General features: G+C 37.2%; 1 protein-coding gene across 2 annotated transcripts; it reads left to right on the forward strand.

Annotated features, from left to right (window-relative positions):
- The first annotated feature begins 68,634 nt into the window (after window positions 1–68,634).
- Window positions 68,635–192,296, forward strand: IL1RAP (interleukin 1 receptor accessory protein). Of its 2 annotated transcripts, none has more exons than XM_032631290.1 (11): window positions 68,635–68,789; window positions 112,810–112,874; window positions 145,628–145,913; window positions 149,682–149,868; window positions 160,831–160,996; window positions 163,365–163,436; window positions 165,408–165,534; window positions 167,919–168,067; window positions 180,158–180,301; window positions 181,623–181,766; window positions 191,578–192,296. In XM_032631290.1, exons 2-11 carry the CDS (start codon window positions 112,811–112,813, stop codon window positions 192,294–192,296), a joined length of 2,058 nt encoding a protein of 685 aa, XP_032487181.1. In that variant the 5' UTR covers window positions 68,635–68,789; window position 112,810. The 2 variants fall into 2 exon arrangements, with proteins under 2 accessions (XP_032487181.1, XP_032487180.1); XM_032631289.1 differs by lacking the exon at window positions 191,578–192,296 and adding an exon at window positions 184,264–187,533.
- Window positions 192,297–288,358: the final 96,062 nt, after the last annotated feature.

The raw sequence follows: 288,358 nt of genomic DNA on the forward strand, positions 1-288,358 counted from the left end.
TGGGATAAACCTCACTTGATCACGGTGTATGATCCTTTCAATGTGCTGTTGTATTCTGTTTGCTAGTATTTTGTTGAGGATTTTTGCATCTATGTTCATCAGTGATATTGACCTGTAGTTTTCTTTTTTTGTGACATCTTTGTCCGGTTTTGATATCAGGGTGATGGTGGCCTTGTAGAGTGAGTTTGGGAGGGTTCCTTCCTCTGTAATTTTTGGAAGAGTTTGAGAAGGATAGGTGTTAGCTCTTCTCTAAATGCTTGCTAGAATTCACCTGTGAAGCTATCTGGTCCTGGGTTTTGTTTGTTGGAAGATTTTTAATCACAGTTTCAATTTCATTGCTTGTGATTGGTCTGTTTATATTTTCTATTTCCTCCTGGTTCAGTCTCAGAAGGTTGTGCTTTTCTAAGGATTTGTCCATTTCTTCCAGGTTGTCCATTTTATTGGCATATAGTTGCTTATAGTAATCTCTCATGACCCTTTATATTTCTGCAGTGTCAGTTGTTACTTCCCCTTTTTCATTTCTAATTCTATTGCTTTGAGTGTTCTCCCTTTTTTCCTTGATGAGTCTGGCTAATGGTTTATCGATTTTGTTATCTTCTTAAAGAACCAGCTTTTAGTTTTACTGATGTTTACTATTGTTTCCTTAAGTTATTTTTCATTTATTTCTGATATGATCTTTAAGATTTGTTTCTTTCTGCTAACTTTGGGTTTTTTCTGTTCTTCTTTCTCTAATTGCTTTCAGTGTAAAGTTAGGTTGTTTATTTGAGATTTTTCTTGTTTCTTGAGGTAGGATTGTATTGCTATAAACTTCTCTCTTGGAACTGCTTTTGCTGCATCCCCTATGTTTTGGGTCTTCGTGTTTTCATGGTCATTTGTTTCTAGGTATTTTTTGATTTCCTTTTTGATTTCTTCAGTGATCTCTTGGTTATGTAGTAGCATATTGTTTAACCTCCATGTGTTTGTATTTTTTACATATTTTTTCCTGTAATTGATATCTAGTCTCATAGTGGTGTGGTTGGAAAAAATACTTGCTACTATTTCAATTTTCTTAAATTTACCAGGGCTTGATTTGTGACACATGATATGATCTATCCTGGACAATATTCCATGAGCACTTGAGAAGAAGTGCATTCTGTTGTTTTTGGATGGAATGTCCTATAAATATCAATTAAGTCCATCTTGTTTAATGTGTCATTTAAAGCTTGTGTTTCCTTATTTATTTTCATTTTGGATGATCTGTCCATTGGTGAAAGTGGGATGTTAAAGTCCCCTACTATGATTGTGTTACTGTCAATTTCCCCTTTTATGGCTGTTAGTATTTGCCTTACGTATTGAGGTGCTCCTATGTTGTGTGCATAAATGGTAACAATTTTTATATCTTCTTCTTGGATTGATCCCTTGATCATTATGTAGTGTCCTTCTTTGTCTCTTGTAATACTCTGTTTAAAAGTCTATTTTGTCTGATATGAGAATTGCTACTTCAGCTTCCTTTTGATTTCCATTTGCATGGAATATCTGTTTTCCATCCCCTCACTTTCAGTCTGTATGTGTCCCTAGGTCTTGTTTTTTGTTTTTTTTTTTTTGTTTTTTCAGGTCAAACAAAACAGGTCTTGTTTTTTTTTTGTTTTTTCATTAGCCAGTCTATGTCTTTTGGTTGGAGCATTTAATCCATTTACATTTAAGGTAGTTATCAATATGTATGTTCTTATTTCCATTTTCTTAATTGTTTTGAGTTTGTTATTGTGAATCTTTTCCTTCTCTTGTGTTTCTGCCTAGAGAAGTTCCTTTAACATTTGTTTTAAAGCTGGTTTCATGGTGCTGAATTCTCTTAGCTTTTACTTGTCTGCAAAGATTTTAATTTCTCCATCGAATCTGCATGAGATCCTTGGTGGGTAGAGTAATCTTGGTTGTAGGTTTTTCCCTTTCATCACTTTAAATATGTCCTGCCACACCCTTCTGGCCTGCAGAGTTTCTGCTGAAAGATCAGCTGTTAACCTTATGGGGATTCCCTTGTATGTTATTTGTTGCTTTTCCCTTGATGCTTTTAATATTTTTTCTTTGTATTTAATTTCTGTTAGTTTGATTAATACATGTCCTGGTGTGTTTCTCCTTGGATTTATCCTGTATGGGACTCTCTGTGCTTCCTGGACTTGATTGACTATTTCCTTTCCCATATTAGGGAAGTTTACAACTATAATCTCTCCAAATATTTTCTCAGTCCCTTTCTTTTTCTCTTCTTCTTCTGGGACCCCTATAATTTGAATGCTGGTGTGTTTAATGTTGTCCCAGAGGTTCTTAGACTGTGCTCAGTTCTTTTCATTCTTTTTTCTTTATTCGGTTCTGCAGTAGTTGTTTCCACTATTTTATCTTCCAGGTCACTTATCCGTTCTTCTCCCTCAGTTATTCTGCTATTAATTCCTTCTAGAGAATTTTTCTTTTCTCTTATTGTGTTGTTCATCATTGTTTGTTTGCTCTTTAGTTCTTCTCGGTCCTTGTTAAATATTTCTTGTATTTTCTCCATTATATCTCCAAGATTTTGGATCATCTTTACTATCATTACTCTGAATTCTTTTTCAAGTAGACTGCCTATTTCCTCTTCATTTGTCTGGTCTGGTGGGTTTTTACCTTGCTCCTTCATCTGCTGTGTGTTTCTCTGTCTTCTCATTTTGTTTAACTTACTCTATTTGGGGTGTCCTTTTTGCAGGCTGCATGTTCATTGTTCCCGTTGTTTTTGTTGTCTGCCCCCAGTGGTTAAGGTTGGTTCTGTGGGTTGTGTAGGCTTCCTGTTGGAGGGGACTAGTGCCTGTGTTATGGTGGATGAGGCTGGATCTTGTCTTTCTTGTGAGCAGGACCATGTCTTGTGGTGTGTTTTGGGGTGTCTGTGAACTTATTATGATTTTAGGTATCCTCTTTTATAATGGGTGGGGTTGTGTTCCTGTCTTGCTAGTTGTTTGGCTTGGGGTGTGCAGCACTGGAGCTTGCTGTTGATTGAGTGGAGCTGGGTCTTAGCATTGAGACAGAGGTTCCTGGGAGAGCTCTTGCTGATTGATATTATGTGGAGCCAGGAGGTCTCTGGTAGTCCAGTGTCCTGAACTTGGCTCTCCCATCTCCAAGGCTCAGGCCTGACACCTGGCTGGAACACTAAGACCCTGTCAGCGACACGGCTCAGAAGAAAAGGGAGAAAAAGTAAAAAGAAAGAGTGAAAAAAAAATATAATAAAATGCAGTTATTAAAATAAAAAATATTAATTATTAAGGTTAAAGAAAAAAGAGAGCAACCAACCAATAAACAAATCCAGCAATGGTAACAAGCACTAAAAACTCTACTAAAAAAAAAAAAATGGACAGACAGAATCCTAGGACAAATGTTAAAAGCAAAGCTATACAGACAAAATTACACAAAGAAGCATACATATACGCACTCACAAAAAGAGAAAAAGGAAAAAATATATATACAAAAAATAAAGCAAGAAAGCAAACCCCAAGTGTACAGTTGCTCCCAAAGTCCACCACCTTAATTTTGGGATGATTTATTTTCTATTCAGGTATTCCACAGATGCAAGGTACATGAGATTGATTGTGGAGATTTAATCAATTGCTCCTGAGGCTGCTGGGAGAAATTTCCATTTCTCTTCTTTGTTTGCACAACTCCTGGGGTTCAGCTTTGGATTTGGCCCCATCTCTGCATGTAGGTCATCCTCTGGCGTCTGTTCTTCACCCAGACAGGAGTGGGTTAAAGGACTGGCTGATTAGGGGCTGTGGCTCACTCAGGCACAGGGGAGGGAGGGGTACGTTAGTCATAATTGGAACGTGGGATGAGTCAATGGCAGCAGAGGCCAGTGTGATGTTGCACCAGCCTGAGGCACGCCATGTGTTCTCCTGGGGAAGTTGTCCCTGGTTCACAGGACCCTGGCAGTGGCAGGCTGCACAGGCTCCCAGGAGGGGAGGTGTGGATAGTGACCTGTGCTTGCACACAGGTTTCTTGGTGGCTGCAGCAGCAGCCTTAGTGTTTCATGCCCATATCTGGTGTCCGTCCTGATAGCTGTGGCTTGCGCCCGCCTCTGGAGCTCGTTTAGGCAGTGCTCTGAATCCCCTCTCCTCGCACACTGTGAAACGATGTTCTCTTGACTCTTAGGCAGGTCCAGACCTTTTCCCGAACTACCTCCAGGCTAGCTGTGGCGCAGTAGCCCCCTTCAGGCTGTGTTCACGCTGCCAACCCCAGTCCTCTCCCTGCGCTCCACCAAAGCCCGAGCCTCAGCTCCCAGCCCCCGCCCACTCCGGTGGGTGAGCAGACAAGCCTCTCGGGCTGGTGAGTGCTTGGCGGCACCGATCCTCCGTGCGGGAATCTCTGCACTTTGCCCTCCGCACCTCTGTTGCTGGGCTCTCCTCCATGGCTCCAAAGCTCCCCCCTGCTGCACACCTCCTGTCTCCACCAGTGAAGGGTTTTCCTAATGTGTGGAAACTTTTCCTTCTTCACAGATTTCTCACTGAGGTGCTGGTCCCGTCCCTATTCTTTTGCCTCTGTTTTTTCTTTTGCCCTACCCAGGTACATGGGTAGTTTCTTGCCTTTTGGGAAGTCTGAGGTCTTCTGCCAGCGTTCCGTAGGTGTTCTGTAGGAGTTGTTCCACATGTAGATGTATTTTTGATATATTTGTGGGGAGGAAGGTGATCTCCACGTCTTACTCCTCAGCCATCTTGAAGGTCCCCCCTCAGCTGCCATTTTAAACCAGTAAGGAATAGATACTCTTCAGGGAATAATGAAGAGCTGAGTGCTTAGGTGGAAAAAATGCAACAAATGACTTTTAAGATGCTTAAACATGTTCATAATTAGATAAATACAACTTACTATTATAATCAGATCTGCAAGTTCAAAAAATCAATAGTACATTAAGGAGAGATAGATATGGGAAGTCAAATCCTCTCTTATATGGTTGGGAAAACTGCTGAGCCTCTTTGGAAAATACTTAGGCAATATCTATTAACCTAAATACTGAGTATACCCTTTGGCCAAGAATTTGCCTTTCAGGAAAGTATCTTGCAGATACTACTTACACATGGCACAAATCATTACATGCAGTGATGTTCACCGAAGCGTTGCTGGTAATAACAAAATATTGCAAACAGCAAATGTCCATCAAAATGTGACTGATTAAATACAAAATGATTACATCTACTCAACAGAATACTGTGCAGTTTAAAAACTTGTTTAAAAAGGTGGAGGCAGATCACAGATGTTGAGGTATTGTAGAAAAGCTTCTAAGATTTATCATTAAGTAAAAGGAACCAGTTTAGAGCACCGTGTATATCTCCTATCTTCTATGAAACAAATAGGGAAGTATAGCTTACAGTGTTTTCTCTCTATATAAAATCTGCATATATATGCTTGTACATGGATAGAATGTCTTTGCCTAAAACTGTTAACAGTAATATATCTGTATGAAGGAAATGAGAATCTGAGGAAACAAGAGTATGAGGGATTTACTTTTCACTGTTAGTGTCTAGTATGTTTGATTTTAGTTTTATTTCTTTCATCTAAACATTTTGTACACACAATGCATTTCTAAGGGCCAATTTTGAAGCCAATCATCTAGAATTCAGAACAAGATATTGTAGTTCAAGCCCCAGCCAGCATAATTCATGAAATCCAATTCAAAGGATAATACATGGATTCATTTATGATCACATACATACACTGGAAACAAACGAGCCATGTTAGTTATCTAACCTACTGTTCTGAATTGGCCATTAAGGTATATGGATTAGTTGAGCTGCATCTGGACGGGCTGAGGAGGCTGTGTGCGGACCTCAGTCTGTTTAGTATGCTGCCACAGACACAGCCATGAATTTCAAAGCGGAGGAAGGGCTTGGTGCCACTGCCAATGAGGGATAAGTAAACCAAGACTACAGTATTATTTGTCTCTAAGACACCCTCCATTTTGAGTGTCTCTGAAGCCTGTAATTAAACAGAATGAAAAATAGGCTTTTCACTGGTGAACTTATTTATTAGGCGGTCAGAAGCCTGACTTCCGTCAGTGGAGTCAGTGATCTTAAGAATTCCTGGGAAAGGAAGGGAAAGCCAGATAACTAGAAAAGAGGTGAAATAGAAACACGGGCAGGATATTTGGTTTAGCCTTAGAAACTGGAACTATGACTAACCAGATACATAGATTAAATAATTCTCATGAAACACACACACACACACACACACACACACACACACACACACACACAAGATCCCACAGCAGGTGGCTGACTGGGAGTATGACAGCTAATTGGAGGTGGAGTCTATCTTCACAATAATGCCACAAGTGCTATTACTATATCTGATGCTAAAATAAGGTTCATACTCATCACTACCTTTCTCTTCACAGATTGCTAATTATCTGTTTAATTCTGGACTTTCTCATAGCACTCTCAAAGGCCAGCATGGTAGATTTTCCTAAGACAGTAGTTTTCCTAGAGCATTCCCTTCCCAGCTTCATGCCAGTTTGACGGTCTTGGAAAAGGAAGTCTGCCCGTGAATGTCTTTTTACATGCATATTTAAGCTTTTTATTTTGAATTAATTGTAGACTCACATGCAGTTTTAAGAAATAATACAAGACCTACTAGAGAACGGACTTGAGGATGTGGGGAGGGGGATGGATGAGCTGTGACAAAGCGAGAGCGAGGCATGGACATATATACACTACCAAACGTAAGGTAGATAGCTAGTGGGAAGCAGCCGCATAGCACAGGGAGATCAGCTTGGTGCTTTGTGACCTCCTGGAGGGGTGGGCTAGGGAGGGTGGGAGGGAGGGAGACGCAAGAGGGAAGAGATATGGGAACATATGTATATGTATAACTGATTCATTTTGTTGTAGAGCAGAAACTGACACACCATTGTAAAGCAATTGTACCCCAATAAAGATGTTAAAAAAAAAAAAGAAAGAATACAGAGGTCTCATGTACCATTTACCCAGTTTTCCCAATGGTAACATCTTGCTTAACTACTGTACAATATCACAAGCAGGAAATTGATACAATCTACCATCTGCATGATCTTTGTACTTTATGTTTTAACATTTAAAAGTTGTGATTAATCTAATGATTTTGTTCAACTATGTGCTTATGTGCATGGACTTGTGGTAGTGAGTGAACATCCCTAGGAATTCAAGCTGAAGATGGATGACTGCTATCCATAACAATACGATCTCTTATGTTGCTAAGATTCTATGGACTCCTTATGTTTGGATGTAAGGGTGGAAAGAAGCAAAACTATTGGAAAGAATCAAGAAGAAAAAGAAGAAGAAGAAAGAGAATATATGAGATTACACTCACAAGATTTATTGAATATTTAGATATTAGACCTATAATTCTTATCTTTGTAACAAGAGAATGGGCAGATATATGTTCAATAATACAGTACTGGTCATTTACCCAGCCTTTTGCCCATGCTAAAAGGAAGTAAATCCTACAGGGAAGGAGGGACATGAGAGCAAGAGCATATGAAACTATTCTCTGGATTCGGAGCCTGGCAGAAGTTCAAATTCCCTGAAGCTCTAAAGTCATATTGCTGTTTGTCCTTAAAGGTCATGGAATGCACCTGTTCAAAAAAAAAAAATCTAAGGACCAAAATTCAAGGGATTAATAAGAATAAATAGAAGGTATGAATAGAAGTGGGCAATGCATAAAGGAAGGTCCAAAGAATAAGCAAGACAGCATCAGTCACTCTCTTTATGGAAGTTAAAGGAGCAGGATCAGAAGGCCTGGGCTGAGTCATCACTTTGCCACTAACCAGAAGAGTGACAATGAAATGTTTATCTTCTCTAAAAACTGTGTTTTCTGCAAAACTGTGAGAGTAATATTGACTTATCTCCTTCACATAATTTTTTTTTTAAAGAATATGTTGGGGGTAGGAGTTAATTAATTAATTAATTAATTTTTGCTGTGTTGGGTCTTCGTTTCTGTGTGAGGGCTTTCTCTAGTTGCGGCAAGGGGGGGCCACTCTTCATCGCAGTGCACGGGCCTCTCACTATCGTGGCCTCTCTTGTTGCGGAGCACAGGCTCCAGACGCGGAGGCTCAGTAGTTGTGGCTCACGGGCCTAGTTGCTCCGCGACATGTGAGATCCTCCCAGACCAGGGCTCGAACCCGTGTCCCCTGCACTGGCAGGCAGATTCTCAACCACTGCCCCATCAGGGAAGCCCCAGTTCATGTAATTTTTTTAAAAAGATCAACTTGAAAATATCAACATGGAATCAGATAAGGCACAGAGATAAGGAACTAATTACTGGAGCATAATAAAATAAAATAAAGAATTCCAAAATTAGTTCAGTTCATGGAAGCTATGGGAGTCAGGGTTATACAAGGAGGACATTAAATGAGGAAGCATATCTGGTTGACCAGTTTCATCATTTGCTTCTTCTTCCCAGTGAAGAGAAATAGATCACATTGCTAAATCAATGGTTGATTTTCAGTCTTCATCCTACTTGACCTAATTGGTAGCATTTCACTTAGGTAATCACTTCTTCCTCCTTTAAACACTTCTTCACCTTGCTTCCAAAACAATACATTTCCTGATTTGCCTCGCACTCCAGTGACTGCTTCTCTCTGTCTTATTTGCTGATTTCCCCTCATTTCCCCAGACTTGACATGTTAGGGGTGTCCTAAGGCTGAACCTCAGACCTTTTACTTTTCTATACACATTCACACTTTTGAAAATCTCATTCAATCTCATACACTATCATTCATAAACTGACAACTCCAAAACTCACATGTCCAATCCAGATCTCTTCCCTGAACCCATAACCAACTGCCTACTCGATGTCACCATTTGGTGTTTACTAGACTTCTGCAAATAAACTTGCTACAAATCTATCTTCTCATTTCCCCCATCTCCCCTTACCCTTATTCCCACAGATCTTCCCTGGATCAGTGAATTGTAACTCTTTCCTTTTGGTTGTTCAGTCCAAAGAGGCTGGTAAATATTTTTGAGTTCTCTCTTTCATATACAATCTCCAATCAATCAGCAAATATTGTAGTCTCTACTCTCAAGGTACATACAGAACGCAACACTTTTCATTACCCCCACCAGCAACTTTTTATTTTCGGTACGCGGGCCTCTTACTGTTGTGGCCTCTTCCGTTGCGGAGCACAGGCTCCGGACGCGCAGGCTCAGCGGCCATGGCCCACAGGCCCACCGCTCCGCTGCACGTGGAATCTTTCCAGACCAGGGCACGAACCTGCGTCCCCTGCATCGGCAGGCAGACTCAACCCCTGAGCCACCAGGGGAGCCCCCACCAGCAACTTTTCATCTGAATTAATTGCCAATCCTCATCATTTGTTGCCTAAATTATTTCAATAGCTTCCCGTCAGTCCTTCTGTTTTTACACTTGCCTGCCCACAGTCAACTCTCAATACAGGAACCACAGGTTGTTCTTAACTATAAGTTAGATCCTATCACTCCTATTCACAAAACTCTCAAGTGGCTTCTAATTTCCCTCAGAGTGAAGAAAGGAAGTCCTTACAAAGGGTTACAAAGCCTCGCAAGGTCTGTTCTCTCTTCCCTTTCTGGCCTCACGTTCTACTGGTCTCCTTTGACTCACTCTGTTCCCAGCACTCTGAAGCCCGTGCTTTTCCTTGAAATTCCCAAGCATTCTCCTACCTCTGGGCCTTTGCATTTACTCTTCCATCAGCCTGTGAGGCACCTCCCTCATTTATCCATGTGACTTACTCCTTCACCTCCTTAAGCTCTTTGCTCAAATGCCACACTCTCAGTGAGGTTTTTTTCTGACCTCTATATTTGGTATTACAACCTCCTTCCTGGCCAACACTCCCTATTCTCTTTGTGTGATTTATGTTTTCAAAAAATTTTGTGAAATGCTTATTTGTCATACTACATTTATGACATTTATTTATTATTTTCTCCCTTTTCTGGAATAAAAACATTATGAGGAAAGGAAGTTTTGTCTATTTGGTTCACTGTGTATCTCCAGTACCTAAAACAGTGCCTTTCACATACTAAGTACTCAATAAAGATTTGTTGAATAGAAGAACTAATTGATTAGTTGAGGTATGAGTGAATGAGCTAGCTTAGAGTCTGGCTAAAGAACATCTCAGACAGCTGGCTGACTCTATAGAGAACAAGTTCCTTGTGGGAGCAGGGGTCCAGGATTCTTCTACAGTGAAGGTATCTTCCAGATTGTATGAGAGGGAAAAAATAAGCACAAATTTAAGGTCACTTTTGCTCGGATTTTACTGACCATGCTACTCTTACATGAGTATAAGAAGGTGTCGACCAGGAAAAAAATTGCAGCGGGAGGAAGAGAATCAGAATTGATAAAAAGGCACAGTAGTCAGATGAATCTAGGATCACCTTGGAGAGATAGAGTCTCTACAGCTTTTTGAATGGAAAAACTTGACATTGGTTTGTTCTACACTCATTACTAGATTGTACCAACAACTAAGAGGCCATGTCTGAAATGGACCATTAAGTGTAGTCCTTTGCAGATTTAACACAAGTTATATCACTCTGAAGAGTGCTTTGACATAACTTAGAGTTAAACATTTGCTGTAAATGCCACTGTTTATGGTAATAATTGACAAACCTTGCTTAGGTTAGATGTGAGTAAGAGTAAGAGTTGTTTTGTTAACTGGTAACATTACTGAATTCCTGAAAATTGCAAATTCTGTTTGTGTTTTAAAAAACCATTGGATTAACATTGCAGTTGCTAAATAGCTGAGTTTATTTCTCTGTTAAATATAATGTGACATATTAAACTCTACCTCTTGGTGCCTTTCACAAATTTCAGTGGAATTTTTTTTGTCAAATATTAAAAATTTAGGATTCTAACTTCCAAGTTTGATTTTATAAAACATTCCTCAAACCTTTGTGAATGTGAGGGATAAATATTCTTAACTTTTTTTTCTATCTCACATTCCTTCCCGCCCTACTTTCATTTTGGAGTGCCTGATTTTCTTCCTTTCACATAAAAATAGAGTCAATGTTTCTTTCAAAAGAATAATCAAAAAAGACTTTTGAACTTTTTATTGTCTTAAACCCAGAATAGGTAGTGGGAGAATTCAGAGTTTACCAATTTTGCTAACTGTGTTGTCATGACAGTAAAAGGCAAATGTGTCTTGCTTGGACAAACTATCTATATGGAAATTGGTTCAATTTGGTTTGTAGAAGGAATACATGCTGCAGGAGGTTTAGTTTATTTCCATACTTTGTACTGACAAAATAGCCATGACTTTCTGTTCCAAAGGGATTGTACTAACTGTAGCTACTAATTATCAAGTGTCTGTCGCTGTGCTAAGCAATTTTAAACATTGATTCACTTAAGACTAGCCATGCTTTATTTTCACGTAAAGTCATTCCATTTACAGTTGGAAAAACTAAAGCTATGGAACTTCCTTTACTTGCCAAAGTTCACACAGCTAGGAAGTAACAAAGGTGGAATTTAAATAGATGACTGTGACTGCCCTATGTATATACAAATGCTCTTCTTCTCCCTTTAACTTCCACTTATTGCCTTGTAGACATGAGTACAGAGTCACCATTCTGTTATTGTAAGATAGCAGTGATGGTCACTCAATGAGCTTTTCTTCCACAGGACTTTCTTGGTACCCAATGTGAGCCAGATACTGGGATAAATAGGTGGAATCTCAAGGATGTTCCTCATGTCTATTAAAGACTGACTGGAATAGGTTTTCTCTGATAACTGTGTAAAGAAAATTCAATTGGAATTTACAGAGATAGCAATTATTTTTGCATTGGAAAGAGCTGAAAACAATGATGACTATCCAAAATCTACTCTACCTTCCTTATAATACTGATTTTACTGAACCATTTTTTCTTCTCTCAACCCCATGCATGGCTCAAACATTTGTGTTGTCCATTCATTCACCTTGTTAATAATTAGTGTAGGCATGGTATGTGACCCAGTTATAGACAATGAGATATGAGAGGAAATATGCTGTAAGAGACATGGATTATAGGAAACGTTCCTCCACACTAATGAAATATTAACCAGAGAATGATTAAAAAAAACTTTCTGACTTTGGATATTTTGTGTTTAAAATATTATGTCTATTTCATAGCAGGTTTCATGGGAGATGATACTGAAGATAGATCCAAGGTGCATTGTAAAAGATGCATAGAGGTAAACTGAAGTGCGAGGGCATCTCAGGTAGAAATAACAGAGTTAGCTAAGGTACAGAGAGTCAAAATTGTGTAAGATACAGTTGGGAATGGCAACCAGGGACTCCAATGGAGCTAGGACCAGGAATGTAGGCCCAGATCATAGAGGATTTTCAATATCAGAATAAAGAGACCAGAAAAGTCTTTCCCTTCAGGAAATAAAAATGGTTAGAAGATTTTGGGGTAAGATGACACAATAATCAGTATCTAATCTAAAGATGACTCTGGCTGGAGAAAATGGCAGGTGAAGTATTTGCAGTGATTAACATCTAAATTTGTAAAAATGACTACATGTACTTCAGCGTATTATTAATAATTAATCATGTGTTTACTTACTTTTTATTCAGATGTTAGACATACTAATAATTAACCAGATTTCTAACAGAATGATGAAAATAATTGACTATAAATGTACCAAAATGTCAAAGAAGCAAAATATTTATTTTCCTTTCACATAAATTCTCTTCAATGAGGAATGTGAAAGAAAATAAAAGATTGACTACTGCATGCCCTGGGGAAAAATTTATGCTCCATGGAGTCTGCATTCCACTGTGGCTGAGGAAAGGAGCACTTTGTATTTGTAATTTAGACTATAATTTGGGTTGTGATAGGGTGACACTAAGTGGCTGAAAAGGGAAAGTCTTAGTCAATAGAAATCAAAATAAGAACAAAAAATTGCACTTGTGGTAACATTTATGACTCCCAGGTGACAGCATTAGGAAATTATACTCATAGTAGTTCGGAATCATTAAAAAAATCAACATTAGCAATTTCTCTCCTTCTGAGTAGCTCAGCTCTCATCCATTCTTATAAATGGATGATAAAAGCCAATGGAAATTGAATCATATAAGATAAATCAGTAAATAAGAGTTTTCCCTTTTAAATTAAAAAGTATATACATTTTTCTATTGTATTTCCTGACTCAAATGTATATTTATTAGATAACATTTTTTTCCTTTTGTGGTGTTATTAATACCAATAGTAAAATAATAATAATTTTACTTTTCAGCTTATAAAACTTACAGTGTTTTTTCAACTCAATATCTCTGAGTAAATTTATTCAAATAAATAAATATATACATAATATTTAGCTGAGATATTGCTTTTGGACCCCTTCAAAAATTTCTACCTGAAGGTGGAAGAAAACATGACATTCTGGCAAAATTTATAATCAATTTGTGTTGTTATTTCCCTTAATGCTTTGAGAACTCTCTTTTTAAAAGCAACTATATTTTTATTCACTGAAAATCAAAAGAACTTCCTAGTCCAATATTCAATTGTTCATTATTTATTTATTCATTTCTTTTTTCATTCAATAAATATTAGATTGAACCATATAAAATTATTATTTTTTATTGGTTAAAAATAGCTAGGACTTCCCTGGTGGTCCAGTGGTTAAGATTCCACACTTCCCCTGAAGGGGACACGGGTTGGATCCCTGGTTGAGGAAGTTCTGCATGCTGCACGATGCGGCCAAAAAAAAAAGGCTAAATATTGGCAATTACATATTATTCAACCTGCTATTTATTAAGTTCTTTTGATGATGGTGGTAGATATATGGTATCTCTAATCATGGACCTCTGACCTCTGACATGTGACCCATCAGTCTAGTAGGAACAACCTCCACTGGGACAGCCCATTTTATCTTTTAGATAATTCTCATAAAATGTAGAAATTTTCTTCCTTCAGTTGAGCTAAAATCTTGCTTTCTGCACCTTCTAATATTGCTTCTAGTTCTGGCTTTTGAAGCCACAAAAAAGAAATCTACTCATTTAATACATGATTAGTCTCTGAATATCAGAAAATCAACTGCACTTATTTCTGCTTCTATTTTGTGGTTTTACCTCTCTCAATTAAACATTTTAGTTGCCTCATCTGAAACGCAGTAATCCCAAATGGGTATTTGAAAATGTTGGCCACTGCATCTTCCAGATATTTTACCTCTCTGAGCTTCTGTTACATCTCTTTTCTGGCTTTCTTCCTGCCTCTCAGATTCTCCTTCATTTTCTCTGGATTATTTTTCTTTTACTCACTCCTTCAATATTATTGTTCCCATGCTTAGCCCTTTACTTGTTCACTAAAGGGACCCTAGATGACTTCATCCTGTCCCTTGGCTTCAACTGTCATCCACTTGCTAAATGTTTCCAGCTCTAGCTGAAAACTCTCTTAACCACAGACCTGTATATTCAACTGCCCCATAGATATCTCTACTTGGAAGTTTCATCTGTACTAAACATATCCACTACTCATGTATCCACAATACATCATCTTATATTCATCAGTTAATCTGTATTCTCTCTGTGTTATTTTCCACTCACCCTGTCACTCAAGGCAGAAGCATAGATGTTGTCTGATACCATCAATCTTATCCCCTGCTCACCCCTCACTCCACACATATAAAAAGTAATTAATCAGTAATAAGCACAAATTCTATTTCCTTAATTGCTCTCACAACAATCTCTTCCTATTTTCACTGGTTCAGGAATGAATCTCTGTAATATGTTTGGTTTTGTATTGTTGTGCTGTCTTTAATATTTTTATCTCTGTCTTACCTCTCTCACCCTCTCCCAATATAATTTCTCAGGTAGACTGATTTTTCAAAGCTGTAAAGTTGATCAAGTAATTCTGTTTCTTAAAAAATATACATTGGTTTCTAACAGCTTTTAGGATAAAATTCAAACTCCCTAATTTAGTACAAAAAAGGAGAGAAATAAGAGAAGGAGATGAAGCATTTCAATGTCTTAATGGATCAGTTTAATTATTCTTCAATGAAGATGAGAAGAGAATGTGTTAGAAAAAGAGGAAGACAGGGAGAGAGGAAAAGAGGGAAAAAGAGAAGGAAAGAAGAAGAAGGAGGAAGAGGGAGGGAGAGGGATGGGGGAGGGAGAAGGGGAGAGAAGAAAAGATGGACCAAAGTTAGGAAGATAACCAAGTGAACTTATTTCCTGAGCTGCCTGAAAGTGGGAGGTAAAAGAGAGAGTTCAACACAACTACGTCTATACAGAAGTGGCAGCCTGAGTCAACTCACCTGTCTAAATACTTAGAAAAAAATTATAGTAACAGGGGTAAATGGATATTTTTACCCTTAACCTGTCCAGTGATCTCCTTCCCATAGAACCATTATTGCCTTGAAATCTGACCAATCTGAATAAATTTCCATTTTGCCTGGGTAAGGGTAAAGGGACAAAGTATTTGCTAGATGGAGGGAGTATGCTTTTTCCTCCTATTAATTCTTTCACTTTCCCATTCATCATAATCTTATAAAATTAAGCAAGTGATATATTACACACCCTCTATTTAATGAATCCACTAACTATATGTTTTACATTTTCCTATCTTATCTAAAAGATTATGAGAAATTTGTGTCAAAATTCACTAATACTGTAGTATTGCCAGATCTAACAGTCATACAAAGTTGTCTGAAAAATTAAATGAGATAATTTGGAAGGAACTTGTTCTTTAATGAACAATTTACCTCATTTCACTTTTTAGTTTTTGTTTTATTTTACAGAATTATTGCAGTATAATAAATGTGACATAAACTACAAATTATTTAAAGTCTATACTTCAGTGAATTTGACATATGTATACACCCATGAACCTGTTACCGTAATCAAGATGTTGAACAATTCCACCAACCCTAAAATTTCCTCAAGCCTCTTTGTGTTCCATCCCTTCCTCCAACCAGTCCCCAAGCAATCACTATCTGATTTCTGATTCTACAGATTACTAGCAGGCTTTAGAATTTTATATAAATAGAATCATACAGTATGAGCTCTTCTATGTCTGGCTTCTTCCACTCAAATTCAACCGTGTTGCTGCCTGTTCACTTATTGGTATTGCTGCATAATATCCCATTTGTCACAATTTATTTAATTAACCTATTGATGAATATTTGATTGTTTGCAGGTTTTATCAATTACAAATAAAACTTCTATGAACATTCATGTACAAGTTTTTATTGGGGCACAGGTTTTCCTTCCTCTCGGAAGTGTCTAGGAACGGAATGGCTACGTCACCTGGAAGATGTATGTTTAACTATTTAGGAAAATTTCAAACTGTTTTCCAACGCAGTTGTAACACGTCACTTTCCCATCAGCAGTGTATGATAGTTACAGTTGCTCCACATTTTTTGTCAACATCCGATACAGTCATTTTAAGGTATGTAGTGATATATCATGGCGTTTTTTAGTTGAATCCTCTGATGACCAAAGATGTTTAAGCATATTTTCATTTGTTATTGACATTTGTACACCTTTTATGAAATGTGTGTTCAAATCTTGCCAATGTTTTTAACTGAGTTGTATTGTGATTGACTTGTAAGAGTTTTTTTTATTTTTAATGGTTCAAGTGTTTTTCTTTTTTAAAAAAGTTTTTTAAAAATTTTATTTAGTTTTTTTATACAGCAGGCTCTTATTAGTTATCTATTTTATACATATTAGTGTATATACATCAATCCCAATCTCTCAGTTCATCCCACCACCATCCCCCGCCCCCATTTTCCCCCCTTGGTGTTCATACGTTTAAGAATTTTTAATATATTCTGGATACAAGTCCCTTTGTCTCATATATGTGTTGCAAATATTTCCTCTCAATCAGTCATTTGTATATTTATGTTATTACAAGTAAAAGTCTTTATTTTGATGAAGTCCAATGTATAATTTTTAAAAATTTTATATCTCACATTATGCAAGATAAATAATGTGGGGATCTACCATAAAGTGTCTACAGCTAACAATGCTGTATGATATACTTAAAATTTGCTAAGAGGGTAGATCTTATGTTAAGTGTTCTTACCACACTTAAGTAATAATAATAATAATAATAATGGAGGTGGAGGGAAACCTTATGAGGTAATGGATGTGTCTTTGGCTTTGATGGTGGTAGTGGTTTCACAGGTGTATATGTATCCTCAAACTCATTGAGTTGTATCCATTAAATATGTACAGCTTTTTACATGTCAATCTCGCCTCAATAAAGTGGTTTAAAAAACAAACATAATTTACTCTATAGCAGAATAAAGGAGAAAAACCGTATGAGCATTTCAGTAGTTAGATGTAGAAAAAGCTTTTGACAAAATTTAACATTGATCTTCAACAAAAGTACTAACGTTACAACTAAAAGTACTAAAAGTACAACTCAATGGGGAAAGGAAAATCCTTTCAACAGATTGTACTGAAAAACCAAATATCTCTATAGAAAAAAACAAACATCAATTTCTACCTTGCCACATACCCAGAAATTATTCAAAGTGGATTATGGACCTAAATAAAAGAACCCAAAGTATAAATTACCTAGAATAAAAAATAAGAATACGGGCTTCCCTGGCGGCGCAGTGGTTGAGAGTCTGCCTGCTGATGCAGGGGACACAGGTTCGTGCCCCGGTCCGGGAAGATCCCACATGCCGCGGAGCAGCTGGGCCCGTGAGCCATGGCCGCTGAGCCTGCGCGTCCGGAGCCTGTGCTCCGCAACGGGAGAGGCCACAGCAGTGAGAGGAATACGTATTGCAAAAAAATAAATAAATAAAAATTAAAAAATAAGAATATGTCTTTGTGAAATTGAGGCAAAGATTGATTACAAACACATAAAACATCTGTGTGTGCCATCTGTCGGGGCTCATGTATTTTGTCTGTGGGGTGTGTGCAGCACCAGCCAGAAGGGAGAAGCCAAAAGCAGACTGTTGGGAGCACGTGTCAGCTAGCTGTGTGGGTCTGCAGATGGGCTATTCCTCAGGGTTGGTGGTCTGGGCTCTTGGTGGAGTCCACGAGCAGTCGATAGGATCTGTGGCCAGTTGTTGAGATCAGCATGCTATTTGCTGTGAGTCCCTGCCCCTTTTTTTTCTGCTCTTACCTATCCCCAGACTACAGCCATGGCAGTCCTCTCAGCGTTCAGGTGGGGTGAGCCAGACGTGGGCCTCCTGGGCAGTGTCCTGCAAAGCTGGGGAAGCATAGTGTAATAGCTTCTTTAAAGTACTATCTGATCATTTAAACAACATATATCATCTTGGTTTGGCATCTTCTGACTGTCTTTACTCTTAGAATGGATTACCTTTCCTGATTCCTTGTATGTCAATTAATTTTGGATTATGTCAGTGAAATTGTGAATTCTTTTTTTGTTTATACTATGTATATATTATTCTGCTATAATTCTATGGAAAACATTCTTATTTTTCTTTCAGCAGTCAATCAATTTGGTTCTATTTAGAGTGTAATTTCCAGCTCACTTTCTGAGGATGGTGTCTCAAGTCTCAGTTTCGTTTCTTAAAACTTCACGCCATTGTTTGAGTCAGTCCTGTCCATGCAGTTAGGCTAAGACTTGTGTGAGATTCATTCCCAGAATTAAGGCTTCTTTCCCTAGCTCTTTTCCATCTTCCTACACCTCCCAGTCCACTTATGATCCTTTCCTTGTTTCCTATGGCCAGAAGAAATGTTGAGATGTTGGTATTTCTGTTGCCCACACTGCATCACTCTGCAGCTGAGGTTCACTTTCAAATATGGCCAAAGGTGGGAAAAGTTCTGAAAATCCACTCCCATACTTTTCCATATTTTGACTCCTCTTCATAGCTACTTACATTTGTTAACTCTCCTTAGCAAACAAAATGTAGTTGTCTTTTTTGTATTTTGTAGAGTTTGTAGCTCTTGTCAGCAGGAGGGTTGGGTTATTGGGGCTTCACACAACCAAACAAGAACTGGAACTCACACTGTTTCCTTTGTAAAGTGTTCTCTTCCATTATTTTATCATATATTCCAGAGGGAATTATACTTTAGATTATAGGGGAGGAGAAGGGGTTTGACAAAAGGAGTCGTATTCAATTACTTATCCTACACCTTCAGTGTATGATGTAGCTCATGCTAGAGAGGAAAGAAAACCTGTGTTTTTTCCTATTTGAAATTAATTGGCTGTTCCTGCTTGAGAAAGTAGCTTTGCTTCTTAGAGCCTCAGTTTACTTAGGAACATATTACCAGACCTTGGTGTAGAAATTCTTTAAAAACTCCATATTTCTACAGAAAATAGGAGTTGTTATAATCAAAATTCTGACACAGCTATTTTAGTAGATAACTTTGTTTATTATTTTTGGTTATTAAGAAGCATTTTAGCATTAATGCACCTATTTTGTCAAAGTAAAAGAGAAATCTAAGAAGCCTGCAGAGATTGGGTTTTGATCTGTGACTTAATCTACATTATTGCTGCCCTTGTTAGTTGAGGCTGAAATAATCATAATCTGCTGATCCTAAGCATATTTTTCTTTGCCTAGTTTTCAGGCAGTCTTGGAATTAAGGACCTAAATTAGAAATTATCCTATCTGCTTACTAACACATATTGGTTTCATTTTTTAGAGAAAGCAATTAAGAATATGATGAGGGCTTCCCTGGTGGCGCAGTGGTTGAGTCCGCCTGCCGATGCAGGGGACGCGGGTTCGTGCCCTGGTCCGGGAAGATCCCACATGCCACGGAGCGGCTGGGCCCGTGAGCCAGGGCCACTGAGCCTGCGCGTCCGGAGCCTGAGCTCCGCAACGGGAGAGGCCACAACAGTGAGAGGCCCGCGTACTGCAAAAAAAATAAAAAATAAAAGAATATGATGAGCCCACAGTAAGAGAGGCTATCTGAAAGCTCTTTACAGTCCTCATCACTTAGAAGAATAGCTATGCAATAAAATACATCTGAAATTTATGGATTTAAGACTTAAACCACTGTGACTATAATTTTTTATTTTAATAAGCTTTTTACTCTTCAGGAAATGAATGAGGAGTAATTTTTAAATTACATTTGGTCCTTCATGCAGTTACTTTTATTTCTGCCTCCTCACAACATACCCATTTGTTCATTAGAATTTGTATCCAGATATTACTTATAACTGGCATATAGGTAAAAAGCTATGACAAAAATAATTTCTTTGTGATTTCAAGTCTTAAATTTTACTTAATCCTGGGAAGGAAAGGACAGAATGGAAATAATGATTTTTTAAAATATAAAAGTTATATTTTTTATTCCACTTTTGAAATACTGACACTATTTGAGGCTGGACTTTGAAATTACATGATAATAGCTGACACTTTTCATGAAGCATTATCAAGTCAATTTCCTTGGCAAAATCATTTAGCCATGAATACTGAAATATATTCTGCTTTAAGGTATTTTATCAGCTAATTCATGCATACCATATTTGAAATTTCATATTTGGGTGGCATATATGAATGCAGCATGAGAAATACCAAAAATAATTGCTGAGAACCTTTGAATTCCAATGGCTGTGAATAATTTATTTTATTATTTATTTCAGATTTTAAAAGAACTTGTTCAAAATTCTCACTTTAATATAATTCCACCACTTTATTTTTCACTCATAATTCTTGTCCTAGTAACATCTCTAGATCTACAATGCATGATTTTTGTATTATTATGACCTCGATAATCATTTCTGCTCTTTGAAATTGTGTGACATATAAGAAGATCCTATAAGTGAAATCAGAAGAAGTTTCTGGGTGGTTCTGAATTTTGCTAAATGATTTTTGATAAACCAAGTAAGCTTCTGGCTTCCTACCACTTGTAAATGGAGAAATCCTGTTACCATCACCACAGAGGTTTGAATTAAAAGCTCTTTGTAAAGTGTTGTTTTATTCTCCTAAGATGTCCTGTGCCTGGGAAACTTTCAATACATAAAGTATTGAAATTGACAGTGCTAACCCATCTGATTCTGGTAAAATGGTATATTAAAATGGTATAAAATTCCTCCCATTATGAACAACTTGAGATGCTAGATATAATCAAACAATATATAAAATGTGTAGTTGAATTAACAAAATGAAATGAGAATACCCAGGTGATAGAAATTAAAACTGAAAAGTTCATGTGATAAAAACCATAGGTTACAGTAGATAGAAATATTGAGTATAAGACTTAGTATGTCTAGTGCTTGGATTTTTTTTTCTTCCATTTTTAAAGTCTTTATTGAATTTGTTACAATATTGCTTCTGTTTCATGTTTTGCTTTTTTGGCCACGAGGCATGTGGTATCTTAGCTCCCCAACCAGGGATTGAACCGGCACCCCCTGCATTTGTCTTAACCACTGGACCACCAGGCAAGTCTCCTAGTGCTTGGATTTTAATAATCTTACTTTGGTAAGAAGTTGGAAAGAGACTGATGCATGTTGCTGGGGCCCTAAAAGAATTGAAACCTCAGTCAAAGGATAAACTAGAATAAAATCTATTTGCTGGCATAGGAAGCAGAGAGACAACAATGAATCTTCTCATCTTCTCTCTGCCTGGCGTTTGAATGGAAAAAAAAAAAAAAGGCAGGGGGGAACTTGTAAACTTGGACCCAAGTCTTTGAAAATTGGAATCTAAATTCCAATGACTGCAAGATGTAGGAGCCTCCATTTCAATAATTAAGATAAATGTTAGTCTCAAACCAGTGTGTTCCTAACAAAGGCAAATATAAAACCAACCTAAAGAGATATTCCACAGTCCCAGTCACAAGAAAATCTCACAGAGGAAGGCCTCTTGAAATGATATCACAATAAAAGTAGTTTACAGGAAGTTATAAGAACTGAAAAGTGAATTAGAGAGTTGAAAGATAAATTGGAGAATATTGTTTGTAATGCAGCACAAAGACAATGAGATAGAAACATGGAAGACACGTTTAGAGACAAGGAAAATAGAATAAGAATGTCCAATTATGTTTGATAGGTGTTCCAGAAAAAGAAAATACAGAAAAGAAGGACATCTATATTTGAAGAAAGCACGGTTGAAGAGTTTTTGAATTAAAATTCTTCATTTTCAAGAAGCATAAGTTCTATAAAAAACAAATAATTCCACAGTTAGACATATTTTAGTGAAACTTCAGAACATGAAATCAAAGAGAATATGTAAAATCCAACTAAATAGAAAAGACAAATTACACACAAAAGAACTATAATTAGAATGACTATAGATAGCTCAACAAAAACAATAGCAATCACGATTATGGTGTAACATCTTCATAACATGGAACAAAAATAACTGTCAACCTATAATACGCTGCCCAGATAATCTATCAAGAATGAGTGTTATATGAATCAAATTTCAAATAAACAAAGACTGAGAGCCCCTGACAGACTCCTCCTTCAGGAAGAAGAATTTTAAATCCTGGAAGAATTGGGATACAAGAGCAATGGTGAGCAAAATATTGGGAAATATGTTAAAGTATTCTTATAGACTTTGCATTGTTTGTGTGGAAGGTAAAGATTTTAATTAAACTTTAAGTCAAATCTGAAGTTAAAAGTAACCACAAAAAGAATACAAATGAAAATGTAAAACCTTGAAGCTAGTAGTGACCAAAAAAAAGGAAATAAATTATATAACACTAAGATTAATCCAGTAGAAGAATAGAAAAGAGAAAAAGAGCAAAGAAGAAAGCGTGATATGGAAAGCCTAAATTGTATACACAAATAAAATTTTGAGTGCATATGGTAAAATTAGGTAGCATTATAAGTGTGTCAGATGTGTTTTCTCATTTAATCCTTACACTGATGTCAGGCAATAAGTGTATGAAGCATGTCATTTTAAAGATTATGAAGTTGGCATGCACATGATTTAAATAGTTTTTTCAAACTTGCATAGCTAATAAATAGTAGAACTTAGAGAGTCGGGCTCTGGAGTCCATTCTCTCACCACTATAATTATTTTATATACAAAAATTAAGATGGTGAAATAATTCTAAATTTATCAATAATGATAGTAAATGTAAAAGATCTATACTTTCCAGTTAAATATAAATGGTATAATATTGCCTATTAAAAGACTCTCAGAATGGATTAAAAGAACAGTGACAACAAAGAGCTTGACATAATAAATAATAAAATGATTAATAATGAAAGTATCAGAGTGAGAAAAATACCAAAAAATGTCTAATGAAAGGAATATTTAGATTATCTATATTAATGACAGAAAAAATAGACACGAATGCAAAAATGTCTCATTAGGAATTAAGAGGCTCATTATATGAGTAAACAGGAATAATTCATCAAGAAAATAGATAATACTATTAAATTGCATTTTCAAGATGAAAGCAAAAAAATGTGCAATTCTAAAGATTTTTTGGAAAATATACAAAAAATCAGCTAAAGAATAGTAATCTCTCCTTGATATTTACATATTAGAAAATATTCACAGTATAATTTTTCTCTAGTTTCACAAATGCCCTTTACTGACACTCAACAAATCAAACTTGTTGAGAGCTCAAGAGATGAATATTTTAGCCAAAATTTCAAACATGTTTTGGACATAGTGTTAATAATTGCTCATCTTAACTTTTCCATGAAAACTTTCCTGATTTTCCCCACTAGGTATTTCTCTCCCTATTTTGAATCTCCAAAGGACTGTGTTTATATTGCTTTATGGTACCTGTCTTAATTTAACTCGGTGGTCCTCACCAGGGGCAACTTTGCCCACCGGGGACATTTGACAGTGTCTGGAGACATTTTTGGTTGTCACAACTCAGAGAGTATTATTGTGGGTAAAGGCCAGAAATGAGGCTAAACATCCTACAGTGCACAGAACAGTTCCCCACGATAGGAATTATTTGGCCCAAACTATCAACAGTGCTGAGGTTGACAATAAGAAACCTGGTTTTAATTTGTAGTATATTCATTTGATTTTCCACCTTCTCTGCTTTCAGTTACATTATAAGCATGATGGGTGGTGTATTACTCACTTGGATTCCATATAACATGTAGTTTTTGTGTCTGTTACATGGTAAGTGGACATTTGTTAAATGGAATTTTCATTCAACAACAATCCCTAGTGTCCCTTATGTCTCAGGCTCTCCTCAGAGTTTGTTTAAAAGAGTCTTAAGTAGGTAGTCTTTATCATCTAGGAATTCTGAACTTAATACTGAAAGAGAAATAGAAATCGATAATTTATAATACAATACAGTATGTACTTCAACAAAAAATATGAGGGAAAATATGCAGTGGGAAACGATAATAAGCTGAGGCTAACTCTGCTTAGAGGAGAAAACTTTAGCTATAAAACCGCAGCGAGTTGGAGTTTGATTAAGGGAAAGAATTTGAAAAAAAATAGAGAAGTGAATGAGACAACTTGTGATGGGTAGATGAGCAAATGATTCTATTCTAGCACTTCTATAACCAATCTACTGAGAAAAACAATGGATGATTGGGAGATTGGGATCTACATATACACACTACTATACATAAAATAGATAACTAATAAGGACCTACTCTAAAGCACTGGGAACTCTACTCAGTACTCTGTAATGACCTATATGGGGAAAGAAGCTAAAAAAAGAGTTGACATATGTATATCTATAATTGACTCATTTTTCTGTACAGCAGAAACTAATACAACATTCTAAATCAAGTATACACCAATAAAAATTAAAATAAAAAAAACAATGGATGGAGTAATTGTTTAAAAAAGTCATAGAATTGCAAAGCTGGAAATGATCGTAGAGTTCATCTACTCAAACCCCCAATTTTATAGATATTGGAAACTGAATTCTAGATAGGTGAAGTGATTAATAGTGTCTCAGAGAGTTTCTAGCAGAGACTGACCCAGGCCTCAGGTCTCCTGATTTCTATCTGTTCATTCTTTCTATTATAACCCATTGCTATCCTTCACCTAATGTCCAAGGAACAGCATATTTTCACCAAATTATGGAGATGTGAGATGGCTATTTTGCCATGGTAATTTAGCCAGTGTATTAGTCAGGGTTCTACACAGAAACAGAAACAGAGCAAATAAGGTTCTGTTACACACACACACACACACACACACACACACACACAGTAAAGTATTTGACTCACACAATTATGGAGGTTAGACAAGGTCTGAGCTCTGCAGTTGGCAAGCTGGAGATCCAGAAAGAGCAGATGTGTTATTTCTGGGTCTGAAGGAAGGAAAAGAACCAAAAAACTGATGCCCCAGCTAAGCAGTCAGGTAGAGGAAGTCCTTCTTATTCAGAATTTTGTTCTATTCAGGTTCAATTGACTGGAGGGCCATTTTCATTAAGGAGGGCAATTTGCTTTACTCAGTCTCTGAATTCAAATGTTAATTTCATCCAGAAACATCCGCACAGAGACACCCAGAATAATGTTTAATCCAATGTCTGGATACCATGTGGCCCAGTCAGCTTATCATATAAAATTAAATATCACAGTGAGTAACAAAACCAAATAACTGATACTCTCTGTTTACATACTGCACAGTGCTTTAGAGGACTATTTTTATTTGGCTTGGAAGAACTAAGGAGATTTCATACAGTAAATCAAAACAAACTAGAGCCTATTTGGTCTATAACAATACTGGACAGTTGTGTGGACTATTTTGGTTAGGTAAACTAGAATTAGAAAACAAAAGGCAAGATTTAAAAACGTAACATTGGGGCTTCCCTGGTGGCGCAGTGGTTGGGAGTCCGCCTGCCGAGGCAGCGGACGCGGGTTCGTGCCCCGGTCCGGGAGGATCCCACATGCCGTGGATAGGCTGGGCCCGTGGGCCCGTGGGCCATGGCCGCTGAACCTGCGTGTCCGGAGCCTGTGCTCCGCGGCGGCAGAGGCCATAGCAGTGAGAGGCCCGCGTACCGAAAAAAAAAAAAAAAAGTAACATTAACAAGATTATTTTCTACCAAAATAGAGAATTTTATTAGGTTTGCATAAAAGTGAGAGATTTCCTTGAACTCATCTTTCAGCATTTCTCTTGAATTGTTTACCTGAGTAATTATTCTAAATTCCAAGAACTGTTCCTTGTATTCACTTTTACCTTTTCCATGGCAATCTATTTTTGCTTTATTTATGAAATATTTTCTATAATCTCTCTGAAGCCTGATTGGAGTGTTGTTTTTGTTGGAAGATGGAGGGAATGAAAGTTGCCCACCAAACAGAGAAGACATCTTTTTTTTAAAAAAAATAAACATTTATTTTGGCTGCGTTGGGTCTTTGTTGCTGTGCGCGGGCTTTTCTCTAGTTGTGGAGAGTGGGGGCTACTCTTTGTTGCGGCGCGAGGGCTTCTCATTCAGGTGGCTTCCCTTGTTGCGGAGCACGGGCTCTAGGAGCGCGGGCTTCAGTGGTTGCAGCACGTGGGCTCAGTAGTTGTGGCTCACGGGCTCTAGAGCACAGGTTCGGTAGTTGTGGCACACAGGCTTAGTTGCTCCACGGCATGTGGGATCTTCCTGGACCAGGACCCGAACCCGTGTCCCCTGTGTTGGCAGGCGGATTCTTAACCACTGTGCCACCAGGAAGCCCCAGAAAAGACATCTTGAGACTGAAAAACGAGGTGAACAGCTCCATATAATCAATGGATCAGTTTATAATTAATGGATCAGTTTATTACTGGGTAATTTACTCAAAGGGTGAGATCATGATTGGGCAGACAACAATCTGGAAGCATTTGCAGCCACACTTCTCACCACCAAGGGGTCACTGGGACAATTTTACAGTTAACCTAGGGTCTGAGGGTAGAGGCTTGGAAATGGAACATGCATTCCTAAGTCAAAATTCATGAATGGGTAACTGGCCTCCTGGGCACCTGGAATAAGTCAGGGAAGGTTTTCATCATTGTTTGGGGACTAACGGAGCATAAACTCCACCTGATCCTAACAATTATTAAACAATATCCATTAACTACAAAGCCCTTGATGACAAAGAAGTGATTCGCTGCACAGTACAGTCGTGGGTAGGGTCAGCAAAAGGACAGGAGAACCTGTAAATGTCCAAAATGGAGTCAGTTATGCTAACAGTTATACATTTTTATATGGAGCTTAGTTTTTTTGATTTCTCTGTATTAGCCTCAGTGGTATATTTTCTCTGCTTATTTATTTTGTTCTATTCTTTCATTTTGAAAGATTTATTTTATGTCTGATCACTATTTGTGTATTTATATTAAGGTTGTGACACTAGAATTCAGTAAGTTTCCTTTGTACAAAATTATATATAAAAATAAATATTTCCTATATTCAAACAAGTTCCATGTGAATACAAGTTTAAAACTATCCAACAACTCAAATAAGACTTGAAAGAGTGACAAAAAGTGTCAGTTTTTCAAGGGAACTATTATAAAAAATTATATCTATATAAATTACAATAATATAGAAATTAATAATATGAATGGAATTTTGGTTTTATAATTATATTAACTGTTTCTAATATTCACATGGAAAACTAGACAAGCAAAATACCCAGGATATTTTTGAAAGAGTAGAGAAATGAGAGGTAACACTACCATACATGAAGTGTATTATGACAATATAATCATTCAAAATGTATATTAAAATGTAAAAATAAAGGTGACATCTTACCTCACCTTCTATACTAAAATAAATGACATAAATGTAATTCATGGAGTAAAATGTGAAAATTAAGCCATAAAAGAACCAAGAAGAGATTCTGAGAGTTAAACACACATGTAAAAAAACACACCCATAAATGGCATGAAGCTGTCCTTTCTTAGTATGAAAGAAAATTCAAAAGCCATGAAAAAAATAAAAGATTATTGAATTAATTTTAAAATAGGTTTTAATCTGCATTGCAAAGTAGTATAAACATAGTGAAAAGAAGAGGAAAGCTATTTGGAACATATATGATGGATAATTGATCCAATTTCCTTAATACAGGGCTCCCATAAATCAGTAAGCAAAAATCGAACAGTGCAACTGAAAAGGGGCAACAATTATAAACAGAAGTGCAAGTACATATGCATTAGTCAAAGTTCTCCAGAGAAACAGAATCAGTTGGAGATAGATAGATGGTAGGTAGATGATAGATAGATGATAGATAGATAGATAGATAGGTAGATAGATAGGTGATAGAGATTAGAGGAGACTTATAGGAAATGGCTCACATAGTTTTGGGGGCCAAAAAGGCCCACGGTTGGCTGTCTGCAAACCGGGGACCAAGAAAGCTGTTGGTGTAATTCAGTCTGAGTGTGAAGCCCTGAGAATCATTGGGCCAGTGGTGTAAGTTCTGGCCTGAATTTCAAAGCCTGAGAATCAGGAACACTGCTATCTGAGGGCAGAAGATGAATGTGTCAGCTTAAGCAGAGAGCGAATTCACCCTTCCTCCTCCTTTTGTCCTATTCAGGCCCTCTGTGGATTGGATGGTGATCTCTGCTGACTCAAATGGTAATCACTTCAAGAGATACTCTCACAGACACACCCAAGAATAATGTTTTACCAACTATCTGGGCATCCCTCAGCCCAGTCAATTCGACACATAAAGTTAACTATCACTACATACGACTCAAACACCTGAAAATATTCTTAACTACCATCAGAAGAGGAGCAATAGAAATACGTTGAAATACAATTTTTCACCTGTCAGAATGGCAATTATTTCCTTGAAAAAGATTGATAGTACTCAGCATGGGTAAGAATATAGGGGAATAGATAATCTGATGCATTTTCGGTTAGAGAATATTGGTTCAACTGTATAGATAGGTATTTGGCAATATCTATCAACATAACAATTCACATACATTTTACTTGCAATTATAATTCTAGGAATTTATCCTTTAGTAATCTTCCACATCTCTCAAAGAGAGATGTTATATGCAATGATTAAGAGCACAGATGCTGGAGCCACACTGTTTGGGTTTGAATCCTGATTTTGCATTTACTAATTGTGTGGCCTTGGGCAAATTATTTAATACCTCTTATGTCAGAGTTTTCTGATTTGTAGAATGGGGATAATAATAGCAAGTACCTCATAGGGTTTCCATGATTGTTAAACATGGTAATATATGTAAAATGCTCAGCACATAACAGGTGCAATATAAGTGGAGTGATCATGCATCTCAGTTTGCCTGGCATATAGTCCTGGTTTACACCTGTCCTGTCCTAGTATAAACAGAAATACCCCTGCCCTTTTAGTCTCAAAGATGCCCTGATTTGGATGTTATATAGGCACCTTATAGTTACGTGTGAAAGTAATTATACATAAGGATATTAACTGTGGGTCTGTTTATAATAACAAAGATTGGAAATAATGTCCATCAATTGATTACTTGTTAAATATGTATGTATACATAATATTATATATTAAATATCTAGTCCATCTTTTCAGAGGAATACTCTGCATCTACAAAAAAGAAAATTAAACCCAGCAATTATTAAGAACAGTGGTTTTCAGACTTTTTGGTCTCAGGGTTCTGTAAACAATTAAGATTCATTGAAGATCTCAACCTTTATTTTTTATTTTTCTGGGTTATATCTAGTGATATTTACCATATTGGAATTTAGAATGGGAAAAAATTTAAATATGCATTTAAGGCTCATTTAAAAATGATAAACATATTCCATGTTATTCCATTTTTCATAAAAAAAAACTACACTAAAATTAACATGAAAGTACATTGCTTTACGTTTTAGCTAATGTAAAACACTCCTATTTGCTTCAGCATCCAATGTGCTGTACTATCACATTACGGCTTCGGGAAACATCATTGCACACTCGAAAGAATACGAGAGAAAAAGAACAAGTAAACTTTTAGTTTTATTATGAAAATAGTTTTGACCTCATGGCCTCCCTGAAAGGATCTCTAGTATTCCCAGAGGTTTATACTTTGAGAACCACTGGTTTAGAACTTGGACCAAAAAAGAATTTTTTCAAGGAGGATTATTTTATTATTGACATTTCTTAGAAGTGCCTGCATATGCTGATAATAAAAATAAGACTGACTTTTTGTCAGTTTTATTATGGTTTATAAATTCTCTATCAACAATGCACCCTCTTATTGCCTATGCCTGGGGTAGACCCCTCTCATCACCCCATCATTTGTATACCACCGTGTGACTGAGACCAAATTAGACCCAAATCCATCTGATGGACAAAAGCTGACATGTCACAGCATGTTAAAGAATTATGTTGGTACTAAGGTCTAAAACTTGGTATACTCACTCATGGTTATTTAAATTGGAGAAAAACCAAAAAACAAAAAACTGGTTACACAAAGGAAATCCCCATCATAGACTATGAGACCAAGTGGGGAATGAGGTCAAAAATCCTAGGAAAAAAAGTAAACAACGGTTTTCCATCATTCTATGGAATCTAAACAGAAGATCCAAACACACTCATACTAAAACAGACACAGTTACAGCAAAGTAGAAGGCATTTACATCTCCAAAAACTTGAAGATAGTTAATTATCATTCTGAGACAACTACTGCTGTAAATTCAGTCATTCAGCCTCTGTTTTTACAACTTGGCATTTTCCACCAAGAATAATCTGCCCTCCTCAAGAATTTTATTTTCTGGATCTTTCAAGGGTTCTGCCTGCTCAGCCCTGACTCACCAGCTGAGGCTCCCTAAGGAGGGGCAGGAGGGGAGAGAATTCCCAGTGCATGTGCTCCAACAAACTTCCTGGAAGTCCCTGCACATTTTGTTGTGACAGTTAGTCTGTGTACCCGCACAAAATAGTCTCATTATCTTAATTAAGTTAGTCTGAAGGAAACTAAACTAAAAAGGATCTGAGGTATGGAGCATTTCTTCCAATGTAGCTTGAAATGAGAGAGAAGAGGGTCCATGTGAAAGACTCGTTATAAACCTAAGGAAGGTGGAGAGCAAGTAGCATTTGACTAATGAAAATGCAATGAATTTGGAAGCATAAATTATATCTTTAGTGATGAGGAAGAAGAAATGGTGCAAAAAAAAAAATAAACCCACAATTCAATGGCTGAAGAAATAAAAGGAATGATGGGGAATGTGAGTGGTATTGGTAATGACACATGAAGTGCCTTAGATTATCGGATGTTAGAACTAGATTACTGGATGTCAGAACTGGAAGGTATTTTACAGACTATCCAGACCACTCAAACCAATGACTTTATTTTTTATATGGAGGAAATAATGCCCAGAGTAGATAAAATAAAAGGACTTGATGTTTATAATGTTATTAATTTATTTATCATCAAACTACAAGATACATAATACCTCTCAGAATCTCCACTTTTTTTAAAGGAGGACATATTATAGTTATTGTTTTGTTATACTTTCTTTTTCACATAACAGTGTTTAAATATTTTAACATTTTATAAACTGATAGAACAATAGTAAGTGAATGTAACACCACCCTAAGTCAAAACCAAAGCCTAACATAATGATTCGAACTTATAATTTTGCATTAGCCACATAATTAAATAAAATTCAAAAACACTGTTTTGACGTTTAATGCTTACAGGTACTATTCTTCACTCTGCAGAGAAACCATAAATTAATTCAACAAGGTTCCTGACCTCCAGTGGTTTACAGTTATCCAAATGAGATTAATTATAGGCAAAAAATACAAAATTTATAGGCCAAAAAATTTTTTTAAAGGAGTTTTGAGAGAATAGGTCATGGAGAGTTTAATTCTATTTAGAATTTGGGAAGCCTTTGTGAAATTAAATTGAGAACAAACCTTGAAGGAATAATAAGACTTCAGTGAACATAGATTGAGAAAGAAGGTCATTTCAGATCAAAAGGAATATACCCACAAAGGCAGAGAGGTAAGAATGTCTAGTGTGCTTTTTAGCAAAGACAAGTATACTGGCTGTGTGTATTTAGGGTAGGGGAAAGAGAGTACTGTTGGCTTACTGACTGCAATGCTTGCCCATACACAGCCTGTTCTTTGAGGCCACCCGTGTATCCAAACATCACTCAGGACTTTCTCTTAGGTGGCCATGAACTTTACCATGTGACCTTGTCTCCAAATGCCCCTCATTGGATTAGAGGTAAGACACTCCATCCACAGGCTCATCAAAAATATATATGTTGACCTGACCAAAAAGATGAATGAGGCCAATCACGTGCCATATTTGATTATTTGAATTTAAAAACACAAAGTTTCAATGGAAGATAAAGATAGAGAAGATATTCTGGATATCTTCTGGAAGAAAAGATACAGAAAGAAAAACTGTAAGATAGAATCAGGGCTATGACGAATTGTAATTGTGAGGGTTTAGAAGCTCCGTGAAGAGAACCCATGGGGTTCTTGAGAGTCAGAAAGCAGTTTGTCCCCAGAGTTCCCTCTTTTTGATAAGTCCTTCTTATAAACCGAAACTGGAAGGAGTCTGTTTCTCAAACCAAAAGAACCTGGCTAATCCAGAGACAAAGAACACCAGTGAGGAATTGGGCCACATTTTAGAGTACTTCTTGTGGCAAGCTGAGTATTTTAGACTGTACTTTGTATATTAATAGCTGCTGGTTTAAGAATTACCAAAAAGTTTCATTAGAAAAGTGCACAAATTCTGACTCACTAGATTGAGGATGATACTAGGAATCTACCTTTTTCCCTAAATTCCCCTGGGGATTCTGAATCAGTGTTTATGGACCATACCTTGAAAAACTCTGATGTAGATTTTTTTTTAAAGTAGGGAACTCCCATAATAATTTATATTTTATTTTGTGGGACACAGGCCAAGGAGTGAGACCAGGAAGTAAGCTACTGAATATTCTAGATGGGAGATAAGCAGTTGTGGGGAAAAGTGGCTGTTGATACAATAAATAATCTTTCATAAGTTTTCTCTATACTATCTCAGTCTCTCATATGCTCCTTTTATCTCACTCCATTATTTTCTATCTGTGACTTATCTATTCCAGGGGTATTGAGCATAATTCTATAGACGGATGTGAGGATTAGTACATCTGATTCCCAGGATCTAGTGATCTAACCAAAACTAGCTCAGCCTCATAGTATAAAAGGCTAAATCTTAATGCTGAGAAAACATTTATACAATTAAGGGATTCAAGTCTTTTAAGGTAGGGAATGGAAAAAAAGAGGTGAAAATTTATGTGGTTAAAAAAATATTTTTTAAAGTAGGAAACATAAAATCTAGGCACAGGTAATTGCATAGTACAGATTTACTTAGAGTAGAGAGAGATCCTTTCAGTTTTATGTAACAGTAAACTAAAGCATGATTTTGGTGATTGACCGATAAGAGGGAGTTGAAAATGGTCATCCACGAAATGCAAAGCTCAGACTCCAGTATTTATGCTATATCCCTACTTATTAAATGGACTTTCAAATTGGGGTCTTTAATACAAGAAATTGATTTTACTGATGAGTCACTGACAGAAAGTGATCTTTGAATTATCATTATGATTTACTTTGGGGATTCAATTTTTAAGAACTAGAGTAGTTCTTCTGTATCTCTGAATGTGCCCAAAGTCACATAAACTACCAGGTTGTGAATCATTTCTAATCCAAAAGGGCAGAAAGGGAACTAGAGAAGTAGGAAGACCTGATAAATTTGAAAAGACTTTTAGTTCTGCAATTAGGACTTTAATGATAAAATAGAAGACAATGATAAAATAGAAGACACATAGGAATCCCCCAAAGCATTTTTGGCTCAAATTAGCAACATAATTTCCTGAGTTCCTCACTCTTCTTTACATCCTTCTACATTATCTGTGTTGCATATAAGAAGCTGAGTAACTAGGCTCAGATGTGCTCTTGAAGGTTCCATGTAATAGCCAATCTACACAGACTTCTAATTGCCTTAACTTAAAAAGGAAGTATACTTTTTTTTAAACATCTTTATTGGAGTGTAATTGCTTTACAATGGTGTGTGAGTTTCTGCTGTATAACAAAGTGAATCAGCTCTACGTATACATATATCTCCATATCTCCTCCCTCTTGTGTCTCCCTCCCACCCTCCCTATCTCACCCCTCTAGGTGGACACAAAACACTGAGCCGATCTCCCTGTGCTATGCGGCTGCTTCCCACTAGCTAGCTATTTTATATTTGGTAGTGTATATATGTCCATGCCACTCTTTCATTTTGTCCCAGTTTACCCTTTCCCCTCCCATGTCCTCAAGTCCATTCTCTACGTCTGCATCTTTATTCCTGTCTTGCCCCTAGGTTCATCAGAACTATTTTTTTTTTTTTTTAGATTTCATATATATGTGTTAGCATATGGTATTTATTTTTCTCTTTTAAAAAGACAGTATACTTTTTTAAAGAACATAACTCCCTGCAAAACCAAATTGACAGCAATGCAGAATAATTACAGCTTCTTCTGGTTGCTATAACACCTCTTATACCTATGTCATCCTTTATCACAAGTGTTTTTGAGTGTTAGTAGAAGAGAGGATAGTGACATAAGATGAAAGGAATAAGAGAAAAAAGATCTACTCACTAAAGAAGTAATTTAATGTCAGTATTCTATCTAATGGAAACCTAATTATCTTCATAGCAAATAATAGCACATATGTCTTATGATGCGATGACTTTAAGAGCTGGTACTTGAGGAACTGATCATGAAAGAGTTTAAAAGTTTCTCACAAATGTAAAAAGTAAAATACAATAAATCTATCTATAATAAAACTGGGGAATGTTTGAGCTTTTCTTTATCCCCTAAGTGGTCTGGAACAACTTAATGATCATATAAAACAGCCGTGCTTTAGGAGAAAGACTCAATAGCAGAGTTCTTAGCAATGAAGATTTTTTATCCTCTGGCAACCACCTTTGTGTGGTTGTGTGGCTTCACCCATTTGGTGGGAAAAGGCAGGATGACTCTTGCATAGGGAAAGAGAAAGGAAGAGATCCGGAAGAGGAAGGCAGTAGACTGAATGAATGGTAATGAGTTCAGAGGAGCCCCTTAATCTTTTTTCTACCATGGGCTTCTATCTGGATAGGATCAAAAGGGCTTCATTTAATGAGAAGATTTATCTTTGGTGTCTATGAAGCAAGAGTTGATCTGACATTGTTTAAACAGACAACATCAAAATGGAAGGGTTTAAAGCTAGTGTATTACTAAAATGTTCAAATAATCTCATAACAAATACATTCAAAATACACAATCTAAATCCTTTTCAAAGGGCAACTCACATTAATCCCTCAGCTGGGGTTCCTCATTTTTATAGCATCATTTATCACTTTAATGTAACATTAGTTTAGTGACTAAAAGCCATGGCAGAAAACCTGCACTGAATGTTGGAACATTAATGACTTAAGCAAAAAGGAAACACTTGAAAGACCAGCCAGTGCTCTAGTTCTTTCCCCTAAGGTTATAATCACAGATGCAGGAAGCAATTGCTGCTATATAAATAATACTGCAGTGTGGTTCATGTTGGCAAGACCAGACTTATTTGTGACGCTAAAGGGTAAATAACAAAAGGCTTGACAAACTGACTCAAGGGAGAAATGTGTGTTTATGTGTGTAGGGGAGGCGTGGTAAGGGGGAGAGGAATGAGCTCAAACAGTTCTTTGCTTCTGGTACAGATTTTCCTAAAGAAGAAATACAGGGTGGAGATGAGACATAGGGGTGGAGCGTGGAAATACCAGGGCATCCTAGCAGCGCAGATGGCATGGGGAGTCACTGCCTCCTGCTACTCCTGAGGCTACAGATGCTGCAGAAAAGCGGGTATGGGTGTGGCTGGGGAGAGGGTTGGGAAGGCATTGCAAACTCCATTTAGGAGGGAAAATCCCACTCTTTGTGAAATTAAATTCCCCTCATTGCTTCAGCAACTTCCTTTCTTGCTTTCCCAAAACATGTATCTGACATATATCAGATTCTTTCCCTAACTTTTCCTAACATGATCTTAAGAAGACAGTTACCTTTTCTGAATTATTTGTGCACATTTATGAAATGGATCTGAGATGGGGGATGGTAAAGATGGGGGCTGGTCTAGATGAACTCTTTAAGCCCTTCTTGAACTTATCTTTATAGAGTTCCTTTGTTATTCAACACTATTAATATAGCTGGTAATTTTTTAAATGATTGCCTTAGTGCTGTGATTGCATCATATCAAAAGCCTGAATCCATGGGCACAGTTTTCAGCACCTCCAGAATTTCCTAAAGGTGAAGCAACCGGGAAATTCCAAGCACCTTCAATGTCACACTTCATCACTGAGTGACAAAGACTTTCTTCTCTGTGCTTCTTCTGGACTAGACCTTACCCTTGGCCTATAAAGACCTGAACAGAACACTAACTTTATTTCTAACAGCTTAAGGCTGCATCCCTAGGATGACTCTGAAAACACATGCCTGAGAAAACTCAGGGCCGCCAAAAGAATTTTTTGTTTGTTCCAGTCCACACCTAAGGATAGGGCCCCTGTCTCCCAGCCTCTGTGGAGACCAGGAGCCTGACTTTGATAAGTGCTAGTTAACAAACACAGATGGGACCCCCCTTTCCTGCTTTTGTAATTTTTCACTTCCCTGACTCTACTGAGCCCATCGTTCTCATCCCTTCCTTATTTCCCCATTCTCCTTTAAATGCCCAGTCACCTCTGTACAAATCTAAGCTGAATTCAGTTCATGATGGACTCTTTTCCTATTGCGATAATATACTACTGATTAAAATCTGTCCTGACCCACTTAACTAGTGTCCCAGTTTTATCTTTGACATTAGACAGCTGCCCTCCATACTTCCCTAACATCCTTTAGGTTCAAAAGAGTAAAATACAAGCAAGTTTCTCATCCTGTGTTTTATATAGCCCATGGTGGGCATTTTCCAACTGCCCCACCTCTTCCGCTGTCTTTGGGGCCCATCTGGCTTTTGTTTTAATCTCAAACACAGCAGATGACATTCTCTGCCAATGAGTCCTATTTTCAGCTCCCTTGAGCAAGCTACGGAAGCTGAGCCATGCTCCCAATTTACTGCCAGTTTTAAAACAATAAAAATCTAGTACTGGGCTTCCCTGGTGGCTCAGTGGTTGAGAGTCCGCCTGCCGATGCAGGGGACGCGGGTTCGTGCCCCGGTCCGGGAAGATCCCACATGCCGCAGAGCGGCTGGACCCGTGAGCCATGGCCGCTGAGCCTGCGCGTCCGGAGCCTGTGTTCCGCAACGGGAGAGGCCACAACAGTGAGAGGCCCGTGTACCACAAACAAACAAACAAAACAAACAAACAAACAAAATCTAGTACTTATTATTTCCCACTGACTGAAGGCAGGGTCTAAAAGCACTGACTCTGATTCTTCTGCAAAGATTTGAAAGCCCATTTTTTAAAAGTATTTATATATCATTTGATTGCTTCACATGGCCCTCTATGGCTTGTGGGTCTTGGAGGATTTCTTACTTGCTGAATTGAGAGTCTTCTCCATCCCACCTGTCATCAACCAGTGCCTGGAGAAGTAGGTCAAGCTTAGCTTGTATTGAGCTCTTTCACCCTCTCATTCTACACTGTAAATGTTGAGTGATCCCCACCTGCTAGTTCAGACTTGTTGTCTTCAGGATGGCTCCTTACCTAAGGTAGCTCTGTGGCCCCTGGCAGCTAATTTGTCCTGACTCATTGCTTTGCTGTAGAGCTTTGCTCCTCAGGAGAGGACCACCAGCATCCACACACCTGAGAGCTTGTTAGAGATGTAGAATCTAAGGTCCTACCCAGACCTACTCAATCAGAATCTGCATTTTTGAGAAGACCCCCAGGTGATTCAAATGCACCTGAAAGCTTGAGAAGCATTGCCATTTATAATGCTCTGACTCTGGCTTTCTCCTGGAAGCCTCATTATAATTCCAGAATCCTGTCTTCCTAACAGACCTAGGAGGCTGTGGATGTAGACTTTTCCTTATCCTTTGCACACTCTTCCTACATAGACTGTAGTTCCACTCCTTAACCTGGAACCCACCACAGAGTTACCTCTCTGCCTGCCTGCCGGCACTCAAGCATCTCATGCATGTTCCATTTTCCCCTCCTAAAATACAGGGTTTACACCTGCAGGCTGGTCACTCTTTAGCTTCGCTACCCTGCTCACCACCTGCTTCATCTTGGTTAACATACCTGGCTCTAGGTCAGCCTGTCCTCATCAGCCCCATACTGTAAAGTATACCCTTTTGTGCCCATAGGGTCCAGAGCACCAAGACCAAGTGAACTGTAGTGATAGTTGGGGGATATTGTACATAGCAGGGACCTGAGGGCACAAAACATGGGATTTAGCTTCATGTAGTAGAAAATATAATTTCATCTGTCTCAGAGATTGTTGTAAGATTTGAATAATGATATGTACAGAAGCACTTGGTAAAGTCAAGCACTAAAATGCTATTTGACTGAGCAGTAATTATGGAACCAAATTACTTATCTACGCTGAATCCCTCTTACAGATATATTTTAGAAAATATTCAGGGACTACGATAAATGATGGATAAGAATTTCAGGAGAAAATGGGGGAAAAAGAAGCCATTCTCATTGAATGGCATTATGATTGAATATTTTCTCTCCAAAAAGAGAATAAGGAGGGGAAAAGAGCTTAATGGATACCCCTTAGTATGACATTCATTCAAGAACTTCTATGATGGGACACAACATACCCACCTTTCCACATCTCTCACTTTATTCCTCCCTTCACCATCACCTTAACCCACCCCACATAATTATTCCTTCTCCTATTTATTTCCCCTGAACACACTTGAGTTGCCTTTTCTGTCAACTTAGATGCTCCCTTCTAATTACACCTATCCTTGTGAAAAGATAAATTTTTGTTCATATGCCAAAAACCTCCCATATATTTATTTTCCTAATCAAATATATCTGGATTTGCCTCTACGCAGAAGGACTGGCAGGAAATTTATCACAGTCATTATTTTTTGAAGGGTGGAAGGGTTTCTTCCCTCCCTCAGAATCATGTACGAATCCGGAAGACTTATAGAGTCCAGAAAACGTGGAAAATAGTTTTTGGACCTTAGGCATTCATGGCTGTTTCTACCAGGGATAAATATACAGAAAATCCCATTTTTATGTGAATTTTCTTGATTTTTAAAAGTTGACAGATAATTTTACATGTCTAAAAATCCCTCACGGACCAGTCAAAAGTTATCTCCGGCCAAATTCAGCCCGCAGGCTACAAGTTGGTGACCTTTGTCTTAGACTGTAGAATACAAATTCTTAGCCATCTACTTAGAACAGTGAAAACAGAGGAATTTTAAATTGGGTTTTCATCTTTATACATTTCTTACAACTCTGAGCATAACACAGAATTTGAAGTTGAATAGATTACTTTGTTACACATACTGAAACCCCATGAAGTCTTCTAAACTTAGGTCAGATACCTTCCATGACTTTCCTGAAGACAGCACAGACTACTTTATGCAATGAAATTGATTGGTATCTCCTCTATACCCTAGAGTTTTGCATCCTCCATCCCTCCCATCTCCTCCCTTCCCTGCCTTCTCCTTTCTTCCTTCCTGCTTTCCTCTGACTAGTTTGATATCTATGATTCAAACTCAGAGGGCAGTATAATCCAATGACTGAGCTTTTAAACACTATGCCATGGAACTTACAATACAGTGAAGACACTAGTAAATTATGCAAGCCAATACTCTTCAAAAAAAAAAAAACTGCTATGAACTTAAACAGGGCTGCTTTTTATTAGATTAGTTTATAGACACATACTTTACTATAATTCTTTTGAATGGAAGATTTATATCTGATTGATTTATTGCTCTCCTATAGCACCTGGCACACTGACTGTCCCATAGTAAGCATCAAAAAATATGTATTGAACTGACTATCCATATCTGAACATTACCACTCCATACAGTCTGATTTAAATGCATTCAACTATTGCCTCACCTTCTCCCCACCCCGCCTTCACCATACTCTACCCTCTTTACAAAGACACTCAGAAACACACTCTACATCACCAGAGAGAATCTAATATCCTTTACAAACTTTGTGTGACGGAAAACATAACAGACAAGGAAGCAGGAGGCAAAGGTTTGAGGTCTGATTCTGTGAGTCCATACTATGTACATTTCTCAGGCCTCTTTCTCTTACAAAACAGTGTGCGCTAAATGATCTCCAGGCTCCTTTCATCTCTGGCAGTGCAAAAAACTGGCTTTGGAGTCATCACAGAAGGATTCAAATCTGACATCTCTAATTTTCCAGCATGAATTTATCAAGTTACTTACTATCTAAGACAAATAAAGTGCTTACCACGGTACCCGGAAAATAGGATGCTCTCAATAATTATTAGATATTTTTATTATTATAGTATTGTTGATTATTATAAATCCTTTAGGATGACTTTATCTAAGGCATAATATATGGCAGCTCATTTTTGGTTATGGGCTAATTTTGTCTGCTTATAGCTACCATAAATCCACTTCACATTATCAGTGGTTACGTATACTGCATAAGATCCTCATAGGGACGTGGAAACTGAAAAACTGAGTCATGTAAGGAGCTGTTTTGCAGCTGACATCTCCTTGATTTATTTCTCACTCATTTGCCTCTCTTTTCTTTTCAACCTGAAATGACCAGATTTATGGTTTTGTGTAGGCATAGCCCGTGTCTGATCCTTAGCCACTGTTAAGAAAAAACAAGATCAAATAAGTGACTTCTTTATATTTATGAATCTTTCTGAAAATTCATCAGGGCTTCCACTTTTACCAAGAGAAATCAGCAGAGACAGGCAATGCACATAATTTCTGATTGAGGAAATAGTAAACTTTCTCTCCTTTGGGGAGAGCTGTAAAATTTTAGGAACTGCCTTAAAATATAAATCTACTGAAGACTCAGCTTTGTTAAATTATAGAGTGTTTAGCCTCAACTCTCTATGGATCTTTGTGGTTCTTTATCCTATACCTATATACTTGTTATTCCTCCTAGCATCTGTTATTTGAAAGTTTAATGAATCTCCCTACTTTGTTTTTATCCAGTAGCAGAAGCATTGAACCAAATTAGACACAAGATGGATTCCTGTGTCACTCCATTAGAATGTTTCCTCCAAGTTGAGACGGATACCCTACAAGCTCCTAAAGGATAGAACTGTCCAGACAAAAACCTCCTAGGTATTGTGAGAGGTCAATTTCACTCCCAATTATATTGCTGTTTCCTGCTGTTCAAAATGGTTTCACAATATTAAGAATAGAGGAGGAAAGGATAGATATTTGGAACCAAAATTGAATATGCAGTTTTTTCAATGACCCAAATTTCTTCTCAGTCCTCCCTTAGGTTTGGTTGCTAGACCTCTCTTTGACAATCCTTCCTCCCTCCTTGCTCCATTAAGTCAATCAGGATGAACCTGAGATCAATGTCTATTGAAAGTTATTTCTCCAAAATACAATATCCTCTAAAATGTTATTCTTTTTAATGATTGAGAGCTTCACCTTCCCTCTAATAAATATAATACTCTGTTGAAATATGTCACAAATTTAATTCTATTGATGTATCAGTCTGGGCCCAGTTAAAAGATAAATAGAAAACACTTAGATAAACTGGGGAAGTTAAATATAAAGAACTATTAGCCATGATGAAAGAATAACTGTAAGATATAAGGAAACTCTATATGGTACCCTAGAGCTGATGGAGTGCCCAAGAAAGCACAAACTTGGAAGTGGTTCAGACTTCACTGGAGAAGGTGTGGTTCAGCCACACTATAGCAGAGATGGCTGGAGTTGGTCTGGAGTTGCAGGACAAACAGTAGGTAGCCCTCTGATTGCAGATGAGCTGCAGGGGGTCAGCAAACTGTGGTGTAGGAGTGCAGTGAGAGACCTGGCATTGACAGGGCAGAAGGGTTTCTGCCCTTCTGGGGGTTGGGGGTGGAAGATGGGTGTTGGAGAGGCTTGCATATGAAGCCAACTGCAGATGTATGACCCTTTGAGCCACAGGGGGTTTGGGCTCACCCAAAATGTCTAGGTGACTGCAGGAAGATATCACCTGACAAGAGGCTGAAAGATCCTAGAGAGACTGCGTTCTGAGCCCATGGCTGAGGCAGGCTCCACCAGATGTTCTCACACCTACATTGTTGACACCTAGTCTGCAGAGGAAACCTCTTCCTTCTGCAATGTCCCTCTAGTGCCCTCTCATGAGAAAGCTTGGTGCTTACTTTTAAGGAAAAATGATTGTAGGAATTCCATTGTTGATCACCGAGTATGTATTGAAGGATGCATTTGGAGCAGAAAGACAATATGTTGTTAATTTACTTGTGTAATTTTACCATAGCTTGGCTCTGATATATTGGGAAATTCTCTATACTTAAGAATCAGACAATCAGGATTAAAATATTAATGTTACTTACTAATATTACTTAGTTGCCTGTATGTGATTTGGGGCTATATATTTTGCTTTCCTGAGCTTTAGTTTTCTTGTCCGTAAAATATTCATATGACCTTCCTCAGAAGATTTTGGGGAGAATTAAATGAGATATATAAATGAGAATTCTTGGTACTGAAAATCTAAGTGTATTTTATTTAGTCTCTGTCTCTTGAAATCATTACATTGTTTATAAATTGCATGCTAACAGTTGCATCTGGAAGCTAGATTGTTGACAAAAATAAGACAATCCCATCACTTACTTTTAGGTCTAAAAGAGGCTTTGGAGTTCACTGAATCACCTTCTTTGACAGTTGAGAAAATTGAGACTTGTATATACTAGCTGACAACTTGGAGTTAAAAATCAAAACCAAAACTCCAAACTAACAAACAAAACCCAGTTTCTAATTTGGTTTTCACTTTATTTCCATGGTCAGTGAGTGTGGTAATAGAGCAATGAATCCAGCTAAACAGGAGGGGTAGGGAAGATTTGTGTAGTCTATTGTGTGAGTCTATTCTGGTGTATGTGAAAACCTTCTGTAATCTGACCAGAGTGTTCTCCCTAATTTAGGAGATGTGAAGGTTTCCTATGAAAACGGGTCCTTTCATCATTAGCATGTCACATTCATGTTCTTTCTGGAGCAATTGTTTGGAGCCTTTTCTCAAAAGCATTTCTCACTGATTATTTAATATACTTACCAGTTCCTAATCCCCTCACTGTTTTAGCCCTAGCATCACTCTGCCTTCCTTGGAGGAGAGAGCTCAATACAAATCGCTGGTTGCTAAGCAGTGCCTATTTTTACTCCACTTGAACAGAATAGAGGCCCACTCAATGAGATTCTATCACTGAGGCTAGCTACCAAGCTGCTTTTGTAGGTTAAGCATTTTTGCTGTTTTTCTATGAAACTATGAACTCCATAATTTGGCATCCAGGATGAGAGTGTAAAACTGAGGCCAAGGACCTGCTCCAGGATTGTATTAATAAAATAATTGGAAAACCCTCAAAATATCTCAATACTTCAAGAATTTATTGAGCTCCTAATACAGTTTATGGTTCTGTATTAGGCACTGGGGAAAAATTATGGAATTAAATAGATTTGGCCCCTGATTAGAGTTTATAGATTAAATGGAAAGAGAGGTAGACAAACAAAAGCACCAAATGACAAATTGTGATAAGAAATAAACATGCTGCTGAGACAGAATAACAAGGAGAAGGGGAGTTTGTTTAAACAGAGAACAAAGAAGAGGGCTTTCTGAGGCTGTGATGCAAAGACTAAGAAGGCACCATTCATGTGAAATGTATTCCAGGCAGAAGGAACAGCGTGTGCAAATGTCCTGGGAGAGGCAGTGTCAGGGTGGGAGGTGGGATGAGAAGTGGAGAGTGGGGTAGGCAAGGAAAGAGCTAGCCATGAGGAACTGAGAAAAGACCAGGGCAACTAGACGTTAGTAAGGAGATGAGGTTGATATTACAGACAGGGATTTGGATTTTAGCTTCACCAAGTGAATGGAAATCATTGGGAGGACTTTATGCAGTGAATGCTTTGATCCATTTACATTTTTACAGGATTATATTTATTTTCTGGAGAGGAACTGGTAGTAGGAGGAAGGGAATGAAACAGTCCATTTAGGAGACTATGGCAGAGGTCCAGGAGAAAGAATGATAGATGATTGGTGAGAGGCAGTGGAGATAGCAAAAAGCCAAATCTGAAATACATTTGGGAAGTAGAAGAAAAGAAACTTAGTGATAAGCTTCTGGACTTCTACCATAAACCTGCTCCATTTACAATCTTCCCAAATTTAGTTGATGGCCACTCCATCCTTTTTGCTGCTCTTTGAAATTTATTCCTCACATCCTTCATGCAAATACTAAGCAATCTTTTGGCTCTACATTAAAAATGTATCCAGAATCAACCACCCGCACCAATTCTACCTCTAAATGTCTATCCAAAGCGACCATGATCTCTCACTTAGATTATTGCAATAAACTTGCCTGCTTTTTTGCCTTTCCTCCTGCAGTCTATGGTCCTACAACATTCAGAAATTCCATTAAAAATTAGATCAGATCATGTTAATCCTCTGCTCAAAATCTACCACAGCTTCACATCTCACTTTGAATAAGAGATAAATACCTTGCAATGGTTAAAAGGCCCTACATGATCTGGCCAAACATTATATCTCTTACTTTACCTTTCACTCCATTACAGCCACACTGGTATCTTTGCTATTCCTCAAACATGTCAAGTTTGCTCCCACCTCAGGGCCTTTGCACTTGCTATTCCATCTTCTTGGAATCTCTTTCTCCAGTTAGCCATGTGATTCACTATCTTACCTTTTAAGTCTTTGTTCAAATGCCACCTTCTCAAGTAAACCTTCTCTAACCACTCCAGGTAAAATTATATTATAAACAACATTCTCTTTTTTTGTTTTATTGTTTTTCATAGGATTTATTTCATCTGACATACTATGCATTTTATAATTTATTTTACATAAATGATTGAGCTCCATTAAGTGGTGAAATTTTTTAAATAGACTTTAATTTTTAGAACAGCTTTATATTTTCAGAAAAAATTAAGAAGATAGTACAGAGAGTTCCTGTATACCTGGTACCCAGTTTCTCTTGTTATCAACATCTTACTTTAGTATGGTACATTTGTCACAATTAATGAACTGATATTGAAACATTATTAAATAAAGTCCATAGTTTATTCAGATTTTCTTAGTTTTTCTTTAATGTCCTTTTTCTAATCCAGAATCCCATCCTCTTTACTGTATTACAGTATTAAGTTGTCAAGTCTCCTTAGCCTCTTCTTGGCTAGGACAGTTATTCAGACTTTCCTTGTTTTTGATGTTTTTGACAGTTTTGAAGAGTAATGGTCTGATATACTGTAGGATGCCCCTATATTGGAAAATTTCTGATGTTTTTCTCATGATTAGACTGAGGTTATGGTTTTGGAAAGGAAGATCATAGAGGTAAACTGCCATTTTCATCACACCATATCAAGAGTGCATAATATCAACATGACTTATGACTGATGGCGTTGACCTTGATCACCTGGCTGACGTAGAGTTTGTCAGGTTTCTCTATCATACTGTGACTCTCCTTCACCCAATTTCCATATTGTAATCTTTGGAAGGAAGTCACTGTGCACAGTCCACACTTAGCGAGTCCACACAGTCCAACTCCTTGAGGGCAGAGCATCTATGTAAATTATTGGAATTTTTCTGCGTGGGAGATTTGTCTCTTCTCACCCACTTATTTATTTATTTATATTTATTTTTCTTGCAGTAAGCAGGCTTCTCACTGTTGTGGCCTCTCCCGTTGCGGAGCACAGGCTCCGGACGCGCAGGCTCAGCGGCCATGGCTCACGGGTCCAGCCGCTCCGCAGCATGTGGAATCTTCCCGGACCGGGGCACGAACCCATGTCCCCTGCATCGGCAGGCGGACTCTCAACCACTGCACCACCAGGGAAGCCCCCACCCATTTATTAATTTATTCCATCATTTAGCTTTATTGGTATAAACGTACACTGATTTTATTTTATGTTTTGCGTTACAGTCCAATACTACTTTATTTTGTCGCTCAAGTTGTTATATCTCTGTCCATTCGGAGTGCTTTCTGTTGCTCCTGTACCCATTTGACATATTGCCATCAATCGTTTTTAGCACTTTCTTCATTTCTGGTATTACAAGATGGTCCAGGATTACCCCGTGTATTTTCTGTTCCTGTCTTAGAATTAGCCATTCTTCCAAGGAACCAAGGTGAATCTTTGTCAGTTCAGTTATTTCTATATCCCCAGCACCCAGAACAGTACCTAGCACAGAGGAGTTGCTCCATATTTGTTGAGTGAATGAATGAATGAATTGAAAGCAGCATTAAGGGATAGGGCAGTTATGGTCAGAATCCCCTCCTCACATCAGACTCTTATCTCATCAAGGCCAGTGGGATCCAGCACTTTGGCATGAAACCTTCTATTGGCAGAATTGCAGAATCTAGATTTGCTCTCTTCTCAAACGTTATTATTTTTTAAGGAAATGGTCATCCTACGAAAAGTGTCTAGAAATGTACAATTCATTTACTTTAAATTACTAAGCATTTCTTCCTTCAGTCAGAATTAAGTACTCTCCCCTCAGTACTCCCCACCTTCTCATGCCCTGATTAGAGAACTGATTTTATTCTCCCTCAGTTGTCTTGTCTCTCTTGCAGTCCCTCACTAGGTTGTGAACAGCTCGATGAAGGGGACTGTGTCTTATTCTGTGCAGTGTACATAGAACCAAGGCAGCTGACACGCAGGAAACTCTCACAAGCATAATCAAAGATCTAAGATTTTAGCTGTGGGACAATTGTCTGAAAAAGGGTGCACTTCAGTTTTGAACACTTACGGGACAGAGGAAGTTCAAAAAAATGTAGCCATTCTTCTGTAGGCTAAATAACTGTCTTTTTCCCCTTCTATCTGTCATTTCCCATAAATTCCAATAAGCAAGAGTCTTTTTGCGCATGCAGAATCACAAAATTCTTAGTATAATCCTCAGATATGGTATAACTTCCTCATTTTCAAGCTGGAGAAACTAAGGCCCAGAGAACGGAGAAATGATTTTTCCATGGTCACATAGGCTTGACGTATGGATCTCGGTCTCCAAAATGCCATGCCAGCCTTATGACTGCTCTACCAGGAGGTCTCCACCAAAACTGACATCATTGCAATATAAGCGTATATTTTAGATACTTATTACACTGGAAAACACACATCTGCTGAATAAAACAACAGATAGTGTAACTGAACTAATTTAAAGGTCTAATATTTTTAAGCATTTAATAATCTTGAAAGAGGGAGAGAGAGTACACATTTAAAATCCACAAAAGACAAAGTTATTATTTCCAAATATTAAACAGCTAAAATTTGGTCAGAATAGAAAAGGGGAAAGAAAGCAACATATACTGAGTACTTACCATGTACTAGTTGCATGTACAGATTATGTGGCTTGATGTTTCAAACAACAAGGTAAGTACTATTATGAGATGTTAAACAAATCACCCCCAGTCACACAGCTATTAATGACAGAGCTGAAATTCACACCTGGGTTCTGTGACTTCTACATCTGGATATGCCCTTTGTCTATATCATAGTACTTAAAACGCCAGGACTTGAACTATTCTGATTATAGATTTAAACCAAGTCTCATTATGCCTATGTTATACATCATATCAAAGTTGTATTGATTTAGTTGATTATTTGTAGTATTCACCATTCAATCCAACTTAGTTCAAACAATATTTACTAAGTGCCTCCTGTGTTTTGGGCACTCTATACCACGTTCAGGGCAAATAAAAAGGACGGATTCACCTGATCCTAAATAGGAAACACATGCTCACACTTAACTGGAATTGAAGGGAATATATGGAAACTTCTTAAACAGATGGACAAAGTGCTAAATAAAGTGTTGCACATGTGTGTTTTTGTGTACACGTACATATATAGCAAGGGTACTTCCTGCTGTGTGTGGGATGTGTGTGTGTGTGCACTCGTGTATATATGCATATGAAAAATCAATTCCGTAAATTTATACTTGCCCTATATACATATTGTATATGTGTAAGTAGATGCATATGAACGCTGCTGTTTTGTTTCAGTAGGTTCTTTATTTTACGCCCCGGGGCTTAAAGCTTAAAGTGCAGCTTAAGGTGCTTATTTGCTAGTTTATACATAACACAGAAAAAAATTTACACCTGCATTTTATGTGTTTTTTGCATGGTGATGATCTGATCGTGGCTCAAGATTTTGGAAACACGATAAAAACAGGAATAATAACATAAAAGAAAAAAAATAGAAAAAAGCCTGACTGGCACAAAGTGTTAAGAAAAGGAACTTCTTCACAAGGACTTGGGATTTTCTAATAAGTTCATTTTTTTTTATTTCAGACTTGGCACATTGTATAAGCATGCCTTATTTGTCAAATTCCAAATTTATAACTCACTGTCCTTTTCTATTCTCCAGTCTCAAATTAATTTTCTGTCATAACGCAAAGAAATTCAGAAAAAAAAGGTTCTTGTGATGCTCCATTTGTACTGACATACATAAATGGTGAGTTTATAATAGTCATTTTATCCAGCTAATCTCTTCAGAACATTTTTTCTTTAGTCATTGTGAAATTCACATATAAGAGCAGGTCACTTGCAGTCTGACCTTTAAAACTCTCAGTAATGGGCTGCACGTTTTGCTTGTCAGATGTTGTCTCTTCTCCATTGTCATTTGCAAGAGATGGTCCTAAGTAAGAAGTCATGAGCTGGAATCCAGACAATTGGGCAAATCCCTTTTTCCGGCTCCTTTGAAATTTTAACTCTATCAATGCCAAGACTTCTGTCAGCAGAAAGTAAAACATAATATTTAAAACCAATTAATGAGAAGAACCAACCTTAAAGCCAGGAGTGGGAATAGGATAGGCAAAAAGAGATCTTTAAATTTTTAATGGTGGTTAATTCATGAAGAACCAACATAGGATATAAAGTAAGAGTGTGAGATGTTAGGTCGTAACAGAATTGTTTAAAACAAAGGAATATACACAAAGGAGACAATTTGCCAGATGGAAACAATTGGAGGGATTTATCTTTAATTTCTCTGAACTCCTTTGTACTTTATAACTGTCTATAGCTCTCATCTCATCTTCCTAGTGTGATATCTATTTGTGTATTCTTACCTCCTCTGAGATGCCAAGGTTTTGTTGAGTGGAGAGAATGGATGTGATTCAGAACATCCTTCTCCAAAATGCCTTGCACAGTACTTTGTACATAGTAGGTGCACGGTAAACAATGATTGATCTGCTGCAGGCGTGAGAAGGAATGCAAGGATGATATTAAGGGCATGTGGATTACAGTGTGTGGTTTCTGTATCCCTGCATTGTGTCATCAATCAGTTCTACAGAATCATTTTTTCTCCCTATACCTTAGAGTAAAAGATGTCAATGGGATGAGAAAGACAGCCACGTGATTTAACATTGGCTAATACATCAGGGCTTCTTAGATGGCAAGGCATTGTCTTGTTATATCAGCCAGGCTGACTTGATGAAGCCAGACCACATGGCATTTGTGTTCATGTCAGGCAGCTGCCGTCAAACGCCTGGGAAAGAGGCTGGCGATCTCCCTCTTGAGATGCCGATTTCATTTAAATAGTTTGCAGACTATGTAATTTCACCCTGTCGTTTTACACTGAGGTTCTTTTCAAAACCTCAGCTCTGAGTTATGGGTTTTTAAAGGTAAAGAACTCCAAAGAGTGATGATTATTGTATGTGAATGGAGTATGAAAAGCATTGAGTAGTCCATATGAAATAATAATGATGGTTACAGTAATTTTAATAAAATTGTCTTCTTGTGTCTTTCTCATGGGGAAGTCAACTGTCTCATGAAACCACAATGCAATACTAGGTGGAGCCTCAGAGTTAACACTGAATCCTAGTGATGAAGAGACTGACTCACCCTGTGTTCCTTGGGCATAGGCAAATAATAAAGCCAGGACTGCAGGCTGAGTGGGGGCTTGTGACTGAACAAGACCACACCAAACAGCACCATAAAGAGGACACGGTGGCAGACCTGGATTCAGGACCCTTTGCTGATATTTACTACGTATTTACAATCACATCAACCAATTTGAGCCTCCTGTTAAAATGGGAGTAACAATTCCTGCTTCTTAGCTTTCTTACATAATTGTTTTGTGGATCAAGTTATAGATGATAATGACTTGTAAGGTACATAAAGTACATAAACATAAAGAATGATAATTATTACAACAATTCCAGGGAAGGACCTCTCCCTCTTCTTAAATTACGTAGGAGCTGACTCTCCAGCTACTCCCCATTTGGTACCTCTGCTTCTCACAATAAATCAGGAAAGCATTTAAAAACATAAAACATCCTTGCTGCAGTGTCAATCGAGAAAAAGTGTTTATTGAATGCTTCTATTAATCAATAAATGTATATCAAATATCTATCACCCGTAAGGAATTGTGTTAGACTTTGGGGAGAATAAGAATTAGTATCATCTATGGTTCCCTTAGGGTACCTGTGGTTTCTAGGTAACAGGAGACAAATTATTAATTCATTTTAAGCCAAGCCCTGGGGCAGGAACTTCCATTTTCTGTACACACATAATGCACTAGCCACTGTGGTAGGCACTTTAAAAGCATTACCCCATTTAATCCTTGTAGTAATTTACCTTTGGAGATAGAGGGGTTTTTAATCCTCATTTTTCATGTATAAACACTGAGGCTTTCTGACTTTATGTCAGACAACTTATTCAAGAATATGCCACCAATCAGTCAGAAAGTTGGAAATTCAACCCAAACTGGGGCCTTGACAAATAATAGGAAATCCTGGCCAAGTATGGTGGGGCCTGATGGGAGTGTCCTTACCTCTCTTGTTTTCTATCTCTCTCTTTCTCTCCAGGATTCGGCTTCACAATGAACTCTTCATTTAAGTGTTAATTGTTTCATATATGATGGTATCATATGATTTCATTTATCTCCACAAAATGCTTGATTATCACAAAGGAGATGAGGGCTTTACCTCATTTTTACAGGTAGAAATTGTGACATGTTAAATAACATCTGACATGTTTTGTGAATATATGATTTAAATATCAGTTATCACAAATTATTTAGTGAAGAAAAACAAATGTACATTTATTGAATGAATAAACACATAAAGCTAGCATTGTTACCTCTAAAAATTATTTATTACAAAGAATATCAAATCATATCAAATATGATATCAAATATCAAATCAAATCATACTTTTCTATTGATGTCCATTATAAAATTGGAGACATATTCCAATAGAGAACTGTTTTTTGCAGCATTAGGTATGAACAAATACAAAGGAATATTACTAAACTCTTAAAACCATATATCTAAAACAAAAAAACTTTTCAGTAAAACAACAATAAGAACTTTAAAAATGAATCACAAATTAGATATGCTAAAACATAAAATGTTAAATAATATTCTCAGTTTATTTGTATCTTTGGAATTTTCTGTAGTTCATGATTTAAATTTCAGGTTTCTTTCCTTGTTTCTGTTTTTTGGGTTTTTTTGTTTCTTTTTAAATTTTTTTTTTTAATTTTGGCTGCATTGGTCTTCTTTGCTGGGTGTGGGCTGTTTCTAGTTGTAGCAAGCGGGGGCTACTCTTGTTGCGGTGCGCAGGCTTCTTACTGCGGTGGCTTCTCTTGTAGTGGAGCATGGGCTCTAGGGACGTGGGCTGTCAGTAGTTGCAGCACGTGGGCTCAGTAGTTGTGGCAGCGGGGCTCTAGGGACACACAGACTTCAGTAGTTGTGTGCAGGGGCTCAGTTAGTTGTGGCGCACGGCTTAGTTGCTCAGGCAACATGTGGTTTCTTCAGGGATCGAACCAATATCCCCTACATTGGCAGGCAGATTCTTAACCACCTGCACCACCAAAGAAAAGTTCCCCACATTTTTTTGTTGTTTGCTTTTATCCCAAACTAAATATTTTGCTTTGATTTTTCTTTCAAAAGGGGTCTCTCTGTGTCCAAATTACTTATTTGTTCACTTCTCCATGGGGAGAAAGAACATTTATTTTTAGTTATTTGCCATAGAGGAAAATATATTGACACCCCCTTTTAGAGGAGTAGTACGAATTTTATTTCTTTCACAAATAACACTGTTGTAGAATAATTTAAATAAACCATCATGAAGTTTAAATACAGTTCTATCATCTTAACACTTCAATTGTTTTAATTTTCATATTAGGCTGCAAGCCTATAAATATGTTTTGAATTCTGTGTTTTAAAATTTAAATATCATAAAAAATTTATACTGTGTATAATTATAATGACAATGGCTATATAATACTCTAACACATGACATTTCAAAATTGACAAAATCATTTTCCAATTTTTTTAACAGAACTAGGTTATCATTTTTTAAATTGTGGTAAAAATACATATAGCATAAAATTTATCATCTTAAGCATTTTTAACTTTACAGTTTGGAAATGTTAATTATATTTGTTTTTTTGTTTGTTTTGGTTTTTTTTTTTGCGATACGCGGGCCTCTCACTGTTGTGGTCTCTCCCGTTGCGGAGCACAGGCTCCGGACGCGCAGGCTCAGCGGCCATGGCTCACAGGCCTAGCTGCTCCGCGGCATGTGGGATCCTCCCGGATCGGGGCACGAACCCGTGTCCCCTGCATCGGCAGGCGGACTCTCAACCACTGTGCCACCAGGGAAGCCCTATATTTGTATTCTTATGCAACCAATATCCAGAACTGTTTTATCTCTTGCAAAACTGAAATCCTGTACCCACTAAACAAAAACTACTCTTTCCCACATGCCACCCAGCCCCCTGGTAACCACCTTTCTACTTTCTGCCTCTATGAATTTGACTACCCTAAGTATGACGACGATAATAATGGAATTACAGTATTTAGCTTTTGTGACTAGCTTATTTCACTTAGCATTCTATCTGGAAGGTTCATCCACATTGTAGCTTGTTCCATAATGTTCTTAATGTTTAAGGCTGGAAACATTCCACTGTATGTCTATACCACATTTTGTTTATCCATTCGTCAGTCAATGAACACTTGGGTTGCTTCTACCTTTTGACTGCTGTGAATAATGCTGCTATGAATATGGTGTACAAATATCTGTTCAAGATCTGCTTTCAATTCTTTTGGGTATATACCCCAAAGTGGAATTGATGCATCATATGGAATTCTATGTTCAATTTTTTTGAGGAATCATCATACCACTTTTCCACGGAGGCTGCACCATTTTACATTCTACCAGCACGTGCACAAGCATTCCAAATTCTCCATATCCTCGCCAACACCTGTTAATTTCTGGGGCTTGAGGGAGCTTTTTGTTTTGTTTGTTTTTAGAGTAGCCGTCCTAATGGATATGGGTGGTATATCATAGCGGGTTTTGTTTTGTGTTTTAAGATAGGAAACTTATATTTTATGGAATAGAAGTTGGTACAGCTACATTTTTTTTAATCTGTTGATCCCTCAAACATTTAAATTATACTTTTAGCCCTCCTTTGAAGGATTCTCGATGAACTGTTAGTACTCAGCCCTTTTACCCACAGCATCCCAGGACTTGAATATATTTTGAGTCTTATCCAATAAAACCATTCAATTATGCTATTTAAAAGGGAGGGTTAACATCAACTGTTTTTGCAAAACACTAGACCTAATAATTGTCAGATTAGCCAGAGGATTTCACATTGTTTTATTTAAAATCTCCTGGTAAAAGCAAAATGTCTGTATTGTATCTGCTCCATCATCTTTTATTTATTTATTTTTTTAAACATCTTTATTGGAGTATAATTGCTTTACAATGGTGTGTTAGTTTCTGCTTTATAACAAAGTGAATCAGTTATACATATACATATGTTCCCATATCTCTTCCCTCTTGCGTCTCCCTCCCTCCCACCCTCCCTATCTCACCCCTCTAGGTGGTCACAAAGCACCAGCTGATCTTCCTGTGCCATCCGGCTGCTTCCCTATCCTAGTGGTTTTGATTGGCATTTCTCTGATGATTAGTGATGCTTACCATCTTTTCACGTGCTTATTGGCCATTTGTATACCCTCTTTGGACAAATGACTATTCAAGGTTTTTGCCTGTTTCCTAGTTAGGATATTTGCTTTTGTTCCTGAGTCGTAGGAGTTCTTTATATATTTCTGGATATTAACCTCAGGTTACCATTCAATCTTGCAACGAATACTTATGTGGATATATTTTTCTCTTTGCTTGAATTATTTCTTTAGGTAAATTTTCAGGATTGAAATTTTGTCTTGAAGAATATAACATTTTTAGGTGTTGACTTTAATTGCCAAATTGCTTCTTGTAAGAGTTGTGCTTATTAAGCTTAGAATCATGGAAATTCAGCACCGTACCAGTAATGCCAAAATTTCACTAGCAAAATTAGGTTTAAGTTTTTTTTCAACAGTAAGCATAAAAATGTTCCTCATTTTCTACATCTGCATTTCTTTGATTACTAGTAAAGTTGAATACTGTTCCATATTTTACCATTCCCTTTTTTATTAATAGTTAGATCACGTATTTGCTTATTTGACTATTGTAATTTAGGTGTTTGTCTCATGACTTTTCAAATATTTTGCAATTTTGTCCCTATACATATTTTTTATTTTAGTCATGCTTTAGTTTTCATTGTAAAAAAGTTACGTGTGTGTATGCATAATAGTTAACTAAATCTTTCTGACATTTGAAATGTGATACTAGATTCTACTTCCTGCTATGTTTTTTATTGTATGTTTTCTATGATTCTTTCTTAAAGCAAGGTCAACCTGTACAATTTTTTTCAAGGTACCTCACAGCTGATTTGCCGGAGCTGTGGAATTTACACAATCTGCTGGCTTTCCTGAGTTGTGACCAAAATGTCAGCCTATGCTATTATGTGGACAGCTGAACATATTTGTTGAAGGAAACGCATCTTTTGGAAACATAGCACCAATAAATAAAAGGGCCTTCAGGGCCAAAGAAAGTGTCTTGGTGTCAGTAGCAGCAATCAAAGCCATATTGGAAGCACTGTGGCCAAGAAAAGAAAGTGAAGAGTCCTGGTTTTGGGGGGGAAAGGCTGAGACATGCTGTCCCATGAATTTTACAGGAACAATAAAATTAAGGTCTCTGACCACAGAGGGTCTTTACAAGGATGTAGGATAAGTAGTGGTATTAAATCTTGAGACCTTGGCCGAATTCCAACTTGGATAATTGCATTCGGTCAATTTTAAATTCCCTCCACAGTTTCTAATGTAATGCCCCTTCTTTGCTTCCTGATGCCAACACACTGCATGTTGCTGCTCTGCATCAATAAGTAACTGGTAACCTCTACCCTGGAGAAGGCCTTGAAGCCACCAGAGGAACAGTCATTATACATGTCATTGTGGTTTTTCATTTCTGAAGAATCTCACTTCCAAACGTTTAGGCTGTTATAGAAAATTCTGGAGGTCCTGAAGTGTAGTGCATTTGGCATGGTTATTCTCCCATGACCCTACCGACCCCATTTCAGTAGATTGGGGTCCGTCAAAAAGATCTTTAGACTTCATATCTGGTAGTCTGAATTCCAGTCTAACGCCTCTGACTCTTATTACATGTGTGACCTTAGGCAACTCACTCCCTTACTCTTCAACTTTCCCAAGGTTGCAGAAAACAATGCCTTAATGTGGCCAGGCCTGTCATGACTAGTCTCTCTAACTAACCTTTCCCACCTTATTCCTACATCCTCCTAAGGATAGAGATTATAGACAGGAAAACTGGACCATTTCTTTTCTTCTTGCTGTGCACGTTCAGACCACTATGCCTCTGTCCCTGCTGTTACCTAAATTTCTCTTGCCTGAATGCCTCCTGCCTCCCGCTCTTTTTGACAAATCCTATCCATCTTTCAAGATGAATCTCAAATACCATCTCCATAAAACCTTGCCTGATTTCTCAGCCAGAAGCCGTCTTGTTATTCCATAGTATGAATGTGAGTGTACATACCTGTCATAGCTTTCATACTAGAAATTTATCTTCTTAAGTTTATTGTGCACTTCCTGTGGAACATAATACTGGATTTTACATTTACTAATTGTTTAAAATCTCTGTTTTAATCTTCATTTTCATGTGATAACTTTCTAAATAACAAAGCAGATCTCAAATAAGCAAATTATATTATAGCTCATTCGAGGTTAATAAGTATACACAACCAAATAATCTCTTCCTTCTTGTGGACTTTATGTGATTTCAATCACTAGCAATGTGTAAATTTTACCAGATGTATTTTAAATGTAATTACCTCATGATCAAAACTGTGCGGTCATACTCTCAGATGAATACAGTTTAAATATATAGTTTTTTAATGCAGTTTCTTTTGGAGTCTGGTTAAGTGACCATTTAGGAACTTTTCCAAATTTATATTGGAACTAATACGTAATCTTAGAAATTTAGCCCTGGAAGGTAACTGAGAAATCAGCAAATCCAGTTGTCTATATCAAATTTCAGTTTTTAGAATCACTTCTGGAGTGAGGTGATTCATCTCACACAAAGCCCATAACCCACAGGTTAGTAAAAGAACTGGGCGTCTCTAATTATTTGCAAAATCATTCAGAAAATAATAAAACAAAATTAAAAAGCCATGGGTGATTTACCTGCTTAGTTATAAGGGCTAATGATGACTATTCCAATATAATATTGCCAAGTCCATAACCATCTTAAAGGAAAGGAACCAGAAGCTCAGTAAACAGAAGTTACTGTGTCCAGATCACACAGAAAATGAGAAGCCAAACCTAGACTGGAGCTCAGGTCACCTGGTATCTGTCAAGTGCATTATTTTGCCTCTTTACTCTCCAACATCTTCACTCTTCCTTATCTTTTGCAAGATTTTTCTGTATCCAGGATAACTCTCTGACAATGTTAAATTTTACAGGTTACAACTGTAGAAATACAACATAGCAGCATGTTAATCATTGATCATTTTCAAAATTAGATGCAGAAGTCTCACCGTCTCCTCTCTTTCTGCTGCTTGGGATTCAGAGCCATCCAGGTCTATCCAGGTGCGATAATGGCTCTGGTGCTATTGTTTAATGGAGATAACCTCTGATGTAATGGAACAAACATGCTCCCTAAAGGGAGCTATCATGTGCCAACTAATTCATTCTTCAGGTAGGTTATAACTCTGTAGTGCTTCAGTTCTCATGAAGAGTGTGTGTGTGAATAAAACTACAAAGGGAGTATTTTACCCCAACAGAAATGAAGATATTGACACCATAGTAAGTCAAACTCTGTCACCTGTGATAATGTGTTTTCCTTGGTTGTGTTTACTTTGTGAAAATTGATCATGCTCTACACATATGATTAGTGCAATTTTATGCATTGATGTTATGCTTCCATAAAATGTTTATTGTAAATAATAAAAACAATACTAACAAAACAACACTGCCCTAGCCTTGCATTTAGAGCAAGGCAAAGAATGAGAAAAAACTACAAGTTCTAGAGTAAAACTTTAAAACGTAGCTTTATATCTTCCTAGCTCTGTGATGTTGGGCAACTCTTTACCTCCCTGAGCCTCAGAATTTTTCATATCTCTTAAATAAGAAAAATAAATATGTACTGACAATCCTGCAGCCTGTGGAATGAAAACCACATTCACAGAAAGATAGACAAAATGAAAAGACAGAGGACTATGTACCAGATGAAGCAACAAGATAAAACCCCAGAAAAACAACTAAATGAGTGGAGAAAGGCAACCTTCCAGAAAAAAAATTCAGAATAATGATAGTGAAGATGATCCAGAGCCTCAGAAAAAGAATGGAGGCAAAAATCAAGAAGATCTAAGAAATGTTTAACAAAGACCTAGGAGAATTAAAGAACAAACAAACAGAGATGAACAATACAATAACTGAAATGAAAACTACACTAGAAGGAATCAATAGCAGAATAACTGAGGCAGAAGAACGGATAAGTGACCTGGAAGACAGAATGGTGGAATTCACTGCTGCATAACAGAATGAAGAAAAAAGAATGAAAAGAAACGAAGACAGCATAAGAGACCTCTGGGACAACATGAAACACAACAACATTTGCATTATAGGGGTCCCAGAAGGAGAAGAGAGAACCCAAGAAAATATTTGAAGAGATTATAGTTGAAAACTTCCCTAACATGGGAAAGGAAATGGCCACCCAAGGCCAGGAAGCACAGAGAGTCCCATACAGGATAAACCCAAGGAGAAACACGTCAAGACACATAGTAATCAAGTTGGCAAAACTTAAAGACAAAGAAAAATTATTGAAAGCAGCAAGGGAAAAACGACAAATAACATACAAGGAAACTCCCATAAGGTTAACAGCTGATTTCTCAGCAGAAACTCTACAAGCCAGAAGGGAGTGGCATGACATATTTAAAGTGATGAAAGGGAAGAACCTACAACCAAGATTTCTCTACCTGGCAAGGATCACATTCACATTCAATGGAGAAATCAAAAGCTTTACAGACAAGCAAAAGCTAAGAGAATTCAGCACCACCAGACCAGCTCCACAAATGCTAAAGGAGCGTCTCTAAGTGAGAGACACAAAAGAAGAAAAGAACCTACAAAAACAAACCAAAAACAGTTAAGAAAGTGGCAAAAGGACATGCATATCGATAATTACCTAAAACGTGAATGGATTAAATGCTCCAACAAAAAGATACAGGCCCGCTGAATGGATACAAAAACAAGACCCATATATATGCTGTCTACAAGAGACCCACTTCAGACCTAGGGATGCATACAGACTGAAAGTGAGGGCATGGAAAAAGATATTCCATGCTAATGGAAATCAAAAGAAAGCTGGAGTAACAATACTCATATCAGATAAAATGACTTTAAAATAAAGAATGTTACAAGAGACAATGAAGGACACTACATAATGATCAAGGGATCAATCCAAGAAGAAGATATAACAATTATAAACATATATGCACCCAACATAGGAGTACTTCAATACATAAGGCAAATGCTAATAGCTATAAAAGAGGAAATCAACAGTAACATAATAATAGTGGGGGACTTTAACACCTCACTTACACCAATGGATAGATCATCCAGACAGAAAATTAATAAGGAAACACAAGCTTTAAATGACACAATAGACCAGATCAATTTAGTTGATATTTATAGGACATTCCATCCAAAAACAGCAGATTACACTTTCTTCTCAAGTGCACATGGAACATTCTCTAGGATAGATCACATCTTGGGTCACAAATCACAAATCAAGCCTTGGTAAATTTAAGAAAACTGTAATCATATCAAGCATCTTTTCCGACCACAATGCTATTAGATTAGAAATCAATTACAGGGGAAAAATGTAAAAACACAAACACATGGAGGCTAAACAATACACTACTAAAGAACCAAGAGATCACTGAAGAAATCAAAAAGGAAATAAAAAAATACCTAGAGACAAATTACAATGAAAACATGATGATCCAAAACCTATGGAATGCAGTAAAAGCAGGGTTTTCTGTGGGTTTTTTTGTAATTTATTTTTCTGTTTACCCATTTTTATTTTTTTCACACACACACACTGTATTTTATTTTTACAAGAGATAAATAAACTGTCACCAAGCATTGTAAATGGATGACCACAAGAAAAGTAACAATGATTGCAATTTCCAAACATGAAACACACTCATACAATGTCATAATATTGACATTCAGTCCAGTTATCCTCCACTGTAACAACTCCTTTACTTTGCAGTGAAAATTATTTTGTATATTTTTGCATCTGAGTCTTTGTGGACAGTCTTACTTCTTCTTTTCCAATTTGTATTCCTTTTATTTCTTTTTCTTCTCTGATTGCCGTGGCTAGGACTTCCAAAACTATGTTGAAAATAGTGGTGAGAGTGGACATCCTTGTCTCGTTCCTGATCTTAGAGGAAATGATTTCAGTTTTTCACCATTGAGAATGATGTTTGCCATGGGTTTGTCGTATATGGTCTTTATTATGTTGAGGTAGTTTCCCTCTATACCCACTTTCTGGAGAGTTTTTATCATAAATGGGTGTTGAATTTTGTCAAAAGCTTTTCCCCCATATATTGAGATGATCATATGGTTTTTATTCTTCAATTTGTTAATATGATGTATCATATTGATTGATTTACTCATATTGAAGAATCCTTGTATCCCTGAGATAAATCCCACTTGATCATGGTATATGATCATTTTAATGTGTTGTTGGATTCTGTTTGCTAGTATTTTGTTGAGGGTTTTTGCATCTATATTCATCAGTGATATTTGTCTGTAATTTTCTTTTTTTGTAGTATCTTTGTCTGGTTTTGGTATCAGGGTGATGGTGGCCTCATAGAATGAGCTTTGGAGTCTTCCTTCCTCTGCAATTTTTTGGAAGAGTTTGAGAAGGATGGGTGTTATCTCTTCTCTAAATGTTTGATAGAATTCACCTGTGAAGCCATCTGGTCCTGGACTTTTGTTTGTTGGAAGATTTTTAATCACAGTTTCAATTTCATTACTTGTGATTGGTCTGTTCATATTTTCTGTTTCTTCCTGGTTCAGTCTTGGAAGGTTATACCTTTCTAAGAATTGGTTCATTTCTTCCAGATTGTCCATTTTTTTGGCATAGATTTGCTTGTAGTAGTCTCTTAGGATGCTTTGTATTTCTGCGGTGTCTGTTGTAACTTCTCCTTTTTCATTTCTAATTTTATTGATTTGAGTCCTCTCCCTCTTTTTCTTGATGAGTCTGGCTAATGGTTTATCAATTTTGTTTATCTTCTCAAAGAACCAGCTTTTAGTTTTATTGATCTTTGCTATTTTTTTCTTTGTTTCTATTTCATTTATTTCTGCTCTGATTTTATGACTTCTTTCCTTCTGCTAACTTTGGGTTTTGTTTGTTCTTCTTTCTCTAGTTCCTTTATGTGTAAGGTTAGATTGTTTACTTGAGATTTTTCTTGTTTCTTGAGGTAGGCTTGTATAGCTATAAACTTCCCTCTTAGAACTGCTTTTGCTGCATCCCACAGGTTTTGGATCGTCATGTTAATAAAAGCAGTTTTAAGAGGGAAGTTTATAGCAATACAACCCTACCTTAAGAAACAAGAAACATCTCAAACAGACAATCTAACCTTACACCTAAAGGAACCAGAGAAAGAAGAACAAAAACCCCAAAGCTAGTAGAATGAAAGAAATCATAAAGATCAGAGCAGAAATAAATGAAATAGAAACAAAGAAAATGATAGCAGAGATCAATAAAAGTAAAAGCTGGTTCTTTGAGAAGAAAAACAAAATTGATAAACCTTTAGCCATACTCATCAAGAAAGAGAGAGAGAGAGGACTCAAATCAATAAAATTAGAAATGAAAAAGGAGACATTACAATGGACACTGCAGAAATACAAAGCATCCTAAGAGACTACTACAAATGACTCTATGCCAATAATATGGACAACCTGGAAGAAATGGAAAAATTCTTAGAGAGGTATAACCTTCCAAGATTGAACCAGGAAGAAATAGAAAATATGAACAGACCAGTCACAAGCACTGAAATTGGAAGTGTGATTAAAAATCTTCCAACAAGCAAAAGTCCAGGGTCAGACGACTTCACAGGTGATTCCCATCAAACATTTAGAGAAGAGCCAACACCCGTCCTTCTCAAACTCTTCCAAAAAAGTTCAGAGGAAGGAACACTCCCAAATTCAGTCTACAAGGCCGCCATCACCCTGATACCAAAACCAGACAGAGATACTACAAAAAAAGAAAATTACGTACCAATAACACTGTTGAATATAGATGCAAAATCCTCAACAAAATACTAGCAAACAGAATCCAACAACACATTAAAATGATCATACAACATGATCAAGTGGGATTTATCCCAGGGATTCAAGGATTCTTCAATATATGCAAATCAATCAATATGATACACCATATTAACAAATTGAAGAATAAAAACCATATGATCATCTCAATATATGGAGGAAAAGCTTTTGACAAAATTCAACACCAACTTATGATAAAAAACTCTCCAGAAAGTGGGCATAGAGGGAACCTACCTCAACATAATAAAGGCCATATATGACAAACCCACAGCAAGCATTATTCTTAATGGCGAAAAACTGAAAACATTTCCTCTAAGATCAGGAACGAGACAAGGATGTCCACTCTTGCCACTCTTATTCAACATAGTTTTGGAAGTCCTAGTCATGGCAATCAGAGATGAAAAATAAATAAAAGGAATACAGATTGGAAAAGAAAAATTAAAATTGTTACTGTTTGAAGATGAGATGATATTTTACATAGATAATCCTAGAGATGCCACCAGAAAACTACTAGAGCTGATCAATGAATTTGGTAAAGTTGCAGGAGACAAAATTAATGCACAGAAATCTCTTGCATTCTTTTACACTAACAACGAAAAGTCAGAAAGAGAAATTAAGGAAACTATCCCATTCACCATTGCAACAAAAAGAATAAAATACCTAGGAATAAACCTACCTTAGGAGGTAAAAGACCTGTACTTAGAAAACTTTAAGACACTGATGAAAGAAATCAAAGATGACACAAACAGATGGAGAGATATACCATGTTCTTGGATTGGAAGAATCAATATTGTGAAAATGAGTATACTACCAAAGCAATCTACAGTTTCAATGCAATCCCTATCAAATGACCAATGACAATTTTTACAGAACTAGAACAAAAATTAAAATTTGTATGGAGACAGAAAAGACGTCAAATAGCCAAAGTAATCTTGACGGAAAAAAAACGGAGCTGGAGGAATCAGACTTGCTGACTTCAGGCTATATTACAAAGCTACAGTAATTAAGACAATATGATACTGGCACAGAAACAGAGATATAGTTCAACTGAACAAGATAGAAAGCCCAAAGATAAACCCAAGCCTGTATAGTCAACTAATCTATGACATAGGAGGCAAGGATATACAATGGAGAAAAGACAGTCTCTTCAATAAGTGGTGCTGGGAAAACTAGACAGCTACATGTAAAATAATGACATTAGAACACTCCATAACACCACACACAAAAATAAGCTCAAAATGGATTAAAGACCTAAATGTAAGACCAGACACTATAAAACTCTTAGAGGAAAACATAGGAAGAACACTCTTTGACATAAATCACAACAAGATCCTTTCTGACCCACCTCCTAGAGTATTGGAAATAAAAAACAAAAATAAACAAATGGGACCTAATGAAACTTCAAAGCTTTTGCACAGCAAAGGAAACTATAAACAAGATGAAAAGACAGCCTTCAGAATGGGAGAAAATATTTGCAAATGAATCAACGGAAAAAAGATCAATTTCCAAAATATATAAACAGCCCATGCAGCTCAATATTAAAAAAAATGAACAACCCAATCAAAAAAATGGGCAGACTTAAATAGACATTTCTCCAAAGAATACATACAGATGGCCAAGAGGCACATGAAAAGCTGGTCAACATCGCTAATTATTAGAGAAATGCAAATCAAAACTACAATGAGGCATCTCACACTGGTTAGAATGGGCATCAACAGAAAATGTACAGACAACAAATGCTGGAGAGGGTGTGGAGAAAAGGGAACCCTCTTGCACTGTTGGTGGGAATGTAAATTGATACAGCCACTATGCAGAACAGTATGGAGGCTCCTTAAAAATCTAAAAGTAGAATTACCATATGACTCAGCACTCTCACTACTGGGCATATATACCCTATGAAAACCATAATTCAAAAAGACACATGCACCTCAATGTTCATTGTAGCACTATTTACAATAGCCAGGTCATGGAAGCAACCTAAATGCCCATTGACAGACGAATGGATAAAGAAGATGTGGTGCATATATACAATGGAATATTACTCAGCCATAAAATGAACAAAATTGGGTGATTTGCAGAGACGTGGATGGACTTAGAGACTGTCATACAAAGTGAAGTAATTCAGAAAGAGAAAAACAAATATCGTATATTAACGCACATATGTGGAATCTAGAAAAATGGTACAGGTGAACTGGTTTGCAAGGCAGAAATAGAGACACAGATATAGAGAACAAACACATGGACACCAAGGCGGGAAAGTGGGTGGGATGAATTGGGAGACTGGGATTGACATGTATACACTAATATGTGTAAAACAGATAACTAATAAGAACCTGCTGTATAAAAAGTAAATAAATAAAATTAAATAAAAAAAATACCTACCTCATGGAGATGCTGTGATGATAATATAATATTTGTAAGAAGCACCAGGCTTAGAGAGCACCTGGCCCTCAAGAGATGTCAGTAACTGATTCATTTGTTCACTTTTTGTGTCAAGCACCATTCTGTGATATAAAAGCCAATAAGTCACAGTTCTTGCTCTGTAATGAGCAATTTCAATAATATTTCCCCCATTTTTATTCCAATATCCAATTAAAGTACATTTTTCCACTTTTTTTTCCCCATTACCTCCCACGTGTTTTCTAGCTAGCGTCAGGGGAGTCTGACTCTTCCCCTTTCCCACCTCTTGGGGCCACGTGCAAACACCTTCCTCTGGGTTCATACGGAGGACTGCACTCTGTTTCCAAAAGCATTTACCACGTCACGTTGAATTTATTTATACGTCAAGCAATAGTTGGATGGATGAATGAATGCTTTTCCTTTGTCCTGTAGTGTCTTACTGCTTCCTCCTTTGTCACCATACATCTTTATTTCACCTCTTCTTCCAGTCCCTGCTATGACACCTTCTCTGTTTCTTTCCTTGATCCCCTCCAAACAGAAGAAATTTTTGTTCCTCAATACTCCAAGAATACTTTATTTGAACTTTTTGGGGGACCTCAGGGTAGTATGGGAAAATGCGACCTTGAGAATTTGTTAAACCTGGGGTTTGCTATTGGGTTCAACCTTAACTAGCTGTGTGTTCTTAGGTAAGTAAGCTTCTCTCACTCTCTTATCTCACCAGTAAAAGAAGGGAAAACTATGTCTATTTCTGAAGGCTATTGTAAAGTTTAGAAATAATGCATGTTCAAAGGACATGCCACATAACAGTTGTTCTTTGGAGGGGAGATATTATTTCAACCTTGTTTTGTATAATCTATGTAGACATTGTGTCTTTTTCTATTATGAAAGATCCACGTCGACCCTATTTCAGCATTGCTCACAGTGCTCATGTAGAGCAAATATTCAACACATGTTTGAATAAATGAATGAAAGAAAGATAAAACAAATTACCCAATGCTGGTGGCAGAGAAAGAATCCTATACACAGTCTCTGAATCTCAGATGACTAGTTGAAAATCCCTCTCTGGAGATGAGTAATATAACAAGTGCCTGACTGTTAGGGGATCATTCAAGCTTCCTATTGCTGCACAGAAAAAAAAAATAGGGCTGAATGGCACAACCCTCTCATATTGCTGTAAGAACAAGCAAATATTAGCATGATTTTAACTGAAATGGACTGGCTGTTATTCACCAGATGGTGACCAATTTAGATTGAGTCTGCCCAAAAGAATATTGCAGGGGTTTGGCTTACGGGATAATACAGGTTATGGTATCTATGTGAAGAGTATGCCTTCCATTTTGATTAGATTTTTGGAGGCTGGAAGCTGGTAAAGTGTTGTTAACTACTTACAAGGCTAAGTTAGAAACATAAAGATAAGTTTCTCCTGTTTACGTGCAAAGTTCTTGTCTTGAAATTTCCTGCTGTAGTGAAGTGTCAACATTGCATAATAACCATCCTCCAAGACTTTATTAAAATCCTGACCTTTGCTTCAAAGCTTCTGTTTGGAAGGAGAAAAGTAAGGAGAGAAAATTAGGTCTTTTCTAACAGTCTCCAGGAGCTTTGGGCCATAGGCCAAGAAGACTCAGGCTGTCGTTTGGAAAACATGTCTTTGTCCCTCACCCTGTCACTCAACTAGATCCGGTCCCCTGGAGGTGCTGGAGGAGCATCATTGTGAAGACAAGCATTCTAAGGGAGGGGAAGCCAGTCTTAAAGGAGAAGCAACTGGGAAGTTGGGGCGCTTTATGTAAACATAAAGAGTTTGTTTTGAACAAGTGAAATTTGAAATATGTATGAAACATCTAAGAAGAGATAGTAAGGAAACAATAGTAGTGGTTTCCTACTGTAGATTTAAGTTTGCAAGTTTTTTTCACATAGATGTTTGAGATGAGATCCCCTAGGGAGGGACTAAGTACACCAAGGATTGAGCTCTGGGACATTCTAACTCTCAGAGGTCACCAAGAGGTAAAGGATCCAATGAAAGAGGAGCAGCAGAAAAAATTGATAGAAAACAAGGAGTCAAATAAAAAGGAGTTTGAAGGAGAAACTGAATAACTGTGTCTGGTGCTGTTAAATAGGTCAAGTAAGATGAAGACCACAAATTGACCACTGAATTTGGCAAAGTGAAAGTCATTAGATACCTTAACTATGGAGTATTAGGGACAAAAGTCTGACTGGACTGGGTTCAAGGGAAAAGCAAAATTCTGAGGCCCCCTTACAACTACTGCAAAATGATTAGAGATAACCTGAAAAAAGAAGTAGAGGTTAGTAGCCGAGGCAAGAAGAGAGTAATGATGCTTTTCCAAATACTGAGTCACTTTCAAAATGTTTTTCTGAGCATTTCTTACGCACCCAATACTGTTAGGCACTGACACCAATGAGCTTGCAGCCTCATTCATTCATTCGCTCAGGCCACAACTGTTCATTGAATGCCTAGTATGTGAGTTTTCAAACATTCATTAACTGTTACAATAAAATTTTGCCATCAAGCAAATTTAAAAAAGAAAAATACTCCCATAATTCTGACACATTAACACTTTCCACATTTCTTTCAATTACTGTCCATGATTTCATACCTTTTATACAACCTGACTAACTATACTGTAAGCCTTTTCCTTTGTAGACACAGTTTCATAATGTTAATTATGACAGCAAATACTTTATTGTGTGAATATACAGCATTGGTTTTCTAACCATTTTCATTCCCAGTCACTTATGTTGTCTTAAAATTACAATATTTAATACTGTGATGATCTGTCTATATGACGTCATCCTCATTAAACTATGAGTAGCTCCTCAAAGTGAAAGACTATATCTGGTTCAATTCTGAATCACCAACGTGTGCCTGGCACAGAGTAAGGACTTCTAGAAAGCACATGAGACTGTCTAGTTGGGTAGTTAAGAGCAAGGAGACTGCCTCAGTTCTCATTTTGCATTCTCTTCTTGTAGGCTTGTGGCTTTGGACAAGATACAACTTCTCTATAACTCATCTATAAATTGTAGATAATAATAGTACCTTATAAATTATCGTGAGAATTAGCTGATACACGCAAAGTGCCTGCTACTTTGTAAGCACATGTTATAAGAGTGTTCAATGAGTGTATTATATAAGAAAAAAAATTGGATGCCCTGAAATATATTTAATGAGTGAATAATACATCAAAGAGTAGTTTTTTGTTTTTTTTTTTGTATTATGCAGGCCTCTCACTGTTGTGGCCTCTCCCATTGTGGAGCACGGGCTCCGGACGCGGCTCACAGGCCCAGCCGCTCTGCGGCATGTGGGATCTTCCCGGACCGGGGCACGAACCCGTGTCCCCTGCATCGGCAGGCGGACTCTCAACCACTGCGCCACCAGGGAAGCCCTAAAGAGCAGTTTTACTTCTGCTTCATACAATAAACTTTTAAAATTTTATATTGTTTCCTTTTTGGCTTAATAACAATGTTGTGAGCATGTATTGTGTGCCAGATAACCAGAGACAAATAATTTCTCAGGATTAATTTCCATAAGCGATATCAATAAATGAAACAACATGAACATTGCTACAGCTTCAATTATACTGCGATTTTCCCTTGGGGAGTTAAACCCTTTGAAGGCAGGGGCAGTGTGTAAGTTTTGCACTGCTGTCCATCTTTAGCTGGTACCTAGAGACTGGCACCTCCTACTTGCACCTACTAGTTCATGAGGACCTTTTCTTCTTTCCTTACCCCCCCCCCCGTCTCTTTAATTGTTTTCTTTGGATCTCAATTTCTTGGATAAATAAATAAATACGATTCAGTTAGGTAACTCTAAGAGCAGAAGAAAAGTCATGGAGGTGGTGGAGTAAAGCCTGTGTGAAGAGACAAGTCAACTTGGTAGATAGCTTTTGTTAGGGAGTCCCAGAAATGGGGAAAAGTGATGAAGGGCCTTGCCAGTCAGGAAGAAATCGTGATGGACTAGCGATAGAGAACAAGAGAAGGTTCTTGAGCAAAGGAGTTGACAGTCACTGTAAAGCTTCTCAGGATGACTATACAGGCTACCATCTAGAGTGTTAGAGGGTGGCTGAGGGCTCTCTCAGAAATCTGGAGAAACGGGAGTGCATGAAAGGGAGTAATTCTTTTGAGATTGTTTGCTTCTATAATGATTATTTCATTCATTCAGTGCACATGTACTGAGTGCCTACTTCGTGCCAGGCACCTTCCTAGGCACACTGGGTATACCCAGTGGAAAATACAGGTTCCGTTTGGCTGTCCTGAGCAGTAGTTTGTTCCCATGACTGTCACTTTTGTAGCGGAGCGGAGCGCCAGACCACCGAGATTGAGTCTGTTTCTTCCCGTCGCGCTCTGGGCTTGGCACACGATGGGGGCTCAAATCCTGCGGCCTGAATTGATTTATGGCCTTGGTGCAGCACGAGAGCTAAACACACAGAGCAGGAAAGAAAAGGCGATCTCGATTGTGAGACCAGGATGTTGCAATGAGCGCAAGTGTGAGTCTCTGTGTATAGCCGGGGACGCATCTCCCCAGAGCGCCTGGCATAGTGCCAAGCTGCAGGACCCACGTTGTCCCTTCCTGCGCGCTCCAGCCGGCACAGGCGGTGGCCGAAGGGCCTAGCGCAGCCTCTTGCAGTCCGCGGGCCTGGCGCCGCTCCTCCTCGCCGCGGGCGGGGCCGCTCTCGGTGCCGCCCCGCGGCCTCCGCTCTGGGAAGCGCTGGTGGCTGGCGCGGCGCCGGGTGGAGCGGGAGCCGCGCAGCGCCGGCCAATCGCGCAGCGGCAGGGGAGGAGCCCCAAAGGGGGAAAAAAGAAAGTGCGGCGGAAAGTAAGAGGCTCGTTGCTGGAAGACTGGCCGGATCCGGGTCCCCGGGACTCTGCTTTGGCCAAGCGCACCGAAAGACGCGGTGCTGGGCGATCCTGCACCCATCCCCGCCGCCTTCGCTGCTCCCGCTCTGCCTCCCAGGAAAGGTGAGTCTCGCGCGGTGATGAGGGCTCGGGGGATCACCGATCTAGAGAATCTCAAGGTGGAAGGATTCTTACGCATCGTCTCCTTCAACCCTATTTTACAGAAGGGCAAACTGAGGCACAGAGCAAGGCAGCGGCTGGGATAGATCACACCTAAGTTAGTGCCGTGGGCAGGACTCGAACCCACTGTCCAGAGTCCCGTCTTCGCTTTGTAGGCATTTAAGTAACGCAGTTGTGTGAGTGCTGCGCGTCACTGCAGCCCTCTCCCAGCTCTTTAAGGGATGTACCCCGGTATACCCCCGGCCTTGGTTTCTCTGGAGTGCTGCTGTGAACGGTGAGGATAGAAGGGAGCAGTGTGTCCCAGCGTTGCCACTGGGTATCACGTCGTTTCCAGCCTGGACCTGTGACAGCCTGGGTAAAGGCTGCTTGCAGCCTCTCTTTCTCTTCCGCTGACCTGTTTTCTCAGAAAGATGCCCCGCCGAGGGTGTCCGTCAGACTCCTGGTAGAGTCCGTGGAGAGGTGAGGGACGTCTGGGCGTCAGTCACCTCCTTTGGTACGGTGCTCTCTCCAGCCCCAGGGGAAGCGGGGCCGGTCGTCCTGTGGGAAATAGGATGCTTCTCTTACAGGAATAGCTGACCTCACGGAGCCATAGCCCCTGTCACTTCTAAGTCCTGGGAGGGAACAAGGAAGCTGAGTTAAAGAGAAGAATCACAAACACAAAAGCAAACTTCTGCCGTTTCCTTTAAGAACCAGTTCCCAGTCTGTCTTGCCTCCGCTCGCTGGTTGTGAAATTGTGAAACACCGCTAAGGTTAGCTACCAGCTGAGGAGAAGGATTTACCTGGCCTTCACTCCAGCTCTGCCACCTATTAGCCGTGTGAACTTGGGCAAGTTATCCAATCTTTCTGATACTCAGTTTTGTTTTGTTTTTTGTTTTTTTTCCAGCCATAAAATGGAGATTTTCACGGTCACAATGAGCCCTTAGGGCACTTGGGAGGATGAAAACGGGATAATTCAAATAACATGCTTAGCACAGTGCCTGGCTTGGCACCTGTTCAGTTTGACATTGATGGCAACAATTATAAATGTTACTGCATAGTAACCTTGGAGACAGTGGGTTTTTAGGAAGCTGAATTTTCAGATAGAGTGACTTTTTTTTTTAAATCTAGTTGTTGTGTTTTTTTTCTTCTTTGGAGTTTGAACAGCTCTTTTATAGTGTTTTCTGAATGCCCTCTACATGTGACTTTGATCGTAGATGCTTGACTTGGTGTATAAAAGGTTTCCCAGTGATGCCAATGCCCTGCTAGTTTTTAGGCCAAGCTTCAGGTCTGTGAAACTTTGATCTGAGGCATCCTTTACCGGCAAAGAGGGTCTTGAATTTGATGAGAGGTAGAAAGACAAGAGGAGAAGTTGCAAGTTTCATCTATGTCACAGACTGTTCTAAGCCTTTTATTCCCCCCATGTCAGGTCAGACAAGCAGCTTTATATTTCTCAGCTGATATAGGCAAACAACAAGATCCCCGTGTATTTCTTTTGGATTATACAGTGATGCTGCTAAATTCTGTCCCTTTTGGATACAAACTTACCTCATATAAACACAAACATCCACATGTGCCCTCACCAGGCTTCCTTTATTATTGGCATTATTGGTATTTTAAAGTGAAATAGTGTCCTTTACATACCCCCCACCTGGCTCATAACAATTGATTTTATTCTGATTGACTTCATACAGTTTTTACTATCATCTCCTGGCTATGCCATAAGTCCCTGAACTGAGCATCCAGTATTTATAGTTGGCTACCTGCTCCACAGTCCATCACATATGCCTGTGTTATTGATGTATGCAGAGCAGGGGTGTGATACACCTTGAGGAAAGGAAAGAGTTTGGTGGTACCCTCTTAGGTAGCTCCCGCACCAGACATTTGCAGAGGATTGGATCGCTTGCTTCCGTCAGCCTGTTCCGTGTGCATGCATTGTGATGAGCTGGCCAGGATACATCTGAACGCGTGCCTGAGAGACTGCGGACTTGTAGGGAAAAGGAGAATGTTCAAAATAAGGTCAGAACAAGGGGATGGGAGATTGAAATCTAATTCCTTTTAGTTCTGGTTTTTTAAAGAAAGGATACTCAGTTATACCCTTTCTCCTTATAGAGATTATTTGTTACCAAATATATATATATAAAACTTTAAAATTTCCACAGTGTATTCCATATATATTATCTTCCTTGTTACTTGCAGTAGCCTTGAGAGAAGGACATGGCAGACATATTAATAGTGGAAGGATGATATAATGATATGATAAAGTATGAAAAAAGCTGGTTTTGTCATCAAATTCAGATTTCAGCTCTAATTCCTATGTAGCTGGGTAATACTAAACAATTTATTTCACCATTTAGAGTTTCTGTTTTATCCAATTCTAAAGTGAAAAAAAAAATGCTTACCCCAAGGATGCGTGTGAGGATTAAATTAAGTAGAATAATGTAAAGTACATGTAGTGAGTAAGTGCTCATTAAATGATATTTCTTCTTAGTTGTTCTCAGTTTCTTAGTTGTTTTTCAGTTGAGAAAACAATTGAATAAGAGTCAGAGAAATGAGAAATTGCCCAGGGTCACATGGTTCATAAGTTTCAGCCTTGGGAATACAGATCACAGCTTTTGACTTCTAGTTAAGGGTTTTTCCATCACACCCTGTCGTCTCTCCAATGAGATCTTTAACAATTTACTTCAGTTGTTGGGTTGACCTTATTTGTTTGGTGATTTCAGGGTATCCTTTTTGTCCCAAAGAGGATATGTCCTTGCTAAGAGAACTATAGCGGGGCCAGCTCTCAGGAGAGGAAGTTTCAGGGTGATGCTCTGTAAGGCAGCCTGCCTACTCACATGTGTTTGAAGTAATGTACCTTCAATTCCTAGGAGTAAGCATACTATGAAGACACAAAGCTTAGAATTGTGTCATGTTTTTCTTCCTGTTCTGAGTGGTTTCTTGTTTCTGCCATCCTCGTGCTAATACACAGGCTGTTAAGAAGACTGAGGAACGAGTACCATGAGTGACCATACCGTTTTTCTCTTCTTTTGCCAATTCCGAAGTCGGAAAGGATGGAATATAGTGAACAGTGTACAGAGGCAGCATTCGCAGGAAAGGCCACTGCTGGCTGGTGATGCTGATCATTGGTCTGGAGTTTCAGTCCTCCCTGTGGAAACTGACGGCTGCAGGCTTATGTAGGAAAATGAACAGATCTGTTTCTGGCCCAGGCAATGGGGCCATTTATCAGTTGAGACTTCCCACAGGCCTTTAGGTTTCTTTGCTTTGCAGCAAGCAGACAGGTTTGCAAAGGCAGTTTGGGGAGAAACGCTGTGCTCCTTGAGTTTGGCCTTTGGAAGCATATGTTTGCTTTTGCCAAAAGGTAGGCAGTCAGCGGCATCTTACCTGGCACAGTTAGAAAAGCAGAATGTAGCTGGAGAAAAATCAGAGGATGAAGCAGAAGAAAAAAGTAAAGGTTATTTCCAATATACACACAGTTTCATTTGTTGCTCAACTTGGTCAGGCTTTTGCTGGTGACACAGATGTAGGATCTGTTGAGTCACTATTGTCTTGTCCGTGAAATATTAAAGAGAGCCACCTACTGTGCTCTTTGCTCATTTTGGAAATTGATCTGTGGGAGAAATAAAAACCCCAAAGAACAGGAAGGTTACAGAACATTTGGTATCTTATATTTTGGGGGATTAAATCAGGTTAGCTACTGATTTGCTCTTTTTTTTTTTTTTTTTTCTCCTTTTTGAAAGTGAGAATGCATGGTTTACACTGACGAGGTTGTTAGGAGACCTCCTTCTAGCCTGACCATGTTCTGCCTAGCTCTAGCAGCTGTGGCAGTGTGGAGTCTTAGCGTCTGGAGGGTACCTCAGGCAAGTTATTATGTTGAGATGTGCCTCGGTCTCCTCAGTTGGGAAACAGGAACACTGATGCCTACCTAGAAGCCTGAGTCTCTTTCTCAGTGCCTTTTCCATAGGAGGCGTTTAATGAACAGTTTATTAGTCTGTTCAGTTGTGAAAATCAAAATTTAATAGCCGCCCTTTAGTGAACTCCATCATGGCTTGTACTGAGTGTTTTATGTCTGTCATCTCATTCAGTCCTGGCAGTAATCCTGTGTATTTTTTGAGGCACCTGAGACTCAGAAAGGTTAAGTAGCAGGACCTTATCGCATAGCACAAAGCAAGCTCCAATGCTGAGACTCATCTCTGCATTTCATTTCAGAGCTAGGAAAGACCTGAAATTGTGCAGCCTCTGGACTAGAACTGAGGACCTGAATTAGGACCCGTGACCCACCCATCCCCATCCTGTCTTTCTGATCCTGGTATTATCTTGCCTGTGCCTGGGAAGTCGCTTTACCTTTGGGCCTAAAGTATGAGACAGCTGGTCTAGTTCATCTCTAAGGCTCTTCGGCTACAATACATTGTTATTTTTTTTTTAAGATTCCTTTCAACTCTGAAATTCTATTGCCACATCTCGTTGTAAAAGTCAAGGCTAAAGATTGAAAGGGAAATAAAGAGAAAATACCCTGATTGTATTATGCCAAGAAATCTATTTTCTGGTTAAACAGAGAAGGGCAAGGGAAATCAGCATTCATTGGTGCATGTATTTCTGTCATTTCATTTAAGCATAAAAATAACTCTCAGGTCCATATTATTGTCTACCTTTTACAGATGAAAGAACTGAGGTTCTGAGAGACTTAGAGAATTGCCCACAGTTATCCAATTAGTGAGAATTAGAATGTGCGTGCCTGAGCACAAAGCTCTTCGGTCTACTATCCCATGTTTACTAGACACCACAGCGTAAGAGCTGAGGACTCGTATAACTAGATCCATAAATGTCCCCTCCCTGTGTCCTCACGCCACCTCAGGTGCCATCTCCTTTCCCCTGCTTTCCTTCCCAAACCTACTACTCAAATCACTTCTTGATTCTTTCCAGTTTTGGAGAACCCTTTAAATGCTTGTAACATATTCTTTCTCTCTCTATTATAGTTAAAAAAATTTTTTTTAAGTTTCTTATTTAACTGTGGGCCAGTAATTTGTCCCTTTGTATTCTTGTCCAAGTCCCTGATTAGCACCCAAGCAGCTGAGGGCATGGTTTATCCTGCCCCATGCCTAGCACAGTGCCCTGTACTCAAAAGGTTGAGTTAAATAGATGATGGATTCATGCTGTGTCAGGTACGCCCAGCATTGGCTTTCTAGTTTTCTCATACTTTATCATATCATTAATTATTTCAAAGGCCATGTCTACAGACTAATAAGGTAACTTTATTTTATTTTTTTTAAATTTTGTGGTCACAAAATCAGACAAATGATAAGGAGTCACAGACTCTAATAAGATTGAACATCACTGGCTCAATCATGGAAAAAGACATTTTTATCCCAATAATACAGGACATTTTGCAGCAAGCACAATGAAGGATGGCACTGAAGTTCATGCTTGCATATACTGACAGCAAGGCCAGTGTCAAGTGTCCTAAATAAATTACCTGAAAGAAAGTAGGAAGTTACCAGGGAAGTGGGCAGCTGCAGTGAGCTTTGATCTCACTTTCTAAAAGCAGTGAAGAATTCAAACCAGTCCAGCTATTATTTGATATAATTGGACATGAGGGCAGGTGACCTTTTATGTCTAGTTTATATGTAGGAGATGCCTGTAGTTTCTTCCTGTCTGACACATAAGTCCTTATGATTACACTGGCTTCCTGTTTACCCGATCAGTGCTAAAGGCAACAGAAAAGAGAACCCGTCATTTCTGAAAATGTTCTTTTCATAGATAACATAGTTCCTTACGCCAGTTATGGTTAGATGCTATGGTGACCTAAAATTGTGGTTGTGTAACATCATGGGCTTTAGCATCAGACCACCTTCCCTGGATTTGACCTTAGACAAGTTATTTCGTCTATCCCTACTTTATTCTCATCATCTGTAAAAAGGGGTTAATAGAACCCATTTCATCCAGCTTTTGGTAGGTGTCAGTCAGGTGCCAAAACATTTGTTAAGAGCCTGGCATATGGGGATTTCAACCTTCATTATGATTAACAACTACAGAGATATTCAACTGCATGCCCAAATCAATATTGGATTAGAAAGTAGAAGACCTAGATTCAAATTAACAGATTTTTTTTTTATAGAATTTTAAGCCCTCAAAATGCTTGTTATTATATACGCACATGCACACAAGTATTTTTTTTTACAATAATCTGAGGTAATCAAAGTAATTGTTCTCAACACCATTCTACATCCCGAGTCTGAGAGGCTAAATATTTTCTAAGGTCACACAGCCAGCAAATAGTGGAGTTGGGACTTGCACCCTAGATTTCTAACTCCAAGGTTATGCTCTTTCCCCCTCAGTCATTCAGTGCAACAGCCCTGATACTGGTTAGTGGCTTTTCCTTCTCTAAGAGTCCTTTTTCTAACCTCCAGAGTGAGGAACTTGGACAAGGTCCTGTCTAAGGCATGTTGTTCTATGAATCTGTGCCTGGAAGGTAATGACTTAGGAGACACCATGAAAAGCTAAGAGTAGATCCATACTCTTAGTTCCACAGAGGCATCCACATGTCAGGCATGTGGAGCATCATCAAATCCAGATACCCGGCAGCCTCCTTGGCCTCAATGAGAATCACAAGTGACCACTGCGTTAGGAGTCACATCCATAAAGACACTTTCTATGTCCTTAAGGATGTGATTCTGCTACATTCCCACAACCTGCAAACTGTTTTCTCCCTCTGGATCCAGGTTTGGGTGTGGGAGGAGTACACAGACACCTGACATTTTTTGTTTGGGAAATAAAAAGAGAGCTTTTTTAAAAAAATATAAAGCAAGCTCTCTATCACCATTAATTACCATAATCTTCTACAAAGCAGTAAGGGGATAAAATATTTAGCTTTAATTTGGACTGTAGCATTATGAGTGCATATTTTCTGCTTTCTTCTTTTGAGCTAATTTAGTGCACATGGAAGAAGCTAGACTCTCATTGAAATAGATATAGGGGGTTTTTCCACTTAAAGAAATCATGGACACTTGAGAACGATAATACACACTCAATGGCTCTTTTCTGGAAGATTAGACTTCAGTTTGCCAATTACAGTGTGAGACAGTAGCAGGGTTTGGGGGTTGAATGGATAAAGTGGGTGGTGAAAAGTTGGCTGGCTTTGAAGTCAGAGTTGGGTTTGAATCCTAAGTACTGCTTGCTTAGCCTGTCCAGACTTAGTTTCCTTTTCTGTAAAATGGTAATAAGCCTGCTCTAGCTATCTCCTGGTTAGATAGACCTCTATATCTATATCTATTCCCATCTCCACTCCTGCCATTCCTGATCTCACTTACCCTGCTCAGCTTTTTCTCTTGTGCATAGCGGTTGTCACCTTATCAGCTTCCACATACTATTTAATTAATATGTTTAGCCTGTCAACTGTTTAGTTTAGCCCCACTAGAATGTCAAATCTACAAGGGCAGGGACCTTTGTTTTCCTCACTGCTGTATCCTGGGTGCCTAAAATAGTGTCTTAGCAAATAGTATCTGCCTAAATGACGCAAATAGCATCATAAGTAAATGATGAATAAATAAAAGTATAGATGTTAGTATTATTTATCCTCAACGAGTAGAAAAAATAGATAAGGAAATGAATTATATAGATATATAATAATGAAATAAAAAATTTGTTATATATACACACATATATATGTATATACACTTATACACATATACATATATATGTGGGCATATATATTTAGAATATTGACCATATATTTAGAATATTGAAGTATAAATTTATGTGTATGCATATGTATGTGTGTAGATGTAAGTGTGTACATACATTTAGAAGTTATCCAAAATTGCCTTGGGAGGCAGAGGTGTTAAGGTAATTCCTTGCCGTTAGCATTACTAAGAATAGTTTGGGAGAGATACAAAAAAAAAAAAAAAAAAAAAAAATATATATATATATATATATATATATATATGAACAGACAACAAACAAATAAACAGAAGACATACAGGTGATTTCAGGGTAAGAAATAAGGGGCTGAGATTAAAACAGTGACAACAGCAACAATGTTGGAGGGCTGTGGAGGAGAGGCAATTTTAAATAGGGTAGTCAGGGATGACACCTCTGAGAAGGTGATGTCTGAGCTAAGAAGAAAAAAGCCTGAGAAAGAGCCAGGGTCGATCTGTTCATGGTTGAGGTGGCAGGGTTGAGGTGGCAGGGCCTGGTAAGAGGGAGAGACGGGCTGGAACTGAGGTTCTAAGACAAGCAGGGGCTAGATCAGGCTGACCTTACAAGCCAAGGTAAGGAGTTTGGATTTTATGCAAAATGCAGCAGGAAGTCACTGAAAGGACTAAAGTAGAATGATGACCAGGTCTGACATATTTGGAACCTCAAGCAGAGAGTGAAGGAGAATGGAAGAATTCATTTCTAAGATGAAGAGGTAAACTGTGCTGACCTCATGTAGGTTCCTAAGGACAAATGAGAAGACAGCTCAGTCTCATTGATCTGTCATTCGTGGCCTTTCTTTCCCATTAGAGTGTCCAACAAAACAACAGAAAAAAGCAGCCTAAATAGGCAAAATCAGTCCTTTTCTCAAATGGTGTCATGATTTTTTCCGAATGCACTAAGTAATAGATGGATATGTTGAGTGCTGTTGAGCAGTTCAATTCAGCTGGAAATTTTACAGTTTTTGTGTAGGTGTTTTATGTAATCAGCCCCTCAAAACACTGGACCTAGAGCTAGTTCTTTATGAGATTTTAGGTACCAGTTTCTGAAATCTGCCGTCCTGAAGAGTGAGTGTGTGAAAGGCAAATTTAATTCCATATTAGATCAATTTCTTCAAGTCTAAAAGGCGCCTAACTCTTCTCTCAAGAGGTAGAACTCCTCCACGAAGTCTTTACTGACACACATGCATATGCAGGCTCACACATGCCTCGTAGTAATACAAGCTTTACAAATATTAGCTTATCAAAATCTCAGAATAAGTTTAAGAGAGGCAGGTACTATTATAATCACCATTTTACAGAAGAGAAAACTGAGCCCAAGCTCACAGACTTAGTTGACAGTAGAGTCAGTACTTGAACTTGGGCAAGCTTAACCACTATACCATACTGCCCTGTGATTGTAAGAAGTGACCCTGAATATTTTATTTCTCTCTACTAGTCCCACTTCACGGTGCCTCCTGTGAAGGAATAGTTCAATAAATGTATTGAATCAGTGAATGAATGCGTGACCTTTTAAATTGCATTATTTCATTAGCATATAGTAGTAAACATGTGGGTTTTAGACTGAGATAACCTGGGCAGGGTAATGCTACTTACTACCCCTGGGCTATAGTAAAATTACTTCACATCTCTAAACCTGTTTCCTTGTTTGTGTTATTGGCATAAGGCTATAGAACTGTTTTAGGATTAAAATACGTTTATAGAGTACTTAGCAGAGTGCCTGCAATTTAATTAGTGAGTCCACTTAAGCTATTTTTATTTTTTGAACTAAAACAACCTCCCCAAACATGCTTACACTTACATACTCCTTAGTTTTTCAGTTGTGCTAGTTTTATTCACTTCCTTTAAAAATCAAAGCCAAAAATCCAATCATATAATCAGTGATGTTAATTTTGTTCCAGGATCCATCCTGGTACCTTGCCCTCCGCATGGCACTCCTGGGGAACTGCATGGGGGCAAAGGTGCTGTAGGACCACCCTGTTTCTCTACTCCAAACATCCCTGCAGGCAGCACTGCCCATCCTTCTCCCCAGCCAAAGCTGGCTTGCTGAAAAATTATTTTATATTCTGGTGGTGGCCCCAGAGCATTCTGGGTGACAAAGAGAAAACGGCCGAAGACTCAAATTTTGTCCCAGATAACATTTAAGGCTAATTTACACAGTTTGCCGGACGTTTAGGACCCCTTCTAATCATGATCACTGATATTGATCCAGTGCTTCTTGTGTGCTAGGAGCTGTGCTGAGTGCTTTATTTTCATTATCTCATTCAATCCTATTTCCAACCTATGTGAATTAAACCAGGGGGAAAAATTAGAAAGTGCCACAGTTGCCTCCTTGTGTGTATTGGGGGCTGTGATGATGAAAACGAGTATTTCTTATGTGTGTTTTTCTCCAGATTTTTCTTCCAAAGCAAACTGTACAGGGTTGTAACACCTGTAGAGTCTCTGGGGACCTTCCCTGCCAGGAAGAGATGCTTGGCAGAGAAATGAGGCAAAGGCTGTGTGCGGAAGGCAAGCAGCTTCATTCTAGTTGACAGTTTATTTTGCCCTGGAAGAAGCTGGCAACTATGAACTCAGTCCTATTTTGCTGGCTGCATTTACTTGCTTTTTTGTAAGAAACCAATGTGGTGCTGATTTACAATGACTGCTATTTATTTATTTATTTTTTTGCTTTATGAGATATTTAAAAGTTGTAATTTTTATTGTCCCACTTCTCCCAAGTTTGATGATTTCCCTGGAGGAAAAGTACACACACACACACACACACACACACACACACACACGGGAACAGTGCCTTAATCATAGTTGACTCTCACTACTTATTTGTTGAATAAATGCATAATAAAAAATAAAAATCCTCTTTTTTTCTGAGAATGGGAGCTACTATGGGATTTTTTTAATGGTGAAATTTCAATATGTAACTTTCTTTTAAATTTTTTGTTTAAAAAATTAGTTTCAGAGGGAGATTATTCTAAAATATGTAGCATTACTAAATGTTGGTGACTCAGGGCAGTTTATTGGAATGGGCTGTAATTCCTTTAGAATTTATTAAGATGAGATCATTTACCTATATACTAAATGGCCCCAAACTGGTATACTTTAAATTTGTGTAATCGGATTTTCATACATTTTCTGTCTGCTTTCTCTTTCATTGTCTGCTATTACTTCTTGCTTTCAGCATGTCTTGCTCTAGCAGTTATCTATTCTCCATACAATTAGCTGTTTCTGCTTTATTGTGGACTATGGAGCCAGCTAACGAGTTTTATTAGAACCATGTATAAGATAATAAAAAGCATTGGATTCAGATTGGAGAGGCTCTTCTCCAAGGGAAGAGAATGGAAAAGTAAAGTGGCTCTAGAAATAGTCTCCATATAAGTGAGGCTACACCATACACAGTAGCATTGGGTTTTCCTTACCTGTGTTATTAAAAAGGGAGTAGTTGCATGGAGAATTCATTTACTCTTTTGGACACTAAGCATTTTTTGAGATCCTTCTGTAGTTAAGACACTGGTGAGATTTGGAGATTAAAATGCAATCACACTAACACGACTCCAGAAGAATAAGAATTTATAGATCATTGTGAAAGATAAGATGCATCAGAGGCTGTAATACAACTTATATAATATTTGGATTAGTCTAAGAGTATATGACAGAACTTTTAAAAGATATGTGGTAAAATATTTTGACGTTTCAAAGGAAGAGGCAACTGTGTCACTCAGGAAGGGGTTTATGAGGAAGTGGTATTTGAAGTGAATCTTGAAATGATGGACAGGCAGGTTTTGGACATAGATTGGTGGGGAGGAGTGACGTATGAGCTAGGGTCCGACCAGGGAAGCAGAAATGATATGGATGAATGATATGGAATTTATCATAGGGATTAATCTTACAATTGTGGGAGAAGATGGGCAAAGAAAACCCCAAAAAGGGCAGTTGGGAGTCACTAAGGACCCTGAGAAGGAGCCAGTGAGGAAGTCTGTTGCCCCTGCCTGTCTTAGGCAGGGAGTCAGGAAGAAATGCTGGAAGTGGTGGGGCTTCCCTGGTGGCGCAGTGGCTGAGAGTCCTCCTGTCAATGCAGGGGACAGGGGTTCGTGCCCCCATCTGGGAAGATCCCACATGCCGCGGAGCGGCTGGGCCCATGAGCCATGGCCGCTGGGCCTGCGTGTCTGGAGCGTGTGCTCCGCAACGGGAGAGGCCGCAACAGTGAGAGGCCCACGTACCGAAAAAAAAAAAAAGAAAAGAAATGCTGGAAGTGAAATGCAAGAGATCAACCTGGGGACAAACTGCAGCCCTTAACTATCTCTGTCTGGATCTAACCATACTGTATGGGTGGCCTGCAGAAGGAGCCGGTGCTCTTAGCCATAGAGCTTCATACTTACCTGGCTTTGGGCATGAAGAAGTTGAAGGAGGGGATCTAGCAGGAGCTGAAGGAGCCGTGGGCCTGGCTGCTGCCCCCACCTAGGAGGTGAGCCATCGGATCAGCAATAAGGGGCATGAGCTGCAATAGCACCCAGGTGCCTAGACAGACCCTCCCAAAGCGATTGCTACCGCTTCACTTCTTCCCTCCAAATCTCATGCACATTTCCCTGTGGTCAACCCTAACTTAGAACAATGCAGAGAAGGGGATTCTGGAAAACATAATTCCAGTTGAACTAAATTGACACAGTTAAAAACCACAAGTGATACGACAGATAAAGGGAACAGGGTGAAAACATAAAGGGAAGGAGGGAATCGGGTGTCTTGCTGGGGCAGAGCCCAGTTTGGCCAGGAGATGGTATATGAGCACTGGGGTCATTGAAGATCAGACTTTAAAAAGGTGAGCAGAGGCTGTATTTTAAGGACTTTCCGTACTCTGTTGAGCAATTTGTGTTTAGTCCTGTAAGACAGGGAGAAGCACTGAATATTCTTGAGCAAGGGAAGGGTGTAATCAGACCTGTGTTTTAGACAGGTCTGGCAATGCAAAGCATTGGAGCTTCGAAAGGGAATAGGTGGGGCAATTAATGAGCATTATAATAGTCCAAGGAAGAAAATTCACATTCCCAGAGCTCTTTGCTATTCTCACAAGGGAGGTGACTCAGAGTCATCGTAAGAGGTTGTTCAGGACCATCCTGGGAATAAAAAATATCTGTGTACATTGCAAGCCAAGCTGATTTGATCTAGGGCTAATGTTGTCAGCTATGATATCCTTATGGCATACCTAGATCACTGTTCTTTAAAATCCCCTGATGCTTCTGCCTGTGGTACGTGAAGAGGAAGAGAAAGTGTATATGTAATTGGAACACTGACTGAAATGAAATTGGCTTATGAACCACGTCAGTATCATTTTGAGAGGAAGATCCTATAAAATAAATATTACTTGTTTCACTTAGTAAAATAATGCTTTTTGGTTTTGCTGAGTGGTAATGGGAGTGTCCCCATATGTCGGTCCAGTGCCTAAGAACCTGCAAATTACTCGCATGTCCATTATCGCATTTGATTCGACAACAGCTCTGCGAGGTCAGTTTGGTCTGAATTAGTATAAGTGAGAAAACTGAAGTTCAGAGGTGGTAGCCATCAAGCGACCACTTAGCCCCTGATGACTCAAGAGCGCTCACTGCAGTTCCATAGATTCATTCAGTGGACACCTTTCTATCGCTCATCCCTTCATCTCACTCAATGCACCACTGCCTGATAATTTCCTTGGGACACATCTCTGGGTCTGCTGTGTCCCTATTCTAAATCTGTCCTTAGTTTTTGGACTTCATTACCTTTAAGGTCTGTTCCCACCCAGAGAGCAGGCCCCTTGGAACCCAGGTGTTACAGTTCCAGCTGTCTGATTCCTCACCCTCTTGCAGGATTTTTACTGCCTTCCCTCAAAGTGCAGAACACCAAACACAGGGCAAAGAGGAAAGTCTTCTTTACAAGAGCATACCTGGGCAGGTACATTAGCATCCCCAGGAGAGCCACACAATCTTTGAATTAGACCATTCCATAAGTCTTCCCTGACAGTGCTTCCAAGCACATACTCCTGAATGTTTGAAAATCATATCTCCTGGCTTTCTACTTGTCAAAAGGCAGCAGCTCATTCACTTGTCTTGACTTATTCAAAACACACTTATACCCAGTGCTGTATCGCTGAGATTTCAACAGTGAACAGCAAGCGAATAAGAAAGCTATAACCTCCATTCAATGCACCCCTGCAGTGTTTTGTCCACTTAGGGACAAATAGAGCTGCTCAGATACAGCTCTATTTACAATAGCCAGGAGATGGAAGCAACCTAAGTGTCCATCATCGGATGAGTGGATAAAGAAGATGTGGCACATAGATACAATGGAATATTACTCAGCCATAAAAAGAAACGAAATTGAGTTATTTGTAGTGAGGTGGATGGACCTCGAGTCTGTCATACAGAGTGAAGTAAGTCAGAAAGAGAAAAACAAATATCGTATGCTAACACATATATATGGAAACTAAGGTAAAAAAAAAAAAAGGTCATAAAGAACCTAGGGGTAAGACGGAAAAAAGGAGTACTTTTAATGGTTCTCTGAGAATACTGAATCGTAGGGTTGAAAAGACTAAATTGCTGGCTTTGCAAATAGGCTAGAAGAGGATGTCCCTAGTTTAGTCAGTCAAACCTGTCTATACCTGGCCTTCCAAGTTCTAGTACAGTGTACTTTCTACTATAATATGCCGCTTCTCCTGCTTTGGTTCTCCCCCGTGAGAACTGCCCTCATTTCTCTCCACCAAACAGGTGGGTTTTCTGTTTCCTGAATTTGCTACAGTGTGTAGGGGAAAGTTGAGGAGAATTGAAGGCTAGACTTCTAGTAATAAAAGATAATAATATCCAAGAAACTGGAGTGCTTTCTACGTGCCAGGTGCCTTATAAAATTATCTCACATGATCCTCATACCTCTAATTCCGTAAGATGTCTTACTGGCCCCATCCATGAATAAGGAAACTGAGACTCAGCATGGTAAAGAAGCTTGCACAGCTATAGAGGATTCGAGGCTAGGTCTGTGTCACTCCAAAGCATATGCTGAAGCCATGTGTTTTGATTCACTGTGTTGCGGTGTCCCCTCTATGTCAGGAACCCATCCCATAGCTTACACGCACATGAGAATCTTGTAAACAATCTTTAGTTACTACACTGATCTGTCCGACAGTTCCCCAGAAACCCAGCTTGGGTGAGCTAGCCCATGGTCATTGGAGTTTCTGGCCTCTTATTGCTTTCCATTCTCCTTTTTCAGTTTTCTCTTAAGCCTAGCTAGCATAGGAGCTGCATTAACCAACAGATGCCAGTTCTTCCCATTTTAATGGCATTTTCATTTTCTTAGTATGCTTTTCTCACTATGAGGTTTGGAGAGGCGAGTAGAAAGCTCTATGAAGACATGGAAATGATGTCTCAAATACCGGAACCACTGGGTTAAATGTCCAAAGGTGTCCGTAGAAGAGAGAGGCACGTTCCTGACATTGTTCCAGAGACCTCAACCAGGACAAGTAGGTAGAAATTCCAGGGGGTCAGAGTCCTGCTCAACATAACGAGATACTTACACAGTTTGGGTCATATGAAAAGTAAACTGGTAATGATTTCACCATCGCTAGAGATATTTAAAGAGGCCCCGTACATCCACTTGGCAAGGATCTTACAGGGAGAACTGAATATCGCAAAAAGAAGTTTGAATCAAAGTGACACTTGAGGGCCTTTCCGGCCTTGAGATTCTGTCTTGAATTCACTTAGAAACTTTATCTTGGGAATAAAGGTTTGCCCTTGTTACAATTAACACCAACTAGTGATATCGCCTCCTCCCTCCCCACTGTGCTTCCCCCGTCTGAACAACCACTCGATTTAGGACGGGGACTCAGGATGAGGAAGGATGTGGCTTCTTCCCGCTTGGCAGCAACTCCGTGTCAGAATGGAAGACTTGTGTCTGCGCCTGGCACGGATCCGTCGGGCCCTCTTACCAGCCCAGTCGTGTCTGTGACCAGAGCACGTGGGAGGTGCACATCCGTGTAGAAAAATCTCCCACTGGCTGCCAGCTCTGGATTTTTGTTTTGTAATTACTAATGAATGCAGTCTTGCCCAGGGCAGACCTCTTGGAGGAATGAAGACACACCCTGAAACAAGTCCGAGTCAGACCAGTTAAGCATCCCCTGCAAAATAATCCCTCTGCAGTTGGCAGCCTATGAGAAAGTGCCTTTGAGACCAGTTTCTTCTTGCCATTTCAAAGGAGAGCCGCTTACGGGCCAGGATGTCAGCAGTGCAAAGCTCCTGTTTTTTTTTCTTTTCCTATTTTCTTTTATTTTTTTTTTTTAATTTTGAATTGGCTTACTACTAATCTGAAAGCTGTGCTGTTCAAAAATGATAATCCTTTGACTTAATGTCAGAAGTGAGACAATACTTCTGTTCTTGAAGGAAGGCGTGTTAGAATGATAGAAAGTGTCTAGGAGTTGATTAACATCTTGGATTTGAAAGAATACAAAGTTACCCAAACTGGCAGTGGGTCATTCAGACCAGTACTGCATGTCAGAATGGACAGTGCTTTTCAATTAAACGTGGTTCTCTTTCCCTTCAGGATTTATAAAGACTTTACCAATCTCCAAGCCAGTTCAACTTTTTTTTTTTTTTTTAATGAAATGCTATAGCTAAGTATACTTTGCTCAAATCTGTCACGTTTGGATATCTCAAACTGTGAAGTCCCTTACAGGGATGCTTCAGGAACTCACAGCTATCTGGTCAGGTCAACCCCACTGTTCTTAGGAAATAAACACGTGAGAAACTTCATAGGTGCAGGAATTTCTTTAGGGATCTGGTTCCACACTGCCTGAAGGTAGTTTGACCAAGATTTCATGCATATACCATACATCTTCACAATATCTTGGGAAGAGAACAACAGCTTCAGCTCCTCTGGCAGCTGGCTCATTGTTCCTGGGCCCAAGTAGCCGTCCTCCTGTGACACAGGACCATTGCCTGTTTAGACATGACTCTTTCCTGGGATATAAATGGTGTGTTATTTTTATGGGACGGTTACATTTCTTAGTAGTTTTTCAGAGTTGGGAGGCAGCATGGCTTCACGAGAGAAAAGCTTGAATAGGGAATCAAAAGCCATCTTTTCACATTTCACAAGCAAGCTATTGACCTCATGAAAGTCACCTCTCCTTCCTGGGCTTCTGCTTCCTGAATAGTGTCCCAAATAACATTGTTTGACTTCTGAGGCCCTTTCTGATTTTCTAGAGATGATCTTGATAAGAAGATAGATAAAGGGGGTGGGGAGACAATTAAAAAAACAACGAATTGTAGGATAAGGCTTAGGAAAATATGTTCTCTATTTTAAATAGAGGAAGCCTTTGTTGCAGCAAGCTTATATTGCAAATATATGAAACTTCATCTGTATTGTATAATACAGGGTGTTTGGATTTCCCCTGTCATTTCTATTTGCTAAGACCTGACTAGAAATATGAATCATAGCCACGAGGAAGCTTAGAAATCATCATGTTTAATTCACTCATTTTACACATAAATAAACCCAAGACCCTTACCCAGAGTTACACAGAGCCTTGAACTCATCGCCTGCCTTCTTGGGCAGTTCTCTTTCTAATGCATCGCCTGTTCAGTTTATTTGACAGTAATGAGCCTTTAGAGGAAGAATCAGGCCAGATTCTCAAAGTTGATGCCATCTAAACCATATTTTAGTGACTATAAGAACATGCTAGCAAGAAGATTTGATTTATGTATGTGACTTATTTTCCCCCATGGTAAATGTTTTGGACATAAGTTCCCTTTTGTGCAGCTCTCTTTCTGGCCAACATATAACACCTTTCTTTCTCTTAGGTTTAGGAGGTCTCTTCTCCATGGAAAACTTACAACGCATTCTCAGTTCCCTACCAGGGCCACTCACTCTGACAATTCTGATTACAGGATTTCTTACGGTAAAACCTCAGCTCTCTGAAATGACTCAGTTCTTTCTGGGATATAAAGCATTATGAAAAGTTAAGGTTTTAGTTCCTAATTACCAATTTTGTAATCATGGGGTAGCCACAAACACGGGATAAGATTCAACCTATCCTGGATTATAGGTCTGATTATTTCTAACAACCAGCTGACCTTGGATCAGTCATGTTATCTTTGTACTTTTGTTTTTCTGTCTGTTAAGTGAGGTAGTTGACCCAAGGCCTTCCACAGGTCTTCTAGGATCAAGGATCTTGTTGTAACTGTTTTAATAGTATGTCTTTCTAAAGTGTATTCCATACCACACAGCTTTCTTATACTGAGTATCCTGAGAAATTATATCTTTAATTAATAATTCAAGGCCATTATTTTGAGCATCAATTACTTTTTACTGTGCAAAATGATGTGCCCAGGACCTACTGAAATATGTAAGACTCCAACACTATGTGACCCCAGACCTCCATATCGCTGTTTTTTTATTCTTCTTCTTGCTTTTTAGTTTTCTTGTTTGGCTTTTTTTTTTTTTTTTTTAAATCCTTTGGTAATTTAATGGTAACACTTTGAGGGGAAACTTTTTTATTGATTGATTTTTTTTGGCCACGCCATGTGGATTGCAGGATCTTAGTAACCTGATCAGGGATTGAACCCACGTGCCCTTAGCAGTGAAAGCACCGAGTCTTAACCACTGGACTGCCAGGGAATTCCTCTTGTTTGCTTTTAATAGCTCAACTTTCCCACTGCCATCAACATGCCTACTTATAAAAGATTTGTCTAACGTCCAAATTTGCTACTCTTCTGTGCTTTGGCATAAAAACTCAGATAACCAAGTTGTTAGAATGGAGGTATGAGGAATGCAGTGTAAGCAAAGTTGATTAATGTTTTTAGGTTGATGTAGAACTCATTCTGGCTGCTGTTAAGAGCACTGTTATTGGCTACTGAGTATTGATTTGGTGATTGACACTATCTAGTAATTGAGTTATCAACTGTTGAGGTATAACCATATGCCTTTGATTCTGTGTGTTTTGCTTTCCTCCTCTTTTATTGATAGATGTTATGCTTCTTAGCCACTAGGATCATTTCAGAGTTTTACTGTGGTTTTCTGGGTAGATGCTAGGGACCTTACGGACTTTTTAATTAATACTAAATTCACCATAAGCCTAAGTGTGGTATAAAAAGAGCAAATTTTTAAAAGAAATCAAAAAGGCATCAATAGGGAAATGGTTAAATACACTATGGTATAGTTGGTTAATGGACTTGTATTTAGCCATTAAAAAGTATTAGTAGGGGCTTCCCTGGTGGCTCAGTGGTTGAGAGTCTGCCTGCCGATGCAGGGGACACGGGTTCGTGCCCCGGTCCGGGAAGATCCCACATGCTGCGGAGCGGCTGGGCCCGTGAGCCATGGCCGCTGAGCCTGTGCGTCCGGAGCCTGTGCTCCACAACGGGAGAGGCCACAGCAGTGAGAGGCGCCCCCCCCTCAAAAAAGTATTAGTATAATTTTGTGAACTGATCTGGCAAAATGGGAATGATATATTATTAAATTAAAAAAAAGCAATTTGTAGACCTACACATGATTTGATTTTTGTAAAAAAGAAAAAGAAAGAAAAAAATTATGCATGATAAAATGGAAAAATCTGAATCTAGGAGTTACATAGGATTATGGTGGCAGTGGGATTAATGAAGGCTGAAAAGAAAGGGAAGGGCACATGTTTTCACTTCCTACCTAATACAATTTTTTTTTAAAGGAGAAGTAGGATTTTAGATAATTTCCTCCTCAACATTGTTTTATGAAACTGTAAAGGCATACGGTACCGTTGGAAATGTGTTACAGTAAACACCCATATAACCACCGCCTAGATTCTACCATTAATATCCTATGATACCTGCTTTATTACTTATGTATCCATTTATGTATTTATGGGTGATATTTATGTTTTTCGGTATTTTCAGACTTATTTAAGGAATTGACCTGGAGCCACTTACTAAATGAGATTCATAGCCTATCCCAAAGAACCATAATGCCATATTCGCAGATTTCACTGATTTGGACAGACCCAGAAACAAATACTGACAGAGGCTTTTTAGACATCCTTACCTTAGATACCTTTTATCTTCTTTTTCACAAGTAACAATGTTGGCAGAGGAGTCAAGGAACTTGTCCATTAGGGCTGGCGACTTGCTTGAATTTCCTAGGCATCCTGTGAGTTCCCTTGGCCTCTGCTACCATGCATTGACTCTATGCCGTGCCTTTTCTTGCAGGCAGCTGTGCAAACCCTACAAGCCTCATTAGCTTCCTTTTCCAGTATATTACATTATGAAATGTTTCTGGAAATTATCAGTTTTGGAGAAACAAATACAAATTATTAGTGATTCCACTGAACCGCTGCTTGATTTTAGGGTTCTGAATGCCTGAACTGTAAGAAGCCTGGGACAGACCATATTTTGTTTCGGTCCTACGCAAACTCATTTGAAGAAAGGGTATTCAGCTGAGGATGGGCTATGATTTGCAGAAGGCTGTTACGTTAAAGAACAATAATGATTTAGGTACTTAGTTATAAATATGAAATTGTGGAATATGGGGCTTCCCTGGTGGTGCAGTGGTTGGGAGTCCGCCTGCTGATGCAGGGGACGCGGGTTCGTGCCCCGGTACGGGAGGATCCCACATGCTGTGGAGCGGCTGGGCCCGTGAGCCATGGCTGCTGGGCCTGCGCGTCCGGAGGCTGTGCTCCGCAACGGGAGAGGCCACAGCAGTGAGAGGCCCGCGTACCGCAAAAAAAAAAAAAAAAATTGTGGAATATGAATAACTTTAGATCAGACCTAATTTCTAGAATGTATCATTCTGCATAATTTATTTTAACAGGTAGAATTTGCCTATCTTGTTGGGGATCAAATGTACACCCCCCCCAAAAAAAGGGGTCAAATCCATATAATATCTCCATCATTTTTCCCTGACTTGTCGTTCTAAGCCCATTTCCCATAATCCCTTGTCTGCTCCTTGCAGACTACGCTCTAGTCTTACCAGATATCTTGCATTGGTCTAAATAGCTCATGCACTTTTTTGCTTTCAGAACTTGGCTCAACTTATTTTCCCCTTTTGCAGTTCCTGCTCCTCGTTCCTTCTCCCCCTTCCTTTTCACTCCCCCGTTCTCCTCTGTGCGATCTCTCTGATACCCACCACCTACACAGACATACACATCTATTACCTCTGCATCGCCACCTGTTTCAGTACAGGGTCTTCTCTAGGAAACCTCTCTAAACCTATGGGCTAGAAGGAATCACATCTAACTTTACATTCCCATAGTCCTTTATTTACAAATACACTTTATCCCTTAGGCTCTTGCTTGTCAATCTATGGTCTGTGAAACAGAAGCAATAGCAGCCTCTGGGGGTGGACTAGAAAGATAGAATCTTGAGTCCTAACCTAAACTTGCTGACTAAGAATCTCCATTTTACCAAAATCTTTAGATCGTCTTTATACACATTTGCGAAATAGCATCTTAGAACAGATATCCAGCTTTGCCTTTCACTTGATTGCTTTCGTGTAATGGATTCTGATAGACTGTGTCTTGTGATCAGGGACTGTGTCCTCTTCCTCTTTTACCTGCAGGGCCCCGAGAATGGCTTTGCATGCAGTAGTGGCCCTTTAGTGTGTGTTGCTGAATGAAAGCCTGTGCTTTCAATGAGGAGGGTATGTGAGGGAAATATATATGTGAATGCAGGGTATTTTCATGATTCTTTCAGTGAGATATCTTTTAAACTGCCTCATTCTTGTCATTGCCATGGTTGGGTTTTACAGCTCCTGGTCAAAGGGGCTTACCCCATTATCAAATCTGTTTCCTCCACTCACTTCTTTGAGAAGTGCCACAATTGACATGGGGTATTGGAGCTTTCAGAAGCTCATCTGAATTCACTGTTCAAGGAATTACATTTAAGGCACAGAGGAACACTTTGTATCTGTATTTTATTAATAGAGTTGTATCTGTACAACTGACATAATTGTGTATTTGTTTCAAAAATTCGAAAGCCTGATCACAAGTCAGAGTAAGGTTCAGAATCAGATTTTGGTGCATCTGATCTCAGGAAAATAATGTTAGTTGGTTAGATTTGCTTTTTGAAAATTCAAAAAGGGAGAAGCTTCATAACTTCGAAAGGGCTTTTTTCTATCTCCTGTTATAGATTATCTTCAGATTCTTTCTCCCATCATCTCCATCCTTCCCACTTTGCCTGGAGTTATTATTTTTCTTGTCTGTCCCTTCTGTCTTCTCTTCTAGTCACAACGTATTTGTTGTGTAGTTTTCTTATTCATTCTACTCATTAGTCCCATACTCAGAACTTCTGAATTGTATAACTCTGATGATATCTCTGATCCTTCACAAAAATGCTGAGTGTAAAATTACAATAAATATAAATAAATAAAATAAACGTATACAACAAAATAAGTAAGTCAGTTAAAAATAATAAATATCTAATAGCGGGGCTTCCCTGGTGGCTCAGTGGTTGAGAATCCACCTGCTAATGCAGGGGACACGGGTTCGAGCCCTGGTCTGGGAAGATCCCACATGCCGCGGAGCAACCAGGCCCATGAGCCACAACTACTGAGCCTGTGCGTCTGGAGCTTGTGCTCCGCAACAAGAGAGGCCGCGATAGTGAGAGGCCCGCACACCGCAGTGAGGAGTGGCCCCCGCTTGCCACAACTAGAGAAAGCCCTCGCACAGAAACAAAGACCCAACACAGCCCAAAATAAATAAATTAAATAACTAAATTTAAAAATAAATAAATAAATACTCCTTTTCCCTGTTTAAAAAATATATGTAATAGCAATAAGTAAAATAAGTATAATAAAATAGATACAGATAATGTAGTTATAAATAAAATAAATATAAATAATATGACTGTAAATTAAATAAAATAAAGTAAAAATAAAATAAAAAACCAAACAGTAGACTTTTTGACTTAAGTAAGTACAAGACCAGTGGAGACTTGCTTTTTTTTCCTGTTATTAAAAACTCATCTTGACTATGTTATGCCTGTTAAATCCATTTCTTTTAGATTATTAAGGTGAAATTGTTTGAATACTTCTTTCTACTTATAGTCGTTAATTTATTTAGGGGATATTTTCTAGGTCTGTGCTCTCCATGTGGCATTGTAATGAATGAAAAAATGAATGATAAAAGACAAAACAAAATTTGCTTTTCCTTCAAGTCTTTAAAGTGCTCACGATAAATAGAAGAGATGAGAAATGTTGAGGAATAACCATAATACAATGTACAATAGGATAGATACTAACAAATGTTTAACAAAATTGTCATAGAAGTTTTATTTAGAGAAATACAGGAGGTATTCAGTTTGCAGAAATGGCAGGAAATTTTTTAGACTAATGAGGGACTAGTTTCTATGAATTATGATTACTGTTATTCACAGTAACTCTCATTCTCCTTCTCTCTCTCTCTCTCTCTCTTTCTCTCTTTTCTATCTCCCTTTCTCCTTCCAACTCCATTTCTTCCTCCTTCTCAAGGTCTCTTTTTACCTTTCTTCCTTTCTGTCCTTACAATTTTTTGTCTTTGGTGGACCAGTGTTTGCATGATGTCTGTTATGAAGCTGAAAGCCTCCGAAGTCACAGAATTCTCTTTTTAGAAGTCATTCTACAGCCCCTTTTCATGAGCCTGTCTACAGGCTGTCTTGGCTGTACAATTAACCATTGATTTGTTTTCATAGATACCAATACTCGCTTGTCATTTTAAAATTTGTTTTGCCTTCTCGTCCAGAAGTTAATTTGGCCCTTTCTTCTGGTTTTCCTGCCAGTTTGTAATAATAAAAATTAGCCTTTCTCTTGTGCATCTGTGTTTTAGGGGTTTTTTCCTTCTTATTTTGGTGAAAATTGTATGTTACTGGTTTAGGAGATGTTGGGGAAATATAATTAAAAACAAAACCTCTCAACCCAGAAATCCTCTTCACAAAGGTAAGAGAGAAATAAAACACTTCTATTATTGAGTAAGCGTTAAAATAGAATGTGATGCCAATCACAGGCTGTCCACTAAGAGACTGTAAAAACAGAAAGAAATCTCAAACCTTTATATAGCCAAGCAGCCCACAGCATACATGTTTTCAAGATAAACAATAGCTTGTTCTCAAGTAAGAGGACTTCATAGTATCATTTGTCATACATAGTTTATCCTGACATTATTTGGTAATGGAGGTGACCATCTGTGTTCGTTAATTGGCTTTATCCAAAGGAAAAACTTCTCATATCTTTAATTTTTTTAATTACAATTTATTGTGGTAAGAAGACTTAACACAAGATCTACACTCTCAGCAAAATTTGAAGCCTACAGTACACTGTCCGTTCACTATAAGTACAATATTGTACTGCAGACCTCTAGAGCTGATGCATCTCTCTTAACTAAAAGTCTAGGCCATTGATTACAAACTCCCATTTCCCCATCCCCCAAGGCCATGGCAACCACCATTCCACATTCCACATAAGTGCCATCATGCAGTATTTGTCACTTGACATAATGTCCTCAAAGTTCATCCAAGTTGTCGCCTTGCAGAATTCTCTTCTTTTCTAAGAAAGAATAGGATTACATTGTTTATGTTTATACAAAAATTTTCTTTATCCATTCATCTGTAGATGGACATTTAGTTTTTTTCCACATCTTGGCTATTGTGAATAGTGCTGCAGTGAATATGGGAGTGAAGATATCCTGATTTCAATTTTTTTGGATCAAGACCCAGAAGTGGAATTGCTGGGTCTGACAGGGAGTGGTTTTGCAGTCACAATGCAAGCGACGAAGGATTAATCTCTAAAATCTACAAACAGCTCATGCAGCTCAATATCAGAAAAACAAATAACCCAATCAAAAAATGGGCAGAAGACCTAAATAGACATTTCTCCAAAGAAGACATACAGATGGCCAAGAGGCACATGAAAAGACGCTCAACATCGCTAATTATTAGAGAAATGCAAATCAAAACTACGAGATATCATCTTACGGGAGTCAGAATGGCCGTCATCAAAAACTCTACATACAATAAATGCTGGAGAGGGTGTGGAGAATATGGAACCCTCCTACATTGTTGGTGGGAATGTAAATTGATACAGCCACTATGGAGAACAGTATGTAGGCTCCTTAAAAAACAAAAAGTAGAGCTACCATATGATCCAACAATCCCACTACTGGGCATATATCCTGAGAAAACCATGGTTTGAAAGGTCACGTGCACCTTAATGTTCATTATGGCACTGTTTACAATAGCCAAGACATGGACGCAACCTAAATGTCCATCAACATATGAATGGATAAAGAAGACGTGGGAGTTTGGGGGAGGAGAATGGGTACATGTATATGTATGGCTGAGTCTCTTTGCTGTGTACCTGAAATTATCACAACATTGTTAATCAACTATACCCCGATAGAAAATAAAAACTAAGAAAAGAAAGGAAGGAAATCTCTTCCCTTATTTTCAACAAGGAGAATAAAGCCTCTTATTTTTAACTTATATTTGGTCTTACAGAGGCTAGGACATATTTTAGTATGTTTAGCTAATTCAGTTTAGAATTAAAGTCTTATTTTTTTTGGAGTTTGTGATCAACTAGAGATTCAGCTGAAGTTTGTCTTTAACCTTGTGTAACAAATTATATCCCTTCCTAATGGAATTTGATTTGAAAATTCATTCGCATTTAAAACATTTTTATATTGTGGTAAAATATACATAAAATTTACCATTTTAACCATTTTGAAAGTGTACAGTGCTGTAGTATTAAGTACATTCATATTGCTGTGCAGCTGTCACCATTATTCATCTCCAGAACTTTTTCATCTTCCTCAACAGAGATCGTACCCTTTAAACACTGACCCCCTATTCTCTCCTCCTCCAGCCCCTGGCAACCATCATCATTAGCATTTTAACCTACCTATTAAAAACTACCCATGAAATTTCAATATCCTGCCTATGGGCAATAAGTGGAGCTCTGTTTGCCCAGGATTTGAAACACAAAGGTGTTTCCTTGGGAAACTGACTGGCAGAAACAAGTTTAAAACCTTTGAATGTGATGCCCTCATTTATACAAGTGATGCTACACTAATTACAAATAATCGGAGTCTGTGCAGTTCCCAGAAACGTCTCATTTGTGCCACTCCATTACTTTCAAAGTAATAAAAATCATTTTCCCAGTGAGAATATTTTTTGCTTATAATTCAAGGATTTTACTAATGTAGATTGGCATTTTTCACAACCTTTGCTTCAGTGAATCTTTATCTTTTTAAATTGATCTTTTGGGTTATTTTGTGAAGCATACCAAACTAAATATTGAACAGTTCTTTCATATGTTTTGTTTATAGCCTGCCATGGGCATTGGGTGGAGGATAATGTAAAAGAATCGGGAGAGACACTCTGCTGTAATCAGAGGATCTTATTTAAAACCAAACTCTGCTCTTTGATTGCTGTGGTATCTTGAGTAAGACACTTCACTTTTTTTTTTGGTACGCGGGCCTCTCACTGTTGTGGCCTCTCCCATTGCGGAGCACAGGCTCCGGACGCGCAGGCTCAGCGGCCATGGCTCACGGGCCCAGCTGCTCTGCGGCATGTGGGATCTTCCCGGACCGGGGCACGAACCCGTGTCCCCTGCATCGGCAGGCGGACTCTCAACCACTACGCCACCAGGGGATCCCGACACTTCACTTTTTTGCACCTAATTTGTTCATCTGTAAAACAGAAAAATTATATTCCTTTCTCAATAAAGCTTGTGAATGTCAAATAAAGTAAGACATGGAAAGAAGCACTGTGTATACTGTCAAAGCATGAATTATTTCAGTGGAATCAGGTACCTACATATAGAGGGATTTGGAAAATATTTCTTGAATGAATGAAAAGTTACTGTTCTCAAATTTAAATTTCCTAGGGCTCCCTTATCTCCACAGGTACTCCTGGCTCGGCTTATAACCTCTCTACTCCCTGCTTTCCTCTGGTTTCTGATCACACCCCTCTCTCCTGACCAAAATCATGCTTCAGGTTTAAAAATTCCAGAGTGCAGGATTTGGGGAGTGATAGGAAGAGGTCAAGGAAAGTCTGTTACATCCTCGCATCAGCTCTTCCTTTCTAAGTCTAGATGCTACCTCAAAGCTTTTGAGGTGTTAGAAATGGCAGGTAGAAACACAGTCATCTGCCGGAACATATACAGTTAGGAAGAAGGGGATTTTCTTCCTGCTCAGCATCAGCACGATCAGGGGAGTTCACCCAGGCCAAAAAATAATAAGCTGCAGTAATGTTGAATCAGACACTGTGAATCTGAATTAAACAATATTCCAAGGTTAGTCCCAGGAGTTCCCTCTGTGGACAGGTGGGCAGGAGCTCACTCTGGGTCTCTCTTTCTCCGTGTAATCATGCACAGAATGAATGCAAATATATGTATTAAAAGGCATAACCAGGTCTTATACTGATGAGACAGATGACAGTCCCGGGGTATTCTTGTAAACTGTCTGACAGATTTTAGTGAGGAAACACCTCCCTAAAGATGATCTGGGGAAAGAAATGACTGTTGAGAGGCCAGAGGTGTGAAAAACAAATGAAAGAGTTACAGCAGATTCCTGGACTGAGAAACAGCTTGTAAAATCACTGTGTGTAGAAGACCATAACCATTCAGTCCACAGTGTGGGGCACTTTCATGGGCCAGGCTTCCTGCGAGGCCCCGCAAGACAGATATTCATCAGAGGTAGACCCTGTTCTCAAGGGTCTCAAGAGAGAAGACATACACACCTAACTGTAGTACAAGGCAAAGGATTTCATTACTGCAACTAGACGGGAAAGTTGTAGGGGAGAAGGAATAAATTACATCTGGCTAAAGGAAGCAGGGGCGTTTCCTGAGGAAATGTTTTTGGAAATAGATCTTGAAGGATGGGCAGTGTTTGTACATGTGAAGAGGGGAATGCAGGACATTCCAGGCAGAAGGAATGATTAAAAGGGAAGGGAGGAGCGGGGGTGACTTATAACCCCATCTGTGTGTGTACCTGTGGCCAAAGGCTGGGGTATATGAAGAGGGATGTGGAAAAACATTGTCTAGAGGAGTTTGCCGCCAGATCTTGGAGGAACCAGAATGTCCTATGAAGGACATCAGGGAAACAGAATTAAGATGTGCTGTGTGGGAAAATTTGTTTGGTCCTTGTCATTAGTCAGCCTTTACAGGTGTCCTCATGGCACCCAAAACTTAACTAAGGCTTTTACAGCCTTCTTGTTTGTGATGTGGTAAACATCTCTTCTTTTGGCTTTGGAGAACAAGATTTCAGTCTGTTTTCCAAGCATCAGTGGATAAAAAGAATATTTACATGCAAAAAGCCACTGGTTTTTAGGTCAGCCTAATGAATACACATTTTCACATCTTCCTCTTTTTCAGAGTAAGGCAGACCAATTAAAAATAATAGCACTTTTAATGTATCTAGCATGTATTCAGGTCACAGAGGTTATTTTCCGGGTCTCCTCATGTATGCTGACTCCTTTTATAATTGGAGAAATAAGAGCTCTCCTCTGTTTTCTGACTCTTTCTCTATGGTGTCTTATGTTCTGACTTGGCAACAGCCTCAAAAATGCTAGAAGAAGTGAGATCATAACCAATGCCAATTAGCAGTACTGGCCGAGCATAGCACTATCATGCTTTCCTCCCCCACCCCCCCCCCCCCCGGCCGCCCGGCATGTCCTATGTCTCACGTTAGCTATAGTCATTATGCTTCTGTTTCTCCATCAGCTTTTGCCACAGGGATGGCTTCACAGATTAGAAAATTGATTTGAATTTCCAACTTTTTTCTCCAGTTAAGAATTCATGACCCTTACCTCACTTAAGAGTTTTCTCTAACACACCTCCTGAGAGAATTGCCAGGAATTTCTCAAAGCTTCGTCTATTGCTGGGATGCCTTATACAGATGAAACCCCCTTTTTTTTTTCCTGAAAGAACTTCAGTCAGCATTTCTAAACTGTGCCGAGAATCCTAATGTTTAGAGATATTTTAAACAAGGATTGCTGAAATCAATTGAGTTGGAGGGGCACTGTTAATGATTCCTAAGGACTTTAGTTTCACAGTACGCATTCTAAAGACCCTGAGAAGTCATGTAGAAAAAGATGACTTTTTAACCTGATACTTCACCTAATACTAACAACTTAACGTTTCTCCAAAATGAGGGCACAGTACCAAAGTGTAATTTCTTGAAATCACTTTGTAGAAGCCTAAGCTGGACAATATGGATCAATACGTGATCTTCAGAGGGTCTAAGTTAATCCAAGAATAAAAAGTATCAAGAACCTTGGATTTAGTAGGTGTATTAGGACTATGTGTCCCGTTCATCCTGTCTACCTACCAGGATTTATGTGAGGGGTTTTCTTTTTATAACTTGGTGATCCCTTAAAACCCTGTCTGTGTCAACAGAGCTGCTGCATCTAATATTATTTTCCTGAATCCAAGGAAACACCAAAGGGGACTAAAATAATAAGACATTAATTTCGGCTGCAGAATGCCAATGTTGCTGACCCTGCAGGGTTATTGCAGGGCAAGATTAGTTATGCAGATGTACCATCCTAGGCTTTGGAGTTGAAGTACCCTGTTGTAATTCACTGCAGGATCATTCATGTAGCCAGGATATTGGTATGATTATTATTCCACCAAGGTTTTATCCGCTCCTAGACAATTACAGAACCACTTAACCAGCATCTCTCATTGACTTCTTATTTAAAATTCCCAGGGCCACAGCAGGTATTCAGGTCCTTTTGTCGGAGATAGCTACAGATCGATGGTGTGAGCAACATGGGATTTTCTTTAGGACACGATGAATGCTGTGTCAGTTTGCTAAGCAGAAGGTAGACATTCAGACTCCAATAAAAAATCATGTTTCTTTGGCCCCATGTCTCTAACACAAACTTTTAAAGTAATGACAAGAGCAGAGAGGGAGCATGTAGTGGAAAGACCATGAGATTTGGTGTCATGGTATCTCAGTTTAAATACTGGCTTCACCATTTATTATCTGTGGAACTTTGGAGAAATCACTACTCCTTCTGTAAAATGGGATTGATATTAAATATCAATCTCTAGGTAGTCTTCAGAGGTTTAAATGAATACATATGTGTGAACAAAACTTTGTGAATGGAAAAGTGTTTTAAAAATATTTTCTGTGCTGATGAGAAAGACTTCCATTCTTGAACTGGCAGTATCGGTGTAATCGGACATGCTTTTTGTGGCCCCGGTGCTTGGGTAATGTCCGACTAACTCCTATAATCATTAGTATTGCTACCTACAGAATGTGGTAACCACGTGTTGATATGATTAGTGGCTCCAAGGAGCCGTTGAAATGATGTGCAGAATAAAATTCCTATTCTGAATCACTGTTCCTAGTATGTGGTTTTAGGGACTTCATAACTGCAAGATAATACTCATCTAATTAGAATCTTTCAACAAGTTTTCCTTCCTGTTCTATGCTCAGTGGTAAAACGTAAGGCTTGTTTTATTTTAATTTTGCCCTAAATGCCTTTCTCTGTATTCATGGCTGCATTTCAGAGTGTTACCTGTCTTCAGAATCCAGCTGTAAAGCCATCCAGTCCAGCCGCCGACACCCCTGCCTCCACCCAACCCATCCCCCCACCCCCATTAAAGCATAAGTAATTCCTTCCTTAGAGCATGTTCCTTGGACTTACATGATTCATAATAGTATGAGTGCACACAGCTAAACTTCTGTATAGTTAAAGAAATAATTGATACTGTTATTCTCCCCATTTTACAGTTGAGAAAACTAAGTCACAGATAGATTAAATAACTTGACCAATATTCCACAGGTACTAAGTGGCAGAGCCAAGGATTGGAACATTTAACTAAAATAATAGGCTTTTAACTACAAGGTTACATTAGCAAAGTGCATGCTGGAGATCCCTGCTTGGTTGTGAGGTCCTAGATGCCTGCGGCATGTTAAAATCTGTTTCATCCTTTAGCATTTAGCACAGAGGGTCCACATAGTGGGTACTCAGTTACTATTCATTAGCTTTGTATTGGAAAAGAATGCCCCTAAAAAGCGTAAGGTGCAGCCACAAAATGCCCCCCCCTTGTACTCTGTCCGTATTGTTTTTAGTATATGTTCTGCCATCCTGCTCAATTTTCTTGTCAAAGCATTTTAAAGCCTCATATTAAGCACTGCTTGAGCACCCCTCTGTGAGGGCACAGGCTTTTTGGTTTTTTTTCCTAAGTTGCTGTATAGTGAAGATAAGGCATACTTGTTGAAATTAGGGTCACTTGAGTCTTTAGTGGTTTATGGATCAGTAGATAACAGCACTATAAAATTCCAGCTCATTCTCATTCTCATTAAAGGGGGATTTCGTGGTCTTACTTTACTTGCCACAAAGTCACCGAATGTCAGATGCATATGTAAAGAATTGCTACCAGAACCCCCGCCTCTTCCCTCCATCCAGAGCGATCTGGTTGACTGAGGTCACATCCCAGACTATTGGACTGGTGGGTACACATTGCCATCTGTCAGGATGATCCCGGTGCCCAAAAATCAGTGAAAGAGGCCATAGAATTTTCTCAACAGGGACACAGGCTCACACAGACCTCCTCAGTGTTAGTTCATAAGGGGATTTTCTTTAACACTTTAGAGACAGAGAGATAATATTTTCCTTAACGCTCTCTAGTTTTGGCTTACGTGGGTTCCCAGGAAGACTTGGGATGTTATCTTTGTGTTTCAGGGACAAGGTTGGGGATGGGAAGGAAGTCCGACGGGCTGTGTTCTCCAGTAGACTGAATGCCTCAAGGTAGAGGCTGTCCTGAAGCCCCTGTGCTTTCTCACGATCGGCACAGTGTCGGTCTGGTACATGGGAAGTCTTTTGTGAAAGTTCTGCTTTAACTCGTGATTTGAACTCTTCTTAACAAAGCCAGTTGTGGGAACTGTGGCACCAGGACAGTAAAGTGCATAGGCAAAGTCACACAACTAATTCATGTAAGAAGCAGGACTAGGACCTGGGGCTCTTCCCTCCTGTTTCTCTGTGTAAGTGAGAATGAGGAGCCCCTGAGTGCTGCAGGGTCTGTTTTGTTTTTGTTTTTTTTTTTTTTTTTTTGCGGTACACGGGCCTCTCACTGTTGTGGCCTCTCCCGTTGCGGAGCACAGGCTCCGGACGCGCAGGCTCAGCGGCCATGGCTCACGGGCCCAGCCGCTCCGCGACATGTGGGATCTTCCCGGACTGGGGCACGAACCCGTGTGCCCTGCATCGGCAGGCGGACTCTCAACCACTGCGCCACCAGGGAAGCCCCTGCAGGGTCTGTTTGAATAGCTGAAGCTACTGAAACTTCCAGGTCCCTAAACAGGGGAGCAGGTGAGGTTCCATTCTGATAGATGATCTCTAGCAAACCAATCTCTTTCTCTCTGATGGAAGCAGGGGGATGGCACAGGGAAATGGTCTTGTGAAAGGACAACTGACTTGGTGTTGTGAGACCAACCGAGGATGACTTAGACCCATTCAAGTCTAATTTCTGAAAACAGGTCCACTTTTTACACAGTGGATTTTGATGGGAGTCATAGAACTCACAGTGACATCTGTTAAGACCCACTCCTGGAGGAGACTGCGTCCTCTGCATGGCCTTCAGCTTTGCTAAAGAATCTAGGGTTCATGTGAATACGTGTGCAAAATAAAAACATCAGTGCTTCATATTTGCATCATACTTCACCATTTATACAGTTTTTTCATAAATATCATCTAACTGGATCCTTATAACAGCCTATGAAGTATTTGTTAGTCTATTTTATTGATGAGGATACCAGGCTCCACAGGAATTCAGAAAATTATCCAAGGGAGCAAAGTTACAAAGTGACCAACACCAAATTAGAACAGAGGTTGACTGTATCCTGGGGAGATGTTCTTTCTACCACCCAGTAGTTGCCCTATAATTATATATGTTTATTATGTAACGGCATTGGACTATGTAACGTGGGCACAAACTTGGAGTTCTAGCCCAAAAAGGGAGGTAAAAAGAGAAAAACCTAAATAAAACAGATTAGGACAAAAATTTCTCAGGGCTCTAAGGGAGATACAGATAACTGAACTGAGTTTTCAGAGAAAGCATAGTATATTTCCAGCCAGTGGCCAGACAACAGAGAACCAGGAAAGGCTGCAGAGGGGAGGTGAAGCTGTGGGAAAGCTAGGACTCATTTCTTTCCCTGGTTTAGTCTCAAGTGGAGTTGGATGATTTTGAAAAGCGTCAGCATCTTATGGACTGAAGATTGATCTGGGAATTAGGGCTGGGGCTCTTTCTTCCCTAATTAGGGCTTTCACTATTTACTTCAGTATTTCCAATGGAACCCTAAGAGTCTTAATGCATCAAAAAGGGGTTCACGGCCAGATAACTTGGTTTAATGCTGGGTTAAAAGAAGTCAACCACAATATTTGCTTGGTAGATGACCTGAGCCTTTAAAATACTAATGTACGTTGTGAATCTCCAAGAAGGAGCTTTGTGACATATTACTTTTCAGAATCATTTGGTCACATGGTCCTTTGGCAGAATGCTCACCATGGGATGTGATAGTTTACTTGTTCTTTTCTCTCTACTTTCTTTCTTTCTATTTATTTTGTGTTTATGTCTGACTTTGCTCCCAAACTATGAGATCCATGATTATAAGAGCTGTGTGTTTATTTCTGTATACCGCACAGTTTCTATTGAAGTGTATGAGATAGGAGTTCAATAAATACTTCTTGATTTGAACAAAACTCGATTCTGCATACTCAAAAGCTAGAGCATACAGTCTTTATGGAGAAATCTATGAAAACTTGGCTACAGTTTTGTTCCTGTGGCCTCTCTAACTGTGTAGATGGTGTCTCTCTCTAGACAGCCTCCCAGACAGGATCGTGATCTTCAGACTATCCGTTTGAATTAAAGAGGTTATTGGTGGCAATGTCGTTGTATTAAATTTAAGGGGAGAAAACCTCAGATGGTTAGGAAGCTTTCCTATGTTGAGAAAAGTAATGAATTTCCTAACCTGGAGGTGACTAGATCTTAGTCTTTCAGGTGATAGGACGGTTTGTGTCCGTGGTGGTTTACATTTCTCCTAATTCTCTACTTTAACTTCAAATAACATCACATTTCCCCAGTGAGCCCCTCCCTCCTCTATACTCACATGCTGTGAAATGCTTCTGCTGCAGCCCCGTTCTTTAGACTCTAGACGTTTATACGCCTCAGGACTGCAAGCTCTCCATGAGAACAGGGGAAGTTTCCACCTTTCTTCCTCCTTCAGACTGCGTCCACAGCTTAATAAATATTTGCTGAATGAATTAGAAGGAATGTGAGGTTCATCCTAAAAATTCCCCCCACAGCTTTGAAGAGCTCTGAGATATCTCTCTCACTCTGTGTTGGATTTTAAGCTGCTTTCTTGATTTAAAGAACTATACTGTTATCCTATACCTTTCTCTAACCTCTCCTTGTTGTTTTAAACCACCCTTTTAACTTCAATCAAGCAAAAGTTTTTCCATATTTTTTACAGAAGCATAGAATATTAACACTAAAGTACATAAATATTGCATGTACAGATTGCTGAATTTTTACAAATGCATCATCATGTAACCATCACCTGACTAAGGAATAGAACATTACCAGACCTTAGAAGCCTCATTCTTGCTTCTCCCTGGCAATGTCACCAAAGGTAATCCATGTTGTGATCTGAATTAAGCAATTTGTAACATTATTTTCTTTTTGACTTTAAGATCCCCACTTCTTCAAATTCTTTAAAATCTAAACAAAACAAAACAGCCCATCTCATTTCATAATAAAAACCAATGTCATGACACTTTATGTCAGTGTAACACTTTATAATTAAATTCTTCCATGTGTCACGTCATTTGATCCTCTACAGCTGCCCTATGCGATATCAGGGCAGAGGTTTTCACTTCATTTTGTAAATGAGGGATTTGAGGACTAGAGAAGTGAGACCATCTGGACCATGATTTTTCCAAGTTCAAGTTTTTTGTAGAGTGTATCATAACCATCTTGGCTTTTAAAAGTAAGGTACAGAGGCCCGACTTAAAACCACGACTGTCTTGTCTGAAATATTTTGGGAACAGAGTACTGAACTTGGACCTAGTACCTGCAAAGTGTAGGACATGGCACATTTTGCCCAATGGTCAATGGTCAATGGTCAACTTGAACCAAATAACTTAGTCTATTCTTTGTACATGATATTAATGTTAGCTCACATCTGCCTACAGCTCCGCAGTTTCTGAAGTGTTTCTCATATATGCCCTCGTTTAATAAGAGTTAATGATAACCAGAATTTGCTGAGAGCTATTTATGTTCCTGGACAGTGCTAAGTACTCTACAGGAATTATCAAGTACACTCCTCCTAACAAACTGATGAGGTAGGTATTAGTTTCTTTCACCCCATGCAAACTCCAGCCTCAGTATCCATAAGTACAGAATACTTAGTCATCAAATTGTCCACCTACTAGGGAGAAGGTACATTGGAACACTCTTCCTGCCCTAACTAAGAAGTGTCCACAAATGCTTAGCACATCAGTTTTAAATTAGTCATCAAGACAGTAACCAGGTTATAACTGTAAGTGGTTGCTGTGAATAGTTCTCTCCTCTTCTGCCAGGCTGTCCAAGATCATAAGGTGAAACTTAGAACTCCAAGTTCATTCCACTTTCCACTGAAAACCTAGTTCTAGTTCCCTCTTGTGAAGGGTGAGACTTAATGATGACATTTCTTCCCTCACCCCACTGAGCATGTTGCTATTCAAAATATTAAAGGACAAAAGGAAATCAACCTGCTCACATTCTATTCTAAGCTTCTAAAGGTGGCAGGTGGTATATTATGTTACATATGTCCTCTCAGAGTTCCAAACACTTTGAAGCTATTTAATAAGAAAGGGGAAGGCAGTATCTAAGAGGAGTGTGCTCATGTTTTCTAAACTTTGAGTCCTCTGTCGTATGGGGGTTAGCAACACTGGCTTGATGTGCCGAAAGTTAGAACAGTTTCATTGATCTCTCCATGTTCCTCTACTGCTAGACTTTTTTGGAACATTTCGTACTTAACAATAGGACTGTGTTATTTTCAAAGTGACCTTTGAAAATAGAAGCCAAATTTGGGTTAAAACAGCTTTCATTTATTTAAACTGTCTAAAGGGGTTCACAAATCATTTGTGGAGTTTTTAAAAAGAAAAATCATGACACTTAAACATTTTCTTTAATTAACATGAAATAAAATGGACTTTTCTGGAAGTACCATTCTATGAATTTTAACTTATGGATAGACTCATTTATTTAATCACTGCCCCAATCAGGACAGAGAACTGTTCTGTCTCCCAAACGATGCCTTGTGCTGTCCCTTTGCAGTCACCCTTGTACTACCTCTAGCCCCTGATCTGTTCTTTGTCACTTTAGGTTTGTCTTTTTGGAAATGTCATTTAAACGGACCTGGATGGTGGTAACCTACTGAAACTGACTTTTTTTTCACTCAGCATAGTACCTTTGAGGTTCATCCCAGTTGGTATCAACAGCTCATCGCTATGTACTGCTGGCAAGCGACTATTTTTTGGATGTACCAGGGTTTGTTTATCCGTTTCCCTCTTGAAGGCCATTTGAGTTGTTTCTAGTTTTTGACAATTAATAATGGAGCTACTATAAACATCCACGTACAGGTTTTTGTGTGAACATAAGTTTCCCTTTCTCTTGAGTAAATAGCTAGGAATGGGATTGCTAGATCCTATGGTATGTGTGTGCTTAACTTAATAAGAAACTGACAAATTGTTTTCCAGAGAGGCCGTACCATTTTGTAGTCTCAGCAGTAGGAGAGTTCCAGTTATTCTGTATTCCCTTCAGCACTTGGTATTGTCAATATTTCTTACTTTAGTTATGCTGAAAGGCGTTTAGTGGTATTAATAATGTTGAACATCCTTTCTTGTATTAATTTGCCTTCTAAATATCCTTTTTTGGTAAAGTGTCTCTTTAAGACTTTTGACATTTTAAAATTGGGTTGTTTGTAGTATGATTCCTACAACTTTATTCTTCTTTGTCAAAATGGTTTTCAATATTTAAGGCATTTCTCTTTCCATACAAATTTTAGAATCAAATTGTCTATATCTATAAACAGATCTTGCTAGGATTTTTGACTGGAATTTCATTAAGTCTGTCAAGTAATTTGGGGGAGAGTTGACATGTTTTCTATGTGGAGTCTTACAATCCATGAGGCTGGTATGTCTCTTGTATTATTTTCTATTACCAATGTAATAAATACCAGACACTTAGTGGCTTAAAGCAACATCCATTTATTACATCAGAGTTTCTGCGAATCACATGTCCAGGTACAGTGTAGTTTAGCTGGTTCTCTGCTTAGGGCCTTACAAGGCTAAAGTCAAAGTGATCAAATTGTCAGCAAGGTTGTGTTCCTTTCTGGAGGCTCTGGGGAAGAACACACTTCCAAAGCTGTGGACAGAATTTATGCCCTGTGGCTATAGGCCTGAGGTTCCTGTTTCCTTACTGGTTGTTCGTTGGAGAATTCTCTCAGTTCTCTAAGGTCACCGACATTCCATGATACGTTGTACATTTATCTTTTAACATCAAAATATGTTGCTACATTTATCTTTTAACATCAAAAGCCTATAGCTTCCCATTTCTTTGGCTCATCCTTCTGCTGCATCTCTCTGACTTTAGCCAGAGAAAGTTCTCTGCTTTTAAAGGCTCATAGTGGTTAAATTAAGCCCATGTGAATAATCCAGTATAATCTCCCTATTTTAAGGTCCATAACCTTAATTAAAGTTATTTTGCCAAGTAAGGTAACATAACAGTTTCCAGGGATTAGGACATGGTTAGCATTGGGAGCCATCCTGCCAACCACATATTTCCATTTATTTAGGTTCTTTCATTTCTTTATCAACATTTTGTAAATTTCAACCGATTTTGCACATGTTTGGTTAGGCTTTTTAGCTAAGCATTTTATATTTTCTTTGAGTTATTGTAACCAGTATTTTTTTTTTTTTTGCTGTACGCGGGCCTCTCACTGCTGCAGCCTCTCCCATTGCGGAGCACAGGCTCCGGACGCGCAGGCTCAGCGGCCATGGCTCACGGGCCCAGCCGCTCCACGGCACGTGGGATTCTCCCGGACAGGGGCACGAACCCGTGTCCCCTGCAAAGGCAGGCAGACTCTCAACCACTGCACCACCAGGGAAGCCTTGTAACCAGTATTTTTAAAAGAAGATTCTTTCCAATTGCTCATTGCTAGTCTATAGTAATATGTTTAATTTTTGTGTGTTGACTACACATGATGTGACTTTGCTAAACATACTTATTTAGTTCCATTTTTTAATAGATTTCTTAGGGTTTTCTATGTTGAAAATCATGTCATCTGTGAATAGCCTTATTGCACTGGGTAAGGCTTCTAGAATCATGTTGAATAGTCCTGAGAATGGACTTCCTTGCCTTGCTCCTCATGTTAGTGGAAAAACATTCAGTCTTTCAATATTAGATGTAATGTTAGCTGTAGGTTTTTGTTTTTGTTTTTGTTTTGTGGTACGCGGGCCTCTCACTGTTGTGGCCTCTCCCGTTGCGGAGCACAGGCTCCGGACGCGCAGGCTCAGCGGCCATGGCTCACAGGCCCAGCCGCTTCGCGGCATGTGGGATCCTCCCGGACCGGGGCACGAACCCATGTCCCCTGCATCGGCAGGCGGACTCTCAACCACTGCGCCACCAGGGAAGCCCAGCTGTAGGTTTTTTGTAGATGTTTTTTATCTATTTGAGGAAGTTCCCTTCTATTCTTAGTTTGCTGAGAGTTTTTATCGTGAATGGATATTGAATTTTGTCAGATATTGTTCCTGCATCAGTTGATAAGATCATGGGGTTTTTCTTCTTCAGACTTTAAAAATACTGAAACCAACCTTGAATTCCTGGGAGAAACTCTGCTTGGTTGTGGCATATCTGTCAATTTGTTTTCTTGTGCTCTCTGTGGTAGGTTTTGTAATCAGAGCAATATTAATCTCATTACGTAAATTGAGAACCATTATGTCCTCTTTCATTTTCTGGAAGAAATTATGTAGAAGTGACATTATTAATCCTTAAAATGTTTGGTAGAATTCACCAGTGAAACCATCTGGAGCTTAGATATTTACTTTTTAGAAGGTTTCTACCTGCAAATACAATTTCTTCTAATAATATAGGGCCATTTAGATTGTCCATTTAATTTTGGGTGAATTTTGGTAATTTGTGGTTTTTAAGATGTTGGCCCATTTCATCTAAATTGTGGAATTTATGTGCCTAGAATTTTTAATATTGCCTTATGACAGTTATAATGCCTGTGTAGTGAAGTACCCTCTTTTATTACTGATACTAGTGATATGTGTTATTCTTTCCTTGTTGATTCTCCTGGTTAAAGGTTTAGCAATTTTATTGTTCTTTTCAAAGAACCAACTTTTGGTTTTATTATTTTTTTCTATGCTTATATTATTTCTGATTTTAAAATCTTTGATCTCTACTCTTCATTATTTCCCTCGTTTTGCTTGCTTGATTTAATTTTCTCTTCTTTTTGTGGGTTCTTAAGGTGAAAGATTAGATGATTTTCTTGAGATCTTTCTTCTTTTTATATTGTGAGCTTTTAATACAACAAATTTTTCTCTAAGCACTGCTTTAATTGCATCCCATGCATTTTGGTATGTTGGATTTTCCATTTTGTTCAATACAAAATGTTATCTAATCTCCCTTGAGATTATGTCTTTGTCTCATGGATTATTTAGAAGTATATCCCTTAATTTCTAAGTGCTTGGAGAATTTTCCTGTTATTTATTTATTTATGTATATTTATAGTTTAATTCTATGCTCAGAGAGTGTACTTTGAATTCTTTAACATTTGTTAAGGTTTTATTTATGGTGCATAATATTGTGGTGAATGCTTATGTATACTTGAAAAGAATGTACTAATTTTTCCTTTTTAGAATCCTCAAAAAGTTGCTCCATGCACTCTGCCCAGGTTTATAGTTACATTCATTAAGAAAGACAAAGTGCCGTATGCTTATTTCATTTTACCCAGATTCAGAGCATTCTGTGTCACTTTGCTGAAACTTTGGTTTATTAATAAATATTAGATTCTGAAATATTCTGCACAAGAATGCTTTTACGGTTCAAAAGCTATCAATTAGTTAAAAGATTGATGAAGAAAATAACTCTGATTTATTCTCTTTTTCTGTAAAATGGAGTAATTAATAACTTCTCCTGTGTCCTTCAAAAGCTTGTTTGTCATATCTTAGGTCGGCATAGAAGCAAGACCCACTCAAACTTTATCAGAAAGTTAGAGAAAGGTAAAGGAAACACCTAGATGGAATTAGGGCACAAGGAAGTAATTTGGCTGCAGGGCCAATTTGGGGATGACCATTTAGGGTTTGTGCCTTGGTGTTTATGTCCAGGTATTCAGTGAGCAGGTAAAAGCAAAGGGTATCTGTCAACCAAGAATGAAGCAGATAAAGCTTCATGGTTGTAGGAGGTTAATCCAGCTTGGAGTAGGACCTTATAGGGGAATAAAATGCAGGCTCTTGGAACAGAGTACTCATAAGCACCAGGTTGAAGGGCCAAGCTCCAACCAGGTTGCTGGGATTCAAAGAGTGCCTATGATCTGATTGTGGAGCTGCATGTGGAATTAGGAAACTGATGGATGAATCCAGTCTTGTGGCCTTGTGAATGCTGTTGTACAGAAGGAAGGCTGAGCAAATGGTGATTCAGAGGTAATACTACCCTTGGGGTAGCAAACCTAGTTTCAGCCTGTTATCTCCTGGCTCAGTGAGAAAATCTAGTGGTCAGGGCTGACCCAGGGGTAAGGAAATCTTGAAGCTTAATAACCCTAGAGAATGCAGACACTAGAAATATTGATTTGCTAGGATAGATGTTAAAGTATATGATAACAATCATTATTAACATCATGGCTTTTTTTAAAGGTTTTTTTCATGTGGACCATTTTTAAAGTCTTTATTGAATTTATTAAATTATTGCTTCCCTTTTATGTTTTTTGATTTTTTGGCCACAGGGCATGTGGGATCTTAGATCCCTGACCAGGGATCGAACCCGCACCCCCTGCATTGGAAGGCAAAGTCTTAACCACTGGACCGCCAGGGAAGTCCCAACATTATGTTGATTGCATAGAACTAATTATGTGTTTGAAACTTCTTGCTAGATGGTACAGACATTATACTAGGAAACAACGGCATTAAATATGAGAGAAGTACTAATATCTAAGGGGAAGTGCAAAAGTGATCATATAGTAAATAAAATGGATAATGCAGGGAAGGCTGACTTGGGAATTTATTATGTGTAGGGTCCAATCATCTGAAGCAAGGGCAGGGGCTGTTAAACCCCATCACAATAATCTAAAACTAGGTAGTACTTCAGACCATGAGAAACCATGCATTATTAGACAGATTCCCTTGCTTTTCTGACAGTTTCTTCATGTCTGAAAATACCCAGCACCCCATCCCCACAAGAAATAAGAATCGAAAGTGTATTACTGGACTTCCCTGGTGGTCCAGTGGTTAAGATTCCGTGCTTCCACTGCAGGGGGTACGATGACTTCTATCCCTGGTCGGGGAAGTTCTGCGTGCTTTGCCGTGCAGCCAAAAAAAGAAAAAAAAAGGTTAAATGAATCAGTCTTCCCAGAGAGGTTTCAGACCAGACACTAACATTGATACCTTCAGTCTGTCAAAACCAGCCTGCACAATCACATTTTCTTTTCAGTCTGCTTTATTCTAATTCATCACAGGACAGGACTGACCCTGGATTTGTGTTTGCACACAAGTTAGATCAGCTTTATCTTGGTGACCTGACTCCTTGCTGCCTCAAGAATAGTCCAGTTACTCATGGAATTATCAATTAAGACTCTCAATCACATTAATTAGAATGTCTTCTAAGTGTTTGCCATAGGAACTCAGAAGGTTATAAACAGGCAAATTGGGAAAATCTAGAGGTGTGAGTCTTTTTTTTTTTAATAGCCAAAAGCAATTTGGAAGGCTGGAGTGCTTTAGCATAGCTGAGTACTGGAACTGAGATTACCCTGCCCTGAATCGGCAGTTAAATGTCCGGTTGCTCTCTGTTGACAAGGATTATACAGAATGATTAATTACTTTTATTAATGACTTGGATGAGGACATAGGTGGAATGTCGATCAAGTTCTTAGATGACACAAAACTATGAGGATAACAATTATTGTGATGACTCAGGAGCCACAGTGATTATAAGACAGAATTTAGTGGCCATCCATCCAATGTGTGCCCGGAAGAATGCTCTCCATATAGCATAATTTGAAGATCATATCATTCCTCTAATCAGAAACTTTCAGTGATTCCCTATTTTCTGTTTAAATGAAATCCTAAGTTCTTAGCCTACTGTTCAAGGCCTTGCAATATTCTGATCCTAAAACCCCCTGCTTTCCAACAAAATCTTCTGTAGTTCTTTTTCTAATACCCTGTGCTTGAGTCAAGCTGAATTATTTATAGACTATTTCCTATTTATGTTCCATGCTTTCCTCTTTGAGCATTATTCTCCACTGAGTTTCTTTTCCCCACATTTTTCTTCTGCCTCAGTTCTAAATTTCCCAACCAGTTCTTGCTCAGTTCAAAGCTACCTCTTGGGTTTAGTCTTCTTTGACTGCCTTAGCTGGAGTAATCTCTTTCTTTGGCTAATCTTCAATAGTGCTTATTGGCCCCTCTCTGACTATTTTTACCACATTACTTTGTGTTGCAGTTATTTCTTGTACACATTTTAAGTCCGTGCTAGAGTCTGCTTAGTGCTAGAACTTCCGATAAATCTTTGAATATCCTAGAGTGCCTCTGCATGTGTATTATTCAAAGTTGCTGTTGCTGCAGTGGTTTGCATGTGGTTTATCTCCTCTACTGGGGATAACAGCCCTGCATCTTGCTTGCCAGTGACCCCTGTGATTATATCATAGTAACTTGTGAACAGAAAGTGTTCAATACATGTTTTATTGAATTAATGAATGACTAATGGAGAGAACTCCCTAAGTTCATGGTATAAGAACTGGAAGGGAATGGTAGCGTTAAGAAAGAGACATTTAATTTCTGAGATAAAATAGTTGTTTAAGATACAATATACTCTCCTGTGATTTGTGTACAATCATGCTAAAAAGAAGAACAGTAGAGATTTTTGGTGATGTGTGGTCAAGAGAGGTGACAGATGTTGGAAACTTGCATTGTCCTTTAAAGTGACCACACACTCTGGATTGCTTGGACAGTACCGTTTTGGACCGTACCTTTTGGTACTGTCCAAAAGGTACCTTTTGTTTCAGTGTAGTGCTCTTCAAAATGTCCCATTTCAAATGCTATTAATGTTACCCTACTTATTAAATATGTCTTTGAGCTTTTTAGACTACTGGGTTCCTGTGGTTGTGAAACTTGTGACATAGGCTAATGTTTAGGATAACAGATTTGTAGTTTTCCAGGTGTGGATATAAATCTCATCTCTGTCACCTACTATAAATATGGTCTGGACAAGTTACCAAGACCAATGTAAGCACCCAGTATGGCTGTTGTGTTCAAAACAGAGAGTGGAAGTCTTAAGTATGGAATTTATCAGTAATATTCAGGTTTCAGTATTTATAACCCCACAGCAGTTTTATCAGGGGCCAGATATGTCTAGAGTAGTAGGGAAAGAAATATTTCACAGAGTTGTTAAATCTCCAGCCCTTCTGCATTAAAGATCACACAACCAAATATAAGGGCATCGTTCTTTCTAGTTGGCTGTTTCAGCTGGTTATCAACAGAAAGGCTAAAGATCACAGAAATTGGAATTCAGCCTCATCATTCGTCTCTGCGAATGAGAAGATAAGAGCAGGCACAGCAGGGCATGAGGATTATACATTTCCCCTTACTATAAATTCAGAGTATGGTGGACTGCAAACCAAGTCTGAATCCAGTATTTGTAGACTTTCTATTCATCACTAAGAAGGAAAACTGTCTGGATTATAAAATATTTCCAATTGGGAATAAACAAGAGAATATGATGAAGGGTAATAAGAACAAACTCATCTACCAGAAATTCAACTCTGATAAAAAAAATCCAAAAAAATATTTTTTTAGTAGGCAGTTAGAGTTCAGTGATTAAGAGGCCGTTCTAGAGCCAGGCTACTGGAATTTGATCATTACTCTACCACTTTCTAGCCACAGGTTCTTGGGTATGTTATTTACACGTGTCTCAGTTTTCTTATCTGCAATATGGGGATGAAAAAAGCCTATCTTACGGGTTGGTTCTGACAATTAAGTGTGTTAATATTGTAAACTTCTTAGAACAGTTCCTAGTCAATAGTCAGCATGCCTATGTACGAATATTATTTAAGCACTTGAGAGTAATAAGTACTCTCCTTACCTTTGCATTTATATTGACAGGATGGGACTTCTGTGGTGTGTAATGAGTCTCTATTTCTATGGGATCCTGCAAAGTGATGCCTCAGGTAAGTGAATGTCTTTTGACAATCTATTAAAATGCAACTCACACATAGGGTAATGTCTCAAGTCTTTCTGAAAATGAGTTAAGAGAACATAACGTTGTTTATTTCCACTGACTTCTTTGGTAACATGGAATCTTATATTTGACAGAATTATAGAATTTTGGTGCCAGGAGGAACCACTGATATCTTTCGTCTTCATGGGACAAAGTGCACTGGGGGGAGTGCACTTTCTAATTATAGGAATTTTCCATCACCTTCACATCCAAGCCAACTAGAATCCTATTTCTTCCCCTTACCTCAGGTCCTATGGGAAAAGAAATGACAGTGATGGTAGTATGACTCTGTTTTCCAAACTTGAGCCAATGGTGGAGAAAGCCTCAGTGGTACCAGTCCACTGATACCTTATAGAAACAAGTAGATAAACATGGGTTTTTGTCTACTGCTTCCATATAGGAAAGAAATAACCGGTTACTGAGTTTAAATAACCAAACTCAGTTATCATGGACTTGGATCATATGTCCTCAGAGTTACAGGGGACTTGAAAGTCTGTCCTTGCAGGTCTCGTCTCATCTTCAGAGGTACTGCTCAGAACCATTCTATGGTACCTCTAACTAGTGATCATCGAATTTTAGCCCATTATGTCTTTGGACTGATCAAATTCTTAGAAATTTTTTAGTACATATAACTGGAATTTGTCTCATCATATCTATATATTTCTTTGGTTCAACTACTGGATTTAAATAGAAAATACCTAATCCCATGATTCTCTAATTTTAATTCAGGGAACTAAGGTATCTTCATTTAAATAAAAGCTTGCCATGTATAATTTCCCTGAAGACCATGGACCATACTTTGAATATCATTGCTTTATTTCCTCTTCTATGTGACAGGCTGTCAGAGATGTTAAAACAGTGGTCGTAAAACCATGACCATGTTGTCCAATACGTGCCTTCAACTGTTCTTCACATGGCATGGATTTGAGCCCTCCTACCATCCTGAAGATCTTTTCTGGGTGTGTTTCAGTTTTGCTACACCACTTAAGGCATTTTATTGGAAACCAATAATAGCATTAAAGGAGGGGTATAATTAGGACAGAGTACAGCTCAAAGCCAAGAGAAGGAGCGATAACTTCTAACCTTGCTGGCCCTTGGAGGCTTCACAGAGGAAAGGATATATTATAAGCAGAGCTGATATTCAGCTGGGATGCACTAGTGTACAACTCTACTGGCTGTTTAGACCAGCATCTGTCCTGTTTGAGTGAGTGTCCCATTTGACTGGCCGGTGTCCTGATGTCCTGATTCTTAAATATGCTGAATATGACGCCTGATTGTTGTTTGTTCTTATTTGATTTAGTTCTATCCTTCACTGGTATCTTCTTACAGAGGCCTTCCTTAACCATCTTAACTAAAATAGCCCGGCCAATCACTCTCTATTCCTCTATCCTGCTTTAGTTGTCTTCATAACACTCATTATTTCTTGACGCTATATTAACTCTTTCTTTTCTCTCCTCCTCCTTTTCTTCTCCTTCCCTTCCACCTTCTTCCTTTTCTTTTTCCTCCCCAACCCCATCCTCCTCTCCTTTCTTTCTTTCTCTTTCCCTCCTTTTCCTCCATCCCTCCCTATTTCTCTGTTTTTAAGCTCCCTAAGGACAGGGACTTGTCCATTTTGTTTGTTACCCAAACACTTGGAGTAAAGATTGACATATAGACACAGAGTAGGAACTCAACTTTTATATTTATACATATATATACATATATCTACAAACACATATATGTAAAATGGATGAAAAAAGTGTCCCTTCACATCCTTTTTTGCCCAAATTGGTTAATTTTATAATGGAACTTGTTTGGATTCATGCCAGCAATTCGTCAATGTGGTTTTATGTTCCCACCTTGAAGGAAAAGGGGGAGATGACCTTGTTACTCTCGTTAGAGGTCAATGAAGTTTCAGAAGTTAGTGGATGGTTAGTGCTGGTGCCTCCCTACTGGTCCTGGCCACGTTGTTTTCTGAATGACCTTTACTGTAATCCATCCAACGGGCCCCCACCCCATCCCCTCAAATGTTGTTGGAAAATGAGCTTTCTACCCAGGAACTGACTCATAATTCTGCCAGGGAAGCTGATTTCTTGAATAAGATAAGTTCTCATACCAACCCCATTGAGTCACCATGGGAGCAGGAAACATGTTGTAATGCCCTCAGCCCATCTGGCCCATGTTTATTTGCCTTCCTTATGAAAAGGTATATTGTGTCTGTGTCAGTGATGTACTTCCTAGTGGGAGGGAGAGGAACAAAAAGGAAGTGTTGTTGACAAAAATAAAAGGGGCAACTGGCTCTGGGCTATAAGAGGAAAAAGGGATCAATGCACATACTGGGGGATCAACCAACCTCTCGTGCATCATGCCTCTTACAACGAGGTAGATGACAGTAGACTGGTTGGTCTTTCATGAGGCTCTTTTTGTGCTTTAGGTACCCATGTTAATGGAACCACAAGATTGATGTGAGGGACAAAGGAGAAATAGCTTTAAAACCTTAAAGCTCTGTACACACATATGATATTAGTAAGAGTTTTGTCTTGTTGCTCTGGACCCCTCCATGTGGACCTTCTCTTAAGGAAAGCCCACAATTTTAAAAAAGAATCATAACAACATAAGAGCTTTATTTCTATGTGGTGCATTCAAGTGCAGTGAACTGGGCTTCAAGGCACACAATTCTGACTAGAGAACATAGTCTCTCTATAGCAGTACAGTGACTTCCATCTTCACTCAGGAACGTGGCAGCAACATTTCATCTCCAGTGGTGATAAAAGCAGATAATCAAAAGCCAACATTTACTTTCTTTTAAGGAATTAAAGCTTGGATAATTATAATAGTGATAATATAATTATAATGTGGTATAGTGGTGATAATAAAGCTTCCTTTGCTGAAATAAAATTCTCTTTGAATTTTACATGTTCTGTGTCATTTAGTTCTCACACCCAAAACAGAGCAGTCAGGGTATTTCTTATTTGGATAAGAAAATTAGGATCAAAGTGGCTAAGTGAGCTACCCAAAGTTAAACAGCTAATACTTAACACATCTGTGACTTCAACTAGTTCCTCAGCTCCCAAGATGCATGTTACTTTTACTAAATGCATTCCCCTTGTACTCTACTGGCAGATAAATAATTCAGAAAAAAATATTAAGATCCAAGGGGTCATGGGTTTTGCTAACTGTTAAAGAACCACTCAGTAATATATTTCTGTGTTTTCTAGATAAGAAGTATCTTTACTTGCCCTGCCCCCTCACTTAAGGTGCACCCCCCCCCCCATTGCAGTGATTTTCCCCCCCGGGAAGCAAATCACTGTAGTGTAAGCTCAAAAGTCAATATTCCTGTTTTTGCTTATTATAGAATTAAACATTTCTAATACTAAACTCAAAGAAGTGCTCCTTTGCAAGAATCCCAAAAGCAAACTTTGACTTGTCACACATTTCTATTTTGGTGTGTTTCATTGGCGACATGTTAAAAAGTTGAATTGTTTAAGCTGCCTTTAGAGTAGAAATGAACATTTGGAACTTGTGATTCCAAGTTGGGGAGGTAGTTAGAATGGCACCACATATAATATGGTGAATTTAAAAAATACTGCCATATCAAAATCATTTGCTACACAGTCCACGTAAAAAATGATAGCAATGAATTTTCTTTCCCAAAGGCATGCACGCACACACATACACACACACACACACACACACACACACACACACACACACACACACAGAGATCTTTGAATACAGCTTTTTATTTCAAAGTCAACAAACAGTTGACTGTGTGCCAGGTGCAGGGCTAGATTTCACTCACATTATCATTAACTTCACAGAAAACACTGTGATGCGGATGGGGTGTAGGTATTATACCCGTCTTATAGTTTAGGAAATGTAAAGCCAGGGAGTGGTCTCAGTTAACAGTACTCATGATAAGGTTTCGAAGGCTGCCTTCCCTCCAAAAGCAGAGCTCTTTCTTTTATACAGCATTACCTACCCTTAGGGCTTTCTTCTACTAACGGAGGTAAGATCCCCTTATTTCTTTATCATTATTTTTAAGAAATTTGCAGAGGGTGGAAATAATCGTGTGGCTTATTGAGAGTGAATTACACTATGTAAAATAAATAAAAACATTGTGGCTTACCAGGAATCAAGAGACACTGGTTCAAGTTCTGACTGTTTCACTTCGTGAGCTGTTTAATGACATTAAAGTCATTTAATCATTCTGTTTCACTGTGTCCCTGCATATAAACCAAAACAACCAACCAACTAACAACAGCAAAATAACCATCCAACCAGCTAAACCAACAACAGCAAAACCTCAACCAATTCTTCCTTCTTGCTTTTTTATTAAAGAGCATTATGGGTTGTCTTATACACCATGGACATGCTCAGGGTACACCCTTCCTATTATTTAATTATTTCTAATGACAAGTGTTTATCTTACAATGATTTCACTTTATTCTAAAGGTCATGTGTTTGACCATTTCATACTGTAGAAACCAGGGTGAATAAAGGAAGGTTCTTATTGTAAGTATCTTACAGTAAAATTTGAGAGAAAGAAGAGAAAATAAATACCAAACAAAATTGCATAAGACGGCAGAGAAAGTTATGAGTCCTGTAGGGTGGTACTGAGGACAACTTCTTAATCAAACAACGACTGCTCTTTTCTAGGAGAAAATATATCTCTTATTTGGGAACAGAATAGTTCAGTTCAGCTGAATTCAGGGTTAGTGTGAAGGCGTTTAGAAGCCAAGCTGGAAAGGTAAGTTAGGAACAGATTGTGGAGGACAGGAATCCTTGCAGGTGAAGGGAATATTTGTGTTTAATGTATTTTAGACATAGTTGGCCAGCTCTTTTTTTTCGGTCTTTCTTCTACAAGGATCTGTAATATTTTAATGCTGTGAAATGGTTCTTTCAGCTTTTGGTAAAAATTCAATTTGTTGCCAGCACCAGTGGCCTCATGTTATTTGAATATGTTCTTTGAAAAACTCCATACTTGGATCTACTTGTGACATTCAGTCCTGTCTCTGTTGCTCATGGCTGGTCATCCTGAACACACTTCCTTTCTATGCAATTTAGTCCAAACATTTGAAGAATGTGTGAAGAATATAGTTTCATTTTATTCTTAGACCTAAAGGTCATTGGAATTATAACATTCACCCTGATGTCCTATAAATGTTTCTATGTTTCTTCTTCGGAGCAGGTATCTTCACTTTTTTTTTTTTTTTTTTGAGCTGCATTGAAAGACATTGATGTTTATTTTTAAGTTACTTGTACTTCCCAAGGGTGGGTATTGAAAAGAGATTTGAGTACCACAATTTATTGGCCTGATGCTAGCTTTGCAGTTATAGATTTTCTAGAAAGGCTTCTTGTATCACAGCGATAATTCTATGTTTAGAAAAATGACCTGATTCTTCCATAACATGTGTGAGTTAAGAGAAGCCGCTGTCTTTGCAGGGAATACATGGGTGTATATGGTTATAAGTGACAATATCTGGCTTATAAGACAGTCTTCTGCACTTTGAATCGCCTTTGTTTCTACGTTCCCCCCTCCCCAATATTTGTTTCTGCCATATTGAGATGAGCTTTATAGAACCAGATGACCATCTGATTATCAAGTGACTCACTCCTGGGCTAGTTCTCACTCCTTTTATTTCACTACTTTAAAAATTCCTTTTCTATTTAGTTGATGAACTTCTTTAAAAAATAAAATATATATCTACCCTTGAGATAACAACACAATAATGACTTTATTCTAAAATCCACTAGGTGCTGCAATCACTCATTTATTTTTGAGGGACAGAGAGAAAATGGATACATTTTATAAATAATATGAGAACCTCAGTCAATAACTTCAAGTACCTGCCATCCAAACCTATAAAAGCAATATACAGAATTGCCTTCCTTTGTCTTTCTCAGTTTTAGAGGCAGTAGGAATAATGAAAATACAAGGTGACTGAGAAAATAAGAGAAAAGAGACAAAGTAATCACACACTTGATAATCTAGACTTGGCTGAGTTCTGTTGTTTTCATGAATCTCATTTCTCCTTCTGCCACCAGGATCAAAACTCTTGGTAAAGCTGTACATTATTGGGAAATAAATACCACTTTCCTACGGTGTTTGTCAGTAGTGTCTGGAATAATAGTTTAAGGCTCTTTGCCCATCATCTCATTGTTTTGTTTTGTTTACTTCCGAGATACTTTCACATTTCTTGAAGTACTCCTTGAGGTATGCAGGAGTGTCCATTTTGATATATAAACCAAGGTACTGATGTTTGCATTTTTCCCATAACTTATATAACAGAACATTGTGGTCCTTTTAAAGTCTGGGCTTTCCATGCCAGCGAGAAGGACCAACCGAAGAGTATTTGCCAACTATGCTTCCTCCGTGGAACCTGTGTAGATATTCAAGGGGAAGGAAACAGAGAGGCCATCCATCAGTTACTCGTAGCTTTTCTATGTAAACGTAACTCTTTATTAATATAATACCGTGGATTTTATTTGATTCTTAATTGCTTGCATACAACTATAGTTGAAATATAGGACTCTATTATTGTTAAAGCAAACACAGATATACAAATTGTTTTTCCCAAGCAGATCTCAACCATTATTAGCCATTATTTAACATAGCTTTGTTTGCTCTTTTTTACTTTGGGAAGAAACCTTTAATCCTTCACCATGGACTTGTTTGCTGTTTAAACACATTACACCTAATAGCTTAAATTGATGCACCTGAGTTAATTCTGTCCTTCCCTAGATCCTCTGGGACTTCAGACTGCCCCAAAGGTCTCTTAATGAACTAATTTTTGCTTTTCAGATAGAAAGCATTACTTTTATCTCCATAGTTTTCTAATTTGCTTTGGACTCTTTGATCTATTTGGTCCCCTGAGGAAAACAGAATTTCTCTTATGCAAGACTTTTTCACATCCATGGCTTGCTTCTAAATGTCTTTTCAGCATTTTTAAATTGTCCACTCAAGGTAAAGGAAAATAAAGAGAAGGAGTGGGGGTGAGGAGAGAAGAAGAAAGACAAAGGAGAGAGGAAGAAAGAGAAGAGATAGTGATAGAGATAGAGACAGGGTGAGAGAGAGGGAGATACAAAGAGAAAGATAGAGGAGATACAGAGAGTCTTTCCACAGAGGGACTTTGCTGCATTTGATGCAAACCCAGGAATATACTTTTTCAGATCATTAAAAAAAAAACTTTTTTAAGTACCACAGTTAAATACTCTCTTTTTTTAACTGAACTTTGCATTGGATGGTGTCCTTTTAGAAGAGTTCGGTTTTGTTTTGTTTACCTTCCGACTCTTTCCTTTCTTCCTAGTATGTTAAAATGATGAGCTGAAATAGAAGCCTTAAGTATTATAGAAGTTTCCTTGTATCTAGTGTACCTCTAGCCAAGAGAGCCATCAGCATCTTCAGGATACTTGTATTATGAAGGAAGTATACAGCAGAGATGGTAGAGGCGTAGAGCTGTGCATGGCCTTCATGATACTGAAGGGAGAGGAGATGGCAGGCAAGAGTGCGCCCTTATGCACTCTGCATACATAAGGTCTAGGGCAGAAGCAATCTGCTGGTTGCAACTGACACTGAGCTGTAAAATGTCTTTCCTTTTAGCAATGTATTGCTGGAGGCTCAGTAGAAACCCAGCTCGTATTTAGGTCTAAGAGGAGGATGTAGCTTCGTTTGGAGGATAATTGAAATAATGGAAAGTGTGAATATAGCGATTAATAAATGGAAGTGTTGGAGGAGTCCCTCCCACTACATACAATATTCTTTATGAGCTGCTAAGCAGGATTTCAGGAAGAAAGTGAAGACAGGGTCTTTGTTCCTGGTTGCTTTATTAAAGCAAGCTCTTAGTTATCTCACCTTTATTACTCTAAATATCCTGTTATTAAAAAATGTTCTTCCTCTTATCTACAATGCAGTGATAGTTGATGACTGCAAAATAGCCATGAAGCATTATACAATACTGAATTTTTTTAATGACTAAAGGAAGATCATGTTAAGCTAAGCATGGCTTTAAATATCTCTTATTCTAATTCTCTTTAAATTGGTAATAGCTATATAGTGGAATGTGCGTGTGTGTGTGTGTGTGTATAATAAAAAAAGAAGGAGGTGAATGAAATAGCATTAATTGAATCAGGGAGTAGTGTTTGTGTGCGTGTGTGTCTCTGTGTGTGTATTAATATAAAATGTTGCATAAATTTCTGAAGAGCCTCATAAGATAGAAATAGATGTTTTCATCTGTCTTTACCAGTGAGGAACTCCACATTCAGAAAGGTGAATTAAAAAGCTAAATTAACAGCTTACTATAGCTATTATAAGTAGTAAAACTCATCTACCTGATTGACCTTAAAATGCATGCTATTCGCTCAATACCACGCTGCCACTGAATTCTTTATGATTAAAACTCTTCTCTTTCTAAATATGCCAACCAAAGCTATCAATAATTGATGATACGGAGCACACACATTTGAAAGGAAACATTCAACCGATTAAAAAAACAGAGAACATAGGATGTAATTTTTCATGTTGCAAATACTATTTCAAATTGATTTGTTCCAAGCTTCCTGAAACATATACAGTGTACTACAATTGTGTACATTAGATAACATACTTTTTCCCAAGGTTATAAAAAGTTTCTTAAGGGAAAGCAGTTCTTAACAAGATTGCAGATGGATGAAGGAACAGTGGTTCAATTCAGATGCAGCGGGTTTGAGTGGAATGGGAAGCTGTTGACTTTAGCATGTGGCAAGGTTGCTTTGGCGTTACTCATTTGGCTTCCCCTGTGGCTAACTCAGAGATATGGACTGTAATTCCCTGTCTTCTCCTTCTTCTCCAACTACAGAGGTTCCGTCCCTCTTGCTAGGTGTCTAGGGACTTTGTAAATGATGTTTACCTGTGGCTCAGAAATTTTTTGGTACCCAACAGTGTATAGCTTTAGAAAATTATTTTCAGTCAAGAAATGCCAGGTTTTGGGGGTTTTTTGCTAGCCTTTGGTGGTGATTGGGTGTGAATTTTGAAATTTGATGGTGGATTTACTGCACGTTCCATTTTATTTCTGGTGGGGCTGGAATGTTTCATCTTTTTCAGAAACTATTGTTTCTGTGTGTGTGTGTGTGTGTGTGTGTGTGTGTGTGTGTGTGTGTGTTGGAGGACAGAGGGAACAAACATACTCACTGAACTGAGAAGGCATCTTGAGGCTGAAAACTGAGGCAGGCAGCTCCATATAATCAATGGATCCGTTTCTTATAAGTAACTTACAAGGTGGGATCAGGTTTGGGTGGACAAGTATTCAGAAGCATTCACAGCTGCTCTCTGCACCACCGAGGGGTTATAGTTAACCTAGGGTAAGGAGTTAGGTCACTGGAAACAGGACATGCATTCCTAAGTCAAAATTCATGAATGGGTAACTAGTCTTGTGGGTTCCATGAATACGTCAGCAAAGGTTTTCATCATTGTGTGGGGACTAACAGAGCATAGAGGCCACCTGATCCTAATAATTATGAAGCAATATCTATTAACTACAAAGCCTTTGACTACAGAGAAGTGACTCACTGTACAGTACAGTCCTGGGTAGGGTCAGCGAAGGACAGGAGAACCTGTAAGGGCCAGAATGGCATCAGTTATGCTAACAGCCAAACACTGTGGCAATAAAACTGCTAGAATAACTGTTATCTGGATTCAGCAAGTGCGCAAAATTTTGGACAGGGGGCATTATCCCTGATCCATACCCAGTGCAAACTCTCCAGAATCACAAACCTGAAAAAGTGTTCAGGTTTAATGCACAAGTCCTCTTTAATCCCAGGGAAATCTGTGTTTTCATAGGCTAGTTATCCATTTTAAAGCATGCAATACTTTTATCACAGAAGGATAAGTATTTCCCTCCTGTTTTGAAAATGTACCTTTGTGACGTAATAGAAACAGGTCAAACATCTACATGACGTCCATATCTAGGGTAGGTGGTCCTTCATGACTAGATGTGGAACCCAGCTCAGCAGATGTTTCCTGGGCATCTGTACCACAGGGGATGTAAAGAAGATTAAGACACTTTGCATTCATTCATAGTCTATCAGTATGTGATATACACTGTGCTTGCCTGTATTTATTGGTAAACAAGACAGAAATGGTATCTGCCATCATGGAGCTTAGTCTTGGGGAGGCTGTAGGACAGAAGAAAATAAATAAATAAACACATTTTTAAAAAGTGAAGATTATCTATAGGGCATTATACTGATAGAAAATAATAGGACAATACTCCCATTGTTGGGTGGTTGAGAAAATCTATTTGAGAAGATGACATATTCTATTGAGAAGTGAAGGAAAGAAGGACCACCATGCAAAGCAGAGAGAAGGCAGTGGATGGCATATGTGAAGGCCCTGAGCCATAAGGATCATGACACCAGTATCGCTGGAGCTTCAAGAACTGGGGGAAGCTTTCAAATATACAATTCAGTGTTATCAATTATAGTCCCCATGCTATACATTATATCCCCATGACTTACTTATTTTGTAACTGGAAGTTTGTACCTTTTGACTCCCTTCTCCATTTCACCCACCCCTCCATCTCCCACCTCTGGCAACCACCAATCTGTTCTCTGTATCTATAGACTCAGGTTTTTGTTTATTTTATTTTATTTTTCCACATATAAATGAGATCATGTGATGTTTGTCTTTGTCTGACTTATTTCACTTAGCATAATGCCCTCAAGGTCCATCCATGTTGTCACAAATGGCAAGACTTCATTCTTTTTTCATGGGTGAATAATGCAATAATAATATTATATCTTTTTTATCCATTCATCCATTGAAATTGCTAAGTGAGTAAATCTTTCTTTTTTTAATATCTTTATTGGAGTATAATTGCTTTACAATGGTGTGTTAGTTTCTACTTTATTTTTATTTTTTTAACATCTTTATTGGAGGATAACTGCTTTACAATGGTGTGTTAGTTTCTGCTTTATTTTTATTTTTTATTATTTTTTTAACATCTTTATTGGAGTATAATTGCTTTACAATGGTGTGTTAGTTTCTGCTGTATAACAAAGTGAATCAGCTATACGTATACATATATCCCCATATCCCCACCCTCTTGCGTCTCCCTCCCACCCTCCCTATCCCATCCCTCTAGGTGGTCACAAAGCACGGAGCTGATCTCCCTGTGCTATGCGGCTGCTTCCCACTAGCTATCTGTTTTACATTTGGTAGTGCATATATGTCCATGTATAAATCTTAAAATTCCTCATCATAAGAAAGAAAATTGTAACTATGTATGGTAACAGATGTTAACTAGACTTACAGTGGCAATCATTTCACAGTATACACAAATATCAAATCGTTATGCTGTGTGCCTGAAACTAACATAATGTTATATGTCAATTATACCTCGATAAAAATATTTTTAAAATTCGCACACATACACAAAAAAAAAAAAAAGAAAAAAGAAAACTCTGGAGGAAGGGACCTGAGACGAGGAGGAAGAGGTAGTCAGAGTCCAGGGCCTATTACGGGTGTTATTTCATTTACCTTCATGCCACAAAAGGTCACTGAAAGGACTTGAGCAGGTCCCTGACACTATCTAGTTACTGAATGTTCATGCTACCCACCATGTCGGAAATAGCTTGGAGAAGATTTCAATTTCTCTCAGTATGGTGGACAAGGTGCCCTAAACAACCCTTTTCCTGTAAAGCATCTAGAAATGCTGCATTTAAAAATAAGTATCTTGCTGAGTTGGTAAGAAAATCTCGGAGGACAAAATTGAAGTGAAAACACGAATCCAGAAAGAAAGGAAGCCAGCTCTGCAGCTGGCGGTTACCCAAGGTAGCATCCAGAGTCGGTCGAAAAAGATGTATTTAAATGCTAGGACATTTGCGTAATTTCTATAAAAATAAAGTTAAATTCTTACCTTATTCCTTACCCCCAAACAAATCTCACTTGAATGAAATATTTAAATGTAAAAAAATAAATTAAAGCCTAAAAGTACTTGAAGAAAATATATGCAAGTGTTTTTATAATGTGGAGGTAGAGAAAGCCTTTCTAGATATATCATCAAGGGTAGGGGCCATTAAAGAAAATTAGATATATTTGACTACATAAAGATTGACAAAATTAGTGGAGCATCAAAATATTATAAGTTAAAGGATGAATGAAAACTTGGGAAGATACAGGTATATGGCAAATGGTTAAGTCAGTACAACACAAGGAGCTCTTGCTCACAAAAAAATCCTTCCAATGTAAAGTATACTCTTTGAAAAAAATGAGAAAAGATTTTAAACTAGAAGTTCAGGCAGTTCAAGAAGAGAAAAACAGATGGATCATACTAAAAAGAAGTCAAGTTCACGAGTAGGAAGATAGATGCAAATTAAAGCAACAATGAGATGTCATTTTTCACCCATCATATTAGCAACAATTAAGGAGAACAGTCCTACCTAGCATTTGACAGGATGTGGTGATCTAATGACCAAGTGTGGTGTTCTCATACCATGTGGGTAAGAGTGTCCCTTGAATAGGCTTTGTGAAGGGCACTTTGACTGTTCGTTTCAAAGACACCAAAGTGCCTCCCATTGACCTTGTAATGAACGTTGCACACATATATCCTAAAGAAATAATCAGAGAAGTGCGTCAAGCTGTATTCACAACTTTTTTTCTCATACAGTTGTTCAAATAGGTAACATTGGACAAAGCAACGTAAATATCCATTGATAGAGGATACCAAAAAAAAAAGGAGAATATTATTGAGTCTTAAAAAATATATATTTATATTTGTTGATAAAGAAATGAGTTTATGATAGATATTTCTGTTTAAAAACAGGTACCATACAGCAGTTTTTTAAAGTCTGAAACCTTTAAAAACAGTGGCAGTTGTTTGCTGGAGCTAGATTGCAGTGGTTTATGAGAGCCATTTGTTCAATTTTCAGGAATTATGTGACCCAGCTATTAAATCATTGCTAGTTTGAAACTGGCCTTGGTGAGAGTATTTACCCTATGGAAATTAATAAACAGATGCTGCAAATCAACCCCCGCCCTGCCCCAACCCTGGTTTACCACACACCACTGTGTGCATGTGTGTGTAATTACATACATGTGCACATATAGAAAACCTTCCGTAGAATACACCCAAATCTTAACGGTGATTATCTTTAGAAAGTGGAATTATGTTTGAGTTTATTTCCGCCATTTAAAAATAATTTTGTATCATCTGAATATATTACGATCTAATTATATGTATAACTAGAAATATAGAGTAACAATTTTTGGAAGTAAGAAGGAATGAAGACCTGAACCTTTGGAGTGCTTGGGATGGTAAGCAAGGGGCAATTGTGAGATATTCTTGTTTAAACATTGGTTCTTTGTTTCTATATTTAAAATGATATGTTAATAACTTGCATAGAACAGAGATAATTTCAGTATTCAGGAAATACCCTTGGTAAACTATCAAGTTAGGTGATCTGTGAGGGAAAAGTGATATCACTCTTGAATTTCCTGCATTATAAGTGTGGCTACTATTTGTGTATTAGTCAGATATGTAATGTCAAGAAGATGAAAATTAGCCACCCCAATTTTTGGAAGTTGAAATCAGTGAGTTCTCGCTTCTCCAGTTCAAAGTTTTCCAATACTGGATACTCAGCCCAAAAAGTAGTTATGTACCCTAATTCTTGCCTGTAGTATCTGCTCATTTAAACATTTCAATTGATTATAGGCAGTTTTCTTTTCCTTCTTTTTTTTTTTTGTTTTAAAGACAATCAGTGCTACAAAGGATACTCAGCCAATTGCCAATATTTCAGTATCTGTAGACATGGTTATACATATGTTAAACAAATGAGTACTTCTTCCTTCACCTGTCAGCATTCCTTCATTTCTCTATGCAATAAACACACATACTATTGGGCTTATAGTATGTGCCAAATATAGTTCATATTATCATTATATCAACTAATCATTATAGTGATGAACAACATCATATAGTGTTTTATAGTTTAAAAATGCTTGCATTCTATGATCATCGGAAAAATGATAAATCATATCATTATTCTTGTTTTGCAGATAAGGAAACAGAGACTTGGAGAGACTAGGCGACTTTGCCATAGACATAAAACAGTAAACAGAAGAACCAGAGAACCAGGACACAAACCCTTGTCTTATACTCCCAACCTATGATTCTTTTTCCTGGTATACCCAGGGGATTCCAACCCTTTCACTACTAAGAACATTATTTATTTTATATTTTTTCTAAAGACTCCATGTGTTGAAAACAGTAGCAACCAGTCATGTTAGCAGTCATCACTACATCTGTGTTAAGAACATATTCATCACTCAAAATAGAAACTTTGTATCCATTAGCTGCCATTCCACATGACTTCTTTCCCCCTTCCCTCAATCCTAAACAACCACTAATCTACTTTCTTTCTCCATAGATTTGTCTATTCTGGACATTTCCTAGAAATGGAATCATATGTAGCTTTTTGTGACTGGCTTAGAATAATGTTTTCACTTAATGTTTTAAAGGCGCGTCCATGTGTAGCATGTATCAGTACTTCACTGTCTTCTAGTGATGAATAATTCTGTTGTTTATCCATTCATCACTGATGGGCATTTGGATTGTTTTTACTTTTTATCTATTATGAATAATGCTACTGTGAACATTTGTGTACAAGTTTTGTGTGGACATATGTTTTCATTTCTCTTGGGTATATACCTAGAAGTGGAATTGCTGGGTCACATGGGAACTCCTTGTGTAACATTTTGAAGGACTACCAAAGTATTTTCCAAAGTGACTGTGCCATTGTAAATGTCTTTTGAATTATGAAATAGCAGATGAGTCTCAGGCTGTGTATGATAGATACCACAGCCTCATTCCAGGATGGTTCCTTAAGGTTAACTACATTGCATCATAAAAGAAGAGATCATGGTGAATTCAGAGGTCTTCCCAGGACTCACCCCACTAATCTGGGATCTAGGAGGGGAACATTTGAGCAGTTCCTTTATTGTTAGCGTAGCAAATTTAAATCTCAGTGCTATGGGAGCGCAGAAAATGCCCTGGATAATTCACAATATGTAATGTAGAGAAAAAGAAATCCTGGACTAGAGTCAAATTTGTCTCCATGTGACTCTCTGTCTTTATAAAATGAAGATGATACTATAGGCCGTACCTACCTCGCAGAGTTGTTCTGGAGAATTGGTGAGATGTACACTTCAAAGTCTCCCTGTAACCAGCAAAAGCAAGTAGGTAATCAGGTACTCAGTTGAATAAACTTGAAAACTGACACCATGCACTGGCACATGGGTAAGCACCAACTGGTTTCCTTTATTATGAGATTAGGATTGAGATTTTTGTACCTGAAGGTGGGTGTTTGCCCATAAGAATCTACGTTTCCAAACGCAATTAATCTCTTGTCAAAGTCCCTAGCCAATCACTGATCTGTTTTCTGTTTCTATAATTCTGCCTTTTCCAGAATCTTATACAGACGGAATCATATGAGACTGGGCTTCTTTCACTTAGTATGATGCATTTGAGATGTATCCACATTGTTGAGCATATCAGAAATTCATTCTTTATTGCCGAGTAGTATTCCATTGTAAAGATAATACCACAGTTTGTTTATTCATCAGCAAGTTGAAGTTCATTTGGGTGCTTCAAAGTTCTGGTGATAATGATTAAGTCTGCTATAAACATCTGTGTATAGGGTTTTGTTTGAACACGAGTTTTCATTTATCTTTGGTAAATACCTATAACTAATATTGCTAGGTTGCATTGTAAGTATATATTTAGCTTAATAGGAAAATGTCAAACTGTTTTCTAAAGTGACTGTACTTCATTTTGCATTTCCATCAGCAACAAACGAGAGTTCCAGCTGTTGCATATCCTTGTGAACACTTGGTATTTTCCACTTTAAAAATTTTAGCCTTTCTAGTGGGTGTGTAGTAGTATCCTCTGTGATTTTTAATTGGCATTTATCTAATGACTAATGATTTGGGGCATCTTTTCATATGCTTATTCACTCTTTGTATATCTTCTTTACTAAAATGTCTATTGAAACCTTTTATCCCTTTTTAAATTATTTGTTTTCATATAGAATTTTGAGAGTTCTTTATATATCCTGGATATGTCCTTTATCAGATGTGTAATTTTTTTTAAAGAGGCAGCTTTATTTTATTTATTATTTTTATTAGCTTCTTTTTCTTTCTTTCTTTTTTTTTTTTTTTTTGGCCGTATTGGGTCTTTGTTGCTGCACTCAGGCTTTCTCTAGTTGCGGTGAGTGGGGGCTACTCTTTGCTGCAGGGCACAGGCTTCTGCCTGCAGTGGCTTCTCTTGTTGCAGAGCATGGGCTCTAGGCATGCGGGCTTCAGTAGTTGCAGCACGTGGGCTCTAGAGTACTAGGGCTTCAGCAGTTCAGTACTAGAGCTTCAGTAATTAGTTGCTCTGTTGCATGTGGGATCTTCCCAGACCAGGGGTGGAACCCCTGTCCCCTGCATTGGCAGGCAGATTCTCAACCACTGCGCCACCAGGGAAGTCCCATCAGATGTGTAAATTTTTAATTTTTTTTTCTCATCTGTGGCTTGTATTTTGCTAAACTTTAATTTTTCCAGTTATTTTCAAGTCCTATTCTTCAGCCTGTCACTGAATCTACCACTATTCTCTTTTTCACTCTGCATGTTTACAGAGATTCTTGGCTTTTTCAGGCATGGCGGGGGGTGGGGGGTGGGGGTGGGGTGGGATATGAAGATGAAAAGGACAATTGTCCTATTAACAAGGAAACTTTAGGTAGTTGGAAAGAGAGTCCAGATATCTAATCATCTATAACTCACGGGCTGATGTTCTGAGTACCATAAGGGATGTATAGACAGTGTGCTATACTACAGAGCATTGCCATTCATTGAGGTTTCTGGTTATTAAAATATTTTGAGCACAGACTCCACAAGAGAGAAGCAATGAAAGTTCTGGATAATTAAATTCCAGAAACTGACATAAAGTGGCTGCCCCCCCTACAACCCCATGTATGATCAGTGACGATAGGGGGGCTGGGGGATGGAAAAGGAACAGGCGCTAGGCAATGTCTTTCTCATCTTGGTAAATCACAGTCGTCTAATCCAACAGTTGTGGAGCTAGAGGACCACCTCAAAAGTGATTAGCTTCACTGCCTCCACATCCCTGGAGACCAGGTTACTGTAATTGTCTCTTTTGTCATCATTTGTGGTTTGTATAAGTAAAAGCAGAGATAACAAGTGGATAAAGAAATTTCATTCTTGACACTTGTGGAGATGCATGTGTGTGTGAACCATCAGACAGCCTCAGGGAGCACAAACGTATTTCCCAATCCAGTCTTCATCTGTGCCATAATTATCATTAATATGTGTCACTCATAAGTCAGAGTGCCTTACCCTGTATAATCCTAGTCTCCCACCCTCATGCTTAACTAAACCATCCCACACTCTGTAATCCGACCCCAGGTGATTTACAGACCAGTTATGGCTCCCTTGCCCTCCCCGCCTTTACTTACAATATTCCATCAGCCTGGATTCCTCCCTCTGTATCTGTCAGCACACATTTTATTCACTTTTCAGGCTTAAATCAGATGCTATCTCTTCTGTGAAGGCTTCATTGAACTCCCCACCCTCCCCTGCAGTCAGAATTAAGAGCTCCTTCTGCCTTCTTATGTCACATTGTATCTTTTTCTTTTTCGCATTTACTTTATTTTGCTTTGCATTGAGATGAATTATTTGGCTGTCTACCCTCTCTAGATAGTGAGACCTTTGAGGGCAGAAACCATGTCTTCCCTGTGTCTTTATCCCCCCATTGGAGCTGATTATAAACTGTTGCATGTAGTAGGTTCTCACCGAGGGTTTATTGGTTGAAAGACATGACATAACCCACGGTTCCCCCTTGCTTTGTGAACCAGACAGAAGAGGTGTCTGAGTGGCTGATAGTTGTAACTGGAGGTGACAGGGTGATCTGATGTGTCCTAAGCAAGTGCAGTCTTGTTTCCCTCGTGGCTGTGATTATGCTCTCCTGTCTAGAATAAGAAAAGGGTGATTTGATTTTGAGTAATAAGCAACCCAGTTCTAACTGTGTACCGTAAGTGCCTTCCATTGTTCTGCTTAAGGTGATTTTCTACCAGCATGAAATGTTCTCCTTCCCAGACAGTTGATAGACGAGCTGAGTCATGCCTGACCACATTTAATAAGACAGAGGCAGCTAATACCTGAGGGAGCTGCCTTTGAGGACAAGCTGACTTTTCTGACTCCTCTGCTTTTTAAAAGTGGGTGTTGTGAGAGAAACTTGAGCATGAAGATAGCTTCAGAGTCTCCACTGGAAACAAGACTACATGATGACACTCTTTAATTCAGACAGATGTGATCTGCCCCACTGCCTCTTGGCTGTGATATGTGTCTTCTGATGCTGGAAACTGCTAATCATGGATTTTATGCTCCTTATTAAAGAGACTCATTCAGTTTGTTCCACTTTCTATTAACAAGTGCCCACCCACTCCCACTCTTGTCCTTGAAAAACTGACTTGATTTTATATTTTTAAGTTTCAGGCTAGAAAACATGGTTGAAGTTAGCACTGCTTATAAACCCATCATATTATAGAGATGGAAAGGGTTAGAGATCGTCTGGTTTTACTTCCTTGTATTATACATGAAAAAATAAAATCCAAGAAAAGGGAAGTTACTTGGCCACATTCATGGTTAAATTTTAGATCCTGGAATGAGGCTGATCTGTGTTAGAATCCTTCTCTCTCACTTACTTGCTGTTGTTAAATGATAAACTGGGGCATATTAAAATTTTTAAATTTTAAGAGGGTATTTGAGCAAAAATCAATGCAAATTGGGCAGCATCAAACTGGACATAGTTAGGAGCACTCCACAGAGGGGAGCCAGGGCCAAGACTTCTATGGAGAAGAGGTGGAAGCAAGACAAGGAAAGTATTTGATTGGCTACAGCTTGAGTGGTTGCATTAGCTGAGAAAGTCCAGTTGGCTGTTTGTGAGTGATTGTCCTTAGGTTTCAATTTTCTTGACCTTGAAGCATTCCAGCTTAGGTTTTGGCTTGCTTAAGTAGGCTTCCAGGACATTACAGCCACCTCAGTCTAATGGCCTCTTTGTTTAGTTAATTTAACACTGTGTAATCCTGCAGATACTCTTTTACTTATCTAAGGCCCCTGTTCCTCATTTGTTAAATGCGGACAATAATAAAACCATCTGAAAGAGTTGTTATGAGAATTAAAAGAGACAATAAATGTAAAGCACTTAATACCTGGCATATGGAAAGCATTCAGTATTAGGTGGTAATTATTATAATAATGGTGGTCTCACTGGCAGAGTTAGTGCAAGAAATCAGGTCTCCTGATCCTATGTTGTTATTCTCCATAAAGAATACTACTAGATGTACCTCAGGAACTCTGTTTAATGGCAAGGAAGTTTAAAGATATCTGTCTGACGATGAATTCTATGGTCAAAGAAAAGTCTCAGCAGTTAGCTGTAAGACAGAAAGAACATGGTTTAAGAAGCTCAAGAATCAACGTGGGGCTTTCCTGGTGGCGCAGTGGTTGAGAGTCCGCCTGCCGATGCAGGGGACACGGGTTCGTGCCCCGGTCCGGGAAGATCCCACATGCCACGGAGCAGCTGGGCCCGTGAGCCACGGCCGCTGAGCCTGCGCATCCGGAGCCTGCACGTCCGGAGCCTGTGCTCCACAATGGGGAGGCCACAACAGTGAGAGGCCCGCGTACAGCAGAAAAAAAAAAAAAAAAAAGAATCAATGTGAATGGAGTATTTGAGGGAAGATTGTATATAGTCTCCAAACTAGAAGCCAAAGGACTGAGTATGATACCAGAGTCTTAGAGGATCAGTAGAGAGAGGACTGGTTCTGGAATCAGAAACTTCTACTGCCCAATAGCACTGTGGGCTTCCCGTGTCACTCTCTGAGCCTCTCCAAACCCCCAAACGAGGCAACAACCCCTACCTCCGTGATCAAAGAATACAGTGTGTCTGAAACTGCAGTGTCAAGTGTAAATTATTGTGGACTCTGTTAACAATTACAGATTTATAATCTTTGGCGGGATGTGGTGAGGGCGGGGAAGTAGGCACTGATTCCTGAGTAATAAGTTTGGGACATTTTACTGACTTAAAGAGTATGAAAATAAAAAGCCATTTCTAATCACCCACCTCCATTATCACTTTCTCCACGAGGCAGGGAGCCACAGCATTGGGAGGCTAAAAGTACCCAGAGAAGAGTGTCCTGACTTGACAGTTTTGCCTTGGGATGTGTACCTTGGGTAGACACATACACACACAAAACAGATATATACACGGACAGTTAAAGTTGTATGTTGAAGCTCCTAAAAGCCTTCTTGGTATGACTGCAGACCCTTTTCCTGATCTAGCACCTGTTTCTCTTATTTTCATTTTTTCTACTTTATGGTAATTATTTGCTTTTTTTCAGCGTCAGAACACTGACATGTATCCCCTCGTGAGTGTCAGTGGAGAATGTGTGTATCACATGAAAGAGGGCTGATAATAGTAGGGTTATTAGCTAAAATCTTCTACGTTTGGTTTCTTTGGAGTGTTTGCTTTTGCTTCCTATGTTGAAAATTTATTCTCCCATTTTGCTTCCTATGTTTCAAGAGCTCTGGAGTTCAGGAAAGTTGGTTTGTGTTTTCTGCTTTCTCTTCAGCAATAAATATGTAAGAGGCAAATGTTCTCAACCCTATAGTGACTCAAGAAGCTGACCATAAATATAAGCATAAAAATTCAACCTTTGATATGCCAGGAGAAAAGAAAAACAGAAACTGATGTAAGTGTGGTATAAACTCTCTTCTGTAATTGGTTTTATAGGCAGAAGTCATGTGTGATATGGGAAAAGTAACCAGGAATCTGGAAGGTTTCATCCTGCCGCTGGTACTAACCCATCGTTTCACTCAGGCATTCCTTCACCCCTCTGGTCTCAAAGCCTAATCAGTATAATGTGTCCTGGAACTGGATGATTTGTAAGGCCCCCTTCCAGCTCCAACCCATAGTGGTTTTTTTCAGATGCATAGTGGATTACAGGTGGCTTAAACATTCAGAAACTTGGACCGTGATTTAATCTTGACATTTATCTTCCCAAGACCTTGCTTCTCCCCTTGGGAGCTGACGCTGTTCTCTTCCTGAGGGACCAATGAAAGCCCAGCCACTTGGAACCCCTACCTCGTGAATTCTTCCTACTGCCCTACTGTCATTCACAGCCAGATGTTTCCCAGACCCCATTTCGAACGCTCAGCTTTTGTTGCTTGCTTCACCTGATTTTCTCTCAGAATCTTTTGTTTTCTGCTTGTCACTACCAGCCTTCGAGAAAAATCTACATGCTTGACACATGATTAAAATTGAATGAGACTGCACTGGCATTTCACAGGTGATGCCTCTCTTAAATGCACTGGCAGGATTGTAGCCCCTGTCTCTTCCCCTGGCAGGTGATGAAGATCTCAAACGCCCTTTTACTCCAGGCAATTTCCTGAGAATTTCTGAGGAGGTTGCTGGCAAGGTTCACAAAATGCTCTTTTTTTTTGACTTTGTAGTTGCTTATAGAATATGATTGCAAATCTTGAGGCATGGGAATCATATAGCTTTTAATTGAAAGTTGAAGGCCCCTGATGTACTTTCACTGAACAAGCCCGCTTCACCCTCCATCTGGGACATGAGATGTGGGGATGGAGGGTTATAGAGACATTTTGAGTATGTGGAGGGCTTTAAATTTTCATCATGGAGAAAAGTGATTGCTTGGCTGTCTTTACTAATTAAGAAGTTGGTTTACACTTAGCCTGCTTTCTACATTTTAGGACTCAAATTTAATTTTGGATTTTCTGTCCTGGATCTGGTAAAGTGCAATAAAAACTCAAAAACAAATGCACGTAATAATTTTTCCTGCTATCTTTCCAGGTCTTAATTCCCTCATCTGTGAAAATCAAAATAATAATTGTAGCTAAAATGTATTACGTTCTTACTATGCACCCAAGCATATAATACCACATATACGATCTTCTTTACCTCTGTCAACAGGTCTGCTAGGTAGGTACTTACATTAGCTTCATATTTTGCTTCATGTATTATTACATGTGAGGAAGCTGGGGTATGGGATCTTTCTTTCCAAGTGCCATACTTATGGGCAGCATTGCCACCTACTTTACTTGAGTATCAGCCTCAAGGATAAGACCCATATCCCATATATCAGCTTCTTCACCTGTAAAAAGAAAAGGAGGAGAATTGGGTGGCTTGATTATGTAGAACGCATGTAGAGTTACCTCCTATGCTCCAGTATTACTGTTATTGGTTTCAATCTTCCTGGATTTGCTTTTTTTTGCCTATTTCAACCTCTGTTTTGAAGGAGAATATACTATTATGCTATTTACCTTCCCAATACCAACTGGGAATGTTTGTGTAGATATGCATTTTACTGGAATGTTAGAGTGGACAGAACGTGACATTTGGACCGAAAAGAAATGATTCTATGCTTGCCATTCGTGAGCTCTATGCCATTCATCAAGTTAGCTCTCTGAGCTTAGTTACCCCATTTGTAAAATGAGAAGATGGTTCTAAATATTTTAAAAACTCCCCTCTAGTCTAACACCCTCAAACACTGTGTTAGAGGTGAGTCCTCATAAGTTAAATGATAACATTTGTTGGGCCACATTTAGTTTGAAATTGTCCATTCTCAGTTTGGAATCAAGAAAGAGAGGAATATAATATTAAGAATGGTGAGGACTACTGAATAGCTCTCTGTTAAACACATTAAAGAACATTGTCTCTTAAGTCTTCCAACCAGCTTTCTTTGACAGGAATATTTACTATTCTTGCCCATACTCACGTGGTTAGCGAGTAGCAGAATGATTTGAACTGGGGTTGTCAGACTCCAGAGACTCCATAGAGAAAGTAGTTTCAGGATATGAGTTTCAGGTTTGGTCACTCCCCACCTCTATCGTATATTGTTAGCCCATCTTTCAGACCTGTCTTTTATCTTCTCTTGGCTTCATTCACCTCATCTGTAAAATGGGGGTATTACCAGCTATCGTACTGGAACAGAAGGCTACCACCAGATCTAAGACCCTTGTGTTCTGGGATTCTGTGATGCTGCCCAAAATACCTTTACTTCCAATGCTGAGGATCTGTTTCTAGCGTGGAAATTTGAAGGCAGAGACCTTGTTTTCTGCTACATTTTGTTTATAGCCCTAGCACTCATAGGACCCTGAGTAAATATTGTGTAATAATGAAAATGAAGAGAGTGAAAGTTGCTTGATTATTATATGAGAATAGTAATTGGATATTTACGTCTTAATCATGGATTAGAAAAAAATTGCTTGGGGAAAATAACATAAAAACCAGCTAATGACTGCTTAGAGTTTCCCTAGAGCACTGTGCCACACTTGACATAAGCCCGTTTACTTACTGTCACAACAGCCCTGCAAAGAAAATCTTTCCCTTCAGCCACATGGGGATGCTCGTTACAGTGATTTTTTTAAGGAAAAGAGGCAGCCTACCCATAATCCATTCTTTAGCCTGCTAACCCCTACTGCCACTTTGGTGAGAGAAGCGAACCCTTTTCTAGGTAGCTATTAGATGATGCTCTTCCATGTTCCTGCTTATTATGCACAGCAAGAGGAAGGGTGGTTGTTGGACCTTTCTTGGACCTTAACTCATGATGATGAAGGGTCTCTTTGTTGGTGCTGCAAGAACCAGTTGGGAAATGACTTGATGGAGACGAAGAGTGAGCCTGAAGACCTTCAGCAGCTCCTGTAGACCTGAGAACTGTAAACATTTCTAGAGCACACATGGTTTTTTCTCAAGTCCTCTGCCACAGGGAAAACTTTGTAGAAAGTGACACTCATGTTCACAGACTAAGAAAGGAACAGCTACATGGCAGGACTGAATGAAAACCAAACTGTTCATAGACCCTAGAGTGCTGGTCCTATAACAATAATTAGACTTTGAAAGATCTCAACTCTACATCATCCTTCAGAAGATTTGATTTTGTAACTTTAAATATCACCTACTTTGGTATATGTTTTGGATTTAAACTTCATAAGTTTGGTTGTTTTCATCTATGAGGTTTCATTGTCCCTTTTCACCTCTTCTCATCTTTATTTTCATGTTTGCCTGGTAATGACTTTCTCTCCTTTTTTTTTTTTTTTCCATTGTGGGGACTACCACTTCTAACTGATATAAAATAACGGTCTTTAGGTCAGTGTAAAGATAAGTGCCCAGTGTCACAGGGGGGCATTGTACACTATCTGGAGTAAAACTTGTTGTAGCAACAAGACCCTAACAACCTGTGCAAAGCTGAAGCTGTAACTTGTGGATCTTCACCCTCCCCCAACCCACTTTCTGAGTTTGGCATTCTTTCCTTATCTGGCAAATCTTATCATCTGCTCAGAGCTAGTTCTTTTTTTTTTTCAAATTACTCAATCAAGAAAACTCCCTTCTTTGGTGGGAGTAAGGTATGTCTAATTATCTGCTCCAGGAAAGCCATCTGCCAGTTATTAGCTCAGTATTGTTGAAAAGTACAAGCAGCCTGAGGATGTCTGATGGGTGCTCACAGCCACTCCAGCTTTCCTCCCCCACCAGGAACTTCTCTCTCTCCTCTTGATGGCTCAGTTGACAACTATTCAATTTCAGCAACATTTTCTAGACCTTTGAGTAGCTCTCCTCTGAATAAAAAAATATCTAAGTTTTAGTCATCTTTTTTTCCACGGAAATCATACTCTAGGAAATGTAGTTCGTAGATTTTTTTTCTTTTGTTTTTAAAAACTGGTGATTAATTAATAGGACACTGCTAGAAAAATATCTGGATAGTTTTAGTATTTTTTCCACTGAGGAACAAAAAGGAATATATTTTTCAATGTAAATATTAATCAAAAACCTAGAATCATGGGGTGGATAAAACCTCACAAATAGTTCAACAACCCACTTGTTATAAGAGATGAAATAAGACGTTTTTATCAATTAGAATGATGATCAGCTTTGAATAAGGAGACAACAATACATTAATACTTCCCCAATGTTGATGTGCATAGGAATCTTGTTAAACTGTAGATTCTGATTTGGTAGGTCTGGGTGGGGCCTGGAAGTCTGCAGTTCTGACAAGCTCCCAAGGGATGCTGCTGATGGTAGTGGGTCATGGATCACACGTTCGGTAGCCAGGATATTAAAAAAATACATATTTCCTATGTAAAATCTAGAGGTAGAAAATTCAGGGCTGATAAGCCAGCTCCATACTTATTCAAGGTCCCATCTCCATTCACTTTCACATTCCTCCATCTTTAGGGTGTGGTCTTCATTCTTATAGTCCACAAAGTAGCTCCAGCTGTCACATCCGTGTTCCCAGCAGCAAGATGGAAGAAGTGGGATGGTAGCAAGAGCACAGGAGACATAGGATATGTCAGTGTTTCTCAAGGAAAGTTTCTGGAATCTACCACATGACAATTTCAAACATATCCCATTGCCCAGAACTGTCACCTGACTATATCCAGGTGAGAGGAAAGCTGCAGAATATAGCCTTTATTCTGAATGGCTATGTGCCCAACTGAAAATTCCCATACACTAGAAAAAGAAGGGTGTGGGGACATGGTATATGGGACATGTTTAACAGTCTTTGCCATAGACCTGGAGAGAGGAAATCACCCTCAGGCTTAGTCTCTGCCCTTCCATTAGACTTAGTCTCTGCCCTCAGCCTTAGATAGAATGTGCTGATGGGTGTTAAGGTGACGTCATCCACATGGGGTTCTAAGATGGGATATTAAAAGGGCCTGGTTCTCATCTCAACCCAATCTCAGGACTACCCTCTCTGCCCACACCTGTATATACTATACTATACTATACTATACTATACTATACTATCTATACTATACTAATGTAATGACTATAATCCTGCCTAGAATCCTGTTTTAACACTTGATTCATTCATTCTACCAGCTATTTTCATTTAGTTAATTTTGCATCTATGTCTTTGTTTTTCTAAGATTGTTAACCTCTTGATGGACAGGGACCCATGCAGATCCAGCTAATATGTACTGAGCTCCTTTCATATGTCTGGCCCTTTGCTTTCGAAACATACAGCCCTGTAAGATAGGCATATGACACATGGAGAATCTGAGTCTGAGAAGGGAGGCATTTTCTCCGAAGTCATATGGCAAGTAAGTGGCACAGGGAAAATAATAACATACAGAAATTAATTCCACCTAGGTCTTCCAATATTTAAAAATTTCCTCTTCTTTTTTTTTCCTATACCTGAGCTTCTTGAGTTCTTATATATGCATGCCTCTCTACCATAGCACACAACACAGCAGGTTTTCAGTAAATATTTAATAAATACAAAAATATAAGTAGCTTTCCTGTGGGAAATATCTTGCTTTGAATGTGTGAACGTAGGTTTGGGACAAGCCTCCCAGATCTATGTCCAGGCAGCTTTTATTTGTGCTACCACTCAGGCAAAAGTAAGTCAATTAATCTCTCTGTCTTCATTTCCTGGCATGTAATGTGGGAATGGGCATGAAAGCCCAAGAGGGTGCTGTGAGATTAATTAGTTAAAATGTATACCCTGCTATATAAATGCTAATTGCTGTCAGGAGCGTGGGTTGGATTTTCCAGTGACTTGGCTTTGCGACGGCTTTGCACATTTCCATTAGTCCTCTGTAGCACCAAGCCCCGGCCTTAAGAAATCCTTTGGCTGAGGGAAATGATGACTTTGTAGTTCTCCCGTGATGAGGGGCCAATTTAGAGAGGATTTCCACTATGGAGTAAACTGGTTAAAAAGGGACATTTTAAACAAAAAAGCAATTCATTGTGCCAGTAATTCACTAAATTCCCTTTGCTGTTATTAGAGACAAATCTATTTGCATAACAGCCTTTTCCCCAGTCTTTTCTTCGGCTAGTGCCTGCAGTGGATCATATAATTAATTTGGTATTACGTGACACTCCAGCCCGTTGCCATAGATTTTATTTTTATTTGTTCATTGAATAATTTAAAAAGCTCTGACAAAATGCCCTCAGGTGGCTGGCTAGAGAAAGTTAAAAAACCCACAGAACTAATTTCAAATGGGCAAAGAAAAAACTCAATAAAAATCATATCGTTTTTGTTAATGTTCATGAATACTAATATGTGTGGTTTTGGTCCCTATTATAGAGGAGTCTGATTCACTTTATAGATATATGCATTTGGCCCATGAAACATACTGTAAGGGAGATACGTAGCGGGTATAATGATGTATTTTCCCTTGACCCTGTATTGCATTTAATTTGGTTGAAAAAATATTAAGTCTATGGAGTTAGCCAAAAATATTGATTGACCTGTATTTAAATTTTAGTGTGTAAGGGCCTTTAACATATGCTATTTTAAAAATAACTCTTGTCTGCTCTTGATTTATTGTTATGCTATGAAAGGAAAATTCTGGCTTCCTTTATTAGTCAATCCTAGTCGCTATAACAAATTATGTCCACCAAATCTCAATGGCTTAAATGATAGAGACTTGTCTTAACACAGTCACAGCTCTTTGAAAGTGAGATGGCTTTCCTGAGAAGCTCTGCTTTGACTGATGGCAGGAATCCGGGCTCCTTCCATCTTGTGATGCTGCACATTTCAAAAATTTCTGGTCTTCAAGGACTCCGTGGAAGGGAAAGAGAAAGCACCAAAGATTATGCTGGGAGTTTCAAGTTGTACAGCATCTCTGGCCATACTCATTGGCCGGAACCAAATCACATGGCCCCAACCCAACTGCTAAGGATATGTAGGTTTCATATGGGCCGAGGAAAAGAAAACAGGACTAATGAACATTTGGCCAGTCTCTGCCACAGTCTACCCCAGTGATCACCAAAATTTCATTTCATACTTCTTCCTAAATGGGTCTGCTTGAGTACATGCTTGTTATGTTACACTAGCTCCCTTTTTCCATCTCCCTTCTCACAATTAGCATTCTCCTACTTTACAAAAGAAAAATACAACTGTCACTTATCATCTGTCTTGGTGTTAATTATTGTTCAGGGCCATAAAGACTTCCCAGGGCCAAAGTAACAATTTTTATCATTGGTATCTGAAAGTCTCCTTTAATCAAGGTAACATTAACCCCCAGAATGGCTTCCTCCTTCTCTCCAATTTACCAGTGTTCCTGTTAAAAGCGAGCCATGATATCAGAACTGTGTTCTACTGACCCAAGTTGGCGTGATCTGAATTGAGATATATTGTTGAGTGGGGTTGCAAGGAGAATGATACTTTTCATTTTATAGCCTTGCCTCTAAAATCATTCAAATCTGAGCAAATAGTTTAAAGTTCTTGACAGAGAGGCCTTTAGGAACAGCATAAAGAATATTTTTATGAAATACAGAAGGCAGTAGCATCTTACTTCATCCAGACAACAAACTTAATATATTGCAGTTCCAGACTCCATCAGCTGCCAACTGTCTCTCTCTGCCTCTTTCAACTATATCTTATAATTTAAAAGTGAATGAATGTCCTGCCAATGCATATTAATACAAATTTTGGAATTAAAAAACGAAATCAGTACTTCTTTCTCACAGAAAGTAGGTATGATTAGGATGGTTTGACACTGAGAGGGACTTTGCCAATTGTGTTGCACAGTGGATATTTCCTTCCTTCCTTCCTTCCTTTGTTTTCCTCTAATTAATATTTTAATTATTTTCAAAGCAAGTCATGCACGGAGGTATTTTAAGGCCAATATATTAACGGGGATACCAAAATAATCGTATTCTTTCTGTCATAATTTTCCTCTGCTCCTACTAGTTCACTTCTTCAGAGACAACCACTTTTGAGGATTTTATTTATTTTTTCTGGCATTTCCTATCTACAGTTTGCTAACCAATTTGTGTATATCGTTATTTTTCATTTGGTCAACGCTATGTGTTATCTCTTCACTTTTTAAAATTATAGTAAATAAGGACTCTCTCAAGTGCTATCCCCTTTGCTTTCCTTACTCATACCTCTCTGTATAATATTATTGCAATATTTGGTTGAATCAATAATCATTCAATTAATATATCTTCAAATATTAACGAACTATGATTATGTTACCTTTCTTATTTTTTTTTTTTTACCTTTCTTATTTTTTGAAGTTATGAATTGCCTTGCTTTCATATGCTTGCTCTAATTAGTATCCTTTGGTAACCATTTTCATACTTTTCAATTACCCTTCAGCATCATTTTTCACAGTGCAAATCTAATCAGATAATCCATCAGTTACGATTAATTTTTCTTTATTGGGGGTTTCCATTTTTTTTTCTATCTACACTGATTTACCACCAACCCCTACTGCATAGCTGCTTTCCTGGGATATCCTGCATTGTTATTCTGGGAATCCCTTCCCCTCTCTCTTTAATTGCATCCCCTATTCCTTGATCTCCTGTTTTCCTTCTTCTTGTTTTTTCTCTCATTTTGTTGGCACAAATCTCCCAGAAGCTTCTTGAAAAAATAGCACATAGGATATAAAATTACTGAGTCTTTATGTGTCTGAAAATGTCACTCGCACGTTATTGTTTTGTTGGGTTTAAGGTTCAAGATTGCAAATAAATTTCCTTTAGATGCATTGCTTCATTATCTTCTAGTTTCCAAGCTTGTTTTTGAGAGTTGCAAAGCCATTCTGATTCCTAGTCTTTTGTATGTGACTATTTTTTTCCTCTTTCTCACTTGCTGGTAGTTTATATAATCTTTTCTTTTTCCACAGTTTTAAAAAATATTTTTGTGGTGTAAGTCTGTTTTCATCCACTGTGTTGGGGTAATTGACAGATTTTTTTAATTTAGAAGGTTATGACTTCAGTTCTGAGATTTGTTTTTGCTTTGAATTATTTAATGGAGAGTTTTCTTTTTATTTTCTTTCTTTTGGGGATCCTACTGTTGAGATGTTGAGACTCGTGGACTGGTTTAACTTTCTTCTCTATTTTCTGTTTTTCTTTCTACTCTACTTTTTAGAAAATTCTCAAATTTAACTTCTAAATAAACCATTTATTAAATTTTACCTTTCTTCAATCATGTTTTTAATTTTAATAAGCTTTTTCTTTCTCTGAGCATTCCTATATCATTCTGTTCTTGCTTCATGAATATAAAAGTTTCCTTATCTCTCTGAGTATGTTAATGATAGTTGTTTGTTTTTCTTTTAAAAGATTACTTTTTCTTGAATAATCTTGGTTTTATCAAATTTTCTTTTACAATGTTTCTTTGGATGTTACCTTTTATAGTAGAGATTTTTCTCAGATGTCTCCTGGGGCTGTTTGTTCATATTTAAGAAGAAGTGATTAAGAAGCTGATTAAAAATTCTAAATGTGAATGTGGGACTTGTTAACCTTGAGCTTTTCTATTGGATGATATGATGATATGGCTGTACAAGTTGTTTAAAAAAAAAAAACAATTCTGATACTAAGATTGTTAGATCTTTCTTCTGAAAGTAGTCAGATTTTCTAGAGAAGATTCATTCATTCTCCTGCCTGGAGAGTAAAGGTCTGGCTGCTCCTATCCTTGGAGTGCAGTGGGAAATGTTCCTGAGTGCTAGGAGGGTGGGGTTGGAACCAAAGATGTCACTTTTTGACATAGCATTCATCCAGTTCTCCTTATTTTACTGTCCCACCTATGTGCTTATTTTTAAGGTATCTGATTGCATTTGTCAGGATAGGATAGATTATTCATATTGGTAGTAAGCAAATCCCAATTCTCTATGACTTAAAATGGCAAAGCTTTGCTGTGTGTCATCCATACCAAGGGGACCAAGCTAAAGGAGTCTCGATGTCTGTGCTTTCATATTTGCTAAGGCAGAAGAAAAGGAAGCATGGTGAAATATACTCTGGCCCTTAAAACACTCAACACAGGTGATGCTCAGTACATCATTTTGGCCAAAGTGAGTCACATGGCATCCCCTTATTTCAGAGGGGCATAAAAGTACAATCTTACAATATGCCTAGTAAGAGAACCCAGAAATATGGAGTGTATGGTACTAGTGATTACTTATCTTGATACTGACCGTTTCTCCTCCTGGGTTTTCTCTGCATTCTGCATTGCAGATTGGTTTGTTCTCCAGCTCTCCCCTCTTCATTTAGGATTTTTCATTTAAAATGTGCTAAGCTGGTCACCACTTGTCCATTTGATGTTGCTATTATCTTTCCTCTTGTTATTGCTATTACTTGGGTTTACGTCTTGAAAATTATTTTAGCTTTAGTGGAGTTTCATAAAGGAGTGAAACTGGATGCATGTATTCAATCTGACATGTTTAACTGAAAAAACTATGGTTATAACTTGCTGTTAACTGAAGGAGCTAATTCTGCAACTATGCAGTTTTAATGAAAATATATTTAAAGAACGTTATGATAGATGTTTAATAAAAATCTTTTATTATCAATTTGTATTAATGTGAACAATACTTTGATCTTTCCAGTTCTTTCTTGTGTATTGGATTTTAAAACGTTTCTGAATGAAGCACAGAAATTGTAAACAATGGAAATTTGTTGATTCTTGGAAAAGTCAGTTTGTTAGCTTTCCCAGAGGTCTATAACTTACTTAGAAATGTATTACTTACTTACAAAACATTTTGTAAGTCATAAAGCTTCAAATGCTTTGCTTTTATCAAAATTAGTCACTAATTTAGTTGTTCTGCTAGCTCTCTGCTTATGCCCAAAATGTTGCCTAGCAAACGATCATAAACTTCATTTAATTTATTACACATGTATTATTGCTCATGAGTCTATAGGTTTTCTGGGTGGTTCTGGTGATATAGGCTGAGCTTGCTCTTATGTCTTTGGTCAGCTGTAGAGACGTCTGACAGCTGTGCTTCTGGAGGGTGCAGCTGTCAGCAAGTGTGCCTCAGCTCTACTACATGTGGTCTCTTATTTACTAGGAAGCTTTCTTGTGTATTGTAGTCAGTTTGGCTGTCTAATTTAATACCAGTAGACACACATGACTAATCCAAATTTATATGTGCAGTAAGTGTAAAATACACTGAATTTTGAAGAGTTATTACAAAAAAGAATATAGGGGCTTCCCTGGTGGCGCAGTGGTTGAGAGTCCACCTGCCGATGCAGGGAACGCGGGTTCGTGCCCCGGTCCGGGAAGATCCCACATGCCGCGGGGCGGCTGGGCCCGTGAGCCATGGCCGCTGAGCCTGCATGTCCGGATCCTGTGCTCCGCAACGGAGGAGGCCACAACAGTGAGAGGCCCGCGTACCAAAAAAAAAAGAATATAAGTGTAAAATAGCTTATCAATATTTGGGATGTTTGGGATATATTGAGTTTAACAAAATACATTATAAAAATTAACTTTACCTGCTTTTTATTTCTTTAATGTGGCAACTAGGACACCTAAAATTAACTATGTGGCTTGCATTTTATTGCTATTGGACAGTGAAGACCAGGGGAGAACTGGGAATCTTAGAGGGTTGCCATTTCAGTTATAATCTCCTCCTCAGAACCTCTTTTGTCCCCGGAGGAGTGAAAGAGTACATGATTTCTTTTCCAGGTGAGATTCTCCCCCATACCTTGTAGGGTTCAACAGGATCAAGCTATCAGATCACATTGTTATACAATGGATAGTCAAAAGCTAATAAATGAATGAGGGGAATTCTCCTCACACCACAGCTGTCTATTACATGCATTTATTAGAAAGAGGCTAATGAATATGGCCCGAGAGGAGGGTCCAGAAATTACTGTGGTATCCTAAAGAGAAGGTGTGTTCTCTGGAGATGAGATGACTCCTCTGCCTTTTCTTTCTTTTTGACTGTTCCAGAACGCTGTGATGACTGGGGACTAGATACCATGAGGCAGATCCAAGTGTACGAAGATGAGCCAGCTCGTATCAAGTGCCCACTCTTTGAACACTTCTTGAAATATAACTACAGTACAGCCCATTCAGCAGGCCTTACTCTGATCTGGTATTGGACAAGGCAGGACCGGGACCTTGAGGAGCCGATTAACTTCCGCCTCCCTGAGAACCGCATTAGTAAGGAGAAAGATGTGCTCTGGTTCCGGCCCACACTCCTCAATGACACAGGCAACTATACCTGCATGTTAAGGTAGCCTGACCCTTATGGTGACTTTCTCTTTTCCCTTTCGTTCCTGAACCGTTTTCCAAACGATGCATGGGCTGTGAAGGCGGGAAGGGGAAGAAGGAAGCATGTAGAGAGATGTACACTTCACCTCATCGGCTTAGCTGAGGTTAGCTGAAAGACATGTGCAGAGAAAATGGTTGAGCTTCTGAGAACATTGTCAATAGGTGGTTCCTTTTCAAACCTGACATACATTGGGGTTGTCTAGAGGTGGAGGCTTGTTCGTTTTTTCCCTTTGCCTGACATGAATCTGCCTCCACGTCTGCCTCACCTGAAGGTATATCCGTTTCCCTGGACAATGAACAGGGTAGGCAGTAGAACCCATTCATATCTGTTATTCTTGGCAACTTTTTAAATACCTAGCACAAATAAAGCCTCAGGATGCCATATAAAGGAAAGAATATCTGAGAGGCATTAAATATACTTAGAACAGTGCTTTTCAAACTTTTCCACCAAAATTCCCCTAAAAAGCAAATGAATACCAGATCTCTGAGAATCTAAGAGTATAATCCAAAGCACCCTACGATTACTGCAAAATTTCTTTCAAATCCACTTTTTTTCTGAAAGTTCATGTACATTTTGCATTTTACTTCACAATATACCAATTTTCCTTTTACAACAGATTAATTTTGTTTTTCCTCTGGAAAAAAAAAAAAACCTTGAAAAAATTGAGGGTCCTTCTGAAAAATAACCATTTTAAGGCTTAGTACTTTGGCTACTTTTTTTCCTGAGGTCCCTTTTTAGCTTCCAGGCTTTATTTTATTTTTTAAACTCCCATCTGGGTTGTGAATTTTTTTTTTAAAGATAGTTTCCTACTATTTAATAGTACATTGGCTTTCCTAGGTCTTCCATAACAAAATACCAGAGACTGGGTGGCTTAAACAATGGAAATATGTTTTCTCATAATTTTGGAGGCTAGAATTCCAAGATTAAGGTGTCAACAGGGTTGGTTTCATTCCTCTCTCCTTGGCTTGTAGATAGACATCTTCTCTCCATGTCTTCACATCATTTCACCTCTGTGTCTTCTGTGTCCTAATCTCCTCTTCTTATAAGAGCATCAGTTATATTGGATTAAGGCCCACCCATATTACCTCATTTTACCTTAATTACCTCTTTCAAGACCTATTTCCAAATACAGTCGCATTCTAAGGTATTCAACTTCGACATATGAATTTGGGGTGGGGGACACAATTCAGCCTATAGTGATAGAGCTGGATGACATAACAATAACAAAAGAACATAACAGAATAATAAGTAAGCCCAGACCTTCTTCTGAATGCTCCTTGTCTCTCATGGATGTTATAACTGTTCTCTGATGGAGAACTATGACTATGTTTTGATAAATTTAAACAATGTTCTGATTTAGTGAGAAAGGACTTCTCTATCACAGAAAAAAGCGTATTGATCACTGTGGCTTTGGGAGTCCCTTGTAACCTTTTAAGTCCCTTCTGAGGCTTTTACCCCTTCTAGACTGGGATGTGAGCTTCCAAGGAGCCTGCAATACACATGTGTCCATTGTTTATGCCCTAATACAGCTTTGGTATCTATACCCACACAATGAGAAAGCTGGCCTAAATGTTCTTTGAGCTCTTTTTCATCTTTGGCAATTGTTAATCTAGTAACAGTTCACACATACACCTTGGCAAATACCTGGGGAAGGGTCATCAGTAGCTTTCTGGTTGACCTTGGTCTGTACTATGCATTCTAGTGCTTCAGTATCTCTTTTTTTTTTTTTTTCCTTAGCAACCCACTACTTCTTTAGAGCTCTCCTCCAAACTTTTCCAGCCTTCTTTTATATTATAGGAACAGGGCTCATGACTGTCTAGGCCTGAGTATACCTTTAGTGTTATTTATCAATTTCCAGATTGCCATCTCTTCAGTTTACCTGTCTGCCTATCTTCTAAAGAAAATTTGAATTAAACTTATCTGGTGAGGGTACCAGAAGCTTCCCATTGTCCTGTGGTGATTCCTAAACTGAGAATGACCTTAAACTGAGCCATGTGAAATCATAGGCCTGATGTCATTAAGAAAATAAAGTTAAGATTCATTCTCTAGGATTTTACTGCTTGTATTCTTGCTTCAGTACCTCTATTAAGATAACATCCAGATTTGACTTATGGAGCTGGAAATGTCAGTCCATTCATTGTTCATCACTTGATTTTATAGTCAGGAAATGTATCTTATTAAGCTGAAATTTACCTTCTATAACTTCCACCTATAGGATACTTCTACTTGGAAGACCTTTTGTTATCTGTAGGTAAAGATTGTGCCTGCCACTCTCCCTTTCCACCTTATTACCATTGTCATAAGTCATCCTTAAACACTCTCTCCTCCCATCCTGGGGAGGGTAATGAATTCTCCCACACTTTCCATTGGATTTAGTCTTAATTCATGAGTTATTGAGTATATAATATGTCTTAAATAGAAATCACAAAAAGGGGTGGACAATGAATGACCCATTTACATATCACCCTAAAAAATCACTAATTTTTATTATCTATACTCCCTTTATTGTTTTCCTATATGTAATACAGTTTTATATATATTCCATGTATCCAACAAATATTTATTCAGTGCCTACTGAAAGTTTAGGCACTGCACTAGATGCAAGAAATAAAAGAAAACACATATGGCCGTGACTTTGTTTGAACTATGATAAATTCAATCAAGGAATTGTCCAAGGTGCTGAGAGGATAAGAGTCCTAATTTAGATATGGGGTGTGTAGAGAATGACATAGACCTCCATGTGAAAGGTAGGGTGATGGGAAAAGAAGAACCCTCCAGGCAGATGAAATGACTTACACAAACATTAAAGGTATAAATACAGTTCCCCACCATCTTTTTTTTTTCTTTTTCTAAAGATTTTTTTTTTGATGTGGACCATTTGTAAAGTCTTTATTGACAATGTCTTTTGTTTTATATTTTGTTTTTTTGGCCACAAGACACGTGGGATCTTAGCTCCCCAATCAGGGATCAAACCCGCAACCCCTGCACTGGAAGGCGAAGTCTTAACCACTGGACCACCAGGGAAGTCCCTCCCCAGCCATCTTAACATGTTTTATGTGTTTGTTAGTTTTTTCCTTCATGCTTGATTTTTTTTATATATGTGTACAATAACTTTGGATGGTTGTACCATGATTTTTTTTTTACAGTCTTCCTTTTCATAGGTTTTTCTACTGATTCCAATATCTTCCTTGCTGATATAGCACAGGATGAGCAGTTTTGATCATGTGCTCTCTCTATTCTCACTTTTCCTACATCTATCATGTGAAAAAATCTCCAGAAATAAGATTACAAGGGCAAAGGCTAAGGCTTTTAAAAATGTTTTCGGAAACATATTTAATTTTCCAGAACTCGTTTATACCATTACCAACCATGAGTTAATATGCTGTTCTTACCTGTGCCTTACCAGTACTGAGTGTTATTAAGAATGTTTTAAGGGTAAAATTAAACATTATACATATGAATATACACACACACATACACATGTATGTTTAGGAACATATCTAAAAATCTAAATAGTTTATCAATAGTAGCTAATTGTGTCTGTTTTTATTCTGTTGTGTCAGTTGTTATAGAAAATACCTCCATAACACGCTTAATTTTTACATGAACTTAATATATACATAAAGTCTCAATACACAGCAGTACTTCACTTAGCTCATTTTAATGTGTTTGCTGCATCAAAACAAATGCAAATGAGACTGCCCATTCATTGCATATTTTTCTTTTCAGGAACACTACATATTGCAGCAAAGTTGCATTTCCTCTGGAAGTGGTTCAAAAAGATAGCTGCTTCAATTCTCCCATGAAACTTCCAGTGCATAGATTATATTTAGAATATGGTGTTCAGAAGATCACTTGTCCAAACATCGATGGATTTTTTCCTTCTAGTGTCAAGCCAACCATCACTTGGTATATGGTAAGCAAACTAGAGGGCATTTACCCTCTCTAAAATGACAATGGTTATTTGTTGAGTTAATATAGAAACTGAGATTTTTCTCATCATCATTTCCTCCTTAATAACTTTATACAAATCTTTTACTGCTTCCTCACTTTGTACCATTTTAAAGGAAGTGGTGGAGATGCTTTGCCTCAACCCACCATGTCTTAAATTACATTCACTGGACTACCAGAACTACCTTATTTCTATTAACTTCCTGTGAAATACAATTTGAGAAATATTGCCCACTTCTACTCACTGCTGAGTGAAGTCAGAAGCTGCTAATTCATCTGGTGAATTTCAGCTCTTTGGTTAATAAGTAGTGTATTTGATTATTTGTATGTGTTTTCACGTTTGCCTTCCTTTGTGGGCACGGTCGATCTGTGGTCTATTACACATCTGAGAGCTTTGGACAGTATTTAATCAAAATATGAAAGTGTTGGAAGATGACACTTGGGGCAGCAGCATAGTTCTCTAATCTCTTCAAATATCCACCTAAGCCAAAGCCAAAAACTCCTGAAAAACATTTAAAACAAAACTCAGTGACAAGTTATCCATAAGAATCACTTTCAGTAAAATAAGTGAGATAAATCACCAGTACAACCCATATAGAATCAGAGTCTATAGAGAAGGAAGCTGATGGAAATAATATGGCATTTGGCAGGCTCAGGAAGAGGAGAAACCCCAAAAAGCCAGTGGGTGAAGCAATTTGAGAATAGCAGCTAAAATTTTGCTCTCTAATAGAGAGTGAGTCCAAGCAGCCTATAGCAAGACATTTTGAAGGAATTGGAATAGTTCTAGTGCCTCGGAACTCTGAAAAACAACCACCCACACTGAGGTAAAACTGCTAGGAGTGGAATCAAAATAAACAGGATCAGGGTAATGTAGACGAAGGAAGGAGAACCTGCTGAGAATGGAGGAGCCGAACAGAATCAGGAAATCTCAAGACTGTAGTTTTGAAGAAGGATCTCTGTGAAATTGGAAAATCCTGCCAAATCATAAAGGTCAGAAAAACTAGTTTTACATAATAATGAGCAACAAAAAGAATCAAGGTAAAATCCCATTCGAAGCTATAAGAAAAAAGAAGAATAAGAAGCAGAATAACATTTCTATAGAAAAAAATAAAAGCATTCCAGAACGACCTATTGCAACCTACTGTTTCAAAAATTGGCGCAAAGACATTAAGAAGTGATGCAAGATGAGAGAGAATAACAAATAAAAATTAGAAAATTCCAGAAATTATACCACTCAGTAAAAACTTAGAAGAAAATTAATTATTTCAGAAATAAATCTAAACTAAGAGGAGCAAACAGAAAATGAACACAACAAATAATGCCTTAAGATTAAAAGAAAGTGGAATGGAGAAAAAATTTTGATCAAAAATAAATGATGAATAAAAATAAAAAGGTTAGAATGGATATACCAATATCATATAAAATAGACTGTAAGAAGATTAATGTTATCAGAGATAGAAAGGACTTTTCAGAATAATAAAAGGGTAAACTCATCAGGAAGGCATGAAAATAATAAAAAAGTATATATATGCTTAATAACAGTGCTTCAAAATACATGAAGGAAAAGTTGACAAAATTAAAAGACGAAATAGACAATTCTACAATCCTAGTTGAAAATTTTAGTATCTGTCTCTGTTTAAGCCATTAATGAAGTGACTTAGGGAGCCAACTTTAAGAGTTTTCCATTGGCCAAAGATGGAACAATTTAAACTTTAGTAAGGATATTAATTGCAATAGGTCGAATCTCATGAATTAAATTTAAATCCATAAGTTCATAATGATATTTCAAAATATGGCCACATTTGGATGAGAATAGGAAATAAAAACATTACCTTGAAAACCGGTAAATAAAGGTGAAAAAAAGCCAAGATTTTATTCTGCCTTTTCTATAAGAAATGTATTGATATATTGAGTAATGACATAGTGCAGGGAAGTGTATTTTTATAAAAGTATATAATCACTTTGCAAACCCCAATGAATTACTAAATCTAAGCATTATGCATCATTGACTGTTAATATCATAAGGAGAGAAACAGCCACTTTTCTTCTGATGAAAGAACACAATATTACCTATAATTGTGCCAAATGGATTCAATCTGAGTCTGATAAAACCTTTGGATCCTGCTGCCATTTTGCAGAAAATATAGAGAACAGAGGAATGTATTGATCTGCACCATGAGTTTGCAATCAGCAAAATCTAAATTGTGAGACACACTACAGGCCAAATGTCTTGTGTTAGTCAACAGATAAACTGCAGAAAAAGAAAGGCATAGAGTGGGAATGTATAGATTAAAAGAACCGTAAAACATTTAAAACACTAGAGTGGATGAGAATATAGTATCTAAGGACATATATGAGTGATAAAATCGTACATGAAAACAAGGAAGTGACTTCACTATGAAGGTATAGATAGTTGCTACTTTGGGGGATAGTAAAGAAGGTGTGATTGACATGGGGCATGTGGAAGGCTTTCAAGGGTGACTGGTGATGTTCTATTCCTGGACCTGAGTGGTGGTTTTAAAAGTATTTGCTTTATACTAATTCATTAACTCACACATATGTTTTGAGTGTTTTTCATATATGCTTCATTCTATAGTAAAATGATTAAGAGGAAGGGAGATGATAGGAAAGGAAGGGGAGGTAGAGGAGACTGATTTAAGGTATATAACAACCAATTACAATGTATGGACCTTAAGTGGATCATGTTTTATTCAAACAAACTATGAAACATGTTATGAGAAAGTCAGGGAAATATGAACACAGACAGAATATTGATGATATCAATAAGTTATTATTACTTTTTAAATCATGATAATGGTAATGTCGTTATGTTTTCAGGAGGGGTCTTGTCATTTAGAAGTACACACAGAAATATTTACAAATTAAATTGTATAATGTCTGTGATTTGCTTTGAAATAATATTGGGATGCAGTGAGTGGGTATAGATGAAATAAGACATAGCCTGAATTGGTACTTTTGACTCTAGATATGGGTACAGGGATCATTGTTTATTCTATGATTGTACTTTTCCACAGTAAAAAGGATTAAAAGAATTATATTAACAATTTGACATCAATAAGTGTAATATGTCTTCTGGTTAAAAAATTATGTTCATCTATTTATCTGCAACAAGGTCTCTCATTTCTAATGAGATCCTATTCACTTTTTCTATATTTTGAATACTTTATGGTCCGAAAAAAGAATTTTACTTTTATACATATTCTATTATTTTCTCCTCTTTTTCCTCATGTATTCCCTCTGCCTGGAACATCCTCTTTTTCTCCTTTAGAACAAATCAAATTCTACACCTTTGTAAAATGTTCCCTGTACTCTCCAGCTGAAATAAATTTTCCCTCATATACCCTCAATTAGCTATTTATTTGTAACTGTTTCAATGTCACTTTTCACTTCCTTTATTGTTTTATAACCATTTATTCATGCATATATTCAATACATACTGTATTCAATGCAATATATCTGGGGTCTGGTGGGTACACGGTAATGAATGTGATATGTGCCCTCCCCAACATAGTCCCAAAGGATCTCAGTTTAATTCAAACAAATTTATAAATAAGAATTCCTGTTCTTATCAAAAAGTAGAATTCTAAGTTCTACAAGAGTGTCAAAGAGAATTTATTGTTGGTTTTAAGAAGAGGGACAGATTTACATGCAGGTATTCTATGAGATTGACTATATCTTGAGGGCAAAGTTATGCCATATCCATCTCTGTATCTCCAATGATTCCCAGACTTCTGGTTTTCCTGATTGGACCGATGTCAGTGCTATTAACCAAGGTATGAAATAGCAGAGGAGGAAGAGGTTTGGGGATCAAGTAATGAATTTAGATCATGTCATATTGAGTTAGATTTATCTGTGTGACATCTAGGTGGCAGTGACCAATAGGTAGTGGCTACATGTGTATGGATCTGGAGCTTATAAAAAAAAAAAATCAAAGCTGGAGACAGAGAATTGGATACATCTATGTGATAGTTGAAGCCCTTAAGAAGACAAACTAAAGTGAGAAGAGAAAAGGGCTAAGATAAAAATCTGGAGAGAATGTTTATGGGGTGAGTGAAAGCACAAAGCCTGGAAAGAAGACCAAGAAAAAAAAGTCATGGTGGTAAAACCATCACCATGGCAGATAACCAACAATGTGCAGATGACTAAAGAGGATAACCAGTAACCAGCCATCCTTTCTATTCTCTGATTATGAAAAGGTTGCTATGGATGTGTGTTACACTGGTTTTCATTTCTTTACGTTTTGGTAATTGACACCTTTACTCCTAAGAGTGCTTCCATGTTGGGAACAAAATAAGGGTTCTTGGTAGCTGCATTTTCCTATCACTGTGTAGCAATGCTGCTATTGTTTTTTTCTTTCCACCTTCTACAGTCACTCCCTGCATCCACCAAGGTATTTGACCCTCCTACAGTAGTCCTCTTTCAGTTATTAACAGCTGAATTCCCTACTTTGACATTGTAGAAATGGTCTCTTTTAGTAATACAAATAACTCTATGAGAGTTAAAAGACAAATTAATCAGTTCCAGCAAAATTTGCTTCCCTGTTAGCGGAAGGATGAAAACTGATGAATTGAAAGAAGGAAAAGGAAACTAACATTTCTTGCATTTTACTAGTGCAATACATTGTGCTATGTACTTTAAATGTTATCATATGTAATACTCATCACAATCCTTCAAGGTAGATATCATCCTTGTATAGATTAAGAAACAGATGTTTGGAGACATAAACAATAATAGTTCACATTTATTGAGCACAGTAATTCTTCTAAATGCTTTAATAATTTCACTCATTATCGATATCTCAACGTGAGGTGGACTCTCTTGTTTTCTCCGTTTTGTAGTCAAGGAAACTGAGGTGTAGAGTGGTTGAGTGACTTGTCCAAGATTCAGCACTATACAATCTGTATCAAGAGCCCAGACTTTTACATTATCTTATATAATTTGCTCAAAATAATCCAGCTGATAATAGGAGACTCTGGAATTTCAGGCCAGTTCTGTGTGGTTCCAAGACCTATGGTCTCCAGAAATGGCACAGAGAGGGTGGTCTAGTCTTTACTTCTGGGGGTAGGGCACTTTGAAGGGCAGAGCAATCTTTGAACACAGATTGGGTTGTAGGCTGGACTGTGGAACATAAGGAAACCTGTGAAAAGAGAGCCCTGGAAAATCATAAGGCGTGCAGAAAAGCTGAGATTGGAGGGAACAGAAAATCTGAAGTTTGTATTTTAGAATCTTAGGTTAATGGGGCAGGATTGAACATTCTTCCTCTGCATGTCTTCTCTTCTCTCATCCTGTCTTCTGCACGGCATAGTTTTCTTCATTCGGCGCCCAGAATTCACAGTTCTCTAGTTCAACAATCCTGTGAGTCAAATTGATGTTCAGTAAATGTTTGTTGAGTAAGCCAGGGTTTGTAACCAGCCTGGAAAGCAAAACATGGTTTGTAAGTGATTTACTGAATTTCAAATAGCCAGCTTCTAAAAGAACTTCTGGAACACAACATGTATATAAATTGGAGGCTGCCTGTTTATTCACAGGGTCTTCCAAATATATAGTAGTAAGGACACAGGTAAGCGTGATCTTATTGTTGTTTTCACTATTATTATGAAATATATTCAAAGAACTGAGCTTTAAAATATGGCGAGCCATCTTAACATTCATATTACTGGATTATTTCTCTTTCTCATTGTTATAATTAGGTATTGGAATTATTTTTCCTAAAGACACTTATAAAAACAAAGTCAGTTTTCCCCTTCTTACTAAGGATCAGAGGGACCACTTTATTGGGTGCTTTGGATGTTACATTTATAGCAGCTGCTGAAATGCTCTCAATTGCTATTTAGCAGAGTAGATATCATTCTGGATATCAGTTTTCAAAAAGCTGGTTGTCCTTGTCCTCAGTGTGATCATTAAAATTGGTATTTTACATCCACCTTTAATTTTCAGTGTGAAACTAAGCAGAATTTTTCAGGTATTGTTTATAAATCTCTCTCAAAAAATAGGAAATTCTTTGCTTTTTCTGACAAAGTGCCATTAGGAAAGCACATTTCTGAAACAGTGCCAGGCTTAGCCTTCTTGTTGGCATAGCACATACGGTTGGAAAGTTAGTCCAAGGTCTATCTAATAGACTTTATTTTTAAAGTGCTTGTTTCAATTTGATCTGACAGCTTAGTTTGGTTCTTTATCTCCTCCCTTTTCCTAAAGTCCCTATATAATGATTTTTAACCTTTGGTATGAAGGAAGTGAGTATCATATTTTCTTTCCAAACTGTACATATTTAATTTAATATACATATTTAATTCCATATTTTCTTTCCAAACTATACATATTTAATTATGTATATATGCATATATACACATAGCATTCTACATGTAATTTCAGGGCTTCTGAGGACCTAAGATTCATCTTTTAAACTGAAACTCAGTTCAGATATCTGTGAAAGCTTGAGGTTCAGTTAGGCTGAGTGAATCACCCACTCTACATTTTGACAGCACTTAATTTATATCTCATTTTTGTTACTATAATGATTGCATAGGATCTTTGTTACTATGATGATTGCATTTCTCTCTTCTGTACTAAGTAGTGACTTCTCTCCTTTGCTTTCCCTTGACTATCAAGTGCATATCACAAAACTGAGCCAATATACTTTATATTTAGGAATTGATTAAATAATTGAATGAATTAGACTGGACTAGAAAATTCCATGGAAATAAGGGCCATTTCTGTTTTTACTGGCTACTTACTATATGCCCAGCTTCTAACACAGTGCCTGACACATAGGGGAGATTTTGTAAGTATCTATCGCATAGATACAGTTCAGCTGTGTCTATGCATGACATAGTTCTGTTCATTGAAAGTGACTGATGTATAAAACTCTTATGAGTCTTTGTGAACAAGTGTGGTGTATTTTATAACAACTTAATCTTGGAAGCAAAAATGTCATTAGATATTTCTAACTGTTTTAACCTCATATCTCAGTTTAACTCTTTGTATCCTTACTTCCACTTTCCCCACCCATCCTACAACTCACCCATCCCATGTCTTATAAGTCTATATACTCACCTTTTCATTATCATTTGCATACCACATGAGCTTGCAGCTCCATGTCTATGTCTTTGCTTCTCTGGTTCAGTTTATAGTTTTAATCATGCAACACCAATGTATTGAGCATTTACCATGTGTCCAGTATTGGGCAAGTAGCTGGCTATGCAGATAGAGTACTCATCCACCTGCCCGACCACTTTACCCCATAGAAATAAATGTTCTGGAGAAAGAGATAAGTGAAAAGAGGTCATTATAATAAAGTTAGTTAAGTACTAACATGGAGGGCAAAATGCTATAAGAGTGAAGGGAAGTTGTTTACACTTTTTCCTGTCCCTGGAGCGTCCTTCTCCATGTCTGCCCTCCTCCTGAATAACTGTTAATAATCTACACATCCTTTAAGATCCAGTTCAGATCTTCTTTCTCCATGAAGAGTTTCTAAATGTTTTCTGTTTGGTCTTCTTCCTCCACTTCCCCACCCCAATATGCCTTTCACAGCATTTGTTGCAATCCTCTACTAGACTGCTTGCTTACAGGTTAAGAACTGTGTCTTTTCCATCCTTGTGCCTTAACATAGTTCTTTAAAAGTTGTAGGTTTACTGAATGGGCATATTTGTTCTTATTTAGTCATGCCATCCCCTCACCCACACCCCATACCTCACCACATGATTTATTTCCTCTCAAGGATCTCAAAATCATTTCTTATGCTGTGCTTTACCTATATACTGCGGTAGGTTGCCATGGCTACCATTATGTGGTTGAAAAGTTGCTCTCCTATTTAACTTCTCTCTTTTAAATTCAGAATGAGGAACTGATGGCTCAACTAAATGAATGACTTGTCTTCTGGTCAGACAAGTGTTTGCTTCATAGTGGAACTCACTTACTGTTAACCCATTTCTTATATTTGGAAACATGTTTTTATTATTCTTTGGGTATTGAGATCTTTGTTCATATCTTTTTTTTTTTTCCTGGATTCCAAATAAATGATTTTCAAATCATCAAAAAGTTTGCAGGATTTATTTTCAGGAATAGTTTATTATGTTTAAAAATGCCCTTTGTGTCTTAGGCCCATGAAGGGCCTAGAGAAGCAGCTGCTTATAAGAAGTAGAGAGAGCTCATCAGATACTACAGACTAAGGTTAATGGGTATTTATAGTTCAACAATGCCCTGAAGCTACCCTTACCACATACATAAACACTTATAATGTAAAATATTTTCTTCGTTTCCTTTTCTAACATAAGTCTAATAGCTTTTAATTATTTTTCTTTTTTTTATTTCTTTTTTTTTTTAGTTAATTTAATTTTTCATGGTCAGATTTTTCTGAATAGTAGATTAGACCCCAAAGTTTTCCATTACTTTTTATGGAATATTCCTCAATTTGAAATAATTTTCTAGACAAATCAGCTCCAAGCAAAACCTGTCCTTGGCCTACATTTTTATCCTACCTTATGGAAAGAAGAGAAAATCCCAGAGAACCTGACTTATAGCACTGACACATAGGCCCAACGATAGTCTTAGGCACATCCAGCCCAAAGGTGAAGAGAAAGGGGGAGCTGGCAAGAGATCAACACACACCTGTTTTATAACATTTTCCTTGCTATTTAGGTGTGTCAGATTCCATTTTTCTGTTAATGATAAGCCCATGAGGGTGGATTCTTTGTTCTATTCGGTGCTGTACTCTCGGAACCTCAAAAAGTGCCTGGCAGGTGGTTTATTGAATAATACTCAAGGGTGAATGAATGAATGAGAAGACTTTGAGTCAGAAACATTTCTTTATATTTGTAGCACATACTATGACTCCTAAAATGATGTGTTTGAAATAGTTTTTACATAAATGATATTTGGTGAGTAAAAAAAAAGGTTTTTTTAACATTTTATTAAGAAGTACTGTTGACAAGTTTAGTATTAATAGCTAACTTCTCATACTGAAAAGTATGCTTTTCCAGTGTACCACTAATTGTAAGAATCAGCCTCATATAAGAGTCACATCACACTATTAACACTGGGGCTGGCCCCAGATAGGTCAGGACCACAGTGTAGTGTGAGACAGTGTCAGTTGGGATTAAGGGCAAGGGCTACAAAACACGTAGATCTGGGTTTAAATTCCAGCTCTGACACTGCTTGGCTCTATGATAACGGCAATCGCTTAACCTTTATAGTCCTTTGTATTTTCATCTATAAAATGGACACAAGAGCATTCCAGATTTGCTAAGTTTGGAATAAGGATTAGATGTAATAATGGAGTATACCTAAGCACAGGTCTCAGTATAATTTTTTCAGCCTCAAGTAATGGATGAAAACTGGTGTTCATTCTTGGTTAAGAAGCTAGTGAAAGACCTTTACTCAGATGTGTAAAAAACTGAGTTTTAGCTCTGCACTGTGTTACCTAGAATATCTCTTTATCTATCTCATTTTTTTCCGCCTGAAAACTAGGGCATATTTAGTCTGATCTGTCTACTTCACAAGGACTTAAGAACAGCTAAGCTAACACATGAAAGAGGCAAATAGCTTTGAACCATTTAAATGAAAGGTGCCAGAAAAATCAAATAGAGTTCTATAGATAGTCTAAACTCAAGTTAAACCAAATCTGGCATGAATTTATTATAGGAGTACAGGGCTTTATGGCCTTATACCTTGTAATAACCTTAGAGTATTAAAATATTGTGCTGATGTGACAATTTTCTAGAGTCACTGCTTATCAAAACAGGATAAATTGTATTCAGAAAAATAACTGAGTGTATGTCATTGTCCTCTTGATGATCATCTCCATGAATCAAAAGTTTAGCACTATTCCTAAAAGGTGTTATTTCCTGTGACAAGGAATTACAAAATGTGCCATTTAGTGTAACTGTCATATTTCAAAACACATGCTCCAGGAATTGAAGTAAGAAAACCTTGAGGATACAAGAATTAAAGTTAAATATGTGAACACAGGAAATTGAAAGTACAACCTGGTAATAGGCTCCCAGAATATTAAAGATCGAGAGGACCCAATTCTTTTTGTCATAGATGAAGTATTGATTTTTAAAAGACAAACACAAGTTTTTCTAAAAGTAAATGTTCAATGCATATTTTTGTCAAATATGATGTATTGATTTTTTTCTTGAAAAGAAAAAAATAAAATGATATAGCCAATTAGTGGGGCTGAGAGATTCAAAACAGGATTCTAGTTATGTTGAATGAGATATTTTAACCTCAAAATTTTAAAAAAACAACATAGTTATATGAAAACATTAGTTGGAGCACAAATAAACTCTTAACTCTTGGTAAGACTCATAAAATATATTTTATTTTTAAATTCTGGAGTCTGTACTATTCAACTAAAAAAATGGGATAAGTAGAAGAAAAACAAAGAAGTTTTGAAATAACTGATACAGTGATTCACAGAATGATCAAGAATGCCAAAACCAGACATCTAAAACAGTGCCTAGTTTGTCAGAGTGACTGTATTTCTGAATTAACATAATCAGTGAAAAAACACAGAAAAATGAAAAAAATTGTTCTTTAAGTAGCAGGGTACACATTTACTTAAGTTGCCTTAATCACTTTTTGAAACTTTAATCTTGCTTTACTATTAACTTGGAATTCCCAGAATTTGAATACTAGATCTTGAGACAGGAAGCTTGTGCTTTTGAATTCATATTTCAGTTAAGAATGTTAATTTTCCTCTTGCAGAAATGATAATAAAAATTACTGCATTCATTCTTTGCAGAAACATCATCAAATACATGACCAAAATAGTTTTGTAAAAAGTATAGCCAGCATAGATATTTCTACATTCTGTGCAAAGTTAGATGTGTATGCATATATTTGTTTGTATACTTTCTATGCATGTATCTAAATAGTAAACATCTTTTCCTTTACTTCTTCTTAGGGCTGTTATAAAGTACACAACTTTAATAATGTAATACCCGAAGGCATGAACTTGAGTTTTATCATAGCCATGGTTTCAAATAATGGCGATTACACATGTGTTGTTACATATCCAGAAAATGGACGTACCTTCCATCTCACCAGGACTCAGACTGTAAAGGTGGTAGGTAAGCATGATTTGTATTAAGTGCGCACAACAAAATGCAATACTTTTGTTTAGGCTCTTAAGAGTTTATTAAAAACAAGTGTGTAAATTCTGAAAGAAAAGAGGGTTATCTTTTACCTTCACCGCACTATTCCCAAGGCCTCAGCAATTCCACGTAGATACTAGGCATTTAACAACTATTGTTCTACTGAATGAATATGTGGATGAATGAAGTAAAGGCAGCTTGGAGAGTGAAAAGAGTGCGGACATATCTGTGTTCAAATTATACCATTGCCATTTATTAGCACTATGACTTGCCTGTACTCTAGGACTACAATAACCTAACATTTAGTATAGTTCAGAATGTTAGAAATAATATACATATTATGCTAATGCAGTTCCAGGCAAGCAGTAGAAACTCAATGAATATTAGTTAATATTGTTGTCAAAAAAAAGTATTTTACTTGAATTAGGTAAAATATGTCTTTTATGTACTGGAACTTCTGTAGCAATTGCTGAAGCTAGTGCTCAACCATTGCTTTCTTTGGGGGTGAGAAACTAGAGAAGTGGAAAGGACAGTGTCTAGGCAGAGTCAACAGACTCCCGTCAGACCTAGAAATCAAGAGAACCAGTGTCAGGATAGGTGGCATTTAGAGGAGAGCCCTAAATACTACTGCACCCACTGTATTAAAAATGACAGGGCTTCCCTGGTGGCGCAGTGGTTGAGAGCCCGCCTGCCAATGCAGGGGACGTGGGTTTGAGCCCTGGTCCGGGAACATCCCACATGCCACAAAGCAGCTGGGCCCATGTGCCACAGCTGCTGAGCCTGCACTGTGGAGCCCGTAAGCCACAACTACTGAGCCCACGTACCTAAAGCCCGTGCTCCGCAGCAAGAGAAGCCACCGCAATGAGAAGCCCGCGCACCGCAACGAAATGTAGCCCCCGCTCGCTGCAACTAGAGGAAGCCCGTGAACAGCAATGAGGACCCAGTGCAGCCAAAAGTAAATAAATAAAAATAAATAAATTTATAAAGAAGAAAATAAAATGACAGCATATCAGAGTGAGATTTTTTTCATACCCCATCTTTTAATAGATGGAAACATTGAGTCCTAACAACAGAAACTAACCTGCTTAGAGAAGCTCCCTGAGTTAGTGGAAGAAGTAATTCTAAATCCCAGGCTTCTGACTCTGTGTTTAGGGCTTTTTCTACTAGTCTGACACCAAGTTCAGCACAATTTTTTCAAAGGGCTTTAACATAGTGCAAATAAAATTCACATCAAACAATTTTGTAATCACTTCTCTTTCTCTGCTTACCTTTGGAATCATGCTGAATTGGGGACGGATCCAGAAGAAAAATCAGACTAAATTTAGAACCTAACATGAATGGACATTGAAAGTCACATGAATAATCTAACCATATATACATCTTGGAAATTGTTTCCAATGTATATATACTTCAATGTATTCATTTTTGGAGAGTTGGGAACAGGCATGCATGTTCACTTTGACTTATAGAAATAGAAGTTGACAGACACATATGTGAGGGGTGTGTTTCTTATCCAACTCCCAAGTTTGTTTTTTAAAACTGAAGTACTGAGTATTTATTATACACCAGTAGGATGCTTTAATATGCATTACTTAATTTAATCCACATAATAAACCTGTGAGGTAAGTTTAATTACTCTCATCTTAGAGTTGATTAAATTAGATTTTCAAAGTTTAAGTAAAAAAAAAAAATTGTATGCTTTGTATATGGTCAGGTCAAGGTTAGAACCCTGGTCATTAAATCTTTGAAACTTCTACACTTAAATACTACATTATTAAACCCTTTCAGGGCATCTTTCTTTCAGTTTAGGAATATATAATGTTATAAAAAGCAGCAATCCTATGAATGGACATTCAACTGATAACTAGATAACAGGTAGACTTACGTACTGACCTCACATTGTGATTGTGAATTTTCCATTTGCTTGTTCATTAATTAATACTTACTTATTTAATCATTTCCCAAACTAGACACTCTGGGCATGTTGAAGAGAAATATGTAGAAAAGAAACAATTGAGAAAGACTTGAAATCGATTAATTATTAAGTAGTATGAGAAAGAAGTTTATCTCATATAGGCTTTGGGAAGCAAAAACACTGGATAAACATTCTATCCGAAGCATGAAGGATCCTCAGTATATTTTTTTCCCTTTGTTTGCTTCCTTTAAATGAAAGAAGTGTTGTAATTGACTATCCATTGAACTGTGGGCCCTCTCAAGAATTGACAAACTATGCCAGGAAGTTGGGCAATGCTTTACTGAAGAGCAGAATTTTGAAATGGGTTATGTGGAATAAAGGCTACATGATTTGACATCATATCCCTTTGTCCCTTCCTCTCTATCACAGGCTCTCCAAACGATGCATTGCCTCCCCAGTTCTATTCACCCACTGATCTTGTGGTCTACGAGAAAGAACCAGGTAATTATAGCTGTGCCTCGGAATATCAGTTAGATTCTCTTAATTACGAGGAATAAAATGTCACTTAAGTTAACGCAAGAGAATAGAGGGCTATTGTAAAGAAACACATGAATTGAAACTGGAGTGCTCTCAGAAACCTAGTCAGCTTTGGGTATTAGCTGCTTCATTGATCTCATGGGCAGCTCAGGGATTCTCTGCTTCTCTCACAGCAGATGCTCCCTTCTCCCTCTGTGAGCAGTTTTCTTCTGATTAGCGATTTCTGTTTGATGCAAACTTTAGCCTGTGCAGGGCTTTGGTTTACCGAGACTTCAACATGAGCACCAGATGTCCTTTAAACTTCTACCCCACTACAAAGGAGCAGGGAGTAGACCTGGAGTCAGAACTGTGAATTCAACAGGTAACAACTAATAGGACTAGTACACCTTGATTCAGAACACCATCGAATGCATACGCTGGCTACCTGGGTTTCCTTTTAGTTTTCATAATTTTTCATTCTAGACAAAAATCATTTGGAACTGACCAAATAAGGCATAATCTGTCACTCTTCTGACTCAACGCCTCTCACGGTTAACTTGAAAAAACATAGAAAATTTTAACATTCTCTATATTGCATCCTTACCAATAAATTCACTTCAAATCCAATGAAAAGTATAAAAGAAAATTTGTTTAAAATGTACTAAAGATAATTGAAGCAGTGTTCAACATAGATGGAGAACAATGATACCCCCCCTCAAATTAAGAAAAGGTTTCAAATAGTGATCTGCCTTGTGAAAAAATAATACCAAGGGGAGTCTGCCAACCCCAAATGGACCAGATTTCCTAGAATCAGTAGTGGTTTTATGTATTAATATGAACATTCTTCCTGCTATCAGGGTAAACCCTTATTAATCATCTAAATATCTTTCCTCTATCTATCATATTATGGTTATAAAAACATGCCTGAATCCATATTCACTTTATAACTGGAGAGGAAGGCATAAAAACCATGCATTGGAAAAGAGGATAGAGTATGACCACTCAGTGAGACAAACCTGAGTTCAAATTGTGATGACAATATAATTTATCATCTCAACCTGGCCACCTTTTGAGAGTGAAAGCAGTCGATATTAATAAATAACTAGGAAAGCAAGCATAAAACAAAACTGTTCTGGGCAAACTGAAATGTAAAGTCAGTCTAGGTCAAATCCTGGTCTGCCACTATTAGCAATTTGACCTTGGAATGACATGTAACATCTTTAAGCTTTAGTTTCTATATCTATAAAACATGAATTTAAAAACTATTTCATAATATTTTGTTAAAATTAAATAAGCTTATTAATAAGTAGCCAAATATAATAAATATTTAGCACAGTGAATTATTCAAAGTTCTCAGTGAGTGTGCTGCTGTTGTTGTTATGATTATTATGACCAGTTTTGCCTAGAGATCCCCCCATCCTCATGTTCCATCTCAGAAGGGTAGCATAGCATTTCTATTTAAAAGTTGTCTTTAAACTCATTGACTGCATCCTGATAGCTTGAGCATTTCCAGATGCATCCTGCCTGGCCAAGTCCTCTCAGTGATGGCGTTGCCCCATCTTTTCTGGGCCAAGGTCCAAAGATCTGGAGAACCTTACCTCAATCACCCGTTGTTTGTGAGGGAAATAACAAAGGAGAAGAGTAGCCCGTGGAGGTTTAGGGCTAAAAAAAGGAATGTTGTCAGAGCCTTTTTGAATAAATACTGTCATTTTAGAACATATATAGGTTGTATTAAAAGATGGGCAGTCTAATAGTTTTATATAAAGCTGCTGTCCTTTTCTTGGTTTGTTTCTTATGCAGTGAAGGAAAAAGGTTACCTTATGGTAGCCCACTTGAAAATCAGTCAGAAGTAGGGTTGAAGGCACACATAAATTTTATGGCTTTTGATTAATCACAGAATGGAACCAGTATAACCATGTGAAGGTTACAAACTGATGAGTTAACTTGTTTTTTCAGGAGAGGAGCTACTCATCCCCTGTAAAGTCTTTTTTACTTTCCTGAAGGACTCTCGCAATGAGGTTTGGTGGACCATTGATGGAAAAAAGCCAGAGGACACCACTATTGACGTAGCTGTTAATGAAAGGTATCATTGACACAGGCAAGGGGGTGACTAACCCTTGTCCCTCAACCTAATGCCTTCCAGTGTATGCTGATCAATGAAAATTAAAATTCTAATTTTCACCTATCATTAACAAATATCAGCAAGATTTTCAAGTCTTTAGTGGCTACACCCCAAAGCAGGATTATTGGACTTGCAATCCAAGCCCCAGATGCTACCTGATGATTACATCTTTATGATACCCACTTGAAGGTAGATGGAATGCATATCCTATATGAATGAAAAGGCCAGGATATAGGGCTGTGGATAGATGAAAGCCTGCCAGTGTGGCCCTATTCTCTTTCTCAAGTCTGGAGTCTGGGCCTATGTTTTTGTGCCTCAGATAACTGTGTTAGTTTCTTGTCTTATAGTCAGCATATATTTCCTATTTTCCTCCTCTTTCTTAATTTTCATAGCATACAAGTCACATTTTTAATTAAGCATAATTTTTAATATTGACTAAATAATGTTCTTTAAATTTTATTTTTTAAATGGATGTTGTGGTAATATAGCTCATTCTCAAAGTAACAAGCTGGGTCATTTTATTCATAAATAAACATGACTTTTTTTGAAGTGGCTTGAGTTGGCAAGGAGAACTGCAACAATTAATTAAAATGAGCAGCTGACTAATTACATGACAAAGTAGTTCTGAAAACTTATGCCTTATCTATCATCTGTGTGTGGATATATCTTAGGCTATTTGAACTTCTAGAATTTAAAAGACATTTATCCCCTACTAGTAAACTTAGACTTTATGCAGAAATTATAAAATGTCATCAGGTACTCTGCAAGATACTTAGTCCCTAACTGAGTAGATTTTATAGGAGTAACAATCATAGAACAGAAATGCCAGTATAATGTGATAAACGCAGTGAATGGGAAGTATGGAATGTTAAAGAAAGATTTAGTTGGGGATTCCAGTCAGCTTTAGGGGATTCGGTAATGCTTCTCAGATGATACAGAGACTAAATAAAGATTTGAAGGATGAGTAGAAATAAACTAGATAAAGAAATCAAAAGTATGTTCCTGGTAAAAAGAACATCCTGTGCGAAGGTGTGGAGGTTTCAAGAAGCAGAACATATTTAAAGATACAGAAGGGGGCTTCCCTGGTGGCGCAGTGGTTGAGAGTCCGCCTGCCGATGCAGGGGACACGGGTTCGTGCCCCGGTCCGGGAAGATCCCACATGCCGCGGAGCGGCTGGGCCCGTGAGCCATGGCCGCTGAGCCTGCGCGTCCGGAGCCTGTGCTCCGCAATGGGAGAGGCCACGGTGCTGAGAGGCCCGCGTACCGCAAAAAAAAAAAAGATACAGAAGGAGTTTCCTGAAATTGGAGCAGTTTTTGCTGAAGGAATTGATGAAAGATGTGGCTGGAGGCACAGAAGGAGAGTTATTATTTCAGGAATTCTGGACATTGTGCTTCCAACCCTCACAATAATAATGAATGAATAGTAATGAAAGTCATGTTGTTCTTCCTTGTTGCTCTTGAAACACAAGTCATTGTTCATTGTTCAGCAGTGCAGTTAAGCTTAGGTTAAATCCATCACAGTCCTTAACCAAATTCTCATGACCTACAGTAAACTGCATCAGAAGAACCCAGATGTCAGTCAACTGTAGGAGAGAGAATTTTTTTTTCTCCTTTTGAGCAAAGTAGTTCAAAGGGATCTTAAATCTTGATCTTAGACCCAAAGCACTTGATCTCTAACTTGCTGAGAATTGGATATATTTATTTTCACGATGTTTACTTGCTCTGAGAAGTTTATTCTTTTTAGGATATAACCATGAGGTTTGACCAAAATGTTCTATCTGTGTTCAAAATCCAAGTTTTGGGAATCTCTGAAATGTATCAACTATCACTGTGGGATAATAATAATAGCCTAATTAAACATTGTTCTAACACTTATGCATTAACATACTCAATCCTCAGAATTCTAGAGTAAGTTAATACATGCAGTGCAATATGTAGACATTGCCACTTTCCTCCTTTTCAAAGGAGGAACTAAGATGTGGAAAGATTAGTTACCATGCCCAAAGTATATAAGCAATAAGTGGCAAAGCCTGGATCAAACTCCAAAGGGGTCGGGCCTCAGAAGCTTCTCTCTAAAACGATGCTGCATCCTACCTCAGATGTTTGAGGATAGAAGACGTTTCCCTTTGAAGACAGATCTTTAGTATGATGCTAACTCTGGGAGTTGATCTACATATTGGGATTGTGTGTAGTATAGATGGTAAAGAATGGTATTGGAATCTAGAAGCTAGTCTCCTTTTGTAACTCCTTTTGGATCACAGGCAACTCAGCTTATCGACATCCTCACCTAGGAGCTCTGGCCCCTGAGTCTCGCTAATGGTTTGATTTTCTTTCCCCTACTTCTAGTGTAACTCTGAGTATAACAGAAGACGAGACAAGGACTCAGCTTCTGAGCATCAAGAAAGTTACTGCTGAGGATCTCAAGCGTAACTATGTCTGTCATGCCAGAAATGCCAAAGGGGAGGTTGACAAACCAGCCAAGGTGAAACAGAAAGGTAATGGATGCACTCAGCAGATGAATCTGTGAACTCCAAATGCAACACTGAGGTGAATAAGAAAAAAGGAGAAACTGAGAACGAGAGAGCTCCAGCACTTAGCATATCTGACACATAGTAATGAATTAAAGTTGAATGAAAAAATCTTGAGAGAAAGTTTCCATTTATATAAAGATACTCAAAATATTATATTTCTTATAGTTTTAGTATCTTAATGCCCAAATGTGACTTTAAAATTCCATATGATTATGATAATGAAGCATAGTTTTATATCTATACAGTAATGAAAAATAAAGAAAATATTTAAAGCTACCAAAGATTTAATAAAACTGGTAGAGTCAGTTATTGTTGGTGAATTGTAAAGACCCTTTTAGAAATCATTGATGGCAGTTTAGGCGTTATGAAAAATGGTCGTACCATATGACTTAATACTTTTGGAATTTTTCCTGAACAACTAACTTAACAGAAAGAGAATTATGTCCCCATCTATATTCTTAGAAGCATTATCTATAATAATGAAACATTATAAATAGCAACCATCTAATTGTATTCAAGTAGTTAAGATATAAAATATTCTCAAAAAATATAATTTTAAAATGATAATTTTAAACACTATGTGCCAATATTCAAGCAGGTTTATAATATACCACTAGCCACAATTGCTAAAATGAAAATTAATTAAACTATGACTTAAAAGGCTGTAAAATGATTTCTATATCGATATTACTATATTTTCCTACAATAAATAAAAATGATAAAGCTTTCTTGTGTGAGCTGTTGCTCCTGAAACATTTTGTGTCTAAGATTCTCTGTGGGTCTCTCACCTAACAAAGAACCCCAGATAATTAATTCTCTCATGAATGTTTTTCAGTGATCTGGATAATAATGATGATGATTCATCACACATGAAGTTAAGCCATTCAGGGTTATTCTGGATCCCAGTGTCAGAGCCTATAATGTTTATATAAAAAATGTTCATTTATAACTGCTGCATTTTTCAGTGGGAGTTAAACCTTTTTTAAAGCTGATGAGAAAACAGACTTCACTTTAACATTTTATTACAATTTAGAAAGTTAAGAGCAAAGGACTGAAGTGTATATGCCTCTTAAGAAGACTTAGTGGATTTGTTCTGAATAGTTAATTGCTTCTGCTCCTCAGAAGCTAGTGTAAAGAGAAAAGACTGAACCCCTTGACCTAAGGCAGTGTTTCCCAAAGTTAGTTCCTAAGAACACTACTAAGACTCTTTATAGTACTGCCATTCATTATTTTTACTCCAGGCACAGATAGCCTGTGTTGGAATACTAGTTTCTATGTAATCTAATTCTGTGACTTTGGAAAAGTCACTTTAACCTCTCTGAGCTTCAATTTCTTTCTATTTAAAGTAGGCAAAAGAATACCACTCCCTCATAAGGTTGTTTTAAAGTACTCGGCACAGTTACTGGCATATATATGTATAAACATATTAAATGCTCAGTGCATGTTAGCTCATTATTATTACTTCCACACGATATTCACAGGTATTATTTGACAAAGTCTTTTATACTCAAGTATCATTAAAGTCTGGGGTAAGCAAAATCAATCAAGTTAGTTTAGTTCAGGGCCCCTTAGGTTCTTTAATATATTAGTATTTGATGTGAATATCTGCAAGGGGTTGGAATATAGTAGGCAGGATTTTTTCAAATATATTTGATTCCAGATTCTTTAAGTATGGAGCATTTTGTGGGATTCATCTTCTGAGGCATGTGTTTTGGGCAACATTATGGAGGAAAACATAATAACATTGTCAGATGGATAGAATCAAAACAATCAATTAAAATAATGTTTAATCTAGGAGTGATGTGGAAGTCTGTCCACCAGAGTTGCTTGAGTAACTCTCCTTTCACAGAAGGCTGTGTTCTCAGTGGTTTAATACGAATGGCATCAGGAATATGGAGTGACAAATGCAGCTACTGGACCAGATGATCTGTGCTGAAATTGCATTAATATTACATATAACCCAGTTGGATCTGTGTACATCCAGTGGTAACAGAGGTGTTGTTTACTTGGATTCTATTCTGGGCCAGCTAATGCTGAAATTCATAGGTGATATCTATGTTCACATTCATACACTATATGTAGGGGTCTTTCTCTGAATTCTGAATTCATTGACAAAGCATTCTATGTACGTCGCCAAGATGACAGGAAGAGGCTAGAGCCTAGAATGAGAAGCGTTAACAGGGGTAGGTCTTTTGACAGCTGCACAAATTCATCTAGTCAGTTAAAGCAAAGTATTAAAGGAAAGGCAGCTAATGTCAAAACGATAAACATAAGTTTTATAATAGCAGAGTTGTAGGGACTCAGGCACGGTGTAAGCTGAACTTTATGAGAACCTGCCAAACCTGTTGCCAAAGAGGTTGTACCATTTTACATTTCCATTAGCTGTGTATATAAATTCCAGGTGCTCTACTTCCTCACCTAGACTTGTCAAACTTCTAAATTTTGGCCATACTAGTAGATAGGTACAGGTATCACATTGTTTTTAATTTGCATTTCTCAGATACTAATGATATGTGTATTACATTACCATGAACACTTTTTCATGGACTTATTTACCATTATATAATAGTTCTTCTTTTTGTGAGGTGTCCATTTGTTATTGGGTTGTTAGTGATTATATCTATATATCTTTTCTATATATAGATATATTTAATATATATTTATATAATAAATATTTAATATGTAAATATTTTTATGCAGTTTGTGAATTTTTTCTTTTGATGAGCAGAATTTTTTAAAATTTCATGAAGTCCATTTAATACATTTCTTCTATTATAGTTAGTACTTTCTAAATCCCATATTAACAATGTTTGATTTATAAAGACTTTTCTTCTATACGTAGGCTTATGATAAATTTCTTTTTTTTTGTTTTCCCATACAGAAACCAGTTGTTCTAGCCTCATATTGAAAGATCCCTCCTTTTTGTATTGAATTGTTTTGACAACTTGGCCAAAAATAAATAAATGGCTCTATGAGTGTGGGTCTATTCCTGCATTCCCTATTGTGTCCTATTAATCTGTTTATGTATCTTTAGTCCGATACTACTTTGTCTTGATTAACAGCTTTAAAGTAAGTCAAGAAATCATATACTTTATGTCCTTTCCTCCATTTTTTTCTTTTCCAAGATTGATTCGACTATTTTAGGGACCAAATATTTTTTCATATGGATTTTAATATCAGCTTGTCAACTTCTACATAAAGTCTCCTGCAATTTGATTGGGATTGCATTAACTTATAAATTGATTTGGGGAGAACTGAAGTTTTACCAATATTGAGTTTTTTAACCCATTAACATGATATAGCTCTCAATTTATTTAGGACTAATTGAATTTTCTCAGCAATGCTTTTTTTTTTTTTTAGTTTCGAGTGTACAGGTCTTGTACACATATAGTTAAATTTATCACTATTTTGTTGTTGATGCTATTATAATGATATTTAAAATTTTTCATTTTCAAATTGCTCATTGATAAAAAAATAAACATGAAATTAATTTTTTTATGGCCCTTTGACTTCTAAATTCACCAAAAAATAGGGTTTCTGTTTGTTTTGTTTTTTTGGCATCTTAGCATTTTCTACACACTTGATCATGTCACCCACAAATAAACAACTTTCACTCCTTCTTTTCTACACTTCATACTTTTGATTTCTTTTTCCTGACTATTTCACTCTTTTGGACCTCCAGTAGCATAATCAGCAGAAATTGAGAACAGCCATCTTTGCATTGTTCCCTATCGTACAAGGCAAATATTCAGTTTTCATGATACGTATGATGTCATTTGTAGGTTTTTGTAGATAACCTTTATGTACATGAGGGATTAATCTTCTGTCTTTGGTTTGCTGAGAGTTTTGTTTCATTTTGTATTGTTTTTATAATGAATGTCTATTGAAATTTGTCAAATTCTTTTCTTATCCATTGAGAAGGTCATATAATCTTTCTCTTTAATTCCGCTAATGTTATACTTTACATTGATTGATTTCAAAATGTTGATCCAACCTTTCATTTCTGAGATAAACCCCAACATCATCATGATGTATTATCCTTTTTTATATATACCTGTATTTATTTGCTAATATTTTTAGAAGATTTTTGTTTATGTTAGGGATTTTGCTCATATATTTGTTCATGAGGGATATTGGTCTGTGATTTTCTTTTCTTGTAATGCCATTGACTAGTAAAAATGTCATGTTGGCCTCATGATATGAGTCGGTTGATGGCTCCTCCTTTGCTATTATCTGAAAACTTACGTGTAAAATTGATATTACTTCTTACTCGAATATTTGAAGGGAATACCCATGAAACTATCTGGGCCTGTGTTTTCTTTATGGGAAAGCTGTAAATTATGAATTCAGTTTCTTTAATAATTATCTGGATATTGTTTCTTCATGTGACAATTTTGGGAATTTGTCTTTCAGAGAAATTTTTCTGTTTCATCTAAGTTGTCACATTTTTGGCATAATTATTTTATGTTATTTTTTTATCTTTTTAATGCCTGCAGGATTTGTAGTGATTCTCCCTCTGTCATTCCTGATATTAACAATTTATGTTTTCTGTCAATTTGCTCATGACTCAAGAAAGAGGTTTTCCAATTTTACTGATTTTTTTCAATGAACAAAGGTGTTTTCATTTATTTTTCTCTATTTTTTATTTTATTCATTTTACTCTGATTTTTCTTTATGCTTACTTTGCATTTAATATGCCCTTCTTTTCTCTCAACTGAAGATAAAAGCACATCATTGATTTTAAATAATCCTTTTTTCCAATATAAACATTCAGAGCTATAAATTTCCCTCATAAGACCACTTTAGCTGAAACAAACAAATGATGAAATCTTGAAGTTTCCTTATCATTCAGTTCAAAATATTTTCATTATCCTTTTAATTATTTTTGACCCATGGTTTATTTAGAAATGTGTTACTTAATTTACATATTTGGGAAGTTTCTAGATAACATTTTTTATTACATTATGTATTAAAATGTATTTGAATTTTAGAACTGACTATTTTCTCTCAATCTTGATAATTTTTGATATTTCATATTGTCATTTAAGTTAGGTAATTTTTTAAAAATCAGCAATGGATATTAAAAGGCAGGGAAAGGGTACCTCTGACTTAGAACTACCTGGGAAGACTGTACAGTGAAGTGGAAGGAACATGGGATTTGGTGTTAGACAGACCTCAGTTCAAGTTCAGGCTCTGGTGCAGACTGTGTATATGAACTGGTTCAAGGCTTCCATTTTTCTTTCTTTTGATCCCAACTCTCAGTGTATCTGTGAGACTGGAGGGAGCAAGTAACACGTACTTAGCACAGTGTGACACATTTGATTCTAATTTCTAATTTAATTCCTTCATGGCCAAAAAAATATAGTCTGCATCATTTCATTTCTTTTAAGTTTATCGGTGCTTCTTTTATTTTTTTAATTCCCAGCAGATTGTCTATTTTGGTGAATGTTTCACATGCACTTAAAAAGGATGTATATTCTGCAGCTTTGGTGTTCTATAAATGTCAGTTAAGTCAATTGATGTCAGTGATGTTCAAGTCTTATATATGTTTATTGATTTTTTAAAATCTGCTAATATTTCATCTTTTGAGAGAAAGCGGTGTTTAAATTTTTACATAGAATTATGTTTTTTTCTAATTCTCCATTCAGTTCTGCCATTTGTTTCACATTATTTTGGAATTGTGTTTTTAGATACATACACATTCAGGATTGTTATGTCTTTTCGATGAATGGACTCTTTTAAATTATGACATGTCTTTTTGGTTAATATTCTTTGTCTGATATTAATTTAGCCACTCCAGATTTCTTATAGTTAGCATTTGTATTGTGTATCTTTTTTCATTCTTTTGTTTTATCTATCAATGTCTTCATATTTAATGTACATTTCTTATAGACAGCATATCATTGGGTTTTGGTTTTAATACTATATGATAATTTCTGCCTTTTAATTTATATGTTTAATCCATTTGTCTTTAATGTAATTATTAGTATTATTGGCTTCAAGTCTACCATCTTACTATTTGTTGTCTACATTTACATCTATTGTTTGCTTTTTTCTCCTTCCCTGCCTTCTTGTGGATTAATTGATAATTTCTTAGTATTCTATTTTATCACCTCTTTGGCCTACTGGCTTTACCTCCATGTTTTTTTGTTTTGTTTTGTTTTTTCTATAGTGTTTACAATATTTATCTTGAACTTATCACAATCTGCCTTGAATTAATCACTTTACATATTTTATAAGAACCTTAAAGTGGCATACTTCCATTACTTCTCTCCTGTCTTTTGTTTTATTGTTATAATACATTTCAGTTCTGCATTTATTATAAATGCCACAATACATTGCTATTATTTTTTGCTTTAAATAAGTATCCTTTAAATACATTAAGAACTGAGAAAAAAGATTTTTATATTTATTTACATATTTTCCATTTCTGGCACTATTCATTCTTGGTAACATTTTAGTCTGAAAAACTGTTTAGTATTTCTGGTGGTGCACATCTGCTGGTGACAAATTCTCTCAGCTTTGTTTTAATCTGAAAGTATCTTATTTCATCTTAATTTTTATATTTCAACACTTTATTAACAAAGTTTTCAAATACTTGGAAGATTTGAAAGAATTATACAATGAACAATCATATATCCTACCTAGAGTCTATCATTTTGCTGTCTTTGCTTTATCACATATCTATCCATCTATCCATTCCTGTATGCATACATTAATGCATCTTATTTTTGATGCCTTTAACGTAGTTACAGACATGAGTAAAAGTTATCACCTAAACCTTTAAGCATCTTATATTATCCAAATTTTAATATTTATTTACAGTTCTCTTGATTTTATTTTTGAGGTAAAACTTGTATAGAGTGACAAATTGCAAAACACAAGTGTATAATTTGACAATTTTTAAGAAATGCATATATATGTATGTGTGTAACCTAAAATCAAGATATAGAATGTTATCACCATAGATAATAACCTTTCATTCCTTCTCCTTATCAGTCAATCCCTGCTACTCCTACCTCCCCCACCACTGACAAGGCAATGTTCTGATTTTCCTTATCAGAATAGATTATTTTTTCCTCTTTTAGAACTCAGTGTACCTAGACCTATACAGAATGCACTCTTGTATAAAGCTTCTTTCATTCAGAAAATATTATTAATATTCATGCCGTTGTATCAGTCATTAGCTCCTTCTGTTTGCCAAGGAGTGTTTTTTTAAAAGAATATATCACACTTTATTTATTCATTCTTTGGGTGGAGGACATTTGGGTTGTTCACAGTTTTGAATAGAGCTCCTGTTAATATTCTTATCCAAGTCTCTTTATGGACTTTTATTTTTACTTCTCTGATCTGAATATCTACTGTGGAATTACTGGCTTAGTTTTATCAGAAACTGTCAGACCTTTCTTCCCAAGTGGTAGTATCATTCTGCACTCTCACCGACAGTGTATTCACATCTTTGCCATTTGGTGTTGTTAATCTTAGTTTTAGCCATTTTGGTGAGTTCATGGTGGTAGCTCACTGTAGTTTGTATTTTTCATGTCACTGATGACTAAGATACTGTGTACATTTTCATGTGCTTATTAGTCATTGGTATCTTCTTTTGTGATATGACTATTCAAATATTTTGTTCATTTTATAAGTGAGTTGTTTGTGTTTTCATTATTGAATCTTAGCAGTTCTTTTTTCTATCCTGGATACCAGTTCTTTGTCAGATAGATGCTTTGCAAATACCTTCTCCCAGTCTGTGTCTTGCCAGTTCCTTTCTTCAGTGGTATATTTTAGTGAACAAAGGTTATTACTCTTGATGAGGTGTAATTTATTAATGTTTTCTTTAATGGTATTGTGTTCTGTGTTCTAAGAAATACCCCCAAGTCATCAAGCTTCATCTTTTTTTTTTTGGGGGGGGGTCTATGATCCATCTCCAATTATTATTATTTTTAATGTATTTTGTGAAGTAGGAATTGAAGTTTAATCTTGTGTTATATGGATATCCAGTTCCAGCACAACTTGTTGGAAAGATTTTTATTTCCTCATTATGTTGCTCTGGTGCCTTTCACTGCATATATAACTTTAGGTTGGAAGTGTTCTTTTTCTTTTTCTTATTTCAGCCCTTTGAAGGTGCAATTCCATTGTCTTATGGCTAATATTATTTCTAATATGAATCAGGCAGGGTTTTCTTGTTATTTTTTAGTCATGTTTCCCTTTATGTACACCCCCTCTCTTTTTCTTTGACAGGTTTTAAGATTTTCTCTTCATTGTTTTTCAAAACTTACATCATGATACACTTTGCTGTAGTTTTATTTGTATATATCTTCTTTAAGGTTCTTTATACTTCTTAGTTCTGTGAATATATTTTTTATTTAATTTGAAAAAACCAGCCATTATTTCTTCAAGTATGTTTTGCTCATTCTTTCATTTATTCATCCTTTCCTTTTCTTCTAGTACTTGTTATATTTAGGATAGACCCCTCAGCGTTGTCCCACACGTCACTGAGGTTCTCGTTATTTTTTTTCCATCCTTTTTTCACTCTGTATTTCACTTAGGATAGTTTCTGCTGACTATTTCTTTCTTGATATCTAATCTGCAGTGTTTTTAATTTCAGGATTTTCTTTTTCAGTTTTTGAATTTATATTTCTCCATCAAAATGTCTGTACTGATATTTCCTATTTGCTCTTATAATGTTCATGGTCTTTTTAAAAATTCAACAGATATATTTATAATACTCATTTTAAAGTATTTATCTCCTAATTCCACATGATAGCCATTTTTATTGGCTATCTTTCTTCTGATTATGGGTCCTTTTTTTTGGCTTTCTTTCTGTCTAGTTGTTTTTTTTAAATTTAATCCTATACTGGACATTATAGATGGTACACTACTGACTGTCTGAATTTTATAAATGCCTGTTAATTTTTGTTCTAAAAGGTAGTTAATTTACTTGCATAACATCTTGCTTATTTGAAGCATCTTGCTTATCTTTCTAGAGTAGGTCCAAACTAGGCTTCTCTCTAAGGCTAGATTGGACCTATTTCTAAGGCATATACTATTTGGGGTCTCTACTTAATACTTGGGGAGCTAAATAAAGTTTCTTCAGTCTGGGTGGTCTTAAATCAAATGTCTCTCAGCCTTGTATGTGCTCCTAAGTTGTTCAGTTCCCAACTCTTTAGCAGTCATTTCTTCCCTGGTGGTTTTTCTTTCACTGGTAGCTCTTCCTTGCCTGACTCTGAGAAGTGTCACCCTTTGTATTTTTCCAAAGACTTGTGGATTTCTAGAGCTCTTTGTCTACATAGTTTTCTTCTCTCCAGTACCCAGGTCTACAAATGCAGTAGTCATGAACTCTACTTTTGATTTCCTCGCTCAGTGTAAATACTGTGTGTCTGTGTCACAGTCCCCAAGGTGCCATTAGGCAAAAAGCCAGGGAGATCATGGGCTTACCTTTTTGTATCCTATCTCTCACATATCACACTCGTACACAACCAGTTGTCCAAGTTTGAAAAGTTGTTATTTTAGATATTATGGAGAGAAGGCTACCCCAATCACTTCTCTAAGATCAGAAGCTGAAGTCCAAAATGCACAAATTTTAACACACTATGATAGCCAAACAAATCAGGTGGTTAGCTGGAAATCTGGGCTCTGGAGCCTGCCATTACTATAGAATTGCAAAAGGGATGGAGGGAATTCTGATTCAGAGAGTAACAGCAGAGCAAATCGCTAAATTTTACTCCCTCCTGAATCTGATTATCAGTGAGATCAAAGACAGAAGCAGTTTAAGAGTCCAATTTGGTCAAATTACATCACCTCTTTTGATTGGAAACCCTTTGGTCTGGGATTGCTCAGAGGATCAATGTGGGGCAGACAGAAAATGTGAGCTAAGGGTCATACTTTCCCTACAAGCCGGCAAAGCTGTATATGAAAGCTTTTTAGAGCACTTCCTGAATGTGATTCAAACCATTTAGGAATTCAGACTTGTGAATTATTTGTCTTAAGAGTTCCATTAGTTAAATAACATTAGGAACTTCTTGATATCATCAAGATGGTCCAACAAAATGCAATCTGTAAATATGACACATATAATTGTATGACACAAAATTAAAAAGCTCTACTAGAAATAAAATAGGCAGTAGTAAAATGAATGTGGCAGAGGGAAAGCCATGAGTATAATTTATCTCTTGATCACTAAGCAAGGTAACTATTGATATTTAAAAAAAAATCCATTTCAGGTTAGTGCATCCACTGACCTCTTTTATTTTTCCTTATTGTGAAATGTCCACCCAGAGGGAGCCAAAATAACTGAGCAAATAATGAAGATGACAGTGGGAATTAACCCAGTATGTTGTTAACATGTACTCAGAAATACCAAGGACACAGCAATTTTCATGCTAGCTACTCAGATTGATCTTAGTAAATTCTCATCCACTGCACTGACACAGCTTCTGGCATTTTATCATGGGAATTTTCTTATTTTAAAGCACCATTGTTCATGGGATGAGTACAAGAGTACCTAATAATTCTGCACTGCTGAGTCCTAGGCTGTATCTGCATCAGAATTAGTAGCCAGAATGTAGGATAATGAACTCAAAACTTAATGATTATTCCCTTTAATAAGAGAACTTCAGACTCCACTCCAGGCTGCTCAACATTTTCCCCTTAGAATAGCTACCTGTTTTAAAAGAGATTTTTCCACTAGTGTATGATCAATAATTGAACTTCATTGTAGTGTTGTGCAAAGATCTCTGAACTTTGGAGTCAGGAAGGCTTGATAACAATCCCAGCTTTGAAGAAAGTTTTTCTATGCCTAGTCCTGGCAAACACTTAACACCTATGATGTTCAGGTGCTCAAAGGGGCCTTTTCTCACCACCATACCAGATATACCTCTCCTGCCCCAACCCCTCCCCTAGGTCACTCCATCACATTATCCTGGTTTATTTTTTTTATAACACTGATCACTGTCTAAAAGTAACTATCTTATTTATTTATTTCCACATTTACTTTCCTGCATTAGACTATTAGCCCTAAGAGGGCAGAGACCCTTCCTGTCTTATCTACCATTATAACCTCGACAGCTTCCAGCAAATAGTAGATATCAGTAAGTAATTGTCAAATCAACTAATACATAATTTAAGCCACTTCTGCTTCAGATCCAGTAAATATTTTATTCCATCTCAAACTCTTTAGTTTCATTTTCACAAGCTAATAAAACAGCCAAATGAAGTTACTAATACATAGTATATATAGTACTAGATTTATTTTAAATATCCCAAAATTGTGTAGTGTTATATCAAGAGATGCTTATTCAGATCCTAGAAATTCTCGGGATAAGATGGATGAAGAAGACATAGTCTCTACCTAGAGGACTGTAAATGTATAGTTTAATGGGGAGTGAGAAAGGGTGGAGAAGCAGGCTTGTGGAATGTGTATCCTAGTAATGTAGACCTGATAGATACTTTCAGGGCCAAGCATACTCAGCATTTGGTGGATGCCCTCATTTTCTGCTCAATGATAATAAGATTTTTGAGGCCTATTGTCAAATATAAAGAAAAAGGAATTAAATTTCTTCCATATGGCACTGGACAAGAGGAGGAAATTAAGACTGTTATAAACACATTAAAATGTTTTCTCAATTCAACTGCTCCGGCAATTAAAATTCTACCAATATCATGGGCTGGTCCAGGTAAGAGATGCACAAACAGAGGATGGAGTTACTTTTCAAAAATAGTTTTGAGGAGATTCAGTTTGTGAGTTTAATTGGATGACCTTTTAAATTCTTCTCAATGATAAGATGCTGTTTTAATTTGTATATCATCAAATTCTATTCAAATCATCTAATAGTTAAAAAACACCTTCTATGCCAGTTTCTGGAAACAAAGAGATAAATATGCCACAGTCTAGTATTAAAACATAGTGCTTAACCTCTACCATGTTATCTTGTTCACACACGTAAGTCAGGTTCATGGCTCAGCTGCTTGGTGTAAACAGCTATTTACAGGATGATGGGTCACCGCAGTGACCACGCACAAATCAGTTTGTTTCTTTGTTGTTCATTCCAATGCTAGCTCCAAGATACACAGTGGAACTGGCGTGTGGTTTTGGAGCCACAGTCCTACTGGTGGTGATTCTCATTGTTGTTTACCATGTTTACTGGCTAGAGATGGTCCTATTTTACCGGGCTCATTTTGGAACGGATGAAACCATTTTAGGTGAGTAATGAAAGTTTGTTGTAAATCTCCCTACTGTCATCTTTAGAAAACATGTTGGCTTGATAAAACCTAGGTTAATTGGAAGATGTAATTAGACTACCTTTTGTTTCAGCCCTTGCTATTGAAAATCTTCCTAATGCATATTATTCTGCTTTCTTGGGTCAATATGTGATTTAGTTTAGATCAGCACTATTCAAATAGAAATATAATGCAAGCCACATACATAATTTAATATTTTTCTAGTGGTCACATAAGGAAAAGTAAAAGAAAAAGTGAAAATAATTTTAATAATATATCTTATCTAATTTAATATCTTCCAAATACTATCATTTTAGCTTATAATTAATATTAAGTTAATAGAGATATTTTAGTCTTATTTTTGGTACTAAAAATCTTCAAAATTCAGTATGTATTGTATTTTACACATATAGCATATCTCAATTCAGACCAACTGCATTTCAAGGGCTCAATAACCACTTGTAGCTTGTGGCTACTGTACTGGACCCTGCATGTCCACACTCTTTGTAACTACAGGTGATCCATGTACCAGAAGCATCACATGGGAGCTTACTAAAAGGAGAATCTAAAGCCTACTCTGAAGCAGAAGCTATATTTCAACAGTATCCCGAAATGATTCATATATACACATTAAAGTTTAAGGAGCACTGTTCTAGTGCATATGTGCCTGGTGACAAGAATGAAACATTTAACCTATAGATTCTTAGACCCATCCCATAAAGATTCTCATTGAGAGGGTTTGTGGAAGAGACACAGACCCTGTATTTTTAATGAGAGGTGATTTTTATAATTAGGCAATTTTGAGAAAGATTGATTCATTGAATCTAGGTATATTCTTAATTGTAGATATTTTCAGGTGTACATAATTTAGACAGTTTCTCAAGGTTTTGCTCAATTTATAATTCTAACATATTAGTGAGTGACATACTAGGACAGGAACTAGAAATTTTCTGCATGCTATTATTGCCAGCACATATGACTGAGTATTTGCTTCCTGATTCTGTTAATTCCTAGTTGAATGAGTCAAACCTCACTCATTCTCCACTACAAAATCTGAACTCAGTGATATGAGAGGAGAAGACACATCAGATGAAATTTTCAATTACACCTTAAAATAGTCATTTTGCCCGGAGACCTGTCACAGGTGGAAAATCATACTGAAATCTGTCAGCTAATTTATATAAGTAAAAAATGAAAATGTCAAATATTCAAAAGTTCGATTTCAGAAAAAAATGCAATACTATTGAGGAACATTCCTAATTTATATTGGATCTGTGTTTTCTGTTTTTTTAATTTTTGCTAGATGGGAAGGAATATGATATTTATGTATCCTATGCAAGGAATGCTGAAGAAGAAGAATTTGTATTACTGACCCTCCGTGGAGTCTTGGAGAATGAATTTGGATACAAGCTGTGCATCTTTGACCGAGACAGTCTGCCTGGGGGAAGTAGGTATTTCAGATGAATATAGGTGATGCTACACTTAAAGGCAGAGAAGATCCTTAGCTTTGGGTCATGTACAAGAGTCATGGTACAGCTCTATGTTGGCATCTTTGGACATTTAAATGTCCAATACTTTGATGTAATAGACAGACTCTAGGAATAAATCTACATTGTAAGATGTAGACTATAAGTACAGTTTATGGTATTAAAATATTTTCCCAGGTAAGCTTTAAAAACTTAGTGTCAAAAAAGTGTAGATGCATGGTGGATTAGCGCTCTAAGTACCACAGCTTTAAACATTTTGTTTACTCACGTTTAGATTTTTAGAAGGTTTAGCTAATTTGCATTAATCTGCCTCTAATTTTTTCGTAAAGACTGAGTTTAAACAAAACACTTTTATAAAGACTGAGGTTTACTCAATTTTACTAAAAATGAGGTGCAGAAGACAGTGCATGGAATCCTTCTTTATATTACTTACTGATAGTAAGTAGAATGTTTCCCTGTGGCATTTGCTAATGTCCTTTTCTTCACCCTTGTTTTCTGGCAAACCAGTGCTGCTCAGATCCCCCCTTTCCTTGTGTCTGTTTCTTCCTTTCTATCAGATCACACGTTTGAGATAAGCTTAACATTTTACAAAGGCCAGTATATTCTAATAGGTTTTTTAAAAAGTTAGAAATGCTGAATGATTTTAAATAAAAGTATACCTCTAATTTTCAGATCCAAACAGTAACACATAAAGTGATTGATAGTACATTTGAGTCTGTTTTATAAATGCACAGTAACGCTCCTAAACCCATTGTTAAACTCCATACTGGTAAAAATGCATGTAATGTCTCTAATCTTTACAACAAACTAATTTATTTTCTCCCCCTAAAATCCTGTTTAATCACTTAACATGTTTTTTAAGGTTACATTGGTAATTAAGATAAAGAATAGACATTAATGTTTATTCTTATTTTGAATTAGCTGGATCACTTACTGTATCTCCCCATTCATCACCCAAAAGTCCATCAATGCTTCTGTTCTACAGCAGATGTCTCTTTCAGTATAATTTTGCCAGGAAATGGTGACTTGACTATATAGTTAAAGGATAAATCCCACTCATTTCAAGGCTTAAAATCCTAAATAATTTATTTATCTATTTATTCATTCATACAGCCATTCAACAGATATTTACTACTGTGTGAAAAGTTATATAAAGATACATAATAGAACAACAATGTAAGACCCTCCAGTAGGGATCGATAGTTCTTTGAAGAATTCAGGTTCTACATAATTACTCTTGCATCTTGCTTTTGATCCTTGTGGTCTTTTGCATTCTCCCTGCTGTTCTCACTCAGTCCCTTTGCCTCTGGGTCTCTCTCCCTGCTTACACACAGTCAGCCTCCAGGAATACTGCTTGGAGTAGGCAATCACTTATTCCTGGATTCTCCTCTAGGCTGCACATGCTATTTTAATTGCAAATCTTTCCCCACTGCCTCTGTACCTGCGAAGATTAAGGTGCAAAATGACTGCTTAGGGGAGTATTGTAAGCCTTGAAATAGCTTTCCATAACACTGGTGCATTCCCTGGAGTTGGCTTCTATCTGAACCCCAGGTAAAGGATTATTCAGTCCTTGATAAGCAACCTCAAGGAGATAGATTATTCCCAAGAATTTAGTGATAGGAGCTAATCAGAGCCCTTGACAACGGAATAAAATTACACTACACTTCCATTTTCCCTGCGTTTTCTTCTTCGTTTTGGACACGAAGAAAGCGTTTGCCTGTTAGCGAAGGCACACACATCAGCTGGCAGCTGCCGAAACACATGGCTTCACAGTAATGATAGGAGTTTAAAGAGAAAGATTCAGGGACTAATTTAGGCTCCAGAACAAGCTGAGCTGAGAATGTGTTACCAGCCAAAATGCCATTCAGTTGACTAGATTTTCTTAATTTCCTATTCCAATGACATAGTGATACTAGTCTGAGTCGGGGAGGTGTCTGGCAGTAGAGAGTTTCAAAAAATGAAGAGTTCTACTCTTGCTGTCCTGTGTTAGTGAAAAATGAACTTCTATGACTTTGACTCTATAATGTATATTTTTTGATTGCTCACTAGCACTAGAGAGTTAATACACGGGTGTCTTTGGGGAGAAAGGGCTCAGGAGCTGATTTTGCTGGGCCACGACGTGTAACACGGTTTGAAGAAATTGATTTCAGTACAACCCACTCATCCTTCACGTCCCGAATAATGCTTTTGAAGACCAAGGTCATAGAAATACATTTTGGCTTTAGGCTTGTTTAGAACTCTTTTGGGGTTGGAATATGTACATATAGATTCTGTTCCCCGGAGGAGAGTGATATTTTGTGAACAGAGTGATTGGGACTAAGGACTAAGTGTTCTTCATAAAAAGTTTCACCTCAGTTCTCAGTCTGTTACCCTAATTTCTTTTCACTTGCTCCTCAAGCCCTGTACCTTGGGGGAGTTCTTGGCCAACACTAATCCCCATGGTGTTTTCTTTCCCAGTTGTCACAGACGAGACCTTGAGCTTCATTCAGAAAAGCAGACGCCTCCTGGTTGTCCTAAGCCCCAACTACGTGCTCCAGGGAACCCAAGCCCTCCTGGAGCTCAAGGCTGGCCTAGAAAACATGGCCTCTCGGGGCAACATCAACGTCATTTTAGTACAGTACAAAGCTGTGAAGGAAACGAAGGTGAAAGAGCTGAAGAGGGCTAAGACGGTGCTCACGGTCATTAAATGGAAAGGGGAGAAATCCAAATATCCGCAGGGCAGATTTTGGAAGCAGCTGCAGGTGGCCATGCCAGTGAAGAAAATTTCCAGGTGGTCTAGAAGTGGCGAGCAGGGTCTCTCCTATTCATCCTTGAAAAATGTATGAAAGGGCCAGTGAAAGGGGTAAAAAGATCCAAGGGTACTCCAGGAAGGAAGAATTCCCCCTTCTTTATTCCCAATGTATTGCTTCATGGACAGAAAAAAATTCTGTGGAAGCCTCCCCATAGAGATAAATTCAGGGTGACTGTAGGAAGAGCTGTTCTGCTTCCTCAGGCAATAGTAAGGCTTAGAATGCTGGTGCCACCTCCTGTCACCAGCGTCTGATGTCACTATGTTCTTTGCAAAGACCTGGTTGATGCGAATTTCCCCTTCTGCATCCTGCATTCCTGTCCCTACTCATCTCTATCCTCTCTCTCTCTCTTTTGAAATAATCTTAACATTATGGGGCAGCCTTTGCTGTGGATTTAAAGACCCCTTAAAGATGAGTCATCTGTTAACAGGGTCATTATGAGTTTCCAAGTATAGTTTTCTTTTTCTTTTATTTTTACTCATCCATTAAAAAGGTAATCAGGGCCTAAATTTATTTTAGCTAAGGATAAAAACTCTTTTGCTCATTCAGCTGTATCAGACACCCTCATAGCAAGACTGACACCACTTAGGACGATACAAAGCAGAGTAACTGAAAATGTTCCTTAGACAGCAATTGGTTTAAAGGGCTTGCCTGAATTGTCTCCTACTATGCAACCCATGTCCTCTATCTCAGGTAATTGATATCGTATTTGTCAACTTGAAAAATGTATAGTAATTTTTATTAAACTCCCGATTATCTGTAGGTTGACCCATACTTAGCATTCCATCTCCCTACCTACTGCATCTTGTGTCAGTCATTGGGAGTTTGCAGGTGGTTCCTCACTTGGTTCAGTCGGATAGGAAGCTTCTCTTAATGGTGCTAATACCAAGTAAAATAACAGCAAAAAGCTTTTAGGGCCTTTTCTGTCTTATGAGAAAAGCACAACAGGGTGTTTGTCAATTTGTCTTTTAATCTCAACCTTGCTAATGTGAATATTAGGAAAGTCATTTCTCATTTGTTTCTGTCTCCCCATTGTAAAGTGTGAAAGCTGGACTTAGTGACCTTGAGAGTGCTTTTAGCATGAATATTCTAAGAGCATTAACTGGACCCCAAGCATTTTTCATATTTTATTCACTGGTACAGTTAATCCACTCACTCCAAACAAGTCAGTGTGAATAGTCACTGTTAATGAAACATGTTTTAGTTTGTTTTAAGTAAAGTTTAACTGTTCTTAAGACTTGGAAAAGTGAAAACTAAGTCCAGAGTTTACAGAGTGGTGAATATCTATGTTACATATAGTTTTAAAAACATATGTATGTATATACACACAAGAATTATATATGTATATATATTGCATATATATACACATGAATTACATATATATACATATATACATACATGAATTGTATATATTATATATAAATATATATATATATACACATACTCACACTATATATACACATACAGACATATGACTTTAAATAGTCATTGGCACAATATTAAGAATTACTGGAACTCTTATCCAGTTTTTAAATTACCTTCTTTACTGTAATATTTTTGTGTCAGTGTTTTCTGTACATTAATATTTGTGAATTCACAGCTCACAGAGTGGTAGTTGTTGTTAGCTTTTGCTCTCCCTAAATTAGTATAAATAACTTACTACTGCCACAGTTGATCTGGGTGCAACGGAATCTCTTGTGCACAGAGCTTCCACGGTCACTGCTAAGCAGTAGTCAGCCCTCTGGCATTAACTGATCATCTACTATGTTCTGAGCACACACACGTAGAAGGTAAGCTATATTAATCTTAGTGCTCAACTACTGGAGAGATAAATCTCTGTTTGGACTGTTAAGTAATACAGGAAAAGAAAATAAAAATACCTATAAATAAGACTCGGTATCCTATGAAAAATGAGAATTCATAATTTAAGGAGATCCTTATCTTAATAGCATGAATGTTGATAAGCAATTCTAATACTATCTACTACATTTGTGTCCTCCTGAGGTATTAAAGTCTATTTAATAAATCATTTTTCTACAGAGGAGTTAATGATTATTTTAAATTAAAAATACCTTCATGAATCATTGACCATAAGCCTATGGTATGGGGTCACTCTTGGATCTAACTTTTTTAGCCTTATTAATGCTTTACTTTATTAGAAACCACAATTACTCCTCTTATTAACCCTTCACTCACAAGACCAGAGGAGAGCTGACTTCCGATAAGATTTGAATATCAATTCTAGGATGAATTTTAGGTAAATGAAGGACAGCCCCATTACCAAGGGGCTGTTCTCTTGCCAATGCTGCATTCTTTTTGCACTTTTGAATTTTATATTTGCCCCAAATGCTGTTTGGTACCCCTAGAAACTTCTTGATGCTTCTTGTCCTATTTATATTCCTGTATTTGGTACTGAAATTTTCCAAATCTAGAGCAACTCAAATCTAAATGATATGTCTCATATTAAGATAATTTTGTTTCAAGATTTTTTTATTTTATGTCCCAGAAGATGCCCAATACAGATTATCTGAGTGAGATGGAGAAACATAATTTGGAGAACAAGAAGAAATCGCTCTCTAATGTTAAAAATAAAAGTATCTAATGTTAAAAAGAAAAACCTTAATGGTTTTAGATATATGATATAAAGACCTTCTGCACCCGTTAACAAAAAACCATGATATATAGAGTGTCTAATTACACAGTCATATAAAATTATTTAATATTTTTCTGCGTTGTAATTTAGATGATTCCCTAGGAGTCTAATAAACTAGGACTTCATTGTATTGGGGAACAAAAGCATTACTCCACTTGTTAATTATCTATTCTCTTTCCATAGGTTTTCATATATTATCTTTTTTATTTTATTCATAAACTTTTGTATTTTCCATTTTCCAATGATTTGTAAATTTGTTTATTTTAAAAATAAACCATTTATTTTAAGCTTTGAATTTTATTTTGTGCATGTGTTTTATGTCTTTATTTTCATGTTTGGGCATAAGAAATGAGAATACAAAGATTAATGATACACTTAGAAAAAGAAATGTTATGAGACATTAATTTTCTCTTTCTGAGAAAAATCTAAGAAAACCAGGAACTTCAACTCAAGAACATTTTTTTTTACATGTGAGTAAATGAGTTACTTAATTAAAATGGGTTGATCTAGTGTACCAGACGTGTGTGTGTGTATGTGTGTGTGTGTGTGTGTGTGTGTGTATGTATCTGTGTGTGTGTGTGTGTGTGTGTGTGGATTGAGAGAGAGAGAGAGAATCAGAGGGGGAGAGAGAGAGAGATGGGGAATGGAGACAGAGAGAATAACAGAGAGGCAGAGAGAGAGAGGAGAGAGTTTTAAAATAAAGACACAAGCCTATTCCTTTTTTGTTCAACTTGAAACTTGGGCAGCTTACAGTAATCTCTTACCTTTTATAGGTTTTAATACAACCTTAAGGCAGTTGCTTTGAAAGGAAATCAATTAACTAATGCCTTGCCGTTAGTTAATAGGTGATAATTTGAATCAAATATGCATTTCTATCACAAATTTCAAACAAATCAGTGATAAATATTTGGAAAGGCATTTTCTTTTGAGTTAATATTAAGTCTGTAGTGACAGGAAAGATTTCTTGCTCTTTTAAAAAAAATCTTATTCATTTATTCCAAGATTATTTATTGCATCTCTATAACTGAGCTGGTTAGCTTAGTAAAAATTTTCCTACTGAAGAATTTCCCAGTTTCAAACCAGTCTCCAAAGAGTAGACTTAAGATCAATGGATGCAAGTTACAAGAAAACAATTTCTACTCATTTAAGAAGCAACTGTAAAGCAAAGCTAAACAATAATGTATTTCACAGTCTTTGGAGATATTAGCCCCACCGCCATTACTAGAGATGTACAAGCAGAGATTTGATGGATCTTATTGAGATTTTGTAAAAGGTTTTTTTGCATTGTATAAGTAATGATGATCCTGAAGTTGCTTCCAACTTTGAAAATGACTTGCTGGAACACAGTGGTGACTATTTTCAATATCAGCAGTTTCAATATCAATAGTTTGGATATGATGGCTACCTGGCTGTTACTGACCCTATTAAAACTTTTAAGATGTATTTTTCAGTCACTTACTGAAGTTACTAAGTCTTTGACACAAGTAAACTTGCAGTATAACAGAAGAGACATGTTCAGCAACTTGTCTGTCTATTTCTCTGTTTCTACTCAAGGGATATGAGGTATTTTTAGCATGGGCTAACAGATTAAGTATTCCAGTAGTATTTTTTAAACTGAATAGACAGAATTTTAAAAATTAAAATCCACATTTTAAGGTGGTTCTGTAAAGTTACCATTAGAATCAATCATTAGTCTATACATTATTTTTATATGTCCTTTATGTATTATTTTTATTGTTATAAACAATATATAATATTGTTATTAACTATAATAATATTGTTATTCAATTTTGTATTATTATTATTGAATAATAATTGAATCAAGGTGATTAATTCAAAAGTGCACCATGCACTAGATATTTACCTATAGGTATCAATGAATTGTCTAACAGTCCTACAATTCTGCTCTCATTATGTACATTTTATAGATGGATGAACTCAAACTTTTAAAGATATTAAAATAAGTGATTATACTATTAAGACAAAATATTAAGATAAATGGAGAAACCAATATTTGAATTCAGGTTCATCTTCCAAATTAGTTGCCCCCATTTTTTTTATCTGTACTTCAAGTTTTAAGAGAGAGAGAAAGAGGTTTGCTACTCTTTCATACACCAGTAAACTAGACAAAGAACAAATTTACAGCCCTAGTTTTCTTTTGGTTTTCTTTCTACTTTCAAGTTAATACCAAGGAGATTACAACTTTTACACTCTGGAGTGTTCTGGAACAGTGAAGAGCTCTAGATCAGAAACTGTGACTTCAAAACCAATTTAGTAACGACACCAGAAAACTGATCTTATCCATCTACAGCCACACCTCAGTTTTGTTTTTTTTTTTTGAGCGAAACAAAATAAACGACCTAATTTAAGATGCCCTCGCCAAATAATACTCAGCATTAAAAAATAGTAATGATTAACATCCTCAAATATGAAGTTTGACAATATGGAAGATAATAAAATAGGCCATAAAGGAGGCAGTTTCCTTCAAAGTACTATGTGAATACCCCTAGGTATAGCCCAACCCTTATCTGAGAAGCATATCCTATATCCATTCCACAATGTCTGGAATTCCACAATTCATATTTGGTTTTTGTTTTTTGGTTTTTTTTTAGCATTACCCTCTCTCAAATGCAAATCTTCCATTTTCAGGGTGAGGTACCAAAATTAAAAACAAACAAAAAAAGCCATAGGCTTTAAAGACAATTTTCTTGAGAGGATCTAAGACAATGTTTTATTTTCAACACTGGTACCATCACTGGACAGAGCAAACATTTTTCTAAAGTGACTATTTTGAAGTGAAACACCCACACCCACACTCACTCACACTCCCCCCACACACAATTTGAGTGCACATGTTCCTTTTGTTGAAAAACTATCCATGTTATCTAAGGGTTATATCATATTTATCATGATACAGGAGAAACAGTAGAGTTCCTACCCTTACATTCTCAGATTTATGAAAGGCAGCAACATAAAATTCTGAGCAGCACCAGAGAGCACAAAGGAGTTACCAAGACACACACACACACACACACACACACACACACACACACATGCGGGCTTTGAAGATAAGTGAAAATTTAGATTTATCTTTTAAGAGTACAACAAAAATTGTCTAAAACACTTAATGCTCTTGATAAAACCAGTCAAAAGTTCTTAAACATTAAGCATGTTTCATTTGATTTTCCTTTAAATTCATGTTAAGTTCATCAACTGGAAATAAATAATCCGGTAAAGAGCACAGTTCCTTCATTCCCTGTCAAATTCATGATCCAATTCACTGAAAACTTCCAGCTTGTCTTCACAGGCTGAAAAGTTTCTCTGTCAGTGTTTTACCCCTGGCCTCAAAAGCATAGGCACTCAACCTCATGGTCTGTCCACAGTACCTGTTTTCAGAGTTGTCAATGGCTGCCATTTATAAATTTGGAATTCCTTTCCTTTAGAAAATCACATTGTTTAAACTCCTAACTCTCACAGTGAGTTAAGCACTCCATTTATCTCAAGTACTTTCCAGTGGGTTCTGTCCAAATTCACCTCAATAACTATTAGAATTGAATGCTTCATGCAGAGTCTCAACTTATTGCCTGATTTTTACCAGTCATTTTTGTCATCATTGTTGACCCTTTCATTGATTTCCAGGCCAATCCTTCACACATACACACAAGAGAAAAAGAAAGGGTATTTTGGTTGACAACACGGTCAATACTATGAACTGTCTGCTATATCCAAACATTTTAAGTAGCAAGAACTATAACTCTGTGGATCTTAGGAGGTAGTAATGCCCTATTGACCTTTGCTGATAAGACTGTGTCTGGAGCATTATGTTCAGTCCTGTTCAGGGTACTATTTTTAGGAGACACTTATATATACTGAATATTATTAAGAGAAAAATTATAAAAGTGGGGAAGAGACTTGATACTGCATCATACGGAGAATAACATAAAATTCATGAAGTCATTTAATCTAGAGAACAGAAGAAAATACAATGAGATCACAAGAATTATGAAATATTTCAGATATTTTAAAATGTCAGATCCAAGACCACTGGACAAAAGTGGAAAGAATTTCAAAACAAGAAATTATGTACCGACGGAGCTGAAATCAGCTGCTTTTAGAGGTGGTTAATTCCTCATCCTTAAAGGTAGCAGATACTTTGCAACCATTGATAACAGTAGTGTAGATGAGATTCCTTACCTGGGTAGATTATTTAACACTTAGATCTTATATTCTCAAGTGTTCATGGCCTGTCCTTTGCAGGATTGTCAACAATGAACTGAAACCTATATAAGTTTTCACTAGGCATTGTCCTATCTTTCCATTTTCCTATAGATACAGTGGAAGCAGTTTTTGACTTCATTCAAAGGAGCCGGAGGATGATTGTTGTCCTGAGCCCAGATTATGTGACAGAAAAGAGCATCAGCATGCTGGAGTTCAAACTGGGTGTCATGTGTCAGAACTCCATTGCCACCAAGCTCATTGTGGTTGAGTATCGTCCCCTTGAGCATCCACACCCAAGCATCCTGCAGTTGAAAGAGTCTGTGTCTTTTGTGAGCTGGAAGGGAGAAAAGTCTAAACATTCTGGTTCTAAATTCTGGAAGGCCTTGCGATTGGCTCTTCCTCTGAGAAGTCTGAGTGCCAGCTCTGGCTGGAATGAGAGCTGCTCTTCGCAGTCTGACATCAGTCTGGACCACGTTCAAAGGAGGAGAAGTCGTTTGAAAGAGCCCCCAGGACTCCAGAGCTCAGGCAGGGCTGCAGATGCCTCTCCAGCCCCAGACACGATGTCCAAGCACAGAGGGAAGCCCTCTGCAGCCTGTCGCTGCTGTGTCACCTACTGTGAAGGAGAGAGTCAGCTTAGGAGCAAAAGCCGGGCAGAGATTCATACCCAGCCCCAGTGGGAGACACACCTCTGTAAGCCTGTTCCCCAAGAGTCAGAAACTCAATGGATACAAAATGGCACCAGATTGGAACCCCCTGCTCCCCAGATCTCAGCCCTTGCTCTTCACCATTTCACGGATTTATCCAACAACAATGACTTTTATATCCTATAATTACTGTGTGGTGGTGGGTGGCTGCTATTTCTACCAGCCCATTTTGTTTCATGAACCTATGGGAATAATTGATATTTTTATCATCTAATGGACTATCAGATTGTGCCCCCTTTATTGATTTTTAAAAACTATTTATTTCTAGGAGACAAAAGATCCGAAGGACCCGAATCCAGACTTATTGCCTCTAACGGCCTCAGAAGAGCACACTCTTCTTGGGCCCTAGAAGGTCAGTATGTGCAAGTTGCCTAAAATCTGATCCTCTCTCTTGCCCAATGGTTTTCAATGGAGCAAAGAATTTTATTGGGTTTCCTCTGAGTTTGTTGACCAACCTCGTTATAAGTCAGTCATATAAGTCATATAAGTGTCATAAGGGCTATGACACTTACAGGGTATGTGTATCTTGAGGGAGCATTATGGAAAGAAATTGGTTTTGATGGAAGCTGTAGGACTAAGCTCAACAGAAAACCTACAGCACATTTTCCCAGGAAGAACCAAATACTCCCACACAGGGATACATGGTGTCCTCTGTCTCACTGTAAACTAGTGTTCTCTAAACTGCCTAAAGTTGTTAGCATCAATAAAGTTATATTTTTATGTGATTTCATTTGTACTAACAAATTTTTACCTCTCTCTCTCCCTTTTACCCTTTATGGCTTTTAAATTCATATCTGAAGAGAATTCCCTTTAAGGAAATTGCAATTTGGTTTGGGTACTAGGAAAACTGAGATGTCTCTTTAGTTTCTTTCTAATGTGTATAAAAGTGATCCGAGAAAGACCAAAAGAGAGTAAGAAAATGTCACAAAGGAAAAGGAGGTTTATACAAAAATATCATTATATTTTTAGAAATGACACCTGAAAAATTCAGTACCATTAAGGGTTTACAGTAGACTTTGGTACACCAATCCCTTCTTCTCATTCAGAATTCTGAGAATAGTCAATTCAAGTGCCCACAAGGATCAAAAGTAAGAGAAAAGGGGGCCAGATATAAGTATAATACAATGCTCTCCATCTAGTACCCATGTGTATAGGGACATAGGTATAGATCAGTATTTCTTTAAACATTTTAACACAATCATAAAAGGCACATGGCATTTGATTTCCAAGTCAGGGAGATAATAGAGATGATTAAGCCTGGAGGTAATTGAAGAGTATATATTTCTTTAAAAGGGAGCATCCTCTACTCAGCTCCACTTGATTGCTGTCACTGATTTAGCCCCACTATTGGAAGATTGTCCAGTTTTTCAAAAGAATCTAAAAATCCAGATTTTTATGTAATCTGTCAATTATGGAATGACCTTTACTTAAAAAAAAAGAAAAGAAAAGAAAAGAAAAAAGTAAAGAACCAACCAAAACACATGAACATACATTTACCCAGAGAGCCACTAGTTTGTAATTTCAAAACGAAGGTATTCACCCAGAAAACATATGTCAAATGAAGATCCAAATAACCCTGGTGATTCTGAGACTGGAGAACACAGACTGGCCCTAAGGAAATAATGGAAGACATTTATTTCCTCCCCAAATTGAAGACATCTGGACACTCAGAATAGGGCTGATCTGATCCAACACTCCATTAAGGAGAAAAAGCTGGAAAATAGCGTGCCTTCCATCTACTCTGTAAAGGGCCTCTGCCTGGCGGGTTTACTGTAAAAAAATTAGAAGCCCAATCTGCTGCTCCTGACCAGGAGCAGAGTAAAAGGAGCCAAAGGTCATACCAGACATGAGCGCTCACCTTCAGTATATGAGCCCTGGCTGCTAGTGAGCTATGGCCCAATGGATGTCATCCATTCTCAGTTATTAATAGTGAATGAGAGGTGGAGAAAGAAGCCAGAGTTTTCATCCCACTACTCCTCTTGGAGAGAAATACAGAATTCTATAATGAAAACAGAAACAATTAGATCCTTCTCCTGCTGAAATAAGATGAGGAAGTAGGGCCCTCCAGAGTAATGGGATTCAACATGGAACTTGTAATTAGGAAATGACAGGCCTGAATATCTACCTGAATATCCAGCAGAAAATGATTGAGCACAACCCGTGTTCTACACTGCATTCCTTCTTGAAGGGATTAATCCATTCTTGATTTATGTTCAAGAATCTTCACTTGGAAGACAGAAAGTAGTTTCTCTCTAAATCTGGTAAATAGTGGGTAATGTAAGTTGCTCCAAATCCCAAAAAGGGATAGAATGCGGTTACCTATAATCAGTCTTATCCCTTATTAGCACAGTATCTCAAACCATAAAATATCTTTGGGGAAATTAAGACATTACTTTTATGATTTATAAATTATTTTCTAAGTGGGGAAAATAAGTGAAAGGACTAGTGGCAGAGGCATGGAAAATTACACCTGAGCTCTTATTACGAATGAATAGCTGGATAATCACGGTGTTCTCAAAAGCTAAATGTTGGTCAGTATCAATTTCCATTGACAATATAAGTACAGTGTAAGCAATATAAAGTCATAATTTTTGGCGTTAGCTATACAAGGGTCAGAAAGATGATAGACCATACTTGTACTGTATGGAGAAAAGCGATGAGGTTATGTCATTATTCCCTGACCCAACATGCTACAATTGAATGCAGTATTCAGTACCATATATTTCAGTGGGTGAATAAGAAGAATGAAATTTCCTCTTGGGTCATGCATATTCATAACTGAATTAATATGATTATAAGTTAAATGGACATCATTTACATAGGAAAATTGCCTATTTAGGAGTAAGTTTCAAGTCAAGTAGAGATGAATGTGAGTCCTGCTTCTCTCCTAACTGTCTGTGTGACTATGGGCTCTCTGGGCCTCCATCTCCTGCTAGCTAAAATGGAGATAATATTATTAACCTCATTGGACTTTGCAAGCATTAAATGATATAATGCATGTAAGTTCATAGCACAGTGTCTGGCACACTGTAAGTGCTCAATATTTGTTGACAAATTTTATACACATAGTGAAATCACTCTTGTGGTTGCATAAATTTCCATTTGCATAATTATTTATGGCTTACAAATCAATTTTATTACATCATATTTTTTAGCACAAAAGCAGTTCAGAGCAGGAACATATTATCCAGGTTAAGTGACTTTCCTAATGACCCTCAGCCAATTAGTGATAGGGTTGGGCCTCTAATCTAAGCTTCGGACACCTGATCCAGTGTCAACTGTAGAACTACTCTTGTAAGATTCAATTGGAAGTACATCTATTACAAAGCCACCTAACTGGAACTATTTAATTTGAACCATTATACATTCAAATCAAAAAGGCAGTTAATGTAAACCCACACACAGTTAATTAAATGTCATATCAAGTGTCTGATGTGTCATCTGGCCTTGTCATCTTATGATTTTATATAATTTCATTTAAAAATATTATAACATCTAAGCATTTAAAAAGTAGAATCTTTTTCTTTCTTCTAGACCCTATGATCATATTATAATTTCCCCCCAATAAATAATTTGTATTTTTATTAATGCAAAATAAAAATATGTTCACCATTTATCTTAAAAATCAAATATAATCTTTCAGGAGCTATGATTTACACTGTGGGTTCCAATTACTTACTCTTATAACTAGTAAAAACTCTAGTAATAATATATTCACTTACAGTGTGAAGATTTGAGGTGGTTGGTAAAACTAATGTTCCTGAACTAATGTTCATGAAAAAGTCATGAATAATAAATTGAACTAATCATAAAAATGTGTGCAGAAGGACAAACAATCCCTATGGCACTGGTTTCAAACTTTTTGTGTCTAAAAATTGTTTGGGGGGCATCTTAAAAGTGAGGATCTCAGGTGAAGCTCCTAATCCAGAGGGACTGATTTATTAGGTAGTGGACATTGTCCAGGAGTCTGCATTTTAACATTGTACCCTTGATAATTCAGATAAGGTATTCCATGGGTCAAACAAACAACTACCTATGAGAATTCTTTCAAACTAGTCTTACATTTTTATACTATTCAAGCTATAAGAAGAGAGAGCCTTTATTAGAGTCCAGACTAAGCCTTCTCAAAGCGTATTCTTGATGCACCCACATCAGAACCAGTTTGGTTTCACATTAAAAATTCTTGACCCCATGCAATATTAACTAAATGAAGGTCTACAAATCTGCCCCACTCAAGAGAGTGGGGCAGATTTGCACTTGGAATAAACTTCCCAGGTGATTCTGATGTACAAAATGTTTAAGAACCATTAATTTTTATCTTTCTTTAACTACTCTTTTACCCTTGTAGGCTCTGATTTTCTCCAGCTAAGGAGGACTACGAATCATCCTTTTAAGAAGGTGTTTACAGGAAGTACATGAAAATGTAGGACAAGTTTAACCCTTGGAGTTGCCTCAGCATGAGGAGATATTTGAGTAGATGAGCAGTTAATAGAATATATTTTTAATATTTTAAACATCAAACACTGACATTTGGAATCTGATGGGATTGCTGTAGTTTATCATATACATTAATCAGAATCTCATAAGCTATGCTGTGCTAACAAATAACTCCAACATTTCAGTGGCTTCATACAACAAGACATATTTCTTGTATATGCTACATGTCCAGTATAGGGGCTTACTTTTTTGTAGCATTCCCATCTGAAATGCGTAGCTTCCTGCTGTTCTATACTTCAGACTAATTATGACATTTAATACTCTTACTCTTGGCCAGAACTAGCTACAAGTACTGATCTGTTCATAGAGAAGGCTGGAAAATGTAGTTTTCCCATGTGCCTTAGAGAGGAGAATGAAATAGAACTGGGAGAACACATAGCATTGTTTGTGTCTAAGAATGAGATATTGAGATTGCCTAAAGAGTCAAGGGACCTTCAAATTGAGATATGTCACATATTTTGATAATGAAGGAAAGAAGGACTTTGCTACCAACACCCACCTCAGGTAGCCAAAGTGTCAAATCAGACAGTTTTGGAAAAAAGCAGTGTACAGAAAAGTGTAGACCTTGTATTTAAATGTTCCCCAATGAAAAATTGTTGAAGGAATGCATAATACATATAGCTTCTGGTTAAGAGGAAGCATTCTTAAAAATTGGAAAGTTTCTGTATTTGGTTAATTTCCATTCAGTGGCTTTAGTTAGCTCTCTAAGAATGTGATGCTCAAACTATCTGCTGATGAGCCATTTCATTTTTGAATATTCAGGGAGCCTCAGAAGAATTGAAGACATTTAGAACACAGCAGAGCATGTAACATGGTCATTAGAAAGCATCACTTATCCATTTATCTGAAGAGCTAAATAGGGAATTCAAACTGAAAATGTTAAAGCTTAGATGAAGGAAGAGACAAATGCTAGAGTGGGCATTATGAAGTCTGCTGCTATCTGTGCATCTGCTCTATGGTGTGGATTCTCTGTATTAAAATCTGAATTATTGTATGACTCCTTTAATACTGTGAAATAACATTTGATCATGAGGAGAAGCTCTCTTTGGGGTGGTGAAGATCAGTGCTCAAGGAGCTTTTTTTTTTTTTATTGAAGTATAGTTGATTTCTTATGCTGTGTTTATTTTTGCTGTATAGCAAAGTGATTCAGTTATACATATACGTATATAATTGTTTTTAATATTATTTGGTTATAAGTTATAATGTTGAACAAAGAAGAGGTTTTATGTTCTAGTGTAGTGAGGAGATTGTTGACACACTCCAAATTCTTCAGAGAATAATTTACAAAGTTTTCATTTTGGACAATTCAAAACACTTAAAAATATTTAAAAAGGAAGAATTCTCTTTGAAATGAGCTCTTGGAAAGAAAGCAGGAAGATTGAAAATAAACTCAGAATTCAGATCATGAGCTATTTTTATCCTGCTCCAGGTGATGCGACCATTAATACTCTATTGCCATATTGAAAAAAACTTAACATACAATCTGATATGCATTTATTTATTTTTCACTTAAGACACAAAGGCATACATAACAACTTATTACTTTTCCATTGTCAAAAACTGTGTCATATGCTTGCAATTAATTTGTAATTTTGTACCATGTTTTGAAACACACCCTGGACAGTGGTTCTTAACCAGAATTAGACATCATCTTTTTAAAAACTGAGGTTACTCCAGACTGCTAAATCTACCAAAATGATTTATATGCATAATCTTGTAAAGGATAAGTGTCTCAAGTTATCCTTATAATATCTGCAAATGTTTCAGTGAAAAATCAATAGTGATATATTACAAATTTGGAGTAAAGAGGTTAAAAAATCCTAATATTCTAGATAATATCTTTTCCTTAAAGTGCAAAACTTAAAACTGATTCCCAAATCCTGAAATTTGAGTCTTTTATTTTCATATCTTATTATGAAATTACATAAAATATGAGAAAAACCAAATACAGATGATAAAATTATAGAAATCACCAATGAAATTACTTAACTGAAGAGCCAAAGAAAGCCAGAAGACATGTAATCAGTCATCTAGAATAGGAGAGTGTTTAAAGTATAACACCTGGCTATAGGCAAAACAATTAGATGACTTTTAAGAAGTACCAGGAGAAAAAAAGGGAGAATAAATGAACCCGCTCAGTTATTCAGAAACCTCAGTAATGAAAAAGAGAAGGGTTATATGTAAAAATACCCGAATATCAGACTTGAAAGCTAAAATATGGAGTGGATGTCAGGTATGAGGAAATAAAGTTGAATGATCACTTCTGTTATAAGGACTCTTGATACAGTGCAAAAAATATTAGATTGGAGTCAGGAGACCTGAATTGGAGTAACAATTCTTCTATAAACTGTGTGACTTTCAACCAGTTACTTTTGCTCTCAAGTACTCTATTTCCTCATCTATAAAATGGGAATAAAATATAATATCTACCTCATTGTATTGTTGTAAAAGGTAAAATTATATAATAAATGTGAACCTGTAAAGTGTGTAAACTACATGCTTGGTAGTGGGACGATGATGATGATGATGATGATGATATTATTAAAGAAAGCTAGGAGAAAAGAAGAGGTCCAAAAAAACTCCTTAACCTGCTGAATCCTAAGGGTACTTCCCACAGTACATGGTCTAACTGTAATCATTCCTAAAAATTATATATCATACCTAAAAATTAGGGAATAGATAATACAATTTCTTATGACTCTAAACACTGAAGACTACAAAAAAAAATCGTAGTCTCTGAAAAAATAAGAAGTTGAAAAATAACAGTATTTGTTTTGCATTGCCATACAACAAATTACCCCATAGCAGCTTAAAACAACAAATATTGACGGCATCACATTCTCTGTGGGTCAGGAATTTGGGAGAGGCTTAGCTGGGTGGTTCTTGCTCAGAGTTACACATGAAGTTACTGTCAGAGTGTTGGCCAGGGCTGCAGCCATCTGAAGGCTTGACTGGGGATAGAGGATCCACTTCCAAGTGTAGGCACATGAGTATTGGTAGGAAGTCTCAGTCCCTTGCCATATGGACCTCCCTGTAGGGTCATAGGCTTCCTTGAGTATCGTCATGATGCATCAGCTGGTTTACCCCAGAGGAAGAGATGAGAGAGAGAGAGAAAGCCTCAGTGTCATCTATAACCCAGTCTCCAAAGTGTTATATCATTACTTCTGCAATAGTCTATTGGTTAGAAATGAGTCCCTAAGTCCACCCCAAACTCAAGAAGAGAGGAATTCAGCTCTTGAAGGGAGGACTATCAAAGAATCTGTGAGCATATTTTAAAGCCAGTACTGTAACATAGAAAGCCCTTTATTTTTCAGTTAAATTGAAGTCCAGAAAAGGAAAGTGACTGGTTCTTGGCCTTCCTAGGGAGGTTAGCCTCCCTAACCTGGTAAGCTAACTAGCTGTAGTGATGCCACAATTCAAATGAGAGCTGTCTTGTTCTGGCTAGGGCATTTCTTCTGTCTGGTGAGAGATTATAGAATGGGGAAGAATTATATCATCTGCAGTCCTGGTATCTCTGTCTCTGTCTCTCTTTCTGTCTCTTGTCTATCTCTCTCTTCTTTCTCTCTTTCTTTTCCTCCCCTCCCCTCTTTCTGTTCTACTCGACAAAGAGACAGGCAGGCTCTGAAAACTGCAGATGGATTTGATAAATGGAGCTGGTTAGCCATATTCTTGGTCCAGGGTTGAGTCCTGAAATAGAACTTTTATTCTGGGCCTGCCTCTAAAGAGATTGGAAGTGACTGTTTATTCCAAAAAGCAGCTGCTGCAGGAGAAAGGATGAGCAGGTAATTGCTCTCTTTGAAGTAACCCAGGTTCTTGTCTTAGCTCTGAAATGAAATGATTATATATTAATAACCAAGTCATTTCTCCCCTGTATCTCAGACTTCTAAGACCCCTACCCCAAATGGATGGAGTTGGACTAGACACTCTGTAGGATGTTATAATTTTATGTTTCTTTGGTTTACTTAGTAATGCATAAATAACCCCCTCCCCTCTCATATACATACACACCAGCATCCAAGGTCTAGTGATAGTTGGAAGAATATTTAAGAGACGCAAGTCTTCTTCTCAATAAGACTTAATAATAATAATAAATAGTAAACAGTACTTCTGTCTGTTTAGACCTAGTTCCTGTAACATGCATTTCTCACATGTAAAGCTAAACAACTTACTTCTGTTCTCCTCCGTTATCTGTTTTATGTCCCTGCTTGGTGCCAGTAGCTTTGAGAAGATACATTGTTTACATGGAGCCTCTTCACAGGTCAACTCTGTTGCCTCCAATTTCTCCAAACCAATTTTAATCTCAAGTTCTAAGGTCACTACTTTGTAAATTAGACTGAAGAAAATGTTACCTTCTGACTTCTTAACAGTTTTATGCCCTTATCTTTTACCCAAACAAAAATCCAAGTGACCTTACTATTGTCATATACGTCCATATATTTCACCATGCCAAAAAAAAAATGGAAACTGCTTTTGAAATTATACAGTGTATAAACATCAACATCTATGGAGTTAGGAGATCTGAGCTCTAATTCAAACTATAATTCTTTTACTGTGAGATGTTGAGCAAATCACTAACTGTGCCATAGTTCCCGCATCAATACAATTCAAGGATCACTATGTGCCTTTCTATCTCTGATATTCTAGGAGTTGATACAATAATAATGAAGGAAGACTTTCCTGTGTGTTTCAAGGTACAATCTATGATTCCTTCCGAGTAATCCAAAGTCAGATGTCTAAGGAATTGATTCTTCATAAGTATATAAAATGCTAGTTGAGTTGCCCAAAGTGAATAAAGACCTCAGAGTTCTCTCCTCCCCATTCATCCTGAGTCATTTGTTCATCAACTCTTGTTCATCTATTTCCCAAAAGTCTTTCAAAGTTTTTCTCTTCTCCCCAGGAATTCTAAGAATATGAGCTGCATACACGCTAGCACTCTATTTTCTGAACATGACATGCACTTTTATGCTCTATTTGCCTTTGCTAATGTTACTTCTGCTTGGAATGCCCACTTTTTTCCTCCTTCATGTTAGAGCTCTGCCAATACCTCAAGTTCAGTTCAAATGTTTTCAGACCTATAAAATTTCCCTGGTAGAGTTGGATACTCCTTCCTCTGTAGTTGTATTGTTCATAAGACTTCTGTTATTGAATTATACATTTCTGCATTTCTCTTTCACCTACTATCCTGTAAGTGTCTCTGGACAGATACTATATACCGTATCTCTAATTTAAGCACTTAGCAAGAAGACGAGAACATAACATTTTTCCACCGATGTTTTGTTAAATAAATAAATTAATTATGACCAGTATCATTGGAAAGAAAGTAATAGAGCCTTGCCTCTTTCTTTCTTCCATCTCCACTCCCATTATAGATGCAGTGTTCTATAAAAGGTACCATTTTAGGATTTTGTTCATCACTGTGTAAAATGAATTTCAATATTGGAATCCTGGGACTCCCAGCAACACATCCAACACCACTAAATTTTACTCTTGGCATTGCTTGGGGACAGATGATCCATGATCAAGTAGGGGTAGAAAGACTCCCAGCTGTACCATGCCTGTCCTGGTTGTCACCTCCAAATAAAGGACTCTCATCCCTGCTCCACACTATTTGCAATTACAGCTGATGCTGGAATCAGCATCACGCTCATTGGCAGATGTTCTATCTGTGATCTTGTTATTAAATAGGCTCAAAATGACAGGACATTAAGCTGTGATAAACACCTTCTACCTACAGTGTACCATAGAGTATTTCTCGTTAATGTATTTAAGAAGAAGAAAATTAAACCTGTTTATTATTTTAAAATTCAGATGATACGGGAAAAATGAATGAAGTACTGTGTTGATTCAGGGTTAATTGGTAATTAAGAGATCAGTTCTTCCAAACACCCTGCATAATATATTGGTTTACTCTAGGGGTCAAGAAACTCTTACAAGACAATATATCTTGCAGCCCTCCTTTCCATGCTCATCACCACTACTGTGGTTCAGGACTCATCACCTCTTGTAATAGCTTTTCTAGTTTCTCTCAATGACTCTACTCTCCCTTCTCTAAACTCTTGTGTATACCACCACCAAATTAGTCTTTCTAGGATACATCTTGGACCATGACACTTCACTAAGTCCCAAAGAGTCCGCACCTCTTTTCCCACAAAATAAAACTTGTTTTGGTTTGCTTTACCCTGCACTTGGGATACTCTGTTCTCTAGCCTGAGCCTGTCTTCAACAACTTACTTCTTTCCTGCTTCTGCAGTCAACACTCCAATCCAACTGAAAGACAATGTTTCTTGAGTACTTTTCCATCAATGTGACTTTGTTCCAATTGTTACTTCCTGGGAAAACCCTTCTACTCATCAGCCACGTCCACTCTCAAAGTGCAGTTCAAATATCATTTTTCTGATACTATTAGCTGAAAATATTTTCTTTCCTATTAAATCTTTCATTGCATTTTTCCTGTTTTTTCATTCGTTCACTCATTCAACAATATTAACTGAGCATCTACTCTGTGCCCAGCACTTTTGTGAACTTTTGTTTTGTGATCGAAACACATCAGTAAACAAAACAGATCAAATTTCTTTCTCTCCTTAGGCTTACATTCTAGTGGAAACAGGGAAAAAGTAAAGTAAGTAAGATACAGAGTATGCTATATAGTGATAAGTTCTAAGGATTTAGATAAAGAAGAGACATGGGATAAGGAGTATTGGGAGGGGACTTTCCATTTTAAATAGTGTTCATAGAAAGTCACAAGGAGTAGGTGGCTTTTTTATTTTTTTTGCGGTACATGGGCCTCTCACTGTTGTGGCCTCTCCCATTGCGGAGCAGCCGGACGCGCAGGCTCAGCGGCCATGGCTCACGAGCCCAGCCGCTCCGCGGCATGTGGGATCTTCCCGGACCGGGGCACGAACCCATATCCCCTGCATCGGCAGGCAGACTCTCAACCACTGCGCCACCAGGGAAGCCCCTCTCCTGACCCATATTAATGGAAGTGTGAGGGATAAGGGTTAGGCTGTTTTCTTCCTGTCCCGTATATAATGATTTGTTTACATGTTTTATAGGGCCCTAATAAGAGTTTCTTGAAAGCATGATTATTGTCGTTTGCATAGTTTCTCCATGCTCCCTAAGGTCTCAGCCATGGTAGACGCTTTATAAGCCATTGTCCAGCGATGATCAAGCCATCCTCGGTTACTGCTGAACGTTAACTTTTGTATTTCAACCTAACTTTTCTGTTGTTTTTTTTTTTTAATTTTTATTGGAGTATAGTTGATTTACAATGTTGTGTTACTTTCTGCTGTACAGCAAAGTGAATCAGTATACATATACATATATCCACTCTATTTTAGATTCTTTTCCCATATAGGCCATTACACAGTATTGAGTAGAGTTCCCTGTGGCATACAGTAGATCCTTATTAGTTATCTGCTTTCTAAACAGTAGTGCTTGTATGTCAAACCCAATCTCCCAGTTTATCCCTCCCCCTCTCCCCCCTGGTAACCATAAGATTATTTTCTACATGTGTGACTCTAATTCTGTTTTGTAAATAAGATCATTCATACCATTATTTAAGATTCCACATATAAGTGATATCATATGATATTTGTCTTTCTCTGTCTGACTTCACTCAGTATGACATCACTAGGTCCACCCATGTTGCTGCAAATGGCATTATTTCATTCTTTTTTGATGGCTGAGCTATATTCCATATCAACCTAAATTTGTACAGTATAATTTTTTAATTTTTTGTCCTTAGAATGCCTAGCGTCTCAAGTGCCCTGTCCCTGCCAGAAGTGAAACTGCATGGAGGTGGTTACTTTGAGATTTAGCCATAACAGCAACCTACTCTCGTTCCTCCAAACTATCACACTCTTTAACCATCCCTATGTCTTCCTGTCCCCTTTGCCTCAAATGCCCACTACTCTATCTCCTACAGCTACTTGTTCACCTTATGGAACTTTTGTTCATTCATTATTTCAGGCTCAACACATATATCACATTCTTGACAAATGCACGATGACGGATTTTTTTTCTTTTTTACATCTTGGTATCCATTCCCCCATTTCACAGTAATAAAATTCTCACTTTTTAAGGATATCCAACTCTTTCCTTCTTTCAATCCTTGTTTTACAGCTAGGATTAGATTCAGAAGAGGGTATATGATTTAAGCACACCCAATCAGTAGTATTTCCCTGACTTCTATAATTAGTTTATAAAAGTCACATGGCCCAAATCCATCCAAAGAAATTGAAATGGGATTACTATTAGAATTTTCAGAAAGAAATATAGTATTTTGATGGGGTTACTGAGAGAATAGGAGCTGCTACGACCTTCCTTGCTTTGTGGGAAGAGACCACCTGAATAAAACCAACAGAGGAGCCAAGAGATGAAGAGAGAATGACTCCCGAAGTACCATGAGTCCCTGGATCCAGCAATATCTAAAGTATTTTCTATCCCTGGACTTTTCAATCATGTGAAGTAATAAATTTCCTTTTTTCCCCCTTAAGACAGTTGGAGTGCATGTCTTCCACTTATAAATAAAAGAACCATGACTAATACAACTACTTTATATGATGGAGAGTCAGAAGTCCTGTGTCCCATAATCAAAGCCCAAGCTCCTGTGAATTATTGGGTCTTCTAGGACCCAGAACAGAAACAGTGAGTCTCTTAGGCAGTGGGAAGAAAAGACCTCACGTAGGGCTGTTTTCCTCAGCTCTAAACCTTTTACTTATGATTCCCACAGGATGAATAATAGCAGTCAGACCATTAATGCAGAGATAATTAGCAAAAGATATTTAATTAAGGGGAAATTCTTCTTCCTTGTGAAAGCCACCCAAAGTCTACAATTAAAGGTTCATTCAATTATGACAATGCTCATATTCAACACAAGTCACATAGTCTGAAGACAAAACCTGCCCTTGAGGGAAACAAAGAAAAGTTTAAAACCAAAATATTTCAAAGGAGTCTGCTTCCTATTACATTTTATCAACCTGCTTACCCTTAGGAAGAGTTTTCAACATATTTTATTCAGAAGTTTCAAATTTTTATTCAGCGCTATAAATAAATTAGCTAATCAATTATTGTTAATTCGCAACAACCCAGAACAGAACAGAGTAAGGTTACACATAAAGGGTACAGAGAGAACTTCTCCAAATACATTTTGGAGAATACAAAATTTCTTTCCAATTTTAAAGAGCAGATCAAAGACATATAGTGTGAGTTATTTTTGTGAAACACATTATCTTTTGAAAAGTTAAAAGAGAGAACATAAAGGCAACATTTTCCTCTGGAGTATAACAGAATCATAGTCAACAGCATGTCCATAACACACTACAGTGTTTTGTTATACACACCCTCATTTGGAAAATCCTAGGCTGTATATCTGCATTCAAAATTATTCAGGGAATTACATTAACTGCATGAAACAGTCCATAGTAACTGGCCATAAAGCTCAGTTAACCACAGATAGTGACCATCTCTTGAAGCACATTTATGATGGCTTACACTGATAAAACTGTACTAAATAAATCCACAGCTGTACACTTTATAAATAGTTATGCTTATGGACAGTGTTTTCCTTTAGAAGAGTAAAATGTCTTCTTCCAACTATGTAGACATTTTCAATCTCTCTGACTAAAATTTGCTGTACAGGATTGTATTGGGAAGCAGCAGGATACTTGCTGGAGAGAGAAGGAGACGAAGGACAGTAGGGTCTACCTACCCTCACTGATGGACATCATGCCATTCCTACGACAATCAGAGGCTGGTATAATTATCTCTGTTTCAAAAGTTATATAACCAAAATTCAGAGAAACTAACTTGTTCAAGATCCAACAACTATCAAATGGCAGAACTTGTATTTGAAAACCGAAGAAATCTAGTTCCAAAGACTAAGTTTTCTTCACAAATCAGGCTGTCTCCTAACATTTCAATCAGCACGATTTTTAAATGGTTGTTTACATTTTTGGCACCAATGACGTATTATGATAATGAAATACGATCAAGAATGGCTTAATGATTAATCAGCTTTATTATTTTATCATTACAGATCACAGATTATAATAAGACTACATAGATGGTCTTGTGAATCCAAATGTAACTTTCTGTTATGTTATGACAACAGCGATAGCAATAAATCACATTTATATAGCATTTTACAATTTCAAAATATTTCCACATACTCGGCCTCCTTGTGATTCTGTTCTTGTAACAACCTGTGAAGTAGGCAGAACCAATTTTATTCTCACTATTTTAAAGTTGAGGAAATTGAGGAACAGAGAAGTTTTTGCTCAAATCAAATGACTGCAGAGCCTATATGAAAACATAGACCATTCATTCATTGATGTACTCACTCTTTCAAAAAATAATTTAGCATATCTATTATGTGACACTATTATTTCTTAAGCAATATCCAATCTATTACTCATTTCATAAGTTAGAACTTTACATTACAGACTATACAAAATATGTTAATAATAGTGCCTACCAGGTCTAATATCTTTCCAAGTCCCAACCTATCACCTCTACTAAAAGAAGCTGACTAGGGTTGTCCTGAGTCAGCTCAGTAACATAGACTGGCCCAAAAGCAGCAAATCCATAAACTGGCTGCTAACATATGATGTGGTCTAGCATAAAATATCTGTTCACAGGGGCAAAGGCTATTAAATAGGTAGAAACTCAAAAAGAAGCAGACTGAGGGAACAGAAGAGTCAGACTTCTGGTCTAAAGGACAGACTTAATAGAGCAGAAGTTCTTGCTCTTACTTTGAACACATACTAACACTGGCTAATGTATTTTAAATAAATTAAAAACAGTTAGATAGCCTATAAAGCAATAAAGGGAAATATCCAGATGCCAGAAATAAAAAAAATAATCCCAGAGCCATAGCTATGAGCAAGAGTTGCAACATGTTGCCTCTGTGAGAATAAGGTTATATGCTTTAGTGACTTGAATTTTTAATGCTACATGCAAAAATTGGTCAAGACTTTAATCCCCACATACAGTTAGGACTGTATCTGAGCTCTTAGTATAAACCAGAAGCCAAATAAGTGCTGCTCTGTATATGTGTAACATCTTAAAATCTCTGAAATCTCTTCTCACTGAGCAATGGCTTCTGAAGTCATAGGCATGAACCAAGTGACCTGTAAGAGACTGAGATCTTAGTCCTATACCTGTGTGCAACCCAAATTTATACCACCTGAGCTATTTGGAAGAACCTCAAGTAGGAAACCTGATTAAAAAAAAGTTGGAACCAGCCTACCCATAGGACCTAAGCAGAGACAACCAGAAAACTGTCCCATAGAGGAACTTCCAGTACTCAGAATTTGCACAAGATTGCCTAGGAAACTGACCACTGAAAATGTTCTTATCAGCAAAAATTGAGGCTAGCTGACTTTTGGAATAATATTATCAAAGTGCTGAGGGAAAAATAAAACTGTGGCCCTCAAATTATATACCCAGCTAAACTATAATTCAAATCTGGGGATGAAATAAAAACACTACCAAAAAAATGCTAACTGAAAGCATTGTCCATGGAATTTATGAATAAGAAATATACTTAAGCAGGAAAAAAAATAAACCCAGAAGGAAGCAGTAATATGTAATAAGCAAATATGAGCAAAATTTAAATAAATAAATAAGCACAAGTATTAAATGTAAATTTTAAAATAACATCTTTTTGCATGTGTAAAAAAATAAGGTGGAATTAAAATACTGAATAGTAATGTTGAAGATTGGAGAGGAGTAATTAAAATGGTTGTTAACATACAGGAAATATATATGGATTATGAATAGATATTTATATATATGTAAGTAAAATAAAGAAAATGGTATACTCTAAATTCATATTAGTGGCTGCCTCTGGAGAGGAGGAAGAAAAATGGGCCTGAGACTGCTTGAAAATGTGTTCAACCTTGTAGTGTTTTGTTTCTTTTAGGAAAAAAAGAGACTTGAAGCAAATATGACAATGTTATCAGTAGTCAAGTCTGAGTGGTGAGTACATACATGAGTATTTTTAACCATGTTAGTGCTTTAATTTTTTTAGTGTCTCCATTTTAAATTCATATTAATGACTAAAGTGAAGGTCGTGAACTCCTGCTTCTGCTAGATGTCAGTAAATAACTCCAACCTAGAGTTTCCAAAAAACTGAGCAGCAAATAGTCCAGGTTCATCTGAGCTCTTTCATCATTTACTGACACATAGGTCCTTAAAGTAAACTCACTTGACTTAAAGTAGCTAAAGAGAGTGTCTATTTCTTTTAATTTGAAAAACTTAACATTATGCATACACATATAGGTCCAAGATACACTAACAGATTTGAAAAAAGATCAACGTTGTCACAAATATATAAATTTTATTGGATTAGATTTCATCGGATTTGATTCAATTTATTTCAACATTCACTCAGATAAGCACTAAACCAGACTTGATGAATATGAAGACATGTAAAGCATGAAACTTATTTTCAAGGAGCATATCCATTGGTTGAGTTGATAAATGAAGAAACAAACAAAAAAGAATTAAATACAGAGTAACGGATACAAGGAAGGATAGAAGAAGAGACGCAGGTGCCTGACGAAAGAGTTTTTCCCGACTGGACATGGTGAGGGAGGTTTACTCAGAGGCAAGGATATCAGAGTGGTCATTTAAAGAATAAACTGGGGTTTAATAAAGTATCTCTGTTTGACTCAAGATACATCTGAGACTGGCTTATCTACAATTAAAATATTCCAAAGGAAAAATCTAAAATATCATCTTTGAAGATCATAAAATTGACATTCTTCCCAGTGGATTTACATGACCCTGAGGGTCCTAGAAAAATTTTTAATGCTTCCTCAATATTAGCTTTGTTGCAGTAGGTGATTCAGACACTCCTAGATTCCTTGGAATCTGCTAATGAGAACTAAGTTTCTAATTTATTTGCAGGATTATTTTTATCTTACTTATTTAATTTAGCAATTATATGTTTATTTTTCACTGTGTTGAGTAGGATGCTTTGGACTACAAATATTAATTTACTTAAAACTGGAAGTTTAGAGGTAAGACAGGACCCAGGGAGGTAAGACAAATGGTTGAACAGTATAAGCAAGTGGGTAGATGCATAGATTCCTACTATACCTTCACTCTGCTACCCTAAGTCTTTGCTCTTCTGCCTGAGACAAGAGTTCTACATCACTGACATGTAGCTACAGTATTTCCAGCATTTGCTTCCAGTCACATTAACATCCAGATAAAGTGAAGGGTTCTGTCTCTTTCTTATTAGGTGAATATGTGTTTGGGATTATAGTCTTCCGATGGATGTTTTACACTGCAAATGTCCCTCTTTATCTCCAATAATACTTTATATTTTAAAGTCTACTTTGTCTGATATTAATATAGCCACACCAGCTTTCTTATGTTTAAGGCTGCATGATGTATCTTTTTTTACCCTATTATTTCCAACCGTCTGTGCTCTACATTTAAAGTGTGTTTCTTGTGAACAGCCTACGGTTTGGTCTTTTTTAAATTCAGTTTTTTAATCTTCGCCTTTTAATTGATGTGGTTAGTTCATTTTCATTTCATGTAATTATAGATGTGATTTACGTTTCCCATTTAGCCTATTTATTCTTTGTTCCTCTAGTCTTTCTTTCCTATCTTTTTTGGGGGGTGGGCGTGGGGAGTGAATCACTATTTTCAATGTTATTTTTCATCCTCTGGATTGTTTTTTTAGCTATATTATTTTGTGTTATTTTTTTAGCTAGTGCTGTAGAGATTACAATAAATATCTTTAAGTATTTACAGTTTATCTTCAAATAATATAGGATATTACTTTATGAAATCTTAATTAATTACATTTTGCCTTTTCCCACCCTTTATACTCCAATTGTTATACATTTTACTTCCACATACAGTATACATCATAACATATTGTTATTATTTTAAGTAGTTAATAGTACAGTTGACCCTTGAACAACACAGTTTGAAATGTGTATATACATTTATATACATGTCTGCTTAGAGGAAGATTTTCTTCAATAAATATTACAATACTACATGATCCCCAGCTTGTTGAATCCACAGATGTGGAGCATCTTGTATAGGGAGGAGGGCAGACTATGGGATTTGAGCATCCTGGATTTGGGAAACTGAGGCGGATCCTGGAACCAATCCCCCACTGGTGATGAGGGACAACTGTATTTTAAATTTAAAACTACATATAAAAATAAGACACTTTTTGAAAAGTATTTTTATATTTACCCACATATGAATCTATTCTGATGTTCTTTATTTCTTCCTGCTCAGCCAGAATTCCATCTGGTATCTTTTTTTTTCAGTCTGAATAAATTCAGTTAGCATTTTGAAAAGTTTTTAGTAGTGTAGGTCAACTGGAAACAAACTCTCTGATTTTTGTTTCTCTGAAAAAGTATCTTGAGAGATATTTTTACTGAAGATGGAATTCAAGATAGTTTTGTTTTGTCATCTTTAACACCATAAAGACTTCTGGTGAGAAGTCAACAGTCATTTGTATTGCTGTTATTCTCTATGAAATATGTATTGTATGTATAAATATTTATTTTAAAATATTGTATGTATGTATTAAAAACAAATTTATTTTTATATAATTTGCATAAATTAAAATGTACACATATGTATGTATTAATAACATTTTACATATGTGGGTATATATGTATATCCATATAATCACCATCCTAATCAAGATATAGAATATTTCCATCATTCCAGAAAGTTCCCTCGTGCCCCTTTTCAGTCAATTCTCATTTCCTTCTCTGCCTCCTCTGCCAGAGGTAACTTTTTTTTTTTTGCGGTACGTGGGCCTCTCACTGTTGTGGACTCTCCCGTTGCGGAGCACAGGCTCCGGACGCGCAGGCCCAGCGGCCGTGGCTCACGGGCCCAGCCGCTACGCGGCATGTGGGATCTTCCCAGACCCGGGCATGAACCCGTGTCCCCTGCATTGGCAGGCGGACTCTCAACCACTGCACCGCCAGGGAAGCCCGAGGTAACGTTTTTTTTTTTTTTTTTTTTTGCGGTACGCGGGCCTCTCACTGTCGTGGCCTCTCCCGTTGCGGAGCACAGGCTCCGGATGCGCAGGCTCAGCGGCCATGGCTCACGGGCCCAGCCGCTCCGCGGCATGTGGGATCCTCCCGGACCGGGGCACGAACCCGCGTCCCCTGCATCGGCAGGCGGACTCTCAACCACTGCGCCACCAGGGAAGCCCCTAACCTTTTTTTAAATTATTATTAGAAGACAAGTGTTCCCTTCTCTAAAAGTTCATATAAATAATCATGAAGTATATGATCTTGTATCTATGTTCTTTCACTCAGTATAATATCTGTGAGATTTATCCATACTGTGGCATAATCCGTGGTTTGTTCCTTTTTAGTTATTGAATAATATTCTATTGTGATAATAAATATACCATAATTAAAAAAAAAATTCATGTACAAAAGTTCATGAACTTTGGAATTGTTTCCAGTTTGGAGTTTTTAAGAGTAAATCTTCTATGAATATTCTGTACAAGCCTCTCTGAGAAAATATGTCCTCATTTCTATTGCATAAATACCTAAGAGTGTAATTACTTGGTTATAGGGTAGGTGTATGTTTGAAATTATATAAGAAACTGCTAAACCTTTTCCAAAAGTGATTGTGGTATTTTGTATCCCCACAAGCAATGTATGAAAGTTCTTATTGCTTCACATACAATATTCGGTGTTGTCAGGCTTGTTAATTTTAGCCATTCAAGCAGGTGGGCAGTGGTATTACATTATGAATTTAATTTGTGTTTCCTTGATGGGTAATGATAATAAAAACTCTTTTGTATGCTTATCGGCTTTGACGTTTGCATATGTCTGTTCAAGATTTTTGCCTCCCTTGTTCCACTGTATTCTGTTAAATCTTTTTATTATTGAGTTATAGGAGTTCTTGATGTAGTCTGGATACAAATTCTTCATCTCATATATATATATATATATACATACATATATGCGTATATACATTTATATACAACATATACATACATACACATGCATATAGATTTCCTGCCAGTATGAGTATTGCCTATTAATTTTTAATGTAATCTTCTTATAAGCAGAAATTTTAATTTAAATGGTCTAATTTATATTTTTTTCTTTTATGCCTACAAATTTCTGTGTTTTACCTACGAAAATTTGCCTGTCCCCAGGTCAGAAAATTATTATCCTGTCTTATTATAGAAGCATGTATTTTTAGCTTGCTTTTAGGTTTAGTTTTATTGTTCATTTGAAACAGTGTTTGCATATCACTTTAGGCAGAGGTTGAGGTTCATTTCTCTTTGAATATCTAGTAGTTCCAACATCATTTGTTGTAAAGATTACTGTCTCTCAATTGAATTATTTTGGTGCTCTTTAAAATTGAATTTATTTTCTTTTTTTTAAAGTTAATTAATTAATTAATTAATTTTATTTTTGTCTGTGTTGGGTCTTCATTGCTGCTCTCAGGCTTTCTCTAGTTGTGGCAAGCCGGAGCTACTCTTCGTTGAGGTGCATGGGTTTCTCATTGCGGTGGCTTCTTTTTTTTGTTGGGCATGAGCTCTAGGCATGCGGGCTTCAGTAGTTGCAGCATGCGGACTTCAGTAGTTGCAGCATGCGGGCTCAGTAGTTGTGGCTTGCAGGCTTTAGAGTGCAGGCTCAGTAGTTGTGACTCATGGGCTTAGTTCCATGGCATGTGGTATCTTCCCAGACCAGGGCTCCAACCCATGTCCCCTGTACTGGCAGGCGGATTCTTAACCACTGCGCCACCAGGGAAATCTTAATTGAATTTCAATTGTATAATTGTGGATCTATTTCTATGCTTAGCATTCTGTTCCATTGACCTATTTGTCTATTTTTGTGTTAATGCCACACTGTCTCAATTACTGTAGGTTCATAATAAATCTTGATATCAGGTTGTGTAAATTCTTCAATTTTTTTTTAAAGAGTTAGATTTGCTATTCTAAGCCCTTTATATTTTCATATAAATTTTAGAATCACCTAGTCAATGTCAATTTAAAAAGTCTGTTGCTATGATAACTGAGACTGTATGTATATGAGAATTAACATCTGAACAAAATCCTGTCTTCCCATCCATGTTTGTAGTATATCTTTTATTTAGGTATTTTAAAATCTGCTCAGTTTTGCATCTCTTATGTTAAATTTATTGCTAATTATTTTTGTTATTTGATGTTATTTTATATGGAACTGCTTTTTAAAACTATACATTTACCAATTTTTGTTACTATTATATAGAAATATAGTTGTTTATGGTAAGTTGATTTTGTATCTGTCAACATTGTTAAACTTGTTTATCTATATTAATAGTTGCTTTGTACAATCTTTTTCATTCATCTTTTTATATAGCAACCACGCTATCTATGAATACAGTTTTACTTCTTCCATTCCGATCTTTCTGCCTTTTATTTATTTTTCTTGTCTTATTACACTGGCTAGGACCTTCAGTACAATAATGAATCAAATTGGTGAGGGTAGACATCTTTGCTTTGGTTTTGATCTTGGAGAAGAGAGGATTATCTTTTGATATTTTGCCAATAAATATGATGTGTTTGATAGATGGTGATATACACACAAATCATAATGTATGATTCTACCTCTGTATTGTTGGGCTTAATTTGACAATATTAAGAATTTTTGCTTTTATGTCAATGGGAGGATATTTGTCTGTAATATCTTATTTCAATGCATATCTTTATCAGGTTTTGTTATCAGGATGTTGCTTGCTTCATAAAGTGATTTGGAAACGGTCTCACTTTTTTTTATTACTTGAAAGAGTTTATGTAATCCTGATGTTATTTCTTCCATAAATATTTATTAGAATAAACCCTTAGAAACCATATGGCTTAAATTTTCTTTGTGTAAATGCTTTTGGTAATGAATTCAACATATTCAATAAATTTTATGCTTTGCAGATTTTCTATTTTATTTTGTTCCACTTCTGGTGAATTAGGTTCACCAGGGAATTTGTCCATTTAATCTAAGTTATTAAATTTGTTGGTATAAAGTTATTTATAATATTCCATTTTTAGTTTATAGTGTCTCAGGATTGGTGTTTATGTCACTTTTTTATTTCTGATGTTGGCAATTTGTGTGCTCTCTGTTTTATTGTTTATTTCTTTTAGGAGTTTATTATATTATTCTTTGCAAACAACCAAATATTCCTATGTTAATTGCTTGTAGTGCTTTTTCCTACATGATTATTGCTGTTCTCCTCTTTATTACTTCTTTTTACATTCTCTAGATTTATTTATTTTTACTATCTTCAAAAGATGAAAGCTTAAGCCATTGATCTGTTACCTTTATTTTTTTCTAATATAAGCATTTAAAATTAAAAATGACCCTATATATATTTTAGAGCTTCTCACAAGTTATAATGTGCTGTATTTAATTATAAGTCAGTTCAAAACATTTTATAATTTCCCATATGATTTATTCTTTGATGTTTGGGTCATTTAGAAGTGAGTTGTCAAGTTTTCCAATACTTGGAGCTTTTCTAGATAACTTGTTATTGCTTTCTAAAATTGTAGTCAAAGAACATGCTCTAAAGTATTTCAATTTTTAATTATGTTGAGTACACTGTTTTATGATCCACGATGTGGTGTTTATTCTGTACTCATTGGGTGAATTGTTCCATAAATGTCATTTGAGCCAATATAGTTGATAATGTTGTTTTAAAACTTCTATGTATTTACTGATTTTTTTGTTTAAGTTTTCTATCAGTTACTGAAAAGGTGTTCTTAAACTCTCCAGCAATGGTTACAGACTTCTCCATATTTCCTTAGTTCTGTCAGGTTTTTAATGCCTGTATTTTGAAGCTCTATTATTAGATGCTTAGTCATTCAGGATTATTATATCTTCCTGGTAAACTGACCTTTTTTATAATGAGGAAATGTCCCTCTTTATCTGTGGAAATACTTCCTTTTTTTTTTGAAATTGATTTTGTCTGATATTAAAACAGCCATTCCAGGGTTTTAATGATTACTATTTGAATGTTATATATTCTTTGTTATCCTTTTACTTTTAACTAAATGTGTCTTTATATTTAAATACATCTCTTATAGATAACTAGTAGCTTGGTCTTGCCTTTATATCTTGCCTGACTTTTAAATGGAGTGGTTTAGCCATTTATTTTTAACGTAATTATTTTTGTGGTTGGACTTAGATCTAACAATTTTCTATTTGTTTGTTATCTATGTCATCTTTTCTTTCATGTTTCATTTCTTTTGAGTTAAATAAATTTTATCATCCTATTTTAATCCTCCTTTTTTTTATTTGGAGGGGATTTTTGCATTTTTTTTAGTGGTTACTGTGAGAAATACAATATATATTTCTAAATTATCACCATGTACTTAGAGCTAATATCATATACTTTAAATTCATGATAATAACTTTGAAATGGGATAGTTCTATTACCATTTTCCATTTTTCGAGCTATTTGTCTTACTTAATACAACTACCTACTGTATAAACCCCAGGATAGTGTTATAATATTTTGCTTTATGCAGTCATGTCTTTTTAAAGAAATCATATAAGAAAAATATAGTCTTTTATATTTATTCACATATTTACCATTTATATGCTCTCCATTCCTTGCTTTAAATCCACATTTCAATTTCATGTCTGTTATCCGTAGCCAGAAAAAAAACAATCCTTCTACATTTATTGTAGTGTGTGTTTAATAGAAGCAGATTCTCTTAGTCTTGTTTATCAAAAACTTGTTTTTTTACGTTTTTTTTTTGTGGTACGCGGGCCTCTCACTGTTGTGGCCTCTCCCACTGTGGAGCACAGGCTCCAGATGCACAGGTTCAGCGGCCATGGCTCATGGGCCCAGCCACTCCGTGGCATGTGGGATCCTCCCGGACCGGGGCACAAACCCGTGTCCCATGCATTGGCAGGCGGACTCTCAACCACTCACCACCAGGGAAGCCCTTACTTTATTTTTGAAATATATTTTTCTATATAAAACTTTTTGGATATAAAATTTTGTTAATAGATTTTTTTAGAGATGCTATTTCCATCATTTCCCACTGTTCCATGTTTCTGACGAGAATTAATAAGAGAGAAGGTTGAAACCACTGAATATAACATGAAGCTCCCATAAGGAAAATGCTATGAATTTCAAAACACATTTTCAGTTTTAATTCTTATAGCCAGAGTCTTGCTCCTCCTTTGGGCACCTGGAACAGTGCAGTGGCACTTTGGGGAAAACTGACTAGTTAGAACACTAACTAGTAGGTCAAGTGGTTAAGACTTGACCTGTTAATAGTAGGTCAAGTCTAGAAGGAATGCTCCCAAGGGGTTTTAAATATTGTAATTGTAGACTACCCTTATATTTAAGTAAATATTTCCTCGCTGTAAATGAATATTAAACCTTGATGAAAAAATACCACACACACAAAGTCCTCAACATGTGATGTGTATTGTAATGAAAATACTTTTTTCTTTACACAGTCTCACACCAGTATTGTGAAGCCATAATTATTTTAGTGGTATTAGCCAAAGAGTGGCAATATTTATATTGTTCTGCTGTATGTAGTGGGTTGTTTTTCTCTGCCGACATTTGGGGTTGTGTCTTTATCTTCGGTATGCAGTTGTTTGACTATGAGTTATCAATGATGTTTTCCTTGTCATCTAACATTACTGAGGTTTGTGGACGTCTTTTGATTTTTTTTTTTTATCTTGGACTTATAAGATATTTTTTAGCAAATTAATGAAAATTTCAGCCATCATCATTTAAAAATAGTTTTGTATCCGATTCTCCTTTACCTCCTTTTAGGAGATTTCAATTACTTTTATGTTAGAATTGTTGATGTTTTTATACAGATAACTGAGATTCTGTTCCTTCTTTTCTATCATTTTTTCTCACGCTTCTTCAGAGTTGGAATTTCCTACTGATTTATCTTCAAGTTCACTTACACATTATTTTGCCACCTCTAATTTGCTGTTAAGTTCATATAGCAACTATTTCATTTCAGATGTTGTAAATGTTAGGTGTAGAATTTCCATTTGGTTCTTTCTTTTAAGTTTCCATACCTCTGTCAATATTCATCATCTCTCCATTGTTTATAACTGTGTTTTCCTTTAAGTATTTGAACATATTTATAATATGATACTTGCTCTAAAGTTCCCATCTGTTAGTCTCAACTTAGAGTTTATTTACATTGATATTTTTTAAATATTAATTATATTTTCTTATTTTTAAATGTGTTTCATCATTTTTATATTATGTTAGACATTTTCCTAATATATCATGGAGACACTGAATGTTCTTACCTTTCAATGAAACGTGATGAATTTTGTTCTAGCAGTTAACTAACTTGACTGGAGTCAAAGTTCAAACTCTTTTCCCCTGTGTTTGACAGCAGGTGAAATCTATGCTTAGTTCTTTCATCCTTTCATCTATTGCTTTCTTTCTTTTTTTGGGGGGGTGGGAATTTTTTTTTTTATTCAAACAGAAAGTCACAAAAATTATAATCATCCTCATCATATTGCTTTCTTTGAGCTATCTGGATTATATCCTGCATATATGTAGTTCAGAGTTCAGTCAAGAACTTGGGTGGTGTAATTTGTAGATTTTTGTAATTCTCCTGCTCTGGATCCCTCTCTCTCAGGATTTCCCACTTAATTTTCAGCCACTACAGTAGCCTCAAACTCTGTTCTTTTCTCTTCAAATAGTATCTTTGTGCCTGACTTCTAACCAAACTATGGTGAGCAAACTGGGACATTCCCTCAGGCAGAAAGCTGCATTAATGCAAAGTTCACCCAGCATATTTTCCTTCTTTTAAGGGTAGATTCACCTCCATTTTGTCTATGTTTTGTGACTCTTCAGTGTTTCCTATTGTTTCTTCTTAATTTTGTCCAATGTTTATAATTGTCAACTATGTGAGAATTGGATTAATATAATCTATTTTCTCATTACTGAAAGCAGATTTCCCTTCATCCTTATTTTGATTTGTTATGATATAATATGATTATAATTGTCTCAAGTACTCATAAGAGGAAGTGCATAGTCCTATATAAAATTAAGTATCACTAGTGTAGGAACTCATTTCTGAGTTCCACTTCTCTAACTGTGCAATAATTAACTTCAGTTATGAATTATGATAAGTCACCTTGTCGAAGATGGGTAGGAATGGAGTTGACCTGCATTTCCAACATGAGGAAGAGCATGTTTGAAAGCTTTGGTGGGAGAGATTTTTGTGTTCTCGAGGACACATGAAAAAAGTTCAGTGGGCAAGAGTGGAAAGAGTTAAGAAAAGCAAAATAAGAAACTTAGGCTGGAGATATTAATAGTGGCCAAATTATGTGGAACCTTACAGGCTGTGTGAAATATTTTGGTCTTAAGCTTGAGAGTAATGGAGAACTATTGAATAATTTTTGAACAAGAAGAGGACATGATGAGATTAGTATTTTGTAAAGATCATTCTGGCCACAGGAAAAAGAGTAGGTATTGAAAGGGACAAGAATAGAGAAGAAAGACCAGTCAGAAGGCTATTTTAGTAATGGTACAAATGAGAATTAATGGTAGTTAGACTAGCTCATGCTCATGTTGAAACAAAGTGCACAAAGTTAAGAGACTGTTAGGTGGCAAAAATTTAGAATTTGATAGATAGGGGTGTAGATGAGATTAAATTGTTTCCTCAGGTGGGCAGGAATCTGTGTCTGTTTTATTTAATGATATTATTCTAAACATGTAAAATAATGTCTGACACACAATAAATCAAATTAATGAATGAAAAGATAAATCCTATTTAGGAGGGACAATTGAATGAGTGATGTTACCTTTCGTCAAGATAAGGAACACTGTTAAACAGATAAAACAGGATTTGGGGCTTCTGGGTTTTCTTTGAGTCATCGTAGTTTTGTTTTAATTTGATTGGAGGGGTCATCAGTTCAGTGTTATGCATGTTGAGCTTGGAGTAGCTTTGACATATTCAAGTAGAAATGTCAAGATGGCAGCTACTTCTAAGATTCTAGAATACAGGCAAAATCTCTGGGTTAAGGTAATGTGAATCATTTTACTTGGTGGTACCTGAATCCATGGATAAAATGGATTCACTTAAAAAGAAATTTTAGAGTTGGAAGATAAGAAAGAGTACGTCAAACTAAGTCATAAATTAATCTACCTTTTACATATTGAACAAAGAAAGAAAGAATCAGGAAGATTAAGAAGAAAGCAGAACAGAAGCAGGAAAACAAATGACAGAATGTGGTATTCCAAAGGCCAAAGAAAGATATTTCTTCAGGAAGGATTGCTGCTTAAAGACAAGTAGATTAAAGACTGAAAAACATCTACTGAGTTTAGTTGTATGAACTTACTGTCAATATAACTAACACCTATGTGTACCTCTTTCTCCAGTTCTTATGTACCTCAGAGTATTTTATTTTCCAAAAAGGAAATGTGGTTAAAAATAAAATAAACATGTATAATAACTTTTTGAAAACTTTATTTTATAAGCAGTCTTACATTTACTATGAAATTGAGAAAATGTACAGAGATTTCCCTTAAACAACCTGCCCCCACACATGCATAGCCTCTCCCATTACCAACAACACTCAACAGATGGGTATTTTTTTTTTTAATCAAGGATGAACCTACATTGACACATCATAATCACCCAAAGTCCATAGTTTATCTTAGGATTCTCTCTTGAATTTTTACATTCTAAGTATTTGGGCAAATGAGTAATGACCGGTATCTATCATTGTAATAACATACAGAGTATTTTAGTGCCTTAAAAATCCTCTGTGCTCTGCCTACTCATCTCTTCACACTCATAATCCCAGTAACCATTGATCATTTTATTGTCTCCCAGTTTTGCCTTTTCCAGAATATCATATAGGTGATCTTTTCAGATTGGCTTCTGTCACTTAGTAATATGCACTTAAGTTTCCTCCAAATCTTTTCATGCTTTGATAGCGCATTTCATTTTAGACTGAATAATATTCCATTGTCTGGATGTACTACAGTTTATGTATCCATTCACCCGCTAAAGGACATTTTTGTTGCTTCTAAGTTTTGGCAGTTATGAACAAATCTGCTGTAAACATTAGTGTGAAGGTTTTTGTGTAGACAATGTTTTTAACTCTTCTGGAAAGATACCAAGTAGTACAATTGCTGTATTATATGGTAAGAGTGTATTTCATTTTGTAAGAAACTGCCAAACTGTCTCTCAAATTAATTGTACAATTTTGCATTCCCATAAGCAATAAATGAAAGTTTCTTGCTCCACATCCTCCTCAGCACTTTGGTGTTGTCAATGTTTGAGATTTTGACCATTTTAACAGGTATATCTCATTGTTTTAATTTGCGTGTCTCTAATGACATGACATGGAACACACTTTTGTATACTAATTTGCCATTTCTGTATCTCTTTTGATGAGGTTAAAGTCTTTGGTCCTCTTTTTAATCAGGTTGTTTGCTCTATTATTGTTGAATTTCAAGAGTTCTTTGTATATTTGGGATAACCCTCCTTTATTAGATATGTCTTTTGCAAATACTTTTTCCCAATCTGTGGCTTGTCTTCTCATTTTCTTGATATTGTCTTTCACAGAGCAGAAGATTTAATTTTAATGAAATCCAGCTTCTCGATTATTTATTTCATGGATCATGCCTTTGGTGTTGCATCTAAAAAGATCATTGCCATCCCCAGAGTCATCTAGATTTTCTTTTATGTTATCTTCTAAAAGTTTTACACTTTTGTGTTTTACGTTTAGGTCTGTGATCCATTTGGAGTTAATTTTTGTGAAAGGTGTAAGGTCTTTTTCTAAATTCAGGCTCTTTCTTTCTTTCTTTTCTTCTGCATGTGGATATCCAGTTATTCTAGCACCATTTGTTGAAGAAACTATCTTTGCTCCACTGTATTGCTTTTGCTCCTTTGTCAAAGATCAGTTGACTATATTTATGTGGGTCTATTTCTGGGCTGTTTATTCTGCTCCATTGATTTATTTGTCTAATCTTTCACTGATACCACACCTTTTAATTTCTATCTGTAGTAAATAATATATTTGGGTAACATCTTTTATCCAACTTTGTTCCTCTCCTTCAATATCTTGTTGCCTATTCTGTGTCTTTTTCCTCTCCATATAAACTTTAGAATCAGTTTGTCAAAAATCCATAAGAAAAACTTGCTTGTATTTTTGTTGGGATTGCACTGAATCTATAAATCAAATTGGGAAGAACTGATATCTTGATAATATAGAGTCATCCTATTTATGTACTGGGAATATCTCTCCATTTATTTAGTCATTTTTCATTTTATTTATCAGGATTTTGTAACTTTTCTCAAATATATTTAGTATATATTTTGTTAGATTTATATCTAAGTATTTCATTTTTTTAGTGCTAATGTAAATAGTATTGAGTTTTTAATTTTAACTTCCACTTGTTTATTGCTGGTATATGGTAAACAATTAATTTTGTGCATTAACCTTTTGTTCTGTGAACTTGTTATAAGTCGTTTATTAATTTCAGGAGTTTTTTTTGTCAATTCCCTCAGATTTTCTACATAGACAATAATGTCATCTGCAAACAAAGAAAGCTTTATGTCTTTCTTCTCAATGTGTATACTTGTTATTTCCTTTTCTTGCCTTTTTGCTAGGCTTATTCTAGGTGGCTGATTTTGTCCTTTTGACACATTAAATATTTCACTTCACTCACTTCTTGCTTACATGATTTCTGAGGAGAAGTCAAAGTAATTCTTATTTTGTTTCTCTATAGGCTCTCTGGCTCTTTTCAGGTTTTTTCTTTATTTTTGATCATTTGAATATGCTGATATGTGATATTTTGACATTTAACATGCTTAGTATTCTGCAGTCTTCTTGGTTTCATGACTGCTTGACATTAATGGGGAAATTCTCAGTCATTATTGTTTCAAATATTTTTCTGTTTCTTTCTTCCTTCTGCTTATATTCCTGTTATGCACATGTTACACCTTTTATATTTTTCCCACAGTCCTTGAATGCTCTGCTCTGTTTTCTTCAATCTCTCTAACTCAGAGATTCTTTCCTCAGCTGTGTCCAATATACTAATAGGCTCATCAAAGGCATTCTTCATTTTTTGTTACAGTGTTTTGGGTTTTTTTTTTAGACTATAGCATTTCTTTTTGGTTATTTCTCTGGATTTCCATCTCTCTGCTTACATTTTTAGATGTGCTCTTACATGCTGTCTATTTTGTTCATAGAGATCTTAGCATATTAATCATACTTGTTTTAAATTTCCAGTCTGATAATTCTAACACCTCTGCCATGCCTGGTTCTGATTCTGGTTTGTATCTTCAAATTGTGTCTTTTTGCCTTTTGGTAATTTTTCTTAATGGTTTGACATGATGTACCGTGTAAAGACGGGAATAAAGACGCAGACACAGAGAATAGACTTGAGGACACGGGGTGGGGGAAGGGTAAGCTGGGACGAAGTGAGAGAGTGGCATAGACATATATACACTACCAAATGTAAAATAGATAGCTAGTGGGAAGCAGCCGCATAGCACAGAGAGATCAGCTCCGTGCTTTGTGACCACCTAGAGGGGTGGGATAGGGAGGGTGGGAGGGAAACGCAAAAGGGAGGCAATATGGGGATATATGTATACGTATAGCAAACATTACATTGCAAAACAATGTAAAGCAATTATACTCCAATAAATATGTTTAAAAAAAAAGAAAAATGCAAAAAAAAAAAGAACTGCTGTAAATAGGCTTTTAGTAATGTGGTGTTGAGGTTGTGTTGCTGGGGGTGGAGGAAGTGTGTGGGAGTGTTGTATAATTTTAAGATTAACTTTCAATCTTTTAGTTAGCCTATGCTCTGGATTTTGAACTTCACAAGTGTTTATCAGTTTTTGCCTCCCTCTTAGGTGGGACAGTATGGCTGGAGTGGGCTCAGTTAGGTATTTTCCTTGTCCAGGTCAGTTAGACTCAATAATACCCCATCAGGTTACTTTAGTTTACTAATTCTCCCTGAGAGCAGACCTTGTTGAGAACAGACTGCACTGGCATATTTCAAAATGGTTTCTTTCTCCTCCCTTGCCCAAAGCCCCAAGGGATCCTGGAGATAAATCTCACAATGTTATGCTGTCCCTCTCACCTCCACCACCAGGACTGTGTCCTCTGGGAGTTTTTGACTCCCAGAGCTCCCTGCACTGAAACAACTCAGAGGTGTCAGAGTTCCAACAATTCATCAATTACAGCCACATTTTCCCACGCTGAAATTTGTTCTTAGCGTGGTTTCCATTGTTGAGTCTCTGCTCTGGTAAGCCACAACTCCCTGTGTACACCTATTGATCTCTACAGTCTTTGGGGGCAGGGTTTGCCTGGTGTCTTCTCCTCTCTTATGGATCTAAGAAGAGTTCTTGATTTTTCAATCTGTTCAGATTTTCATTTGTTGTTAGGATGGAGTGGTGAATTCCAAGCTCCTTACAGGTAGAACTGGAAACTGGAAGTTGTATGCTGTTTCTGTGAAGATATTTAAGTACACATTTTAGATAAATTTATATTTTGTTTTAAATTCCTTTGGAAGGGTAAGTACTTTGGTTTTACAAAAAAATTTACTTTCTGAGGTGTTTAGGGAAAATGTCACTGGGAGATTCACTGTTTCCACTCCATTTTTTAAATCGCCAGTCTTTCTTCTCTCCTCTCAGCCTCTACAGATAAGTCTCTTCACCCATATTTTTAAGCTAATCAAGACTGAAACACAGAGAGGCTAAAATTATTTGCTCAAAAGTTAATTTTACATTTTTCTCAGCTCAAAATCAGCTATACTCCATCTCTGAATTAAAGGACATTTAAATTATTAAATAATTTAGTACTTGAAGAAATAGCTTATAACTATCTGTGTGTGTCTGTTCTCAATGGACTAGAGATGTCCCACAAGTTTTGGTGATCTTAAGTTCCCATGGTGGTAATGTAGAGAGATTTCTCAGTCTGACAACCTGAAGAAGATGAACTTTCCACTTCAACTTAATATTGATAATTCAAGGGAGAAATTATATATTTGTAATTTGCTTAGCCAAGTATAATGTGGAATAATCATCTCTTCAACCAGGAAAATGCCTTAATAGGATGATGGGGGAGAATATTAATAGTAACTAATATTTATCTTGCTCTTGATAGTTAATAAAGTGCTTTCACAAATGTTATCTTACTGATTTTCACAACATCTCTGTCAGGAGTATGTACTGTAGTCTTTATTATTATTCTCATTCTACTCATGAAGAATCTGAGGCTCTGAGCAATGTAGGGACATGGATATAGACCAAGCAGGAAGTGATGGAGACAGGACATGACACGAATCTTCTCAAAATTCACACCTCCCCTAAAATCACATATTGCCTCTCTGGAGATCCCACAGAGAGAGGCGAAGAATCTCTAGGCTGAGAATAGTTATAATAGCAGTAACTTAATCTGCACAGAGATTTACATTTCATGAAGTCCTTCTTACCAAATACCTTTTGTTACCTACATTAACCTAATGAGGTTTTATCATTGTGATGATGATGGTGATGGTCTAGTCTGAGACATGACTAAATTAGTTTGGTTACTCACCTAACCAGGTAACTCAGACAGTAAGGGATGACCCTGCTTCATACACCTATTCCTGTACAGTTTCTTTGGACTATTCAGTTAACAATGGCCTCCTTCTCATCTTTCTCCTTCTTCTGAATCTGCCTCTGTTCTTCTGTCTTAATATAAGGGTGGGAGCAGCCTTAAAACTAAAATAAATGACAGAACCAGGTTAGGAACTTGTTTTGGGGTGCTGTATCAGATGTAATTTCAGTGCAGATTTTCCTAAAATGACTTGAAGAAAAACAAAATTTTATTGGTTAATGTCATCAAGGACTTCAATTTACCAAAAGTGAAAAACTTTAAAATAAGGGCTGACTTTTGAAGGGCTCCAAGGTTCTCCATCTCCAGGTGAGACGGAAACATCTTCCAACTACTTTTTGTGGAAATTGACTAACAGCACTCTCCGGGTGTCTTAGCCTGGGTTCCTCAGGAAAGTGAGACAGATATAAAAATGCTTGTACACTATTCCTTTATTAGGGAGAGGGATCTTATGGAATAAGAATGAGGGACAAGGGGAGAGTAAAAAGGAAAGAGGGAGAACTGATACAAGGATATATTATTGAGCGGTTTACCATTAAGTGTGACTAATGGGTTAATCCCTAGGTACTATACTCTGAGAAGCCATATAAAGTACACATCAGAACAGCCTCTGCATGGAGAAAATGAGGGAATCATTTATACTCCAACTCTCTTTTCCTATTTGGCAAATATTTGCCCCATAAGTTGTCAAATTCCCCACACCACTGGTGTGCACATATGTGGGCTTAAGTGGAGTCCCACAGCTTCTCATTTCCAAATGATAGAAAAGTTCCAAGGTGGGAGGCAAGAAGTGTACAGTGTGGTTATGAGACAAGGTACTGTTGAATTTCAGATGTGTGAAGTTGTAAAGCTATGCAGCTATGACCATAGCAAGAGAAAAGTGAGGCTGAGAGGATCCAAAAATGAAATCTGATAGAGACCACCCTTTATATCACTCAGGTCTCCACACCCCAATATGGAGTCCCCCTTTTTGTGAGAACAGGTTGCCTTCACTTTTTTCCAATCTGTCACCAAGTCTCATTCTAGATGTTGGCCACATAATGCCACTTAGATGTTAAGATTTAAAGCAAGTTAGTTATTGAAATATACTTCAGTCCTTGCTACAGTAGTGAGGCTGTGATTGATGTTTGTCATCATTTTCTTTCTCTCCAACTGTTCATTGTAGTGTTTCCTCATCTTGGGCCAGAATGTTGGCTGGTCTGAGTTGCTAGCCCCACGAAGTCTTGTCCCTTAGTTGCCTTCCTAGGCTGTGGTTGTTGCTATTGTCCAATAACTGTTATTACTGGATATGAAAGCAACAAGGCAGTTCCAAACATACTCCTCCCTGCCAACATTAGCCAACAGAAAACATCACTTCTGATAATCTGGGCTGATTGTACCCTTATTACATCAATTAGTTACTTTGCCTATTGATCTACTGGCATGAGGAGCCAGAAAAAGCAGGTGGTAGGTTCAGTTTCAAGTTCATGAGAAACCTTACTGTGGTTCCTGGAAAAGTGTTTACCTTTTGGGGAACCAGGAACTCTAATTTGGTGATGCTTAAGAGTGCAGTGACAAGCAAGACCAATTATGCAATTGGGACATAGGAAAGAATGGTGAGAGTTGAGAATCTTATTTCCTTCCCTTGGTTCCTAGATACATATATATCTTGATTCCCAGATGGAGCACTTTCAAATATTCCTTTGAAAGAAAAAAAAAAGACAACATTGTTTTAATTTCCAATTGTATGTACTTTTGTGGTTTCTTACCTTTTTTTTTTGCATTGGAAATCCAAATAAACCCAGCTTGTTTTTTTACAACAGGGAATGGAGCATGATATAATACAGGTATAGGGTGTGTGTGTGTGTGTGTGTGTGTGTGTGTGTGCACTTACCTATCATTCTATTTATCTAAGTGTTTTGTCAAGAGAAGTATGATATTCTCTAAATGTTGGGTATCCAGTTCTTCCTACAGTCATATCCCAACCTAAAATGTCCTGCACTTATGTTTTAGTTTTCTTTCCATATCCACACCCCCATAGCACACAGTTGAGATATCACAGTCTAAACTTACAACCCACCCATGCTATTTAAGGAATTTCCCCACACACATCTGTGCATTTAGCTTAAGACTGGTTGCAGGGTTTTTTTGTTGGTGTGTGCTGTGTGGGTTTCCCAGCTGGAATCCTATTTGTAACACCTACAGCTTGCTCAGCTCATTCTAATGTTAGGGTGGTTTCCTTCTGTGAATAAATGTCAGTGAGGTGTTCTAGGCAAAGCTATTGCCCTCATGGAGCCAGCTTTAGGAGATTAAAAGAAATGACTCTTACTGCTGAAGGCAGAAGGACATGCATTTTTGTACACTATAATACTTCATCCAAACCAATTATATACAAACATTTTTTCAGTGCCTACTATATGCCAGGCACTGGATATTTCATATTCTATAAATATTCATGAGATTTACCATGAGCCAAGAACTGTGTTAAGAATAAGCAGAAAATACACAAATAAAAGTGAACAAATAAACTAGTAAGGATGATAAAACAAGTCCAATAATCACAATAACTAAAGACAGAGTAAGGAGTGGTGATTTTAGCAAAATGGTGGAGTGGGTGATACCAACCTTCATCTCTTCACACACCAAAACAAAACAAAACAAAAAGATAGCTATTCACATGAAAATAGCTTTGGGAAGATTCAAGAGTCTAAATAAGAACATACAACAACACAGTAGAGCAAAAAATAGAATAATCACACAGAAAAGATCACTGGGGAGATCAGCTTAGCTAAGCCATCTGAATATGACTAGGAACAAAGAAGCTATCAGTATCAGCTCTACAGAGGGTGCCACTGTGGTCCCCTGCTCTATAGAGGACCCCAGCAGTCTTTGCCATAGAGGACCTCAACAGCCCTTCTGATAGTCAAGCACCCCTTGCAACCTTCTCAATGGAGGACTCAGTAGAGTTTGTCAGCATAGACCCCAGTGACCTCCTCCATTGAGGACACTGGCAGCTTTCACCACTGAAAGAACCAACAGCTGTCACTGCTAGAGACCTCCCTGAGAAAGGGACATTACTGAAACCCCCAAGAAGGAGTCACTGTTGCCCACCATGGTAATGAGTTGCCCTCAACCCCAAACCCAACACATCCTGGACTCCATGCACACTCACATTCTAGATCCTGGCTCCAGAAACATGTTCACTCTCACACACACACTTGTGCTCCAGACCTTGATTTCATAGCTTCTCCACAAGTGCCCACACCAAGGACACTAGAGCCACCACCACAGCAGTAGTTCCCATGTCTCAACCCCTGGAACTGTGGTAGCTCCATGCATACCCACTCTCCATGCCCTGGCTCCAAAAGTGCCTGCACCTAGGGACTGGAGCCATTGTTGAAGAAGGTGTGCCTGTATCCCAGAAGCTAGAGCTGCTGTAGATCTGTGCACACTCATGCTCCATACCTCAGCTTCATGTGGTCACTCCATAAGTGCCTGCACCACTCACACCATTACCAATGCTAAGGTGAGGGCACCTTGCCTGGGCACTAGTGCCCCTAAACCCTAAAGGCACAGTCTCTCCATGCATGCCCATACTACAGACTCCAATTCCATGACCATTTCACAGATACCTACACATCAGACACTGGTGCCATTGCAAATGTGAGAGCACCCACAAACCAGCCCAGTGCCAAGAGGAATCCACTCATCCATGACTTCCCCTGTGTGAAAAAAAGAGATCAGGAAGACCCCAGGAGCCTTCATTACCAAAGACCCTAACAGCCCTCACCATGACTACAGACACTCACAGCCTTGGCTACTGAGGACCCCCTCAATCTTTGGTGATGCTGAACTCAGCTGATGGAGCTACATGGAGGATACATAACTGCACCCTCCCCAAAGCCATAATTACCACACTCTACCCTGCCAGCACACTCGTACCCACCTATAGGTAAAGATCTTTCTCCAAAACCAGTTCATTAAATTTGGAAGAGGTGGCTGGTTCACAAAATGTGCAGACATCCATACAAGACTATAAGAAACACACAAAAATGAAGGAAACATGATTCACCAATGGGACACAATGATTTCCCAGTAACTGCCTTCAAATAAATGGAGATATACAAATAATTCAAAATAATTGCTTTAAGGAATCCTAGTGAGCTACAAGAAAACAAATAGATGACTCAATAAGATCAGAAGAACAACAAATGAACAAAATAGGAAGTTCAGTAAGAGAGAAATCATAAAAAAAAAAGAATCAAACACAAACATTGGAGCTGAAGACTGCAATGCATGAATTGAAAAATGCAATAGAGAGTGTCAATGTCAAACTTGATCAAGTAGAAGAATCTACAAACTTGAATATAAGTCATTTGATATTACCCAATTACAGGAATGACAAAATAATAAAGAGTAAAGAAAGGCTATAAAATGTATGGAACTCCATCAAGAAGTGAATATACACAACATGGGAATACCAGGAGAAGAGGGGCAGAAAACTTATTTAAAGAAATAATGGTGAAAAACTTTCTAAATCTAAGGAGAGATATGTATATCCAATACAAGAAGTTCAAAGGTCCACAATTAGATTCAACTCAATGAAGACATCACCAAGTCACACTATAATCAAGCTGTCAAAAATCAAATGCAAACAGAAATTTTTGAAAGAAGTAAAAGAAAAGAAAATAATCATATACAAGGGACCCCCTACAGAGCTATCAGCGAATTTACCAGCAACAATCATGCAGACTAAGAAAAAGTGGATAATACATTCAAAGTGCTAAAACAAAATAAAACATTGTCTTATAAGAAATGTTGAAGGGAGTTCCTCATGCTGAAACAAAAAGACATTAATTATGAAAGTAGAAAACTCACTGGTAAAAGTTTATATATAATGAAATTCAGAATACTCTAATACTACTCTAATGGTGGTGTGTAATTCTGGTATAAAGCATAGAAGACAAAGTGTTAAAAATAATATAGCCACAATAATTTGTTAATGGTTACATAATATAAAAAGATGTAAATTGTGACACCAAAAAACAGAAAATGGGATGGAGTAAAAGAGATGACTTTTTGCGTGCATTCAACGTTAAGCTGTTATCACCTTAAAATAGAAAGTTAAAAGATATTTTATGTATGCCTAATGGTAACCACAAAGCAAAAACTTATAGTAGATGCATAAAGATAAAGGAAATAAAATATACCACTAAAGAAATAAATTATAGAAAGAAGACAGCAAGAGAGGAGGAAAACATCAAAAGAACCACAAAACATCCAGAAAATAATGAATAAAATAGCAATAGGTAAGTCCTTACCTATCAATAATTTTTTCAAATGTAAATGGATTAAATTCTCCAGTTGAAAGACAGAGAGTGAATGAATGGATACCTCATGAAACTAGAAAAAGAGGACCAAAGTAAGGCTAAAGTTAGCAAAAGGAAGAAAATAACAAAGATCAGATCCAAAATAAATGAAATATATATTAGAATAACAATAGAAAAAAGATTAATGAAACTAAGAGTTGGTTTTTTGAAATGAACAAAATTGGCAAACCATTAGCTAGACTAACCAAGAAAAATGAGAGAATAATCAAATAAATTAAATAAGAAATGAAAGGCAAGACATGACAACTGATACCACAGAAATACAAAGGATCATAAGAGATACTATGAACAGTTATATACCAACACATTGGATAACCTAGAAGAAATGGATAAATTCCTAAGGACATACACCTACTGAGCCTGAATCATGAAAAAATAGAAAGTATAAACAGACCAATTACAAGTAAAAAGATTGAATCAGTAATCAAAAAAAAAACCTCCCAACAGAGGACAGACCAATTCATTGGTGAATTAACAAACATTTAAAGAAGAATTAATACCAACCCTTCTCAACTCTTCAAAAAAATAAAGAGTACAGAACACTTCCAAACACATTTTTTGAGGCCTCCATTACCCTAATACCAAAGCCAGACAAGGATACTACAAGAAAGGAAAATTACAGACTGATATTTGTGGTTAACATAGGTGAAGAAATTCTCAACAAAATGCTAGCAAACTGAACTCAACAGTACATTGAAAGGGTCATAAACTATGACTAATTAGAATTTATCCCTGGGATGCAAGGATGGTTCACCATCTGCAAATCAATAAATGTGACATACTACATTAACAAAATGAAGGATAAAAGTAATTTTATCATTTCAAAAGAGACAGAAAAAGCATTTGACAAAATCCAATATCCTTTCATGGTAAAAACTTTCAACAAATCAGGTATAGAAGGAATGTACTCAACACAATAAAGGTTGCATATGACAAGCACATAGCTAACATTATACTCAAGAGTGAAAACTTAAAACTTTTTCTTTACGCTCAGGAATAAGACCAGGGTCCCACTAGCACAACTTCTATTCAATATAACACTGAGATTTCTAGCCAAAACAATGAAGCAAAAAAAAAAGAAATGAAAGGTTTTCAAGTCAGAAATGGAGACCTAAAATTGTCTGTTTACAGATGACATGACATTAGGTGTAGAAAATTTTAAAGACACAATCAATAAACTGTTAAAATTAATAAATAAATTCAGTAAAATTGTAAGATATAAAATGGACATACAAAAATCACTTGCATTTCTATATAGTAACAATAAACTATTCAAAAAGGAAATTCTAAAAATCCCATTTAAAATAGCATCAAAAAGAGGAAAATACTTAGGAATAAATTTAACCAAAGAGATGGAAAATCTATACATTGAAATCTATAAGAAAGATATTGATGAAAGGGATGGAAGAAAAGACAAATAAACGGAAATGTGTTTCCTGTACATGGATTGGAAGAGTTAATATTGTTAAAATGTCCATACTACCCAAAGCAACTTAAGATTCAGTGAAATCCCTATCAGAATTCCAAAGCCATTTTTCAACAGAAATAAATTTTAAAAATCTAAAAAAACTGTATGGAAACACAAGAGTTCTAATAAGGAAAGCAGTCTTCAACAAGAAAAACAAAGCTGGAGACATCACACTTTCTGATTTCAAATTATATACAAAGCTATAGTAATCAAAATAATATAGTACTGGCATAAAAAAACAGACCAGTGGAAGAGAATAGAGAGCCTAAAAATAAATCCATGCATATATGATCAATTAATATTTGACAAGGGAGGCAATAATATGCAATGGGAAAAAGGTGGTCTTTTTAATACATGATTTTGTGAAAACTGGATATCCACATGGAAAAGAATGAAATTGGACCCTTATCTGGCACCATATGCCAACTTGATTCAAAATGGATTAAATACTTATTAAATGTAAAACCTGAAACCATAAAACTACTGGTATAAAACATATGGAGAAATTTTGATACTGATCTTGGCAATGATTTCTTATTTCTTCTTTTTTGGATATGCCACTAAAAGCACAAGGAAATCTTTCATGAAAACATAGTAGATTAAAGAAACAGAAGAAAATTCACCTTAATTGAATTAGAGAAATTTACCAAAGCCCCAGTCACTCAACCCTCTCTCCACTATCCTCACTTCTCTGTGTCGACTAAAAAAATATTCACAACCTAAAAGTTGAGAGTTATGTTTTATTTGCTGAAATTTTTTAGGACTTCAAGCCCGGGAGGCAGCATCTCAAGTTACCCTGAGAGAACTGCTTAGAGGAGATGAGGGTGGAGTCAGGATATATAGGAGTTTTGCAACAAAAGGCAGATAGTCTGAAAGTCAAAAGATTATTGTTAATTACAGAAAACCAGAAAACTCAAGCTAAGGAATTCAGTGCTGTTCTGTGTATAAGAAGATGCAAGAGTCTGGACTCACTGAAATCATTCCTTTGATATGCACCTCAGCCATCTGGGGTCAATATCCTGTGCTTTCACATCCTGGGTTTCCTCAGGGCTTACCATGGTGGGTGGCTGCAGTCTGATGGCTGCTAGATGGCAGGTATTCTTTTCTTTCCTGAGTTCCCTCAGGGCTCACCATGGGCGGTGGCTGCAATTGTTGATGACTGTGACATCCTTTGTTTACTAATATGGCTGGCAATATTCAATTGCTTATCTGAGTAAGCTCTTTGAAGTCATAACCTTATAATCTGTTTTGAAATCACTACATAATATGATTTCTAAATCACTTCAATTTTTGGTACTCATGAGTCTAAGATTAACGTCTATCTGGTCAGGCTTATAGTGTATATTAACCTATCTAGTGCCCAATTTCCCAGTCTCCTGGGATCCTCTTTGTGTAATGGCCTACCTATTCTACCCATTCTCCAGTTTCCCCTACTGAAGTCCTGCACATGGCCTGCTTCAGTTTCCTTAAGTAGAAATTATAGGAGGAATAATGAATTTTAAGCCCTAGATTTCTCCCAGGACTTGGGCTTAGACTTTTCCTCTGGTCCTGGATACCAGGCTGGGCTAAAAAAAAACCCAAAAAAACCTGTTGGCTTTTTCCCTGGGGACCCAGTCTCAACCGCTAACTAGAATGACCAGTTAATGGGCTGGGCTGGCCCTAGCTCTCTGACAGAGAAAATTTAGACTAAAATCTTTGACAAAGAAGTTACCTCTCTTAAGCATGTTTTCTGTCTGTTTGTTTGTTTTATCATAACAAGGAAGAAAGCCTTAGCTTAATTTATGAAATACACAGTATGTATGTGTATGTCAAATTGCAGTATTCCTGTGTTGTAGGAGGATTTGGGGGAAATTGAGAAAATTGAGGAATCCCCTAAATCTGGCAGGCTGCCACATTTACTGAGATGAATCTACTAAAATTATCAAAAAACAGCCAAAATGAAGAATTCAGAAGAGGAAAATCACATCATATGTGTTACCCTGTTTCTTTTTGATAAATGTTGTGTGGAAACAGCTTGGAAAAAGTTTTATATAGCGCCACCTGGTGGTGGATCCTGAAACGTAAGACCACCCAGTAGTTCTTGAGCAACTTTTCACAATGCTGTGGATCTCCTTGCCCCTCCTAAACAAAAACCAACTTTGACATTGACTCGCAACTCTTTTGCGACTGGATAGTCCTAGCAAAGTATCAGACATTGCAGGTGCTCAGTGTAACAGCAAAATATATTACAACAAACATTTTCAAGAATAATTTTCAGGACATTCTTGCTGTAAAAACCGAAAACAATTTTGATGCATGAAAAGCAGTCGCCACTACAGAAATAATTTGAAACAATAAATGTTATTCATTAATTAGTATTCTTTTTTCATGACACAAATTTTGAAATACCTTATATGGATTTTTTTTTCTGTAAGCAAAGATAATAACATAAAAATTTTGAAAAGGGAATGACTTGATAATATTTGTTTATAATTGGTCAATCTGGCTGCAGTGTGGACAATGACATGGGATGGGAAGTAAGGAGGTGTAGGGGATTGGATGGCAGAAGGAATCTGTGACCAACATCTTATAGGTAAAAGATTAAAAGAAAAGAACTTGAACTAGGGCTGTAGCAGTAAAGGTGGTGAGAACACAAGATTCTAGTGACATTATTGAAATATAATTGACAGGGTTTGATCATTGAATTAACATAACTGCCAAAGAGTAGGAAGAGTTGAGGATGCAAGATTTCAGGTCCTTGGACCCATGGAATTTTCCACTAAATTTCAAACCAACCACTACCTTCCTGCAGTTGTACATTTCTTCCTTGAAATCATCATGAAATTCATGTCTTATCTGGCTCAGAAGGAAAGAAGGTGAGGTTTATGGATGAGTCTGCCTGATCATTTAACCTGAGAAACCAGGACATTTAGAGTGACTTAAACTAAAATTTTGGACAGGCTATAAAACCAGGTCTGGTACCTAGTGTGAGAAAAGATGAGTGGCCAAGTCTACTCTACTTCACTTACTTAATATACCATCTTTATCTATTCCTAGCATTATAGTTTATATAGCATCTTCTGTACCACACACTATGCGACACACTTAAGATTTAAGTAAAAATAAGAGGAAAGTTTTGCTGTCAATAATTTTACTATTTGGTGTTGAAACAGGTAAATTGTCCCTCCAACCTCGGCAATTTGTCTCTTATAGAAGAGGATATTTTGTGACAACAGGTGTATGTTATCCTTCAGCCATACATAAGGCCCCTCTATGCATGTGGTCTTACAGAAGTCATTACAGGTCCAGCCAGAAAAGAGAATCAGAGGATGGGATTTTGTTTTTGAGGTATGACTAATCCACAACTTTCTCAATTCCAACTGATATTTTTTCTGTAAATTAGTTTTAAATATTTTTCCAAACCAGGGATTGCCTCTCAAAACATAGCCTTCTACCTTAAGCTTGCCTGGGAAGTTTCTGCAGAAACTTCTATCAGACTTAAATGAAGAGAAGGATTATAGAATCATCTCTGGGTTGGGGTTCAAGCAACAGAGAAAGTGTGGAATAGATCACCAGCATCACAAGAAATAATGATCCTATACGATGGGACTGGGAGGCTGAGATTATTTATATCATTCTAGGAAATGATATTCCTAGAATATCATTCTAGGAAAAGATCATCTAGGAAAATAATGTATCTATAGCTCCTATCTTTTTTGAGATACTTTCCCTGAGGAATGAGAAGCATGAAAAAGTTGCAGAGATCCACTTCTTAGGCCAAGAAAAGGTTTGCTAACCATAATGGACATTTAGCAGGAATAACATCAAGTGGTGTGAGTCTGTAAGTATGTGTACAGGGGAGATAGGTACTTGAAATATACCTTCCTGACCATGCTAAGGAGTCTAAAGTAGGCTAACACGTTCAGAATTTATTCAGATGGTACTGAGGAAACATCACAGTGTTTTAAGTGGAGAAATATCATGATTATATTTATATTGTATCAGTCAAGCTTCCTTGTGTAGAATAATCTGGAAAAAGCATACTGAAGGGAGGAAGATCTATTAGAAATGTGTGCAACCTTTGAGGCAAGAGATGGTGATTGATCTAGCCTGGTAGTGCTGTGGATGTTGAGATGTGGCTGGATTCAAGAGATTTTAGGGACGTAGAAGCAACAAAACTTGGAAATAGATCAGAGATATCTGTGGTGATGAACCGCAGTTTAGAGAAGATTATCTTACCTTAAAACTTATTGGGAATTATGATTTTCTCAGGGTATATGCCCAGTAGTGGGATTGCTGGGTCGTATGGTAGTTCTATTTTTAGTCTTTTAAAGAATCTCCATACTGTTCTCCATAGTGGCTGTATCAATTTACATTCCCATCAACAGTGTAAGAGGGTTCCCTTTTCTCCACACCCTCTCCAGCATTTATTGTTTGTAGATTAATTCAAAAAGGGTCATGTACCACAATGTTTATTGCAGCTCTATTTACAATAGCCAGGACATGGAAGTGACCTAAGTGTCCATCAACAGATGAATGGATAAAGAAGATGTGGCACATATATACAATGGAATATTACTCAGCCATAAAAAGAAATGAAATTGAGTTATTTGTAGTGAGGTGGATGGACCTAGAGTCTGTCATACAGAGTGAAGTAAGTCAGAAAGAGAAAAACAAATACCGTACGCTAACACATATATATGTAATTTAAGAAAAAAAAAAAAGATCATGAAGAACCTAGGGGTAAGATGGGAATAAAGATACAGACCTACTAGAGAATGGACTTGAGGATATGGGGAGGGGGAAGGGTAAGCTGTGACAAAGTGAGAGACTGGCATGGACATATATACACTACCAAATGTAAAATAGATAGCTAGTGGGAAGCAGCCGCATAGCACAGGGAGATCAGCTCGGTGCTTTGTGACCACCTAGAGGGGTGGGATAGGGAGGGTGGGAGGGAGGGAGACGCAAGAGGGAAGAGATATGGGAACATATGTATATGTATAACTGATTCACTTTGTTATAAAGCAGAAACTAACACACCATTGTAAAGCAATTATACTCCAATAAAGATGTTTAAAAAAAAGAAGGGAAATTTAAAATATGGCACAAGTGAACTTATCTACAAAACAGAAACTCACAGACATAGAGATCAGACTTGTAGTTGCCAAGGGGGAGGGAGGGAGGGAGAGGGGTGGACTGGGAATTTGGGGTTGGTAGCTGCAAACTATTACATTTAGAATGAATAAGCAAGGTCCTACTGTATAGCACAGGGAACTATATCCAATATCCTGGCATAACCATAATGGAAAACAATATTAAAAAAAAGAATGTATATATGTATAAAACTGAGTCATTTTGCTGTTCAGCAGAGATTGGCACAGCATTGTAAATCAACTATACTTCAATAAAAAAAATGAAAAAAGAAGGGAAATTTAAACAACAAAAAAAACTTATTGGGAACAAATGCTACTGCTTGCTTGAGGATTTTTTTTTTCCTGACTGTGGGAACATACTGGCTCTACACTCAAGAGGAACCTGGATGTGTTACAGTTATTGTCCCAGAAATAATGAGAATTGCCCCCAACCCATGATATATGGGGAGCTGACATATCAATACTCCAACTTCCTCTCCCTCAGAAATATACCCATGAACTCTGTTGTACTAGAGTTCTAGAGTTTCTGGGTGGGTTTAGCTCCAGTTAACCATAATGGGAAGTGGCTTTATAATGCACCTTTCTTTGGCATTCTTCCATTTCAGGTTTTACTTCCCCACATCTCTGTATTTCCTAGGATCAGTTGAATGTTTGCCTCCCTCTGTGTTTTGGGGGAAACACAAAGGACACCTTTACTGGAAAGTGATTTATGTTGGAATGGAAATGAAGAGTTCAATTTTTGGGAAAGATGAGTCTAAGATACTCTACTCAAATTATATTCTACTTTAATCCAGCTCTGAGAGCCTTCCTGGGGTCATGCCACATGGCTCTATATAGAATCTCAGTTTCCGAGACTTTGATTTAAGACCTGATCATCTTTTCTTCACTAATTTCTCCTTTTAGAAATCTAATCTGTTCTCTCATTGAATGCTAAACTAGCTCTGGATTATGCCACCTATGCTGTATGAAATTTAATTGTACTGTACAAACCGAATTGAAGAATATTTTCTTTAGTGAATGGAAGTTAACTAGATGTATTGTGGTGATCATTTTGTAACATATACATATGTCAAATCATTATGTTGTACACCTGAAAGTAATATAATGTTATGAGTCAATTATGTCTCAATAAAAAGCAACTGGAACATATATAGGATTATTTTGTTATTGTTTTAATATAAAAATATGATCATGTTATATACACATCTCTTTTTCTTGCTTATTTAACTTAAATTTTTACATCAACTAGCTCTAATTCACACTTTTTAATGGTTGCATAATATTCTACATCATGGATGTAACCATGATTTATTCACCTATTTATTCACCTATTTATTGCCCTATTAAAGAACATTCTCTTTGTTTTTCAGTTTTGTCTTGTTTTATTTAACCACTATGGCTTACGCTACAATAAATATTCTTGTACATATCCCCTGAACTTTTTGATATCTCTTTTAGGTTTTTGTTTTATTTATATAGGATAAAATATGTTGCAGTGGACTGAATTGTGTCCCCCATAATTCATATATTGAAGCCTTAACCTCCAATGTGGCTGTATTTGGAGAAAACACTTTTAGGGAGGTACCTAAAGCTAAATGAGGTCAGAGGGTGGGGCTCTAATCCCAGAAGACCGGTGTTCTTACAAGAAGAGGAAGAGTCTAACTGTATATTTCTGTCTTTCTCTCTAAGTGCTCATAGAAGAAAGGCCATGTGAGCACACAGTGAGAAAGTGGAGTCTACGAGCCAGGAAGAGAGCTCTCATGGGAAACCGAATCAGTTGGCACCTTGATCTGATACTTCTAGCCTCCAAAACTGTGAGAAAATACGTTTCAGTTGTTTAAGCCACCCAGGCTATGGTATTCGTTGTGGCAGCCTGAGCTAATATATGTAGGTACATTAAACTTCTTAAAATGTCCTTACTGTTTTATTTCCAAACTTCTATATTCTCTTTCCTATTTTTAAAAAATGTTTTTTCATAATGTTCTTTCTTAAGGAAATGGATTCTGAACCCAGACTATCTTCTACTTTGGTTAAATTCCTTAACTTTCTTTGATTCAATTTTCTCAAATATAAAAGGAGAATGATATTAATACATGTTTCCTCGTATGACTGTTGTAGAGATTAAACATGTAAATATATATAAAGCCCGGCAATGTACATGCATTCTTTAATTATTGTTATACATTTTCTATCTTATTCCTTCTTATCTTTTAGATAAAAAATAATCATTTTTTCAACAAATTAAATTGGACCTTTTTTTTTTGCTCTCATTTCTTTCTATTCTTTCCTGTCCTTAGTTCTACTCCCCCTCTCCAATTCCTTCTTGCCACAGATTCCTTTCCCCTGGGTAGATAGAGCTTCACAATCTCATCCTTATTCTTCCTCATAAAGGGTAGTCAAACAGACCATCTATTGAGATTCCCACCAGATCAATTGACAATTGATTCTATTTGGTCACTAGGCAACATATTTTAGGAAAAGAATGCAGTGAATACTGTGTTTGCATTTATTCTCCAGGAATAAAAATTTCTTCAAATAATCTTCCTCTTTGTTCTAGGATCCATCCAAGCTTAAAATAGCATTTGCACCATCTGCCTTTGCTTGCCTGATACCCATAAATTCTTTCTAAGCATATAAATCTGTATCAAGATCACATTGATATTAGATACAGATTTATATGTTTAGAAATAATGTCAAGAAAGAAAGAATGTTTGGAAAGAGTATCAGGAAAAATAGCTTGCCAGAAGAACCAAATAAAGAAGAATGAAAGAAAAAATAACTGGTACAAGCTAAAATACTCTAGCAATAGTTTCTCAGTATCAATTAGCTCTTATTCTCACAGTCCATTGGCAAGTTGGGACATTATTTTCAGGGCTCTTTTTCCACAATGACCACTGGAGGGCATTGCCAGTCAGCAGTGAGGGAGGTAATCAGCACCCCTTACCTTGGGGGAAAGTTAAGGAACAAAGGTGAGATGTGGCAATAGGGTCAGACAGCACCAGGGCAAACTAAGCTATAACTAAGTATCTCAAGGCAAAATTTTGCTGGAACTGAGACTGAAGTTTAAAAAAAGAGCTGTCAACATGGGGTGGGTGCTTCCCCAAATCTTATTCTCGGCCCACACACTGTTAACATAGATGTTGTAATTGACTATGGCATTATGGCTGTATGAGATACATGTCATGTCATCGGTATGTTACCTAAAAGTTTAATATAAATTGAGTTTATGAAAATCAAAACCTGTTTTCATGATGATAGGTGATTTCACCATTAAAAGATGGCATAAGCAGGTCTTTCCAAAATCGGAAGTGTTCCTTTAGGAAAGCAAAATATCATTTTAATACTTGAACACACCTTCAAATTCCTTATAACATTGATTTAAAGAGGAACACATTGCTAAGTTACTTGAGACTTGATTCAGTAGAATAGCATACTACCCAATTAGACCAGTGGCAAAGCACAAATTAGATTTCCAAATCCCCAAGCAGTCATTTAGCATATCCACAGATTCTGCTCGTGGGCCACTGATGCTTCCTTGAGCACCTTGAAGCTGTGCTCCTGTGAAAGCCTGTGCCCTGTTCTCAATTTTCAATTCTGCCTGCTCATTATATGCATTGAAGGGCATCAAGAAGATATTCTAACCTCATGTTTCTGGAAAACTTTTCACTTGGCTTTCAGCACCGTGCTCTCCTGGACTGTCTGTGACATCAAAGACTGCTCTTCCTCACTGCCATTTACTTTCCTCTCCTCTCTGATCTCAGAACAGCAGAATGCCCAGGGGATAGACATTGGACCGATTTTCTTCTGTGTCTGCCTCATTTCCTTGTGATCTCCTCTAGCTTCATGACTTTTAAAACCACCTGTAGGCTAACAATTCATTGCTAAATTTAGAGCTCCAGGCTGTGTCTCTCCCATACACTCCAAATTCCTATATCCAAATGCCTACTTGACATGTCTACTTGAGTGTCTAATAGATACCTCAGACTTAACATGTTCAAAACTAAATTCCCGATCTTTCCTCCAAAATGTAGTTTTCCTGTCTCAGTTTAAAGCAATTTCCACTTCCTCAGGTGAAAAAGACAAGAGTCACCCCACCCCCTCACTCATACCTTATATCAAATCCGTAATTTATATTTATAAAGAGATTTATAGCTTATAAAATATCTGCAAGGATGATTATTTCCTTTGGTTCTCAACCTTCTTCACCTGGATAGATAAAAAGAAGATAAAGAAACTGGATCTCTAGAAGATTAAGTGATTTATTCTAACCCTGAAACTCACATCTTCAGATTTTAAGTCCCAGGAATGTTTTAATACTCTTAGAACTAGTGCTGAACACTAATAAGTTTTCCACTGGCCCACTGGAAAATGATAAAAATAAGAACAATGAAGTAAGCTTTTCACAAACCTGAAAGTTTTTCATCTTAAGAAGTGTTCTTTATTCTTAGATATATTCTTTGCAATATTTGATGTTATAGTGTCCTTTATTTTACAACAATGATGATAGTATTCATAAATGCCTGAAGTGGGTAAAATAAACAGTTAACTTCTATTTGAAAAATACTATGATCTACAATATGAAAAATCTGGGAATCACTGACCTATTACATCTCAGGTAAGAAAACTTGGGGTTGAGTTCTCACTAATATATTTTTCTTCTAGTCTATACTTAGACTTTAGAGACGACTTCTTTTATATTTATTTAAAGCAAATTAACAAGTCTAAGGTAGGAAGAACTAAATGGGCACCTTCTGTATGTGTCTCATGTTTGGTGCTCCTTTCTGGCTCTCTGTTTATCGTCAGGCATTGAAATTATAGTAATTTGGGAAGTGTAAGAAAATTCATATTACTTTGTTAAAATCAACTTGGTGTTCACATCACCAAAATGTTCAAGGGCAATGATGATTTCATTCAGAAAATTTATCTCTGATTCCTATAAAAATGCTACTGAATATATGATTTTATTTATGTTTCCTTCCCAAATTCTACTGAAATGATGTAACAGAAATGAAAATAGATCCATAGCAGTATGAGTAATTGGAGAAAAGTACCACCAGCTGATCAGAGAAGTGAAGAATTTCTGGAAGGCAAAGAGTAGATTCATTCACTTTTTCAACAAGTATTTGTTGAGGACTTATTATTATATGCCAGACACTCTTCTAGGTGATGGGAATACTGCAAGGAACAAGATGTTAAATGTCTTTGTTCTCATGGAGCTTATATTATTGAAAGGGATATCAGGCATTTCATATATATAAAAATACATATATATCAGATTGTGATAAATGCAATGCATATAATTAAAAGAAGTAGTGTGATAGAAAAATTATTGACTGGTCGCTTTAATTTGGATAGTTATGGAAGAGCTCTTTAAGAAGCTGATGTTTTGTTGAGAGCTGACTGAGAAGGAACCAACTGCTTAAAGACCTGGGGAAAAATTCCTGGGAAACAGAAGAGCTAGTGCAAAGGCCCTAAGGTATGAATGATCTTAGAATGTTTGAGGACCTGAAAGAAGGCAAGTGGGGTGATGGTAAAAAAGTAGGTCACAGAGGGAAGCAGAGGTCAGATCAGGTAAGAGAGGAGTTTGTATTTTATTTTAAATAGGACAAAAAGCTAACCGGAGAGTTGTAGGTAGACAAGTAGCATAATGTATTGTATGCTGTTAAGACTACTCTGATTAATTTTTGGGAAATCGATTGTAGGAAGTGATATTTTGATTTTTATGGTTGTGGCTCTAATTATAGAAAACCTAACTCATAGTGGATATAAAAGTTAAAAAAGATATTAACTCAAAATAAAAAAATCCATAGATAGGACGTTTCCAGGAGTGTTTATTCAGTTACAGCAATAACATTAAGGGCAAGAGCCTTTTAAACCTTTCACTCAGGCATCATTGGCTCATTAGCTTTGTCTCCATGGCTTCTCCCACCATGGTTGCAAGGTAGTTGCAGTGGTTCCAGGCTTTAAGTGAAGATATGTCTGTGCTCAGAGGAATAAGCCTCCCAGTAAACCTTCTCTCAGGTCTGCCTTTACATTCATGGCAATAAAGATTTCTGGTGGAGTGAAAAAATCTTCATCTCCTCCCCATGTCTCTTTATCAGAATTTCAAATATGCATATCAAAAAATCAAATAACTAAACTCTAAGGTCTTAATTTAGGAACCAGAAGAAAGCTAGGTATAATTAATGTCCTTAAAGAAAATTTTAAGGATTCTCATTCATGAAAATGTACAGGCTGTCTTGAAAAGAAAAATCAGACTTCAAAAATAAAAACAGGATTACAGAAACAAAAAATAGGTAGGCGAAAATAGAACAAATACAGCTGAAGACTGTATATCTAAGCTAGAAGATAGAGTCAACAAAAAGAGCGCATATTTTTTACCACACCCTGGAGTATTTATAAGACTTCAATAATTCAAAAAATTGAAAAATGATGTAGATCAGATTTGTTGACCACAATTTAATAATAGTAAAAATTAAATATGAAAAAAGACAACCGGAAAACAAAAGTTTGGTTAAACAAGAATTGAAAACTAAAATTACAAGTAACTAATTGTATAACAGCTATGCTGGTTATCTCTCCGAGACCTGCTGCCTACTTACTGAATATATGATAGCACTGTATGGAAATACGCAGGATGAGGTGAGAATAGTATTTAGAGGAAATTATTTTGCTATAAATACATTAATTAGAAAATAAAAATGATTAAAAGCAAATTAACTATGCTTTCAACTTAAGAAGAGAAAAAAATCACACTTAAAGAGAGTCAAAGACATTGATTTCATTTAGAACTTGATTTTGGGAAATATCAAAAGTTGACTAAATAGGACACAGATTTTTATGCAACAATACTTAATTATCAATTTAACTAAAGTGACAATAAAATATTTTAAAGACAAATACAGAAGCTTACATAGTTGTGAGCAAAACAGCTCTTTTTTTTCTTTGCGGTACGCGGGCCTCTCACTGTTGTGGCCTCTCCCGTTGCGGAGCACAGGCTCCGGACGCGCAGGCTCAGCGGCCATGGCTCACGGCCCAGCCCCTCCACGGCATGTGGGATCTTCCAGGACCAGGGCACGAACCCGTGTCCCCTGCATCGGCAGGCGGACTCTCAACCACTGCACCACCAGGGAAGCTCCAAAACAGCTCTTTTAATGTTGAGATGATTCACTTTTCTAAAGTAATCAAAGACAACATGAAGCACAGGAAATTATTTTGATAAAATAAAAAATCTTTGCTTTCTAGGAAGATTAATTAAAAGGTAAAGAAAATCCTTTTGTAATCTCTTATCAGGAGCTGACCGATAGTTCAAGAAAGCTTGCCTTTCAGCAGATGAAGGAAAATTAAGTTTTAGTATTACATACATACACAATTGATATTAAAGCTTATTTAAAATAACTATAACAAATTTATCCAGTTTTAGTCAGCTAAAATTACACAAGGTTAATTTATACAAGGTAAGATTCTCTATCTCTCTTCCCAGCTCTCTATAACCATTTACATCTATTTAATTTGCTTGTTCTTAACAATTTTGTTTAGATTACTCATGAAAATTTCATGAGACTTTAAATAGCTAGCCATCATATTAAATTGTTTTTCTTGTCAACAAATTTTGTAATAGAGACAATATGAATTTATTTGACTAGTAAACCCAGGTAGAATAAAAGTTGTATGCTTGAATTAAATTTAATGCTGATAACTCTGAAGACATATTTATTTTAATTAAGCCAACAAACTTAAACTAGCTTTTATTTACTGAAGATTAGCCCAGATCACATGAACTTGAAAAGTATTTGCGTTAATTTCTATATTTCTGAGAGTTTTTGGAATACTTAATTTACACATGCACTTATTTTCAGTCAATTAAATGAGCTCTTTTACAAATTAATTTTGGCTATACCATCTAACGGTATAAACATATCACATATACGTAGAATACATCCATAGACATACAGAAACATACAAACAGGCATAGAGACCCTATAGTTTTCATTCCAAAATTTTAGCCATTAATCATGTACAACAATACAAAACTCACTAGTTATAAACAATAGTTGAATACAAATTGTGTCAAGTTAAGTTTAGCTACTCACATGGCTAAAGTTTTTCACTAATTTTTATGGAGAAGACTTTTAAGATGTGTATTTGCTCTTGTTGGATAATCTTATGCAGGCTGTGAGATAGATTTTGGGCAAGGGAACTTCTATAGAATAGTGTATATTTAAAAAATTGCCCCCCCTTTTTTTCAGCGACATGATAAAATTTGAACCTTCAAGGAACAGAGAAAGAATGCAAGTTTTTCTTTTAGGGGTTTTATAGTATATTTCTTTATTATCAGAAGTCTAGGGTAAGTACTATTTAAAATTTCCCTCTGAATTAGGTTTTGGACAGCATGAGATGCTCTGTCCTCTTCACTGTCAATCACCACAACATCCTCCTCTTTGCTCTCATCACTTTTCCAGAGTTCCACTTCTTAGTATCTCAATCAGGCTTTGTCACAAGCACTTAGACTCTAAATCTGCAGCAGTTTGCACCCTCCTAGCTTTGCAAAATGACACACTATGTGCTGCACCTCATTATCCTGAACTCCCACCTTGTGTGCTCACCAAGAAGCTAGTAGAGTAGTGGACAACTACACATCCTTCTCTAACCTAAGCACTTCTTCCAACTTTCTAACTCAGATTCAGCTTCTAGTTGGGCATTGGTGGTCAGCTGAATTGCCATAGTAGAGGCCAGCCCACCAAGGCAACCATTTGTTTCCATTATTTGCTACAGTGTGTTATGCACAGTTTCTCAAAAAAAAAAAAAAAAAACATCACACCAGCTGACACTTTTGGGGCATCCTGACACTCACAAAGCAATCCACAGGATCTAATCTATAGGGCACCCCTCCACATATAGAAGTCAATGGCTAACCCAGGATTTCCCCAACAAGTGCCTCTTTCCCAAGACCCATTTCTTCAGTCTCCTGGTTGGCTCTCCAGTTGTTTGCTTTCAATCTTAGAAGTTCCCCAGGTGGAATTTGAAAGTGGCCCCCATACATAGAGGTCAAGGAGAGACCGAAGAAAGAAGCAGACCACTCCAGATTGGTAGGTGGCAGTTTTAATTAGCAAGGGAACTTACATAAGAGGTTTGTCTTGGTCTGTCACAAGACAAGTAAATCTTCACACCCACCTGCCAGAATTCTTGAAAGTCTTAACAGGGTTGAGTCACATATACCATCCTGATAGTCTCAAGACACATAACTCTCCCAAGGTTGTATCCTTGAAATAGCTCTGGCTATGGGAACAGTGAGCAGAGAGAACATTGCAAGGGCAAGAGAGTGGGTGAGGAGCCTTCGATTGCCCAGGTCCAGCTTGCTGGTCAACCAGTGGTCATGTCCTCTAGATGACCTCCTCCAATAGTAATGAAAATGTAGGTCAGAATGGGGTAAAATAGAAACAAATATGTCATCAACAAATGAATTTGAGCAGAAGGAAATAAATGTCTACATAAGGTAAACTGGATTCATTTATGAAAAGTGTAAATTGGGCACATGGTGTAGGCATGGGTTATATCTAGTGTGAAAAGTAAAAGATAATGACTAGAAGCTTCAGATGTCTATTTTCAGGACCATAATGGTCAGGACCATCTCAAGATACTCAAATACTGATTATTTTATAATGGTTACTAATAGCAACAACTTAAGTTTTATAGTACCTTTACACAATTCTTATTATTTATAAAATATTATTATTCTCTTTGGACCGGGAATTAGTTCTTGTTAATGGAAGTTGCTATGAAAAAAATTTGCGTTCAAAGTAAAAAAAAACCTTTCTGAAAATCTATTACTGTCAGGTAAGAGAACTTTATTAGGAGGTGAGAATTTTTTAGTGACTGAAAGATTGCTTATAAGTTATGCTGAAGAGGAAAGTTAATTATTGAATGGTATGGGAATTGATGTGAACAGATGTGCTGTAAATTCCCTTCCCACCTTAACATTCTAAGATTTGTGCTTCTCGAGTACAGCATTTACTATAGATATATTGAATCAAATGATTCTTCTATTAATTACGCTTCTAAATAACTCTAAGTATCAAAAACAGTCCATCTTGAACATTTTCTAGTCATTGCTAACCCTTTCAAGGACCCTACAGTTTTACTGAAAAGGGATAAAATAAGTAATGCACGTCTTTATTTAAATATGGCTGTTCCATGAGCTCTGAACTTTCTAGCAATGGATGGTTTTGTTCATTTTGAATCTGGAGCTTCTCCTTAGAAGCTCTGCTCAGGCTTTGGTGATGAAGTCAGCATCACATGTCCTCCTCACTTCATGCCTAATGCTCTTAAGGATATCAGTCCTTTTGCTATTGATGACATGTTCAGTATAATATCAGGTATGATAGATCTCATTAACATAATGACCCTGTATGATTCTTTACATAAAATTTGCTAATATTATATAATGCTTCTTTTATACCAGGACTATTCTCAGAGCTTTACAATATACTGACTCATACAATCTTCAAAATTGCCCTATGATGTTGATGATAATTGCATCCTGATTTTAAGGATAGTGAAATTGAGGCACAGAAAAATTAATTAATGTACTCAGTCACAAAGCTAGTGAGGAAGAGAGCTCAGATTTAAACTCAGAACGTTTGGATTCTAATCTCCTGCTCTTAATCCTTCATCTCTAAGATATGTTGTTTCTTTGGAAATTTCTACACAAAATGATGTGGTTCATACTAAAAACTAGTTTTTGTTTTTAAACAAAATTAATGAATGAGAGGCAGTAAGATGGGGTTGAAAGAATATTGTACTCAGAGTCAAGACATTGGATTTCTGGTCCTGATACGCCTCTATTTAATTTTGGGTGAATCATTTAATGGCTGTTCCTCATCTGTAAAACGCAAATCGATTCTAACACCCTTTATTTGTCTCATTCCAGGCTTTTCACAAATCACCTTAACATACATGATCTCATCTAAATTTTACAGAAATTCTATTAGAATTCTGAGGCTCAGAATAGCGGTGATCCCCTACCTCAGCCCCACTCACTCTGTTGCACAGGTGGTAAGGATCTTTGGATTGCAAAGCCAGTATCTTTTTCTACTATACCTTGCTGACCTATTTCATGTACATAAAAGCATTTTTCTAAGCTATAAAATAATATGCCAATGTTAACTTTTATAACTAATGTGGCAGGCAAAGATGAATCGGTAATGCTTTCAGCCAAAGAAGGTAGCAAAAAAGGGATAATTTTGGAATCGGTTTGAAGAAGCCAAACTAGTTTATGTGAAAACCACGTGCATTCTTAATTTACTTTGTTTAATCCCGAAACAAATGCTAAACTGATGGAAGAATATGCTGCTTCTCTGTGCTTCGGTGAATTCCTTATTTTGTAACATGAAATGATAAATGTTTGAACAGCTGCAATTATAAAGTTAAGCAACCATACAACACACACACACACACACACACACACACACACACAGACACACACAGACACACGCACACACATTTTTCTCCAGGGCTGTTGATTGAAACTGTGCCACAGAAAAGTAATCCATGAGTGATATGAATATATTTTCATTCATTTTGTTGAATTCTTTTCATGGTATAACTTTCTCTGTGGGAGGTTTACCTCAAGAATGGAAAGAAAAGAAAAAAATGTGAACAAACCAGCTTTCTTGATTTATTGTCTTGGAATAGTTTCTGAGATATTGTTCTCCTTTAGGTACAAGTGAAATGCTTTTGCAACAATTGAGGACTAATAGGAAGGAGCTGGGGGTGAGGGCTCAGCTGTGGCCTTGGCCACTGAACAAATCTTTAGATTCCATTTTATCTTTGTATACTTAAGAAGCATGAAAAGAAGTATTTGTTATTTCTTATTTAATTTCTTATTTAAGCACTTGTGCTCTAAATATATACTATTATGCAGGTGAGCCTGTGTGTCTACTTAATCCATATGCAGTCACTGTAAATCCTTTTATTGGTTATATATCTGAAATTGGAGAACTCAATACTCTGTTGGTGTTCTGGGAAGTCACATGAAAACTCACAACGTGGCCTAACTTCCCGGTTGTCTGCTAGAAATAGATGAATGGACTTGAACCTGCTCCTGCTCTTTGCTGAGATATGCACAGATCATACGGGGCTTTAGAGCTCATCATCACATGTTGTAAGAGAAAGAGAGCCACTCTAGGTATTATGTGAATAAAGGATTTATTATAGGAATTAGAACTTACCCAAATATGGGAGGAACTGAAGAAGTGACAGTCTAGAGGGGAGTTGGAAGATCTGAGAAAAGGTCACTGACCAGTCTACCTGAATCACTGATGAGAGTGAACAAACAGAAGCTTTCATGGGAATCCAGGCTAATGACATTTTCAGTCTGTGAATGAGGTCCACAAAGGGGGAAGCTGGAGAGGAGCTGCATGGAAAGCGCCACCTCTCAGGAAGCTATGCTTCTGTGTAGCTGTTATCTTTGCAATTCTGCAGCCAAGTCCCTGCTGGTGGGCCTGGCAGTGGGGAAGGTAAGCTATAAGCAACGTAGAAGAAAATGAACATAAACTGAGGTCTACTAGACACACTGCATCTGTTCAACATCAGGCCAGACTGAGACAGTCTCCCAAAAGTAACGGTACCTGCTTTACCTTCCAAATCTCAGGCAAGTTCCTCTTTTGGCAACTCTAGCCTAAAACCATATAGAGAAAGGGATTCTGGGAAATTTTGTCCCCAGACTTAGTCAAGTTGACAAGGCACAATCCAGCACAATGTCCAGTGTTCTAATTTTGCAAACAAGAAATCTACTGCCTTGAGGGAAGTGATCCTACCAAACTAGATTCAAGTTCTCTTGATTGTTGAAGTAGTTTTCTTTTTTTTTCCCTACTACATTTTTTCTAGTTTATATCTGCATATGTGCTACATGAACACAATTATTTGAATGTGAACTAAAATCTTTATGTAGGTCATTCATCAAATATTTTTATTAAAATTAATATATAACTTATTTATGGATAATAATATAATTGAGGATTTTTATTGTTGGTAACATTTCAAGGATGTTTGAATTTGTGTTTATCAGTGATAGGGAAAGGGCATTTGGGGCACATGTATCATATGACTATTTGAGAGATTTTTTCACCCAAACAGTGTTTCAGAAAAATAATTAATACTAAGGAATGGAAGGACTACATAAAATTATAACAACTGTACTTGTGATTTATTGAGAGTTTTCTATAACACCATATATATTCACGATGCTAAACACTTCATATATTTTTCTAAATGATTTTTCCTTATTTTAAAATTATTTTTGAATAAATATGAAGACATACATATAGAAATTGATTAGGAAGCATGAACAGCTCTGTAAGAAAAGCCATATTGTCATAAGAACAAGAATCATAGCAGAAGACAACTTAGTTGGAGTTTGGATCATCGTTTGGTTTTCAGATTCCTTTTGAGGTTATTATAAAAATTTGTTTTGGGGAATTTGGTGGTAAAGGCAGTGAATGAGCCTTGGGAAATATAAAAAGTTTCACGGTTTGGCATTTGTCAGATCTGTAAAATGGGCTGGATACTGGATATGGTTGGGGGGAATGGGATAGTTTGAATTTTTTTCCTGGAATCCTGAGCTCACCATAGCCAACTCCAGTTCTCAGGAAATTTCAGTACAATGGGGTGAACATCCTTAGTTGACAATAGTGACTGGAAGTGAGAGTAGGAACTTCATCAGCACATGAGCCTGAACCAGGCTCAGCAGAGCAGAAGGTATTTTAGTGATGATAGCCATTAACGTGTCTGTTTCATTGGCTTAAATCTGGGCTGGTTGCTCTTTATGTCTCTTGTACATTTGTTATCCTGGGATTGCCCTTACTGGTCTCCTGTGTTGGATCACCTGAATAGTGTATTAAAGTGAAAGAAAAAAATCAGAAGCTTTATGAGAATGGTTCATGAAAATGTTTTGTGAATTAAAATATTTTTATCTTATTTTCAGATTTAATTTTCAATTTGGCTGGATTAAAATTTTAGTTTTTTTATTACATAACTAAGAATTTGGAAGGCATTGTTCAGTTTTCTTCTTGCTGCAAGTGTTGTTTGTTGAGAAGTCCCGTCATTCTGAATCCCAGTCATATGTACAATATCTAGCTGTGTCTTTCTCCTCTCTAGAAGCTTGTAAGATGTTCTTTTTGTATCCTGAGTTCTCATATTTTTTTCAGTTTGGATTTATTTTCTTCCACCACTGGCAGTTGTCTGTTCATGCTTAAAAGTGGGGACACTAGAGTGGATTGGATTCTCTGAGTACTTGGGCAGAGCTTGTTACTTGTAAGGTGAGTCTGCCTGGACTCTCAGCATGATTTTAGGCTTTCTCCCTAGGCCGGCCAGATTGGAAGAAAAGACACTTTCAATATTGTCTTTCTGTGTTTAATGCCTCAAAACATATTTTTGGTGTATTTCGTGTGTGTGTGTGTGTGTGTTTAAACTGGGATGTCTCCATTACCTTACTAAATCTTAGAGCAAACTAAGATGGAGTTAGGTGAGTGTAGAGTGTTAATCTTATCCTCGTGGACGTGAGGTTTAAGGGTTTTTATGAGTTGTCCATGTTCTCATAACTGTTGAGTGGATAAGTCAAGATTTGAACACAGAAGAGGCTTATTTCATAGACACGGTACTAAAGACTTGTAGCTCAGAAAACAGTTTCTCTGATACTTTATGAGAATCTGACAGTTCCTATACATATGGATGAAGAAAGAATCAATATAAAAAACATTTCAGTGTTAGAAACAATACTACTTGAATACACAATTAATTGGACATTTCCAATCCTTTCAGCAAGAGAAGTGTATTCTAAATCTATTCTTCCCCCAAACTAAGACTCAAGTTTGTGTCTTCTTATGCCCTCCAGACACTCATGTTCTCCTAGGTTAGCACAGTAGCTTTCTACCTGATGACTTCCCATCCTTCTTGTCCACTTTTTAAACATAATGCGTATAGAAACTAGAAGAATATTTTCAAATGTATCATGTCCTTTCCTGCTTAAATGTTGTAAAGGTTTTTCATAATAACAAAAAAGTTAGAATATGAATCCTTAACATGGTCCACTAGCCCTGCATAAGATGATTTCCACCTGTTTTTCCAAACCTTGCTTTTATTTTACTCATTATGCTCCAGCCATAATGGTTTTATTTCAAATCCTTGAAAGTCCCACGATATTTCCTACTTTAGGTATTTTATTTATGTTACTCTGTATGCCTAGAATGCTCTTCCTATTACCACCAATTATGGCTACCTCAGAATCATCCCTCAGAACTCATCTTAAATCACTTCCTCAAGGGGTCTGGTAAAATCTATACTCCCCATGTCAATTAAGTTCTTTATGCTTCTTGTAATGTTTCAGATTTTCTACATGTAATATTTAGGTAACTAGAAAAATAACCTAGAGAATCTGAAAATTCATACCTTTCATTGTGTGTATTTGCATCTAATTCTAACCACAAAATTGAGAAGCATATTATCAGATGACAATGTGCTCTTATGAATTCACAAAATGAGGTTTTCAGAACTCAGTTGATATGAGACAGTAAAGTGAATAGAGACAGTATCAGGATGCCTGGGCTCTGCTATCAAGTTGATGAGTCACCTTAGCCATATCAAATAGAAAAAGAATGGACTTTAGCTATTTCTGAGGTACACAGACTGGACTGGAACAATTTCTATAGGTTCTTCTGGCTTAATATTATATGGCCCTCCATTCTAAAATGTGGGTTTCAAATGATTTTCAAACATTGCCAAAAGCTCTGCACATTTTTTCAAAAATTTAGAGTAAGCCTTAAACCATGTATTTTAAAATTTTTATTTATTTTTAAATAAATTTATTTATTTATTTTTGGCTGTGTTGGGTCTTCATTGCTGTGTGTGGGCTTCCTCTAGTTGTGGTGAGTGGGGGCTACTCTTTGTTGCGGTGGGCACACTTCTCACTGCAGTGGCTTCTCTTGCTGTGGAGCATGGGCTTTAGGCACTCGGGCTTCAGTAGTTGTGACATGCGGGCTTCAGTAGTTGTGGCTCGCAGGCTCAGTAGTTGTGGTGCATGGGCTTAGTTGCTCTGCTGCATGTGGGATCTTCCCAGACCAGGGCTCGAACCCGTGTCCCCTGCATTGGCAGGCGGGTTCTTAACCACTGAGCCACCAGGGAAGTGTTAATTTTTATTTTTGATAAGATGAACTTCCTTGAGTAGGCTCAGATTTTCTTTCATAAGATTTTTTTTTTTGTTTTGATTTCAATCCAACATTGAAATTAAAAACTATGTTTCCTGAGTAAATATCAGTTGCTGTGAGAGAAGCAGTGGTCCAAAAGTACCATAGGAAGCAAAGAACAGAAAATTAAAATATGGTAATTAAATGTCCATTGTATGACCTGTTTAGTAGTTATCATGAAAGGACTTGAAAATGAAACACTCCTAAAACTGAGAAGAATATGTGCTTTCTAAACATGCAATTGCCAGTAACTGTGTGTAGGGGAAGATGCCAAGATGGCTACAAACTAATATTAAATTAATGACTGGAAAGGAAACTACTGATTAACCTATTGCCTTACCTGTAATACGGACACTTAAATCTGAAGGAAGACACTAGTGAAGAAAGTTTAGGGTTTTTTTTTTTCTTTTTTTTTTTTTGCGGTACGCGGGCCTCTCGCTGTTGTGGCCTCTCCCGTTGCGGATCACAGGCTCCAGACGCTCAGGCTCAGCAGCCATGGCTCACGGGCCCAGCTGCTCTGCGGCATGTGGGATCTTCCCAGACCGGGGCACGAACCCACGCCCCCTGCATCCGCAGGCAGACGCTCAACCGCTGCGCCACCAGGGAAGCTCTAAAGTTTAGGTTTTAATTTACAGTGATTGACAGCACTATGGGTAGTCAGATAACAGTGTTTGCTCATTATAATCTGTTAAATACTTCTTTCTTCTCCCCATACCACCATAGGAAGCTGTCTTCAAAGGAAATTATGAGTGGATCCAGATCCATCACATTTGAACTATGACTCCAGAGAGCTCTTTGGGAAACTATAAAAAACAATAATACTGATTTTAGTATTTCACAAAACCAAAAATGCCTAGATGTTGACTACTAGTGATAGTTACTAACTATAGCTTTTGTAGAAATCTCACTATTGAAACTAGGACTAAGCAAATTTATAAGAACTTAAGAAAGCCATGTCACATTGATATCAATAAGCAATGGGTCTTGTTCTGCAGACTTTTTTTTTTACAAAGGTTGTCTAAAGGACAAGTATTTAGAAAACATAGGGAGTTGTTATGACATTAACCTCAGAAGTTAATGTATGTAGTAAAAGTATTCCTTATACACCTTTATTTATGATAGTTCCTTACACATGATAATACCTTACAAGCATTTTAGCATTTTCAAAAGGCTTTTACATCCATTGTTAACTATATTATGAGAGATTAAATAATGTACAAAATGTCTCAATCATATTTTTTTCATAGCATAATGCTTGACATATGTAAATTGCTGTAAAGGCATTTTGGATAAATTAAACAATTTGATTCACACAAAAAACTATGTGAGGCACATAGGGAAGTACTATTATACAATTTAAAATGTGTAGAAACAGTTGCAGTGAGTTGTCAGGGTACCTTACCTAGTTGATGCAAGGGAAAAGACAAGATCTAAATTCTTTTATGTTTTGGCCTTCAGTGAACTATAGATGAACTCCTGAGGAGGAGAAAGGAAGAGAAATAATCAATAAAAGTCTCTAGAAATGGAACTTTTCAAAGAACTCATACCTTTATTTGAGCACTATTATGATACATGTGAGAATGGATAGACGACACATATTTTTCACATGGATAGAGAACAGCCTCAAAAACCTCAAATTAGGACTTATTTGTTCATTTCTTAGCTCTTCCTGTCTGTACACCATGATATAATTTAGTTGTTTTTTTTTCCTTTTGTTTTGTTTTATATTTTGTCTACAGCAACTACCTCCACTGACTTTACAGCATCAAGCTCATGGTTTTATCTCTGTCTGTCTTTTAATGCTTAAGAAAGAGGTATTATATTTGCATCTTTCATCAGTCCTTTTAGTCTTAAATGAAGGGAAACTTGAATTGTATTAAAAGATAAGTGTGTGTGTATGCTAGTTGTAGAATTGGATGAAAAATATTTCAAATTGAGAAACCATGAGATCAATGTCCTGAGGTAAGAATCTGCTGAAGAAATATTGGGGGAATGGGTTTGGGTGAGACATAAAAGGCATGGAATGGAAAGGTTCTGGGTTGGGGCACGATTATGGGGCACCTTAGAGGCTAACAGAGCACTTTCTTTCATGAGCAATAGGAAGCTATTGAAGGTTATTCAGCAAGGGAGTGACAGTAGGTCACTAAACAGGTTTGGTTGTTTTTTAACACTAATGAGGGCATAGCTAAATCCTTGCTTTAGTATGAAAGTTCTGGTGATAATGAAAGAAGAGTGGTATTTGTGTTGGAAGAGAGAACTAGAGTAAGAAGTGGGGAGGATCGCCATCTAAGAGAGACTGTTTAAATAGCTCAGTTACAATGGAAAGCATATCACCACTGACTAAATATATAATATACGACAAATTACTTCACCTTTCTAAGCCTTGTTTTCTTTACCTGTATCCTGTAAGATTATTGCTAGGATTAAGAGGGAGATTGTATATACAATTAAAAGCACCATGCCAAGTACATAATAGGTAAGTAAGGATTTATTATATATTAGGCCAATTAAGGTACATCATTTTCATGAATATGTCTCAGTGAAATATTTTAATCTTTTCTCAATGAAACCTTTTTTATAACTGAGACATCCTATTGGACTAAAGTAAAAATGCTCACCAACAAGGTCTTTCCCAAGACTGTCCTCTTGACCTCCCTCAGCAAAAAGAGCTTTGCTAGAGGGGCCTAAAGCAAGGAGGTCATGTTGTCACCTGGAGTTTCTGCTCTTTTACACTATACAACCAGAAAGACAACAAACCCATGAAAGAACACCCCATCATGCTTGAGAAGCCAAGCATGAGCTCTGGTATTTGCTCTCCTCCCAGAGTGAGTCAAGCGGGCTATTTCACTTATCTTAGGGTGTTTGTAGACACTTGGTCCTCATTTATTGTCTTGCATTTCTTTAACCCAACCTGTGTATAAGATGGAATGGTAGAACTACTCTCCATTATTTACTGCTTTTTCCCCCGCTTAAATGGCTGAGGCTTTCTTCTGATGGAATTCTCTCATATTTCAATGACTGGAAAGGGTAAGACTGGAACAGCTATGGTATCAGGAACAAAGCATGCAGCAGGCTTTGACAATCAAGGAGGTTCTATCCTATCTTTGGGATTGGTTTTATCTCACTCGTACCCAAGGATGATCATAATGCTTGGGGGAGAATGTGCAATAGATGCACATGGAATTGAAAGGCAGTAGCTATTTATGTTGTCATCATTTGTTCACTAAAAAATAACCCTAAGCAATTAAGCACCTATTATAGTCAGATACTGTATTAAAGAATAGAACACAGAGATAAATAACATTATTTAATCCAAGGCATTTACTGAACATTAACCATGTACCAGGTCTGTTGTGAGAATTCATACACGACTGTGTAATCATTCCTTCCCTCAAAATGTCCCTTATAGAAAGATCCCATAAGGAAAAGGCTCGCTAAATAGCAATAACTAAATAATCCTTTAGATCTTTATGATATTTTATAGTTAAAACAAATTTCATATCTACTTCATTCCATTTTATCTAAGAAGATTCAATCATCTGAAATATGCCTTTTCATGTTTTTGGTTTTTTTCTCTTTTGCCATGCTCTTATCTCATACTTCTGGAAAAACAGAACATCTGAGTTTTCCTCTCTGAATATATTCAATATGGTAGTTTCTCCTCAGCCCTACACAGATGTATATGGTGACTGTGGTCTTTATCAGTGTGGCGTTGTTGATCCCTGAGATTCCTGAAATGGGGAAAATAAGGAGGCAAGAGAACATTCACACTAAAGAATCTCAGCATGCTATAGATTCATGACTTCTTGACTGAATATTAAAGAATTGCAAAAATAATTTCTTTGATATCAGGTTTATTTATCTCCCTGTCATGAGATACAACTCTGACTATGTTTGCATACATCTTTGTGGTTGGATGAATGTTGTTTGGGAAAGCTAATGCATTTCTTTTAATAATGTTTGGTCATCTGAGTCCCTTTGTTACGAGATACAGTAAGCATTCCTGTGTTACTTATGTCAAATTTTCATCACGGATGTGAAAAGTTATAGGTTAAGAGGGAGGGAGAAAAAACTGACATCTTTCTAGTCAATTTGCAAGATTATGTTGAAATAATCATTTGAACCATTTAGTACTAGCCATGTTACCGAGAGATGCCAATAAAGTGCAAACAGTTCCTCTTTTAATCCGACATCTTGGGATACATGGAGGACCTCTGACTGTGGTCAGTAATTGCAGTTTGAAATTAGTGTTTTGGTGCCTTGTTACCTCAGGAAAAGAAGGTAAGTTTCCATTCTGCTTGTGATATTTATTACAATTCTGGTGTTGAATCACCTCAGTTCTTCCACCTGAGGGTTTGATGTTGGAATGTGTTCAACTTCCTAAAAAAGCCTTCTAAATATTTCTGCAGGGATACCACGGTTTGATTCCTTCATTTAAGAAACCTGTCTCCTGACTTCTCCCATGAAGTGGAAGGGAAACTGGATCTACGTATGCTTTTGTCACTAACTGAATTCATAGTCCCTGTTAAATTAATCCAAAATAATATTTGAAACTCAACATTTTGGCCAAACTCAATCTGTTTTTAACATTATGTAAACAAATTTTCCATCTGTTAAGCTGCTACTAGTCAGTGAACTGGTATAAATTTATTACCTGGAAAAACCACATTTGATATTTGCACACGTATAAGCTTCTAGTTAACTAAGGCCCAGATGGTTCACTGCAAATGTCATCACATTTTTATTAAGTTGGAGAAAACAGGTATTCTCTAGATCAAGAGTCCACTTGTTAATTGTCAATGGAACTCATAGGAGGAGTTTCTATAAAAAGTCAGTGTCTAATCTATATTCCTAATAGGATATCTTACCGACTTTTTCAGTCAGTAAATCACAGTAATTAATCCATTTACATGACTTAAAAAGTAGAGGATCTCTGATTATTTATTATTGTTTTAAGAATCTCTGAATGAATTAGACACACATTTAACCATATAAAAAGAAAATCCATTAGGACATTTTAAACACATGGTTTATGTTTCTTTGTCTGACCTCATCTGTCAGAAAGCCATGGTGACTATCTGGTTTCAAGTGTATCCACTCCAGTGAAGGGGCAAAAATCCTTTCAGAACAAATACATTTCTTCCTTCTTGTTCTGCTACTTGTATGCACAAGGGTCATCTCTTTAGATGTGATGACCAAATTTGTAATATCTGGTTCTGTCTTTCTATTAAGCTAAATTTTAGTGTTTTTGATCTAAGGCAGGCGGTACCTAGAATAGCCTTCAGCCTTCATACCAGAAAGTAGCCCCTGAGACTGTACTTTGTCTTTGCCTCCTGTCCCACTTTGTTTCTATACATGTCAAGTCTACTGCTAAAGGCTGATGAGGAAAAATTAAGTCATCAAATGACTACTCCTAGGAATATATTTACTAGTGTCCAAAGATCCTTTGAAGGGGAAATGGAGTATTCACTGTGGATTTATCCAAACAGCATTTCCTATGAAACATGTTGTTACACTTTTCTCCCTGCTGGATTACTTCCTTACCTATTTCCACTAAAAAGTAAAGGTTTCAATGAACTTTCCTTGATGAATTTGTCACCCAGGAGAGTCATTTTTTTTTTTTTTCAAAAATGAGGCAACATGTGTGAAGACAGTCTTTTGAGACTAATGTAAACTTATTTTTTCTTGCCCAGGTGTACCATTAAAGAACACTTCATCACCTAAATGACACTCCAGGCTCCTTTGCTACTCAGAAGAGAGAATTACCAGAAGGAATTCTGATGACCACAAATCAGATTTACTTATAGAAAGAGGCTGATGGCCTTTAGAGAACTACGAGGTCATTGGCATGCATATTATTTAATGGGACACTCAAATATATCAGGCAACTAGTCACATTTTAAATTGTCATATTTTAATAAAATCAATGTTCCATATAACAATAATAATAATAATAGATAAAATATGTGAACCCACTATGTGCTGTCACTGTATTATGTGCTCTACCTACATGATTTCCTTTAATTACAAATCAATATTATGAGGTAAATGTATTGTCTATCTTTCCCTTTTACAGATGAGGAAGGTGGGAGTCAAATATATTGGTAACGATAATAATAAATGCTTATCCAATGCTTATTATTTGCCAGACCCTGGTTTTAAGAACACAATCATATTAATTCACTTAATCTACAATAAAATCCACTCGGTAGATATTATTGTTAGTCTCAGTCTTTAGATGAGGAAATAGAGACATGGAGAGGTTAAGATACTCCTCAATCTCCGTTAATAAGAGGTGGATTATTAACGAAATAATACTGGGACTGAAATACTGCTGTCGTCTTCCCCCAGCCATGCTCTTACCACTGCTTTGCACTGACTCTGCTTCTCTGCATAATTACTCAGTGATTTATAGCAGCGATGGGCCTTGATTTCTGTGCTCTTAATCACTATATTTTGCTCTACTGCCTTTCATTCACTAAGTAGGCAATCAGTGTGCTATGCGCAAAACCTTGTGTTGCACATGCAGGTGTTAGCAGAGTGTATGGAGATAATCTCTGCCCTTAAAATTTTACCTTTTGGTAGTAAAGCTGCTTACTCTCTAATTGAGGGGACTACCAACACCATTAACACCATAATAACCTCTCCAAGGATCGTTCTGGAATCATTAGCGATCTCTTCATTATGACTCCTTTAACTTCAACTACTGAGTGAACCAAGGGGTCTCCCATTCAATATGTTCCTGGAGTTTCTTTCCTAAAAGAACTACTCTAATTAGTAAGAGGTAAGCTGTTGCTAAAGGTGTTCTTCCCTCACTAAGAAGAGGCAAATGGCCAAACTGATGGCTGCACAGTGAAAAGAGCAAACCTCCTCTGGGAAGTAATACTGGCTTTAAAGTGCTCAGCTTCTTGCTTTTCTAGGTGAGAAAATGATGATGTGACATGAGGGTATGAATGACAATGAGTCCAAACTTTAATTCAAATATTTCATTATCTCCAAATATTCTCTGTAAAACAGATGTAGTATACTGAAGGAAACATAATTTCTTTCTGGAAACACAAAATAATATTGAGAGAAAAGCAGAGAGGAAAATAGATTTTTGAGAGAATAAGATCCTAAAGGTTTTGCTAAATTTATGACTAATAAGACCTTAAGTGTCATGGGAAATGTGACTAAATTAGGAGTAAGATGCCCGAGTTCAAATCCACACTTAAATTCTAATATTCTTTCTTACAGATAAAATATTGCTATAAGTAATGGACTTTATTTTTACTAAACAAAGTGACATGTTCTCATAGTCTTTCTCCCCTTAGTTAACAGCAATCTCTTCCCTTTCTGAGCTCCTACAGTTTATACCATTCACCTGGACCATCATATTTTATTATATCTTATATTATTATGTACCGGGCTCTATATTATTATGTCACTTTATTCAACTTTACTGTAAGCTGTTTAAGGGTGAGGTCTATGAATTCTCCCTCTTTACCATTCCTTTTTCTTGCCAAAAGTGGGTGTTCAGTAATTGTTGTTGGATTGAGATTAGGGCTGCATTTGAAAGGTATTCTTTTAAAATTAATGCTTTCCAAACATATCAGTAGAATTCAAGCTTATTATTTACTAACTGATAACAATGACTGCATTAAACTAGAGACCTAAATCGTTGCAACCAATTATAGAAATGTAAATATAATGATGGATACAATTACTGGAACTATAGCCAGCTAGCACAAGCTTATTATTTGCAAAATCACAAGTAGTCCTTTCTCTTAAAGACCGTGTTTTGAGCTTTGGCATTTTCAGTAAGTGATGTATTTGTACTAGTGTCATATGGTGAATAACTGGTATTTTTTGGATGCCTTCTCACAAAAGTGAAGGTGGAAACTAACTTCATATGGCCAAAAAGAATTGCAATCCCAATACTGTTTCTGCTGGTAGGGTTCACTTTCTCATTTCAGCTTGAAGTTAACAGGAGTGTTTTCAGTAGAACTCTTGGAGTTCAGGGGGCTATGGACCAGTATAATATGGAGATCTCAGTTGTATACTAGGGCAGTGGGAAAGAGAACAATGCTGTAGAGCAGGACGGTAGAAGAAGCACTACACTGCATCTGGAGAGCTGAAATTGATTAGAAGTCCTGACACTGTTGAAAGCTTTCTGTGTAACCTTGAGTAAATAATAGCTGTATATGGTCTCTTCTGACCATAGCATATTGTGATTCTTCAAGAAACAAGTTTTGCATTCCTATTTCTACCTTCAGTCCTAAGTCTGTGATTTCTCTTTCATCCTGGGACATTACATTGCTATCTAAGAGTTCCTCGCCCTGGAATGAAAATATCCAGTTCATAAAAAAAAAACAGTCTAAGGTTGAAATAGCCTTTTGTGTTGTAAAGAGCTGTGGAGTCTCAGGAGACATATAGTGACCGTGCGATAAATGGTCTTGGCAGCTTGGGTGTCAGACAGTTAACTAGGTCAAAGTGGGTGATTTTATTTGATGCTATTTACCTATCTTCCCATTGTACAATTTTATTTGCTTTGGATAAGTTCTTCTTAATAAATGCACTCAAGTCAGAAATCTAATGTCGAAAGTGGGGATGGATTCCTTGAAGATGGCGGAAGAGTAAGACGCGGAGATCGCCTTCCTCCCCACGGATACACCAGAAATACATCCACACGTGGAACAACTCCTACAGAACTCCTACTGAAGGCTGGCAGAAGACCTCAGACCTCCCAAAAGGCAAGAAACTCCCCACGTAACTGGGTACGGCAAAAGAAAAAACAGAGACAAAAGAATAAGGACGGCACCTGCACCAGTGGGAGGGAGCTGTGAAGGAGGAAAAGTTTCCACACACTAGGAAGCCCCTCCGCGGGCGGAGACTGCGGGAGGCAGAGGGGGGAGTTTCGGGACCGCGGAGTAGTGCACAGCGACGGGTGCGGAGGGCAAAGCGGGGAGATTCCTGCACAGACGATCGGTGCCGACCAGCACTCACCAACCCGAGAGGCTTGCTGCTCACCCACCGGGGCGGGCGGGGCTGCGAGCTGAGGCTCGGGTTTTGGTTTTGGACGGAGCTCAGGGAGAGGACTGGGGTTGGCGGCTTGAACATAGCCTGAAGGGGTTAGTGCACCACGACTAGCCGGGAGGGAGTTCGGGGAAAAGCCTGCACCGGCCGAAGAGGCAAGAGACTTTTTCTTCCCTCTTTGTCTCCTGGTGCGCGAGGAGAGGGGTTTAAGAGCGCTGCTTAAAGGAACTCCAGAGACGGGCGCGAGCCGCGGCTAAAAGCGCGAACCCCAGAGACGGGCGCGAGCCGCGGCTGAGGGCGCGAGCCCCCGAGACGGGCGCGAGCCGCGGCTGAAAGCGCAAACCCCAGAGACGGGCGCGAGCCGCGGCTGAGGGCGCGAGCCCCCGAGACGGGCGCGAGCCGCGGCTGAAAGCGCAAACCCCAGAGACGGGCGCGAGCCGCGGCTGAGGGCGCGAGCCCCCGAGACGGGCGCGAGCCGCGGCTGAAAGCGCAAACCCCAGAGACGGGCGCGAGCCGCGGCTAAAACCGCGGACCCCAGAGACGGGCGGGAGACGCTAAGGCTGCTGCTGCCGCCACCAAGGGGCCTGTATGCGAGCACAGGTCACTCTCCACACCCCTCTTCCGCGGAGCCTGTGCAGCCCGCCACTGCCAGGTTCCCGGGATCCAGGGACAACTTCCCCGGGACAACGCACGGCGGGCCTCAGGCTGGTGCAACGTCACGCCGGCCTCTGCCGCAACGTCACGCTGCCTCTGCCGCCGCAGGCCGGCCCCGCACGCAGTGCCCCTCCTTCCCCCATCCCCCAACCCCCGGCCTGAGTGAGCCGGAGGCCCCGAATCAGCGGCTCCTTTAACCCCGTCCTGTCTGAGCGAAAAGACAGACGCCCTCCAGCGACCTACACGCAGAGGCAGGGCCAAATCCAAAGCTGAGCTCCTGTGAGCTATGAAAACAAAGAAGAGAAAGGGAAATCTCTCCCAGCAGCCACAGAAGCAGCGGATTAAAGCTCCACAATCAACTTGATATACCCTGCATCTGTGGAATACCTGAATAGACAAGGAATGATCCCAAATTGAAGAGGTGGAATTTAGGAGCGAAATCTATGATTTTTTTCCCTTTTCCTCTTTTTGTGAAGGTGTACGTGTATGCTCCTGTGTGACATCTAGTCTGTATACTCTAGCTTCCACCATTTGTCCTAGGGCTCTATCCGTCCATGACTTTTTTTTAAAAATTCTTTTTCTTAATAATTAAGTTTAATTGTAATAACTTTATTATACTTTACCTTCGTTCTTTCTTTCTTTCCTTCCTTCCCTCCCTCCTTTAGACAACGAATCACCCCAAATTGAGGAGGTGGTCTCAGGGAGCAGGATTTATGATTTTTCCCCCTTTACCTCTTTTTGTGAAGGTGTATGTGTATGCTTCTGTGTAAGATTTTCTCTGTATAGCTTTGCTTCCAACATTTGTCCTAAGGTTCTATCCGTCCCTTTTTTTATTTCTAAATATTTTTTAATTCAATAACTATATTATACTTTATTTTATTTTTACTGTATCATCTTTCTTTCTGTCTTTTTTTCCTTCTTTCACTCCTTCCTTCCTTCCTCCCTCCCTCCCTCCCTCCTTTCTTTCCTTCTTTGCTTCTTTCTTCCTTCCTTCCTTTCCTCCTTTCCTTCTTTCTTTCCTCATACTTCTACTAATTCTCTCTACTTTTTCTCCCTTTTATTCTGAGCCGTGTGGATGAAAGGCTCTTGGTGCTCCAGCCAGGAGTCAGGGCTCTGCCTCTGAGGTAGGAGAGCCAACTTCAGGTCACTGGTCAACAAGAGACCTCCCAGCTCCACATAATATTAAACAGCGGAAATCTCCCAGAGACCTCCATCTTAACACCAGCACCCAGCTTCACTCAACGACCAGCAAGCCACAGTGCTGGACAACCTATGCCAAACAACTAGCAAAACAGGAACACAACCCCACCCATTAGCAGAGAGGCTGCCTAAAATCATAATAAGGCCACAGACACCCCAAAACACACCACCAGACGTGAACCTGCCCACTAGAGAGACAAGATCCAGCCTCATCCAGCACAACACAGGCACTAGTCCCCTCCACCAGGAAGCCTACACAACCCACTGAAACAACCTTAGCCACTGGAGACAGACATCAAAAACAACGGGAACTACGAACGTGCAGCCTGCAAAAAGGAGACCCCAAACACAGTAAGATAAGCAAAATGAGAAGACAGAAAAACACACAGCAGATGAAGGAGCAAGATAAAAACCCACCAGACCTAACAAATGAAGAGGAAATAGGCAATCTACCTGAAAAAGAATTCAGAATAATGATAGTAAGGATGATCCGAAATCTTGGAAGTAGAATGGACAAAATGCAAGAAACAGTTAACAAGGACCTACAAGAACTAAAGATGAAACAAGCAACGATGAACAATGCAATAAATGAAATTAAAATCACTCTAGATAGGATCAATAGCAGAATAACTGAGGCAGAAGAACGGATAAGTGACCTGGAAGATAAAGTAGTGGAGATAACTACTGCAGAGCAGAATAAAGAAAAAAGAATGAAAAGAACTGAGGACAGTCTCAGAGACCTCTGGGACAACATGAAACGCACCAACATTCGAATTATAGGGGTTCCAGAAGAAGAAGAAAGAAAGAAAGGGACTGAGAAAATATTTGAAGAGATTATAGTTGAAAACTTCCCTAATATGGGAAAGGAAATAGTTAATCAAGTCCAGGAAGCACAGAGGGTCCCATACAGGATAAATACAAGGAGAAACACGCCAAGACACATATTAATCAAACTGTCAAAAATTAAATACAAAGAAAGCATATTAAAAGCAGCAAGGGAAAAACAACAAATAACACACAAGGGAATCCCCATAAGGTTAACAGCTGATCTCTCAGCAGAAACCCTACAAGCCAGAAGGGAGTGGCAGGACATACTGAAAGTGATGAAGGAGAATAGCCTGCAACCAAGACTACTCTACCCAGCAAGGATCTCATTCACATTTGATGGAGAAATTAAAACCTTTACAGACAAGCAAAAGCTGAGAGAGTTCAGCACCACCAAACCAGCCTTACAACAAATGCTAAAGGAACTTCTCTAGACACGAAACACAAGAGAAGGAAATGACCTATAGTAGCGAACCCAAAACAATATATAAAATGGAAATAGGAACATACATATCAATAATTACCTTAAATGTAAATGGACTAAATGCTCCCACCAAAAGACACAGATTGGCTGAATGGATACAAAAACAAGACCCTTATATATGCTGTCTACAAGAGACCCACTTCAGAACTAGAGACACATACAGACTGAAAGTAAGGGGATGGAAAAAGATATTCCATGCAAATGGAAACCAAAAGAAAGCTGGAGTAGCAATTCTCATATCAGACAAAATAGACTTTAAAATAAGGACTATTAAAAGGGACAAAGAAGGACACTACATAATGATCAAGGGATCGATCCAAGAAGAAGATATAACAATTGTAAATATTTATGCACCCAACATAGGAGCACCTCAATACATAAGGCAAATACTAACAACCATAAAAGGGGAGATCAACAGTAACACATTCATAGTAGGGGACTTTAACACCCCACTTTCACCCATGGACAGATCATCCAAAATGAAAATAAATAAGGAAACACAAGCTTTAAATGATACATTAAACAAGATGGACTTAATTGATATTTATAGGACACTCCATCCAAAAACAACAGAATACACATTTTTCTCAAGTGCTCATGGAACATTCTCCAGGATAGATCATATCTTGGGTCACAAATCAAGCCTTGGTAAATTTAAGAAAACTGAAATTGTATCAAGTATCTTTTCCGACCACAACGCCATGAGACTAGATATCAATTACAGGAAAAGATCTGTAAAAAATACAAACACATGGAGGCTAAACAATACACTACTTAATAATGAAGTGATCACTGAAGAAATCAAAGAGGAAATAAAAAAATACCTAGAAACAAATGACAATGGAGACACAACCACCCAAAACCTATGGGATGCAGCAAAAGCAGTTCTAAGGGGGAAGTTTATAGCAATACAAGCCCACCTTAAGAAGCAGGAAACATCTCGAATAAACAACCTAACCTTGCACCTCAAGCAATTAGAGAAAGAAGAACAAAAAAACCCCAAAGCTAGCAGAAGGAAAGAAATCATAAAAATCAGATCAGAAATAAATGAAAAAGAAATGAAGGAAACAATAGCAAAGATCAATAAAACTAAAAGCTGGTTCTTTGAGAAGATAAACAAAATAGATAAACCACTAGCCAGACTCATCAAGAAAAAAAGGGAGAAGACTCAAATCAATAGAATTAGAAATGAAAAAGGAGAAGTAACAACTGACACTGCAGAAATAAAAAAAAATCATGAGAGATTACTACAAGCAACTCTATGCCAATAAAATGGACAATCTGGAAGAAATGGACAAATTCTTAGAAATGCACAACCTGCCAAGACTGAATCAGGAAGAAATAGAAAATATGAACAGACCAATCACAAGCACTGAAATTGAAACTGTGATTAAAAACCTTCCAACAAACAAAAGCCCAGGACCAGATGGCTTCACAGGTGAATTCTATCAAACGTTTAGAGAAGAGCTAACACCTATCCTTCTCAAACTCTTCCAAAATATAGCAGAGGGAGGAACACTCCCAAATTCCTTCTACGAAGCCACCATCACCTTGATACCAAAACCAGACAAGGATGTCACAAAGAAAGAAAACTACAGGCCAATATCACTGATGAACATAGATGCAAAAATCCTCAACAAAATACTAGCAAACAGAATCCAACAGCACATTAAAAGGATCATACACCATGATCAAGTGGGGTTTATTCCAGGAATGCAAGGATTCTTCAATATACGCAAATCTATCAATGTGATAAACTATATTAACAAATTGAAGGAGAAAAACCATATGATCATCTCAATAGATGCAGAGAAAGCTTTCGACAAAATTCAACACCCATTTATGATAAAAACCCTCCAGAAAGTAGGCATAGAGGGAACTTTCCTAAACATAATAAAAGCCATATATGACAAGCCCACAGCAAACATCATCCTCAATGGTGAAAAACTGAAAGCATTTCCACTAAGATCAGGAACAAGACAAGGTTGCCCACTCTCACCACTCTTATTCAACATAGTTTTGGAAGTTTTAGCCACAGCAATCAGAGAAGAAAAGGAAATAAAAGGAATCCAAATCGGAAAAGAAGAAGTAAAGCTGTCACTGTTTGCAGATGACATGATACTATACATAGAGAATCCTAAAGATGCTACCAGAAAACTACTAGAGCTAATCAATGAATTTGGTAAAGTAGCAGGATACAAAATTAATGCACAGAAATCTCTGGCATTCCTATATACTAATGATGAAAAATCTGAAAGTGAAATCAAGAAAACACTCCCATTTACCATTGCAACAAAAAGAATAAAATATCTAGGAATAAACCTACCTAAGGATACGAAAGACCTGTATGCAGAAAATTATAAGACACTGATGAAAGAAATTAAAGATGATACAAATAGATGGAGAGATATACCATGTTCTTGGATGGGAAGAATCAACATTGTGAAAATGACTCTACTACCCAAAGCAATCTACAGATTCAATGCAATCCCTATCAAACTACCACTGGCATTTTTCACAGAACTAGAACAAAAAATTTCGCAATTTGTATGGAAACACAAAAGACCCCGAATAGCCAAAGCAATCTTTAGAACGAAAAAAGGAGCTGGAGGAATAAGGCTCCCTGACTTCAGACTATATTACAAAGCAACAGTAATCAAGACAGTATGGTACTGGCACAAAAACAGAAAGATAGATCAGTGGAACAGGATAGAAAGCCCAGAGATAAACCCACGCACATATGGACACCTTATCTTTGATAAAGGAGGCAGGAATGTACAGTGGAGAAAGGACAGCCTCTTCAATAAATGGTGCTGGGAAAACTGGACAGGTACATGTAAAAGTATGAGATTAGATCACTCCCTAACACCATACACAAAAATAAGCTCAAAATGGATTAAAGACCTAAATGTAAGGCCAGAAACTATCAAACTCTTAGAAGAAAACATAGGAAGAACACTCTATGACATAAATCACAGCAAGATCCTTTCTGACCCACCTCCTAGAGTAATGGAAATAAAAACAAAAATAAACAAATGGGACCTAATGAAACTTCAAAGCTTTTGCACAGCAAAGGAAACCATAACCAAGACCAAAAGACAACCCTCAGAATGGGAGAAAACATTTGCAAATGAAGCAACTGACAAAGGATTAATCTCCAAAATTTACAAGCAGCTCATGCAGCTCAATAACAAAAAAACAAACAACCCCATCCAAAAATGGGCAGAAGACCTAAATAGACATTTCTCCAAAGAAGATATACAGAATGCCAACAAACACATGAAAGAATGCTCAACATCATTAATCATTAGAGAAATGCAAATCAAAACTACAATGAGATATCATCTCACACCAGTCAGAATGGCCATCATCAAAAAATCAAGAAACAATAAATGCTGGAGAGGGTGTGGAGAAAAGGGGACACTCTTGCACTGCTGGTGGGAATGTGAATTGGTTCAGCCACTGTGGAGAACAGTATGGAGGTTCCTTAAAAAACTACAAATAGAATTACCATATGACCCAGCAATCCCACTACTTGGCATATACCCTGAGAAAACCAAAATTCAAAGAGAGTCATGTACCAAAATATTCATTGCAGCTCTATTTACAATAGCCAGGACATGGAAACAACCTAAGCGCCCATCACCGGATGAATGGATAAAGAAGATGTGGCACATATACACAATGGAATATTACTCAGCCTTAAAAAGAAATGAAATTGAGCTATTTGTAATGAGATGGATAGACCTAGAATCTGTCATACAGAGTGAAGTAAGTCAGAAAGAAAAAGACAAATACCGTATGCTAACACATATATATGGAATTTAAGGGAAAAAAATGTCATGAAAAACCTAGGGGTAAGATAGGAATAAAGACGCAGACCTACTGGAGAACGGACTTAAGGATATGGGGAGGGGGAAGGGTGAGTTTTGACAGGGCGAGAGAGAGTCATGGACATATACACACTAACAAACGTAGTAAGGTAGGTAGCTGGGGGGAAGCAGCCGCAAGGCACAGGGATATTAGCTCGGTGCTTTGTGACAGCCTGGAAGGGTGGGATGGGGAGAGTGGGAGGGAGGGAGACGCAAGAGGGAAGACATATGGGAACATATGTATATGTATAGCTGATTCACTTTGTTGTAAAGCAGAAACTAACACACCATTGTAAAGCAATTATACCCCAATAAAGATGTTTAAAAAAAAAAAAAAAAAAAAAAGAAATCTAATGTCTTAGTTCTGCCTCCACTGCTTAATACTCTGTTGTATGGGGCAAATCACATGTCATCTTTGGCCTTAGTTCCCCATGTGTAAAATAAGAATAGTAATATCTGCCTAACAGAGTTTTCATGAATGTTAAATGAACATTGATCTAAGATATACATTACTAAAATTTTCATATTCAAGGAATGATGATGATAATGACACTTTGCTGAGAATAAACTAATGATTTGAGGGAGATACAGTAACTCCTTCAGGTGTTTGTTCTTAAAAAGATGATGGTACAGTGTTCTAAGTAAAACAGCAGCAGTTCTGAAATAAAGTATCTTCAAAATTTTATGGACTTTCTCTTAAACTTGAAACTTCAATCCAGTTTTCCCTTACCAAGAAGGAATCATTCATCTGAATGCAAGCTATTCACCTCGAGAAAAAATTAATAATACTATTACAACTGCTACCATGAGCATTACAATGACAGTAATAGTAATTTTGATAATGTTGTTATGATATTTCAAGAATGGTCACCCTGCAAAATTTTTTAAACCTTATAAAATCATTTTTTTTTCTGAGTATTGCTTATTACCTAGTAAGAAATATTTTTTACCTACATATTTTCTTGGGGATGTTATAAAGTAGGATGGAGCAGTTATTCTTTTCATGCAAAGGAAATCAAGAGTGACTCAGAACAAATGTATACCTATTGGGTTGGAAGAAGTCAGGAAGAAATGTATGTATATTCAGGGAGAGAGTTTCCTTTCTTATTTGAACGGAAACTGCTTTAGATTCAAAAGGAGAATCTAACCCAGTGAAAACATGGCCCCTAACAGAAACTTACCTCAGAAGTCTAAAGTGTTTTACCTATGTTTTACCACCTGCTCAGAAATCCCGTTATTTCAAGAATTAGAGTTGAGCCTTAGAACTCTAGGGCTAGTATTTTTACAGTGCTACTTGTTCAAAACTGAATGCTTCTGAATTGTGTGCAGGCAAAGGGAGTGTGAGTCAGTTGCTTGACTGGACATCCCAACAATCACATCTTCACAATCCAGGGATTTGGCAGCCTGTCTTCATGAGCAACCATCACAACTGAAATGCGTGACTTCATTTAAGACTCTTGAGGAGTACATAATGTGAAAATGACTAGAGATATTGAAGATATTAATTAAGGAAAGAATTCCAACTTTCTTCTGAAGGATAGCCTGGGAGGCAGCAGGTGATATTTGGGTGCTCCAGGGTTTGTGGTTAGAGAAGTGCTTTAACAGGATTAAGCATTGCTGACAGTCACACACACTGGGGTCCATGCTGTGTGTTTAGGAGCTACAATTCAGCTCAGAAATATGGGGGCAGAGAAAACTTTACAGACAGCTTAAAGATATAGATGAAGAAAAGTCCAGCTAATAACCTGTAGGCAAAAGTATCAGAGGGTATCTCACTTTGAAAAATGAATTGCTCTGGTTTCATCAAGTTCTTTGGAGTATTTTTCCTATGAGCTAATTCAATCTTATAAAAATTGCAGGTATCATGATGAGGTAGGGAGTTTACCTTTACAAGAAAAACTCTAAGTATACGTTTGCTTATTTGAAGTTAATGAGAGACAGAATCATCAAAACTTGAGACATACCCTAGAGAAGAGATGACCAGGTAGCTAGAGACAGTGAATCTTATCATTGTGTTTTGTTTGTTTGTATAAATGAGAATGTGATTCTGTCTTACCCACCAACGTATTACATTGGACCCTTGTTTTCAACTAGGTAAGATATATGAGGATTACCTGTGAAACAAAATAATAAAGGGTGGGACGCAAGTCCCTGCCCCTAAAAACTCTGACTGAAAAGTTTGAGATAAGGTCCCAGAGAAGTGCCCAGTTAAACCAGCTCTTCATTTCACAGAAGATTTATCCATACAAAAATACATATCTTCTGAATTAGTTTTGCCCAACTTCTTTGAAAACTGAATTTGTTTTCACTTATCTTTTTTCTCTATTGGACTATAAGAAACTGAGAGATTAACAAGTACTCTTTACTGAAGTTTTGTGTACAAAAAACTTCTCTGTTAATATATTTACAACCAATTCCAATCAATAAACATTTTCTGGATGTCAACTAGGGGTCAAGACACTGTGCTAGGTTCACAAATCCAAAGATGAATAATACCCAGCTCCTGACCTCAAGGAGCTTGCAATTTAACTGCAGAGACATAGACCCAGTGCATGAGCAGTCAGAATCAGTGTCTTTCTCCTTTGGCACTACCTAGTACTATGATCTCATAATTCTTATCGCATTCTTTCTTATGTCACTGGATCCATGTCCAACTCCCTAAGTAGACTGAAAGTTTCAAAGGGTAGAGAAATATCTGCAGCCATACAGGTACCTGTTGGCATAAAACAGGGATAAATAAAACCAATAAAAGTAAACAGATAATGCAACTGTGCAAATTTGATTGTTCAGAATCATAAGTCAAGTTGTCTCACTCTTGAATAATGGTGTCTAATCCACTTGTTTTCCAAACTAGAAAATTCAAGGTCATTTGCTTGCTCTTCTCAGGCTCTATATCCAAATCCAAAGAGATTTGTTGCAAAGGGCACAGAATCAGACTTATTATATTTTTAGGAATTCTGTTCTTCTCTATTCTTACTTTCATTGATTCACTTGAAAAAAATCATTTCTCACCTGTACTTCTGCCAAAGAACATTATATTGAATTTCAGATACTTTTTTTCCTTACTATCTGTTTTTTCTCCAGAACTACCTTCCTAAAAAGCAGATTTGATATCTATTTACCATGCTTAAAAACCTCTTTTGACATCCTGTTGCTTACAAGATAAAATCCAAACACCTCAGCAAATGAACCTCTTCCTTCATTTTGCCTCAACTTACATCTCCAGGTCCATCTGCAACCACTCTCCCCACTCTTTTTTCAAATACATCAGGCTCTTTAAACAAGTTGTATCTTCCCACATGCTACTCTTTTCTCTGGGGAGGTCCTTCTTCATTTTTATGCCTAGTCAAGTCATAATCAGAATGCAAACCAATTCTCGGTATCACGTCTGTGAAACTTCCCTGAATTATCCCTCTAAAATTTCAGAGTATGACTCAAAGTCCAGTTCTTGCCACTGAGCCCAATATTTCTGTAACATATTTTGAAGACATTTCCAATATTTCTGAATCTATCAGTCCTTTAAAGTAAGGTCATTACAACTGCAGGAATTTCCTTCTAAAACACAGATAACTTTAGAAGAGCTAATATATTAACAACATCCCTGGAATTTACTTAACACTTCACAGTTTACAATAAATTTACATTTGCTTAATTTAAAACCAAGAAGACAAATATTTCTACTCAATAATATTCAAATCAGAGAGCTAGTCTCTGATATTTTCTGCTGTTAAATGTTTTTCTAGACCTTTAAAATTTGTCAGATCTACATATCTGAGTACAATGTGTCTCTCTCTCTTCCCCCCGCCCTCTCTATATATGTATATATAACCAACCCAAACTTGGGTCTGCTTGTCCTTGAGCAGTAAAGCCAATCTACTGACACCAGGTTGTGATGAAGGAAAGTACAGCATTTACTGCAGGGTGTCCAACATAGGGCCAAGCAAGGAGAATGGGCAGCTCATGATCAAAAGACCCAAATGCCCTAAAGGCTTTTACGGAAGGGTTTTTAAAGGCAAGGTGACGGAGAGGGTCACAGGGTGTGTGATCAGCTCATGGCCATCTCTCTAATTGGTTGGTGGTAAGGTAACAGGGTGATGTTTCAGGAGTTAAAATCACCAACCTTCTCGTTCCAACCAGTCTGGAGTGTGGAGTCTACCTGCTGGTAGTCAGAATACAGTTAACTTTTTCCACCTGGTGGGGTGTGGGTTTTAGTAGCTGTAAAACAACTCAAGGATATGGCTCAGAATATTATCTATAGCCCTTGAGGAGGAACAAAATGTCCTTGACTTTGTTTTATGGCTAAATATTTATTATTTTGTCTTGCTTGAATTTTTCCTTTGTTTCCACACTTTCTCACTTCGCTGATTAAATCTGCTCTTTGGAACTTGGGGAAGGCCTAGGAGGCTAAAGGTTTTCTACAAACAAGAAGCAGGGGACATTTGGAGGGTGGAGCTCTCCCCAGGAAGTCCCCACAGGGTCTTGCATGGATATATATATGTAAAATATTTAATATATATGTATATACATTAGTCAGTTGTGCTTTATTTTCCATTTTTTCTTTGCTCTCTTTCTCTTAGACAAATCTCTCTGATGCCTCAGTTTCTCCATCTATAAAATGAGTGTCTCAGCCTGAAAAGCCTTATCCAATCCTGATATTTCCAGTTTCTGAACTGGTTTTCTAGGCTGCCATTTAAATATAATCAACCTATTTTTTTATCATTAAAATCAGAAAATTAGTCACTCCATTTTTTTTGGCTGTGTGGTGCGGCTTGTGGGATCTTAGTTCCCCAACCAGGGATCGAACCCGGGCCCTCGGCAGTGAAAGCACAGTGTCTTAACCACTGAACTGACAGGGTTCACTCTATCCTTTTGTTCAATTAATTTCCTAGTAGTCACTGGTGGGCCTAAGATTTTGCAAACACTTGCTATTTTAAGACTTTCAAACTGAGCCTCAAATGTAATGCAAAACCTCAAACTATTACTTATTAATATATTCTGTTTCTTTTAACACCAGATTCTTAGACACTGGTTTATGGCCAAGTGATGTATTCCTAAACTTCTCAGCTTCATTTCTAACGTAAGTCTAGGTGTGATTTGACTTTGTACAATTCACTACTAGAATAGTTTCCAAATTTTCAAGCCTGTAAACTCAAAACAGGCCTCCATCTTAATTCTCACTCTTAAAAGTATGAAAGGATCAAACACATGATAAGGTAAGATAACACTGTCAGAACTAGAAATGACCTTAAAGTTGATCTTGTCCAACTCTTTCATCAGACAGGAGGAAGTTGGGGCCCCAGGAGGAGAAGTATATGATTAGGGTTGCACAAGAAATTTGTATCAAAATCAGAACTGATTCCAGGTCTCCCAATTCCTACCCCAGTCCTTTTTCAACAATATCACGCTGCCTTTCTGATGTCAGTTTATAAAAGCATCTCTTCTGATAAGTACTCAGAAATTTTCCTTATTTAACATTAAAGTAAATGGTGTTTGGCAATCATGTTTTTACTTTCCATCCTCCTGACCTTTAGTTTTATGCTAAGTGATTTCCTGGAAGTGAATCCTACCACATCAAATACATTTTTTTTTCAAAAGTCATTAACTTGTTCCAACTTCTGAATTCATCATAACTCACAGGTGTAATAGCCCCTTGAGGGATTGCTAAACGTCTCAGACGTTTCAGAGATGTTCTGGGTCAAATTACCGTTTAGAAAGAGGACACTTAAATTAGAGGTGAATAAAAGAGTTGAAAATCAACTGATTTACTCCCTGAAGGAAGCAGGAATGTCTCAATTACATGCAGTATCAGGTCAGGCTTCTCTGGAGGTTTTATAGTGATGTATGCTTCCAATGTCCCTGAAAAATCAAGCCTTTCTGGATGTCCTAATTTGATTATAAAAATAATTGCCGTAAAGGGCAATATTCACCTTACCGTAGACTAAAGCATATGCCTTTTAAAATACTTTAGTGAATTATTTGATTCACTTAGAAAGCAGATTACTTACCTATTATTGGGCCTCAATTCCTCTTCTTTTTGTTTTCCTGGTTCAAATTTTGTTCACCTTTGAGCTCACAAAATCTTTCCCAATGGAAGGTGCTTATTCTTGTGCAGGAAACCTTATGGCACTTAATCCCTTTCTCGTGCCACTTAGGTTTTGTTTTGAGCGATAATGAATTATGCTTCTTTCTTTCCTCCCCTACTACTTCATAAGCAACTCTATGCAAGAAACTGGGTTCATTCTCTTTCCTTAGAAGCCCCCATAGGTCCTGGAGTACAGTAGGATTCAACAGATGCCTCAATCTCACTGAACAAAGCTGATAAGTACTTTGTTTCACTCACTGTGCCATTCAGAAATGCTTGAAAATGTATAGGTTAATGGTAATAAAAATAAATGTTTTCTTAAAATCTATTCCCAGAGATTCAAAACTGTTCTATTTGTGTTCAAAGGAGCAGAAGTTGTCCGTTTTGAGTTGGGGGCTAAGAAAATCAGCTGATTTTGTATGTGAGGAACACAAAATTCACAAACCATTTAAGCCACCCAACCGAAACACAAACAGGAGTGAGCTGTTACGTATTTACACTAGACTTAACAATCTTGCTTTTTTTTTTTTTAAATGAAGAATTATTGTTAGCTCAGTTTCCAAAAGTGATAATTTACCAGTAAACGGTCATGTTTGCCCACATGGCAACAGGCTTGGCAATACTTAGAAGGGGGACCAAACAAAGAGAATTGTACAAATTACCCAAGTGTCAACCCCAACCTATTTATTTGATTTAATCAATCTCATGGCACTTTTGACTTCCTTAACAAATAAAGGCACAAAAGCTGAGTTAGGTCAATCATCTTTCTTGGTTTTTGTCTTAGAGGATTTATTCTACTCACAAGCAAAAGAATGTAAAGTTGGTTTTTCCAACTTGTATTAAAGCATTTAACAATGTGAATCAAATCCAACACATCAGCTGAAACCATTAACTTTAAAATGAACCATGAAGGAATTTAAATAAGAGCTATGTCCTTATACGATATCCTACATTACAGGTGCCATTTTACATCTGCCAAAAAATGCCTACTGAACTAAGAACTGAAGCAATAGTCATGGGAATGATGATCTACCATTTTTTTTTTAAGATCATAAATTTTGTGCGTGGGATTAGAAGACCATCGGAATGAAGAATAAACTATACCGTAAGTTCCATACTATCAAAGACTTACCATTTGAAACAAATTCAAAATATCACTGTTTAATATCTTATCTGTTTCACAGGTACCCTTCCAAGTGGTATCAGCTTCTGCAAGGGCAGGGAACTACCTCATTCCCATCTAGGGTAGCCTAAGTTATCTATAACTGAATTTATTAAAATACTTTGTCAAAATCTGTTGCCTTGAGATTTCTATCCATGGTATAATTATATTTCTTTTGACCACAAATGTATCTATTCTGTCCACATGAAAAACTTTCCAATAGAATTAACTTATAACTTCTCATCTATATAGGTTAAATATTGTTACTTTTCAATTAATTCGCCATGTGATGCCACGGACTCTTCACTATTATTTTTTCCCTTTCCACACACTAAAGTATATCTACATTTATAAGGCTTAGATTTACACAGAAAGTAAAACGCATTTTTTTCAGGGTTTATTTCCTGGTTTGCTTTATTCATTGATGTTTCTTAATAAAATATTTATTAATGTAGATTGTGTTTACAAAGGGAATAATACAAAATTTCCTTTTAGTTACTAACCCAATGAAAATATGCATATTTTATATAAAACAGTAACAATGTATTGAATATATAAGTGCAGAAACTTTTATTATGGATAAAGTGCAGAAACTTTTATTATGGATAAGTGCAGAAACTTTTATTATGGATAAGAAGTCTAATAATTGTAAAGATTTCAATTTTCCCAAATTAATTAGTAGAGTTAACATAATTTCACTACTAAACCTATCAAGTTTTTTCTTGGACCTCTATAATGAGACAATAGACATTATCGGAAGCATAAACAGGTAAGAATATCAAAGAATATTTTAAAGGTAAAAATGGACATAGTTTAAGTATTTCTATAAATTAAAAAATATTGTACTTGATAAAATAGATGTGCAAAATAGAAAATAGGCAATAGAATAGACTGCCAATGAATGTAACATATTTTGAAGACATTTGCAAATCAATAATGAACTTGGGTCTTATTTAATAAGAAAAATAAATGTTTAGAAAATTAGAAAAAAAAATTTAACTTCTCAAAATGGACCAAAGTTATATAAGGTTAGATTAAAGAGTTAGATACATTAAAAAAATGCAATTAGTTTTCTGAAGCCATAATATTTTATAATTTTTGAAGTCATAGAAAAATTACACAAAGTACTTGAAATTTCCTCCTTACCAAGTCCAATTAGCATGGTGGAGCAATGTAGTGGACTAGTATAATATTAGGTAGAATTTTAAGATAATCAGAGTACCTGCCAGCTATTGTGATAAAGATCAAGAGAATTAACATAGCTCAGGGTCAAAATGGTAAATGCGTACTGCTGTCTATCTCATATAAAACAATCTCATTTTTCTCAATTCTCATTCCCTGATGAGAATTGATAAAAATACATTCTCTAGCTCAATAGCTGCATACCAAGGGTCAGAGACTGTCTTGACCTATTCCAATAAGGATCCACAGCTGGTAGAGCTGCAATGAATACTGTCATTTGGTGAGAGTTACCGTATTTCTGTTAGTTGTCATTATCCATCAGAGTTTTCAGGCATGGTATTGCTGAATGGAATGAGGGGTCACCACCCCAGCATATTTTATATTTTTGATGATTACATTTACCTCTGCAATTCCTTCTGGCATGTGGTAATGCAGATGACTTACTATTCTGGCAGTGTGAGGGGAAGTTTCAATTTTCACTTGGAATTTCTTACCATAATATCAATTCACTCTGCAGTCAAGATGAGGGTTCTACTATCATCTGAATATATGCATTTCAATTATGTACTGAGGATCAGGGAATGACCTGAGGATGTGTCCAAGGACCTGTTTCACATATAGTAAGATATATTTGAACCATAATTCCATTTATCACCTGGTTTCCATAAGTCCTCATCCTATTAAGGGGTATACAATGCATTTGTGAACCCATGTGTTAGATCCAATGTCAGTTCAGATTCCATAATTGCCCTACAAACATAAGGTGATTCTCATATGGCTATGTAACTCAGGGTTATGTACCTAATTGATCCAACAAAACTTAAGCTCAGAATTTTATTTAAAAAGATCCCAAGTTGATAGCATACCCAGTCATGTGGCAGAAGAAAACACAAATTCTCTTTGGAAGAATACAACATCAATGTAGGCCTCAAAATTTTCCATGGGTATTTCTCAGAACAAGAGTTTACAGTCCTAAGGTGTTCCTTCCTCTCTAATTTTTTGGAAGAGTTTGAGAAAGATTGGTGTTAATTCTTTTTAGAATGTTTAGTAAAATTCACAAGTAGGATGTTTATGATGAACAAGTGGGAGGTTTATGATTATTGCTTCAACATCATTACTTGCTATTAGTCTGTTCAGATTGTCTGTTTCTTTATGATTCAGTCTTGGTAAGTTTATGTTTCTAAGAATTCATCCATTTCGTCTATGTTATCCAAATTTTTTGGTATATAATTGTTCATATTAGTATGATTCTTTGAATTTCTATAGTATCAGTTGTAATGCCTCCTCTTTCATTCACAATCTTGTTTATTTGAGTCTTTTCTCTCTTTTTTTGGGTTAAGCTAGCTAAAGGGTTGTCAATGCACTTCATCTTTTCAAAAAACCAACATTTAGTTTTGTTCATATTTTCTATTGTTTTTCTAGTCTCTATTTTACCTTGAAATACTAAAATTCCATTTTTAAAAGCAAAAACAATATATGTTGAAGACTTAAGCTAAAGTCGAGCATCAACCACCCAAAAAGTTACAAACAGTTTGAACTCTGCAGACCCAGTTAGATTTCACATGGGAACAATCCTGTTCCACATTAAAACTAATATATAGACAGTCATTCAAGTATCGTCGTCAACACAAGGAGTCTGAACTTTCTCCTTGTGTTCAGGCTGAAGTCATCAGTAGGGTAAATCCAGAGCAAACAAAAACAGTTTTCTAGGTGTGATGCATATAATGTTAGACTGAAACAGGTTGCCTGGATGCTAATTCCAGCTCATCTTTGGACAAGTTACCTCTCCTGTCTAGGCCACAATTTATTTTGATGTAAAGTAAGTGGGTTAAAATAAAATTTAGTTATTGAAAGTATGACCTGTAGGACAAATATAGTTTGCCTATCCCAGAGTAGAGAATCACCTGATATTTTTAGCACAACTTGGAAATCTTAATTTACTGTTATAGCTCACCAAATATGGGAGCTTGAACTGATTAAGCAGTTAAGCCCTAAACTGCTGCTTCTGGAAAGTGAGAGAAAGGAGAAAGAGCTGTTAAGACTTTCCCTAGGAATTATTATCTCTGCAATGAGAGACATGTTTTCATCTCCGCATGCCAAGCCTTATGAGACTTATCTCACAAGAAGAGGTTTTAAATGTCTCTTTTGTTTCACAATATAAGTAGAATGCCAATTTTGCAGTGAAGAAGCAGACAAGCAGTGGTTAGATTAGAGAAATAAAGAATCACTCATCCTAAATATTTCCAATACAATGACATTATATATTAGTTGAAGCATTTTACCATTTGTAAGTTGGACATTAAATTATAGAAGTGCATGAAAATATTTCATCATATGGAATAATAAAACAATCTCAGACTAATTTTTAAAAATTATTTTCACTATCATATAATATAAACTCAAAAAAATGCAAGATACTTTTCTAATAGTTTTTAGCTAAAGTTAGGAAGGTATTCATTTTGGACATTTACATTGCATCTTACATTTTAAGGTCTTAGGAAATTCAATTTCATGGATATTATTTTGTCCCTTAAAATTCAGGTATTTCTTAGGGTCAAAGAAATCAAATATTTAAGGAACAACTCGCTCCTTGGGCTTACTTTTTGATCTTCCTTGTTTGGAATGCAAGCAAGGACTCGGATTACTTTTGAACCAACTCATACCAATTTCACAATCTCCTGCTCTGGTATGTCTAAGGAAAGTGGTTTTATTAGATATAAAAAGCTACTCATCCAACTAATCATGTAAGACTTATTCCTGAAATGTGTTTGGGGATATTGGGTGTGAATTTTAAAATATTTTAGCCCCCTTTAATATCTTAAAGTCAAAGAATACTTGTCTAACTTTTGTTCTCCATAGAGATGTGGCATTTAGGAATCTCTTGAGGAAAAACCTTATTTTTTCTCATTTCTTTAAAGCGCAGTTTGGAAGATATACACTTTTAAAACTTTTATTTGGAAATAATTTCAACTTACAAAGAGTTGCAAAAATAAAAAGAGAACAAAGAACATCCATAAAAATTTAACCCCAATTCATCAATTGTTAGCATTTTATCCCATTTGCTTGGTGATCCTCTCCCTCTCTCTCTCCGTCTACTTCCTCCTGAAATAAGGGCTTTATTTTCCTGTTCAAGCCAACTGTATTTATTATTGTGGAAACAATAAAGGGAAGCAAGGGCATTTTTGATGAAATCAAATATGATGTTGCAAAGCAAAAATATCAGATGTCTTTACAGAAACTCCAGGGAACGAGAGGCATCTTTTTTGTTACAAGGGAAAGGAAACTGCCTCTGCTGGGTCAGACTGCTCAGGAGAATCCAGAAGTTAGAAGTTCTAAGCTCGTTCAATCAAATGGTCCCACTACAGGCCTCAAGTCTCATTGTTTTTCTATTAGCACTTTGTCTTTGACATAAGAGACCTATTAAGGTTATAGAATTAGTTGTAACTGTGCTATCTTTATAATTAAAAATTGGGCCTCTGCCTTAGCTGCAGGAGATGAGGGTCTTTATACATGTTGCCATGGAGGCTTTCTTTTTAGTTTCAAAGTATAACTATCTGAGTCTATCACTTTATATTTTAAAGCTTTTGAAGCTGTAAATAAAAGCCAGCCAAATGACAATCTTTAGAATTACTATTGCCCCTATGTGATATTTAAATATCAACCCTTTAAAACTGCCTCAGAAGCTAAAGTTTATTCTTCTGTCTATACATTTGTGTGTGTGTGTGTGTGTGTGGTACGCGGGCCTCTCACCGCTGCGGCCTCTCCCGCCGCAGAGCACAGGCTCCGGACGTGCAGGCTCAGCGGCCATGGCTCACGGGCCCAGCTGCTCCACAGCATGTGGGATCTTCCCGGACCGGGGCACGAACCCGCGTCCCGCGCATCGGCAGGCGGACCCCCAACCACTGCGCCACCAGGGAAGCCCTGTCTATACCTTACTTTAATCTATCATTGGTAAGATTCTTAGTAAATATAAGGCTATGGCATGCAAGAGTTATCATCATCCCACTTACCACCAGCAATGTAGTCATCACTGCTATCTGACTGGTGAGTGCTCTAGTTTAAAATCCTAATCTGATGGTGTGCTTTCAGTGTCTTTTCTGTTACCAACCAACTTAGACTGGTTTCTCCAAAAGGCAGGCATGAATTATGGGCCTCCATGTAAATAGTTTATTTTTGAACGTGATCCCAAGAAGTAGGAGTGGTAGTGGGAAGGAAGTAAATTTTCATGTTAATCACCACGGTGAGTAGCTAGAGATAGAGAGATCTGGTTCCCTGGAGGAACCAGGTGGAGAGTACTTATTTATTTCTGCTGAATTGCGGAAGAAGGAAGGTATTTTTCCATTGGTTTCCATCCCTCATTGGTTAAAAGCAACTATGCAAGGTTTAACTCCCTCAAAATTTGAGAGTTTTTCCATGTCAGAATGGCTGATGATTTGCTGGCCATTATACCTCAGGCAGTGGAAGAAAAGCTCAGGAAAATAAATGGAGTTATTCCATACAGCTGAGGTGAAGTGACTTACACTTGGATTACACTTGCACACAGTAGGTTGACACAACAAAAACTGAAATAAAAAGGGAAGCTGAAATAACGTAAAGGGAGACACATGTTGAGTCAGTTATACTTGTCATTTAGATAAGAGGTGAAGTATTGTTATCTAAAAGAACATACATTAGAACAGGAATAATTTACTAATTAAGTGAGGATAAGGTCCTGCCTTAGTTTCCTAGGGCTGCTGTAAAACTTACCACAAACTTGGTGGCTTATAATAACACAAGTGTATTCTTTCACAATTCTGGTAACCAGAAGTCCAAAGTTAGATTCACTGGGCTAAATTCAATGTGTCAGCACAGCTGGTTACTTCTGGAGGCTCCAGAGGAGAATATGTTTCCTTGTTTTTGCCAGCTTCTAGAGGCCACCTGTGATTTTTTAATATATGTCCCTGTATTAGAGTTCTGCAGAGAAAGAGATCCAGTAGGCTCAAGAGAGAGGGAGGGAGGAAGAGAGAAAGGTGGTGGGGGAGAGGGAGAGAGAGATTTATTTTAAATAACTTACCTGATACTTCACAGTTTACAAAAAATTTGCATTTGTTCAATCTGAAACCAAATTTTTACCCTGCAAAACTATACTTTAGAAGTGAAGGAGAAATAAAGATTTTCTCAGACAAATAAAAATTGAGGGAATTTCTTGCTTTGCAAGAAATGTTAAAAGAAGTTCTTTAGAGATAAGGAAAATAATATAGGTCAGAAACTCGGATCTACATAAAGAAAAGAGTGAAAGTAATATAGAAACTTTTATTTGTCTTATTTTTAATTGATCAAAGAAAAGAGTCTGTTGAAAATAATAAAAGCAACAATGTATTCAATGATTATAGCTTGTGTGTAACCGAAATGAATGACAGCAATGTTACAGGGGATGGCAGGGAGGAATTAGAATTATTTGTTATAATAATGTACTTGCACTACATATGAAGTGATATAATATTATTTGAAAGTGGACTTAGATTTGCTGTAAATGTATATTGCAAACTCAAGGGCAGTCACTAAAGAAAGTAAACAAAGTATTGATATAACTGATATGCTAAGAAAGGAAAGAAAGTGGAATCCTATTAAATGCTCAGTCAATAGAATCAATGAAATCAAAAGCTGATTCTTTGAAAAGATTGATAAAATGAATAAGCCTATAGCTAAGCTAAGAAAAAAAGGAGATAGATACAGTTACTAATGTTAGGAAGAAAAGAGGAACATCACTACAGATTCCATGGAAATTAAAAAGGAATAAAGGAATTCTATGTTTTTGAAGATTCTGTTGTTACATTCTCTAGCTCAGAGATTCCTTCCTCAGCCATGTCCAGTCTACTGTCATGTCCAGAGCCCATCAAATACCTTCTTTATTTCTAAATAAAGAACATTTTTGATCTCTGAAATTTCTTTTTGATGCTTTCTTGAAAATTCTCTCTGGTTACATTATCCATGTGCTCTTACATGTTGTCTACTGTTTCCATTAGAGCCCTTAGAAATTAAATTAGAAGGCTGACCTAAAGGCATTTGGAGATAGCTATAGCAAGTCCTCTTGAGCCTGTTAAGAACTCTTTCTTCATTTGCTGTAATCTTGTGGATATTGTGGACTCAAACCCCATTGGTGTTTTGGGGTTCTATCTTTCAGGTGGAATTCTTAAAACTTGGGGCACTTGATGTTGGGTCCAAACCAATTGCCCCTCAGAGAGATACTGTGAGTTGTGAATTCCCTCCCAATTACATGTTGCTGTGGTAAGACTGAGGTTGATGGCCAGAATGTGTCTCAGCCTTTCCTCCCATTTCATTTTGAGTATTTTCTTGTTGCTCAATGTATAGAAGTCACTCAGCTAGCTTCTGGATTTTTTTCAGAGGGAACTGCCCCTTGTGTAGCTGTAGATTTGGTGTGTCCATGGGAGTAGGTGAGCTCAGAAGCCTCCTATGTTGAAATTTTGGACTAGAATCACCAATAACGTTTAATACAGTAATCAATTGTCTGCTCATTTTCCATTTTGTAATGTTTTACCTAGGTTTTGCTGTTCATTTTTTTGCATTGAATCCTTTAAAAAATTACACACTTTTTTTTCTGTTACAGTTGTTTTTTTATTTTTTTTATTCAGTCATAAAAATTATAATCTTCCTCATCAGTTCACTCAAAAATTACACTTTTTAAAAACAGAATCCTTATTTATAGAAGCCCACATCATGATTATATATGAATAAATTTAAAATAAAAAATATGACACATTTACTTTTAATTAAATAATCTTTTATTTTTCAAAGTAAATATATAGCATTCTTTTCAAAATTAAGAAAAGATTAAATACATTTTGTATTTTAACAATATATAATAATTGAATTAAAAACTGACAGAGAAATATATAGAGAGTCTTGTTTCAGTCTGAGTTCCACAGAAAGAAGAACCTGAGCTAAAGGGCTTATCTGAAACCATGTTACTGGGAAGTATAATACCAGGTGGCAGGAGTGAGGGAAGAGGTGAGTGAAGCAGACAAAAACAAAAAGCCAATTACTATGACATGCTATTGATTTGGCTGCTACAAAATGCAGTTGATTGCTGATATCCCAGCCACCAGTAAGATGCATAAACTTCATCCCAGGGGAGCCAATCTTGGGGGTGGTGGGGAAGGAGAATTACTCACTAGTTTCTGTTTCCCATTTATCAATGTTTCACCCAAGGATGGACAGTTCTCAGTTGTGCTTCATGGGTGCTTAGCTACTCAAGCCTTCCAATTAACAGGGAGCAGAAAACGAGATATGTGACATAGGTGCCAGGGACAGTGCTATCATAACCCACACAAAGCTGGTACTCATACCAGAGAGTAAAACAGGAAACAAATGAGGCCAAGAAGCTTTGAAGTAGCACATTAAGAGGTATCTTTTATAGGTCTCAAAAATACAGATATTGGTTGTGGGGTTTGTTTCTAACTATACAATAAAAATGTATAAAAAATATTTTGGTGAAAGTTCACATGCAGCACACTCAAACTACATCTACTTAAATATTTACCTCTCTTTACTATTGCCAAAAAGAAAAAAAAAATCAAGGAGACATTTAGTTTGTCCAAAAAAAAATCATTAATCTTTTTACTACCACTTTTCAGCTGAAAAGAGATAATTAATATTCATGGTGAATTATACAAAAGTACTAGCTGAGGGATTCCTGGAATTCATATCTTTTCCATTTAGATGTCTAGTACCAAACTGTCTTGACAGCTGCAAGATGTCAAGATTTGAAGAAAAGTGGTCTGAAAATTTGTTTAACTGGAAGTATGATGGGATTTAATCCCGGTAGTTGAGTGGGTGGGAGGTTCTGCAAATGCTTTGCCATGCAGCAAAGATATCCATACATCCACCTGAAAAAGCTGTTGAATTTAAATTAATGTCCATATTCTTTTCAATCTTTCCCTTACAAGACATCACATACATTTTGCTGAATATCCAAAACTGAAAATACCTCATCTTTGGAAACAAGATTTCTACTTAAAGCCTTTACTTTGTAAATCTTTCAAAGAAGCTTGTTTTCAAAAATATTTAAACAGATCTGCAGATGGCAGAGATTTAACATTTTCATAGATGACACATGGTATTTTCAGTAGGAAAATCTTATGATGATATAGCTCATTTTACATGTAGCATTATGCAGTTATTCTATAAAACCTGTGTGCGAGAAACACCACATTTGCATTTTTTCCCAGATTGACTTAAACCTAGCTCTGAGACCCTATCACCCATGCTAGCAGAGTATCTTGTGTTACTCATGATGGTGTTCATCAAGCTTACTTGGTGTCAGGATAGTGGGAACATGCAGGGTCCTTTTGCTACTGTGGTCACATGGTTAGCTCTGCTCCCTCTGCTATAAGATGTAGCTTTTGAATGTTAGCCTTTTGCCCTTTTTTGCTCAAAGACTATGCCCAATGGCACAACTACTGTTACTCACAAGGAGTGGTACTGAAAAGCCATCCTGCACATACATTGGCCTGACCCTCTCACAGGTATCCAGTCCATTCTCTATGTGGGGTAGAGTGCAAGTTGCCATCACCCCTGAGTCCTCTGACACTTCCACACTCTACGCATAGAGAATCCAACTTTTCCTTCCAGGTCTAGCTGTATCTCTCTCACTGACCAAATAATTGTCTCTTCCCTTTCTTCCCCTTTTGTGAAACTTCGGCATAATTTCTTCCTCAGAGACCCCAATAGGGTTGCTCTTCAACAATTAAAATCCAGAGAAGTTATTAATTTTCCCTAAATGGTAGAAAAGAATCAGACATTATAATTTCAATGGAAGACTTGACACAAAAGTTTCTATATCTTCCCCATAAAATGTTTGTGAGCTATACTTAATGTTCAATTACAGTAACTATTGTTAATTTAGTCTTTCTATAACTTTATTTTTCCGCTAGCCCAAGTCCCTTCCCTCAAATTATTTTAATATATAGCTTTACAGCATAAAGTGGCTTTTATTGAAAGATGCTTCTAACCTTTTCTGTAAAAGTATGGAGTGCAGGGGAGGAAAGATTGCTTAAATAGGTTTTAAAAACAGTTGTACGCCTTTTACATATTTTGAAAAATGTCTCTTAAAGGTAGCCTTTGGTGACTTCTCTTAAAATATGACTAATAAACTCTTCCATTTTATACTTGGTAATTTTTGTTTTCCACGCTCAGTAGTCATTCACACATGATCTCTAACATAAAGTAATTACATGGAACTGCACTAAAACTAGAAGACATCCTGCACTTTGGGGTGGAGCCCCATGAGATAGAGGGGGGATTTTCAATTCATTTTATGTTATATATTCAAATTTCTGTTCAACAGAGGTGCATTTTTCATTTGATAAAATTTAAACTGCAAAGTGAGACATTTTTGAGCTAAAGCAGATCATTCAGTATCAAAAAAGTGGGCAACCACCAAAGAGAATATAGACCATAGACACAGACACAGAAAACTCATGGTAGAAAACAAAGACCTTCATATAGTCATCGCAGACACAACACATCACATACACACAGCCATTAATGTCAAGGCTTATAGAAGAAAAACAAAACCTCCCACAGAAATTATATTTCTACTGCAGAATAAAATCTGAGATATTAATAGACAAAATTTATAAGCTGACTTCTATCTACCAAACCATCTTCACCTTTAGTTCCCTTACTCACTGATATTGAAAGTCAGAGAGATTACATAAATTGTCCAAGCTTACACAGCTTGATGACTGATGGAATAAAGATTTAGCTTAAGGCTTCCCTGGTGGCGCAGTGGTTGAGAGTCTGCCTGCCGATGCAGGGGACACGGGTTCGTGCCCCGGTCCAGGAAGATCCCACATGCCACGGAGTGGCTGGGCCCGTGAGCCATGGCCGCTGAGCTTGCACGTCCGGAGCCTGTGCTCCACAACGGGAGAGGCCACAACAGTGAGAGACCCGCGTACCGCAAAAAAAAAAAAAAAAAAATTTAGCCTAGAACATATTTATGGTAAAAAGTATGTCCTTTGAATTTATGGAAGAGGGAACATTTTCTAAGTGCTGATATTAATACCTTATCCTAGAAATGTTTAAGCAGCAGAGCAGGATGAGGGAGAATCTAAGCTTTACAACTAAGGTTAAACTATAAATAATCTTATTTCCAATGGCATCTGGGTTTACCCCATTATTATTATTATTATTTTGGCTTTCCCCTGCAGCTTGTGGGATCTTAGTTCCCCGACCAGGGATCAAACCTGGGTCCCTGGCAGTGAAAACGCCGAGTTCTAACCAATGGACCACCAGAAAATTCCCTACCCCATTATTGAGAGGGAAGAAACCTTTTGCCTTCTTATCAGATGATGAGTACCTGATCTATCAAATATGGTTAAGTGAAAGCAGGAA

Source organism: Phocoena sinus, chromosome 4 (genome assembly GCF_008692025.1).
Source record: "Phocoena sinus isolate mPhoSin1 chromosome 4, mPhoSin1.pri, whole genome shotgun sequence".
Taxonomy (NCBI): Eukaryota; Metazoa; Chordata; class Mammalia; order Artiodactyla; family Phocoenidae; genus Phocoena; species Phocoena sinus.

What these genes read in the sequence shown, in the direction of transcription:
- IL1RAP (XM_032631290.1), top strand. Translation starts at nt 112,811, where the DNA reads ATGGGACTTCTGTGGTGTGTAATGAGTCTCTATTTCTATGGGATCCTG. An exon ending in GGTCTACGAGAAAGAACCAG is followed by an intron (nt 163,437 to 165,407) that starts GTAATTATAGCT and finishes TTGTTTTTTCAG; the next exon opens with GAGAGGAGCTACTCATCCCC. An exon ending in AGCCAAGGTGAAACAGAAAG is followed by an intron (nt 168,068 to 180,157) that starts GTAATGGATGCA and finishes TTCCAATGCTAG; the next exon opens with CTCCAAGATACACAGTGGAA.